The sequence below is a fragment of the Epinephelus fuscoguttatus genome, linkage group LG15 (assembly GCF_011397635.1).
Source record: "Epinephelus fuscoguttatus linkage group LG15, E.fuscoguttatus.final_Chr_v1".
Classification (NCBI taxonomy): domain Eukaryota; kingdom Metazoa; phylum Chordata; class Actinopteri; order Perciformes; family Serranidae; genus Epinephelus; species Epinephelus fuscoguttatus.
Genome location: NC_064766.1, coordinates 34,710,399 through 34,998,756, shown reverse-complemented (window position 1 = coordinate 34,998,756; position 288,358 = coordinate 34,710,399). Strand labels below are relative to the sequence as shown.

The 288,358-nt window shown below is 41.9% G+C and overlaps 7 protein-coding genes across 21 annotated transcripts in view; 4 read left to right on the top strand and 3 right to left on the bottom strand.

Annotated features, from left to right (window-relative positions):
- LOC125901890 (zinc finger protein 521-like) overlaps positions 1-79,676 on the top strand; it is a 98,180-nt gene extending 18,504 nt beyond the window's left edge. For 4 of the 5 annotated variants that reach the window (XM_049597889.1, XM_049597888.1, XM_049597886.1 and 1 more), the window contains exons 4-8: positions 24,186-27,697; positions 27,847-27,931; positions 59,401-59,532; positions 65,511-65,626; positions 78,154-79,676. In XM_049597889.1, coding sequence (XP_049453846.1) covers positions 24,542-27,697; positions 27,847-27,931; positions 59,401-59,532; positions 65,511-65,626; positions 78,154-78,183 — 3,519 coding nt within the window. In that variant the 5' untranslated portion in view covers positions 24,186-24,541 and the 3' untranslated portion in view covers positions 78,184-79,676. The remainder of the gene's footprint in view (positions 1-24,185; positions 27,698-27,846; positions 27,932-59,400; positions 59,533-65,510; positions 65,627-78,153) is intronic. The other variant, XM_049597887.1, reaches the window with a different exon arrangement.
- Positions 79,677-89,591: 9,915 nt separating this feature from the next.
- LOC125901898 (histamine H3 receptor-like) lies at positions 89,592-99,534 on the bottom strand. Its single transcript, XM_049597907.1, has 3 exons — positions 98,856-99,534; positions 98,155-98,321; positions 89,592-91,728 (listed from the first exon to the last, which is right to left on the bottom strand). The coding sequence occupies exons 1-3, from the start codon at positions 99,100-99,102 to the stop codon at positions 90,976-90,978; spliced, it is 1,167 nt and encodes a 388-aa protein (XP_049453864.1). The 5' UTR covers positions 99,103-99,534; the 3' UTR covers positions 89,592-90,975.
- Positions 99,535-118,904: 19,370 nt separating this feature from the next.
- On the top strand, positions 118,905-152,943 carry LOC125901893 (oxysterol-binding protein-related protein 1-like). Of its 6 annotated transcripts, none has more exons than XM_049597892.1 (28): positions 118,905-118,985; positions 119,247-119,414; positions 119,503-119,588; positions 121,822-121,896; positions 122,094-122,205; positions 122,327-122,412; positions 123,805-123,949; positions 124,132-124,199; positions 125,048-125,092; positions 125,377-125,450; positions 126,991-127,054; positions 127,209-127,310; positions 127,438-127,563; positions 127,655-127,733; positions 128,899-129,005; positions 136,705-136,873; positions 140,980-141,172; positions 143,529-143,604; positions 146,075-146,209; positions 146,471-146,568; positions 146,658-146,840; positions 146,924-147,031; positions 147,323-147,412; positions 150,623-150,737; positions 150,833-150,949; positions 151,099-151,222; positions 151,315-151,405; positions 151,777-152,943. In XM_049597892.1, the coding sequence occupies exons 2-28, from the start codon at positions 119,291-119,293 to the stop codon at positions 151,877-151,879; spliced, it is 2,895 nt and encodes a 964-aa protein (XP_049453849.1). In that variant the 5' UTR covers positions 118,905-118,985; positions 119,247-119,290; the 3' UTR covers positions 151,880-152,943. The 6 variants fall into 6 exon arrangements, with proteins under 6 accessions (XP_049453849.1, XP_049453850.1, XP_049453848.1 ...); XM_049597893.1 differs by having other exon boundaries at positions 118,909-118,985; positions 119,266-119,414; XM_049597891.1 differs by lacking the exon at positions 118,905-118,985 and having other exon boundaries at positions 118,996-119,414.
- Positions 152,944-154,365: 1,422 nt separating this feature from the next.
- LOC125902427 (tetratricopeptide repeat protein 39C-like) lies at positions 154,366-173,195 on the bottom strand. Of its 3 annotated transcripts, XM_049598751.1 has the most exons (14): positions 172,732-173,195; positions 165,869-165,917; positions 162,680-162,808; positions 162,422-162,536; positions 161,841-162,240; positions 159,023-159,191; positions 158,807-158,900; positions 158,618-158,725; positions 158,408-158,517; positions 158,198-158,321; positions 158,015-158,112; positions 157,738-157,842; positions 157,599-157,637; positions 154,366-155,090 (listed from the first exon to the last, which is right to left on the bottom strand). In XM_049598751.1, the coding sequence occupies exons 1-14, from the start codon at positions 172,875-172,877 to the stop codon at positions 154,998-155,000; spliced, it is 1,779 nt and encodes a 592-aa protein (XP_049454708.1). In that variant the 5' UTR covers positions 172,878-173,195; the 3' UTR covers positions 154,366-154,997. The 3 variants fall into 3 exon arrangements, with proteins under 3 accessions (XP_049454708.1, XP_049454711.1, XP_049454709.1); XM_049598754.1 differs by lacking the exons at positions 162,422-162,536; positions 162,680-162,808; positions 165,869-165,917; positions 172,732-173,195 and having other exon boundaries at positions 161,869-161,985; XM_049598752.1 differs by lacking the exons at positions 162,422-162,536; positions 162,680-162,808; positions 165,869-165,917; positions 172,732-173,195 and having other exon boundaries at positions 161,833-161,970.
- Positions 173,196-177,122: 3,927 nt separating this feature from the next.
- Positions 177,123-262,625, bottom strand: LOC125901613 (laminin subunit alpha-3-like). Of its 3 annotated transcripts, XM_049597345.1 has the most exons (77): positions 262,063-262,625; positions 260,183-260,335; positions 245,635-245,752; positions 241,287-241,405; positions 241,015-241,185; positions 237,653-237,753; positions 234,794-234,909; positions 233,988-234,106; positions 233,432-233,522; positions 228,571-228,702; positions 225,716-225,766; positions 225,534-225,581; positions 224,210-224,344; positions 222,170-222,304; positions 221,608-221,742; positions 220,112-220,164; positions 219,507-219,606; positions 218,571-218,623; positions 218,301-218,406; positions 216,388-216,487; positions 216,139-216,295; positions 215,398-215,536; positions 215,040-215,182; positions 213,495-213,598; positions 213,013-213,169; positions 211,915-212,078; positions 211,642-211,750; positions 211,461-211,558; positions 210,345-210,543; positions 210,066-210,192; positions 209,623-209,771; positions 209,024-209,139; positions 208,543-208,754; positions 208,260-208,464; positions 205,999-206,143; positions 205,748-205,888; positions 205,252-205,413; positions 203,933-204,034; positions 203,754-203,837; positions 203,188-203,418; positions 198,586-198,699; positions 197,821-197,939; positions 197,641-197,721; positions 196,844-196,944; positions 196,664-196,717; positions 196,413-196,564; positions 195,780-195,890; positions 195,556-195,667; positions 195,158-195,325; positions 194,033-194,229; positions 193,637-193,753; positions 193,170-193,324; positions 192,829-192,970; positions 191,941-192,040; positions 191,739-191,855; positions 191,468-191,638; positions 191,153-191,304; positions 190,850-191,041; positions 190,613-190,761; positions 190,312-190,474; positions 190,089-190,216; positions 188,574-188,718; positions 188,367-188,462; positions 188,039-188,196; positions 187,819-187,936; positions 187,559-187,699; positions 187,294-187,424; positions 186,957-187,091; positions 186,684-186,804; positions 183,746-183,879; positions 183,392-183,572; positions 183,106-183,264; positions 182,536-182,701; positions 181,055-181,188; positions 180,753-180,846; positions 180,530-180,649; positions 177,123-178,276 (listed from the first exon to the last, which is right to left on the bottom strand). In XM_049597345.1, exons 1-77 carry the CDS (start codon positions 262,333-262,335, stop codon positions 178,134-178,136), a joined length of 10,224 nt encoding a protein of 3,407 aa, XP_049453302.1. In that variant the 5' UTR covers positions 262,336-262,625; the 3' UTR covers positions 177,123-178,133. The 3 variants fall into 3 exon arrangements, with proteins under 3 accessions (XP_049453302.1, XP_049453303.1, XP_049453305.1); XM_049597346.1 differs by lacking the exon at positions 205,748-205,888; XM_049597348.1 differs by lacking the exons at positions 177,123-178,276; positions 180,530-180,649; positions 180,753-180,846; ... (3 more) ...; positions 183,392-183,572; positions 183,746-183,879 and adding an exon at positions 185,771-186,029.
- Positions 262,626-264,650: 2,025 nt separating this feature from the next.
- vps4b (vacuolar protein sorting 4 homolog B) lies at positions 264,651-279,766 on the top strand. 2 transcript variants are annotated; one of them, XM_049597349.1, is made up of 13 exons: positions 264,651-264,809; positions 269,923-270,034; positions 271,431-271,531; positions 274,567-274,678; positions 275,012-275,162; positions 275,317-275,375; positions 275,548-275,667; positions 275,823-275,979; positions 276,091-276,239; positions 277,496-277,577; positions 277,659-277,878; positions 277,984-278,124; positions 278,203-279,766. In XM_049597349.1, exons 1-13 carry the CDS (start codon positions 264,789-264,791, stop codon positions 278,302-278,304), a joined length of 1,527 nt encoding a protein of 508 aa, XP_049453306.1. In that variant the 5' UTR covers positions 264,651-264,788; the 3' UTR covers positions 278,305-279,766. The 2 variants fall into 2 exon arrangements, with proteins under 2 accessions (XP_049453306.1, XP_049453307.1); XM_049597350.1 differs by lacking the exons at positions 264,651-264,809; positions 269,923-270,034; positions 271,431-271,531 and adding an exon at positions 271,950-272,204.
- Positions 279,767-280,416: 650 nt separating this feature from the next.
- kdsr (3-ketodihydrosphingosine reductase) lies at positions 280,417-287,455 on the top strand. The gene is made up of 10 exons (XM_049598343.1): positions 280,417-280,860; positions 282,321-282,410; positions 282,672-282,728; positions 282,865-282,930; positions 283,023-283,118; positions 283,706-283,897; positions 284,213-284,296; positions 284,378-284,461; positions 284,579-284,680; positions 284,782-287,455. Exons 1-10 carry the CDS (start codon positions 280,672-280,674, stop codon positions 284,899-284,901), a joined length of 1,080 nt encoding a protein of 359 aa, XP_049454300.1. The 5' UTR covers positions 280,417-280,671; the 3' UTR covers positions 284,902-287,455.
- The last annotated feature ends 903 nt before the right edge of the window (positions 287,456-288,358 follow it).

The window sequence follows — 288,358 nt, the reverse complement described above, 5'->3', positions numbered from 1 at the left end:
CTGCGGAGGAAGGCGAGAGTCTGAGAAAGGGAGCGAGGGAGAAGGAGGGAGATGGGGAGAGAGAAGGAGAGAGAGTGCTGCAGGAATGCGTCCCCAGGGAGCCCGTCTTGGGCTGGGGCAGGGCTTCAGGAATGCTCCCCAGGAGATCCCAGTGAAGGCTAGGGCAGGGCTGGAAGAATGCTCCTCTAGAGAGTTGAGAGTGGAGGCTGGCTGGGGCAGGGCTAGAGGAATGTTCCCCCAGAGCACCCCTTTAACTCTGGAGCAGAAGTGGAGGGGCTCCGCGGGGGGAGAGCGCTCCCCCGTCCCCCCTCCGGCTCCAGGATGGCTGCGGATCAGGTTTCCGTGTGGGGATCAGCATCCTGCCGACAGGGCTTTAGGCTGCCCTGGGGAGGAGACAGGAGGCTGGAGGCACTGCTATTCCATAGGCCTTTCCAAAAACACTTCACAAATGCTTTGTCTCACTGTCTCACTGTATTGTCTGTGCACCCTTGTATTGTTACCGATCCTTCACGGAGAAAGAGAAACAGCGTCTACAGTTTGACTTTTGTTCTCAGTTGGCACAAGACGTGTTCATCTGCTAGATATGAGATTGCACTGGTAGGCAAGGAAACATGCCCTCAGACCTACTCGCCAAAGAAATACCTTGCTCCTTAGCTCATTTCAACTTGTGTTTACTAGCTAGCCCACTCTGTAAATAAAAATAACACATCCAGCTCCGAGTTTAATTCAAAAGATTGCACTTTCACAAAGCCTTTCACTGTCAGTTCTCCGATTCCATGTCTCTGAAGGTATTTGAATAGCCCAGTGCACACATGGGCTGTCAGCCTGGTGGCCATTCTTTCATTACGGGTCCAGCTCCCTTGAGCAACACCTTTTCTTGTGTCCTTCACTAGAGGAGGGGCATGGCTGCTCCCCCCAGAGAGATCTGTGCCCTGCTATTTTAACCCTCTGTGAGATGACCTTTTTAATAAGTGTCTTTCTCTGTTTTCCTGCCGGCCACTGTGCGAGCAAACAGAGCATGTCTTCTGCTTCCCTCAGATAAAGGAATCAATCAGAGAGGGTGCAACAGAGAAAGAGAGAGAGGGAGAGATAACTGGGCCATATATGGATTTATATTATGTAGATTTCCCCTTTCTTCTTCCCTGTAGACATTGCAAAATGCACTCAGCTTCAATAAAATACATTTCAGATTTATGAGAAAAATACAAATGAAATATTAATACTGTGTGAAACACAATAAGATCCCCCCACAATGAAGAGGATGGCAATATGATAGTTTAGACAAATTTCTAATATGAGGTCTCTGTTTGCGACGGGGAGCCAGACAAATTTTTTAAACCCAATGATATATGTTTTCCTCTTCCCGTTCCCAACCTCAACATGTTTGTTTGAAGTGTTTGAATTCATTTACATCAAGTCGTTGGGTCAGCAGCATGGAAACATTCAGTAATACCCTCAACTATGAACAGGCTCCTGGCAGTCCACGTTTTATACTAACTGTTTCCAACAGGCTCCTATTGGTTGCGCTGTGTTTTTTTTTTTTTTTTTTCTCAACTAACTTTGTGTATTGATCCAACAGCTGCTTTGTGGCTGCCAAGAAGAATGTGCCAAACTGCAAAGACTTTATTTGCTTCAAAAGGGCTCACATAAGAGAAAAGGGACATGAGCAAGACCTGATTAGCCGAACTCTGAGCCGCTGCCGTTCATCAGAAATTCTGCTGTGTTTTTGCCGGGGCGTCTTGCGACATCCTGGTACAAAGAGCAGCACACTGATTACAAGGCTTTGAAAGGAGGAGAGGCGGTCAGGGGAGAATAGCTACTTCTGGCACAACGCAGCCACTGAAAAGAGACCTCATGCTAGAGTGAGCTCTCAGAATTGGGCTTGAGTCTTTCCTGTGTGTTTGTGTGGGGGGCATTTTCTATGTGAGTGTCTATGGGAGGAAGAGAAATAGGTAAGGAGAGAAAGAGAGGCTGAGAAAGAAAGGGAGTATTAAAGTAGATGTTTGACTCCACGGCGTAGCATCCCTGTGCGTTTCCTCTCTGTGCGACAGTGCCAGTAACGTTAACAGGAGTGTCATTAGGAATTCAAAGCATATGCCCTCGTGAGGACGCCCTCTTTCTCTCTCCCCAGTGCTTCACACCGCACACATTATGCACTGTATAAAGTATTTATTGGTCTTTGTCAGATGAGGACTGCATTTTCTGCAGAAAAACAATCAAAATAAGAAGAGAGGAGCCTGCATTTTATGCCTGTGTTTGTGTGTTCATGGCAGAGATGACGATGGCCAGCACTGAAACTCCTTGCCTCCCTCATATTCACATCCCCCTCTATCCAAAACACACCGTCTCTCATGTACTTGCTTGTTCAATCAGTCATCCACTCAGGCATGCAAACGCACACGAGTATTATCGCGCACACGCTCACACACACGCTCCCTCACAGCACCTGCGTGCTTGCACTTTGCATTTTAGACGACACATAATTCATCGCCCAAGAGGGTAAACACATGCTGTAACTTCATCCAGTTGACCTCTTTCTTAAGTAGGTAGCCACAATAGCAGGGGTGACATGTGGACATAACAGAGATAATCTCATGTACTCACCTAGAAGTACACGCACTGAGTGAAAACACTATATCAACGACAGTGTTGTTATTTCCCCCTCCACTATGTAGCATCCCTTTGAAACTACTGACTTCAGTCGTGTGACAAAGACCTGGCCATGGAGCGGTTGTCTCGGTTTCTCTTGCTCTCTTCATCTCTCCCTGGCCCTGGCTCTGCCTGCTCTTTGTTCACTCTCTTCCTCAGCCTGCAAGTCTTTTTCAGCGGCACAAGCAGAAGAATGGCACATTAAATCTTAATAGGACTGCGTCTGGCCGTGTTGAATTGCAGAGCGTGTTAAGCCGGCGCTTTCCTCCCCCTTGGCACACGCTCGTGGAAGTGGAAAACAATTGAATAAAAGAAACCGCTCCCTCCCTCTGTAACACAAGTGACTTCGGCTGCCCTGCTGAAGCTATGAGACTGAACTGACTCCGGCTCACAAATGGCGTAAGCCCATACTGAGAAACTGTAACATAAATGGCATTAGTCCTTTTGAAAATGCAAAGACATAGACTGGAAGGTAGACACAGGATTTACCTGACCACCCACAATGTAGCTGTTGCATATTCCGTTCTCAGTGACAGTTGGAAAATACTGCCAAAAGACTCTGCGCTTATACTCTAATAGTCTGTTGGCTGAGACAAATACATAAGAGTAGAAGAGGACAAAACTAGCCAGGAGAGACAAGTGAAATTTATTGAGACATGGGAAGGACAGAGATGGAAAGGGGGATGGGTAAAAGACAAAGAAGTGGAGAGAGACACAGTCAAGGTAGGAGAGAGCCAATCTTAGCAGCAGCAGCGATGTGAGTCCAGGCCTGCTTTGTAAGGCAGTCAGAGGTGGTAATTAGCCAGTGATGAGTTGACTGGTTGTGTGTCCAGTGCACGGCACTGCTGGGTGGGGCTGTGGGAGGTAGATAAGGCCAGCAGTGGGCTTATCTCTGAGAAGGACAGGCACCAGGCCTGCCAGGCAAATCCACCCACAGACCAGCCGCATTTTATTAACAACATCATTAATGCCAGACAGGTTATGTGCGGTGGCTCGGAAGAGAGACAGGAAAAAGTAAAAAACAAATAAAGTCTCAATTCCTGCTTGGCCGGCCAGTCTAAAGTACATAGGCACCGGTTGACGTGTTTTGAAAGCAAGGAGCTTGTGGAGATGTTTACCAGGTAGGCAGCCAACGGAAGGGCACGGAGAGCGAGCTTGGATCTTACCTCTGGGTTTTGCTCACTCTCCTCTGGGTCCCCAGAATTCAAATGATTTTCTTTTTTCTCTTTCAAACGTGGGACTGCTCACCAGAATAATGATGAAGCAGATACAGAGAAACATAACTAGGCACAAAGAAAAGGCAAAAATGTATTTTAAAAACTTTGTGGACATTCTGGGCTCGGGTTTCTAACAAATGCTTAGTGAAATGTTGATTTTTTTTTTTTTTCTTTCTGTCTTTTCTCTGAATCTGCAAGGTACAATCTGGTGTGCAAGGTTTGGTTTATTTGTACCTTTTAAGTAGTAAAATACACTGTTATGCTGAGTTTTTTTTACACTTTAGTTTGTAGTAATCCAATATCCTTTGATCAAATGGCAGCATAACAGGTGTCTGGTGTGTTATGTGGCAAATGAGTGTTACCTTGCTCTAGTTTGACTTTATAAACAATCGTGTGAAGTGTCTAACGTGAACAAACGGGAGTGTTTGTAATTAACACTCAGTATTAGCATATGAAATGCCAAAGAGGTTTTCAGTGGCATGTTTCCCTGCGATAATTTACACCAGGAGTTGACAGGATGTAACATGGCTCAGAGACAAAGAAAAGTTCACCAACCAAAACGTACCTCGTTCTCAGACGCATTAAAGAAACATCCATGGGCTTTTTGAATCATGTCAATACTCCCTAATGAAAAGGTCATAGGATTTAGCTTATGTCTGCGTGGAAATGTTCTGCACATTGATCCCCAAAGGGCTTTTTCCTTAGATGGCTTTTGCCAAACTCGCCAGTAATGGGAGGAGAGGAAGGAGGGAGATGGAGGGCGGTGGAAAGAGTGACCAGTCCGACAGGTTTATGTCTCCCAGCAGGCTGAGCTCCATGGAGCAGGCCCACAGGAAGGAGCGGAGCCAGCTGTGACGGCATCCTGCTAGCCACTGCGGTTTAGGAACTTTGGGGCTACACTATCACCGACTCAACATTTCCCCCCTCTTCTCTACCCCTCCCAGGGGTTGTTTTTGTTGGCCAGGGGGTAGTGTTTGGGTGGGGGCTGCTATAGGGCTCCGTGGAACAGCCACTCCTATATTTCAGGATATGGGGAGTTCAGCCACCCACAAGGACAGGGATTCTCAAATATCATGTGAAGTAACACATTTGTTCCTTAGTGCTAATTGCCATTTTCGGACTGGAAGGTGGGTTCATAAATTTAGTTTTATGGGCAGGATGGGTGTCGTTTAAGGTCTCCAAGGCCACCAGCTGGACTATGCTTTGGCAGAGGGAACATTGTGTGTCGGTACAGAATGTAATGGTTTGACAGTAAAGCCATGCTGTCAGGTAACACAGAGATGTCCTCTTAATGTTAAGAGCAGTGGACAGTGGGGGGTCCCATCACCGCTGAGAATGTAAAGGTCATCTAATCTATTCCACCTCCAACCTGCCTGGCTGATCGATCATCCTGGAGGAGTCAATCGATTTGATCAGAGAGCCTCTCCTAAGAGATGGCCTCCCAACGAGTGGCTGGGATTCTGCGCAAGGCTGCAGAGTGTGCCAGCTTGGTACATGTCTCTGCGATAAACCGAGACATTAAAATCCCTGATTGAATAGTAACTCGCCACCTGTGGTAGCCATTCTCTAAGTAAGCTACTGATTTAAGACGGCAAAGAACATGCAACTGTTACTATCACTTCATCATGTTATCAAGCTCATTCTATATGCAACGCATGCACACACAAATCAGATCAACAGAATCCTCCAGGACTGACTGACAGCCAAGAGAGATTGGGCCGTAGTAAACAGAGTGGTAATCTGTATATTAGGACATTATGTGCCCCCAGTCAAAGCATGATGCATCTTTCTCATCATGAACTTGGTTTGTAGAACATACCCCACAAACAAAGTCAACAGACAAAACCATCGTGTGATTGGATTTTAATCCAATTGCATTATTATTCAGGCCTCCCATTGGCCATTCATTACTCTCACATGGAGCCTGTGTGGGTTGTTATCACCCAATCAGGCTCAAGACTGTATTCTGGAGAGCATGCTTTCGTTTGCATCCTTTAAACCCTGTGAGCCTTCCCTCTCTCCGGGCCCGCCAACGGAATACCTAATTCCAAAGTAAACTGATTGCTCTCTCCAACAAGATTACGCTGTGATGATGTTAGCCAAATGAGACTGCTATTCGGATGCAACCAGGGCAGGCAAGGATGCTTACTGCAAGATGACTGATCAGCATGTTAAGAGAAACGAGGTTGGGAAAGGGGAAAAAAAAACGAGGCGAAAACGAGGGATTGAAATCGAAAGAGTGTGAGAGAGTTGTGAGCGTGGGGGTAAGCAGAAATGTAATTTGCTTCTCACCTCAGGCGACTGGGCTCTGAGGCCAGTAAATATGCAAACAAGCTGAGCCTGGCCATCAATATGAAGACCCTAGATGATTACTAATCTCCACCACAGAAGTAGATTGAGGTCTGTTGAGCAGCGCCATGCAACATGAGGGGGAAAAAAAGAGGGAGGTTAGAGTCCAAACTACATCTCCATATTGGCTCCAGACATTATGCTCAGAGTTATGGGTATATTTGACCTTCAGTTTGAGATGTCATACACTATTTATGATGCATACAAATCAGCAATATTACACCATTAAAAATATAGTTGTCGTAAACCTAAAGGCCCAGACACACCAAACCAACATCAAAGAACTAGTGGCAATGAAGGCCGACTGTTACGTCGCCTTACATCGCATGTGTCTTGGACATAAAGTTGCAGTTGAACACACTGTGAAGACTACAACCAGTGGCCAACTAGCATATTTCTGTGCCTATTTGAGAGGAAATAACTCTCTATGCTAGGTGTCTGTAGTCTGTATTCGTCATTAAAGAAGAGAAACTGGAAGAACAACACAACCCAATTTTGAAAGAACAAAGAATTGTTACCGTGTGTTTTATATAGAATTATGAACGATTTGAAACTTTTGCTAGGAAGGCGCTCAAAGGCTAAAAAAAAATTAATCTTACCTTATTTAACAAGTTTATTTCGATCTCACGCCCTCTTGACTGCAGCCGTTTGTTTGCATTCCTCAATTCCGTTTCTGTCTTTGTGCACTGAGCTGAACTTCCAATCGAAGGGATTTCTCTCACCATTTGGGTCTGTTGGCTCTGACACTGATTCAACATGCTGAATCGGCCAAAAAACAGCAGTCAAAGGCCAACTAGTGCCAACGGTGCAGGACACACTGCGAAAATTATGGTGATGGACTCTCACCGACGGCCAACCGACAGCTTGGTGTATCATCAGGAGACATTAATCTTACATTATATTGTAAACAGAATTCAGAAACTAATGCCATAACTTCTCGGTAACTTTGAACCTTGCTCTCAGCTCACCCCGGTCTTTTCATCATGGAGAACTCCTTGTCTGATATGAGCTCCTAGACGTGAGGCACAGTAGTTTACCAGCCCATTGTCATTCCCCATCCGTAATCCGGGATAAAAAAACCTATGGGACATGGACCAGGCTGGAGTCATTAGGTGTGTGCGTGGCTTACCCAGACAGCTAGATAAACCAGATGCCTCGGGATGGCCAGGGGTCATCTCTCTGTGAGAACAAGTTGTTGACGTCCTTGTTTCTCTCTACCTCTTCTCCGCCCGCACTCCTCTCTCTCGCCGACTCTTCATCATGCCTTCTCTGGCTTTCTTTTCTCTCTGTCTCTCCCTTGATTGTTCTGCACAGTCATCTCAAACACAGAGGTCCGTGTTGGAGCTTAGCAGTCAGAAGAACCTGTCAGCTAAAGGAAAGGAGGAAAGACAGACAGGGGAGCTGTCTGTGGCCCTAGGTTGAATGCCTGAGGGTGTACTACGTGTGGAGGATAGTTAGTGCAGTAGGACGCACCGCAGTCTGCAGGTGAATCCTCTCATTTTTGGAGACTTAATGCATTTGAATCATCACCTCTAGGGGGGAGTGTTATGACTTTCTGTTACAGAAGGAACCTTGATATAAAATGCAGCAAAAGTTGTGTCTTTTTTTAATATATATATTTTTTTTTTATTTCTAAATACAGCAGGAGGGCCATGTAAGAGGAATATATATTCTAAGAATGTCTTCCCAGTCCTAAACATAATTGACTATTCCTCGTATTTTAGAGTGTGTTTCCAGCATTGAGCTTTACCCTCTGCAGTGAGTGCACAAGGCTTGAGGATGTTTACCTGGCATGGTGCCTGTTGTAGCTGCCCTCCTGTTGAGGAAAAGCAGGTCAGGCTATAGCTTTGTGTTTGTTTGTTTGTTTGTTTGTTTGTGCGCGTGAGCTTTTTTGTGGGTGTGTGTGAGCTTGGGAACACGTATGCGTTTGTGCGTGTATGTGTGTGTGTGTGTGTGTGTGTGTGAGGAGAAGGGGGAGATCGTTAGGGTGGAGAGGGTCAGAGAGCACATTACATTCAGCCTGGAAAAAAACAGCAAGATGAATCTCCAATGTAAGCATTTATTTTTTCAGGAGCAGATAGGATGGGTGATCATGGGGGGTGGTGGGGATCTGGACTCTCAATCCAACTGAACCATCCATCTGCTCAGCCATCAATCTTCCCCCCTCTCTATCGCTCTGTTCATTTACTCATCCAGCCATTTATCCATCCTTGCCCGTGGCCAAAGGGCCATGTCTCTTCGTGGCCCTGATAATCTGGACCAATTTCCCCTGCAATTTATTTCCCAGCCAACCACCCACCTGGTCAAGCAGCATCAGGCTTCTCAAGGTAGAGCCACTCATCCCAGCAAGCCCCTTTCCACCAACCACATCCTGTTTTTTTCCTCCTCGAGCCTCAGATCTTTTGTGTTTTGAAGTTTCTGTTCAGTCCTGGAGTAATACAACCTTTCCTCCTTCCTTTACTGTAAACTCAGAGGCCGTTGTTTACCTCTAACGTCCTAACCCCTCTGTCTTTGTTTTCTATTATCATCTTCCATTTCTATCCATAGCTCCCTCTCTCTGCTGCCTCCCCTCTTTCTCTTTCTCCCTCCCTCCCTCCCTCCATCCTGTCATGGCTCCTCAGTATTCTGCTGCTGTCTTGTGTGGAGTGATTTTGCCCAGACACGTCTGGCTCTGGGTAAAGTGCGGTCCCCAGAGAGCGCGCTCCGCAGCCCCCAGGTCGCCGGCACCATGAATACATTATGATCCCCATTTCCATCCTGTTGCCACGGCAGCACTTTTGGAGCCGCAGGGCGATTAAGACGTGTGCTGTCGATACCCTGATAGGAGCAAAAGTTGGATCTGGAAGCTGGCCTTTGATCAGATTCCATCCTCCCGCCTGCTATTGGTGGCTTCAGCACAGGAAGACAAAGAGGGGGTCTTTTTGGCTCCTTATTGATTTGACAGGCTCACCTGCTGCACATAAGCATACCATGCATCCTCAAGCGCCTTTTCCCACCTCTCTGCTTTATCTCCTTTCCTGCCTGAAACCATTTCCCTCCCTTATTCTCACTTCCGTCGCTCCTCCCCATCGCCGCAGTTCAGCTAAGGCAGCATTATACGCAGTCTCTCTCTGCTCTCTGATATTCTGCTTTCCTCACAAAGGAAGCAACTCCCTTACCTTTTATTGTTTCCTTTTTTTCTTTGGGGGATGATGTATAAAACATGGTGCCTCAGGTAGAGGATGTTGGGTAGGAAGCCATGTCCCCCTAAATGGCCAGCCGTGTGCATGCGCCTAACACTTCACTGAGCAATCTGTCAACATGTCAGCAACACATGTTTTGTAAAAAGCCTCTGGTGGGAGCCAGGGGAAAAAAGGCACTCCTGCCAGACCAGAGAGGAAATGCTTTTTTCTCCTCTATGCAGTGGATTTTCTATTGCTGGTGCTCAGTCCCACGGGCCCCCCACCACCACCCTCCCCTCCCCCATACATACACCCGTTGTCTGCACTTCAGAAATTTGAACTGGGGACCCTCGAGGGGGTTTACTGGGAGGGTGGGGGTGGGCTGGGAGGGAGGGGCTCCCTCTTTTTCAGAGCGTATGAAATTGTGAAGGTATATTGTGGCAGGTCCCCAAGCGGTCTTTTCTAATACCTGAGTTTCTGGCGAAGCTGGAAATTACCAGCGGCTCCCCCGAGGGACGGCTTTATCCACACCAGGAAGGGGAGCAGAACTCAGTGGGGAGGTTACTTAATGCATGGCTGAAATAAAAGAATTTCTGAGACAGAGGCTGAAAAGCAAGCTTTTTTCTTTTTCAACCCCCCCTCGCTCCCGTTCCCTCTCCCTCTCTCTTTTCCTCCCCAGTAGTATAGTTTACTACTCTCTGCCTTCTCTTGAAGGGTTCTAGTTTAATAAACTTTCAGAGGATCCTGCTGGTGCAGACAGCTAGACAAATACCCTTGTGTGTTCTCTTTTGTCGGAGATACAGCTTTTTGTTATGTTCTTGCAAATTTGATTTCTCCCTCTGTCTTTCGTTTTCTCTGCCGCCCTCTGTCTCTCTCCCTTTTTGCATTTGTCTTCATCTCCCTCGTCCTCTCCACTCCCTTTCTGTCTCCCTCCTCGATACACACACGCACACACACATACACACAAAGTCAAACTCTGTCTCTTGTGGTTGAGTTTATTGTTTGGTCTGTCTCTTCGTTCTCCCCCTCTGTGCTCCCTTTTGTTTTCTGTATGTTTTGTTGTATTGTGCGGAGAGGCTGAGATGCAGATAGAATGCAGACAGTTTGCCCTGGGTGAAGAGTGCGCACAGGCACCCTTGGTATCTATTTAACAAAACACATTCATCTATTTACACATGACCAAATATATAAAACAACCTGCTTTTTAAGCACGAGCTGTGAGGTGTTTTTAATCAAAGAGATTTGATGCCTAATGTTTTGGGGGTAATTACCCATCCCTGTATGGCTGTATCTTCTACTTACTGTATGCGAGGTTGCCCTTATTCCTTAGTAATCAGCACCTGTATCTAATGTCCATGGATCATTAATCTCACCTTGTTCATAACCTCAAAAAAAAAAAAAATAGACAACATAAAAATCTCACCCCATGTATGAAATGCTTCTCTCTCTGCTTCTTTCTCCCTCTCTTCCTCCCCGTCTACTGTTGGTAAATAATTCAACCTTTTCCCTGTAACAAGTGCTGGCCTTAATAGGGAGCAGTACCTGTAGTTGGGATAAACAAGGCAGCCGGCCTCACCAGTGAAACAGAGGGATTTGAGCTTCATGAGGGCAGAGGAATAAGTCGTTTCCTTCTGAAAGGCAGAGTAGACTGGCTGACATTAATTAAACCCTATAGGATAAAGGTTATCTGAGGCCTAGCAAAGCAGAGACCGTGCATGCGGGATGTTATGTCTGCCGAATCCTAATCAAGACTTCTTATTAAAGCGACATGTGTGGGCTCAGGCATGTATAATATGTGCTGTGTGCTTGTGCTATTATGTTCCCTAAATCTGAGTGTCTCAGGGATCTATTGATGTAACACTTTTGGTTGCAGATGTGAGCTGATCACGCGGCTAAGTAGCTCTAGAAAACAAAAATATGAAAAACAATCTTGCTACCACCTCTGCTACATTCTCAGTGTTCTGTACACTCCTAAAAATAAAGACCGAGGCAACTTCCTAGAGAGTTCCATGTTTAGAAAACATTGTGTTGCCCACCATGCTCTGTTGTGGGAGGTGTGCCTCCTCACAAGAGATCCTCCCATGGTGCACCTGTGACTGAGTCACCTGACCCTAGCATCAGCATGGCGCTCGGGTGCCATGGCTCATGTTTTACAAATTACCCAGGGGGTCGTGCGCCACCTCTGTGCCCATATTTCCTCCCTGCTGTATGCATAGTGCGTGGGATTATATTCCCCAACTCCAACTCCTCCCTCAGACAATGAACCGCCACGGAAGATGACAGTCACCTCACTAACCCAAAGAACGCTAAGGAAAATACAAATTAAGCAAGGGAGAAAGCACTGCTCTGACCTATCGGCTTCCTCTGTTTGTGCTGGATATATGCTGGTTATAGAAAAAAAAAAAAGCTGCATGGATCCTGTTACCAGGCGAGTAGGGCTCTATGTGTTATGTGTGTGTCATCAGTCCTCCAATGGTAATCTTAGAACATGTATTTCTCACACTCTCTCCCTGACTCGTCAACTTATTTGCATGCCAAATGTAATTAAAGGTCACCTTATTGGTTATATTCTCTTGATATTTAAAGTAGCCATGTTAGATAGCCACAGAAGGAGTGACACAGGTTTTTATTACAACCTCATTGTATGCCGTTTCTGTATTAGTGGTACGGTAACACCAGCTCTTTCATCGTAATAGCATAATAGTAATGTCTTCTCCTTTCATATACAGATAAAGGCTGATGTCCTCTCGTCTACAAGCCCAATGAAAAGTAATTAGCTGATATGGATGTTGCTGTCAGTGATAACTGATATTGGGGGACTATTACATTCACTCTCTGGAATGATGATCCTTGAAATGGGTTCATCACAGTGAGCTGCATATTCAGATAGACGTGAGATTACCGCATATAAGAGGGAAAACTCCTTGTTACTGCGGGAGAGTTGCATGTAAGAAAAAGTCATCCACAAAAAACCCCTAAAAGATTTAACATACTGCAGTCTTTTTATTATCACTTCTAATATTTGATTTATTCACTTAATATTGTATAAGCAGATTCCAAAGTCATAATGAGCATCTGACGTTTTTCTTCAAGTTTACTTGTGTTGAATGGATGATAATTCATATGGGGGTGTTGGTTGGCAGTCAGACCAAGTTCCTCTCCAGAGAGAGACATAAATAGCCTCCCAGGTGGTGGTGTGTAACTAAGTAAATGGTTACTAAGCCAAGGAGTGCTGGGCCGGGTGTAAATAGGGAGAGGAGAAGTATCCATTGAGGTGTTAGAGTGAGAGGAGGGTATTCAAGGGTAAGATGAACCTCAGTAATCTCTTTTAGGGATTTTTCTACAGTGACCCTGAAAGTTTTCCACTAAGTACCTCAGCATGCAAACTTTAAGCAAAACAATCCAGGGGAAAAGTTTTTTTTTCAGCTGATAAATAGATAAACAGGAATAAATCAATGTGAAGTGATGAATGAATAAGTAAAATGCCCTGTAGTCATTTGTCTGGTTGTATTCAGGCCTCATATTCCAGCCCTGTTCTGCAAATGAAGATGAGGGCGAGGGCAGCGGAGGAACTGCCTCATTCAGTGAGGGGTGTGCATGTTTGTGTGCGCGTGCTTTCATAATGCTTAGTAGTATTAAGATATGATGATGAGCTGCCTGGATACCGGCAGAAAACAATAGAAGGGGAAACAAAGCAAACCCCTAAATCTGTCTGCCATTTGCGCTCACATACTGTACACACATGTCATGAGTATTCTGGCACAGTAACTGGGCCAGGGAAGTGCTGGTCTGGGGCCTGGCCCATTCTCCAGAGACAACCCCCCCCACCCGCCTCCTCCCTCTCCGCCCCCTTCCCCCTTCCTGTGCAAGTCTGTGGACACAGTCTGAGGCGACAAGGTTGCACAACAGCTCGCAAAAACCTCCACTTTACAAACATGATCATAAAAAACACAGCCTGACATTAGAAATCTGTTAAAAGAGGGGAAAAAATAATTAGGAGGACTGTGATAATTGTGTCAAGGGGGAAATAGATCAGACGAATTATGGGAAGAACCAGAAAATCTTGCCGTGGCTTTGTTACTTTGCTGTTGGTTCATTTCGACATTGATCCACCCTTCCATCTGTCATCCTTTTCCTGTGCTCCTTCTTCAACTCTCCATTTCTTTCTCTCTTTCTTTCTGCCTTTCTTGGATTCGAGAGTGGAGGAGCCTTCTGGCTTTAACGGAGAGGGGATGAAGATGTTTATTCATCTGGAGGGTATTAGAGCCATGATTAAGGAGAGGAGGGAGTAGCGAGGCTGATGCGACGTCTGCATCGCTCGTTCATGGGCCGCCTGCGGGATTCTGGCCAACACACCAGGAAAACAAGAAATGAAGAAGAATGAGGAAAAAAAACTTGTAGTGAAATTTGAGTCTCTCGGGAAAGGACAAGAAGTTTAAATTTTAGCCGTCTTGCTTGCTCTTTTCATTCTCGGTCTCACTCCCTGTTCTCGCAGCTGAGCTAATTATTAATGAATGCGGTTTCTGTTGAACCTTGGAGAGGTGTCAGCGCTGCAGTCACTGAGGGTTAAGAAATCTTGACATTTAAGACAGGGATGCATGAAAATACATCGTCTTGCTTGAGTTGATGCTTGTTTTTTTTTTTTCTTCCCCCTCCCGCTCTCCTCTCCAAGATGCATGTTTTCTTCTCCCTCCTGGGCTGTCTCCAGTTGTTTTACCACTGACAAGCTGGGATGGCGTTGAGGAGATATCAAATAGAGCCACAGTGTATTAAACAGGGGAACCAAAGGTCATGGGTCAGGAGGCAGGGTTAGGCTTTTCTGATAAATGCTAATGCTAAGCTAACACATGCATCTGGGGTTGTTTGTCCATATGCATTCCGTTCTCCTCGTCCTCTGTCGAAATAAAAAAGAGGTGTTGATATAAGACTTTTTTATGGACATTTGGCAGAATAACTGCCCCCTTTTAAAAAATATTCCAAGTGCACTGAAACATAGATCCAAGTGTCTGAAGTTATCCTTAAGAAGTGAAATAATTGTTAGTTGAAGTCCAGCCCAAGTTTTATGGGTCACAACGAGGTGTTTGATTAAAAAGAATTAGACCCTATTTTCCGAATTCAGTGTGTGCTGTGCGTGGTTTTAAGTAATGGATAGCGCCTCTTGAAACTTGCAGAGCAAACCCTATTTTAATGAAGCAACCATACAGTAACTCAGCATATTTCTGTGCGCACAACAATTTTTTTCTTCTCCAAGCTGATCACATAAATCAAATTTCTGTGAGTAACTAAGAGCGGAGGCAAATAAAAGAGCATCCAAGTAAACTCTTGCGCAGTGAGGAAATATTAATAGAGTTGTAGCACAGTACAGCACAGTGCTGCAGCATCTCTCACAGTGGCTGACTGACTGACTGGCTAGCTGACTGTCCGCTGGGTCCTGCGCCTGGTCTGCCGCAGTGTTGAGGGAGCAGCACACATACACACACACACACACACACACACACACACACACACACACACACACAGAGGCTCCCCTGCCGATTGAAGCCCAGCCCAGCCCAGTCCCGCCTGGCCCAGCACTCCCTTAGAGCCAGTGCAGTGAGGCAGGCGGTGAAGGGGCATGCTGGGGGACAGATTGTCATCCTCCTTTCTCCCCCTGGGAGGCTCACTGTGGCTGCAGGTCCAGCCAAGACCTGGGGAACAGTCTCCTTCCTGTTTGTGCTCTAGCCCTACCTGAAGTGGTCAACTGTCCTTCCTCTCCACACCACCTGCAGCTCGCTTCTACAGGAGATGACACCATAACCACCACCGCTCTCCCACACACAAACTGCTCCACCTACATCCTAAACACATCCTCTCACCATCTTGCATTGCAGCGCCTTTAGGTCTTACTGCTCATCGCCAATTTATCTGCCTGTTTTAAACTTATGAATAAATACTGTAAAACATACTGACCATTTAAATTACTCTGCTTGTTTGAATTGTAGTTTTGCTGCAGTGATAGTCAGAATCCAATTAACATACATTTATTTGTAATGTAAAAACACTATATCCAGCATCACAGAGGTAATGAAATGCACGCTGTGAAGTGTATTTTGGTTCCAGTATGATTCACTTTTAATATTTCAAACACTTCAAATCAAGTCAAATTCAACCGAAACAATAAGATTTCAACATTAGCCCAGGAGCCCACCCACTGCACTCTGAGTAGTAACCTATTATGAACCCCAAAGTCACCTTTCTTGAATAATGGTGTAATTAAATGTCTCCCTTCTCTTGTCTTGCTTTTTTTTCCTCTTTTGAGGAAAAAAGATTTAATTTTAAAAGCAGCAAAATGAAACACTCTTGACAGTTTAATTTCTTGTTAACCCTGCCTCGGTGACTTTGCCCGGCCCTGACTTAACACTTGTTTCTCCTACAAGAGAAATACACAACAAAACAGCAACAGGGGTGAAAAGGTGATAAAGAATAATGTGGTTTTTGCTCTTTGCAGCTGTTGGAACTGCTGTTTGTCCAATTAAATGATGCTTGTGTGATGTCTATAAATTGATTTTACAACCACTACAACTAAAAGAAAAGAGTAATTTCAGTTCAGCCTTTGTTGTTTTAACTGAGCTTGGCATTCCCCCCTTTCAATAAGGCTACTGTGACAAGCTTTCCGTTAAGCTTCATCATAAGTAACGTAGGTCTAGTTTAGCTAAATGAATACACTGTTGTCTGAAGAATTAGTCTCATGTTCCAAAACAAATCCATAAGCAAATTGTTTAATCACACTGTGGTTATGACAGTATTAGCTTTGCTTTTATTACTTTAGCATACAGACACTGAAACCAACAGGGGCTAACATGACATTATGTTAGCTGGCACTTTGGATGAGAAGCTCAACTTTTGTTATCGTCGGACAAATGCTAGCATTAGTCACGTTAATCAAATAGTCCCAGAGTGCTAACATCAGTAATGTTATACAAGAGGAATTTGAAATAACAGGTACGCTAGCGAACATCAGACGCCATGGAAAGAATGTTAACAAAACCTGGTCTCACTCCCAACACGTCAAATACTGATACAGGCGCACTGAGGTACCATTTAGCGGTGGTATGAGATAAACCAGGTGGCGGCATATTTTGACCCCCTGAGCAACTAGCATAGAATAGACAGCGAGAAAGTCCACACATGTGGAGGATGGGTCTGGACTTTCACCTCTAAAACTGCTGGTTGTTTTCTGATTGAAACCAAGAGTCAATCGAGTTATTCAATATGTGCTACGCTAGTGAGGTACTTCACCAGACATAATAAGACGTATGTCACATATGCAACAAAAATACTTATTTTAAGGCAAACCATGACGTCTTTTCTTAACCTAACCCCATGCATTTGTTGCTCATAGGTAAATGACTTACGTTAATTTTATTTCGAATAGGGACTGTATGTATTATCAAGCAGAAACTGTACATTCCCTGTGAAAATGGAAGTTTATTTTAAAAAGACACAATGCACGTTACAACTGTAAATCAACACCCCATCCCTGAGCATCCAAAACTGACGCAGGAGGGGTAGCTCGAACGTCATAGTTTGACATGTAGGGTCACTGATCAAGTATCAGTATCAGTATTTGACGAGTTGGGAGTGAGATTGTCTTGTTAACACCAAACGTTACCTCCAAATAGTGATGACTAGCAGTCGCTAAATCAAAACAACTCAACCTTATCAGGCTAATTAACAGTCCAAAGCTTGACTTATCATTATATAAGCCAATTATGGTTATCATTACGCTACTGTAAGAGATTCTTACCTTAAGGCATGCAGGCAGTAAAAACTGACCACTGCCAAACATAATGACACAAGACAACCTCCATACAAGTTGTACAATCCACCATTTTTGATGCCTTTGTTCAAATGAAATGTTGATATTTCTAAAACAGTCAAATATTTGATTAACAGCATCGTTAAAGGTCTGGTCATCCACTGTGTGGCATTCATATGTTGTAATGGTATGCAGTTGTTATGGAGGATAAGAAATCTGTTAATCGGCAGTAAGTCATGCTCAAAGTTCAAACACTGCGGTTATGGATTGTTACATGATGCAGATTTTCACAGGAGGAAAAAAAGAGGCAGACCCTGCCCAAAGCACAAACATCCTCTGTCATTTTAGAGGCACGGCATTATCTCAAGAAACATTATTATTGATTGTCATCATTAGTATTGATTTCAGTTTGTCCGTGTTGGTGGAAAGACATCAGTGTAGCAGGGACACATCTCTGCGATAAGTAATGGAATTCCACTTTTCATTGTGTCTCACTATCATGGAAAGAAAAAGCCTAGTAAAGGATGACTGGCCGCCCTACTTTTCCTCCTCTGGCCTCCCATTTGTCTAACTTTCCTGGGACGCCACTGGGGCACTGTGATTTCTGGGACAGTGACCAAGTGCTCCTGTCTGAGCTGGGGGACGTGGGTAATGTGGACAAAGTAGTTGACAGTTTGCCGCTTCCCCATGGTTGAGAGACAGAGCCATGAGGGCCAGAATAATGGACACCCAGACCACAGAGTCAGGACAGCGCTTGATGTTCCAGCTCTTTGTGTCAGGCCCTGTGTGAAAAAAATCCCCATTGACTGCAGTTTTGGGGGTGTGTGCATTTCTCCTTCAAGAGAATGTGTGTGGAAATGCGTTGTGTACATGATGTTAGGCCAGAGTAACTCGATGCTATGGCACTGATGAAACCCCGGGAAGTGAATCCTTATTTCATCTACTGTTTTGCTACCTTGTTCGGTAAAAGATAGCATCCTTGTTCGTTGCTCCTCACAGTCACAACCCCTCCTTCTCATCCTGTAGCATAGTGGATTTGATTGATCTGTAGCAAGGGGGGGTGGGGGGACCTGACATTTCTCAGTGATGTGTAAAAAATATATTGTGTTTGCTAAGGAAAAAAAGAGGAAAAGAGGGAGACAGGCTTAGTATACACACAACACACCCACACACGCACAGACAACACTATGTCTGAGGTTGAGCAGCAAATAGCTGCTCCTTTAAATACCTCTACTTGTGCGTATTTGTGTGTGTTAATCAGCTGCACGGTGCAAAAAGCCACGTCTAGCCACCTGGCACTTTTGTTGACAGCTACTGGGAATTATCAGTGTTTCATTTTGACTGGATTTGATGTCTTAAAACAGGGATGTAGCAGGACTACTGTGAGTAAAGCCCAGCCCTGGGCCTCTTCCAACAGCTCTGCGTCCTCTGAGCTCTCGGTCCTGAATCAACTGAGTGATTCGTTCATCTGACTGGAATTAGTCCCAAAAAATCGACCACCCCTCTCTCTCTCTTTCTCTCCCCCTCTCTCTCTCTCAGTCAGAGAGATTGGAGGCTTAGCTAATGTAAAAAATTCTCTCACCACCTCCTCTATTAGATCTTAAGTGGTTGTGTCACAAACAGGGCCGTACATGATAGTGTGTTGTTCAGACACACATTGCTATTTGGGCATCAGAACAGGAAAAGCGTTGAGATGACACATGCATTGTCTCATGGGAGAGGCTCACTACTTTTCCCAGTAACTGTAAAAAGATCCCCTCTCTGAATATGAAGTGGGGTCACGGTGTTACATCAGACAAGTTGTCAGCTTTTTGTTTATTCATTGAATCCCCAATCCCCAATGTGCCACAAATACACTCACACAAACACATCTCTTATGACAACCACTACGTACAGATCTCTGGTACAACACACTGGAAGATAAGGTTTGGCGGCTGAAAGCATGGCCATGCTTTGCTTCACTAGAATGGCTTTTGAACAAAGTCTAGCTCTGCTATAGAAGTGGCAGATGAGTGATAGCAAAAACACTTTTCTGATAAGATAAGGTCCTGGACCTGGATAAGAGTTTGGCTTCCTAAATAGAAGAGGTGTACTCTGTTGCTGTCAGGCAGTGATAAGCCATCTTGAACTGCTTCCAGGACCTCAGACACGAAAGGTCTGGGCACCAGCAGTGAGTAATTCCCAAACCATGGTCCCTGAAAGGTTTCAGGAGGGTGTATTACTAAATAAAAAACAATAGAATAACAAATGTCTGTTTAAGAGGCTCTGTGTGTGTTTGAGTGAGCTCAGGGCAAAACCTGCTAACAAATGTCAAAATATCTGATAAGAAATAAAGTAACTAAGTAAATAATGATGAAAATAAAACTTTATTTATTTATGTAAGTGTTTCCTTACAATTAAAAAAAAAATAAAAAGCCAAGGCAGTCCAGCTGAAATAAAAACTTCACAGAACATCTTAAGAATCTAAAATTTATACTGCAATGGAAATTCTTTTATTTTGGTTTGAGGATATCAGTGTGTAGAGCTGGTGGTTGTAAAGACATTTTACAACATTTTAAAATGGCAAGATAGAGCTGTGTCTGAGTTAGAAATTCACAAAATACCCCTGCTAAGCACTGAACACACCGGAGTAGATTTTGTCAACCTCAAATTTAGAACCTGTGCATTTGTCCCCCCTAGTAAAACTTTTATTTTGACAGAATTAAAGGCATTTACATCATAAACTGATGCAGAAAAGGTCCAAATTGGTGCATAGAAATTCACCTGAATGCAGGAAATTAAGTGTTTGATGCTCAAAATATTCTGGTGGTCAACCCTGAAACAAAACTTACGTCCTTCACTGTGCAAATATGGTATTTTGGCAAAAGACCATTTCTGTTTTAAGCTTTGTATTTCCTCCACCACATCCCCATTACATTCAAGAGGAGAATTAATTCCACCTCTTTTGTCTGTCTTTTTCATTTGTGGCACGAAATCAGAGAAAAGTAGGTATTAAGGTTTTCTCTAATTCCATTACTAAAGAAATTGCTCCACAAACCAAACTCTCAGATGCATTTGTGTTGCACACATTTGCAACAAGTGTGAAGAATTAGCACTAAAATCATATTCCCTCTAATCTTGCACACGGCTCACACTATGACAGAGTGTTATCTGTCCGCCACGAATAAAATTACACTAATTCTTTTCAAATTATGCATATTATTTAGCATTTAAAATTTGGAGACAATATTTTCCACCATATGTATTGTAGTCCAAAGGGAAACAATGTCATCAGGAAAATTAATGACTTACTCTCTTAGAAATACATTCATATATCTTGCTAATTCTCAAATACATTAATTGCATAAATCAAAACATTCTTCGGGGGTTTTGAAGGCTGCTGCCGCTGTGTGCAGAAACGGCAAACCTACCTGTTCCCAACATTAAGGATTTTATTTGAACAGGAGTATTTACTCTGGGAAAGGGTGCTATAAATGAACATAGAGGAAGTGGTGCACAAAGAGCAGTTCAGACTGGCTTAGAGGAAACTGAGACTTGCGTGTGAAGGGGGATTTTTAGAGGTTGCTTTTGCAGTAAAAGAAAGAAAAGAAACACTAATTTGTATAAAAGTGTTAAAAATGTCTTTATTAACCAAAAGGATTCCTTGAGCTTAACAGGCTACACTTTTTTTTCCTCTTTAAATTCCCAAAAAAGTTTTCATGTGCTGCAGCCCGAGGCAGATTTTATATGTTAGTAGTAAATATGGCTATGGCACATTTTATGCCATCCCCTATAGGAGCTCTCCAAATGAGGTTGTTTTGTTCCATATAGGAGACATTTAAAAGAGAAAGAGGGAGGAGGGGGGGTAGGGACAGAACTCCCAGAGAGGGACAGGCCTTAAGATGGAGGTCTTCCTCCCAGGACGTGACAGGCTGTTGGCTGGAGGATGCTCAGGAAGGCCTTGGCAGACCAACAAAGACAGCCCTTCAGCTGCAGGGTGTAGTTTTTCAGGCCCCAGCATCCCCTTTGGCAGCAGCACAGAGAGTGCTGGCGTGCACAGGCCCCCGGCCCGAGAGACAGGGAAGTAAGGCCCGCTCTTTTATTTACTCAGGCTGCTGCTGAGGCCTGGGCATTTCTTGTCTGGGTGAAGAAGGAAAAAAACAAGTCTCTCTCTCTGTTTCCTCTTGAGGTCTCCTGAGGAAGATTGCTCTTTCATCTACAGTTGTTCACACACTTGTTTCGGCCATTGCGCTTGTATTTGTGTCTTCTATGTGTACATGTATGTCTGCACATCTATATGTTTGTTACTGCCAGTGTGTGTGCAGTGTGTGCACTGGTGCTCTCTTGTGTATATATTACTGAGTGTGTGTGTGAGAAAGTAAAACTATAGTAAGTCTCGCTACGGAGGACAGTTGTGCCCGAAATGGACAGTTTCAGCTCTGAATGTCTTCGAAACAGATGCAGTCTTCTTCTTTTTAATCAGGCATTTTGATGGTCAACATAGTGAGACAAAGGACTGTTGAAAGCATTGATAGGTTTCATTTTAATGTTGGGGTGACACATGAAATGAGAGGATGGGGGTCGCCTGCAAGGAAATTCCTAGCATCAACTAGTTGATTTCCTATGCTCTGGTGAATTTCATGCACCAATTTGTGGCTTTGCTGCATCAATTTATGGTGTAAATGTCTTTAATTTTGTCAAAATCAAACTCATCTGCTACTTTCATGCTTTTACCAAAGCAGTATTGATGGGGACATGTCCACTGCGTCTCTACCTAAAATCTACACCTACGGCTGAATTCAGAAACTCTGACACACATGCAGCATATTAAAATGACACCAGTATAATAATCATTTTAGTAGTAGCAAATTAATAATAGTTTAATAATAATTTAGTGTACAGCAGCTTCTGTAAGATTCCCCAGACCTAATATTAACATAGCAATTTGCCCATCTAAACATGTTAGCTGCTAGTAGGACTAAAGCAATGTTTGCGTCTCCCACGTGTCCCCACAGATATGGCTTCATGTATGTGTGTTATTGGAGCTAAGGTACTAAATAAATAATATACATTAAGTAAACAAACCAAAAAGAAAAAAATGGTATGAGGTTGTCCTGACAGCATCCTAATGTCTCAAGGCAAACACATGCTCATTTAAGACAGTAGAATTTAATTTAGCCTTGTATACAGGCCCATTTATTTGTTTGTTTTATACTATTGTCTCCAAGCCAATATGTTTGACTGTAAGGCATTGGCTGGGGTCATTCTTCTTGCACTGTCTTCTTCTCCTATACCCTGGGAGGCAGTATGAGTGAGGGCAGATCCGCCCCCTCTGTGGAGGAGGGCATAGCACTGAGTCACCCATCCTCCCTCAAACCAGAGAGAGAGAGAGAGAGAGAGAGAAAACATTGAGACGTGTATGAGAGATAAAGCAAGTAAATCAGGCAAGGTTTGCTCCTTGAGTGAGATGTGTGTGCAGAGTGGGCGCCTTGCCAGGGGTGGGAGGTTTCCGGGAGGGCCACGGTGTGGAGGTGGGCTCTCAATGTGCCGCTTTCAGCAGTTTGGAGGGGCAAGGGAATGGCCTCCGACCCCATCTGTTTCCTGAAGATAGGCCCTGATGGGGGTAAGTGCTCAGAGAGGGCATGATATCCTGACAAAGGGCAGATCTCCCAGCAAAAACAACAGAAAGGGGGAGAGGGAGAGGGAGAGAGAGAGAGAGAGAGACTTAGATTTGTCAGCTGAAGGAGAGTACAGAGGTTGGATCCTGGAAAGAGCTTGTGCTTTTCCTTCGTCCCTCTCATAAATCTTTGCAGTTTCCTCTTGTTTTTCCCATTCCAAGTTTTGGCCTTTTGACACAGTTTTTTTTTCTGAAGGGGTTGGGATTACGTTGTTTTATTTAGGTAAGGAAGTTCACAGCACTTAGAATTCGGCAGCGGGAAGAAGTGGTCTGTAACCTTTTGAACTTGTGGAAAGTGGTGCTATGTGTTTTCCATTCATATCACTGTACAGTGAACCAGGGGAATGGAATGTCGGCAAAGAAGCGATCTGAAAAGGGACACATTAAAGTAATTGCAAAACAAATGGGGGCTGCATTGTCAGTTGACTGGTGTTCCCTGGTCACTCTCTGCACCTGCTTGTCCTTGAGTGAAAGAGTTAGCCATTCGGTTGTCTTCCCCTATCCGTTTCCCAGTCCCCTCCTTACCCCCCCTCTGCATCAGCACATGATACATTCATCCATCCTGTATCAGTTGCCTCACGGCTAAGCGCAGATCAAGCAGACGAATATGATAATAATGCATATTCTATAATCTGATATCTATTGACTGATGTTCTGAAAGGCCTATGTTTCATGAAAATCATCAGTTTTGCAGTGGCTTCCTAAAGGCTATGCATAGCTGCGGTCTAAATTGCACATTTAATCTTCTCTTTCACTCTTGAGAACTGCTTTTCCCTGTTTTTTTTCTCCTCTCTCTTGTCTTAAGGTCATTTCAAGGGCTCTTGTTTTTCAAAAATATTCTAGTAATTGTTCAGGAATAATAGAAATGTTCTAATTTACCTCATGCCGGGCTTACATCCTAAAGTACACCCATTGTCTTGTGTTGGCTTTAAATGTCAGAGAGATTGTGTTTTGAGTCACAGTGGGCTAAGCCATTACATGGCCACATACAAGGTTAATTGTGGTAAAAGTATTTCCACTTATTCTCTTCTCTAATTATACTTTAAATTGCATATTTAAGTGTAACTTTTTAGATAACACCTAAGGAGAGGTATTGTTTCCTGTGAAAGAAAAAAAAAATGGCCTAAGTTGCAAAGAATTCTAAATTCATACACCACAACCTTATAATTACTATGACAAATAACACCACGGTGGCCCACCTTTTGTATTCAAAAGAGTGAGACGAATGAGTTGCTAATACAGTCTTACAAAACACCTCCCTGACTCACACTCTCCTCCTCTCTCCATCTTTTTTCCTCTGACTTACCCCACATACCCTCTTTTCTCTTTTTCCTTCTCTCTGTCTTCTTCTCCAGACGGTGCTGATCTTGAGGATGACCCATCATGTTCTTGGCCGGCATCATCTCCCTCCAGTAAGGATCAGACCTCTCCAGGACACTGCGAGGACTATGATTTTGGGGAGGATGAAGGGGGCCCCGGCCTGCCGTACCCATGCCAGTTCTGTGACAAGTCCTTCAGCCGCTTAAGCTTCCTCAAGCGCCACGAACAGAGCCACGGCGATAAACTCCCTTTCAGCTGCACCTTCTGCAGCCGCTTGTTTAAGCACAAGCGCAGTCGAGATCGACACGTGAAGCTACACACCGGTGACAAGAAGTACCACTGTGGAGAGTGTGACTCTGCCTTTTCCCGCAGCGATCACCTCAAAATCCACATGAAAACTCACGCCTCTAACAAACCCCACAAGTGCCCTGTGTGCCGTCGAGGCTTCCTTTCTTCCAGCTCTCTCCACGGCCACATGCAAGTACACGAAAGGGGCAAAGATGGCAGCAGCTCAAGCCTTTCTCGAGCTGATGAGTGGAAACTGAAAGAAACTCGCAAGTGCAGCCGTTGTGAGGAGGGCTTTGATGTCCCAGAGGAGCTTCAGAGGCATATCGCCGAGTGCCACCCTGAGTGCTCTCCTTCAGAGGATGGAGGCCTGGGTGCTACCCTGCAGTGCATTTACTGCCATGAGCCCTTCAGTGATGAGGGCACCCTGCTGACCCACATTGACCAGGCCCACAGCCGAGACAGGAAGGGCCACACCTGTGCTATCTGCTCCGAGCACTTTCTGTCTGTCGAGGACCTCTATGCTCACATGGACATCCACCAGCTCCCCGAATCTAGTAACCATAGCAACAGCCCTTCTTTGCTAACTGTGGGTTACACCTCTGTCTCCAGCACCACTCCTGACTCAAACCTCTCTGTCGACAGCTCCACAATGGTGGAGACAGCACCGCCTGTGCCCAAGACGAGGGGGCGGAGAAAGAGGGCTGCTCAGAACACATCAGACATCGGAGGACGTTCCTCCAAACAGCCTAAAGTCTCCTACAGTTGCATCTACTGCAACAAGCAAGTATTCTCCAGTTTGGCTGTGCTTCAGATCCACCTGCGAACAATGCATCTGGATAAACCAGAGCAGGCTCACACATGCCAATTTTGTTTGGAGGTTCTGCCCTCTTTACTAAATCTCAATGAACATCTTAAGCAGGTCCACAATGCAGAAGACCATGCTGCCCTGTTAGCCAGCTTGCCTGATGCCCTCCTTCAGTGTAACTTCTGCCCTGAGGTATTGAGTGACCTCAACGCCCTCCAGGAACACATTCGCTGCTCCCACGGCTTTCCCAGCCCTGTGGCAAAGGAGAGCAATGCCTTCTTCTGCCCCCAGTGCTTCATGGGGTTCCTGACAGAGGCGACCCTGGAGGAGCATGTTCGTCAGACTCACTGTGATGGGGGAAGCCTGCGCTTTGACTCCCCCTTGGCTGTAACCCCCAAGGAGTCTATAGTAGAGGTGTACTCCTGCTCGTACTGCACCAATTCCCCCATATTCAACAGTGTTCTGAAGCTCAACAAGCACATCAAGGAGAATCACAAGAACATTCCACTGGCACTGAACTACATCAACAATGGAAAGAAATCCCTGCGCACTCTCAGCCCCTCGTCTCCAATTTCTGTGGAACAGACCATGTTGAAACAAGGCAGCTCAGCCTCACGCACTACCAGTGAGTTCATATGTAACCAGTGTGGAGCCAAGTATACAAGTCTAGACCTTTTCCAGACTCACCTAAAAACTCATCTGGATGGCCTGCAGCCTCAACTCACCTGCCCGCAGTGTAACAAAGAGTTCCCCAACCAGGAGTCCCTGTTGAAGCACGTGACAATTCACTTTACGATTACCTCCACTTATTACATCTGTGAGAGCTGTGACAAGCAGTTCACTTCGGTGGATGACCTGCAGAAGCACCTTCTCGACATGCATACCTTTGTATTCTTTCGCTGCACTCTGTGTCAGGAGGTGTTTGACTCAAAGGTGTCTACCCAGCTCCACCTGGCTGTCAAGCACAGCAATGAGAAAAAGGTGTATCGCTGCACCTCCTGCAACTGGGACTTCAGGCATGAGACTGACCTACAGCTACATGTCAAACACAGCCACCTGGAAAACCAGGGCCGTGCCCACCGCTGCATTTTTTGTGGGGAGTCCTTCGGCACGGAGGTGGAGCTGCAGTGCCACATCACTACCCACAGCAAGAAGTATAACTGTCGCTTCTGCAGTAAGGCCTTTCATGCTATTGTCCTTCTGGAGAAGCATTTGAGGGAGAAACACTGTGTGTTTGAGGGAAAGGCACAGAACTGTGGTGCTAATGGCTCTACTGTAGGTGGCGGGGATGGCCAGCCTAAAGAAGATGCCGAGCTACATGGTCTCCTGACTAACAGCCATGGTCCAGGGACAGCAGTAGGATCTGTGGTGGAGTCCCAGAATAGCCATGATGGAAGTGAGGAGGAGGTGGACACTGCAGAGCCCATGTATGGGTGTGACATCTGTGGAGCATCCTACACCATGGAGTCACTCCTCACTAACCATCAGCTGAGGGACCACAATATACGCCCAGGTGAGAGTGCCATGATGAAAAGGAAAGCTGAGATGATCAAGGGCAACCACAAGTGCAATGTCTGCTCTCGCACCTTCTTCTCTGAGGCTGGGCTGAGGGAACATATGCAGACCCACCTTGGGCCTGTCAAACACTATATGTGCCCTATCTGTGGGGAGCGCTTCCCTTCCTTGCTCACCCTGACTGAGCACAAGGTCACCCATAGCAAGAGTCTGGACACAGGCAGCTGCCGCATTTGTAAGATGCCACTGCAAAGTGAGGAGGACTTCCTGGAACATTGCCAGATGCACCCTGACCTGAGGAACTCCCTGACAGGTTTCCGCTGTGTGGTGTGCATGCAGACAGTCACCTCCACATTGGAGCTCAAGATCCATGGTACCTTCCACATGCAAAAGACAGGCACGATGTCTGGCAACCACCAACCCACTGGCCGCAGCAATATCATCTCTCACAACCAGCAGCAACACCACACCCAAAAACCTTTTAAGTGCGCCTCTTGCCTAAAAGATTTCCGGTCCAAACAAGATCTGGTGAAGCTGGACATCAACGGGCTGCCTTACGGACTCTGTGCATCCTGCGTGACAGCAGCTGGCTCCAAGAGCTCCAGTCCAACGGTGAACGGAGGAAGGCAACAGCAGCAGCACGGTGGAGCCACCACTCCAGCAACAACTACAGCCACGTGGATCCAAGGGGAGAGTCTCAGCCCTGGAGACGGGAAAGGCAAAGCCGTCTCTTCATCATCTTCATCCTCTTCCACATCCTCATCATCCGCTGCCAAGACACGATGCTCCAGCTGTAATGTGAAGTTTGAGTCTGAAGCAGAACTGCAAAACCACATCCAGACAGTGCACCGGGAGCAGGCTGGGGACAGCAACGGCGGGCAGCTCAAGACTCCACAGGTGTCCCCCATGCCCAGAGCCAGTCCCTCACAAACTGAAGAGGTATTGTCACACACCAATGAGCTTGAATAATTCACATTGTTCGGTGTTGGTATGTTAAAGTGTTAAAACCAAAGTGATTTCTAGTATTCAGGATCATTTTTAATTTAAGTTGATCAGAATAATTCTTAATCTCTTTGTCTAATTTTCAGAAGAAGACATACCAGTGCATCAAATGTCAGATGGTGTTCTACAGCGAATGGGACATTCAAGTCCATGTGGCCAACCACATGCTGGGTAGGAGATAACTCTTTTTATTTCATTCATTATGGTCTCTGTTGCACTCCTGGAACAAAGTCATAAAAACAGTGCTTGTGTAATATCTATGTAAATATGTTTTCTACGATGTAGCATAAATTTAATCAATGTGGCTTTAAGGTGGGCGATTTAAATGTTAGAGGGAATGATTTTGTGTGACCGCCATCGATGCAATATACAAATCGTTTAGAAAAATTCACCAAATTTCACAAGTATTTGATCTTTTTAAATAGATTTCAGACAGTCTTTTCATAGTTTTTTAAAAGGTGAATCACATACTCAGGACTGATGTGATATATGTAATAAAATATTTGACCCTGTCTCATTCAGGCTCACAAGTATCTGGATCACATCACCAAATAGGTGGAATTATTTTAATATTTTGACCATCCCCAACTGCATCCCCAGTGTTGTGCATTTATAAACCCATCATCCTCATTCCCCCATGCATGTGAATGGTATAATATAGTACGTGTGCATGCCTGTGGAGCAGAATCTCTCCACTTCAAACCACTCTGTACTTTATGGAGGTCGTTTGAAGTAGTGGAAATATATAGATGATTGAAATATTAAATACCAAAACAGATTTTATTCAAACTCTTAAAAAAATTCCAAATATTATTCCACAGTAAAATCTCCACATTGCTGCTGTACATTAATTTGTTTGTTTGTTTATTGTGCCTCCTCACTTAAGTAGTCTGTTCAGATGACTGAGATCTGAATACAACATTTGGTAAAATACTGTCATGCTCTCTGCATTTAATGACGTCAAATCAACTGAAAAAATGGATATTTGATTTTATTACATTGTGCATCACAAAATTATTCCAAATTTCTCCTTTGCTCTTCACAAGATTCCTAAACAAAGAGTGCTGGTGTAAGACTAACCCTCCACATTTTCAAAATGTCTTTACTTTTGGTAGTCATTTGTATGCAGGCAGAATAATTTGTAGAGAACAGACAATTGGAAAACAGGTTTTCTTGCCTGCAGTAAGTAGGCGTCTGAATTCCGGTCTCACGTTCCTTTATTCATTCATTTATTCAGCTCGTTTGGCGGCTCTTTCATTACACTGCATTATCTGTTGTCTTCAGTGGGAGAGAGACTCATTGATCTGGAACCAAACCGCCTCTCTGTTTGGGACACGCTTCTAGGCGCAGGTGAATTTAAACACGGTGGGCAATTCTATCAGGACCGGTAGGCAATTCTATCAGGGACCCACTGTTTGTGCATAAACAATCAGAAGCATGTGATTTGTGATTTTGATGCTTCGGTGTATTTGCAAAGGAGAGAGACGAGCTGAGAGTGTGTAGGTGTGTATTTTGTATTCATCTTTGCGATCTGCTCACCCACTATTCTACTGGGGGTGCCTAATACAGTACCATGCCAGCATTAGTCCTTTCTCTCGCAAAGGCAGGCACGGAGCACACTGGGAGGGTAGAAAACAAACCCCCCTACTGGTTATTTTATGTCTGTCAGCCGCACAAGCACACAGTTCCCCCATAATAGTGGAATTCAGACAGCTTAAGATAACAGGAGGATAGGTGATTGGGTTATTGTCTGATGTCTTACTTCTCTGATATGCCGTTGCTTTGTATTCAACATGATCACGGGTTTCATCAGACTCCTCAAAAGGGTTTCTGTTAGATGTATTTGCTTTGTGATCTCTAAAATATGGAGAAAACAAAACTCATTGTAATGAAAATTGGTAGAAAGATGAAGTCGTCGTGAAGGGACTGCATTTTTGTAAAACAAACAAACAAAAAGGAATCAAATAAAGGAAAATATATTTGACCAAAGAGGTATACAGAGAAACTTATGCATCAGGTTAGTTGTGTAACAACATAATGTTGATCTCTTGGTTTTATATATCATCTACCTTTTAATGTAGAATGGGGTTAAATTCAAACCAGGCTGTAATCACTGCAAAGCCAATTTGGGCCAAAAACACAGGAAAAAAAATACTCATTTGGAAAAGCTCTAAATACCTTCTCTACTGAAAAGGGGACACTTTCTCCTTTTAATGGCCATCTGCACAGGAGAGGGGAAACAGGGGGCTGGGGTCATCTCCGCTCAGCTGTCAGCGTTATTAGCGTAGGTAATGGAGCAGACGCTGGATTCATAGGGGTGTTGTTTTCATCCATGCCCCGCTCCATGGTGTCAGTTCACACTGATAACTCTATATATAGTGATGTGCCGTGACATAACCATAGTGCTAAGTGTATGGAACAACAAAACCTGAGCCTGTCTCACCCAGACAAGTCCATATTAGCTGCCTTTGTAATACAATCGTCTCCCCGAACCACTCAGCCTCCACCCTCACCTCCTCCCATCGGTCCAAAGTGCTCGTGGCTGCCTCTTCTGTACGCCTGCCAGCACATTTTGATGCATGGATATTACACTCAGACGATGACGGTCCTGCTTCAGACATAAAGCGCAGCTCTGGTGCCCAGCTACTCAACATTTACTATGATAATAGAGGTAAATGAAAGGGAAGGAGGTGGCCATGGGTGCAGAGGGGTGTGTTGCAGACCAGCCCCAGCCAAGCCTGTGAACGGCCCCACGTGTTTTAAGATGGAGGCCGCAGCCTGCTAGGGCCCAGATGGATCAGTACACATTTGCTGTACAGCTGGTCGCTCTGTTTGGGGACCTGGTGTGATACTCCTATGGAGAAAAAAATGATATCGCCACCATCCAAGGAGCAATTTAATAGCAGGCCAGAAGACAGCTGGCCACTCTTTAGTTTAGAGTTTTTTTGGCATGGCTCACTTACAGAATTGAGGGTGTCCGATTTTTCTCTAGAGACACACAGATTTATACAGCTTTCAGCTGCTGCAGTCACTATCAAACCTTTTATTTCTATTTTTCTTTGAGATTAGAAAACAAATCTGTCGTGCATTTTAATTTGCCATCTTGATCTGAAGTAATTGCAATGTAAAAAAAATATTTAACATCACAGTGCTCTCACAAAGTCGTTTGCTTTTTTTTTAAGAGGACCTTTGAAGGTCTTTCATTGACACAAAAGCCTGTTTGGTTTTATCAGCATGCCATCATGCCACCCCATTGCTTCACTTTGACCCCACTGTAAACTATGACATTTGGAGCCTCATGGGGGGCACGTTTGGCCCATTTATCGCACTGTTTCAAATGTCCCTGTGTGGATTTTCAGAGCCCTGACATGTTTTGAAGCACGGGCTCTGTCTTAAAGGGTTTTAAAGGTGAAAAGGGTTTTTGCTTTCCTGTTATATCTGCTCTCAATCCAATTCTCATCTCACTCCTGTCCATTCCAAGCAGCTACTGCCAAGGTGGCAGCGCTCAGAAGGACAATTGTAAACAAACAAACCAAACCACATCCCAGAAAAGTGTTTTTTGGGGTCACCTCTACGGATTTTTTGGGTCGGTGACAGCACTGAGCTCGAAGCCAAGTCAGGGAGGAGCCTTCTCTCACAGAGAGGAGCCGGTGGCCTGGTCGGCCCAGGCAGAGGGGGGCACTGGAGGGGTGGAAAGGTTCGGGGGCGGAGAGGGAAAGGCACATTTGCTGTACAGCTGGCCGCTCTGTGTGAAGCAGGCACTGTGGGCCGTTACAGAGCTGGAGAGGAGAGCGAGTGAGAGGCCTTTAGCTCTCCTCTAGCTTTTCCTCCTCCTCTCTGTTCTCTCTTTCTCCTTTCCCCCCTCTCTCAGTCCACTATCTCTCCATTTTCCTCTGTCTCACTATCTAGCACTCACATTTTCATATAAACCATGCTCCAACCTGGCAAAACATACTGCGTTGGCTGTCAGTGGGGGAACAGACAGGAGGCACACTGTAACAGTATTTGAAGCTGGAAGGCTTGTTTTGTTTCTTGCTAAGGGCCGCAAATTATCCTTGACACATATCCTCTTGTCTTGAGCCCCTGGAGCAACTTGGCCAGTGTATGTTGATTACATGGTCTCCATCACTGTCTCTGCCCTGGTGGCAACACATTTACTACTCCATTAAGTGCTTCTTTTTCCTCCCGGTGCATAAACAGAATTTAGTATTTCCATTCTTTGTTTCTTTTCCTATAATCCTCTTTGATTAGGCATGTCTGTTGGTGTTCCCTCAGTTTCTGGGACTCATTCATAGAGCACACACACATGTAATCTGCTAACAAACATGGCCAAACACTCCTCATTTGACTCCTAGGGGGCTGGATCAGAGTCAGAACTCAATAGACAACACGGCACAGGAACAGGATCAATCTTATGAAATAAATAAGAGAACAGGCTTGGACCAGCCAGTGGGAACAAAGGAAACCATGCGTGCCATATACTGAGTGTGATATCTGCCTGCTTTTATTAATTGGTGATTAATAACGCCTCTCTGTTCGTTAGCGCAGTCACCTCCCGTGCAGCCAAGTGTGTTGCTGCTAATATGCAATTATGCGCACCTTACTGCTCGTTACATTATACCTCTCCCTGACTAATGTGGCGTCCATGAGGAGAATAGAAAACAGAGTGAGCTGCAAGAAAAAAAGCTATCAATAAGATTCTCACATTCGCCGTGTTACCTACCTGTCTGGATGGAAAACAAAAAAAAAAAAAAAAGAAGTTTCTTACAAATTCCTCAATGTAACCAGGAGACTGCATTAAAAGTTTTACAGCATTGCAGAGACTGTTTTGCTCTTCCTGGTGTTTTTGTTGTAAAGCAGAGGTAATTGACATCACCATGGGGATGCTCTGTTGCTAGGCCAGACAAGCTCAGGCTGATGTGGTCCTTATCTATTGATTTTCCTGACATTTCCCCACACTTCACAGACTAGGCCAACATGTGAGAAAATATCTGATGCTCTCAGTTCATACAGCCTGTTTGTACAAACTCCGAGCGAACACTTGCTGCCCCTTACTGCATTGCAATTGGTAAGTTGATGTCACCATGGTGATTTGGGGGCAAATTCACAGCAGTGATTGGCCGAACTGTGCTCATTTTTTGAGCTAATCACTCTAAAGCGCAAATAGATACAGTCGTGCAGATTTGTATGAATCCTACATTTTTTTCTGTGAATTTAAAGACATCGACTAATGAAGGAATCACTGGTGTGCTTTTAGAAACCGCCTATGCAAGTCTAGTCAGGGACTGAATAAAGGTAGGCTCTTCCTGTGCTTCTGGCTATGTTTTATTGATATACAGGAGGGATGTCTCCTTTAGAGTGTTAATGCCAACCCTTGTTCTGAAGTGAAGCCCATAAATACTGGATGATCAGAATTAACCTCTGCATTACTCCACCTCCCCATGGTCTCTGAGATGTCACCAAGGCCGTAGGTGCATGCGCACCCCTGGTCTGATGGGGTTGCTTAGCAGTCTGACTGGAGGGGGGCTTATGGGAGAAGTGCAAACAGACAGTCCTGCCTTAGTAAAGGTCAGAGCTGCAACCTACACCTCTCAAATCCCAGCCTGGCCCTGATGGGACCGGGGTTCCAAGCGTGCCTAGAGATGCTTGTGGTAAGGGAGAATGGCAGTGAGAGTGAAGTGGTGCGCTACTGCTGAACTGCATTGCTTTTAGCGGTTGTCAGCACCAATAGGAGTGTGACAGATTTGATCTAACTTTGTGTAGTGGCTCTTACTTGGTGTGTTTTTGGAATGACATGCACGCTGGGACGCCAGTAGCTATCATATGCTACTGAATAGGACAGAGCCTCAATGTTGTTCTCCAAATTGTTGTTAAGTATGCTTCATAGGTGGAGAGAGGTTTGTTTTAGAATACAAACAGACTCCAAAAGAGTACCCCAAAAAAGTTTTAGCTCTCTTTATGACGCACAATGGTGGTTTTACAAAGTACCATGTAACGAATTACTATCCTCATCGAACTTTGGCTGTGTGAATGGCAGACAGGGGAGGAGAGGGGAGGGGGATAGGGTTCTGAAAGGCCCCCCAGCGTCAAAGCCTTAATAATCATGTGAGCAGCGCTGGACTTCATTACCCTCCTGTTCGACAGGCCGAGTGCCAGCCTGGATTGCTGGCTGGCTGTGGCAAGGTCAACGGCGGAGGAAAAACCAGTTACTGTGTTACTCTGGAGCGGAATGGAGAGGGGCGGCCATCTGTCAGCTCAGGCCTGCCATACCCGCAGAGCAAATGGACACGGGCGGCCAGAGGAGAGGCCACAGACACCCATAGAGCTAAACCCAGTGAGCATAACACTGAGGCATGGACACAGATCCAGCCAAAGAGATGGGCCTTGGTACCACTAAAACACATATATACACACACACACACACTCACACACATAGCGGAGAAGATAAGGCTATCTCCAAGAAATTTGGCAGCAGGTTGTGTGTGTTTATGCATGTTTGTTTTTAGTGTCAGCGCACTATTGGGCCCCTACTGTTTTAAGTCCAGATGGCAAACCATTTGATAAAAAGTTGATAAAAGTTTTGCTTGGCTTGCCAACGGTAAATGTTTTAATCATAGTGCTCCTTTATGAAGACAAACTCCTTATGAATCTAAGTGCAGGAAATGTTATCATTGACTTTAGAGCACATTTTTCATTTCAGCAGGGACGACAGGCAAGTTACGGACCTGGTGGAAGCAACGTTTTCTCCCTAACAACAATAGAACACCTCTGTTACAGATACCAAGGGTGAGGGTTTTGTTTCCACATTAGCGGGGGCACATAAAATGGGGGGTTTGGGGGTCCTCCGCCAAAAAATCTGCGCAGCAAACACCTAATATCCTGCATTCTAGTGATTTTTAAGCAAACATCTCTAATTTTGTCAAGTATCATGTATTTATCGTGGACAGATGCACATGTTCTAAGTATTGAGGGAAATGTGTCCCCTGCATTCCCCCCGAAATCTACATCCACGATATGTACTGTCTCTCTTTATATTCAGATGTCACACTCTTCCATATCAGACTCTAGTTTTAGTGTTTCACCTTGCTGGCTGTTTGTCGGTGTCTGAGTCGCAGCGACCCTCTCTGTGAGGACCTTTACGATGCCCTCTGGCCAAAGTGGAAGAACCCTGTGGAATGTTCCAAAGCTCTCTAATAGGTTTCAGGTGCTGCGGGCCACCGGCCAGCCCCCCGCCATCACCCCACTCTGTGTGTCTTGTGTGATAGGACTCCCTGCTCAACAGTCAAAGCACCGCCATTTCTCCTCTAAGAGAGAGAGAGAGGGCAGAGTTACGAAATGGATACCCATCGTTGTTTACTGTGAAGTCTTTGCTCATCTCTATGAGTTGTTGTAGTAGTCCTCTTTTCTTTACTTCGAGCCTTGTACATCTCCTCCAAATTTCTCTTACACATATGGTTGAAGTTCGGGCAGAAATGCAATTTGCATCTCTTCCATCCCACAACTCAGCACAGCTTAAAGTTCCTCCTTGTTTTCCCTCCTGCACCGAGAATACCGGCCCACCTCCCCCCCAGCTCAAGCGTCAACATGCTCCGGAAAACAGGGAGATGGTCCTGGGCGATTCCCCCCACATTAATGGAAATCACACAGGAACTCCCTGGATGAAAGCTTTATTAGTTATTAAGGTTTAATGTTGATATCAGTGCTTATATGTTTACTGGAGTGCACGGTGCTGCTGATGTGGAATTGTCAGAGAGGTGCAGATTTAGTAAGGAATTAGTGTACACCCAGGATTTAATTAAGGGGATCTATTTCCATCTTGTTAGAAAGAGATAATGTGAGTACTGCATGCATCATAGGTTACCATATTAAATGCTGCTTCCTGTAACAGCATTATATCCACTACAGTAGTGCTTGTAGATTATAGAAAGGAAACAATTTATATTTGGCTGAAAGACTTTCATCTCAAAGAAGAGGACATTTTTAAAATTGAAGTAATATTTTTATGTGTGTCTTTTCACAGTGCAAAAACACACATTCATCAGAGGTAAAATGGTCACACTTTCACCCTTCTGTGTGTCTCGTTCCATTTCCAGCATGACGCTGGAGTGTGAACACTGAAGCGACATGGCCTCTTTGTCTCTCCATTTGTCCCACCGCCGCCTAGAGACGCAAACCTTAAGCCACTCACTCTCTGATTAATCTTTAACATTTATAATTACTAATTAAGTTAGTAAGAGACTTTTAATGTAGTCCTCCTTCAATGGGGAGCAGAGAGGACAACAGATCATTAGCTTCAATAATGAACGCGGATGAGACAGATAATGGCCTATGATAGGTGAATACTGACAGTTATATTAAATGAGGCGAGTATATGGGAAATGCTGTAGCACTTCATGGATTCAAAGGCACGGGGACACAAGGTGGTGAAGTACTCCAGTAACTCCAGACTTTCAGCTTGAGGAAACCTTAGCGACACTAATTAAAACATATATCTATAATACAGTTTATATTAAGATGCATTATATATCATATAAGGTGTATCTGCAGTGGTGATTGTATCAACCCCAGTTTCAAGTACAGATTTTATTTATTCATTCACGGGTTTCATTGAGTTTTTGGTCTCCCTAATGTCTTCGGTGTATCTCATTATCACATTATTACATTAGCGTCTGCATTATACTGGTGGCTGTAAGTTGCTGCCCATTAAAAGAGTCATTTCATCTCCGTTTTTTTGTACCTTAACGACGATGCTACTCTGGCACATTCTGCGAGCCTTCCCACTTTGGGGGAAGGTGCTTATGCCATAATGATTATTATCATTAAGAAGATATTAATGTGCTTAGTGTTTGCGACCCAGCTGCTCATCATGGCCTGAGCTCCCTGCCGGGGAGTGGAAGAGAGCTGCTGCCAAAACGGACAGTGCACGTAGGCCACCGCCCACCTGTCCAGAGGTTTCAGGGTCAGTGGAGGTCACACCCACCTACCTCCCTGCCCTCTGCTGAACTGGAGGAGGGATGGCTCGGAAACATAAAATTGGAGGAGATGAATTGTGTCGTGTGGGTTGAAGTTAAAAAGCGTCACTGAGTGAATTGGAGTGATATTTTAAACCCCAGATCGTACGCGCCGTCCTCATATACAGTATCACCATACATATTAATTATAGTTATGTTACTCTGCTGTGAGGGGAAATGTGTGTTGTCCCTGCAGAGATTCGTGCCACATAATTATTCAGTGAATTTCAATCTTGCTATTATTTCAGGCAGCAGAACACTAATACCAGAGTTTTTTGGCATTATATCAGATTTTTGTAAATAAGTTGTTTAGTTTTCGTAATTGATTTCATCAAAACGACTTCACCGTCTTGTATTCTAAAAGAGGTACAGTGGCAGGATGTTGTGTGATGACTCCTGTTTCGAAGCCTCATATATACACACACACAGATAGACGGCGTGGGGCTGAAGGCAACCTGGCTCAGCCTCCTCCAGTCTCTCAGTTTCAAATTGCTGCTTCATTAGGGCTTGGAAAAGAAACCCATGGTTACATTTAATCAAACGAATCGGTATGGCAGACCCACATAATCAATCACAATCCTTATCCAATATGCTACATTCTGTAACTACCAAGCTGGCTTGGAGAAAAGTCAATTATGGCCCCTCTCTCTGCTCCTCTGCCGGGGTTGCTGTGATATTATACTGTTTCTGCAGTTGTTTTCATTATGCAAACATGGTGTATCTCACACGTACAGCCCTCTCCTATTCATACAGTCATTTCCTTTTTATACTGCTCGTTCTTGTATGATACACAGACTGGGGGTTTGTTGGGGAGTATGATGTGCCATATCTGGAATAATCAAATTAAGTATTAATGATTTTTGCTCTCAAACCAACACTTGTGTTACACAGTGGGCTGCAGTCAGTGATGTTGTTCATATTTCATATGTTTCATGTCCATATGGATCTGTTCTCACTGTCTCTCCCTGTACCAAATCGTTTACAGCTCTACTTTCTCACCCCGTATCCCTGAGTACATTCATATGAATGCAAACACTGCGCACTGAGGCACACGCACACCCACACACAAACACCGTCAACACACTGTACACACACTCATCACTCAATCCATCAATCCGTTTTTTTTCTCTCTTTTCTCTTTTCGCTCGTCTTGTGTGTTCTCTCTCCCTACCTTTTCACTCCAACGCTCAGCCTCGCGCACAATCAACGTGCTCCACGTAATGCGCACAAGCAAGTAAAACACACACAGGCACGCACACACAAGGTAGCTAGGTTGGTGGGGGCCATGGCTGCAGCTCTTCTGCGCAGTCCCAGAGTGGCTCCCGGGGCTCGGCTGCCAGTTGTTTGCCAGAGTCTCCGGGTGGAATTCATTCAAATTAAAGCGGTGGAATGAGGCCCGAGTCCCAGAATGCCTCGTCCCTCTCCTTCATCAGCATTCCGCCGATGAGAGTAATTAAAGCAGAAATTAATTCTGCTGTAAGCAGAGGAGCCACAGAATAACTGATATTAGAGGCTGGATGATGAATGCTTGGCATCAAGGGAGGTCTCAGGGGAGGAAGGGGAAATTCACAGATCTCTTTTTCTTTCTTTCTTTTTCTTTTTCTATCGTTCCACTTTGCCTCTCTTTTGCTCTCTTTGCCCACCCCTTTTTTTTATTTCTTTCGTTTATGTTGTCTACAATTCTCCCGTCTACACGTCCCCCTCTATGTGTCTGCTTACTATTTTGCCCCTTCTCATCTTTACATTTCTTTCATCCTCTATAGTAGCATTTGTCCTTCCGTGCCGCCTAAAGATTGCCACAGAGAGCCAAAGCCATTGGTTTTAAGCTTGACTGAAGACATCGCCACTAAGCCTCCTCTGCTCAGTAACAGTATTTCACATTCTGTCAGCACTGGTGCTCTCATTTTCAGTCAACAGGCATATTAGAGTGTACTGATGCTGCAAATGCAAGTGCTTTGTTGTTCGTCAACAGAAGCCAAAATGGAGAGTGCTTCCAGGTGAATTCTGTAATACCAGGGGCATACTACAAGGGTGTCACAGAAAAAAAAAATTAATCAATGCAGTTGTTAATCAGAATGTGAGCAACCATAGAAATGCATATTTATTGAATCAGACTACGTATATATAGTGACTTGGAGCTAAACATGGCATATTATTTCCAAGATATTTCAGTCTTTTTTTTTCCCAGGCACAGTTTGAGATTGAACCTTGAAGCTCTCCAGATGATGTGATATTCTACCCAGGATGATTCAATGATCCCCCATGTCCCCTGACGCTTTATTTTTGGAATAGCACATCTTTAGCAAGAGCAGTCACAAGACTGAAAGACAAACAAGTGAACTCATGAAACACGGAGGGTGGATGAGGCTGTCAGTGAGACTGTTTTCCTCTCTTAGAATCAAATGGAATTGAACAAAGGTTAGCTCTTTGGGGCTTTATGGTAATGTGATATACGATGCTGCCATGGAATTTGCCAATGCATGTCTTAGCACTGTCTGACTCCAAGGAGGGAGTGAATGGTAATTACGCTGACCTCTGCCCCTCCCTCTCTTATTCTGCCCTCTGGGTAAAAAGCCTGAGGAGGTAATAAACAATAGATAGATTTGTCTTGTTTGTATTGCAGCTGCCGCACTCTTAATGACACATGAGATTGGTCTCTATTTTGAAAATAATACATGCCAAGATCTGCAGGTAGTTGTATTGCATTTTTAATTGGTTTGTGCAAGAATATCTCAATCAGATGTAAATGAATGGAAGCTCAACCTGAGAGTTACTGACTGTTATTAAGAATTTAGCAGGCTGGCGTTGGCGAGTTGAAACACAGAATGAATGATTAGAAACCATAAAGGGGCCCAAATACAGAGGAGATGCAAACTGGAGACAGGGGCGAAACCCACCGCAGACCTGTTGATGAGGCAGGTAGGGAGGCTGGAAAGCTGAGCAAAGGCTTGACTGGCACTGCCCAATAATGCGAAGTCTTACAGGGCAGACGGTCTGTGTTCTCCCTGCTGTTTTCAGCTGGAGTGTTTACTGTTGACACACTGTACATACAGAATGACTCACCATACTGCCCATGCAGATTATTTAGATCATATTATACATTATAAATATATCATCAGTGTGGGGACGGTTACTTTTAAAATGTAATGGGTTACTGATTGCTAGTTATCTTGTTAATCATCTAATAAGTAATGTTTAATAAAATCAACAAAGAAATGTGATATATTACATTTAATTGCTTTTTGATTACTTTTCTAATAAACGTTTGAAACTGGGCAATAGCTGAAGGTTTTGCAATGAGCATTTTCACCGCTGGTAAGCAAGCTTAAAACCATACAGTAATCTCAGAGGCCTTTTCTGATTCCAGAAGGAAAACACTGTTGAATTTTTAGCACTGTTTTGGTCTGACAACGCAGTCACCCACCTTGATGTGGTTGTCTGATTGCAAGCATGGACAGACACAAAATGCTTAGACAAGAGGAGGTGCAAAGTCAAACGAGAGAATCAGTCCAAAACGCTCAAAATTTTAGCACCTACTGTCAAATGAATGGACCCTGTCTGGACGTAGAGACAGCTCCTTGTAAGTCATTACAGCCTTAGTGGTGATGCACTCAAATTTGTCCCAGCCTTGCTGACCCACCTTGTCCAGAAATACGCCGAAAGAAGGCGGTCCTGCATGGTGAAAAGATGCAGAACAACTGAATGTGGTATGAAGCATGTAACATGTAATTATGTTTTACAGTAATTGTAATCAGTTACAGTTATTGAGAAAAAATGTCATTAAATTACAGTTATTAAAAATGTTGATGCTAACATCTGAATATATTTTTTTGTGTAAATACTTTGTATGTAGAAAATACCATTCACTTTCCTTTGCATCTTTTGGCTGTGTGGGAATACCTTCTTTTGGCACCGCCAAGTTTAAAACGTTTCTTGGAAAAGTAATCCAACATAATCAGTTACATTAGCTTGATGAAGTAATTATAATAGTTACTTTACTGATTTCATTTTCAACAGAGTAAGTAGTTATCTGTAACTTATTACATTTCACAAGTAACCCTCCCAACGCTTTGTACATATAAGCTCTTTACTGGGAAGAATATACCGTAAAAGTTCAATTAATAACCCGGGCTATTGTTTGCTTAAATCACTGGAATCAACAGGCCTATATTTGGGACAGGCCTTTAATTCTTTTCACACAAAAGTGTTGCTCAGCAAAGATGGGAAATATAATCAAATTGTTTATTTAAACCAGTATGAATATTACTTATTTAAACATTAGGCTTCAGATAATAAATTAATTATGAATCATTCATTTGATGTAGCTCCGACAGACAGACACAACACCACTTAATCCTGTTAAAACAATACGCACAACTTGAAATAATTTTGATTCTTTTGATCTGAGGACTCTTACAGACTAAAGGAATATGAATAACTTACAGGGTAATTGGGGAATGGACACATAATTTGAGGTAGCCAACAACTGGCTTTTATACATCCGAAGAGATGCTTGGCAACCAGACCAGGCCTCTGATTGAGACAGGCCTTTATTTGTCAAAATGTGTAGCTACACCGGGCTAGTAATAGGGACTAGGTGTTTAATTGGGACTAGGCTTTTAATTGAAGTTGCACGGTATTCAGATGTAACCCGTTTGTGAGTTTTGACTGGCAGCTGTAATTTGATATATTGATATATGCATATTCTTCTAAGTAATTGTAATGGATTACAATTTGTTTTGTAATTTAATTGCATATCACTGTTACATGTAACAAGTTACAGCATTTCCAAACACTGTTTATAGTATGTTATACATATATATATTGTATAATATCATAACATGGTAAATAAATTATACATATACCTGCTTAAAGGTTTCATTTTTTTAAAAAAAAGCTATACGCACTTCATTAGGAAAAACATACACTTGTTCCTTAGAAAATAAGTGATTTTATAAGCAGCCATGTTACAGTAATACAAACACGTTCAGTAGTAATGTATGATGTGCTGGACCTTAATGTTAGTATTCAATATGGGAGAAAAATAGGTGAAATTCATTTCAAATGGTCGATGTCTATTATTGCAGTGAAACTCAAAGCACAATATTATTCCACCCTCAATCTTCCATGTCATTTGGCTTTTTCTCTTTCCACCCTCCTCTCTTTTTCTTCACTCCTTCTTTTGGAGAGATGTTGTGAAGCATGAAGCAGAAATAGTAATCATACAGTAAAGGCATTTCCTTTAAATTATTTAGTAATGGTGTCTTTTTATAGACACATGGTTTACCTATGGACCTTACTAAAAGCTTGGTACACAGCAGCAGTTTTCCGAGTGTATCCCTGCAGTGGATCATATTGCTGTAGTGCATGATATCTCTCTCTATCATTCAGAATGGCGATGCCGTCGTTATGAAAAGGGAGGGCATATCTTGATGTCTGCCATCCTGGAAATGGCAGCAGCATTGTTTGTTTGTCTACTTTGTTCCGCACACCAATAAAAATGCACTCAAAATGAAACCTTGGTGTAACGATGACCTTAAACGCAATGACACTCTTTCCCATAACATTGTCCTGTCCAATAGTCCAGAACTCCCCAAGAGGCCTTACAGCAAGTCTAGGAGGAACCAAATGAGAGAGAAATCGATTACTTTCCTCTCTCCACTGTCTCTGCCCTGGCTGAATTACTGAAACAAGATGCTGCACTTAGAGGAGTCTTTGGAGAGGCAGAGGGAGAGAGAAAGAGATGTGGGGGAGAGAGAAACACTTTTAGGGACATGGGTGCCATTTAGACTAGGACCATCTTCTCACAGAAAGCCACTAAAAGCAGTGAATGATCCTCTTCCTGTCCCTGGCTGGGAGGCGGTTAGCCTCCTGTGGTTAAGTGAATACAGAACATACACTCAGGTTTGAGGTCAAAGCAAGATCATTAAAAGGAATATTAATTTCTGACGCCCAAGTATGACAGTCGTACGTATGACTGTATCAATCCATCCTCAAGGAAGCATTTCACTGCTGGAAAGATGGTCTGTACATAAAACTATGCTGTCTATGCAGCAGGAAGATGCAAATACTTATGAAATTGGTGCTACATGATGAGAGAGAACAGAGGAAAAGGGGTGTGGCATTTGCTTTGCTCAAGAGGTAGAAAACCTACATCACAACCTAGGCCAATAAATGTTCTTGCTGGTGGCTGATCTAATGTGGCAAGGCTCTGTACTGGGCTCTCTGTCCTTTCTTCTGGCCAGAGCAGGGAGCTTCTCTAGCGGGAAAATACTGTGTGGAGAGACGGTGATCCACCAAGCTAGTCCATTTCCTGCGAGAGACGCACAGCAGAAGCCGACCAGTGCTTTTTGGTGGGTTCGGGTGCGGTCAGGCTCGGGCTCAGTATTTTATGTGATGATGTCTGACAGACTAGGTTTGGGCTTCAACTCACACAGTTTGCTTTGGTTTGGGTTGTAATTTTTTTGGCCCATTAAGAACTGCGAAGCATTGTGGGATTTTATTGCGTGAAGGCTACAGTAGAGGCCGAGTACTAGCATTTAATGTGGTTATGTTTTTATCTTATCCAGCTTGAAAACACATTGGAATGGTCAATATTTGCTGCATTATCAACCGCCATCATGGTTCTCATGACCAGGTTCATTAAGACATTGATAGTTCAAAACCTAAGACATAAATAATATTGACATAACTATAAAATGATTGTTAAAAATAGCAAACAATTAAAATAGCCTCGACGTTTACAGCTAACATTAATCATCGTGACAGAAACTAGTCCAAAACAGTGTAGAAAGAACAGTAGCAATGGCAGCAGCAACAACACCACCACAAACACCACTTTGGCTAGAAAGTACGCATAGTAACGAACTTAACGGTAACCAAAATGTGACCTAAGTGAAGGACGAACTCTAACGACCAGATGTGATGCCGTGTTGGCCTTGGAAAAAGATGTTGTTTTCTTTATTTTAAAGTGGCAACACAGCGAGATGTGTGTAGTGAGTCGTGATTAGGTTACCTACTTTCATACAAATCTAAAAATCTGCAGGCCCACTAATGTGTAAGCAATCACACCACAAATGGCGTAGGAAAACACGTCCAGAAACGATACATTTGGTAGCATGTTTAGCTTCTCTCCGTAGGGAACATTGACTGGTTTATTCTTGTTTTTTGCCTCTGTTGAAGAAGCGTGTCCTAAAGTATGGCTGCTATCACTCAGAATGCAATGTGCCATGGCGTCGTTGCCTATTCTCTATCATCTTTGTGTCGGTGGTGGCAGGCATACAATGATACGTAGTACAATCTGTAGCTAGAACCCTAGAGCCAGCGTTTTGAGTGATTAAATCTGAGCTGACACATGAGCAGGGAGATCTGGCCGTGAGTAAGATAGAGGGGAGTTTACCATAGGTCGTTTACACGTACTACCCACCTTATCATGATACAAAGCTGGTTGAAAATTGGCAATGCATCCCTTCAACTTGAGCTAAGCATATTGCAGTTATGGTGTGTCCAAAAGCACGAGACCAGGCCACATGGACCCAATCTGATGTTGTTTTTCAGACTTCCTAATGTCAAATGGGTGTTGTTTAACATCCACACCAGGTTTTATTGTCTGAACTATGAAGATGAAAATGAATCCCGCTCGTTTGGTAGACAGAACGTGGTGCTTAAGGGACCCAATCCCTGTAAGTGCCATTAAGTGGAAATTGCCGTTCACATATTCCAGTGGTTTGATTAATTACACTCTCTCATGTGCTTTCATAAAGGCCCAATGAAATATGGGGAGCAAATTGCATTGTGTTCCTGTATCCTGTTATGTAAAAGCAGTTTAATTATTGACACATGTTTTGCCACCTGGCAGGGGAAAGGATGGTTGGACATGAATAGAAATCATACAATAGATGTTACGGACGGGTAGAGCTAGCACTTGAGATGCCATGTGTTTCCATATCCGTGACTCATTTCATGTCCCCATCTTCACCTCGCCTCAGGTTCTCCTGCTGAATCAGAGCAGAGAGCAGACGTGATCAGCTGGATATGTCACTGTTGTGAGGGAAGCATTTTGTGAAAGTGACTGCTCTTTAAAATCCTGTTTAACTTTGTGCGGCAGGACTGCTTTTTGAAAGGTCTCTTCTAATAAATATGTAGTTAAGGAGATATTTTGTGAAGGCTACGCAGTCTCTCTGGGGGATTAAAAGATCACTGCTGGCTTTGTGTGATATCTTAAGATAGCTCTTTTTGATCAGAGTACAGGCTTAGACACTGCTTAGTTACTGACACACTTTGAACTCAAGGAAGCAGTGTAGGAAGACAACAATCAAATTTTAACATAAATGTCTTTATTCCCTTTTCTCTCCCTTTTGTCTTTGTTCCTAGGCAGTGTGTTTTTTTCTAAGAGCAGTGCCCTCTACTGCCACGGAGACTCAATAACATCATAGTGTCAGGGCAGTGCTTCCCTTCTGTTGTAGCCAGTAGTACTTACGCTCCACTCTATTCTGTATTCTACAGTGTATGTGGAGGTATTAGCTCATAAAACCCTCCTACTGTCATATGAACCCACTGCCGTCCCTGAGCTCTATATGAACAGCAGGGCTCTGATACTTAGTCCCAAGCTGTTCCTGTTTGCCCAAAACGATCAGGCCTGGCCTCGTGCTCTCTACCTGATCTAGTTGACTGGGCTGTGTAAGTTAGGTAGGCAGTCCCTGTCTCCATCCCCCTCCTCCCTCCCAATATGCACTTGGACCCGGGCTCAGGCTGCACCTTTTGTGTTCCACAGGGATAGGGGGGCCAGATGGAGGAATTTGATTAACCAGCAGTGGAGGACCAAATGTTCAATTGGATACAGAACCAGTTGGAAGGCGGGAGGGAGCGAGGGATGAGGCAGGGTAGAGGGAGAAATCTAAAATGGCTGGTCATGTGCGCCGGCCAACACTTTCCAAAGGGGAGCCCAAACAGACACTGAGGTGTAGTAATGCAGAAGCCCTTTTCCAAGTACCAGCTGGGCCTTTTAGGAGCCTCTATCCCCACAGCAGACACTCGGCAGCCTCCGAGCAGCTTGACTTTACCATATGTGGAACTTTTTTATGCTCCACCTGGTTTCCCCAGGGGACCTGTGCCGCTGGGACGCCGGAGGCAGGTGAATTGCTCTTAATGCAAGGCACTGAATCACTGGGCCAACAACATGAGGGAAGTGCCTAGGGAGAGGAAATGGATCTGCAGAAAGGCTGGCGCGGACTGGCGCGACCTTGGAGCTAGTGCCCGCTGCGGAGCAGAAAAAGGAGGCCGCGTGACGTGTCACCGTGCCTCCACTCATCACGCACCTCAAATTTGATAATATTCACACTTTTATTTCTTACGTAACATTGAGTATCATTTTACAAAGTGCTTTTCTAAAATGGAAGTGAATCCATTTGAAAACCTTCCTCAGCTTCCATTTAGAGCCAGTACCTGAGTCTCTGCCTGTCTCTTCCATTTCCCTTTTAGCTGTTTCATATATTAATCTATTGATATAGATTTTGCTGCACTGGTTTAGTAAATGCAGTGTGATTGTTTTCTGCTAAACAGCATTTTTGTTACAATCTAGTATGTGCATGCTTCCCATGCAAATGCTGGTTTACTCAGCAACATCAGCTGTTGGTCCGCTGGTCGGTGATAGATTTTTTTTCCTGACATAGTTTGAGAGTCCAGACCATCAGGACAGGTAGGTCAGATGAGGGAGATTTTTGCCTGGACAGTGGGGGTGTGGTCACTCTCCTGCCTGCACCTGTCTCACCGAGTCTGTGGCACAAAGCCAGAGGTCAGGGGTCACCACAGGGGGCTGTCAAGGTCAAAGGTTTATCACTCTCCGAGGGGTCCTGGAGCCATCACTCAGACCCAACCGTACACACGATCTGCCCAGTTGAGTTTTTTTCTTCCCCCACTTTTTCTAATCCTTCCAAATGGCTCGGGCAAAACTCCTGACAGCAGCAAGAGAAACAAACTGTGGGGTGTGGAGCTCTAAGCCATCAGCTGGAGATTTCACTTTGAAAAGATTCCCTTTTACTCACTGCCCTTTCCACCAATCAGAGAGCCCGCCAGAGTCCAGGCACCCAGAGCAGCTGCCCTCTGACCCTGCCAGCAGTTGTTGGTTTATTTTGTTTGGGCATTTTAGAGAGGATGGGGCTGCTTTTGACAGGTCAGGCAGCAGGACTTGGATGAGGTCTTTAGCAAAGACAGCCAGAGAGGGAGAATTTCACAGCTCGAGAAAAGACTCAAGCTACCCCTAGCCGGAGTTGCAGTTCCAGTATTACGCTCATATTGCTGGAGCTGTTGTCATATTCATTGAGACATGTGGAAAATGGCCCATTTTGGGGGGAAAAGAGGGGCCATTCATGCAAAGTCAATTCCATCAAGCAGACAGAAATTCCTCGATACCCCTGTTTATGCAGCTGTGCCCTCTGATCAAATTACACCAACCCTTTTGCAACACCCACGCCTCCTTCTGCCCCCCCCCAACCTCCTCTGAATGTGCCAGGAGCCTCAGATGGGTCTCCCATTCACCGGGGAGAATGGGAAAGGTGAAGAGACATGAGGGGGCACGTAACCCAGAGTTACACCTACCTGCAGTAGTAATTGGGGCAAAGCCACGGTGCTTCCATGGGTCAGAGCAGGGGCCTGTCATGCGAGGGGCACGTAGGGGCAAGCAAAGGAGGCACATCCCCGGAGAAGTACTAACCGTCATGCTGTAGCACCAACTCTGACAGACCGCAGGGAATGGACCCGCCGCATCGAGCCTGTCAGCTGTTCCAGCAGCGCAGAGCGATCGTGGAGCCCTCCGCTGGGACTGTATTACTGAAGGCTTTTCTTCTCTGCCTCTGTTTTATTTTTTGGGTGGGGAGGGCAGGTTTGCGAGTCTGTGTGCGAGAGGGGGGTGTTGAGGGGTATAATTGAGAGCACAGAGGGAGCTTCGTCTCTCCATCTTATGATTTGGAGGTGAAGACAAGCGCCCTCGGGGGCCCCCTGTCAGAGCTTTTGGGCGCGCTCAGTGCAGACTTCAATAAAAACACACAAAAAGAATTCCCCCACAAGGGCGCCTGGCTGAATTGCTGACGCCAATGTAAAAGATTCCGTTTTCTGTGAATCATTTAGTACGCGACCCTGAGCTCTCTACACAACGTGACAATAACAGGAAACCCCCCTCTGTCCTCCCTATCTTTGAAAAATGAAAATTGCAACAAACCCAAAGAATGCCGAATTATTTTTTTTCACACGTACAATTTCACACATCGATCACCCCTCTGCCACTCCTCCATTTTTCCTCTTCCCCTCCCACCTCTCGCTCCTCTTTTCTTTTTTCCCTCTCACTGTATTCCTGTCATGACAAATGTCAAACACAGTCCGTTAGGAGAGTGTTTTTTCTTTTTGGTAACCAAGAGCTTGCCAAGTCGAATGTGCGCTGGGACAAGACTGCTGCGGAAGCATCACATTGGAGCATCAGCATCAGATATTTCTGTGAAAGTAACAGAAATGTTTGAAGGTGTTGTCACAAGCTCACAGGTTCCTGCTGTTTGTGTGCACCTGAGGGAAATGGCGCCTTCTCACCCCTTTTGTCTCCACCCTCCCCATTGTTGTTTTTAAACTTATTTCTCTGTTTAGTTGTTATCACTTTTATTGTGGTTAAGAATCTCAGCATGGCTGTTTTTTTTCGTGGGTTTTGACAGAGGGGGTCGGTGTTGTAGTCAGAGTTAAAATTAGAGGAGTTGCTTTTCTGTGTGACTTGGAGACATGTCATCTTCTAGAAGCGGTGGGGAGTCTGTCAGTCACAGCCATGGTGTGTTTTAATCATCTCTGTCCCACTTGGAGGAGCGCTGACGGTTAGAGTGAGGGTTCCCTCCCCTGGACAATACCAGTATGCTAGAATCTCATACACTCTGATGTCAGACGTAGCAACCAGTTAAGAAATATGAGACGTTTCTTCCTCAAGTTAATCCTACAAATTCAATGGGGGAATCAAGCGATGTCTGGTGAATTTGAAGACATATCACAAGTGTGTTTGAAGGTTTTTGTTGATCTTTCAAAGGATATGACAGCTGGAAGGAGATTGGCAACAAAATAGCAGGAGTTTGTCACTATAATAAGAGAATGAAGCTGATAGAATAATCAAAACCCACGACATCTTAGAAGCTTAATGAGCGAGGGCTCCCCCCAAGCGAGCAATAATAATAGCGTTTTGTAATTCTATAGCCCTTTTGATAATACTCCAAGGAATTTTAAATAGACGTTTCTTTGTAAAGCAAAGTAGGTTAGACTGCAAATTATGTTTTCCATAATGTAGCAATGATGATGGGAAGTGTTACAGTACGACACTGAGAGAGAATGTACACCACAGCGAGGAGAGTGAAGAAACTTTGCGCAGATTCCCCTCACCCTGTGCAGAATTGCCCGCTGCGCTACGCCCATCCAGCTCACTCTTCCTTAACCCCAGCCCCCGTCTGGGCATGCTCCCTGCAGACCTCTCCAGAGATACGGCCTCTCATTTCTGAGAGCATCCTCTGACAGTCTTAATGGACAAGTAGTCTCTCTACAAGGCCAGGAGAGCTCTCGCTGAAAAGACCACTCTGGGCATGTCTGGGATAAGTACTGTTTTCTTCACTCTCGTCTAAGGCCCATCTACGGTTGTGTTTATGGGTAGAAATTAAACACAGGCGGCAGCGAACACAGAGGAGCGGAGATTCCTCTGATGCTTACCTTAAGATGAATAACAGGAGCGGGAGAATTTATAAAATTGGCAAAGCAATGTGTTACAGTAGCTGTAATTAGAGCAAAACATATTTAGTTATTAAAAGATAAATTACAAATATATGTAAACGCTGTGAAACATAACTCTTAATCATAATATCCTTTCTAATTGCAGCTGGAGTGAAGAGATTTACATTTAATGTTCACCAGAGTGACGCACGCCACTAAATTGAGCTTTAAACAGAAGTACTTAGAAAAATATTCCTACAAGCCCCCAAGCAATTAGTCCAGCTGCCTGCCTTTGTCCACCTACCCATTGTGTTCTTTGTGAAAACCATTCTCTTATACCTCCACTTACTCCATCCTTTGAGACGCCATTGGAAATCCAGGGCTCTAAGTTGAACCCACAGTTGGTTTAAGTGTAATGAAATGTGTGTCATGTCTCTGGCTCTCTCCCTCTGGCTCCCCCTCACCCCTGGCCCCCTGAAAGCACTGCCTTTGACAGGAAGGCCTCTGTGGCTTCTTCTGCAGTGATCTTTAGCCCCTTCAGGTCCCATTGACTATTTCAGGACGTCCCTGCGATTTGAGGGTGGACTCAACCGTTCACGCATGCTTCAGAGCATCGACTGAGGAGGAAAAATAGACAGATAGATGGAGTGGAAGCCTCAGACAGCTAAACCAGCCCTCTGGGAAATCCTACCCTGATGCCTGGCCACATTTAAAAAAAAAAAACAAAAAAAAAACAGATAGCCTCTGCACTGATTGTATTTATTAGTTTTACAGTATTGAAAAACACCAAGTTGGCCGTGCTTATTATACACGCTGTGGACCTAGCTGCTTTTTTTACTCTGCGGTTTGCACAGTTTTTCTGTTATGTGTGTTTAGTCTTATATTGTAAACATAATAGAAACTATGGCAACAGACGTCAGGTGCAGTTTCTGCACAAGGACCCAAGCTGAGCCTTTCCAGATGATGCACATTTAAATTTGAACATATATTGACTCAGCTCCTAGTATCTGTTTATTTATCATATATTCAATCTTTATGCAGATGAGGGCGAACAGATCATGCATGGAACACTTATCTTGCATCTGTGTGTGTTTACGAGGCTGCGGTTTACCTGAAGCTTATTGTGAACGTGTGACTGCGTGTGTTTGTTCTCGTGTGTACATCCGTGCGTGGACGTGTGTCTGTGCATGGATATTGCAGCCTTGAGAGAGTGTGCATGTCCACTATATTAGACAGAGCGTGCGAGGGGTGCCTCAGCATGTGCGTACTGCTGTCTGTTCAGAGCTCTCGGCACCAGCAGGGTGCGCCATTCCAATTTACCCATCAGCCATGGAGGTAGGGGGTAAAAGCGCGGGGCATCGCTGTCGGAGATTTCACATTCGAGGGACGAGATTACCAGTCAGGGGACCCCTGTGTGGAGGTGATGAGGGAGGGAGACTGCAGGGGCACAGTGTGGGGTAGTTGGGACTGTTGGGGGACAGGGGAGCAGTGGGAGAGGGGGAGGGCAGCACGACTCAACACCACCCTGGAATCCGTAGGCTCTCTGTTTTCTGGGGAGCGTAGCTGCCAAGCTGCACATCTGTTTGACACCAGGCGCTGTGGTATGGCAGTCAGGGGCTGTCTGTCCTGATTCACATCTCTTCGCTCTCTAGTTTGTTCTAAGGATCTGGACAACTGCTGAAGCTCCGTCTCTTTGGAGATCCTTGCACAACTGTGTGTTGTGTTGTAGAGAAAGAAAACTAACAAAGAAAAAGATGCAAGACTTTAACTTTCAGAACTGCAAATTACCTGATGCCTGTTTTTTAGTTCTATCTTCATGCAGGAATGATTTGTGTATCCTGAAACACTTGAACACAATCATGGCATTGTAAAATCATCTTGAATAGTTACCTCTGCTGTCAGCCATGCTCACTCAGCCTGTGTTTGAGTGCCGGCCAAGTCAGCCATGGCTGCTCCAGAGGCCCTGAAGCCTGTTGGGGAGACGGGACATTCCAAACAGCATAACTCATTCTTTACACCCTCTCTGCTGCCATTAGTTAATTATATGCAGGTGTTTTCCTTTCTCAGGTTTTTTTTGCTGTAGATCTAATAAAAATGTAACCATAAGTACATAAAGCCAGATAGACGGAGAAAAGGAAGGGGGAAACAGTGTGGAGGAAGTGGCTGAATGTGCTGTGTGAAGCAAATTATTGCCCCCATGTAGATTCATCAGTTCTCCCTGCTGGATTAAGGAAGGGCCTTTCTAATGAAGTTCGCCCCGTCAAAATGAAGGGACTAATTCTGATTTAGCTGAGGTAATGAACTTCCCCTCTCCTAGTGAGAGCAGCACCATGGGGCGAGGAGAGAGGGGTGGTTGTGTAGAAAGAGGGGGGGGGGGGGGGGGCAAAGGAGAGTGAGAGAGAGAGGGAGCGAGGCAAGACGAAGACGAGACAGGAGAGAGACATGGAGCGAGGACAGAAAGATAGAAGGGAGAGAGGAAGCTAGGTGGAGAATGAGAAAAAAAATTATGCAAAACGCCTGTCTCGTATTTGCTGAGATGTATTAAATTTCCAGCGCGGGTGCCTGTGTTATATAAAATTATGCTAATGTGTCGTGGCCCGCTGCGAATGGCGGCTTGCTGGTCCTGAGCATGCGTGGCTGGCCGCTACACGGAGCGCACTCAGTGGGACTCAGCTTTTCTATTAAGGAAAACCTCTAGACACCTGATGATGAATTCTCTCTCACCAAATGTTCCCCCTTTTTTGTGTCGAAAATATGAGCGCTTTTCTAAATGACTTTGGAGAGCCCGGCGTGGCACTCGGCGGCCTGCGTCGAGCAGGGGGGAAGGGGGTATAGGGGGGGGGGGGTCCCTCTGCAGCAGGCTAAGGGAGTCAATTAAGGCAAGCACTGATAATTATAAGCCGGCAGAACGCAGGGGCTGGCTAATTGTACAGTGTTCCATGCCGTGAGCCCAGCCAAGGGGCCTCTCCGCAACGCTCTCTTTCCCTGCTCCTTTGTGTGGACCACAGACCCCATAGAGCCACATACCTCAGCCTGACAATGCCACAGTGAGGCTTGCGAAAAAAGCCGGGCATGTGCCCGTAATTAACTTTTTACATTCAGGCCACTCACTCTTTTGAGACCTGAAAGAGATTCTGGTTAGATTCACACTTCATTTCTTCTCTACTCTCTGCTTGCCAGAAAGTTTTTCTTTGCCTAATTTACTTTTTTCTTTGCTTGTTTGTTAATTTTTTTTTCTCACTTTGCACAGCAACTTCCATTGAACACAAGACTCTTGGAAAGTCAGGGCGTAGTCACTTGACCTTTATTTCCTTCTAACAAGAAAAAAGCCCAGCAGTTTAGAATAGGCATGTATAGAGTAAATTAGAGCATTTCAGTGCAGAATGGTGTTTGTGTGGCTGCAGGGGGTCCGGCGCTCCCATGCAATCCATCTCAGCAGCCTGCACTGTTTGTCCCCAACGGACCTCCATACCTGCCTGCAGCTGCAGCGCCTACACATCATTCGTTAACAAGTATTCGGCTCTCGCCTTTGTTGTTGTGGATTTCTCCCTTCTCTTTTTTTGCTTTTTCTTCTGCCTCTGTGACCTACACACTGTTCATTTGACCGAGTTTTAGCCATTGTGGGTTTCAGCAGTAAGAATAGCTGGTAATGTGGTCCAGGCGAAATACAAAATGGCAGAGTATCCTTCAAAGCAGCGCCAAGTCCTGCTGAAACACCAGCCTCATCTGGTTTTACCAGCTCGTTTCCCTTTACCGAGCTCCAGGGTGATATTTTACATTCAGTGCAGTTTCAAGTCTAAAAATACATATATGCACCAAATCTGAGGTGATAATAAATAAAATCCTTTGGCCAAGGCTCTCTAAAATTTCAGACAGCTCATATCTTGACATCTTGTGCAGGACTGACTCGTGTGTTTTTCTGACTCCTTTACGACAGGATTTGAGTGACACTGTGCACGCTTACTTACAATAAAAAAAAATGCACTTGCAGAATGAAAAATGTCAACATATAATCTCTCTATAATCTAATGAAATGTGACTGATGTGAAAGATAAAAATGTATTTCCTCTGTGATATTCTGCCACTGTTTGCCACGCCGCCATAGCTGAGTCATAAAAGCTTATAAACGCTTAATGTAAGCCGTGCATAGAGAAACACAAGGCACAGCATGTTCTTTATAAATACCTCCGTGTACAAAGTGGCACATGGATTTATTTTGTCATTTGTACATCCGGCCTCAGGTTTGGCATAAAATTATTTAACATGTAATAATAATAATGCATTTTAAAGCTGTGCCCTTTTTGTCTCATGTCTCTGATATTGATGCTTCAAAAATGACTTTTGGCTTCAGTTTCTTTATTTGCTGCGACGGAGTAAAAAATCTCAGTAAGCTAAACACACGCACAGGGGCTCTTGGCAAATAACTCGAGTGGAAATGTCTGCTCAGTGCGTTTATGTTAGGGAGAAAAAGGAGCGTCCTTATGTTTTTGTCCCCCATGTTTTGTGAACTCCAAAAGGTGTTCTAGTCTGCTAAACCTTTTGTAACATCCATTCAAGCGTTACGCATGTTTATCTCGACACAAAAACCTGTCAGTTTGGTGTTTTCTACCTCTGGCTCAGTAGCCAGGGGAGCTGTGAGGCGGTTAATGTAGGCGCAGAGTGGCTGATCCTAGCAGGAGCCTAGCCCTGCTCTGATTAGCACCTCCAACGAGCTGCCATGCATCAGAGCTGACATTCTCCCAGAGACGTGTTCCCCCAGAATCCTTTGCTCTCGCTGTGCGAGGGCGTCACCACCACTGACATGTCACAGCCAACACCTCACCCCTCCTTCTCTCGCTGGAGGTTGGAAAACAGCATTAGGCACGCACCGAACTTTGGACCCTGACATGAGGGCTTTGGTACCTTGCTTAGCTCTATCTTTCACTTTGCACTTTTCTCTTTGCAGACACAGACTGTGTCTTTTACATGCCCACTTCCCCACAGGCAAACTGGAGTGAAGCTTCCCCTTTCATGCTGCGGTAGTTTTCCAATCTCTTTGATTTTATTAGCTAGCACTCGACCACATTTCCATCACTGTTCGTGTAATACATTAACTCTTTGATAGAATGGGGTGAATTTTCAAGGTGCCATGATTAAATCTTGTACTTTAATTTTGACATTTTGCACTTGATTCGCTCTGTCCTTCTCAAACTGTGGAGGCAGGAAATAGATATTAGTAATGTTCCCCCCAGGCGCCAGTTCTCCAATCAGCTTTGGTCCAGGGGGAGTCCATCCCTTTGCGCTCCCACCTACCACCTTCCTACCCCCATCTGCAGCATTCTCCAGGCCTTAATGGGCCTTGTAGTACTTCTGAAATGAGTTTGTTCCTTATGAGCAGTGCTTCCACCTCAAGAGAGCACACCACACGGAGGTGGAGTCAATTTGTATTCACCCATAATTCCCTGGGCCTTAATCACTCTGATTTTCCCCCCATTATCTGTTAATGGATAGTTCCCGCGGAGAGAAGAGAGAAGTAAACCCACCTACTGTTTACAGGCCTGAAGCTGTCTACTCTGCTACCATCCACAATCCCGCAGTGGGTTGTATATACAGCAGTGAGTCCACTGAAAACCAAATCTTCTTGGTTTATTAACATACAACTCCAACATCAGGCTGAATATTGCGAAACAGATGGTAGAACGGAAAGCAAACTCTTGCTAAAGGTGAAATTCCTCATAAACAAGATTGCTCCGAGCAGGTTATTTCTGCTTTAATGGCAGGGTTTAGCAGTTTGGAGATTTGGAAGTGCATTGACCTATCAGTCTGACTCACCCAACTTTGCTCACTATGGTAGCTCCATCTCCGGCCTTTCCACAACAGCCCATTCCTGCCTACTAAATATTCTCAATTTGTTCTCCCACTTGTTTACTCATTACTTTCAGCAAAGAAGTGCCTTGATTGATGTCCTTAATATCATTTGTTAGAGTGTGCTGCTTTGGCGACACAAGCAGCATGGGTCCCTCTAAGAGTGAGCTTCAGAGAACTGTTCACTATGCCCCAGAGAGGAGTGTAAATCTAAGTATCAGATTTTTCTTTTCCAAAGCCAAACGCTAAAAGTGATCCTGAATTCCCCTCCAATTCAAACTGCTCCTCAGCAGAATTGTTTAAATAGAGGAAGGGGCAGTAGTGGTGGTGGTGGGGAAGTGGTGGTGCTGGAACGGAATAAGCTGAGGGAGAGTTTTTAATTAAGCAATGCCCTGCGTTATACTTAACTACACACTATTATCAGAAAGTTAGACTGTCTTTAGTTACTTTAGTTTCCCTCTTTTACTCACTGTCAGCTGATGGCTGTGCATGACATACGCTCAGACCAAGATGTCTCAATCAAATCCACACACACCTCTTTACGCTGCCTTAAACGTACAGAATTCAATATGCTGCAGCTGTGTGGTTGTTACATAAAGAGTTCACTAAACTATGCGAGCCAGACCTGCAAGCCCCAGTGTCCCAAACAACCTTCAACAGCACATGAACTTCAGCCCGGATAAAAAAGTAAACAGCGCGGCGAAATAAAGACCATTCTTTTTGAGAGTAGTTTTTCCTCTCTCCCTCTCCCTCTCCTGTCCTCCACATGGGAGAGATATTAGGCGTTTGTGTTTTAAGGAGCTGTGAAATACATAAACCATGAGCCACAGGAACGCGAGGCCCTGTGGATATGCAGATGGGCTTACTTTGCTGGTGTCAGGGATGCTTAGAGGGAGCAGGCACAGGAGCAGTTCTCATCTAAAGGATTTTCTTAGGAGTGCAGAGGGACAGGGTGGTGGCAGTGGAGAACACTCGGGAGACTCGGAAACAGAGAGTCGGAGGAGGGAGAGAGACAGAGATGAGGATAGAGGGAGAGGGCTGACAGTCCCCTGTGGCCCTGTAACTATATCCAGAGTCTGCTCAGTGCATAGCGAGGGGTGGGGGCCCACGCAGGGCCATGCTGATTGGGCAGCCCTGGAGAAGGGCTGAGGGAGCGACAGGAAGTGACCTCAGCCCAATGAGGCAGCTATAGGGGCGATCGAGCTGACTTCCTCCCTTGGCTCTCACTAAGAAACAGGCTGCCAGCTTGATTCAACCCCTGTAACACTGCTGAATACAAACCCAGCCCTACACAGGCTGCATTACAGGGGCTAACAGAGCACTGTGTACTCATAACAGACTCCGTCACACATCTATTGCTCTCTCAACCTCTTGTCTCTTTCCATCTGTCTGTATCTAGCTATACAGGGTATTACATAGCATCTTTCCAGCTTATTATTGTATATAAACATGGAGAATGGAGCTGAAACACATATATACAGCTCTCTTTAATTCTCAACAAAATCCCATTAAAACACCAGACCCAACAGTGAATTAATCCTTCTAATAAGTACTGTGTGTGCAGCCAAATACATACTGTACTGCTCGCTGCTCTGTGCCGTAGACCTCTATTATTGTCCAGAAACTATTAGAACACATCAATGAGCCACACCTGTGTTCCTACATTACGACTGAACATGGGCACTGTAGTTTATTTTGAGTCGATCCCAAATACACTATCCTGCCTGCGCACCATATGTGTATTAATCCATGAAAAATGGTTCCCAGCAAAAGCACGATTTAAAAGCTACAATGCCCAGTTGTTTTAGGGAATTACTGAGCCTCTTTTAAAAATGAAATTATATATTTGTGACTTGTTTTTAAAGGTGTACTTCTTCACTGGGAACGAGCAGGCTTGGGCCCAAGAGCCACAGACAGAGCAGAGACGGACTAACACACTGTTGGTTTTAATCCGTTAATGGTATTTGTTGGCAATAAGAAAAATATAGAATAACACCAGGGCCTTATTCTTCGAATTTTGAAGCACACTGTGTAAATATCTCTCTGCCATTTTCCCTTGATGCACCTGCTCACAGACATAAACACACACATGCACGCACACAAGGTCAGTCAGGCAGGTGCAGAGTTATCTGCATAATGAAGCAGGCCAGGTCTCCAAAGGGACAGCGTTGTGCACCAGGGTCAAATGAGGGCTGCGCATATGGCAGGAGAACAGATCTATGAACCCTGCAGCAAGCTTGACCTTAGTGTACACCCTCACACAGACAAGCAAACTGAATGGTGATCAAAGAGGGCAGTGATCCTCTTGCACGGCTGTATGGATGCACTCGTGCCACCCTCCCCCTCTTTTGCTGATGCCTGCTGCTACACTCAGACGCATATGTAGGCTACAGAATATCTCATCTGTCAAATGCATGATTGCAGAACACATCATCAACTCGTCCCTTTTAAAGCACCGTGAGCTGCTTTGATCGGCTTCTACCTTTTGCTGAGGGAACACAGTCTGTCAGCTTGTGCTGATGCACAGTTTACTGTATGGTTTGTTTTTTTCTGCTGCGGACACCACCGCCTTATGCAATATGCAATGCCATATGTTTATGTTATTGAGAAAAGTTGTAAAAGGACATGTGGAAATATGTTACAGTAAAAATTTCAATATGTATACTCTGTTTCTTTTGGCACTGCAGGAGATGTTTCCATTCCCCTGTGTGCCTGGAAATAGGGTTGCAGTTGTCACTGCTGGTCAGAATCAATCGGTGCAGACACTGAGATTATTTTTTTATATATATATATACATATATATATATATATATATATTTCCACATATCAGGTGAGCTTTAAGTTAAAATAAAACAGGAGAATATGAAGGTGATGGTGAACAAAGAAAAGATATACAAACCTTCCCCTAAACAGATTTGCTGGTGAACACATTTTGAAATGCAGGCTACTATTTTATTGTACAGCACTGTGTTTCAGCAGGCATGTTTTGCCAGATTTGCCTAAAGCACCTTCGATTAACCCTCTACTTGGATCCTCCAGGGCTCGAGCTGGGCACAGCTGGTTAGGTGGATTGTGTATTCATGCTTCTGGTACCCAGGGCCCATGCGGTGGGCACTGGGCTGTAGAGACCTGGGGATAAACCCTAGATGAGTCCCCGGTGTATCCACCCCACCCCCTCTTGCAGTAGCTGGCCTAATGTCAGGGTTGGCAGGAGTTTGATAGAGCACTAGTCCGGCCCCATGGCAGAGTGTATGGGCCTTTTATTGACGCACTGGAGATGGGCAGTTCTCTGGAAGCCTGAGTCAGCACATCGTGGTGCTGCAAATGAGTGTTCAGGTTCACAGTCTGAACGACATTTATTTAAGCTATCAGTGGCCTTGGCTGAGGTGGCGTAATGTTTAGATAGACGTGGAGGGATTTCTAATGCCAAGCAGATAAACTGGGAATCTGTCGTGCTCTTGAAATAACTGTCGTATCACTGTATTAAAAATGTTGACATGTCAGTATGTTGTAAAGGAGAGTTGTTTTGGCAGCCCTGACAGTCAGTGTATGTACACTGTAGACGTGACGAGATTATTTGGTGACATAAAAAAAAAAAAAATTTGCAGTGAAAGTATTGACACTCTGCACATCTGAAATGAGACTATTTAACTGTTCTTTCTTCTGTTATTTATTTTTGATTCACCTTCCAGAGCACAAATGACTGTGAACGGCACTCTTTTAAAATCTGTTTTAATTTGCTAAAAATAAATGATTTTGCATGCAAGTTAATCAAAAAGACGACGCTCGCCATGTTCAAAGTGCAAGGCCTCGTCTGGGCGATTAGAAACCCGGCTGGTCACCTAATTTATGCCTGATGGGAGCAGATCACACTTTATATTATTTCCCGTCTCATGAAAATCACAGGCAGGGGTCTTTGCCGCAAATTTGTTAAATTTAAATTTCATGTGAAAGAAGAAAAGAAAGAATAAAACAAAGCAGAGTGAGACCTCTGCCATTCATGCTCTGCTTATTTTGCGTCTTATGATTTCCTATGTTTTTGTTGTTGTTTCTTCTCTGCAGAGGAAGGATTGAACCATGAATGCAAGCTCTGTAGTCAGTCATTCGACTCACCGGCGAAGCTTCAATGCCACCTGATTGAGCACAGCTTTGAGGGCATGGGAGGAACCTTCAAGTGTCCGGTCTGCTTTACAGGTACGCATTATTGTGAGCGCATTTGTGTGCATGAGTGTGTGTATCGTGGATTTTCAACCCAGCGGACTGAAAGAGAGATTAGACAGGTAGATTTGATTTTAGAGACATTTACATTCCTTATATGCAAAGATTTGCATTTTTGTGTCTCTTTTTTTTTTTAGGCTGAAAAGGCAAATAGGTTCTAAATGAGTTGGGAAAGGTCAAGCAAGCAGGCTGGCTAAAGCTGAGAACAGTTTGCTGCATGTGGCTTTTTATTTAGTCAAATTGCCTCCAAATCAAGGCCAAAGAAGTGTCACGAGGTGAGAGGGGGGGGGGGAGAAAGAGAGCAGGGGGGAAGACTGTGTGAGCTGAGGGGAGATGGGGGATGGAGGAGTGGGGAAAGAAAAGGAGATGTGCTAATTGTGGATGGCAGTGGTGCTGATAGCTGTAATGATCTCATCTGTCTCTGTGCGTGGAGGTGGAAGGACCGGACTCCTCCTGAGAGGATAGCGCCCTCCTTCAGTGTCAACAGGGTTAACTATCTCTATAATGAAATCTGCAAAGTCGTTAACTTCAGCTCTTCACTCTTTCTCCCTTCTCAGCTCTTTACTCTTCCTCACACTTTTTGGGTCCTCAGCTCATTTCCCTCTTTTGCGCTTCCTGCACCCCAGCCCCACCACCCCCCTCCTCCTTATCCACTCGTCTCCCTAAAAAACTCATTTGTCTCTCCTCCACTTGTTACACCAATTAACATCATTAGCTCACATTTTGCTCAAATATCTTTTTCTCACATTTCTTACCTCTTCATCCACCTTGCTACTCAGCTCCTTATTCATTTTCCACATCTCTCTTTCCCTCCTCCTCCCCTCCCTCTCCTCCACTCCACTTCACTCATTGCTGTTTTGGCCTTATCTCTCTTTTAGCAGAAGCCTATTGATATATCCCCACCCCGAACCCCCCTCCACCACTCACAGGGGTCTGGGCATTTAATATACAGAGCATGCCTCCTTCATCTGAGCCTTCATTTTCCACCGCCGGCTTTGACAGACAGGTCCCCCCTCTCCCTCCGCGTCCATATCGATCACGGTGCATGAGAGAGAGGGATGCTGGGAGGGAGCAGGGAGGAGGGGGAGACAGAGTAGACCCTCAGGACAGTGGTCGCAGAGCAGACAGACAGATGGGCGAAGGCCTATGGTGGTGGGGAAGGCAGGCTGAGGAGAGTATGTATGGACTGAAAGGCCTCCCTCTGTTGGGGATGCAGGGGACAGGCACAGTGAAGTCAGAGCACTCGGAGGAAAAGGAGGAACTGAGAGTTTGGCTGACAGCTGTCCTTGAATATATTTCTTCAAGTTGAGGCTGGCATAAAGTCGAGAAAAGAGACTACTTTTGCACCCTAACATAAACTATACTTAGAGGATCTTGTTAGATAAATTTATATAGAGTTAGCAGGCTTATTCTAAGTATGTTTCTGACTTTATTGTTGGTTTTCAGACATAAACAGTTGTGGACGATGTACTGAGAGCTTTAATTAAGTGAATCTAGCACCTTTATTCACAATTTTACACCTACCTGTCTTAAAAATTTACATTTTTTTACTACTATTTTAAAAGCAAACCTGTTTTGAAGGAAATGTCAACATAAATAATACTGAGCGCTTCAGAAAAATCTTCACTGACACAGTATTTAATTTGTTCTCCAACCACATCAGCGATTAAAGCATGATTACCCTCTTACGGTTATGTTTAGGCACTCACAGCACTTAGTTAAGGTAAGGGAATGATTATGGCCTCGGATAACTGTTGTTAAAGTCAACAGTGACTTGGAGCAAACTGTGTTTAACTTAGTCGCATTTATCCAAAACCACGATCTTTAATTAACCCTAAACTAAGTGGTTTTGTTGTGTAAACCAAACCACACATGGTGAAACAGATTAGTAGCATATAAACATAATTTTTTAGAAGACAGGGTTGAAGAAAACATGTAAATACTGAGTATTGTGAGTATAAAATTACACAAATAAAACAACTCATTACGCAGCATTACTCACCACGTAGTGATATTTTGTAGTGGAGTGTAAGTGTTATGAAAAAAGTACAATATTTCTCTTTGAATTCTAGATAGAAAGTAATGTAAAGTGCAGGTACTACTGTAATAGTTCCTTTTCGTCCCTGGACACAAAGCAGCCCACTTTGAGGATCAGAATTCACATTTTGTTTAGTCAGTGTGAACGAGAAGCTGTCGATGAGTCACTATTCCAAAAAGTTTATTCACAGCTCACAAAGGATCACTACTACAAACATAACGAGTCTGAACATAAAAGCAAAACTTTGATCAAACTAGGTGGTGCTAGTAATAGTGCCTGGGTCACTGAGCTCATTCGATTTACAAGGTTACTCTTTGTTCAAAAGATCATCCCCACTCGATGCCCATGTTTTAGTTTGATCCACCCCCTCGCGACCCAAAAACTCAGTGGGAGGCAGGGAGCGATTGTCATTCTTTGACACACCTGATTATCCTCAACCCGCACCGAAGGGAACGCAGAGAGAGGACAAACCATACCACAAAACCGACCGGAGGAAAGAATGGGGAAAAGTAAGTCGTATAGACGGCAGATGAGGGGAGACAAAATAGAGGAGAAAAGGAGACAAAACTTGGAGGAAGCTGAGAAGGTTGCAACTGGCAAGTTTGGATGTGAGATGAAAGGGGGGAAGAGAAGGAGGAAAAGAGAACTGTGTAGGGGAGGGAGGGTAAATGGAGAGAGGTCCATAAGCCCCTGGATGATGAGAGAGAGGCTGACTCTCCCAGGACAGATTTGACAGGTTTCAGAAGTGGGGGAGCCTGCAGCTAGAAGTGTCTGCCTGCACCCTTAGGAGCAGTAGTGAGGGCTGGTGTGGAAATTGTGATTGGGAATATGTGCTTAAGACAAACAAAACAGAAGAAAGTGTGCCTGATGAAAGTCGTACGTGTGTGTATGCGTGCGCGTGTGTGTGCGCTTTTCTTTTTACTTATGTCACAGCGTGAAGTACAAACTTGAAAAACTACAGGATGCAAATCCGCAAGAGTCTGACAAATACAGTAGTTTAATTGGCTTTTTGTTTAGTTGCTGCCCACGTTCTGCTGGTGCGTGATGTGAGAATTATGACATCTTACATCCTGAAAAACAACGACATGGGCTTAGCTTCAACTCAAAAATTAGTAGTTATCAGCTTATAGCGCCAAATCAACTTACACAGCCGACTTGTTTGTGTTGCCTCAGAACACTTGGATCAGCCTCTGCATTGTGAACTCTTGGATTAAGCAGAAACGAACACATGTAGGCTAGACGAATAAATAAATGAAAAGGAGAAAGGGGGAAAAAAGGATAAACTTTTTTTCCCTCCCTGCACAAACAGCTTAGTATTGGTGCAGTGCAGCCTGCAGAGAGCACCACCCTGCCAAAATAAAGATGAGCTGGGGCCTGTAGTAAAGGAGACGTCTGCCATGGGCGGCCCCTGAGATCTAATCAGAGGGCTTAATATCCCCCACAGCGAGGAGACCTTGGCCCCTCAGCCCCCTCAGCCCTGACACCCCTGACGCCCAACCCGGCTCAGCGCTCTGTTCGGCTCCGCTCTGCTCTGGCTCCACGGCCAACAAACTCCACAAAGTTCTCTCTCTCTTTCCCTCCCTCTCCCTCCCTTATTCTCTCTCAGTCTCAGCAGGGAGAGACACAATGGCCAGCCACTGATCCTGTTTGGATGTGGTTTTGGATTATTTCTTTCCCGTTTCTCTATGTCCTCATTTTAACCCTCTAGGAAGACATGCCTCTGTTCCTCCTCTGTTCCTCCTCTAAATGGGCATTGCAGTGGCATATTTCATATTTGCCAAATACCAATACAATGTCCCCTCATTTCAGCTTATCCCTTTATTACATGTTCCATGCTAATTTGATAATGAACACAAAGAAAGAGTCTTCATTTCAACTCTTACCACTAATTAAATGGCTACCACAGTTTATACAGGCAAACTCTGTGTTTCCCAATCATCTTTAGCCATCGTAAATACAACCCAGGGCTGTAAACATGTCAAAACAGAAGTATATGAATTAGCTAAAAAGTTGTTGAGCTTCCATTTACATCTTTGCCCTAAACGTCCTAAGTCCATTTAGTATTTATTGTTCTTGCAGGAGACTTGTAAGTGCCATTAGTGCATTTTAGGCTCTGGCACTTTAAATCAGCTGTCATTATCCACTTGCATATGAATGAATGCAGAGCTATAAACTGATAAATGCATAGCTGATTAAATGTGTCTCTTACTGGAACCGGACCAGATATGCATGTAAACAGCGAGCATCAGCTAACTTGACATCTCAGTTGTGTTTGGCCCTATTGTACAGTATTTGAAGGCCCCCCAAGTCTCGAATCCATTTTTATTTTTGCTGTATTGACTTTTTCCTCCGCTAGCCAAAGACATAATGAAGGCTTCCTGCAGCTGCTGTGACCTGCTTCTGTACAGTATATGCAGACAAAACACAGCTAAAGAAAAAGGCTATTGTTTATCAGCGCATGTCTTTCAGAGCATGTATTCCCCACAAAGAAAATTGTCATCGTTTTTGGAGCATAGCAGAGGCACAGAACGTGCGCGATAGCCGAGGCCTTAACCTTGAGCGGCAGTGTTTTGTAACCGACTGTAAAACCAGCCATCTATCTGCAATTATGTTTGTCTTCATATTGTTGTGGTCATTAGTTTCAGAAATGGACCATGGAGTTGTTGTTTGTTCATTAGCGGAGGTTTGTTCATTTCTGGTTAACATGCTGCCATGTTCCACAGACAGCTGTCACCCAGGCATTAGCAGTCTGAAAGCATCGCCACAGTGTGTCTGCTTTGAATCTAAACTTTTATTTCCCAGGTCAGGAGTGTGACATTCAATGAAGCCGAGTGCGTCTCAAGTGTACGCAGCTCAATAATTAATAACCGCTCTCCCAGGTGAGCTCAAATTGGGACACGTTAATGTTGCAGAGCCCCGCCACGGGGCTGCAGCGACCCCAAAGCCATCTCCGACAGACACCTCACCTTTTGTGGCTGTGTGTGTGTTTTTTTTTTCTTCCCTCCCTCTCCTTGTGGCCCCACGGTGCATGCATTAGAAGAAAAGTTATTTTGAGCTGTAAGAAATTCAAATGAAGCCCCCACATGCTAACTTTTCCAGAGCATCCAGACCTTTGAGATTAGACAGCCATCCTTAAAGCACAAGGGTCTGGGATAACAAACGGCATGTTTGAAGTGCTCCTTGGAGAATGCAAAGACACACACACACACACACACACATGCAAGACACATTCACTCAAGACACACAATTGCCTCCCCCTTAGCTTTCCGACGTGGACTATGGCTTAATTAAAGCACAAATGTATGGTATATGTTTTAAGTGCCAGCGAGTTGTGTGTTTATATGATGGCGAATGTAGTCTGAGTCTGCATGAATAAGTAGTGCAACCCCATGAATATTTATATTGTCAATATAATTAGCGATGTAGACTAATGGAGGCCATGTTTTGCACTTGAAGCCATGCCAATTTTTTGTGGTTGTTTATTTTCTGGCTTGTTGTCCCCACAGTAGTGCTAAATAAAGAGCATCATTATTCCCAAAACATTATGCATTCACTAGTGCCATGAATATGACCACTCTAGCTTCACTGTTAACATCTAAATTGTTCATTGTTTTTTTTTTTTTCAATTATATAGCCCATAACAATGTGGTTTTTTTACTGTTGTTGATAGTGCATTCATTTGTTTGTAATTAAGTAATTTTCCTTGCCATTTGACATAGCCTGTCTTCAATTTTTATTCAGGCAGATGCAATTTGGATGTTGCCTTTGTTCCCTTAATGCAGGCAACCAGGCTCTACTCTAATTTACAAAGAGTAGGAGCATCTTGCAGCGATGATTTGTATGTGCAACACTTGGAGAGTCTTTAAAATGTGCACTTTCTTCTCTTCTCTCCTCTCCTCTTCCTACGTGTGAGCAGTGTTTGTCCAGGCCAATAAGCTCCAGCAGCACATCTTCTCTGCACACGGCCAGGAGGATAAGATCTACGACTGCTCGCAGTGCCCGCAGAAGTTCTTCTTCCAGACAGAGTTACAGGTGAGCCTCAGGCCGGCGCAGCAAAAAAAAAAAAAGGGCCACCAGCCGAAGCTGCGACCGCTAATCATACATGACAGCTTAACAAACACTAAACACCGCTCACCACACTCCGGCTATCCCCTCCATCCCGGCTGGGATGAGAGACTCAGAAGGAATTATTTCAGTCCGTTTCCAAAACTCATTTGTGATGTGCAGATATGATTTGATTTGCTTATTAGACCAGCAGAGCACTAAAATATCTGGAATTAGAGGATTAGTGGAATGTTCGTTTTTGAAGAGGTAATTACATACAGTGCAGAGGCAAAAACACAGTTGAGTCAATATGCCTGCATCTCCCCTCCTAATCACAGAGGAGGCCTCATGGCTAAATATGAGCTTTGTCCTCTGGGAGACTCGTATCTGCCCTTCAACAAAGTTAGTAGTTGGACTTATGAACTCGCAACGTTAGAGAGATAATCCATTTTCTAGCAATCTTTTTCTCTGGTCCTTGGAGAACCTGAAAAAATGAAACAGACCTTATTATATTATTTCACTGTGGTGGTGTTTTCAAGCAGCTCTGTTTTGTTTGGGGGATTCTCCACCATACACATGGCACACTTCTCATATCCAGATCCTTTTCTATTACCTTTTGAAACTGAATCATTAAAATATGAGTAGTCTATAACCGCGTTCAGTCCAATCACTGAAATTATTCCTAATTCGCCTTAAAGCACAGATAGAAACCAAAAGCTCCTGACCACGTCTATCTGAAACTTGGATTAGCTGCACCATGTATTAGCGGGTAGCCAGAGGAAGTATCCAGGGCTTGGCTGCCCATTGATCGGCAACGATTTTCATATTGAGATTCAGGTTGTAAACACAGAGGCGTGTGTCTGCCAGGAGGAAGGTGAATGTGATCATTATCTGCTGGTCATTTGAGCACCGCAACCATGAATAAAACAAGTCCTGATCCACCTACACGCAACTCCACCACAGAGAAGGTTATTTAACAAGCCTTGTGCTCCACCAAACTGCCAACGTGGAGTCTTTTCATTCATGCCAAGGCCTCCTGTTTATCACATTTTCATCTCTCATTGGTACGAGTGTTCTCTATATAGCAAAGGTTGTTGCAGGTACCTGTAAACAATCTCAAATAACCTGGGGATGTTTTCTTACTTTTTTTTGTTTGACATTTTTTGGAATGAAGTGATCTCCCCCTCCCGGAGGTGTTGTTTCATGCATGATTATATTGTTTTACACTGTGTGTGAAAAGACAAGAGCAGAACATGAAAGACCTATGGCACTTTGTTGTGAAACAGGGGGTTATGAAAGGAAAGCAGCAATGAGCTTGGGGGATAAGACGATCATTACGCTCAACCTGTGCCATGCTCTAAAGGCAGTCCCTTGTGAGTGCATGCTCGCACTCTCTCAAACACATATGTAGCTCTTATAGATGTGAGCATGCGTGCTATTTCTTATCACCTTCATACATAAAAATACACAGTGTCAGAGTTTATTTATACTGTGACCAAAGCTTTCTTAAAGACCCAGTGAAATGAAAAATACATTTCCCAGTTTTAATCCCATGTCCCTGTGTTAATTGCTCACTTATCTCTTGTTACTTTTGAGAAATATTTATCAAAAAAGAAAACAGCATCTGAGTATTTCAACAACAAATATGTCTTTGCTCTTTCTGTAAAACCAGGTGAAATGGTTTCAAATGTTTGATGACTCATCCTGCATTGAGGGGCACTTACAGAAGTTGATCTAATCAAATGAGACTTTGGGCGACTAGCGAGCCACACCGGTCATATAAAACCCCACCTCACCATTTGTGGGTTGTAGTAGCTAACAGACCAGTATGGAGAGATATAAAAAGAGATGTGTGTGTGTGTAGATTTCAATGGGCAAAACCTTTGTTTTTATTTCCAAAACTGTGCAGTGGAGGTCTTATTCATTCACCTCTCCCTTGTCCTCCTGATTTAACGGTGAAGGAGGTGTGTGTGGGGTCAACAGTCCACTTCATTGTAGCTCCATATCACCCGAAACTTTAAGACCACACACAAGGATTTGATTTAAATCCCTCTTGTAACTGTACACCGCTTAAATATTCCGTATCCCTGGGAATTTTGTAACAGTACCAACATATCCTCATACAATAGTTTGTATGATATCTAACGAATTAGCGCTCCACAAATTACATTATGTACGTAACATACAGTTATCATAAGTTAGGCTTAGGCAAGTAAAATTAGTCTGGTTAGGGTAAGGAACAGACACATTGTTGGGCATCTTCGTGAAGATATGAAGGTTAGGTTTCGACAAGAAAAATGACTTTGGTTTATTAGGTTTAGGTAACTAAAGTTACGAAGGTTAGGTGTAGGAAAAGAAACATGACTGGGTGTCTGTAGATTTAGGATTCAACAAGAAAAGTTACTTTGATTAGGTTCAGACAAGTTAAGTTACAGGTTAGGTTCACAAAAAGAAACATGGTTGGGTGTCTTTAGATTTGGGCAAGTTAAGTTACGAGGGTTAAGTTTAGGCAACTAAAGCTACTCAGGTTAGGTTAAGGAAAGTAAAAGTTACAAAAGTTAGGTTTAGGAAAATAAACATGGTTGTGCATCTTTAGGTTTAGGCAAGTAAAGTTACTGTGGTTAGGTTTAGGATTAGAAACATTGTTGGGTGTCTTCGTAAAGTTACGAAGGTTAGGATTCAGCAAGAAAAGATACTTTAATTAGGTTCGGACAAGTAAAGTTACAGGTTAGGTTTACAAAAAGAGACATGGTTGGGCGTCTTTAGGTCTTTCCAAGTGAAGTTATGAAGGGTAGTTTTAGGAAAAGAAACATGGTTGGGTGCCTTTAGCTTAAGAAAAGCAAAGTTACTTTGGTTATATTTAGGCAAGTTAAGTTATTTTGGCTGGCTGTAGGAAAAGAAACATGATGACAACATAGCTTAAAATAACTCATAACTCAACACCAGTCTCCTGGGGAAAGTCCTGTGTTTTGTGACCCATCCACCACCCCAGCCTGCCTCCTTACTGGGACTAATTCCTTTCTTTACTCCTATCAGTGCAATGGTCACATACACACAGCCCTTCCAATGTGGGGTATACACAAATTAGTGGGTCATGATTAGGAGGGTTATATATGATTTGTGGTACATTACTATTTGTAGATATTCGTACGAACAGTGCATTAGGACGGCCTGACAGTGACAAAGCTAAAGAAGCAGTAAGTTACATTTCACTGAGACTTTAAGTGTTTTTTCTTCATCTTTAAATGCAACTCCTTAGTAATGGTGGATGTTAGATTTGCCTTTCGACTGTCTATACTTACAGTAAAGCCTCCAACAAACAGTGCAGATTGGAGTCTTGTCTTTAGTTGTTGTTTGTTTGCAGTTGCCATTTCCCATGCATCACACTTCAAAATGTCTCACTGACATGGGGCAGTCGTTTGTCAGTCTGTCTGAAGTGGAGCTGTCTTCCAGCAGCGAGAGAAGTGGAAGCTCTCTCTCTTTGCCGGGTCTAGAGTTTGGAGTTTCTCCCTATTTCTCCCTGACACTCTGGCCCACTCACAGGCTGCCTGGGCTCCTCATCTCTCGCAGTAGTCGGAGGGGTCAAAGGGCCAGTGCAAGCTGGGAGAAGGAACGGCGAGAGGGAGAGCTGCCACGGCAGGTAAAGGGAAGCAGGAACGATATTTTATTAATTTGCTGCTGAGATCCTGAAACAGACCAAAGGCTGTGACAGGTATCCAGTGCACCGCTCCACATCCTCCCCCACCGCCTCCCCCCGTGAACTCTACCCTGCGAGGGGCTAGCCAATTTTCGCCAGCCTGTCGAGATGGATGATGGGAGAGCATCCGTCTAATCAGCCCTCCTAGGACCCCCCGCCCGGCCGCCCCCCTCAGACTGGCCAGATTGACTGACTCCTGGGCCTGTGTGCCCCAGAATCCAGATTCCAAAGGAGAATAATCTCTCTTGCTCTCCCTCTCTCTCCCTCTTTCCTCTTTCTTTCACAGACAAAAAAATAAGCACTGAGATGCACAGACCACCATTCCCCTCGAAACTCTCCAGAGGACTCCCCTCCACCATCACACACGCTCACACAGCCTCCACCCTGCGCATCCCTCTCCCTCACCCCATTAAAATATGGAGCAAAGTCTAGATATTTCATGAGGTGCTTATGGGGAGGGCAAGCGGGCTGGCTGTGCAGTGCTCTCACTGACCCTCAACTACTGCCCACCCCTCGAGCAACTAGCAGACATGGCTTCGCTGCATCCTCTCTTCCAAATAAGACTCACTGTCCTGTCATTTTAAAAGCAGCAGCTCCCTTATGAGGGGAAAAAAATGTCCCTGGGTTCTAGCAAAGGCCACATTGCAATGTGAAACTTGATAATAAACTTCCTTCTCCCTTCGCGTTGGCTTCAGATACAGTAGTGCGAACAGAACTGAGCCACTGACAATGCTGCTAGGCTGGATTAATTAGCCAGATTCATTAACTGATGGATGCGCAGTATTAGCCACAGCTTAAATCTGACATTTCTCTGAGTGCAGTTCATTTGTGAAGAAACACACAAGTTCAGTTCCTCCAGCGATGCGGCGTACTGGAGGGCTGCAATCAGAGGCTCCTCTCCCAATGATCCCAATTCCTCCAAAGACGAGACAATGAGATTGAAGTTACACAACAGTGAAGATGACATTTTCTGCGCGAGATTCCCTCGGTCCTTTTAAGCTGGGCTGTCTTTCTATTTTTTTTTGTGTCCCCTCCATCCTCCAATTTCATTATCATTCCTTGGAAGTGACACGAGATTGTAAGTCGTGTGTTAAGTCGTGCCGCGATCGACGGAGGAGTGGAAGGACTGGGTTACTGTATGACTTCTCCCTCTCCTCAGACGCCCGCAGGACACGTACCTTAATTGGAGTGTCTTTTAAAAGGATTCCTTCAAAGACAATCCAAAGCTCCCTGGCCTTAATGAGTGCTGAAAGTGACAAGAGCACATCTGCATCATGTTCTACTTCCCCACACAAATGAGATTCTCCTCTCCCTGTGTGATAGCCATTATTGCCAAGCTGTGACCAATTCCACTGTTTTAATTAAGCATATTTATAGGCTTCACGGTCACCAGGTGTAAACAGCTATGCATGTCATAACGTCCGTCTAAGAGAAAATAGGGAGAAAAAATGAGAGATGGACAACTGGAGACAGAGGAGGGAGTAGGGAGGAGAGCAGAGGAAACAAGTGCATGAAAAGGGTTAAATGTAAAAGTGTTTATCCAGTGAGCTGCATGTTTATGATATTATAACGCATGAAATACCTAAAGTTGATTCTATGAATGATGGCTCTTCAAAACAACATTTTAGGCCTTTCTTTCCCCCCTCTTTCTTGGCACTCTTCAGCGTGAAGCACAGAGACTTAATTCCCCAGAAGTTTTATATTTTCTCTTTTTTTTATGAATTTTAAAATATGCCCCCAAAAACGCCCCAACTGCCCTGCGTCCCAAAAGTGTCGCACAAAAGCAAAGCTTCATGTGTTTGTCCCCAAGCGGCTCTCAAACACCCCATTTTCCTTGAATATCTTGATCTGCCAAGTATGACAGCTCTTCACGCTTTTGAAAGTTGTATATATATTTTTTTCCTTTTATATGACAACTTGTTTTCTTCTTCATCACCCCAGGTGCTCAGAATTCTGTCACCATTTCAAAAAAGTTGCACTACAAAATAAAAGAACAATGAATTAGAAAGGAGTAGGGAAAAAAACAGCTGCTTGTGAGGCGCCATCATTAATATTTAAGCTTATTTATAATTATGTACAACACTGTACACACACTGTAAACGGGGACATAAACACCCTTAGATGACGAGTGATGTATCACAATAGTGGTGTTCTAGTTTTGTAGGTGGATCAGAATTAGACAGCATGACAGACCTAATGATCCTAGGAGGATATTCTCTTTCTCAGTGCGTGTGTGTGTGTGTGTATACATCTGTGTGCGTGCTGTATGTATTTGTCTTTGAGTCTGTCTCTCCCAGGGTCTGATATGTGCATGCAAACACATTGTCTGGAGGGAGACATGACAAAAACTCCCAGAAGCCTTTGAGCTGTTTTTTTTTTTCTTTTTCCTGTGTTGCACCACTGGGGAAAGTTAAATCCAAACAAAGAGGAGACGCTTGGTGTACTGTGCTAGAATCCATCACCGGATCTCTCTCTCAAACATGTCTCCTTTACTTTTCTTAGTTGACTTTTTCAACAACTTTGATAAATGCCATTTTAAGCGCTTCTCAGGAAAATTCACTACAGGCTTAATTTACTGCCTGTAGTGATTTGATGTTTCGAGTGTCTATTACGCTGTTGATGTTAACAAAATGCAGCAGAGGCCAAAATAAACAGCATTAGAACAATTATTCCCTCTCGAATTTCATATTCACACGCCGCAACACCAAAGTAATTTAACTCTTCAGTTTTCGAAAAGGATGTTGAACGACACTGGTCAATTAAAAGCTAATTTTCTGATTCGCGCCTCCATTTCGGTGGGAAAACATGAGAGTGCACATCGACACTCGCCTTCCCACAGAAGCGTGGAAATGCAGGAGAAAATTTAGTCCTCAAAAATCTCCGCATTTGTGAAGTGGCATATCTAGCAGCACAGGAGAGGGAGGGAAAGGGGGGGCTAGACGCTGTGTAGCATCCCTAGTCAAAGTCTGTCCCTGACTGAAGTGGTTAAATGTGAGAGTAATTGTGTTTTGTTTCTGGGACTGACATGTGGAACCCCATGGACCCCATCTCCCTCCCAGTGACAGGCAGAGATCCTCCCCCCTCGCTCTGTCTAATTAGAGGATGTAGCCCAGGGCTCATGTCCCAGGAAGACCCATCCCCCTCCCAAGATGGCTCCCCTAAGAAAGCCCTTAATTGGGTTCTTTAGTCATAGTCTTCATTTTGGCTGGAAAGGCATCTGTGTGTTGCTATCACCTCAGAATACAGTTTGTATCGCTCTCTTGTGTTTCTTTTTTCTACCTCTCTCTTTTTTTCTCTCTCTCCCTCTCGCCGGCCCTCTCTCTATTGCTTTCCCTCTCTCCCTCTCCCCGTCTCCCACTCTCTCCTCACTTAATGAGGCCCCATAATAACACAGCAGTTGTGCAGTTGTTTTGCTACCTCAGTCAAACAGCGGGATCACTGCATAGTGTGTTTCTAGTACCATTCACTTGTCTACTTAGACAGGGTAATGAGTATCATTTGGAGCTACAAAGCACCAGCCCACAAAAAGGGTGGTCCGTCATCTCCGGTTACACCTCAGAAGCATTTGGTCGGGGTAGTTAGACATCTAATCAAAGAAACATTATGGATTTATTATATATTTTTACAAGCATTCAGTGTGAATATCACTGGATGCAAAATGACACACATGGAAGACATTGAAATCCATCGCCGTTGTCAACTCCACCCAGGCTTGGTGCTGTTACTGTATGACCACGACTCCCCGGGCACCTCACTTCAAACAAGACAGTCTGTTACCAAGGAGACCAGGCCGGTTGTGGCACAACAGTGTTTGGGGTCAACCCTCCCTACGGCCTGATAAGTGATGACTGTGGAGAATGCCAACTGCTGTATTATTTATTTATTTGATTGTGTTCTTCATTGGCTAAACTAGCCAGCAGTAAGCCTGGCCTGAGGTCAGAGCGGGAAAGGATTACTCCCTCAGTGGACTGGTCAACAGTAGGGAATGCACAAAGGGAGGACTGAGTCAATACTGGACCGAGTTCAACACACCATTAAAGATCAAGGCAGAATGCAGCACTCCGGTCTTTCTCCACAGCAGTTTTGAGCGATAAGAAAACACTTCACACAGTGGCACAACTTTTACACAACGGGGTCATAACTGTCCGTCTTTCAGTCATTACACAAACATGAACGAGCTTAAATACCCGCGTCGTTGCTTAAAGTCGCCCCGCAGTTTGAAAGAAAAGACCACAGGTTCTTTGTTTTAGTATCATTTGATGACGTTCTCTTATGCGTTAATTAAATTCCTGAGTGATGACTACGGGTATGCACAGGTCTCAGTGGTTTTGTGCACACTCCCCGTGCTCCAGATGCAGCTATGCAGGCTTGCCGTATGTCAGCCATGCAGGGTGAGAGAGAAACTCAGCACAGACTGATAAGACTTTTAATCAGAGCTTAGAGGGGGATGTTTACAGTTTTGACTGTTCCTTCAAATTTTTTGATTATAGATAAACTGAATAAGACACTTTAGCTGCAGGGGTTAAAATGAAGGTGCTTAACTCTTCTAATTAAATAGTTTCTTTAATGAGTCGTTTTTACTGTAACTAAGACTTACTAGCAAAGCTATACTTTACTGTTTGACATTTGAGTATATTTCAGGGAGGACGCAGGGGATACATATCCCTCAATGTTTAGAACATGTTCATTTGTTACCCCCCTATAAAGTCATAAAAGTAGCAGAGGACTTTTATTTGAAAAAAATGAAAGATATTTACACCTTAAATTGATGCAGAAAAGGCACAATTTGGTGCATAGAAATTCAGCAGAGTGCAGAAAATTAAGTGTTTGATGCTCAGCATTTTCTGTCCCCCCCATACATCCTTGGTTCAACTAGCATGTCAACAGACACAAAGAAATGACTTAAATAAACATTTACTAATGCAAAATGTGAATTATTTTTTACACTTTGTATCATGTTTTCTTTTGTCAGAAATTTGCAGTTATAATATTCTCAGAAAATATTAACAAGCTGGCGTGTAGTTGCAGTTTTTTTTATGTCTCACTGTTGGCTTTTTGTGCCTCTTATTCCCTGTATGCATCAAGAAAATTGATTATAGATCAGTGACATATTGTTTTTCTGTTTGTTTTTGCATTACATGACATTGACAGACTGTAAAATGTTGTAATTGCAGTATTTTCAGCTGTGCTAATTAACAGCTTTGTCAACATTAACGCATTTATTTATGCTTTTATTACCATAAGTGTTAGTTTGTGCACTAATTTTAATTGTTGTAACATTTCTACGCAACATGTAAGATATATAATTGTCAAGAAATTGTGAGAATTTAAAGGTACAGCACCCAGAATTTGAGGGCAACATAATGCGGCAGATTCTGTTCTTTTCAAGTTTCAAGTTGCACACTTCTTTGTTTGTTAGAGAAGCCTTGAAAAGGCCATGGCTTAAAAAGTCATTACTGCTCACTCAGCTCTCCAACCACTCGATAAAGAATGGGTTTAATGGTACACGCCGCACAACGCCAGGTACAAGAGCAGACACAATGTGCTTAACGTGTGCTCTGCAGGTATTAACATTATGCTAATCAAACATTGTTAGCGTTGCGATTAAGCTTTACATCTTCTCTCTGTGATGTTGGACAATGTGAAGATTGTCTTTAATGCAGCGGGATCAGATGAAAGAGAGAAAGTGTCTGCTGGTCTGCTGGACTTCCTTGCAGAGCTGATGTAAGAGATGCACCTCTGTTGCCTCACTGGAGACCGGGTGCTATCGATGGAGACCAGAGCAATGGGGAACGACATAAAGAATGATTAGTTAATAAATCAACTCCCCAGCCTACTTGCTCTTTCTCGCTCTCTGCTCTTCCCCAATCGTTCCCCTTTTTTTTCTCACCCTCTCCCTCCTCTGCAGCAGTGTTAAATTCCTAAGACATGTTGCACCTGTTTGCATGGGTACACAAGACCCCCGCCGGATGTTCCCCCCTCCTCTTCTTCTACCCCTGAGGGCGTTGCAGCAGGGTGATGTAATCAGATGAAAGTGGTGGTTTTAACGGTGGCACAGAGCCGGTGAGAGAACAGAAGAGGAGGAAGAGGCTCGCTCCGAGCCAATGCAGCCAGTCTTCATAAGGGAGAAGCGGGTGCGCATTATTGATCAGAGCAAAATTTAATTTAGTGGAGAATTGACTGCTATGGTTTACCTGAACACTGCTGGTAGCTGGGCCCTGCAGCAGGCCTGTGTGGCCAGCAGGTGGTTGAAAGGATCGAGGAGGAGATTAAGGGTTGGATAGAAGGGAAGGAAATGGATGATAAGAGGAATGGCAGAGTTTCAGGGGGAATAGGATGGCATTGAAGGAGGGAGTTAGGATGAGAGCTAAAAGGCTTAATGGAGGGCATCTAATCCTAAATTGCAGTGATTCTGGTGTGACACCATTAGTGACATCCTCCTTGCCAGGGCAGTGGACATTTTGGTCATTTTCCTGCACAAGATGTGAATTATGAGTTTCACATCTAATTTGACATTTGTGGTTTGGTTCTGTAAGTATTTAACTTACACAGCGCTGGTGCAGAGGTACTTGAAGAACTTGACAAGGATGAAGATTGGAAAGTGAATTTCACCCCCTCCCTCTTCCCTCCCTTCCACCTTCCATACTCATACACAGAACAGTTTATAGCTACTCTGCGGAGTTCAGTATCCACAGAGATAAAGGTATCAGTTTCATTTTCTTTTAACGTTTTTTTTCCCCCTCTTTTCCTCTATTTCCCTTTAGTCTGCATGGCTGCCACAGCCACTGAAGTCGTTTAACACCGTCCTTGAGAAAGCCCTCAGTGAGAAAACTCCTGGCATGTTTAAGGAAAAGGTAGAATGCAGTGTGTGTCAGACAGAGCTGGGACATGCAGAGGGGGGAGCCATTCCCCAGAGGGGTTATTTTCCCCTCTAATAGCTGTTACGAGCCCTACATTATATCCAAGGAGCTACGTTCCTTTGGGGTCCACACACACACACACACACACATACACACACACACACACACACACACCTAGACGCACTGGCACACTCACACAAAGGCATGCACACTCAGTTGAGCACAATTTTTCTCTCTCTGTTTCTCTCTCTTCCACACACACACACGCACACACACAAATGGGCACACACACTCAGTCCTAGCCGCTTTGCTCTCCTCGTGTCAATATCCTGCCATTTGAAGTCACGTACTGCAGGGGCTTCTGGGAGTCGCCGAGGAGCCAGGCTGACGGGTAATGGGCCGCATTCATTAATAAGGTTGCCGTGCTCCTGTCCCTCCTCAGCAACGCCAAGGATGTCTTCACCGGGGGGTAGGGGGTTGGTGGAGTGTGAGGAGGGGGAGGAGGTGAGGTGGGGCGGGAGTGAGAGAGAAAGAGGGAGAGCGTCCCGTGGGGAGTCTCCTCCCAGACTCACTTAAAGGAGCTTTATTTCAGCAAGAGAGGAGAGAGGGAAGCAGAGGAGCTGTCCGGGGCCGCCTCTTTAAAAAAGGGAGAGCAGGGCCCAGGCGAGCCACGCTAACCCTTACAGGGGTCACACTCCTGCTCCCCGTCAAACAGCTTATTACCCCACCTGTCGGGAAGTAATCGCCCTAGCTGAAAGGAAAGCTGTCGAGGTGTTTAAATGCTTTATATGGAGGCAGCTGAAAGGGTAAAGAGGGAAGGAATGAATGCAAGGGGGGCTAATAGTCATCTGCCAGCGCTGCCCAAGGGACTCTGCACCAACAGGACTGAAGGTGACTGCTTTGGTAAACCTCCTCACTGAGGTTACAGTAATCATGTTAGATCTCCTCCTCACTGTTTCACTTTAACACTAGTTAGGCGGTAAAAATGTCATTTCACCTACACTTATTCCTGTGCCTATGTGCAGAACAAAATGTATGTGTGCACTGAGGTGTGAGTGTATTTGTGTATGCATGCATGCGTGCTGACGACTCTGTGACAGGTGTGTCTAGTCCATGCCAGTTTCAAGAGTCCAAGGCCGTGTTTTAAACAGAGCGCAGCAAGTGGGGCATGTAGTTTGCATTAAAGGGATTAGCAGTCACTTCAAAAGATGACCTGGATTCAGCCCACCAGGGACACCAGTTACACACCCCCTGGTCCACACTCCCTTTAAAGAACCTGGCACAGCTGCCCCACTACAACCACTCTCAACGATCTGTGTGTGTGCCTGCATAAATTTGGGAGACACGGCAAAACAGCGCGATATTGTCAGCTCGTTATCCTGTCATAGTGAATTGTGCACCGTTACATATTTACAGCAGCATGGAGGATCAAATTGTCTGCGGCCTCACCTGCACATTAAGCATTTCTCTACTTCCTTTTTTTTCCTGCGCTATACGTTTGCAGCACATTCAATACATGTATGCGCTGGATAAACAAGACCCCAAGGATGATATTCCATCAGGTGTGTCAGTGCCTTGTTATGGATTTGTTTCCATGGACACAGGCTTTGATCGGGAGGCAGGATTTCTGAGGAATGGGATGTTATCTGTCAGTGGTCTTGCGCCTTTGTGTTAGACCACGACTTAACTATGCTTAATCTCAAAGCCAACGACCATTGATCCACACACAGATTTGACTCCTGTGCAAGCTAATTGGATCAGGATAATGAAATGTCAAGATAATCAAAAGTCAGTGTGTGTCAATCATAACATTTAAAGCACATTTCAGCGTGTAGTGTCCTTAGTATGGGAGATGAAACATGTTCCCGATGTCCTTCGAATGAAAGCGTAGGAAATGAAAGGTCCATTTGTTGTATGTGATCATAATGCTTCCTCTGTTTATTTTTGTGTCCTTGCAGAACCACGCGTTGACTCAGCACAGCAGCTAACATGGCAAAGATCAGCGCCGCGGCCGAGAACAAGGATCACATGACGCAGAGAATAATGTGCTGACCGCCAATTACCGCCAGTGCAGTTTCCCACCGACTGTCTCGCAGTGAACTTTCGATTCAGTTTCACCGCAAGGAACCATGCCACAGCCAGAAAAAAGAAAAGCAAAGCAAAGAAAATAAAAGAAAGAGGGGGAAAGAACATAAAAGAAAACCCTCTCCGTTCTTTACTAACCATTATTTCAAAAATAAAGAAAAAGCCAACTTGTTTGTACATAGAATTCTTCATGTGTTGCTTAACTACAGCTATATTGCAATCTTATACAGTATTTGCCAATGTACAGTTCAAAATGTTTGTCCAAAAAAAGAGAAGGGGGGTTAAAAAAAAAAAATATCAATGACATTGTCAATCAGACCAGATGGGACTCAACCAGTTGTGTAAAGGAGAAACAGGGTGCCACTGAGGGCGTAGGAAGCTGTAGGAACCAGAGAGTGTTGTCAGGAGGACTCTTTTCATCAGCACCACTCCTACTGCGCAGTATGTCACTCTGTATCCTAACATGGTCAATCATTACGGGGTAGAAAAGCTTGATTCACCAGCATAGGCTGAGATCTTGTCTGTGTGTCCGTTGTAACATGGCTGCCAGAGGACCAGCTGAGAACGGCGGTGCGACTAATCTGCACTGCCTGCGCTGGAGTTCAGACGAGAGGCAAAATTTAAAAAAAAAAAAAAAAAAAAGAAAGAAAGAAAAAACAACACAGAACAGAAAAACAGGACAGGATGCTGATATATGCAAACGCAGTGACACAGATTTGGAAAAGGCTAGTTCCTCTGGTTGGCTCGTGAACAGAGGCGTGAAGCTCCCATGTGGCTCTCAGAGCATGGGGAAATCTCCAGCCCACTGACTCAACCTGTACATTTCTGTTGTCAATGTTTACTGCTCGTTGAAGCCTGGAGATTACTGGAATTTTTTTTTTCTCTTCATGTTTTGTTATCTATACCTATTTTTCCGCAGCGGGGGAGTAAATCCATTTGTATTTGGGGTCATGAAGGCTGAACATAATTTCAGTCTGTTTTTGGGGATGTACCGTAGTTCCAAAACTCCGTCCCTGGCTCTCCTGGAGAGTGCCCGAGTACTCCCTCTTGTTTCTTTGCAGTGTCCCGTTGCTCTCTGCTCAAGCTGGAAGCCACTGTGGCATCATACAAAACTTTACAACCATCATGTTATGTAAATGTTTTGCATTCATTGAACCTGAGATGCACTTTTGTATAAAACTTTAATGTTTTGACATTTTGATTGAGAATTGTTCGTACACAGTTTACAGGAAATCACCATCTCCTGCAGCAAAAGGACAGTTATCTCCAATGTTATTAAAATGTATTGTACAAATATGGAGTTCTGTATTTGGCAGAGCTCGTTTTTTTGTGTTGCACATGTGATGGAAATATTAAAAACTGTATGAGGAAATGGCTTCATTGCCCCTTCATTATAAAATACTCGCGTAGCCGTGTGTTGGTGAGCACAATTAACCCATCAGACAAGACCTATGACAGCATAAACACGATCATCATCAAAAGCTTACACTGCTTTTTCTCATTGTATCAAATTGCATCCTATTTTTCCCCACTCCCTCGTGGCGCTCGCTAACAAACATCTGAGCATCTTAAGGGAGGTCTGTGTTATTAATGACTCCATTACCCATCACCCTGTGCGGTCTCATTCTACACACCCTTGCGCTAGGTCTATTTAGGGAGCCTCCAGCGCTCCGGGAGACCGAGGAAAAGATTCTTCTGCCTTTGCCGGATGGGACAAAACCCATGCTACAACATCTGTCTGTCCCGGCGAATGATTCATCAACGGTGACACGCGAGCAGCATAACATTTGTTGAAGCTTTCAGTTTTGTTTTGAAAAGGCTCAGTGCTGCAGCTCATTGTAACTAGGTTATACTGTGAGAACAAATGACTGTGAACTCTAGCTGTAAACACACAGCAGATACTGTATTTTATTATATACTGTATATATAAAATACGGCGTAACATCATATATGGCATGCATATCAAACATAAATAAGAGAAGCACAGTAATTTCTTATATATACAGTTGTGATCTATTATGTGCAGTATATAAAAAAAGAAATGTGACCCCTCTGGGTGATAATATTAAAGCCCATTTGTCACAGAAAATGATCACACGGTATTTTACAATACATATGTGTAACCGGGGTTTCTGAAGCTTGTCTTGTTCAATTTTCTTATTCAAAGCATAACATCAAATGCGCATGTTGTCTGTCATCTGTTAGCTTTTATTAAATTACTATAATGAGGATCAGATGAGGAATGGACAGGACCTCTTGCAGTGACAGGCTTCCACAATGGCGGCGCAACCCCTCGTCCAAGGCAGAGATGGTACGGCCCAACATTAACTGTCATACTGAATGCAAGCTGGGCATCCATTAAACAACTTTGCTAGCATCTCCCCGTGCCAGGCACTTTTAATAAGCTTCAAGGGCATTTGAACGGGTCCAGAACTTTGCTTTGCCAGAGATGGACTGGCCCACATCATCCATTACATTAAATTGGGTGGCGGCCTCCAGCTCATATTTATGATTTAATTAAATTCACTTGTGAGGCGTATCAGAACCACTGCGGCCTCCCTTTTTAACGCCAGCCTAAGCAGCAAAACACACACACACGCAGCTACACACATGAGTGCATACACAAGCGATGTGTTTCTGACACTCGCCCAAGTGTGAGACTTTGTGGGCGCTTTGGCAGGGGCGTTCTCAGGGGTTCATTTAAAGCAATATAATTACACAGCCCCCAAGTATTCTTCCATCAGAAAGCAGCAGAATGGATGGCTTGTTCAGAGATAACTTAGCCTGGCTGATCCTCTGCGGTGTCGTCGCCTGAACATAACCTCAATGCATGTGGCACTCAATGCTGCTAAGAGCCTGGCCAGTCCTTGGTGAAACCGGGCAGTCGGGCCAGATGTTTGGGAGTAGCTGAAATGCCATTGTTCTTGTCCAGGATGTGTATGAAATGGCATTTTGTTATTTTTTTCTTTTCATTTGACAGCCTAATACCCATAGTCCCCTAGAGGAAAAGTGGCAGCCTGTGTTAAGACTTTATTAAAGAATTATGCGATCCTACTGAACCTGTGCAGTAGCTGTGTTGCTATCCACAAGGCTGAAAATGTGCCACTTTATCCGGTATGAACAACCTGCACAAATGTAGGTATGCATTCAGTGTTTGTCCCTTGTGTCCCCGTGTCCTTGCTATCACTCTTCTTTGGTGCAAAATTTAGTTTGGTGAAAACTCCACATTGTTAGGCTGCGCATTCCTCCCACTGAAGGAGACCTCAGAGACCTCTTATGGCATTCAATATGTGCGCCCAAGCGTGAGATCCAGATCCATTTGGCCGAGAGATCCGCTGGGAGTGTCTGGGGTAACCCAATCTCTCACACCGGCACTCCACATCCAGAGAGCCATCTTTTCACTTCAGAACTGTGTCAGCAAAATGGACGCCTCAACCTCAGTATGTAGCCCTGCCACAGTGTTTATGGATCAAGCACTAAAGGGCCTTTGCTATTGTCTTTTGTTTATATCCTGTGTAGCTTTGTAAATGCTGTGTCTGTGTCTTTCAGGGTCCAGTGTGTAGGATTTCGGGGGGTACATTGGCATAAATGGAATATAAGAAATACGTTGGGTTTTTTTAGTGTATAATCACTTGAAAATAAGAATCACTGTGTTTTTGTTACCTTAGAATGAGCTGTTTATATCACATCAATCAATCATATATTTGTCACTTGTCAATTATACAAGGTACAGCTCCTTTAACTTGCCCACTGTACATATCTTACATTGTTGGCCGCTGCTTTATAATTGTCCATGTTTCTGAATGGTTTGGGTTTCTGGATGTGGAATAATTAAACTGTCCACACATCCGGACCCCAACAAGACGGCCACATGGTCCCTTCTCCCAAACACGGGCAGGGCCGCACTACAGCCACCTCTAAATGCAGTCTAGCCCTATTCCACAGCAGGAACAGGACAGCACCTCACATTCCCACTGTCATACCAGTCCTTATTCGCCATAAAGCACTCAGCTCCTCTTCTTCTCTCGCCAGTCCTCTGCTCAGATCAGCATTAAGGTAGCGAGCCTCCTGGTTTAATGTGGTGCCCAGGATTTAGCCACATCCGGTGAAACAAAGGATATTACAGTTCCTGACATCCCGTTGGAAACTGATGCGGTACAGAGGTCACCCAGTTTATTTTCGAACACCTGCACAATGGCTAGCAGGATGCTAGTTCAGCTGGTGCTCATTTGTTCTCCATCTTTTTCTTGATGTTTACTGATGTTCACATTTGAAAACCTCAACCTGGGTAGCTAACCGAAATAGCAGAGGAGAGTTTACAAACTGGTGAGTTCACTTCCTCATCCCTTTTTGAAGAGCCAAACAGCATAGGAGATATGCTGATTTGTAGGGTGAAACTGCTTTATTCAGTGTTTTTTACAGGTTCAAATTACCAGGTCCATTTGAGGTGGAAAGGAGACCTCTGCGGATAATTGGCTCCTGGTAAAAACCTCCTGAACAAAATAGTGAAGGAATTCTAAGTGGGGAAAGTTTCAGGTGGTTGCAATCTCCAATCCTTACTGCTAGATGCCACTAAATCTCCCTAAATCTTACACACTGGACCTTTATAATGAGAATAACCGTAAAAAAAAAAAAAAAAAACTGTTGTGAAAGCCACTTTATGTCTCAAAAAGTCCTCTTCAGAGTAGACTTACTTTACAGTCTGTTCTTCTGCAAATGCATGGATGGCAAAGACAGTTTTCAGGTGATAATTATAAAAAGCGCCTGGAGCTGTGAATATCACCTTCAGAGATATCCACCTTTATCCCACACTTCAAGCTAACAAACTATAAAATGTGAATAAATGTATTTTAAAATGAAGCTTTTATTCAGGGTTGATTTCAGTCGGGAAGATGCATCTTTCATCCCTCCATACATTTTCTAAACCGCTTATCCTGCTCAGGGTCACAGGGGACTCGGCCTATCCCAGGGCACACTTGGGCAGGAAGCAGGGCGCACCCTGGACCAGTCGTCAGTCTATCGCCAAGCTAACACACATATAGACAAACAAACACATTCTTCTCTCCTCTGTAGCCCCTCGTAATGATCCCCCCTGTCTCCTGAACTGGGAGAGCTGAAGGTGAGTATTCCCCTCCAGTCATCTCCCTTTGCCTCACCGAGACAAACACTTGAAATAGACAAGGCACTAGATTCTTTTTTTTTTTTTTCGTGGATAGGACGGGGGGGAGGAGGATTTTCAAAAATGTATTAAACACCAAGCAATAAAATATAGACCAGGTGGGGTCAAATTCACTGCAACTCTCCAGGCTCCACAGCCAATGTGGCCGGTGTGATGATATGAGGACAAGGTAGGAGTCTAACAAGAGGAGAGGAAAGGGAAAGAAAGTATCAATAATGCAGCAAACACCGTATACAGCTGACAGTAAAAATGGAAAACACACTGCCTGAGAGAGGAGGAGGGCACGCTCAATTCTGGTCTGAGTCGCGTGTTGTATCTGTGTGGCAGAACCTAAAATTTATTGGTTAAATCAGGTCTCTTAAATGTTTTTCAAGCCAAGGACCCCTTGGCTCAAAGACAGACAGAGCACGTTCAGCCTTCTACATATTGTACAAAATTATATTGTATAAGAATAAGTTGCATTTCAGATAATTCTCTCAATATTTTCAGGTCTATTATCGTTTGCGCAAGAGCTGCTAAGGCAGTAGCAGTAGCATGCTGGGTGTGTTAGCTGGCCGCTAGCTGCTAAGTCAGCAGCAGTCAGTGGTAGCATGCTAGGTGTGTTAGCTTCACCCTCTGCACCTTCACTCGTGGTATCTGAGGTGGACGGTGTGTCAGAGCCTCTTGCTTGAAAAGTTACAAGAGCTCACATGAATACACTTTTAATAATAATAGAGCTAAGTGGCTAATATTTTACAATAGCACGCAACTGTTAGCTAACTAGTTCACCACGCTGTTCCGGATAGGTGCCGCACAGTAGTCCAGCATTAGCTAGCTAACACGATTGCTAGCTAACAAACAGTTAGCCTACCATTAGAATGCACAGAAGTTAACATCCCCCTGGTGCCCTTGTCAGAAAGCCACTGGTATTTTTCCATTAAATTTTGGATAACTGCAATAACACAAGCTCTGTAGCAAAAAAAAAAATATGATACATGTTTTGTTCAGCAAGATAATCCTCACAAATGAACACAAGTGTGTGAATTTTGAAGCTAATATGGAATCGCCAGCAGTAAAAAGCTAACGTTAGGCTATAAACAAACCATACTATCGTTAGATGACTTAAGTTAACATCTTAACCACAATGAGGCAAAATCGTGTTCAGCATGACGATGTTCTGTAATCTCATTTACTGTAGCTACTTGTTAGCAACCATCTTTTCTAAAGACACGTTTTTTATGTCAAAGAACAAAACATGAAAAACATGTCCTTTAAGCTTGTATTAACCACAGACATATTTCAGGCATCTAACCAAAAACCCATTGACTTTGAGACGGGGGAACCAGGAGTGCTAAAATAATAACTTATTTCCGGGTTTTCAGACTTTTGTTTGTTTTTTATAAATACCGTAAAACTTCAGTTAAAAGCCTGGACGCAATTAAACGCCCAGTCTCTTTTACTAGCCGGATGTAGCTACACATTTTGACAAATAAAGGCCTGTCTCAATTAGACGCCTGGTCTGGTTGCCAAGCAGATCATTTTTATAGAAGTTCTTTGGATGTATATAAAACCAGATTATTGACTACACAATCCAGCTCACATATTGGTTAGCTGCTTAGATACAAATACACATGCAAATGTTTTAACTTTTGTCATTAGCCATGTTTCCATCAGCCTGTTTAGATGTGCATCTAGAAATATCGCATCGGAAAATTATGATGGAAATGCCAAAATTCGATCCCCTGATTCGCACAAACTAAAATATGCTCGCTTTAGCCGGGTTTAGGTTGATTCGAAAAAATGTTGATTCGCAAAACGGCGGATGGAAACAGTTATGTTCGAATTAAGTCTGACGGAGCGCACCTCTCTCCATGGTGATATCCACACTCCGGGTTGGGAAAGCGGTAATGCATTTACAAGCTGGTTGCCGGAAAACTCGCAGAACTACATTTAATGGAAACACACAGGATTTGTATTTCTTTTAATGCGCATTTCTCAATGATTCGCATCACTTTTGGTGGAAACATAGCTGTTGTTACCTCTGTCCAGAGAAGACTCTGATTCATTTAGATTTACTGGCATGACAAAAAAGTGGTGACTCCCTGCCTGATGTTATTCATAGCATAATCTTTATACAAATAACAGTCATACTGGCTAAAATAAACAATGTGATTGAATTTCCCGTCTTGTGTAAAAGGAATTAAAGGCCTGTCCCAAATACAAGCCTGTTGAGTTTGGTGATTTAAGCAAATAATAGCCCGGGCTGCTAATTGAAATTTTATAGTCGACCATTTTGTCTTTGCTTAAAAGAAATTCATGTTAATGTATAACATCAGACAAATTCTAATTATTGGGGGAAAAAAACTTTAAAGAAAACTTATAAAACAATAATTTAAGTAAAATTAAATCTGCAGTAACTTTGAGCTCCCAGAGGTTAAATGATATGAGTTTGTCATAAAACCAGTTCAAATGTTTCAGCACAATTAGTGCGAGTGACCACATGCACAACACAGATTTTTCTGCGATTCAGTGCATTCAGTGTCTGTAGTCGTGTTTTGTAATGAGCAGAAATCTCTGTAAATGTACACATTAACACTGATGTGAAATAATCTTTGCTTGCTGACATCTGCCATGTGTTTACTTAATGAACACGTGGCAGATAAACACTGGTATGTGTTGGAGAAAGTGTGGAGAAGGATGCCAAAGTAGAGTACATGCAGGGCTTTGTTTTTGATTTTGTTAATGTTTATTCCATTTATTTTTGGTGAGTCTGTAAAGTCGGTTAAACACACACTGTCAGTTTCACAATTATTTCCTTTTTATTGGTGATGAACTAAAAAATGCTCCATAATGGAGCCCCTTGGGAGATCCTTCCTCGCTCTCTGTCTCATCTCTTCTCCTTTTTCTTAATTCTATCCCTCTCTTTTTTAAAAAAAAATGAATTCAGGCATCCCGTTCTTGTCCTGTCGTCCTCATCCTTCACGACCATCCTCTCTTGCCCATGTCAGTCTTCCTCTCCCTCGCTCTTCCACCATCCCTCCTCCTCCCTTTGCATCTCTTGTATTGTAAACAGCTCACAAAAGCATGACAAGGTCTCTGCTCATGTTCCCCCTGCCTCCCTCTCTGTTCTCCCAGCTATTTGTTATTGTCTCCTCGCTATCGTGTGTGTTTGTCTCTATCACGCGTTCTTTATTCTGTTTTTCCTCTGCGTCAGAAAAGCAAAAGTTAATTAAATATGGAACGAGATGGAGCAGCATCTCTTTAAACCATCATGTCATTAAAATGGCATCCCTGGGAGATCAGCTTAAAAGGAGTCGGAGAACAATGTCTTCTCCGTCAGATATTTATGGGCCTGGTTATGTAAACATGCTCCCTTTATTCTCTATGTATATTTCATGTAATTATCACTTTTTGTAGCGCTTCCCCCGTGAGATTCGTAGAGGCAAGAAGTTACTAGGGGAATGTCATTAGAAGAGACTATTGTTACAGTGCTGCTATGATACTGCACCAGGAAAAGGCTGCATTCCAGTCCTGGTGAAACCTTTTATCTATATTTGACTTCATCATATGAAAATCATCAATGTCTTGGTACAGTGTATGTGCAGACTAAAACTCTCGGCCCATTCTCTGCAGTTGCCCATCTTTATTTAAACGAAGAAACACACACTGACTGAAGCATTCAACAGCATTTTCTTCCATCCATCCATGCGTCTGATGTAGATACCAGGAAATTCACAGATGATTTACAGGTTTTGCAAAAACCTTGATGCCTCTCACTCAGCCCGCCCATGTATCCATCTGTTAGAGGAGCTGAAGATCTGGAGTGAACTGGATTCCTTCAACAGCAGAGGCCAGTGACTGGTGCTTGAAGGCCTGGGTGCCAGCTGACGGAAGCCGCTAATTAAGAGGGCTGGGGAGCCAGTGGGGTGCCTTATGAAACAGGGGCACCTGGGTTTCACAAGAGGGGGCCGGGTATCCATCACAACTCATCTGTATTGCACGGGGAAGACTATAGTCCGCTCCAGTGCTGCGCCACGTAGCACTCTTTCACTCGAGCATAATGTCAAATATGGCTTGCACAAAAGCCGTCCTCCCCCTGTGCCCGCTCTCAGCTTGTTTGCCATCACAGAGGGAGATGTTATTGCATGGCATGATGAAATTGTATATGTCAAGGTGCATTTCATTCACTGCAGATGCACCTAAATGTAGATGCAGGAACAGAACAGCTGTGTGAGGACACAGTCAAATGCACATATGTAATGTGAAAAAAAAACACACACACACACACACACGCTCACACATCTGGACTCCCACATGCATAACTTAATGTCCCTCTCCTTTCTTTTGTTCGCTGAGTCTTCTTTGCTGTAGGGTCAAAATGTCTCCAAGTAATCTAACTAGCTCTGACTTAAGGGACAATATAAGGTCCGCCATGAGTTCTATCATTACTGTTTTACCCACCACAGGCAGACATCGCTCTCGACCACCACTGAACCTGCCATATTGCTATCCAACCTGACCCCACAGATGCAGTAAACCTAAGTGAACCACAGTTTCGAAAGTCGACAGCAATAACCACTGCAGAATTGCTTTTAATCAACGTCTGAAATGAGGGTGACTTGAAGCGTCGCCCCATGCTGATTAAATGTAATTGTTTAATTGCCAAGTGCTGGGAACCCATCCTAAGAGGATTCCAATGGAATTATTTAATCTCTAGTCAGGAAGTACACTGCAGGAAAAAGCAGAGGGAAAAACGGAAGAACGGAAAAGGCAAAAATGAAGCAGAAAATAGTCTGTTTTTTCTTTTTGAGTATGTCCCTCATGAAATATTAAACTGCGGTTTACATTTAGTTAGCTGAGAAAGTGAACAGCCTACGCGGAGGGAAGATGTACACTAAGTGATGCTTCGACTTCAAAAGAGGTCACAGTTTTGACCTGTATCCGCAGACTAAAGTGGTTCGGTCTTGTCTGGCGGTTCACTTTTATATTCCAGCTCCACTTGAAAATACTAGTGAAGCGTATTGGTCATCAAAGAGTGTGTGAAATGTCTTATGTGTTTTATCCTTATGCCAGACATTACAGTGGCTTCATTCCACATCTGCCACCTTTTATTGTGCATTGTGTAGGCCAGAGGTGTTAGCCAGTTTGAAAACAAGAGAATTCAGCATTAAGTCATCCTAACAAAGTGCTAAAGTGGAAGCTCTAAGAGTTTAACTATTCAGAGACTCTCATGGGGAAGTTATATAGGCCCTCTCCCCCTCTGATCGCTGACTGAGTCTCTGCTAATGGGACTCTATAAACTTAAGGGGCACAGGTGCGCTCCATTTGGGGTCACAGCTTTTAGATACATTGCTTGGGGTCACAGACATCCAAACCTCCCATAAACACATTCACACACTGAATAGGATTAAAAAGACACACACCTCTGCATGCACATAATTAAAATCTCTCATCTGTATTTTTCATGGCGCTACCCCTCCCAGACCATTTTAAGTTGGCATGATCTGCAACACAGCCTCAGTCAGTCGGTTTGCCACACATGCCATGACATTTCAATCTATCAACAAAATCAATAGCAGTAGTCCTCCTAATATAACTGCACACAGCACGAGCGTTCCTCACAGCTCTCGCTGTCGCATTTAGATACACAGGGAGTAAACCCAGGCTCGCCATTCTGCTGATAAATGCAGTTCTGTCGTCCCGAGGGAAATGTGCCTGCATCCCTCTGGTCAGAAGTGTGCCTCTGTCCCCCCACCACGCCACAGGCGGAGAGGGAGCGAGGAGGGGGGGTTAGCAGAGGCCTGTTCCCCGCAGCTGTGCCCTTATTCCCAGCACCTGACCAGGGGCCCAGATGTGCACATGGGCAACAGCAACAATTTGAGCAATGTAAGTCCCCTGTGGGACCCAGGCACCTGCAAATGTAACCCCACTATCTAACATGATGGCGTAATTACAGGTCTAATAAGTCTACATCTGGAAAGAACTCATTTAATCTATCAAATCAAACGTAGCCAGACTGGGGAACAATACAAAAATGGTATTGCACTCTCAGCATTTCATCTGCACATCAAACAAAAGCCACTCTGCACTTGGCACTGACCCAATTAGCCATCAGGTAGACAGTAACTACATTTAAAATGCATCACAGGGCTTAATTCATTTATTTTATGTTGTGCATAAAGATCCTCAGCCAGTAACAGAGACGTGTTTACTTTGGAAAATTATAAATATAATTCACTTAAAATAAGCACAGTATACTGTAACTTTCCTCTGAGCCATGAGGACAACATTTAGGCCACCACTCTTAAATTTGAGTTACACAAACAAAAAAAATATAGAGCATAACAGCACTTATAAAGCACCATATCAAACATTTACTAAAGCATTGGACGTACTGTAACTGTTTAAGTATTGCAATTACAAGTGACAGTGAAAGGGCTCGCTGTGAATAAAAAGGGAGCACTGTGTAATTTCATATAGACCAATGATTATTAGGTTACATTCCTCGATTACAGTTTCAATCAGTCAGGGTCCTGGTGCAAAAATAAAGCATGTATTTAACCAACAATTCAAACACGAACAATAAAGTAAAACAGCTAATGGAAACTGTGAAGCTAGTCTCAGACACTGACTTCACTCTGTGATGAATTGTAGCTTGATGCTGGAGCACTGCACACACAGGAAGCTGTAAAGGCTAATGGTGACATCTAGTGGCACATAAGTAAACATGCATCTGTTGGTCACAGTAAGATGGTGTTTTGATTGTAAACAGATTGCTTCTCTCTTTCACATAAATGGATGTGTTCAAAATTACTAAAAATAAATATAAACGTTTAATCTGTTTCTCTAGTTTGTTACAGTACAGCAAAGAAGGTATTTATGTTTTAACATGGGGTGATGACTGTGCAGACAATGTGCTCGAGTGTGGAGAAATGTAATAATCTACTATATAATACCTATCTTACCACATTTCACATTACATACATTTATTCTTAATGGCACTTTTTCATCACTGTGCTTCTGTAATATGAATTATTAATAGCAGTAAAGTTTCTAACAGCAGGGGGTGATAGTGATCTGTTTTACTTCAGCTGGAGCAGGGATATCACAGTGAGAGCAACACTTACATATAATTCCTTAATATAATGTATATAAATTCAAGATTTCAGCTGCATAACTTAAAAAAATGGACAACATAACTGGTTAAATGATATCTAGCTTGTATGGCATTCAAGACTTGGTGTTACAGTGTGTGAAACCTGGTTGGGAGAAGTATTTCATTCCTATGATGGATGTTAATTCATTCTTTATATGTGAAGACAGTGAATTGTAAATAACATCATACCTTACAGTACCAACCTTATACATCCAAACACAGAAAAGCACAATTGAAAATTAGTTATGGTCTATATGACAAATTCTGGTGCACAGTTTAGTCTCATCTGCTGAAACTGTAATTTATGTGTTGAATTTTTAATATTTCCATCCATAGTTTTGGCACATTGTTCTCCCCCATCCTTCCATGGGTATCTGCTCGTCACTGGCCAGCACGAAGGACAGATGATGGGGGAGTAGTATGCCGCCTTGGGCAGAGAATCTTGCTGAAGGCCCTGCGGAAGCTACTGTGGCAAAGCGGGTACAGGAATGGGTTAATAGCCGAATTGAGCCACAGGAGCCAGAAGGTGACCTCGTACCAGTGATGCTGGATGCACCGCCCTCTGCAGGCAGCACGGATGATCATCAGTAGGGTGTACGGTGCCCAGCAGATGGCAAACACACACACTATGATGGCCAGGGACTTAGCAATTTTCTTATCCCTGGACAGACGGCTAGGCTGGGCAGCCCTGCTGGTTGAGGGATCTAGTTTACCCAAACTGGGAGAGGAGGTCTGGGAGTGGATAGAGCCTCTTACAGCCAGTTTCATCCCACACCCCCAGTTTTGGGACAGGGGGATGCCTTTCCCCTGGGCAGAGGCGGGCTCGCTCAGTTGAAGGTGGAGCTGGGCCTCCCTGCTGTGGAGCCTCCTCCTGCGTATGCTGAGGTAAATGCTGAGGTTGAAGAAAGCCACAGAGATGAAAGGAGAGAAGAACTCCAGCATGGAGGCACTCAGCAGGAAGTACCAAGAGTAATAGAACTCCGCAAAGCACTCATCCTTTGGCACGCTGCTTCTGCCCACCACCAGCTCCCAGAATATGATAGCTGGGCCGTACAGGACAAAGGCTAGCACCCAGACGGCAATCATCTTGATTATGGCTTGGTGAGTCATGCCCTGTCTGGCACGGTAACTTACCTGCAGTAAATATAAGCAGAAATCACAAAACATACTGAGTGATCGACCAGTGTGGGGTCACTCACGTTTATGCGCAATTGCTGCATCCTAACATTACTGTACATATAGGGCAAAATAGCAATTAATTCTCCTAAACGCTGTCTTTAGCCCTAAAAAGGTAGGCAATGTACATTCAACGGCAGTGGTGGAAGAGGTATTCAGATTGTTTGCTTAAGTGAAATATTAATTCAATGTTTTAAACATATGCAAAGTGTTGTCACACAGGCACCATTTGCTTTAAAACTGGATTGTTATTAGTGATGCATTATTGTGTGAGCAGCATTTTAATGTCACAGCTGGTCGGGATGGAGCTAAATTTAAATGTTTTACACACTTTTATGTGTTTAATCTCTAAACATGGATGATATTTCATGAGCTGATCACGTGTTGTGTGTGTAAAATAATTATCTGTAGAACAGTGGTTCTCAAACTTTTCTTGTGTCCTACACCTCAAAAGATTTTGGTTGTTAGATATGATTAAGATCAGGAACCAAATGCACAAAACACCTTTGGTTTCCTCCTTAAGTATGACACTTAAAGCTTAATTTCTCCTTAGCTGAGGGACTTAGACAGTTGAACAGAAGCCCTTCAAAGGTTTTCTTAGTTAAGAAAAAAGGTTAGAGATTGTTTGTTTGCTTGGACTCACACTTGTGATGCCTGTAATCATCTCACAAAGTTGCCTTATAGTTAGACAGTGAAAAAATTGGCAGAAGAAAACAAGACAAGAAAACCATATTGGTCAGAGGAGGTAAAGGTGATACTTCTGAAAGAATACAATCATAGTAAGCACAAACTACAAAGGGAATTTGATCCTCAAATACCAGAAAACAGAAAACGATCGTAGGAAGAAATTGCAACTAAAATGAATTTAGTCAAATTTATAGTGTAAAATCAGAAGCGTATCTACTAGGCTCACCTGGTCACAGAACACTCTTCTTGGGGTGTGTTAGTTTTTTCTTTTTTCATCATAAACTCAGTCATGTTGCAATTAAGATGGAGTAAAAGGTACCATGAGGTTTTTGTTGTTGTTGTTTTACCTAGCTTTGGTTGTTCAGATTTTGTGCAACAATCTAGGGATTCCTTAAGTATAAGACCAAGACAAGGAGAAAACCAAAGATACTTAAGTGAACATTTTACGGAAACCTTAAGGGGAAGACTTGTGCAACTGATTTTATTTTGAGGAAACCTTAAGGATATAAAGAAAATCTTAACTTGAGGTGTTTTGTGCAACCAGCCCCAGAATTCTGTAATTGTGAATTATAGCTGAGGAGATAACTGATCATAGGTGAAGCCTATGATCAGAATAAGCACTCCTATGACTCTTACATATATTGCCCTCACTTCTGTAACTACCATAAAACTTCAATTAATAGCCCGGGTTATTCTTTGCTCAAATCACTGAAATCAACGGGCCTATATTTGGGACAGGGCTTTAAGTCCTTTCACAAAACTATTGCTCAGCAAAGATTGGGAAATACAATCAAATTGATTATTTAAACCAGTATGAGTATTACTTGTATGAAAATTAGGCTTCAGATAACATATGAATTATGAATCATTTATTTGATCTAGCTCCGACAGACAGCACATCAGAGAAAATGTGACTCAAGGATTATGGCACCCATCCTGCAGACACAGCAACAACAATACTCACAACTTGGATTAATTTTTATGAAAAGCACCTTTGATTCTTTTCATCTGAGGACCCTTAGGGACTAAAGGAATATGAATAATTTACAGGGTAATGGTAGCCTGGAAATCCAGACCCAAATCTAGAAAGATTTAGAGTCTGGCTATGAGTAATGCAAATGGCCCAACTCGAGGGGCGACACCAAGCATGCATTTGAAAATATCACTGCACACAATTGGATAACACTACAACCAATCAGAACAATACACGGGGTGATGCATACGCTTAGCTACCAGCGGGGCTAACTGGTAGATTAGACTCTTGCTGTATCCGGTCGGCAAAACAGCAAAATCTTCTTGCAAAGGAAAGATTCGAGCACCGTCTTCTGTTCCTCTTTTAGAGAAAAAGCCAAGTCTAACTCGTTCATTGTAGCGGCCAAAGCCATTTCAAACAACTGGTGTTCATCCGTAGCCATCTTGTAATGTTTACTGACTGATTCCGGACTTCGTTGTCGCAGTGTTGTCGTCATCTGTTTAGCTCGCCTCTGGCCCGCCTATATCAGATACACCAATGTGATTGGTGCAGCTCAGCTCCAGCGGCATGGGTAATGAGCGTCATTACTGATTGCCAGAGTGACTCGCTGAGCAAATTCAAATTGTGCTCTCGCGAGAATTTCCAGGGTAGGGTAATGGAGGAGTGGACATATAATTTGAGGTAGCCAACAACCCGGTTGTATATATCAAAATAACTTCTGTCAAAAAAATGAGCTGCTTGGCAACCAGACCAGGCCTCTAACTGAGACAGGCATTTATTTGTCAAAATGTGTAGCCATATCAGGCTAGTTAAAGGGACTGGGTGTTTAATTGGGACTAGGCTTTTAATTGAAGTTTTACAGTAATTAAATAGTGAAAATAAACTATTCCCCATTCTTCTGGGGACCCCTGGAACTCCCTGAAGCACCCTTAGATGAGAACCACTGCTGTAAAGTAACTAGTGATGTACCAATAGCTGTCAAATGGGGTAAGTAGAGTTGAGAGCACAACATTTGGGAAAGTAGCATGAAGTGAAAGTATTGTATAGCGTCTGAGTTAATTTCTCCTTGAACTAATCACAGCACAGTGGTACAATGAATACAGAGGCTACACATCAACCAGAAGTCATAGCTTTAAACCACCATGTCTACAAAAAACATTCAGTGGATCCTTTAAAACCTGGAGACACTGTTGAGCCCACAACTGTGAGTTTTACATAATAACACTTTCAACAGATACATAGTGTTATCGGCTCACCCTTTTTCTCCTTTAAAGGTGGTGGCCTTGTGGGTAGCCTGTGAGGGTGTGACGTGTGCTTCATGGGGTATAAGGAGGGAAGCAGTTCTCTCGGGGTGTCATGGCGAAGACACATGCAGCAGTGATGATAGCAGTAGAAATAAATGTCTAGATAATAAACATGAGAGGGCCATGTTTATTGTTTTGTGGTGAAGACTGCAATATAGCCATTGTTGTGACCGGCAGGCGAACATCTCGCCGTCCTTCCCTCTGCAGAGTGGTCAGGACTGCTAGAAGCTAGTTATCAGCAAATAATGAGCCGAGCTAAAATTAACGTTAATGAGCCAGCGTGTTGCCAACTACGGCTCGGACCTGGTAAGCTGTCACTGAGAAAGGTAACAATAATAATCATGTTTGTGAAATCACAGAACGTTTTGGAGGAGAAACACAACATAAACTTTCCAACATCATGCACTGCAGAAAAGTGTGTGATCGAGTGTTAAGTCAACGGAGCACCTCTCACGACCACTTGTCTCAATTAGTGTCAAATCCTGTGTGCCTGTCCATATTCTTGTTCAGCAGGCAGTGTACTTTACACCCTCTCCAGCTGCTCTGAATATATGCCCCTGTTCTGAAAGACAAAAAATAAACTGCAGCTCTTCTTCAAAGTAGGTGGAAAATGGTTCCACTTAGGTTTGTATAAATTCATTGGCATACAGTAATTCTTGCCCCTGCTTCATGTGGTGAAGCATCTCTACAGGTTGAGTGCAACACGTAGAGATGTTGCACTCAACAGAGAGGAATCAGGAGTGCTGATAAATCCAATCTGATATGTTGCATATCTTTTGATATTGTTAGAGTCCCTCTGGGATTAATATTAGCTCACTCTTATAATGTTGTTAATGTGCTGACATTTCATCTAACTGCCAAACATATGCATCTAATCTGACTCCATGTTTTCTTTCAGAAGACAAACTTTGTCCTGTGGCTGGTGACGATCCTTTGTCTTTCAATGTTCAGAGAGAAAGCTTTTAGGAAAATGCTGCTTGGCAGCCGGTGGCCTGTTTCTGCTGTGATTGATCTCTCCAGGTTGGAAGGACCATGGCACGGAGGAGGATCTCTATGATCAAAGCTGGCTAATTAAAGAAGAGGCTCTCTTTCTCTCTGGTGTTATTTGTATTCATTGCTCTGATGTTAAGTGTTTGCTTGTGAAAGGGAAGAGAACACTCCCTTTGTCTACTATGCCAAGCCTCGTCCCACCTTTGAGTTAACACACGTGTATAAGGTACAGTCAGTGGGCTAATGCACAGACAAGCCTGACGAGAGGTTCAATGGGCCTAAAAGCTGCAGAGGTTTGGAAATGTATGCTAACCTGCCAAGACAGGCAGAAAATAGAAAATGGACATTACCGATGCTGTACAACTGTGTCTCAGAAAAACAAAGCAGTGGAACACAGTTGCATCAGCACAGAATAAATTACTCAAATCTGCTGATGTGGAAATATATTTAAGTTTAGACATCAGATGTTAAATTATTCACATCCTGCGTATTTTCTGAAGCTCAGTTTGTCCCAAAGTCGAAATGTGACTTTTTTTTATCTTCGTCATGGGAAGGGGCTATAATTAGGGGTGGCACTGGGCCTGAATGGGTCAGGAATGATTAACCTCTGCAGATGGGCACATTTGGGAGAATGAGGTGGCACTGCCCCTACCAATGACCTGGGAGACTCACCAGTCAGAAATTAAGCCACAGACCACAAGCAGTGAACATTTGTATGACTACAAAGGAAAAAAGGGCGCTTCAGCTTTTAACATTATAGACCAGCGATACAGAAATTGCTTCGCCTGAGGGCCGCTTTTGCAAAATAATAAGAGGCCAGCTAATAAACAGACATTAATAATAGTCATCTGTATATGAAATAAATTGTGTTTTCAACCTTTTGACATTTGCTGTCCTCACTGATCTTTGCCAAGAGGCAAATCCAGTCAAAGCAGTGCAGTGCAGGTCAGGCGCTGTCCAGTCACTTGAATTTTTATTTGATAAACAAGCTGTATGAGTCATTTTTGTTTGTGTTAACAGGTAGCAGCATGGCTATATCCTGTGTCCTCATAAGGCCATCACATTTTGGGTTTACTTGACCTTTTACTTCATTCTGCTTAACTTCAACCTGTTGTCCTCGTTTGTGGACACTTGTTTGTGCCATTTAGTTGTAGTAAGGGCACAATGCACTGAGCCATGCAAGAGCAAGATGGCGGCCATCTCTGCTAAGTCAGTCTGCAGCCGATCCTGATACAAAAGTGGACAAAACCCGATCACATTTTATAGTTGAGACTTGTTTATGTATGATTAATGATGTTTTTAGTTTAATATGGCAACAAATTTGACCAATTTTAGAAACAGTAACAAGCTAAGACACTGTTAATTAGGAAGTTCTCGTTTAAAGACTTTGGACTTTATTGTTGTCTCATTTGTGGACACTGACTTAATTATCGTTGACAATGTTTAGTGTTTTTATACTTTATCAGGTCCTGCTGATCCCAAATAGCTAGGAGAAATTAAAAATGCAAACCAAACAAAAGTTCAGGTCGTAGGATTTTTGTAAGTGCTCTTATTTTGAAGCCTTGACTCACCTACTGAATGTTGATAATTAGGATGGTGTTGCAGGTGTGTCACATCAGTTAGTGAGCTCAGGAAGATGCCAGCAAACAGTTTTTTAACCATTTTGTTTGTCTCAGGTTTCTTTTGTTACCTGTAATTATTATTGGACTATCCTCACTGGTATCGCCATACTGGACCATGGAAATCAACCTGCTACAATTGACATTTTAAACACGGTAAAAAACGCAACTCATCACTTGTATCTGATTGCTGTTTGGTGTGGAGAGTGTGTTGGAATCTCTGCTGGGCGTCTATGTGTGGAAAATCTCAGCAATTAGAAGCCAGTGCACAAGCTTTGATGCCTTATTTACATTCACAGTACAAAGAAAATCCCATTGTGAACCCGTTTGTTCTCATTGTAAGTAAGAAAATGGTCAGCATCCTATGGAGAGCCAGATTTGGCCCACATGCTGTAAATTGAGCGTCACTGTTAAAAACCTTTGCTAACTTAACAACATAAACATTTTAAATTGGCCCCTTTGTGCTTCCTGTTGCAGTGTTTGTTAATGCAGTAGCTGATGGGAAATCAACAGGGGCCAAAGCTGTTCCCGTAGCAACAGAAAAGCAAAAATGGCTATACTTTTAAAGGTTTTACTCAAATTTATAGAAATAAAAAAAGTTGTTTTCTGTCTGCGTTGACACTGAGAGCAGCAAATGATCCCGAGCAAGTTTAGAGTGAACTCCAAACATCCCACACACACTGCTTTACCTTCATTTGACCATGACATTCAACTGAGATTCTGAGGCTAATGTGCTCCCTATATGAGTCACAATCCTTAATTCATTTTGATAATGGCTGGGTGCATTTGAGGCACAGGATGTTCCACTCACTGCTCTGGTGACCGACAGGAAACGGTCGTAGCTGATGAGGACAATGTTGAAGACAGACGCGGAGCAGAGCAGGTAGTCCATGACCAGCCACAGCTTGCACAGCCCTCGGCCCAGCGTCCACCTGCCTGTGAGGATGTAAGGCATGTAGACAGGGATGCAGAATGCACCTGCAGAAACAGTAATTGGAAAGGGGGTCAGAAACCAAAGCATACACATTTGACATACAATTCCAGTGATGCAAATTCACAAATGATAAAAAAAAAAAGGGGGGCTGGTTTAAGTATATCACATAAAATCTATTTTTATCTTGCTGTACTTTAAAAGAGGAAGGACGTTGGCAAATAGTGATAAGCGGGTGTGACAGAGGAGATCATAGAGAGATTGCACATGTACAAGAACTTAGCAGTGATCTTGCCAAATAAGGAAAATGCACTCTAAATATATATTGGTGGTCCAATTCATTGAACTAGTTTGCAGCTGCTTAATTTATGAATGTAACTACTCTACTTAACAGCACACATCTAGAGTGCAGAGAGACTGACAGTCATAAACTGGAGCATCAAAGATATTTTAAGGATATCATCAGTCATATATCAGCATGGATGCATACATCATTGCACGTTATAGCACACAGAAATTAGCCTTATCTGTAACTTATATTTGCTATTCCAGGTTCCTTTAAAAAGACAAGTTGGACTTACCTACAAGAAAATCTGATATTGCCAAATTCAGGAAGTAGTAATTACACTGTCTCCTCAAACTCTTGTCCACTTTAAAGGCCAAAATGACCAGTGCGTTACCCAAAACTATCACAACGACCAAAGTCACCATCATCCCCATCAAAATGACAAACATGGGTCCCGAAAACACGAAGCTGCTCTGGACTCGAGTTGAGCTGTTCTCAAAATAGTAGCGGCTGGAGTTGGAGTCAGTTTGTTCCACCGACATGGTCCCGATGTGATGCTGAACGATGTTAAATCCTCAACAGACCAGCGTTGGAAATAAAAAGCCAGCAACAGGTGCCAGGCGGATGGACACTGCATCCAACAGCCCCATGTATGTATGCTCTGAAAAGCGTCGCTTTCCTGCTGAGCACAGTGTCCAAGAAAATCCACGAGAGAGCGCACGACCACCTTCACAAAACGCAGCCTGGACACTCGGTGAATCACGCATTGGTCAGTTTGAGTTAAGGTGAAGCTTTGCTGTGGTGAAATTACTTCTGCAAGCAATTATTGCCATCCCACGTTGTGTTAGGAGCCAGATTATGATTTTAAAACATTCCCACAATCCGCGTTGTCGATATAACGAAGTGGAAACACCATGAAGTTTGGTTCTCTTTACTAGTGCGTAATTAAAGAGTTTGTGACTATGTCTGAGGAAACATATGATGCTACTCCAGCCACATGGTGCACTTTGCTCAATGGAGATAACTTCCCAAACTAAGATTGGCACTTTGGAATATTTTGGCGGACGTCATTGAGTCCATTTCTATTCTATTCTTTTATTTATGCATTTTTTTTTTTAAGATATTCGTGCCGTGAATCAGCAGAGACTATTTTCCCTGCTGAAATCCATCCCCTCATATTTGATTCACAGGCACACAGCCCCTCAGGAGCGCACACAATTGAATGGGCTGGCTTGCGCACACCACCACAAAAACAGCCTCCCAATTTTGGCTGTTGCCTCAAATTCACGTGTGTGCAGGCGATATGACACAAGACATGAATATGAACAAGGTGTGCGGAAAGCATGGCACAATCAAACAGTGATGACCACTGCACAGCACAGGGTATTAGGAGCATTGCCTTCCAGCTACAATCAACTGATGAAACTACCAGAAACGCAGATCACTCTGTGTGTTTTATTTTGGCTTATTGGAATATCTGTGCAAGGGCATGTGTTTCTTTTCAGCATCGAGGTGGACTAATGTGAAACGCGGGACATCAAACACATAATTTTCTTTTCTGCTTCTTTCATGTTGTGGGTGACAAATGCATGTCCTAAATATTAAAGAGAACGCGTGACCCTACACCTATGTGTCTGTGCATCCTCCATTTTCTTTGCAAACTGGTGACGGCTTTTCTTTCATCAACGCTGACACTTTGGACGTTGAAGGTTTTATGATTTATATATTGAGTTATGTGGAGTTTTCCCCCCAAAACAAACCTCACATTTTCTGCTTTTTCTCCAACCCTGCCACCAGCCAGTACCTTTAATCTGACTGACATGAAAAGCTATGCAAGCCAGCAACAGCATGATAAACCAAACAGGAGTGAGTGGGAGGCACATGTACCAGAGGTCTCTTTCTGAAGCTCTCATCCCCACACCTTGTGAGATAAACAGTTTTTGTGCATATAAACTGAATTCTATTTCTATTGTTTTACCAGCCACAATAAAATATTTAGTATCATGGCACCTAACAGTCCAGTATGTAAGGATTTGTATATTCCATGTCCCTGTTTAGATACTTGTGGATGTATAACCTCCCAGTGGCGCACAGTGGAAGAAGCTGAAGGCCTTATTTGCATTCTGATACTATCCTGTCAATCCCCCAGCTGTGGTCCAAGAGAGATGAGAAACACTACAGAACAGTAGAAGTGACTGAAGGAGCCCAGCTTGAATTACTGTTATATTCTCACAAATGGAACCACCACCATCTCTCAGAGTTAGTCACGTCACAGATGCCACAGCAGTGCAGGTAAAGGCGCACGACGAGCGTAGGAGTTTCAGTGCAGCTCCATTCAGACTCCTTAGCTGTGCCAGCTCACAATAAGCTCAATTAAAGTAAAAGCTCAGCTCTTTAGAGATTTGACCATAACTGCTTTTGTGGATTCTCTTCATCAGGTGACTGGCAGTCTGCATTGACAGTTTTGACAAAAGAGAAATGATTGGGAGCTTCATCGTGTGAGAGACGTGTTATAATGAACAGTGCAGGAATTTGTAGTTGTGATTCATACCTCATGATGGCTGATTGAAAAGCAGCATACAGAAAATGCGTGTTTCTTTTATTCTCAGAGGCAAACATCCGAATATTTCCACATTTAGTAATGGAGGCTGGGGACTGATGTTCTGTTTTAAAGGAACAGCATGTAAGATTTAGGGGGATTTAGTGACATCTAGTGGTGAGAATTGCAGATTGCAACCAACTAACGCCACTCCCAGTTAGATTTTCATCAGTGTTCACTGTTCAGGAGGTTGTTATTGGGAGCCAAATTATCTGTAGAGGTCTCTTCCACTCCTAAACAAATGGACCACGTGATTAAAATTGTTTAAAACACTTAGTAAAGCAGTTTTACTTTACAAATCAGTGTTTCTTCTTCATAGCAGATGCGTGCTTTTCAGACATTCAGTGTTTTCCGACACTCTCGTCACAGGAGGTAACAGGGGCCAGTGCAACTTGACAATCTCTGTGGACAAGGACACACCCCCTATGTAGATACAAAGCTCATTCTATCATAACAAAAACACAGTAACTTTTATTTTCAGGTGATTATACACTAAAGAAAACCTTATCATATTCCATTTCAGCCAATATAGATCCTCTACATCCTACACAGTGAACATTTAAGTATTGTATATGAGCAAAGTGTATACACAGTGCATTTCTCTCCCACTACTGGAAAAAGATGACCCACAAATGGCTTCATATTTGAATGGTCTCAAACCCTGTTGAATTGTAACTGCTTGTATCTGTAAATTTCACCAAGGCCAAACTGTAAATTCACTATTCAGGCCACGCCTGGCCATCTATAAAAAGGCTAGCGGTAGTGAAACACCCATTAGTGACGAATGTCATTCAAAATGTTATTCAGGAATGCAACAAAGGCACAGAGACGTCATGGAAACTGGCGCTGTGCCGTCATGGAAACTAATGCACATACAGATTTACACCAGTGCTGTATTATTGTTGTGCTGCAGAGTCATTAATTCCGCTCTTATTTTTTATTTGCTTCTATCAGATTGGAAATAATCTGTTCCCAGTAATAAATGTCATAATATAAAGATCATACAGGAGTCTCAGCCTAACATTATTATCAGATCATTACTCCAAATGTGCCCATGGTGCTCTTAAATGGAGAAGCTACATATTAGGAACAGCATCTCCAGAGCCAAGGTGTATTAATTTTAATATAATAATTCTTTGCATGTGTAAAATATGTTAAACTGCTGCGAACACATTGAACAGAATGCAAGGAAAGTGTGTCAGGGAAGCAATGAATGGGGCAGGTGCATTGCCGCTGGATTTGGAAATACAAGTGCGGCGACTCATCTGAAAATGGAGGGCACTCAGAAACAAAGCAGTGCCACAGAGGGTACACAGAGGCTCTAGTGTCACTGATTATACTGTGCCCTGCTGTGGCTCTCCATTACTCCAGTACTCAAGTGTTTGTGTTTGGATGCTGGGCTGGAGTGCTGATGCTATCACACTGTAACGGTGTGCCTATTCACAGTAATCACAGCTTAAATTAAACGTTAAAGTACACAGTGCACATCCCGATTCTCTCTTTAAACCGCAGTGGAGGCTTTATAGGAGTCCACCTAAAGCTGTATTCATCATTCATAGCAGAGTATATTGGAGCTTAAACATCAATGGTTGACATATTAACCTTTCAGTGATATACTATTGATTAGGTTTTGAGGTTTAGAAATAGATTTACCTGACAATACGAAAACTAGCCACAGGACTGCAAACACACAGTCCTGACATATGAATAAAACTGTCAAGAATAAAAACACAAAAACTAGTAGCCTTTTACAATTTTGGTTCTTGTCAGAGAAAGAGGGTAAAATGACAGATCTTCAAGTCAGGCGTGACAAGTTAAATACATACAAAACAAGAAAATAAACCTACAAAAAAGGCTTAAAGGGGAACAATGCTCACTTCAAAATTCATACATGTCATTCCTGTGGTCTATGACAGTCCAAAAGTGTTAGCAAACATGGACAACTCTCTTCCAAATCTAAAAACTGGAGTGCTAAAACTCAAATCTGTGACCAAGTATGAAGTCTGGAACTGCTCCATATGAATTGGGAAAGATGTTATAGATAATGAATTTTATTGAGGTGCCTTCCAAAGCACTTCTGACACCTTACAAGACAAAGTTAAAAACTAGCATTACTGCCCCACGGTTGTACACCTCTGGTCAACCAGTCAAGTTTCTCTCACAGTTTATATCCATGTCTGTAAAAACATGGATGCCTGACACACATCCTCCCTCCGGCAGCACAGAAGATCGATACAATCACCACAGTTTCAAGGTGGACACCCAAGATTAGTGTCATCAATTCAGTATCTGACCAACTGTCTCCCTTCTGTTCCTGAGATAAGACGTTGAGTAATGGCGAGAAAAGTGTCTCCTGCAGAACATTATGATGTCACAGTGAAGCTGACCTTTGATCTTTTTGACATTAAATGCCATCACCTAATCATTTTATCCTGTTGGACATATCTGTGAAGTTTTGTCATAATTAGCATAAGAATTATTGAGTTATAGCTGAAAACATGTTTTATGAGGTAACAGTGACCTTGACCTTTGACAATCAAATTCTAATCAGTTTATTCTTCCGTCCAAGTGGACGTTTGTGTCGAATTCGAAGACATTTCTTCATGGTGTTCCTGAGATACCGTGTTCACGAGAATGAGATGGATGCAAGGTCACACTGAGACACACAAGGTCAGAGTGACCTTGATTTTTAACCTATGACCACCAAAATCTAATCAGTTCATCAAGTCTAAGTAAACTTTTGTTCCAAATTTTGAGAAATTCCATCAAGGTGTTTTTGAGATATCGTATCCATGAGAACAGACAAGACACAGTGACCTTAACCTTTGACCTATGACCACCAAAATCTAATCAGTTCATCATGTCTAAGTAAATGTTTGTGCCAAATTTTGGGAAATTCCATGAAGGTGTTCTTGAGATATCGTCTCCATGAGAACAGACACAACACAGTGACTTTAACCTTTGACCTATGACCACCAAATTCTAATCACTTCATCCTTGACTCAAAGTGGATATTTATATTCTTTAGATGTTGCATTTCTGAGAATGAGATGGATGCAAGATCACAGTGACCTTGACCTATGACCTATGACCTATGATCACCAAACATTAGTCAGTTCATTAATGAGTCCAAGTGGGCATTCTTGAGATACCGTGTTCACAAGAATGGCACTGACAAATGGACGGAAGGATGTACGGGACGGACAGATGGACAGCCTCCTCCAGCCATGGCTATTGCCGTTGTGGAGGTATAAAAAACAAGGAGCCATGTATCCAGACATCATAAAATCAAGCAAAGCAGTAATGTAGCCTACAAAAGTCAATAAATAAGATAACAAATCCAGATCATGAAGTCATCATCAGCGTAAAACCCAATGTGTGGGTCACCTATAGAGTCAAGATCAGATAAATGACACCAAGAACACCCAGGAGAATAATCTGAACATAGACAAAATCACAGTGTTTGTTAACAATAATTTCAGGGTAGAAAACTACTGCGTCATGTACATAAAATAAAAAACAGCACTAAACAAATGCTGCTTCATGACTTTAGTTGTTCTTTTATCTCAGACATGTGTTAGGATGTTACATACCTTGACATGTTTCGGTGGAAACTTCCGCCTTCCTTAGAAGTGTCACTTGGTGGTGGTTGTGACGCGTCTTTATCAGCTGATATTAGGGAGTCCTGTCAAAACTGACAGGACGGTCATGCCACCTGCTGTCCGTTTGCCGCCTCTCCAGGACGCTGCTCCAGGTGTGGGAGAGCATGTATGCCCCCTCGTCCCTGTTCATCGTCCCTTGGCCCCGCTTCCTTATTTCAATAGCCTTCCTGATCCAGCGCCGGTATTTGATGTCGTCGGTGAGTATGACTCTGGCCTTGTCCCAGTCCATAAGATGGTTTTCTCTTTTGCAGTGATCTGTTATGGCTGATTTGTGGGTTTCTTGTTGTGCCTTTTCTTTTATTGATCTTGTTTGTCTTATTTTTTTAGTTTAGTTTCCGCCAAAACATGTCAAGGTATGTAACATCCTAACACATGTCTGAGATAAAAGAACAACTAAAGTCATTATCAGAAACTAAAGACATAATGAACACCATTGAACTAAATGCTGCTTCAGCTGGTTAGTTTTTAGCCACCTTAAAAAAAATCACTTCAAGTGTATATTTAGGTTATTTTCACTGCTTTACCTTGCCATCAGGCAACGATTTCTGACCGGGAACTGAAGCCCTTACCTGAAAGCCACCAGACTCCATTAACAAAGACAGTAATTGTACTTCACAGAACACCTGAGCTGCCTCCATCAGTCAATGTGTATGGGAAGGGAATGAAAACAGCCAGTGGGTCCACAAATTAGTCTCCCATTCATTGTCTTTGGCAGTGGTTCTCAAATGGTGCGCCGCGATGCAGGTGTGTGTGGGATTTTGTGATAACTACATATTATTATTGCAATATTCAACGGGGCCATTATTCAAAAAGTTATGAATGAATTTTGAATTGACTGTATCAGTCACCATTCACGTGCAGGCATTATAAGTGTGTGACACAACACGTTACACGTTATAACTTTACATTATTTCCCATTTAAATGGATGTGTTATTGGTGTTTTGGTGTCATTTTAAAAAGTTTAAAATGAATTCTTGAATGATTTTGTTAAATGTTTCATGAGTAATGGTTGTCAATTGTCATTTGATATTAGTAAATAAAAACAAACATTTATGTCGTGATAAGAGTGATAACACACCTTACAGAGACTATTGTGCTCAGATATAAACACAGGTGTGCCTTGAGATTTGGTGTGCTTTGGGCACAACAAGGTTGAAAACCACTGGTCTATGGAGCAGCTCCAGACTTTCTATTTGATGACATCACAAGTTTGAGAGTTAATGTCTGGTTTCTGGCTTTTAGAGAGAGTAGCTCTTGTTCATAAATATTGATTGAACTTGATGAACTTTCCTATAGGCAATAGAAATTACATATTGGAATTCATCTGAGTGGTTGTTATCCTTTAAGATTGATCGGTTATTAACCAATGCATGCTTATGGCGATCTCTCTTAAAACTGAAATGGTTGACCAAATAAGTGTATATCAATTTTAAAGTTACAAAGTGCCTCACAGGATACATATGGAAAAATAAGAAACATAAATATGCAGCTATAAGCTAAAGGATATATAAATACAGAGGACTGAAGTAAATTACAGCTCCTGCAGGGAAGGCAAGTCGATAGAGATTTTAAGAACGTTTCTTGAAGCAGTTTATGGACTCTGCTGACAGACGGAGGGAGTGTTTCAGAGGGATGGGGTCCTTAAAGTAGCCAGGAATTGCAGTCTTCACAATTTTCAGAGTGAGAGCTAACTTGGCTGATGGCTGAAGGGAAAACAAGATACAGAAAATGTGCAAAAAACAACCTTTAGCAATGACAGTGGGCAGGTTAGGGTTTACAGCTTTGATCCACTGACTGTATATTTGCTTAACTAGCTTCCTGTACTTGATTTGAATAATTTTGTCTTTCGCTGTAAGATGTGTGAGTGACGGCTGCCCTTTAAATTTGAATTTTGATCATTCTGCTTTTGGTATTCAGGCCACCAAGCCTCCATCAGGAAGAGGAGCGGTGCACTTATGATGTGAGAGGAACACTAACATTTTAAAAGCATACTCAAACTATTGAACTGGCAGGGCTGCATCAATACGCTGCGCATGGGCTAATTGCCATTTGAACATAACAGAAACATCCCCTGGTAGTCTCTGTCTCCACATCACATCAGAGCTGTCACAGTTTACATAATAAATGCTAATCATTAATGAGAGAGCTGAACTCATAGTTGGACGGCTTCACAGCCTCACAGTCTGTTTGGCAGAGATGCTTGCGAGATGAAGGGTGCTGGCATTTACCTTATGCTCCAGATCCACAGAAGCTCATTGAAATGCTGGGGGTGTGCCTCATCGTGACAGTATTTTGACTTGTTAAATTTTTCATTTCATTTTCAAAAGCTCCAAGCTGGGTAATCCGTGCGTTGCTGTACCCGACCCTCATTTCAGAATTTTGAGCTTTAGTCGGCTGTCATTGTAAACATCACCGTGCAGTAATCATTAATGTTGGAATTATGTAAGTATAAATAGAAAACTTAGGTATTAACTAGAATGCACCATGTTCAGGCAAAGAGCTGTGTGTTAAGCTGTGTGTATAATGAAAATGTAAAAATGAGGGCAATGTGGTTGTGAAGGGACAGAATGGCAAATAGAATATAGATTTTATATCTCTTCTGCTCTCACCATGATGCATGAAGCACTGGTTGTTTTACTGTTGGCATGATTTACTGCTTCCACCTGCTTTTGAATACATTTAAGTCATTGTGATGTAAAAGTTAAAAAAAAAATGCATCAAGATTGCCTGAAAATGAGGTTGTTTATTTCAATTTCCTCACTAAAGGTGAACAGACAAATAACTTGAGGTAATCTATCCCAAAGCATTGTTACATTTATCCTGCAGTAATAAAGCAATTATTTTTAGAATAATGTTCCTCATGAATATAAATGCTTTAGTATCCTAACATCGATCAGTGTGATTGACAGTACCCCTGTGAGAATAATGGCTAAACCTGATGATCCGCTGGGGTTCATTCAAAGAGAAGACAATGCACTGGAGAGCTTTTTAGAGAAACAATGCATGTGTCTGGTGATGAGTTAGTGTAAGTTACTTTTTAAAGCATTGTTAACTTTAATTTTCATATAAGAAGCTATAAGATATTAAAGAGAACAGATAGGATAACTATATCATTTATATCCTAGAACTCAGAAGTGCAAATTACAGTGCCATACAGTAGATCTTAAAGGGTGTTAGGGTTGGGTAGTAATCATAATTATATAATCAGATTTCAAAAAAATAAATTACTCTAATTAGCACAGATTGCATTTGAAAGATTTTTTTGATTGTCATCATGCTCACTTACATGTGCCCAAACCTCATGGGTTTAGACGACACCATTACAATGACATTGCAGTAACAATCCAATCAAAAGTACATGTTATCCAACTACTCAGTCCAGAAACAGGATACTCTGCCTTCCATCCCAGGCCTGGCAAAGAAATTCACCCACGAAAAAGGGTTTCCCTTCTGAAACAAAACTCAAATTTTTCATGATCATCCAGCCAAAATAAATCAACATAGATAAAGGTCATCTTACCGAGAAGTACGTGATTTTTTATATGTCTATGTTTGTGAGCTGAAACCATTTCCCTCAGTGGAAACAAAGCTTTTATTTACTTTAATTTCACAGATTAGAAACAATAAATTTTGAAGTCAATAAAGCCTCCACAGCATATAGCAATACACAATAGCATTTTAAGTCTTGCATGCGATTTATCCTGGCTTCATATGAGCAGAGGAAATCTGAGCTAATATATACAATGTAAAATGCCATAGGCTTGTGCTAATAATGTTAGCTTGTTGTATTTGTTTGGAAAGCGTGTTTAATATAAGACAGTTGTTTTGTGAACCTTGTGAGTTGTAATGGAGCTGAAACTTGTACCATTACCTTTGTTAAATGCTCCTGTTGTCCCTGGCTTCGTATGAGTAGAGGAAATCTCTGCTTGTCGCTAGGCTAATTTATTCAATGTAAAATGCCATAGGCTTGTGCTAATAACGTTAGCATGTTGTATTTGATTGGAAAACGTGTTAAGTATAAGACAGTTGTTTGGTCAGTGAACCATGTGAGTTGTAATGGAGCCAAATTATGTGCCGTTACCTTTGTTAAATGTTACTGTTGTCCCTGGTTTTATATGGGAAGAGGAAAAGATCGCTAAGGCTAATTTTTTACAATGTAAAATGCCATAGGCTTGTGCTAATAACGTTAGCATGTTATATTTGTTTGGAAAACATGTCCAGATAAATGTTTGTCTGTGAATACTGCGAGTTACAGTGAAGCTGATTTGTGTACTTGTGTTTGAAATTGTTGCTATTCAGCCAGGTGCAGAGTGACACAGACACACCACTGCTCAAGTATAAATGCTCACAACGTCTTAGGTGACATGCGTAGGCTACGGCATAGAGCTGACGCACAAGTACAAATCTCGCTTAACGTTACTGAGGGCAACTGTGCACAAAGGGATCTTTGTCTTTTGTTTAGATTATATTTCCACACTGTAGCTATACTTTATGAGACAATGAGTTCATAGTTTTGGTTTGTGCCATATGTCAACAGACCGAAGCACCTCACTCCTGGTCTCCTGAATACCACAAAGTAAACTGTTGTGAAAAATAAATGACAAGTTGTCCAAATGAAATAATGATTTCAACTTGTTAGCCTGGGGATGACAGTGGGAGGTGTCCCAATTAAAAATATTTTTAGTGAGTCTTTGATCCTCTCAAGTCTACTCCAAAGCCAAAATGCATTTGACATTTACGCCTGATGTTTGGAGGTCCAGATCTCAAATCTCCACTAATGACCAAAACTGAAGTAAATTTATGGACACCCAGGAAAGATTGAATCGCTCTATAATGCATTGTGTTACAACTTATATGTTCTTGCACCCCAAACACCAGAATATATTATATGTATATAATCAGACACAGGACACACACATGGATGACAGAGTTGTGTATAAGAATGAAATCCTAGATTGGTACATTGTTTAACTTTGCTCAGTACAGATCCAAACGCTCTACCTGCTGACTGAGCTAAAGAAAGAATGTGTAATTGCATAGTTCCATTAATAAGGATTACTTAATCACATATTTGATTACATCTTTAAAATAGCCCATGGCAATCTGAAAATTATTAAACTGTTTTTCATGATCACCAATGATTTATTTAAGGTCCAGTGTGCAGGATTTCGGGGCATCTATTGACAGATATGGTATGATATTCATGACTTTGGTTTCATTAGTGTGTAATTGCCTGAAAATAATGATTGGGATTTCATTACATTAGAATGAGACGTTTATTTCGACATAAATAGCGGGCCCTCCTTCATGGAGTCCGCCACGTTGTTATACGGGGGCGGCAGTAGCTCAGTCCATAGGGATTGTCTTGGGAACTGGAGGGTTGAAGGTTCAAATCCCGTTGTGAACCAAGTATGGAGCATGGAGTGGTGGCTGGAGAGGTGTCAGCTCGCCTTCTGGGCACCGCGGAGGTGGCCCTGGGCAAGGCACTGACTGCCACCTGCTCGGAGCACCCATCCAAGGCAGCCCGCTTACTCTGGCGTCTCTCCGTTTCATATATGTATAGGTCCTGTTTGTGCATGTGTGTGTATTTCGGGCTTGTGCGTATATGACAACAGAGTGAGTATATCTTCTTCTACAACAGCTCAGTATGGACAATTCAAAGTTCTTAGTTCTGCAACCTTGCCGCTAGATGCCACTAAATTCTGCACACTAACTGATGAAAAGTGTGTCTGCCTTATGGGCTTTTTTTTTAAGATAAGTGCTCCACTTTGTGGTGGGCCAGGTGGGAGAAAAAAAAATGGTGTTGCGTAAAGATGAAGGTTCAAGTGCCCCTCTTGTGTTACAGGAGCAAAGTCCTTCATGTGGTCTATGATTAAAAAAACAGCTGCAGCAAAAAGTTACACACAAAAGAAACATCTTCACACATGTTATGGAATAAACGCAGTGGGTACACCTGTGGTTTGTGCCAGCAATGTCTCTGTAAGGGTAATTTGATTTGAGCAACTCTAAATGCTGAATATGCAAATTGGTTTGTGTCTGCATAGAAAATGTTTTGGGATGTGGATTTGTGGAATTCAAATTTGTGTGACTGAATCTATTGTTTTAGTATAAGGCAGTGTTGTAGTCAGTGTGAAGATCATTTGTTGAAGGTCTCTGTTTCATTTGGACTCTTTTGTTTTTGTCTTATGTCAGTTCAGAGTTGAATAAAGATGATTAAGCTGATTTTAGCTTCTTGGTGTTTGTTTGTACTTGTTTGCACATAGAAAACAAAGAAAACAAAATTCATCTCTGCAATGCCTTTTGATTATTTTATCAAGACATTTATTACACTTACATATCTACTGTCTATATAGCAATAAAAGAGGAGAATGAATGCAAATCTTCCTTTTTTTGTGGGTATTTGCAAGGAAATGTGGATCTCTGAGCAACATGAGGAGTGCCTTTGCTTTGTGTGTTCCACATTTAAAGTCTTGGTCATGACTTGAGGTCTCATTTATAAAACAGCATGTGGGATCCATACTAAAACTGTACGTATGAACAAAAAAACTAAAATGGCTTCCACCTCACAATCTGCGTCGCCAATTTCCCGTCTCCGAAATGTCCGTAAGCATGGGTCAAAGTTTCTCCTATCAAGTCTGTTTTAATAGACCACAACTTTTGCATTTTGAAGTGGTGCACACCTCTTCCAAATGAGACTCTTGACCTTGATTGAGGGGGTTTTGACTATAACTCTGTTATAAGGTGCAATATTTTCAATGCCTCATTTTGAAAGTCATCCACAAAGAACTTTTTAAGCCACTGTATGGTTCTTTAGAGGTTCTAGTTCCTCCCTCAGTAAACTGAACAAAACTCAACTGAAGGACTGGTAGAGAGCATTTTAAGCCTCTGTATGGTTCTTTAGAGATTCTCTATTGCTTCTTCAATTTAGTTTAGTTTAATTTACCTACCACTTGGTAAAGAATAAAAGCACCAGATTAAAATTGCCTACATTCCTTTCCTTTCCAGAGGAAAACACATTAAAGCAGCAGCTCTCGACCTTTTCGCCCCATTGTGCACTGAAATATCACAGGTTTAAAGAGCTAATGTATTGTGTTTCTTTTTTCAGGATTCTGATTTTTTTAAGCCAAAAATTTCATAATAAATGATTAATAATCATTCATATTTGAAGCACAATTGTCATTTAGAAGCACATTGACTCATCCATGGTATTATCTGGCATTATTCATGCCCCAGTTAGAGTGAGCTTTTAATAGTGTGTTTCGCACCATAGGTAAGCACGCCGCATGTTGGACTCAAGGAGAAAGAAGGACTATTGATCTGTGGTTATTAGTCGAAACATTCACTGAGCTCATGCTGTACAACGCGAAGTATAGTAGAATCAAAAGTAATTTATTGGTGGCTATTATCTTCAAAATAGGTTTTAAAGCTCCACTATCCACTAAAGAAAAAAAAGCATAATGTGTCAAAAGACCAACTTATCAAACCTGATTCTTTTGAAGCCAATCACTTTAGTAAGCAGTCAAATAAACCTCTCCTATTCAGACAGCTCTATGTGAAGGGAATACATGCTGAACTTCTCTCCCCTACCTTTCCCTCGCTCGCTGTCTCTCTCCCTGCCTGTCCCTAAAATGTCCCTGCTGGGGATTCTATCTCCTGGTTCCTTTTGAAGCAGTGGCCTCTCTTTGCCTCCATTATCTTGTAATTTGTGAGGGATTACGCTCTGGAGCACACACAGTCCACCCCGTTGCTTAAGAACTGTGACAGCTTACAATAATTGCCATGCTAATTAGCAAGAACTAGCCCAGTGCGCTTCTTTCCCTCACCAGACCTGATTTGATGAATATGCTTTGATTAACGTCTGCAGCAGTATTTCCATAACTTCCTAACCCTTATGCTTAAATATATAATAATAAGGACTGACTAACATCAATAAAATGTGGAGGCTATTGTTTGTTAAGAGCAGAGAGTGAGTGTGCATTCAGTCCAGGCACTGAGAAGGTTTTATATAGGTGTTGAACCAGTGTAGGGTGCTGTAATTGCAATGAGATCAATACAAACATCCCTGGAGTGTGAAGGGAATTACAGTATGATCAGCTCGAACATAATGACTAGAAAGGGCCACCTTTAACCCGTGATGCATTTCTCCAGTGATGGAAGCGGTTTATCCTTTCTATCAACAGCGTTAGAGCTGTACAGTGTGTGGAGCGTGGCACTAATTAGAACCAACGACCAGATATGTGCACTTACAATTAAAAGGAAGCTGTGCCATGGCTTTTTCTTGCCTCAGCTGGTGCAGTCCACATGACCTTGTCTGTGTAAACAGGTGAGAGAGCTAAGATTGAGCACATTTTCTCTCAAATAGTCTGCAACATCATTTTGGCTCAGCGGTCATAGTATTATAAAAAGATAGAGCCGCTTAGATCGTACAAGGCCAAACATTGCTGTTTTTGTAAATAATGCACTTTGCAAAACCGTCTATGTTTTTATTATTGAATGTGGGCTCTGGCTCACAAAATTGTGAAAACACCATTCGAATAAGGACTTGAGCATTGACAAACTAAATCATATTTGCAAGCATATATTTGCTGCAATGTTAGGTTGCATGATGAATGATGACAAACCACTACACAGAAAACATTTATCTGGCAGATCTCATTTGCTTTTCCTCTTTGTCAGATGAGTTTGTCTTTGTTTGGCATAATCGTCGTGATTTCCTTGACTTCTTACTCTTAATTTCCTGTGTGTTCTGCTGGATGCATCTGCAATTTCGGCACCGCTGAGTTGGCCTCTTTGGAGCTCTGTTGGTTGCCGCTTTGTAGAGTCATATAACATAGGGCCAATTTTCAGGCTTCGTTTACAGCTGACAAATGCTGCTTTCACTATCCAACCCTTACCTCTGTGGCATTGTTTGTGCATGTTCCAGCAGAGGGCCCCGAAGAGCACACAGAGCTGGGCAGCCTAAAGGGGGATTTATGCTTCTCCGCTGAATTAACCCTGTACCTACAGTGTACGCTCTGCATCGACGTAGAGCCTGTACCCTACACCATAGCCTGACGTGCACCTCCCCAGAAATGTAACTGCATGTCACAGCAACGCAGATCTCCTGTCTGTTTTTGTAAGCTGAAACCATTTCCCTCAGTGGAAACGAAGCTTTTATTTACTTTAATTTCACAGATAAGAAACAATAAATTGTGAAGACAATAAAGCCTCCACAGAAATAGCATTTTAAGTCTTGTGTGTGATTTATCCTGGCTTCATATGAGCAGAGGAAATCTCTGCTCATTGCTGCGCTAATTTATACAATGTAAAATGCCATAGGCTTGTGCTAATAATGTTAGCATGTTATAAAAAAAAATAAATAAATAATTTGTTTGGAAAACGTGTTTAGTATAAGACAGTTGTTTTGTCGGTGAACCTTGTGAGTTGTAATGGAGCCGGAACTTGTAAATTACCTTTGTTAAATGTTGCTGTTGTCCCTGGCTCCCAATTTATACAGTGTAAAATGCCATAGGTTTGTGCTAAAAACATTAGCATGTTGTTCGTGTGCTTGTTTTTGAAATTGTCGCTATAAAGCCATGTTTAAAGTGTGTTTTAGGTGTGTTTTGAATCGACAAAACTTTACAGCACTACTAGTATTTTGGAGGTGTAACTGCAGAGTGACACACACACACACCCCGCTGCGCAAGTATAAGCGTAGGCTCTGCATACAGCTGATGGACAAGTGTAAATCCCGCTTAGCACTCACTACACAAGATTCGTAGGGCTCTGTAATTACGCAAGGGTTTTCCTATTTTTTTGGGTTTGCCATGTGAAGTTGTAACATGTTATTATGAGGGGGGCCCCAAACCAAATCCTACTCAGGACCCTCAAAAGTCTAGAGCCAACCCTGCATATGATTTAGTTGCTTCAGCATTTAGCTCCTACCCCACTGGGTGTTTATCTTGTTTTGTTTATCCCTTGCAGCTCCACTGTGTATTAGCCTAGCCTCTAATTTAGCTTCCTAGTCAACAACACAGTCCCTCAATAAGACACCTCTCTTCTCACAGGTGACGAGGCAACTCATCCTTGAAGTCCTCTCTGACAAATACCGTGCCTTCATTACAGCTGACTTCCCATCATCTTCTCCACCAGCTCTGCACTTACCTCAGGGGACCTTGTTGCTTGAGGTAAGCAGGGTGTTCAAAGCCACACACTCAGAATTGACCTTCAATTTAAAAAAAAAAAAGACTGCTGCTGCTGTTTAGAGTAGTACTGCCCAAAATGTCTGGGATGAATGACCTTTAAAACACAAGTAAGATGCAATTAAGGGTAGGGGGTTACAATTTGACTGAGATGTGCAGATCTACGTGTGGTTTTGGCCCAGACATTGTTCCTGTCTCTCTGACAGAAGCTTTGGAAATAAACACAGCTGTAACCTGTGCAGGCGTCAGCTGCTGCAGCAAATACTTCCATCTAGTGTACAAAATAAGAACTGGTCATGAGCAAAGTCAAGACCAACAAAACTCATAGGAGCCACCATGTGGAAACAGTGTGTGCTATTGTGCTGTGACACAAGAGAGGATTTTAGAATTGGAATAATATTTTCAAAGGATAGGAGGGACATGTAGTTTATATGGTTAGGATACAGAAACATTCTCACCAGCGTGGCCTAAATGTTGGCATCTGGAAACCATAGTGACATTGCTAGAGTTAATCCACAGTAGTACAGTTTGGACATTTTACCATCCCTACACTCAGGGGCCGATTATCAGACAATGGGCCCCTTGGCACAGATATGTAAAAGGCCCCCCACATCTCCTGCATAGGAGCAAGACACACACTCACTGTATAGCTGTTTAGCCTCTTTTTTTGTTGCTGTTTTGCATCTCTTTGTAGTCGTAATGTATGTTCTTGTGGTTTTGTGTCTCTTTATATTAGTTTTGTGTCTCTTTGAGGTAACTCAGAGTCTTCTTTTGCTCGCTTTGTTTCTTTATGTGGTTGTTTCGCCCCTTCTTGTAGTTATTTTGTGTCTCTCTGTGGTCATTTTGAATCTCCTTCTGGTAAGTATGTGTTAATTTGAGGTTAATGTGCCAGACCACAGAGAAAGTGGAGGCATACAAATATCTTGGCACCACAACTGACCACAAGTGCACTTTCAAACCAGTGAAAACATTCCCTCCAAATGTTGGCAACACCTCTTCTCTCTGTGGAAACTCTGTAATCTCCAGGTCCACCAATCAGTCTTACAGGTGCTTCACTGAATCCACCATCACCTTCTGTAACAGCCTGGTTTGGTGCTTTGTGCAACATCCACCTCAGTCCTCTCAACAAAAATCATTGGAATAAGCAGCAAACTCATTGGACAGGACCAAGAATCAGTGAGCACGGTTACATGCGCACAATAATCAGATGACTGTGAATAATCAGGTAATGGTAATAATCCGATTTGACGCGTTTACGTGCACTTCAATAATCTGATAATCAGATCACCTGGTTTACATGATTCAGTCCTTCAGTTGGATTTCTCCTCAAGTACATGACATAAAACTCAAACTTCTTGTTACAGTAGGTACTCATATCCTTGAAAAACCTCGAAAAGTATGCAAGTCATATATTTGCAAAATAAAGCAATCATCATGCTGACAGCTTATATTCTTACAGTACTGTTTGTTTTTATCATTAACAAATACATGTGAGAGCATTCTAATGTGTAGTTTATCAATGTGGAGCCAATTTTACATACTTTGAGTAGATACAGAGTAAAAGTACTGCAAAGTGCAATATACAAGTGTATTGTATATAAACTTGTCACACAAAGTGCATAACATATAAGGAAGATAAAATAAAAGTGACAATTTAAACACTGAGAATATAAAAATATATTATTTTATGTAAAATCTTTATCTGAAAGGAAACAAAAGCTGTCAGATTAACGTAGTGGAGTAGAAAGTACAATATTTCCCTCTAAAATGTAGTGGAGTGGGAGTATAAAATAGCAAAACCCGAAAGAAACCAGATTAAAGGGTATACATGCACCGAATAATCTGACTATTGGGGAAAAAGCTAGGTGTGTTTATCTGATTTCTCATAATCAGATAATGGCTTTTATCTGATAAAGCCTATCGGATTATGTTGTTTACATGTAAACACGCTCATTGAGTCGCGTCTACTACACAACCAGTTACTTGACCTCGCGGCAGATACACTTCCACTCATGACCAAGTGGGCCATGTCAAGCTTTACTTGTATCAGACTCATTAATACTTGAGCTAGCTTGACCCAGATTTATCACATATTTATGCACATTTTTACGAAGTTTTAGAGCAGCCATCTTGAACTATTTTCAACTGCACTCTGATCTGTATGTTGTCAAATTATGCTTGCCATTTGTCTGGTTATGTGTTGTGTATGCACCAACATTTCTGATTGATTTAGTAGGCCTTCTGTATGGCACAAGCAACACAAGCAGTCAAATTATTTAACAGGATGAGCCACAGTTTAACTCACTGGGGAAACCAGTTTATTGGCAGTGAAAAAAAAGTCTGCTACAAACAGTTTGGGTAACATTAACCATTGTTAACTTGTAAAAGCAGTATGTGTTTCTGGTAATGTGATAAATGTGGGATTTAATTACAGCCTTAGTTGTTGGTGATGTTTTATTGTTTGTTTGCTTTTTTGGCATTTTGGGAGGATAGACAGGGGGTCTAGGGAAACAAAGTGCAACAAAGCCCCTGCTGGGATCAAACTAGGGATGCTGCATTGACATGATAGGCTGTGCATCTGCATTCAGGTGGTTTCAGAATAATTGGAAAAATTAGTTCCTCACAGGGAAATTTTGCTTAAATGTCCCCGAAAGTTGGAACAAATACTCAGAAAGTTGGCCAAAATGTTTATACACGAGTACTGAGTTGACATCATGTATGCCGAAACATGACAGACGAATGTTAACAATGGGTTGATGGTAATAAACATTTTAATTAATTCAACTGTTGCATATAAATGTTTTGCTCACATGTAATTTAGGTTGTAGAAAAGTTTTTTACTATCATTACCTAATGCGTGTTTTTTAATCTGATGGATGGATTTTTTAGGTAAAGATTAAACAACAAAGTTATGATGGGTTAAAGTGTGATTTGCCCCACTGACCCCCAAAGTCTGGCTTCTTTTATGCTGTCACTGTCACCATGACTTTTCCTTTCTTATAGTTTCCTTGGTTTTAGGACTCAATCCTGGGGCACTCTATAATGTTGCTGTGTAACATCCAGACTTAAATACTGCAACAGCATCCTCTACAGCACCACAAACACCGTCTGCAATAAACTTCAGTACGTACAGAACTCAGCTGCCCACCTTGGGGTGACAGGGCGTTTTCAGTCGTTATCCACCTCTCTCTGTGATGCCCCCTCATTGTCAGCATTCAAAATGGCCCCCAACACCCACCTCTTCAGACTTGCCACTCCATTTTTATTTCCCCAGTTGACTCTAATCAATTTTAGTGTTTTATTTTATTGTCTTCAATAAAGAATGTATTGTGTTTATTTATCTGACACTATATAAAGTCTTTGAGGACTTTGAAAAGTGCTATATGTGTGATGTATTATTATTATTATTGTAAACTCACTCGCTCTTGTGTATCACTCATACCTGTCCCCACAAAAAAGGGCAGGTAGGAACCAATAAGCTCATAACCAAAGGAACACAATGACTCCACTTAAACACTGCACAGGAAAATACAAATTAAATGATATACAAAATGCTATAAATGAAAATGAAATAATAATTTACCAGTGACTCAGTAATGCTGAATATATTACTAGGCTACTTAAATATAAATAATGTACCTATTAATAAATAACACAGTAACTTAAGTATGATGGTGTATCATTGGTGAGAACATATATTTTACAGCTTGTATTATTTGTCTGTTGTTGTGTATATTATTTGTTTGTTGTTTGAGCAGGGGTTGGAGGGGCACAGGGCTATTTCTGGGGTGGACAAGGCCCTTAGCTGTGTCCCTGAACGCACCCCCAGTCTGGCTGCCTGGTCACGTGATGGCTGCCAACAGCTGTCAGCTGATTGACATGATCAAATTTCGGCTGTGAAATGTTGTGTACCTTCACTCTGCCTGTGAAGCAACTACAGTCTGCGAAAGTTGGGTGAATTAAGACTTGAAAAGCTTCGCCTGTAAGTCTGAAGTTGTTATCTAATTGTAGCTAACCTTAGCTAACATGCTAAGTTAATTAGTTAGCTGGTTGGTGTCCAGGTGAAGTCGTGCCAAATGCTTTGGGAATGTGCACTGTTGGTTTTAAAGTAGGTTTCCCTTCACTCTCAAGCTAGAAGACAGACAAAAGGCCAGCTAAGTTAAATAAACAAGCTAAACATGAAGTTAAATTTGTTCCTAAAGATTTAAGCTAACTCCTCATCCGTCCACAATATCTTGGACAGAGATTTACTTTTATTGCAGGGAAGTCAAAGGAAGTCAGGTGCAAATGGAGGCAGACACACCTGAGGAGAAGCTTCTCCTCTATGCCAGAGAGGGCAGTTGTACTAATATTCAAAGGCTCCTCCAGTCAAGACTCGACCACAGCAGCTCTCTGAACATCAACTGCAGGTGTAAGTGAAGAGAAGACGCCATTATCTGCCTGTCAGCATGACTTCAGGTGTGTTAGGAAAGTGCTCATGTCCCTCTCTGTGACTGTAGCCAGGTCTAAAGCCAGCTCAGGATGGACACCCCTCCACCTGGCCTGTTACTTTGGACACAGGGATGCAGTGGAGGAGTTACTCAAGGTGAGAGATGTTTGTATTACTATGTATAGCTTTAATGTACATATTGCTGCTCTAGTTAGGAAGCTTAAAGTGCAGATTGTCTTGTTTTACTTTCAGTGCAAAGAAATAAAGATTGATTACAGTGACATGTTTGGTGTTTCCCAAAGTCAAGGATCCTTCCTTGGTAGGATGAGTCCTCCCAAGAAAGGAACCTACACAGGCACGGCAAGAGTCCATCCTAGTGAACGCACATTGGAACAGGCTGAGTGCCCCCAGGTGTGCGTCACAAACCCTCAGTGGACTGAGGGGGCTGCAGGGTGCTGTGATCATTTTTGCACTCTCTAATGTTGTACAATTTGAACACATGTAAGCACTGTTTTCAGATTCATGTGACTTTAAGGGGGAATGTATTTCTGGATTAGACTTATAAAATTCTATGTAGGCTAAATGAAAGTTTTGTGGCATTAATATCACTCCTGTAAATGATTAATTTAAAAACTTATGTTTTATCTTAATCACGTTATATAAAAAAATCTCATTATGTGGCAGTGGACGCATTGGAAAGTGTAAATTATGAGGTTTCTGTCAATATTTTTTTCATGCTTGTATGATAAAAATTTGTGGAGATATTAATCCAAATAAATAACATATGTTTTTAAATCCTGCTGAGCTCCTCCGGCGCTGGTTTCATTGAAGAGGCCCCGCCCTCACTCGTGTACAACTCGTGTACTGTGCAAAGCATTGTGGAGATTTTATACACACGGAGGATCCACACATGCATCTTTCAAATTTCTCTGAAAGAAGGACTTAGTCCTTTTGTGAAACTCGGAAAGATCCTTGACATTGGAACAGTCCTTTGGCGGGTCGATGATGTAGCGTCCTTCAGACTCAGCTGTTTGAGGACTTTGAGTACTTGAGGACTTGACTTTGAGAAGCACCTCCTGTCCTCGGTAGAATTTAAAGGACATCCTCTTTAGAACATCCTTAATATTCAGCCATTTAAGGATCCTTATTTGTCTTTGAGAAGCACCCACTGTATATGCATGCAGCCTCCTCCATTTTACGTAGCTTTGATTCAGTATACCAGGCATCTCTACGTTTTAGTACAAATGCAAAGTCATTTACTCATCACTACATTCTTTATGATTTGGTGGGTTGGGCGTCACTGACCACTCGCAGACAGCAGCACTGGTATATTTTTATCTTTTTTTTTGTGATCAAATTTTTATTTAGTTTCTTTGCAAAATTTTAATTATTAATCAAATATACAAAGCTGCATCTCATCCATGTGTGTCCATATAAATTTTGCAGTTGTTGAAACTCCAGAAAGAAAACTGACCTATTATCTAACCCTTCCCTCCCCTCCCCACCCTGGCTGGCTTAGATGACCTGTGATGGAACAAGAGAAGGAATGAATAGATAAATACACATGCAGCAATAAGATGAGGGAAAAAAACACAAGTTAGATCAATACGTATATGCACATACGACCACATTGAGCATAGTGAACAACAGATACAGACTGGTATATTTTTATCTGTAAAGCAGTATTAGGCAAACTTCTGGCCTACCTCTGTCTTTTTTTCCCCAACATTCAAGATCATAATATCTGTATCTCTCTATCATCACTAAAAGCTTTTATGCTGCTCGGATGTTCTGGAGACACTTCATAACTTGTGCATTCAACATACAGCAGATGAGTAAATTAAAAGAAAGAAATCAGCATTTTAATAAATGTTTTTTGATCAGGGAAAAGGATTAAGAAGTCGAGGCAACCCGTCCTCTTCATGTAAATGTTTTCCTGTGTCTGCACCCCTCTGAGTGTCAGCTCGAGTAGTTACCAGCTACACTCTTATGTGGTAGATTAACAATGAACCCTGGGTTGTAACAGATCTGGGGAAAACGCATTCTCCTACTGCGCACCTTGGACATGGAACAGTCTTTAAAGTTAGATGCACTTACATCCATTGATGAATTTAAGGACATCATAAATGTGAATGAATGTGGTGACAGAGACATGTCCTTGTTTTTCTTGAGAGGCCACTGTGTTTGAATAGTTGTTTTTTGTATTATATGTTGTGTTTGTTGCATTTTAAATGTGTTTCGATTGGCTGCTACCTCGGCCAGGTCCCTCTTGTAAAAGAGATTTACAATCTCAATGGGACTTCCTGGTTACATAAATGATAAATAAATGATATTATGTCCAGCACATATTTGCAGCCAGTGACAGCCACTTACTGTAACATGTTTGCAGGCAGGTGCTGATGCAAATCTGCAGAATAACATGGGCGATACACCGCTACACAAAGCAGCCTATACTGGAAGAAAGGTAAAAGACCAAACAGAATTCCTGCCTGCCCATTAACTATAGCGCGAGGTGCGTTCTGTGTTGTAACTTAAGATAAACCCCTTTGTCCTCCACACTAATGTCAGCTGAAGTCTGCCAGATATTTTCCATTTTCCCATTGACGCTTTTAAGTGTTGGCAAATGATGGTCAGATTTTAATCTTGTCTTTGCTTATTAAGGAGATAGTTCTGTTGCTGCTGCGGTATGATGCCTGTTCCAGCATAATCAATGGAACAGCCCAAATCCCTAAAGATGTCACAGAGGATGATGAAATCATTACGATGCTGGAAGGTATGAAATGATGGGAGTTTTTTTTTCCTTTGTCTCTTTCTTTCTTTTTTAAAATCGCTGATGGCTTCTCATTACTGCAGATCAGACGCCCTTGTTCTCAAATAGTGTTTGATTTGTGCAGCTGCAGAGAGAAGAGAGACGAGGCGGCAGGAGGAGAAGCTTCTAGAGGCAGCCAGAGAGGGGGACATCTCCACTCTGTCTAAACTGGTTAGCATCTGACCTTTTCTAAGAATTTTGCAGAATATATTACACTTTGACAGCATCTTTCTTTATTTAAAGAAGTATTTCACTGCTGGAAGGATGGTCTTCTCACAAAACTGGGCTGTCAATGCAGCAGAGAGATGCAAATACTTCTGAAATTGGTGCTACATGACCCAAGAAATCAGAGGGAAGGGGCTGTGGTATTCGCTTTTGCTACTACGACAATGCACTGCGCCTTACTGGCCCAATAAACACTTGACGTAAAGCAAGCGTGGCCGTTTTGACTCTGGAAACAATATGGTATCATATCAGCACTGCTTAGTTTTGCAGTTTGATCTCCGTTTCTTCAGTCTTCTACAATACAGGAAATGGAATTGCACCCACTTCTTGTTCACAATTTCTCGTATTACAGCTAAACAGTCCACTAAAATATGTTTCTGAGGTCATTTTCGGTGAGAAATAGGCAACGCAGCTTGGTTCATATTTGATCAGAACTGCTTATTTTAAAGTTTGAGCTCAGTTTTTTCAGTCTTCTAGAAGACAGGAAATGGAATTGCACCCACTTCTTGTTCACAATTTCTCGTATTACAGCTAAACAGTGCACTAAAATATGTTTCTGAGGACATTTTAGGCATGAAATGGGCAATAAGATAACAGAATATTAGCTTATATTTGATCAGCTTTGCTTTGCTTTACAGACCAATCTTGTGTGTAAGTTTGGTCTGAGTTTGAGAGAGAGAGGGACGTCTTTCTCTCTTATCTGCTTCTATACTTTTTGTGTCCATGGTGTCTAGCATAACATAAATGCAGAAATGCAATTTGCAGCTCGAGCAACAGCCCCAGTTTCATCTGGCAGATTGGAGCAGAGAAATCTTGGCACTAACAAGATGGAAGAAAAGTTTACCGCAGTTCATTTACACATACTGTCCACATTGCTATGATACAGAGCTCATTGAAAATTTTAAGAATATTTCACACAATGAGTCTGTCACATCTTATGCTGCCTCTGGAATTGGTAAAATGCACAAACTATGGGATTACATTTACATTTGTCCAGATTCTAGTTTCAAACGTCCAATTTGAGAAGTGTCTGATATCTCTGTCTAGACAGGAAGCAACAATTCTGATTCATAGACAGCCACAGACAACATAATATGTGCCAATTTCCCTAACAACCTGCGCTGTTTTAGAAAACCAAAGCAGATTTACCAGGGAACCGAGTCAAAGTTAAAATGTCCTATTTTTCCTGTGTGTTATGATACTGGCTAAAGGTGGAAACTTAAGATATTTAGATATAGATGAGCTCCTGTTGCCATTAGATGTGTAAAATGGCTAAATGCCAGGGTCTTTTGCTTTGTTAAGTTGTTTTCAGTTGTCTAACGGTTTTCTTTCCTTCAGCTCAGTAGAAAAGAGGTGCCAGATATTCACTGCAGGGACTCTGTGGGGAATACACCCTTACACTGTGCGGCCTACAGGGGGCAGAAGCAGTGCATTATAAAGCTGCTCAAGTCTGGAGCCAACCCCAGTGCTAAAAACAACAACGGTATATCACTGAGCTTTGAACATCACATCTTATCATTCTCACTAATGTATTATTAGCACAGTAACATTTACAATGAGAGTCACAATTTGTGAATACACATTTTTGTAAATACTAGAGTATGTTCTGCTAGTTTTGTTTCTGGGTATTACATGATGTTTATTGTATGGCTGATTGTGTTGCAGACCAGACAGCGTTAGACCTGGTCCGCAGCGATGAGCTGAGACTGATTCTAGCTGCATATCAAGACAAGGTACAGTAAGTGCAGAGAAGTAGTTTTCAATCACTCCTTTAATAATAAAAGGCAGGCACTGGCACATGAATTAAGGTACCGTTGCACATTTTCCATCTCTTTGTATGTGATGCAAAAAATGAGTGCATGTGCTATGTGTCAGTCTCATTCATTCAGTTTATGTCCAACTTGAGCCAATAACTCTACACCACATTGCTATTAAATTCAGTATTTGAGTTATGGTCCGCAAAGGATGATTCCTAATTATTACGGTGATCCTCTGGCCTCTTTGCTATCACCACCACTGGGCGAGAATCTTGCCAAGAAAAAATCTAATGAGCACATTTTAGTGAAGTTTACCAAGTTTATTCATGTTCCCTGGAAGATTAAACTTTCTCATTTTCGGCTCTCTGTGAGCCAATAACTCATTTTTTGTACCTAACATTAATAATTGGTGTGTCTAGCGCCTTAATTACAGACTGGATGCTTGCACCTCGGAAAAAGTGCTACCCTGCACCTGGCCAAAATGTGGCTGCGCACAACTATCTTTTTGCATTTTCTTTTCACACATCTCTATATAAGGTCTGGTGACTGTGTAGAAAAAACCTTGCAAGTCAGCAGTCCTTGCTCTTGCTTGGATGTCTGATAAGCCTGGCACAGCTTCAGCGCAGAGCATTGCATAGTCACGGTGGAAGTAAAAAAGACGAGGCTATTAAGTAAATTAAAAGATATATTATTAACCTCTGAAACTTTTACTGTAATACAAGAAAAACCGAGTTGAGTGTTTCTGGTCTCACCAAAAACTCAACGCTGTCAGTCAGGCTCCATCTGTACACAGGTCTGAGAGTTGTTATGTTTTTCTCACAAAGGATGTGAACAGTGGGGTGCAGAAGATTGAAGGCCCTCTTTGGAAGGTACCCAGATGCTGAAGTGTAACCTTTTCTACTCTTGATGTCAGGCTGTTTTTTTGTTGAGACATGCTTGATAGTATAGACTTCACTTTTGTCCTGTAACTCCACACAATATAGTCATTATAATATACAAAAAAATTCAGCTTACAGTGTTGTCTGTGAATTCATTAGTTTATTTTTAATATCATAAAAAACATTAGTAATAGATTTAAATAAAAAATTAACACTCTACATATGATACATTTATATGATTTTAAATTTTTGTTGACTTCATGTGTCTTTAACAGAGTTCACGCTTTCTTGGATGGCGATCCCACTGGGTGGTTATTGAGGATGGGACTCTCTCCTGGTACCCCAGACAGTGAGATAACTTTTTATGTATGCAGTTTTCTTAAGCTGAAAATTATACTATGTACATGTATAGAATATCGTATTGTCTGTACGTATGCAGTGTAAAAAAGCCACATTTAAAAGGGAACACCTCCTAAATTAAGAATTGCAATATATCATTTCCACGGCCTTGGAAATTTCTATCAATATTTGTGAACATGAGCTACTCTGTCTCAAAACCAGATAAGTCTCAAACTTGTGATGTCATCTAGTATAGTCTAGAGCTACTCTATAGACAATGAATGTGAGCCTGATTTCATGGACCTTCAGAATGTTTGCTGTCTTTTTTATACCCAAAAAAGCTTTATTTTATTGTAGTGTACTCAGTCCTGAAATAGAAAATGTACCCATACCCTAGAACATTCCCCTGGGTGCTCTCAGTGTCAGCTATCGCATCTTTCACTATCAACTGTCTATGGTGCAGTTTCAGACTTTATACTTGAAGACATCATAAATATGAGTTTAAGCACTCACACTGGATTTGAAAGAGAGTTGTTCATGTTTATAATTGAACTTTAATGGAATACATCACCCACCAAATGACTGTTTGTATATCAGATACTCACTGCATGTTACCTTGAATTCGTGAAGAAAACTTTGCTTTTCTCACACGCTTTTGTTGTAAATGGAGAATCCATAAAAGGTGAACATTCTTTATGCAGTCAGGGTCCTCATTTAACAACAGCAAAACTATATCAAAACATTTGTTTGCAAACTTTCACACAACCTGTAGAGTATGATCCAAGTCTCATTTATCCAGTCGTAGGCTCAGTACTTAACAAAACACATGCATTTTTGGTGAAACGTTATGATATAAAACATTCTTTCATTTTCTATAACGGTTTATCCTGTTAGGGGTCGCGGGTTTGCTGGAGCCTATCCCAGCTGACACTGGCTGACAGGTGAGGTACACCCTGGACAAGTTGCCAGACTGTTGCAGGGCTGACACATAGAGACAGATTTACATTCCCATTCACACCTACAGGCAATTTGGAGTCACCAATCAACCTGCATGTCTTTGGACAGAGGGAGGAAGCTGGAGTACCTCGAGAAAACCCACACTGACATGCAAACTCAGCACTGAAGGCACCACTGTGCTGCCCTGATTTAATGCACTTCTCACAGTCTCACAAAGAGAGGAGAAGCACACCTGCGTATGTGTGCGCATTTGAACTAGAGCTCAACTGCACCTGTGTGCCCAGGTGTGCTCAGGAAGTGCTATGCATATGTGGCAGTGTTTTATACTGTAACTTCTTACCAGTAATTCACGTGTGGGAAGTACTGAGCACGCAACTGGATAAACGACAGTTGAATTACACTGCCCGGGTTGTGTAAGGGTTTGTTAACAGATGTGTTGACATAGTTTTGCTGTTACTAAATGAGGACCCTGCTTACTTAGATTTAAGAAGAATGTCCACCTTTTTTGATTCTCCGTTGACTGTGGACGCATGTCAGAAAACCAAAGTTCTCAAAATGCCTTTGTCTTATCTCTAATCTGTTTATGTTTCTAGGTCTGATGCGCAGGCTGGTGTCAGAAAACAGGGCTGTAAGTCTCTGACACAAGCCTACTGCATGGTAGGTGGCTGAGGTTAGAGGCTCGTAAATTACTGTCCAAGGATGCTCAGTGCTTAGAAGTTTCAGTTGTGATTACCTTGTACCTATGACATGGCCATGTTTGACATCTAGTGCAGCATGCATGACTGTAAGTAATTTCATTTTGTCATTCTAGGTCAAACCGTGGGATCATTGCTTCTTCATGCTCAGGTGCTTTGATGACACTGTTCATAATTTTAAGGTCCCCTCAAAGACAGATTCAGTGGCAACAAGAAAAGTGAGATGAGATTCACCTTATATGCTGTTGCTGTCCCCCCCACCCCCTCCCCGAACAAGCTGATTGTCTTAAATATATCTGCGAGGGTGGACAACATTGTAAATGTTTCTGGTATTTGTTTATTTAGAGATGGTTGGATGCTTTTGAGGCACATGCATCCTATAGTACTCGACACTGCACCCAAGAAGAGATTATCAACGATGCAGGTGGTGAAGGTGATGAAGCAGTGAGGAATCTGTCACAAGCACTTCAGGTAAGATTAAATTCAGACCTTTTTTAGAAAGGTATAGTGCTGTTTAGGGAGGAGGATTCCAATGTATTTCTCTTGTCCTGTGCTCTTGTAGGCAGCCAGCGCTTCCCAGCAGAAGCTGGAGAGTGAAGTGTCAATATTTCTATCGATGGTGAAGAATGAGGAGAACTGTGGTAAGGGTCCTGGAATTGGTCACGTATTGATGTGGTTAATCCAATGCCCATTTCTTTTAACCTTTTACACTAGTGATTAAAAAATCAGCACTGGTATATTCATTAATTGTAAATATGTTGTTTAGCCAATGGGCAGAAAATTAATTGCAAAGTATAAAGATAAACCTCATCCTAAACCTGTGGTACTCGACTTGGGGGTCGGGATCCCTCCAGTGGTTGCACAATAACTCTTATGGGTTGATTGGAAATGGATTTTTCTGACATCACTAATATTGAGAGGTCACATGTAGGCATTGTTTGGACATTAATAGCCTATTTACATGTGGTATTAGCATGTGTCCTGGGTGATTTAATCACAAGTGGATAGTGCTAAATACAAGTTGTGAGCTCAACACTTTAACGACCTGCTGAGGTGGTCTGGGACGCATTTGACCACGTGTCTTTTGTCGTGTAAATACCAGTGCATCTTGATGCATCCCCGACAAGGACCACATCATTAGCACAAGGACATAGTGGTTATTTCTGTGACAACGCACCAATGCTCTATAACTTGCCCCTTTTATGACATGCTGGATGAAGCGTTGCGTGACCACCTGTCGTTTTGCCCCATGGAAAGAGTCATTTTTAACTGCTGATGGCGTTATCACCAGCTGTGCAGACACAACTGTTAACGAGCGTGCTAGTGAGGACATAATAACTGCATGGAGCCCTTTGTCCTCCTGGAGTGAGTGATGTAAGCAGAAGTGAAATCTGAGCAGTGGTCAGCTGGAGAGGCATGATGGACACAGGTGTGTGCGGCGATGTGTCTCAGTTCTCCATTTGTGTTCAGATCACCAAAACACATGTTAATATCAGGTGTAAACAGGCTCATAATGGACATCAGTGGCCTAACCCCTAACTCTGTAATTGTTCATTTAGCTCGGAAAAGTTGCGTAATTTTTGTTTTGTCAAATGTGAGAATTTTCGGTTTCCTTCTGTACTTCAGTGTGCAAATTTCTGGGATGTGGATTGTTGATCAGACAAAACCTTGCTATGAGTTCTTGTACACTTACTTACTGAATCATAAAAATAGCCATCAGATTAATCAATATTAAAAAAAAACTGGTGGTTGAAGCCCAATTTGTACATGTGCACTGAAAATATGATTTCTGTATTTTTGTAAAAGCGTTGGCTGCCCCTCTCTTACTGAAAGCTAAAGAGACCAGTGAGCTCTCCGTTGAAACCTGCGCTGCTCTCCAACTGTGCCTCGAACTGCTGTCAAAACAGGAGGAGGTAGGGAAACATCTTCATCATCTTAATCGAGCCTGTGTCAGCATGTACACTAATAAACACCACACAGTACAGTCGCTATATTATCCACCGTGATGCCAGTCTTCACACGTACTTTAATGCAGCTGAACTATAATAACTTTGCAAAGGTTTTTCTAATAATTACTATATTATTGTAATGTTTATGAATGTGAAAGTGTTGTGATGTTTTTGTTTTGGAATCTAGTTTTCTTTTTAGACTAGCATCTGTATGAATCTTCATCTCGTTGTTTCCCATACTCTCCCCCACGTGCTGGGCTCCTATTGGCTGAATAAGTTATATTGAATGATTACAAAATCCTCAAGTCCCTCCCCTTTACGTTAGCTCCCTCATACCAATCGGGTTTGAAGTTCGTGTGTGTCCCTGTCCACCTGTCCCAGTGGCTGTGCCGTGCCCTTGGGGGTGGGGGAGCAGTAGAACAGTGTGGTAATCACTGGCACGTCTGTAGGAAGGACACAGGCAAGATCCGCTTTTATGCTTAGGTCTGCATTCAGCGCGCAGATCAGTGTAGACACACACTGACACACAGACACCCTTAGACTTGGATCCACACACTCCCGCTCTAGGGAGAGGCTGTGCATTGAGCGAGGGAACTGAAGCGCGTGCATATTCAGAGGCTCAGCTGGAAATGCATGCATTCACCCTCGCACAGTGAAAACACACGCTCGCAGGCACACTTCCACATGCCAGAGCATCCGAGCACAGGAGAAAGAGGAGACAGTGACGGCACGCTCATCCACTATCTGCACAGGTACAAACCAAACACTTCTTGTATCATCTCGCATCTCAGTATTTTTTTATTGCCGGCTATACGGCCGGCTGTGTTTGCAGTGGGCTGGTCCCTGATGACTAACTGTATCGTAAAGTGTTTGAAGTTTGGCATAGATTGGATTCAGTCTGATGTTTTAGAGTGTTATTTGTTTGATGGTTGGTCTGAAGTGTCGGCACAGTGGAAAGCTATTCATTAATATGCTGAAGTCATTCTTATGGATTTAATCATCTTGATTCAGAGTGTGAAATTGAGCATGTTTGACATGGCACTGAGCCTTTCACTGCTCATTACATCTTTTTACTGACATCATCTCGTACTGTAATGAATTCTGTCAAAGTAAAAGCATGAAGAGGGGTAGATTAAATTACACTGAGTACTTATTATTTAAGTTACTCTTTTAATATAGACATTAACCATTTAAAAGCAGCTGTGCTTTTGTGTTTCGCTGTGATGTAGCACCTGAATTAAGAGCTGAGGGATCATAAATTAGTCTTACCTTTTTTTCCTCCCTTGTTATCAATTAATGTGAAATTGGCACTCTGTCAAAATGTAAAACCATTGTCAAAGCAGGAACTGAGATTATAATTATATGGAGATTACTCACTCCTGTGTCTCCATGTGTGTGGTTTTGTATAATAAGGTGAAACTAGCTGATTTCATTCCCCATCAGATACAGTAAGATGCTTAAGATGCTGCTTTGGAAGTCAGCTGGATATAAAACTGCACAACAATGCCCAAATGCAGCATGTTTACACAATGATGTGTGCATTTCCATCTTCATATCAATTGGCAACAGCTGCCGTCCTGTCACAAGGAATAACCTGGCGCTGTTATCACAGGGAGGCTAAGAACATTTTATGCAGCCTCATCACCCAGGAAGCATTGCAAGTGTCACAACAATGGACACTAAATTAATTTCTGACAAGCAGATAATAAAATAAGAAGGAAATGCCTTAACAAGCATGTCACATCCACTGGTCTCATGCTAAGCTGGTTCTACTACATGCTCCTAACTGGATTATATTTTCTACACTGCTGAGATTGGCTGTATTAGGCAGTATTAACTCTAATCCCACATTCCCATTGTCTTGCCACAGATGCCTCTGTCGCTGCCAGTTACACATTCGTTGTTTACAGTGCATCACACACAGCTGTCATGTGCTGTGTCGTCGTGCTTTGATGTCAGGGCAGATGTGAAATGGAGAAGCATGATTTATAGCAATTGCAGCGTTACCCTTCAGCGGAGTAAATGTGGTCTGACCCATTTCAGCAGCAGCTGCAGAAATAAACTATGCCAGTGAATGTCACATTTACACAGTACATGCAGGGCAGAGTTTAACTGGTCGGGGACGACACGGCATTTAAAGTGGCAAGATTTGTGCTGCTAACTCTCAGACACCTGACACAGATTTATAAGCCCGACCTTTCTTGGTGTTTCTCAGGCGGCAGACTTCCACACCTGTCAAGAAAACAAATGGAGGCTTACAGCGTGAAACCACTTAGTGGTGACACGCAGATAAGCGTGTCTGTCAGTTTGGATTGCTCTGAAGGCAGGAGAGTGGCAGCAAAGCTTCCTTTTTTCTCTGTAGTCATAACTTTTTGTCTACAGTTTGAAAGAAAGCAGATTGTCCTTCAAACCCTCGGGGATTGGAGAGAGCACAGAGAACCGTTTGACTTTTCTTCAACCATTGCCACATGGGTAACTGACCCACTGACTCTCACCCAGGAGAAACTAACGTTGGTGTCGGTCCCTGCGCTGACTTCTCTTTCTGGTCATACGAGATCTGAATAGAGGGTGAAGTGTATATTCAGTCTTATCTTATCTAGAGGGGTACCTGGAAGTATTTATGTGTAATTGCTCACATGTCATACTCAAATAAAATCATTTTTCCGTTGCTTAGCTCCCAGCCATCATGTAGTCACGTGCAGTAAGATATACAAATACAGTTAGTTACAGTTATTGCATAGTACAGTACTGTATGGAGCTATAATGAATGTGCCCCTGAGATTTGCCTCCCCCTCAGCAGAGAAAGCAAATTTCAGAACAAAGTAAAAGCTCTACCCTTTGGGGTGTTGGCCAAGGAGAAGCTTCCCTCCCAGGCTCCAGCAACAGCTACTGCACACAGCCTCAGCAGGGCTTAAAATAGCGCTGTTTGTGCTCAGGCGAGAGGATGCTGTGAGAGTGAAAGAGCTGGCTGGGATAGTTACACAACAAAGTGTATCGTTCCTGGATGGGCTCTCAAGCCAAGTGCCTGGGACAGGTAATAACAGGCTCCTAAAGAGCGAGCTCTTTTACTTTAGACCGCACATTTAAAAAGAGGCTTGAATTAATCAGGGCCTCTCAATGACGTCCTTTTTGGCACACATTTGATATTTGAAATGGGTCCTATTATCCAGTGTCACGGTGTGTTTTTTGCTGTTGCTGATAGGAAGCGTATTCATTTTGGCAAAACGGTAGATCTGCAAAAACATTGTACAACAGCAGGATAATGCTGCATTTCAATAGATTAGTGGTTCTCTTAGCCAGTTAATATCCTCGAAATGGGCTCCTGTATTTGTGTGGAAGGACAGATATTAAAGTTGGAGGGAAAACCATAGAGATCTCTGAGTTTTTTAAATAAGAATTGAACATCACTGATTTACAACAATACTATACACTGGAAACTACTAGTGATCACGGTTACAGTGATCAGCTGCTTCTATGGTTAAAAAGCTTGGGACAGAGTCATTCCTTTACAAGTGCTGCTTAGAGAATTTGCTTATAGTAAGTAGTCTGTTTGCAGTGTTCATTTTGGGTATTTTCATACCTGACAAAATATGGAAAATAAATTTAAAACTATGGTAATTCTGATTTTTTTTTTAAACTTTACTCCCATGATATTTGCCTCACGGTAACCGGTGTACTTCCAGCTGGCTACCTGAGGCTGGTGCTGAGTAGGGCTGCAACTACCGATTATTTTAATTGTCGATTATTTCTTCGATTAGTCGACTAATCATTTTATCGAAAAATGTGTTAAAATGTTGAAAAATTTCTGACTGTCTCTCCCAAACCCCAAAATGATGTCATCTAATGTCTCGTTTCATACTCATGAGAGTGTGTAAAGCTGCCAATATTTGAACGTAAGAAGCTGCAGTAAGAGTATTTTGGGGGACTTTTATAGTATGTTTCTTTGAAAAAAGACTCAAACCAATTAGTCGACTACTAAAATAGTCACCGATTATTTTAATAGTCGATTAGTCATTGATTAGGCGACTAATCGTGTGCTAAGTGCACATGGAGAATGTTCTCAGTGAGAAACATAGTCTCGTTAAAACTTATGGAAAAACTGCCAAAAACGAGCCAATGAGATGCCACAGTGGAACTTGGTGTTCTTCAGGTTTAACTTGTGTAAACATGCAGATACTGTGTTCCACATGAGCGGCCATGGCATGCAGCCATCTTGCTAAGGTCAAGATATGGAAACAAACTGGGCGACGCATACCCCCAGTGACGTGAGCGATGGTGTTAATAAGAGTCTAGAGCACATTTCAGGATGTCACAGATAACATCAATGAATTCACAGAGTCTGTGGTGGAGTTATGTGTAAAACAAACAAAGAAACTGTGCCCAAAACTACAGTGAAAGCATTTCACAGCAGAAACCATGGATTACCAGAACCATCTGGAAACATGGACGACTATAAAGCAGCAGCCTACAATTTAACAGGAGGCAAAAAGGGCCAAATTGCAATGCACAAGCTGAAGGAGCTGACAGGATTGTATTTCACTGGAGTTGATTAATTGACACTCAAATGAAGAACAGTCATGGCTATAGCCAAATCACAATTTGAACTACAGTAAACAGTAATATTTTATATACATTACTGTACTATGTATAATTGTGTATTTCAATTATACATAGTACAGTCATTTAAAAAAGAGCTGAATACTGTGTTTTTAAACAGTCAGTAAAATTTATTAAATAGTGAAGCTGTTTGTTTCATTACCATGGTAATATGCGTGAGAAAAAAAGTCCCCTTATAAAGATCAATCTGACCGAGATAGACGTAATGACTGTCAGTGGTTTCCACGGTTTCCATACAGAACATGTCGGGGCTGAACATACAGCACAGTAAGTGCGATGACACATTGAGAGTGAAGGTGTTAGTTTGTCTTTGACTGTGGGTGCCAGGCAGCTGTTGAACTTTGTGTGAAAGAAGCTGCTTCTTAGCGTCTGTCACAGTCAAGTCCAGGTGTATCTTCAAGCACACATGGATACAGGTCTATATAAAGTGCACGTGGATAACTTCAGTGTGATTGTGGGTATTTGGTTACATTGTTTTTTGTTGTATTGGTGTAAATGTGATGATCTGTAGTATAGCAAGGTCATGAATGCTTCAGTTCTGATAAACTTAATGTAGCGTGAAATGTTCCCACCAGAGGTGTTTTATCGCTCTCTGTTGCAGAGGTAGGATCTGCATTTCATTGCACATGAGTCAGTTTTATCGAGTCAAAGTCTTGGGCACAAGAGAAATGAGGTTTACATTATGTATTTCGGTAATGTTTTTACATAATAAACCCATAGCTGGTATTAGGGTGCTCCAATCGATTATGCGTGGATTGGAATGGATCAATATTTATTACCAAAGGCCGTATCAGCAGCCTTGAAGTTTGCTGATCAGAACAAAAACAATCAGCAAAGTGGTGAATGTGTCACTCAGGGCTCTCACTGCCTCATTCATCACGTGTGGCTGGTCTCCACCACACACGAGTCGGAAGCAGTTTATGTTCCTGGAGTAATGTTGGAGCTGCTGACAGTAACTCAGGGTCATTATCTACATACTTTGTATTCATACACTCACCACCACTTTATTAGGTACACCTGTTCAACTGCTTATTAAGGCAAATGGCTAATCAGCCAATCATGTGGCGGCAACTCAATGCATTTAGGCATGTAGACATGGTCAAGACGACCTGCTGAAGTTTAAACTGAGCATCAGAATGAGGAAGAAAGGTGATTTAAGTGACTTTGAATGTGGCATGGTTGTTGATGCCAGAGGTCAGGAGAATGGTCAGACTGGTTCAAGGCAACAGTAACTCAAATAACCACTGGTTCCAACCAAGGTCTGCAGAAGACCATCTCTGAACCAACAACACCTTGTCCAACCTTGAAGCAGATGGGCTACAGCAGCAGAAGACCACACCAGGTGCCACTCCTGTCAGCTAACAACAGGAAACTGAGGCTACAGTTCACACAGGCTCACCAAAACTGGACAATAGAAGATTGGAAAAACGTTGCCTGGTCTGATGAGTCTGGATTTCTGCTGCCACATTCAGATGGTAGGGTCAGAATTTGGTGTCATGGATCCATCCTGCCTTGTATCAACAGTTCAGGCTGCTGCTGGTGGTGGTGTAATGGTGTGGGGGAGATTTTCTTAGTACCAACTGAGCATGGTTTAAACACCACAGCCTACCTGAGTATTGTTGCTGAGCGTGTCCATCCCTTTATGACCACAGTGTACCCATCTGCTGATGGCTACTTCCAGCAGGATAACGCACCATGTCACAAAGCTCAGATCATCTCAAACTGGTTTCTTGAACATGACAATGAGTTCACTGTACTCCAATGGCCTCCACAGTCACCAGATCTCAGTCCAATAGAGCACCTTTGGGATGTGGTGGAACGGGAGACTCATCATGGATGTGCAGCCGACAGATCTGCAGCAATTGTGTGATGTCATCATGTCAATATGGACCAAAATCTCTGAGGAATGTTTCCAGCACCTTGTTGAATCTATGACACAAAGAATTAAAGGAGTTCTGAAGGAAGGGTGTACCTAATAAAGTGGCCAGGAGTGTTTATACATGTTGTGTTTTTAAGAAGTCATGTCAAAATGAGAACTAGACACAGACATGTGTTTCACATCAGTGAAATTGTGTTTTTGACCTTGTTGATCACACAAAATCTCCATGGCGATCACTAAAACATTGTCCCCATGATGGTTATAGCCACACATCTAAAAGGGAAGTTGATGGGTCACAGATACACATGCACAATTTATAACCAACCTTGAGCACATCAGCAGATGCGTTGACAGGTGTTTCTTTGTGCATGGCTGTGCACACAGCTGATAACACTTCAGGCAGTATCAGAGATGAGGATGAACTTTTCTTCTTCAGTAGAAGACGATGGTCCTGCTTTGCAGTCTCAGATTTACAGTGTGATTTACAAGCTCCTGTTTCTCTCGGCTGCCTTCCTCAAGGTGACTCTGGAAGGGTTTTTAACAGGGGAGGCTATGCTCCATTTTTATGAGCAGCATTATTTTCCTCAGTGCACTTTGTTTGCTTTGTGATAGTGAATGATTTTTCTTGTCCGCTTATAATTTCTGAAAATGCATTAAATTCATAAAAGTTATATGATAGTTTTCATTTTTTAAGAAAGATGGCCATTATCTTATTCCACGTTATTTTTGTTAGCATCTGTGGATTTTTGTGAAGTTGCCTGTCTTCTTTTTGGTCAGTAAATGACGCACAAAGACAGCGTTAGACAATAGGAAACACTGATCTGGTCTGTTCCACAGTGGCCTGGCTCAGGTTGCCCTGTAGAGACACTCAATCCTGGGCTACAGAGCTGTCAAAGACTGGGGTGTTTGGTTCCGACTGGAGGAAACCAGATATGTGGGCAGGGTTAGAACAATGACCTGCCATCAGAACCACAAAGACACACACACTGTGGCAGCTGCAGAAGCAGATCAATACCTTCGTATCAGTCAAACCATCAGTAAATCTCAAATTTGCCAGATTTTCCATTCTGTCTGTACATTGGATCAAAGTACATGAGCATATTCTTTTATTTACTTTACTTTGTCTCGAGTGTGTGTTTTATTTCTGTGGTGGTCCTGTGTTTGCAGGTGTGGAGCCTGAAGTTAGAGCAGGAGGTGGAGAAGAACAAAGCTCTGACAGAGGCTCTGCAGACATTGGCAACTGAACACCACGACCTCAAGCAGTCCCTGTGTAAGATTAGGAGGTCGTCTACCCTCAGTACCCTCACTGGAGACGACTTCTATGATGCTTTGTCAGGTCAGCAGCCTCAAGGGGGACAGTTAGTGAAGTAATCAAGAAGTTAAAATCCTACAGCGGTTACAGCAGATCAGTGAACTACACATTGTTCCTCATAACGTGTCGTGGCTAGGTCATCAATTAGATGAATTTAATCTCAAGCATCATCTGAAGCCTTTTCTTCCTACTTTTACTGATGTTGCACTTAAAGTAATATTGAGTTTAAAGGTAACTTTGATATTTTTCAACCTGGATCCTATTTTACCATGTTTTTGTGCCTAAGTGACTAATGGGAACAAGACTTTTCAAAATTGATCTAGTATTGAGATGGGATGGGAGATTGGGATTTTGTTTACTTTAAATGAAGTATGTTTTACACTGGTAAAATGGAGTCCGGTGGGTTTGGTGATGGTGGTTTCTTGGCTGTTTCTGGTTAAACAAAAAAGGATCTAAGGGTACTTTCAGACCTAGAGTTGTCTCCTTTGGTCTGAATCAGGGAATAATTTTGTTGCATAATTATCTAGAGTTGGTTCGTGTTCTCACGGCAGCATTTATGGACCAGATCAAATGCCTTCTGCGAGAAAGCTGCTCTTGATTGGTCAGAATTTCCATGTGGGAAAAATCCAGGAAGTAAACAAAATGTTGAAGAGGAGTACACTTGCAAGATAAATGTGACACTTTCTAATGTCACAATGGAGGGACAACTACGCAGGTTGATTTTAGCGCTGCTCATCGTGGACTATATTGCTGTCATTGTTCATTTTAGTCAAACCATACAGTTTGAAAACGAGGCGCGGCTCCAACTAGAAAACAATGTTTTGATGCATTGGATGTGCTGAATGTGCATATTAAGGCAGTACAGGAGGAGGTGCACATTAATAATCCTCCAGGACTGTAACATGCTCATGTTTAACCCAAACAATGTGTCATGTGACTGCAGTTGGTTCAGATCGAGGTGGGAACACGTTCGAACTGCACCAGTTTGTTTACAGCCAGACCAAGACCACCTCTTCAAGATGGTCTTGGTTCAGTTGTTTTGGTGCACATCTGAGGGCAATTGCTGTGTTCACACGTGCCCAAATGAACTGCACTTAGGGGGCAAACGAACTTGAGTTTAATTGAACTGAACTGAACCAAACCCTTACTTTTTGACAAAAAAAAAATCTATCTCTGTAGGGCCCTTTCCATAATGCTGTCAGCAGAGGTGGACAGAGTACACAACTTCACTACTTGAGTAAAAGTACAGATACTTCTTGTAAAATATTACTCCAATGCAAGTAAAAGTAGCTTAGTCAAAATATTATTTAAGTAAAAGTACTAAAGTATTTGCTTAAAAAATGACTTAAGTAAAAGTAGCCTACTTAAAAAAAATCTCAGGAAATACAGGAAAGGAAAGCAGCTTTATTGTCATTCTGACGCGATTCTGCTACAGAAATGTTTATGGCTCAAAAATAAACAAATAAAGGCAAGAAGCCTCAGAGCACAAACTCAGCTGCATTCATCATCAAATGAAATTGCTTCATATTGCCAAGAAAACAAATTTCACTCCCCAACTGTGTTTTTCTCACAAAAACCAAAATTTCCTTTTCTTGTAGTTACATTTGAACACATCATGAAGTATACGCTGCAAAAACTCAAAATCTTACCAAGAATATTTGTCTAATTTCTAGTCAAAATGTCTCATTTCTAGTCAAAACAAATCTCACTACACTTAAAATAAGACACATCACCTAAAAAGTAACTTGTTTTTAGACAATTTTCATATTGTTTCAAGCAAATTTTATAAGTAGAAGAATCTGCCAGTGGAGCAAGATTTTTTTTTTTGCTTGTAATAACAAAAAAAAAGCCTGAACTGATACGAATCATTCTTCGTATCGAAAACCTCGAACATGGGCTTGAGATACGGCCACGGATGCTCGGGGCCGGGGACAGTTTCTCCGTCGGTTTCTTCCTCCATTGCTGCGGAAGCCATCGACACCGCTATCGCATGATGTGGATGTGAACCGCCAAAGTTAAGTTTCATTTTAAGCATGACGTAGTACAGGTACAGCAATACGGCTAAGACAAACCATTCACAAATCAGCAGAAACAGTTTATTTTCTTTGGTATCAGAATTTAGCAAAAAAAAAAAGAAAGAAAGAAAGGAAGGAAAATTCATCAGGTGACATAAGGGCAAAAGTAGCGAGTAACGAGAGCATCAAATGTAGTGGAGTAAAAAGTACAATATTTGTCCTTCAAATGTAGTGGAGTAAAAGTAAAAATATCCCCCAAAAGTAATACTCAAGTAAAGTACAGATACTCAAAAATGTACTTAAGTACAGTACTCAAGTAAATTTACTTTACTGTCCACCACTGGCTGTCAGACACTTAGAATAATAATCTGAGCCTGTCAGTGGCAAAAACAAGCACTTACAGTGGATGTAAACTGACGATGTACAATTGCCCATTAATGTTACACTGCAGTCTGTTTTGCCTCGACCAGCTGCAGTGCTCTCACAACCATTTTCAAAAATTGTTGTCTCCATTAGTCTCTTAGACACAAAAACGTGGGAAAACAGGGTCCAGGTTGAAAAACATCGGTTAGCTTTTAAATGGATTGTTCATTGAGCTGTATGCTGAGTTTCTTAAATGTATCGTAGAGTTTTTGCCCTCTGGTAGCACTATGGAGCATTGCTTCTAGCTTTGTTTGCATCGTCCATATGCACGAGTATACCGGCAAAGCTTTACACATTCCCGCTGTTGGTTTCACACTATTATGACAACACTCGATAGTTTGGCAGTAAAGTGCAAAGAAGCGGGGCAGGAAAAAGGAAGTACAAGCTTGCAAACATGGATGTAAACAACACACAGTGTTAAACATTAAAACATCGTCGTTCCAAATGGTGTATGAGGAAGGCATTTAACAAGTTCGCGGGCCTCAGGGATAAACAATGTATCTCCAGCAACAATGAATGTAAACATAACTTTGATTGTTTGCAAGAAAGCCCTACAGGGCGACTTCAGAACAATTGTAACCTTTATTAACTTATTTGTGTCGGAACAAACGCCTCCAGCACTGCATGTTATCCTGATATGTAACTGCTTCACAGTTTCCAGTTCTCACTTCAGTGATAGAATAATTAGCATGGTTAAAAAATACAGCTTTACTCTGTGTGTGTTTGTGTGTGAGCGGGTGTGTGTGTATACATGGTGACACTCCTTTGGCTCTCTGTCTGTCTCTGAGATTGCGCAGACAGTGCTGCCAATGTCTTCTTGTCTTATACTGAAGGGTAATGGGATAGTGATCAGCCTGATGTTGTTACTGCTTCAAGTACAATTGATCAGTAGTTGAACTAAATTATTTGACAGTGTTCACTGCTCTGTACGTTGATAACATACAGGCATCCATCAGCAACATGTCTGTGGTTAATTGAGTCGTACAAAGTTTGCTTCTCTGTGTAGCCAAAAGCTTCACTATTGTGATTTACACAAGACTTCCTTCTACAACATGTTTGCGCACTATGGGCCAATCTGTCTCAGGAATCACTGCATAATTCATAGATAGCCCTGAGTTATCTACCAGCTAGAGACACTCTGCCCGCAGACTCTAAACTGTGCTCCACATATACATGAGACTTTTAACATGCCGAGGTGAGAGTGTAAAACCCAATCACGTGTTTTTGTTTGTGCAGAAGATGTTTATGAAGCCATGTTGTATCTGCTGCCGCCGTGAAAACTCTACATGTGATGCATTTTTCAGGATGCAAGTGAAAGCGAGCTTTAGTGACTCGCATATAGCTAGTGCCATACTGTACACACACTATTCTCCAATCCTGTTGTGAACAGTATGTGACAGTACTTGTATGGTCACTGACAGGGGAGGAGTAGCATCCAGTGAGCACAGAGCAAACATTGTTAGAGGAAATGAAGCCTCTGTGTGGCCTCTCAGTGGAACACAATCCTCAGGTGGGGTTTGGCAGGCAGCAGGGAGGGGGAAGTGGGAGAGGAACTCGAGCACGAGTGCTTATTTGCGGACAGTGCGCTCTTCAGGCTGCAGCGTTCTGAGCCTGGCCACTCGAACCCGTATGTGCATGCGTGTGCGAGCGTTTGGCATGACCTGGCATCTGCCCCCTCTCATCATCCCACAGAGTCGGAGTCGGAGCTCTCGGTGAGCGGCTTCCTGTCCGTGGCCAGTCACTCCTGTGAAGAGGACGAGGGGAGAGACACCCCCCTTCTCAGCAGCCTCCGCCATCCCAGTGCACTCAGGGGGCCTGCCGGAATGTCAGGGGAAGGTAACCATGGCAACCAACCCGCCCAGCACAATGGAGTCAAGAAGCACAGGTGGGACATGCTCCAGTTATGATGTCATGCTTGTTTACTGGCTTAAACGATGTAAAAGGGACGAGTGGAAATGTAATGTCAGCTACACTGAGTGCTCGTCAGACAACCTATTCACTGTTTATCATGTGCACGGATACATTTATGATAATTATCACAGCTGGTTGCAGAATTCAGTAGTATTTAGCTTTACATTGCTGAGCAACTAAAATAGATATCAGTGTTGGTGCCTGATGACAGTTTACAGACCTCAATCAGCAAGAGGATAGGCCAGTGAAGGCAGCATTGGTGTAATCGGATACCACCTTTCCACTCCGGTTTGTATCTGTAGTCAGGTGTTTTTTGTTTGAGCACCCAATCCATAGAGAATAGCCTGTTTTGTTTTCCCTGAAAGATCCAAGTCTCCAAGCGAATAATCAACGTAGCACTCTGTGTTTGTGAGGGATTTTTTTTTATTATTATTATTATTATTGTGAAGACTTGAAAATCTCTTTAATTTCCGTGGATGCCGATTCTGGCTCGGCTTCTCTTCCTTAATCCAACAAGTGATCCATGAATAATTCAGCATGTGCTGGCTCAAAGTATGAGTTGGAGGAAAGGGGACTGGCTGACTGGCTAGCTCTGTGTGCATATGTGTAGGCTCGTGTGCGTGCGTGTGTGTGTGTGTGTGTGTGTGTGTGTGTGTGTGTGTGTGTGTGGTGCATTAAAGATTTATGAGGTGTCTGTTTATTTGGAATTACTCCTGTCATTCAAAGATACGTCTGTCCGTGGTTGCCTGTAGATGAGCCTCAGTCTAGTTGTTTAACATTCCTCTGACTCTACATTTCTGTAACTGCTCCATACCATGAAGTCTCTGGTGTGTTGGCTGCAAGAACAACATGCTTAAAGGTATCGATTTAGCTTGTGTTTCAGTATCATTTCTGAACAGTGCAGTTTGTATTTTGGAAAAAAGTGTTTGAAATGAGGATTTCTTTCCATATTTTAAGCTAAATGGATGAACTTTGTCGTTAAAATTGGAGCATTTCTTCTAAAGTGTGACTTTTGTGCCCAACAACTACAAGTCCCATGAATCTTCAGACATTCACAGTAGTATAACAGATACAAATAAAATATTAGAACAGCTAGAACAGTCTGGTAAGTCCAGAAAATGACATAACTTTAAAGTAGCCTTTAAAACCAGGGAAACAACGCATACGATATCTAAAATCTAAGATGATATCTAGTCTCATATCACGATATCAATATAACATTTATATATTGCCTGTTATCACGTTTCAGTCCAGTGAAAGACATCCTTTGTGTGAAAATTAATTTTGGGGCTGAGCCTGATGGAGCACAAACTAGGCCAGAAATGTAGTGTGCCATGCATCACTACGCTGCTCATCCTACAGATGGAGCAAACCCCCCCCCCCCCCCCCCCCTCGCCTCCTACCTCTCTGTTTATTTAGCTGAAGTAATGGCTTTTATTTGTGTAGTTGCTTCAGCACTCAATTTTAAACAAGGACACCATCTGCCTTCTGCCGGCATACCTGTCACAGTCCACACTGCTGCTGTTGGCGAGGCTGGAAGGTGAAGTTGGCCTCAAAACACACCAGATTTAGCAGCAAAGGTTAAAAGTTAAAGTCCAGTCAAAATTCAGTGAAGTTGAGTTGTACATCCATTCATTGGTATTGCATGAGGCCTGACCAGACAAGCTGAAAGCTCATTAGCTTACAGGTGTCAGATGACTTTGTTTCCAAATGGTGGTTCAAGCTATGTTGTCTGTTCCGCAGCTTTTAAATGGTACAAGCTCTCAGCAAGCAGTAGGCAACATAAAGGTTTTAATGTGTGGTTTTCCTGTACTTGTAGGTGAAGCTGGGCAATATATCAGTATTATATCAGTATTGTGATATGAGACTAGATATTGTCTTAGAGTTTGGATGGTTGCATTACAAGATAGTGATGCAAGTTTCAGAATTATTTGCCTTAATCCACCTAGTCAAATTATTTATCAAACATCTAATTGTTTAAATATCTTGTAAAAGCACCAGTAGTCAGTCCCACAGTGTCATTGCAATATCAATTTTGAGATATTTGGTCACACATATTGTCCAGCTTTACTTGTAGGTATTAGGTTTGTGCTCAGTGCCATATTACAGCTGTAAATCATTTTGAGTGTTTACGAGAGCAGGTGTCATGCCCTCAGGCATCAGTGTTTGCCTGCTGTACATTGAAAACCAGACACAAAATAAACAATCGAGTGATTTCCCATTGATGAAGTTTAAAATATATTATATTTACATGTAGTTTGATGTCATTGCACTAATATAAATTCTCCTCACTGACTGTGTTTCTCTCTCTCTATACTGCTGCCCCACAGAACATCTTTACCGGCTCCCATGTTCTCCAGGAATGATGTCAGCATCTGGAGTATCCTGAAAAAATGCATTGGCATGGTGAGAACAGACTATTCTCCTCACACGCATCCTTTTAGTGTGCTTCGATTTACTGTTTGGAGAAGCTAAATGCTGACTTGAGTTATCGTTTTGAAGCATTCCTGCTGAATAAAGACCAAAAGTTAGGTAATTGGGATGAATTAGTTTTTGTACTTCCTCCTTAACTCGTGGCTTGAGGAATATAGTCATTAGTATCAGTGTCTTTGAGTCCTGAGGGATCTCAGTCCTCACTCAGCCCTGTGTGGATTTAATTACATTTAATAATGTCTATTAATGTTTTATTCCCCAATTAAATTTGGCTAATGATTCATGCATACGCACTTGAGCGGGCAGAAAGATATACAGTCACACGTGGGGTATCCATAAGGTGCATTGAAGAGTGAAGTCATGTGGTTGTTCAATTATGTTAATTATCTTAATGTCTTTTCTCCACCTCATCTATTTTTTTTAATTGTAAACCACAGCATTATGTTTGTGTGCATGTCAGGCCAAATATTGTTGCAGATTAAACAGATGAATGTTAGAATAGACAGAATGGAGTCAGTGTGCAACACCACCAAAACATTGAATCCATATCTCAAACACCCAAGTAAAACATTAATTTGTAAATTATGATATTATTCTATTTAAAGATGACAAAAATTGAGAGAAAGATATTTTTTTCTTTACCATGTCTTGTACTGATCATCACCTATGCGCTAGTTTCTGGACCAACAATGACAATGGTATTTTAGTTTTTTCATTTTATTTCCTGAAACAATGAAAGATGTTAATGTCTCATCCTGCACTCGGGGACGAATAATATTTTTGTGTCCAACTAAAACGCTTTCTGGAATTGTTACATCACTCCCCCGTGACTATAAATTCTGCCAGTAACTGTTCGGCGCACAGGACCTACAAACTAGCTCGCAGTCGAGTTGGTCATCATTTTGGTTGTGCAAACTCTCGGAGTTACCACTGATAACGGCATCTCAACCTGTAGTGGTGGGACGGTGGCGTCACAGAAGTGTATGTACCACCCTCTCTCAAGGCCCCCCTAGGTTGCCCTGATGAGTGTGAGTGAACTGCCATTCACGTTGTTAGCTGGAAGAGGCCTCTCTCCAGTCCCCCATCCCTCAGCCCCAGGTCCCCAGGAAAGCAGATGAGCCGTGTAGCCAATTTTTGCCAGAGGCCACTTGCGGTATTTCAGCAGAAAAAAAATCCCCTGTGGCCAAAAAGCATTTTCTCCATAGGCCACCTTTATAAAACAGACTTCTCTAAAACTCAACAGGACACCTCGAACTGCAAACAAGGTTGATTATGTTTTTTTTCCTATTATGAATTTTTGATCCATGGAGATTTTATATTTATAAAACTTTCCTGACCCCAAGAAAAGAAAAATCTGTGATGTCATCATAGTGTAACGTCTATGAGCTGAGCAGGAACTCAGGGGTGGGGCCAGCAGCAGACACATCACTGTGCATATTCAGTTGGCCACATACCGTGGAATTAAACCGGGAACCTAAACACTTTTTTTGGCAAATGCAGCAGTTGAGCAACTACATCAGAATGCAAAGGCGCCATCTTGGCATGTGGTATCTAGGTATTATTTTAAACAGTGTTGGGAAGGTTACTGATGAAATGTAACATGTTAAAGATTACAAGTTACCCTGTTAAAAATGTAGTAAGTAATGTAATACTCTCCATATAGACGAATATAGACAAATGTTACCCACTGTAATCACCAACATTTTGATGTGTAATTGTTATGTAATCACATACTTTTTTCTCAGAAACTGTAACTGATTACAATTACATTTATTTCATATTTTAACTACTGTAAATAGTTACACTCAACACTGATTTTAGCTCTTTCGGTTGCCTGAGTGCCTAATTTCTTTTTCCTAGGATGGCAAAGGCATTACCTGCCCTACTCTTCCTCTGACTGGCTAGTACTCGTTGCCTTCGTTGGTTAGGGTGGTTAGGGTTAGGCATAGGAAGTTGGATTGGTTAGTGTAAAAATATCAGGGTAAGCCAGTCAGAGGCAGCGAAAGGCAGAAAAAAATTGCGTCCTGGTTGGTGTGCACTAGCCCCCATTAGCATTGTTAGCTCTGTCAGCACTGTAATCATGTTTGCACTGTTCGCGCAGCTGGCATTTGCTGTCGCCATTCTGGCTTAGACACCTCTGTTTGCATGTGACATCAGATTGGCCTCAATATTACCGTCAGCCACTGAGACAGGTCCCTCCATCACTTCCTGTCTTTACAGAAAACACACAGTACTCTGCTCGCCGTTTCATGGGAACTTTAACTGTATAGAAACGTGTCATTGATTTATTACCACATATGTGTGCTTTACAAAGATGAGATGTAGCTCTGTTGAGTTGTGTTAGATTTTAGAGCTGTACCTAATGAGTAGAGATACACACAATCCATCCCCCAGTAGTTTGTGTCCTCACAGTTTCTTGTATCTTCTCCAACATCTCTTTCAGGAGCTGTCAAAGATTGCCATGCCTGTGATATTTAATGAGCCTCTGAGTTTTCTCCAGCGGTTAACGGAATACATGGAGCACACCTACCTCATCCAGCAGGCCAATGCTACAACAGACTCTGTCGAGAGGATGAAGGTAACACAATGCCCAAGTTTACTTTCTTAAAAAAAGACACAAAGCTAAATCTAATGGTGATATCTCATTTGTTTGATCTCATGTCAGGTTACATTATTTATTTGCGTCGAATCAAATACTACGGTAGAGTTCCTTCATAGTCTTCCATAAAATTATACACCACTGTCTTTTTGAATAAAACAGCAGCTATTTTAGGACTCTATCATTATCAAATATTGAAAAAGTTCCTGTACTTGGTTATAATGAGTCGATGCTCTGTAGTGTGTTGCAGCATTTGCTGTGTCAGCTGTAGCATCACAGTGGGAGAGGACTGGGAAACCCTTCAACCCACTACTGGGGGAGACCTATGAGCTCATCAGGTAAAACAGCGGACTCATCAGCACCTTAAATGCACAAATGTTTCACGAGCAAACCTGTACACAAAACATGTTGTTCTTTTCTCCATCAGAGAAGATTTGGGCTTTAAGTGGCTGTCGGAGCAAGTAAGCCATCACCCTCCAGTCAGTGCCTTTCACGCTGAGGGCCTCAATGAGGATTTTGTCTTCCATGGCTCCATCTACCCCAAACTCAAGTTTTGGGGAAAGAGCATAGAAGCTGAGCCCAAGGGAGTCATCACACTGGAGCTGCCCAAGTGAGTGCACAGTCCCACTGCTTTGCAAGTCTGATTTGGTTCCCTTTGAGGAAGTGTCATCTTCTGCTTCTCTGCCTTTGCAGATATAATGAAGCCTACACCTGGACAAACCCCACCTGTTGTGTCCACAACATCATTGTCGGCCAGCTGTGGATTGAGCAGTACGGCAGCGTGGAAGTGATCAATCATAAGTAAGAGAAATCCACTTCTCTTTGTGCTGGTCTGTGTGTCTGTTTGTCTGCGAGTGCATTCTCACCCACTTCATTTGCATGCACAGAGACTCGAGTGCATGAATATCTTTTTTTCAGCGCTCTGCAGTGGGGTGTTGATCTACTTTGAGATTCAGCTTATTGATCATGGGAGCAGAACTGGGACAGTTGCCATTAGAATAGAAGAGCTGGATAATTAATGTTTGAAAGCCTCAGCTCGCAGAAGCAGAACAGTGAAAGAGAATCAGTAAAGAGTCTGTCATTCTGTGGCAGGACCGGGGAGAGATGCAGCATGATGTTCAAGCCCTGTGGCCTCTTTGGAAAAGAGCTCCATAAAGTGGAGGGATACATCCTTGATAAAAGGTATCTTCTTCATTTAATTACCAATGATTTCATTACTTGTCTCATGTTTAAAGTGGCAATACACAAAAGGTTCTTGCTTTAACTTATCATGAAGAACTAAGTATTTATTGCACATGTAATGGCTGTGGAGCCAAATCTAGCCCACAGTAGGGTGCCATGTGGCCCTCTGACCATCGTCTAATTCACAATGAAATTGAAATTAATTCACACTGGGATTTTGTTTGTACTTTGAATGTAAATAAGGTGCTAGAGTGCATAAAAAGGCATCAAAAAATAGCTTGTTTACCAGAATAAAAGTGCCAGGAGGAGGATCTACGTACACCCAGAGGTCCAGGCAAATTATTTATATATTATTTATTAATGCTAGCTTATTAAGTGGCCCTTGGCCAGAGTTGGGTACTTTGATTACTTTTTGCAGTAATGAGTAACCTAACACGGTAGTTTGCTGTTTGAGTAATCAGATACTTAAGTACATTTTCAAACAAGACATCAGTTACTTCCGTTACTTGGTCCTTCAGCACCGAAACACCAACGGCTGTCGTTTGGTTCTAATAACGGAGATAACGTTAAACCTATCAGTCTGAAAGAAGCCACGGAGCTTGTGGCTCGCTACGTGGTCGGAGAAATGCTGCCGTTGTCTACGGTGGAGTCTAAATAGGTGGAGTAGGACTCACTGACAGACATATTTCAGACTCAGGACTTGCATTATGCCTGGTACACGCTACACGCTGGTACTCACCAATTATCCCCGGTAGTCTTTCACGGCGTGTGTGATGTCATCGGGTTATTCTTGTCCTATTTTTATTATTTCACTATTATTTGAGTCACTGCCAGAACTGTGTGTGTTCATGTGCCAGCCGACATGTTGTTGTAGTCACCTAAAAGCGTCAGCAGATGGCAGGAGCTACATTTGAAGCGCCACACGTAAACTGTCAAGTTACTGTTTCAAATGTTACTGACAAATGTTTCAGAATAAAAGCCCATGTAGAAAATGGAGGGATTCTCTCAGCCGAGGTTATAAGGGGCTTTTAATTTGAAACAAGTGTTGAGTTTGAAATGACGGTGCGATATGTTAACTTTATAAAGACAATAGGGCTGCCACGATTAGTCGACTAATCGATGACTAATCAACTATTAAAATAATCGGTGACTATTTTAGTAGTCGACTAATCGGTTTGAGTCATTTTTCATAGAAAAGTACTATAAAAGTACCCCAAAATACTCTTACTGCAGCTTCTTACGTTCAGATTTTGGCAGCTTTACACACTCCCATGACAGTGAACTAAAACCCTTTGATGTGAGTACGAATTAGAGGATTAGATTAGATTAGATGATGTAATTTTGGGGGTTGGGCGGGACAGACTGACATTTTTCAACATTTTAACACATTTTTGATAAAATGATTAGTCGACTAATCGAAGAAATAATCGACAGATTAGTTGACAATGAAAATAATCATTAGTGGCAGCCCTAAAAGACAACGGAGTGGATAAAAAGTAAATATATAAACACACAGAGAGATTAATAAATAACGGACTGTCTATAATGTAGTCTGTTTCACATGAAGCTGGGAGCCTCTGCAGTTGTGGTGAGTAAAAGCCCCGCCGCTATTTGTTAATGTTATTACTTTATGTCTGACCATGAGGATGTACCATTGTTTGCTAGCTTGATGCTAATGACAGTAACGTTAACTCAGCGGGTTGACAAAGTGCCTCTGCTGTTTCACACCATCATTTCCCCCTTTTACTCTGTGTGGTAACATCCCTAGAGGAAATATTAAAAACGCCGGGGTGTTGTTGTCATACAGTTGTCTACGGCAGCAGATCGTTGTGTGTTTCTACTGGTCAAAGTGACGGCTGTGATGGGAGAACTGGATCTCAGTGAAGGACAAGTGGTCCATAACTTTAATTTTGGAGACAAAAAAATGTAGGCTTAGCGCCCTGTGGTCCATTGCCCAGTAGGAAATGTAGAATACTCAAAAGTACTTTAAAAGTGCTTGAGTTACTTTTCTCAGGGAGTAATGTTGGAAGTTCTTTTAAAGTAATCGAGTTACTTTACTCAGGGAGTAATGCAGTAAAGTAACTGGTTACTTTTTTAAAAAGTAATGCAGTAACATACTTTGATTACTTTTAAAGTAACCCTTACCCAACACTGCCCTTTGCCTCCTGGCATTTTGCAAAAATGGCTCCTTGGCAATGCAAGGTGTGTATCCCTGCTGTAGAGTAATGATCAACATTTAGATCGGTTCCCTTTAAGCCTTGTTTTCACTACGCAACTCTGTCTGTCACTGCATACGATCTCGCGGGAAAATGAAAGTGTGATTTACAGCGCAAAGGAAGTGCGTCAACCAATGTGCTACCAAAAACAGGAAGAGCATAGTGCATTTGTTTTCCCTCTGCCCTCATCCCCAGTTGCCAAAGACTATCAGTGTAAGTTCTTTGCAGTTACTATCCCCAGTAGCAGAAATGGTGGACAGACAAACAACCAGAGTGCTGTTTATCCTGTGTTGTTGGTGTTTGCTAGGCTCTGAGGAAAACATAAAGTGATCCATTTGTCTTTGCAACAGCAGCTCCAACAATAATACAACTTGGAAATGCTTTTTTTAAAAAAAAAAAAAAAGCTAAAATATTAACAATAAAAAAAGTACATCTAGAGGAGGTGGAAAAGTTAATGTATCAATAAAAGGTTAATGCGACTGAGTGTAATGGAAACAGATTCAGCAAATAAATGGTGTCATATAGTCTTTGCATAGACCACTGCAGGCTCTCTCTGTCTGTGAATGTCTTTTAATGCGCTCATGCACACAGCGCTGTTACATCTCTTCCAACAGTGCATAGCTGTGACAATCACTGTTCACAACTCTGTTTCCATTGTTCAGTGTGCTCTCCATTATTATATAACATTGTTTTCCTTCGTTTGAGATTTGACTCAATTACGTCATGTCATTGTACCCTCTTCTGCAGTGGCACCTGACCTGACCTGAGAATTTGCGCCGTCTACTGTCTCAATATTCGCAGAACAGCAGTGGATGGAGAACTTGCATTTTCTTTCGCTGATTTTCTTAAAATTCTGCTAAAATTTGAGCCACATTTGGACCGAAACCCGACATATTTTACTCATCAGTATTGTCAGAACAGTACCACTCAGTCATGATGTATCAAATATCTAAATCTTAAATCTAAAGATTCACATTTGTTCCTCCGTTTGCAGCAAAAAGAAGCTCTGTGCAATATATGGCAAATGGACTGAATGCCTGTACACAGTCGACCCTGCTGCCTTTGACGCCCACAAAAAGACCGACAGGAAGAATTCAGAGGAAAAGAAGGTTAATAGGTGTTACATTATTGCTTTCAAAGTCATCTGTGGTCGGCCTCCATTCGGTTCAAGTTAAACTTAACGTGTGTGTATCTGTGGCTGCAGAACAGTGTGGATGAGGAGCCAGAGGAGATGCCTCCACCTGATGCTGAGACGGTCCAGGTCATCCCCGGCAGTGAGCTCATCTGGAAGATAACGCCGCGACCAGATAACTCAGCCAAGGTAGGAAAAGACAGGCGGGGTGGAAGGAGAACAAGTTGTAAACTTTGGTTGACAAGGCACAGTAGCTTAAAATGAGGTGTTGCGTTACTGCTCTGCTTCTTGCCCTCTGTGACTGATGACATTTGTGGTAATTTAATTCTCTCTCTCAGTTCTATGCATTCTCCACATTCGCCATGCACCTAAATGAGCTAGAGAAGAGCATGGAGGGAGTTATACCCCCCACAGACTGTCGCCTCAGACCTGACATCCGCGCCATGGAGAATGGAGATATAGGTACAGTGTATGACCTGGATTTGAGTCCCTGTTACACCACCTTTACACCATCTGTTGTGGTACTTAGATTTTTATATCCGCATCTTTAATAGATTTGGCAAGTGCAGAGAAGAAGAGACTTGAAGAAAAACAGAGGACGGCACGGAAAAATCGCAGCAAAGCAAGCGATGAATGGAAAACAAGGTTAGTCACCGTGTACTATGATGTAATGTCTTTGCTCCATTGCTAATTCATTGTGGTAATCGCCTCCCTGTTGTCTTGTGTCATCAACTATGCTGCCTGCTTTATTATAATTGAGAAGGAATGCTGCACTTGGCCCAAGGTTTGGTTCAGCGCTTTGCTTACTTGCTGTTGTGTGCTTTGGTGTGAAGTGCTGCACTACACCGCCCTCCTCAGGACAAAATGCACAACTACAACAAACTATTTAGTTTGAGCAAGAAAAACTAGTCACATGAATATTATATACTTTTAAATGTGTGTTGATTGTTGTCTGTGATTCTTTAATATCTCTGTACTCGTATTAAACAGCTCTTTCTATTGTTAAAACTCTGCAGGTGGTTTCAGCAAGGACCCAACCCTCACAACAAAGCTCAGGACTGGCTTTACTTGAAAGGCTACTGGGACAGGAACTACACTCACCTGCCTGACATCTACTAATAAGTAGACACACACACACACGTAACAAACACATGGATATCTACTTTCACCACCTTTGGACTTTATCTGCTGTACTGGGGTGTTTTGCAAGGGCTCCCTAACACATGCAACAGTGTCATGGAGTCGGTACACAGCAGCAGGTAGGGTTGAGAACACGCTTAAAAAAAAAAAAAAAAAGTCTTAAATCAGTCAAACCCAGAGGCATATATATTCTTAATAGATGTGTGTGAACAATGAAGCACAAACTCTCTTTTGCTTATTTATTGTGGTTTTTGACCACTTAAGTATGGTATAGGCATGTCTTGGATAAACTAGAATGTATTTTAGAAATATTTATATATATATATAGGAGTGTTTAAACAGAAACAGTGGTTTTGTTGTTGGTAGTTCGTCCATAATTCTCCTTCAGTGCAGAGAAACACTAGGCTACACCACTACAAAAACAGTGTGTGATGCATCCTGAGCATGTGTTACATGTTTATTTAGCTCTGAAACTGACTCTACCTGAACATGCATACTATAATGCAGTGCAGTATTTGATTATATTATGCTAGTTTGCAGATTCTGCTTCAATCGACTGTAAATCTGTCTGGCTGTTTCTCTGCACAAGTAAAATGTCACTCAAGAACTGTGGCCAGCACCACAATAAAACTTTTAAATAATATTAAAACATCATTAAGCCCTAAACTATGTACTGTATAGATGCGTATACAAACTAACAGCATTGCACATAAGTCTACCTGACTCTGTGGACACAGTAGCACTTTTTTCTAACTGTACTGAAACAGGGACTCTGGCTCTGCACTTCTAGATTTGTGTGTGTAAAAAGTCTTGCCATAGTTGAGTCTGATTATATATTCCTGATCTATTTGAAATACAACTATTATACAGTTATTGCATGTGCATCACTATAACTATGCAAGCCTTACCTTCACAATCAAGCACTGAATACTCCTTTAATGTTGCAGATAGCTGCTATAGGGTTTAATTTTTCTGTTATCACTCGTTTGGGTATCAAAACGGAATTTCTATTGTTGCTAAATAAAAGCTTAATGTTGATTGAACTTTGTTGGTTTTGTTTTAAGAAAACACGTTTACACAAGGTGGGTGTCTGCCTGATTAAAGGGATAGTGCACCCAAAAATGAAAATTCAGCCATTATCTACTCACCCATATGCTGAGGGAGACTCAGGTGAAGTTTTAGAGTCCTCACATAATGGCTGAATTTTCATTTTTGGGTGCACTATCCCTTTAAGGTGTTACAAGACAAGTGGCATTAGAAATGCTGCCTGGTCTACCCTGGGCCATGACCTACTTATCACGCCCTGAGCGACAGATCATAAAATTTGTCTTGGCCTTTCATATTTTGGTGATTTTCCAACAAATTACGCAGACTTCTATTTCAGAATTCATCCATGGATCCCTGCGGATCAGGAAAATCCAGGTCCTGGCAGTAATTAGACGTGCTCAAGACTTGTTTCTTTCGTGTCTTCATTGTGAGAGGTGTTTCTAATATTTTGTCCATCTAATTTCTATAATTATGGGTAGACTTACTACTTCCCACAGATATTCCCTGCTGATCGTAAGAGTAACTACTGTGTTTGTTTTTTAGGCAGTGGTTCCCAACTGGTGGGTGGTGGCCCAAAAGTGCATTGTGGGCAAGTCTGTAAAAAAAAAAAAAACCCCACACTTTATTAAGTACAGTAAATTTCCAGCACGTTTTTTATTAAGAAATGAGTGAACAACTAACCGACAGCTACTTGACAGAGATAGCAAACTAGCTCAACGATATGGCCAAATGCAAGTATGACGCTGAGTGTATTTAAGTGTGGGACCTGGACCCCGTGCCTGGACCAGTTGGGAACCACTGTTTTAAGAGACAGTTCACCCCTAAGTCAAAAACATATTTCCTCTTACCTTTAGTGCGATTTATCAGTCTAGATTGTTTTGGTGTGAGATGCAGTGTTGGAGATATCAGCTGTAGAGATGTCCGCCTTCTCTCAAATATAATGGGACTGGATGTCACACTCTTGTGGTGCTCAAAGTGTCAAAACTCAACAGCAATGTCTCTCTTCAGAAGGCACTCAGAAGTTTCTCACAGTTGGGGGCTGTAGTTTGGTAGAAAGAAAGTTCCTACATGAAACTGCTCACAAAAAGGTCTGTGGATTATCTTGAGTAACCCAGTCACAATTTCTGGAAAGAGACTTTGCTGTTGAGGTTTTGTTTTTTTTTTTTGGGCACTTGGAGCACCACAAGCTGAGTGCCATTTAGTTCCATTGTATTGGAGGCCGACATCTCTACAGCCAATATCTCCAACACTCAGCAACTCAAAAAAAACAAAAAAAAAAACAATCTAGAGTGATAACATAGATAAGAGAAAAAATATGTACTTTTGTTTTGTGAACTTTTCCTTTACACTGTTGGAATGACTAAGAGGGTTAGCATTAGCATTTGTTAGCTGTAATAAGATCATTCGCAGTACGTGCATACAGTGCCCATTTTATTATCTTAAAACAAACAATATAAATGAGAACCAGTTTACAGCCAAGAGCAGCGCTGTGTATCTAGGGCCACTCAACATGATGTTGGCACATCTATTAAAACCTGTGTGCAAGACATATTTACACAGATAAAAACAAGTCTGCTTAAAAAAGGGGGCTGCACTAAAAAACAATCACTGTTTGGTACTCATGCCTATGGATTAGCAAAGCCTTTACAACCAACACTGAGATGGCTGAGTCGTTAATTTTAACTGCTTTGTCAGTTAATAGTTTATGTGCCATAACTTGACCTGACTCAGAGGAAAAACTCTCTGTTGAAGTGATTTCATTAACCCTTTTCAAAATTAATGTATAGATTTGACTAGAATCTAGTTTTGAGATTAGCCATGTAAACAATAAAAACCTGATTAGTTAATTTATTGTAAAATACATTAACATAAAATACCTTCTGTAACTATTCTCCCTTAAAACAGCTGCTGTTTATTGCACACATTTTAAAATGATGCACTGGCTCAGAATATGAAAATAAATTAAAACAATCTAACAGTGATGACTTGAATGGTTTTGTGGCTTTTTAAAAAGACATTTCTTCCAGTTCTTTGAGGTGCAGATGAAATGTCAAGGATGTGCTGCAGCAGCTCTCATAGAGGCCAGAGCTGAATGAATGCGAACATGGAGCCTGTTCTCAAAGTCATAGCCGGCGTAGTCCTCCTGCACAGTCCGTGAAAAACACACAACAGTGAATCAAATAAAAATGATATTTTGTCCGTGCTCTGCCCTCTAACAGTCTCTCCAGCCAGCACACTCAGACTGATCAATGCACTCGCTGCCCAATCATGTGGCAGCATGCCCATTAAAGAAGCAGGGAGCCCACTGCTCGGCTCCTCCTGAGCTCCTGTCAGATAGCGCTGCATCTGCTCAGGCATGCAGAGTCGGCTGTTACAGCAACAGCAGAGAGAGTGAAATCAGTGCTCTGTCAATGTCAGCTGCCCGTCCACTAACAAAGTCAATGCTGTTGCATCAAAAATCCACACAATTCAGGTGGGTGAGGCTGCACCCAGCGCCCCACAGACAATGCAGATACTATTTACTGTGCTGATATTCTGGGTGCAGGCCACTCTCAGCTCAGTGTGAGTGGGATGTGGCCTAATTCACTGTGTCATGACTTCATGCTGAAGTCAGACAATGCAAATACACCTTAGCTAAACCAACAGGGCAGTATGAGGTCTGCCTCTCCCTGAAGGCGCAGAACATTTCAGGTGCCCTCCACATGGGCCAGCGGAAGTCCAATTACCTGGCAGCTGCACGCAGACATAGTGACAGAACCTGGCATAGCTTCAGCCAGACACTCATTGTTTCCGAGGAGAATGAGTATCACCTGTGCTCGTCCCTACAAATGAACATCACCTGGCTTGTCCCCTCGTTACAGCTGTAGTTACTTTTACTGATACTGATTTTAAAATCTGATTCCTCTACCGACTATTGCCTTGTAGCACTTCTAATGGCCTTACCGCATGTGATCAAAACAACCAATCAAACTGAGGACTCAAACGCAGCTGTCACTCATGTCAATCACTGCTTGTAAACTGCAGTCAAACTGTCAAAGTCAGCAGCTCTGATCAAATATCAATAAAGATTCTCTTACTGAAATGGACATTTCTCACCTGAAATGTTCTCAGAAACATATTTTAGTTCACTGTTTAACTGTAAAATGAGAAACTTGGTCCAGCCACTGGGCAATGCTCAGTACTTTGGTCAACTTTTTCCAACATGGCGGCCAGGTTGCAAACTTTTTTCATTTGACAGCTAAACACACACTAAAATATGGGAAGAAATGGAGTGGAGCAGGACAAATGCATTTGGGTTAGGTTAAAAATTCAAAAAACACAACTACTTACATTAAAACACCGACCAGTTTCAACCCTAAAGTCTTCATCAGGGTGCAAAAGGGTGGACAAGAGTCGAGTGAAACATTTATAAGCTTGGTAGGGGGTGTCACCCAATCCTGATTAATAAGTGAATGCAGGCAGGTGACTGCTATGGGTTACAATGGAGAGGCCATTTTGAAGATGACATCACATAAAAAAAAAAAAAAAGTAAGCAAAGAGAATGCAATCCTTAAATTTAGTTGTATCCGTGCAGAAACACATAAGAGAAAAATAAAAATAAAATCAAGTCTGTATGTTTACAAGACACACTCAACACAAAAAATGTTTATAAAAATATTTGAGGCTACAGAAATCTGATTCTTTTCTGATCAGCACTGCCGAGTGTGGCTGCAGTCTGGAGCCATGATCGACACTAATGACAGCTGTGTTAGAGACTCCTCGTCTCTGATTGGTTGTTTTGCTGCGCCATAATAGATTTTAGCGAATGCCATTAGAAGCAGTCGGAAAAGGAGAAGAGGCATGATTTTTTACAGACTGTCTCATGTCCTTCTTTCAGAATATAGTGACAGTTTCAGCAAAGCTATTTTTATAAACGTTACCAACTTTAAGGTAGACATGTTAACGCTCTCGGGTCTGCTGAACACTAGGGATTTTCCCCAACAATTAATTTCTGTGACATTTAAACTGTTAAGTTCATACTTGGACTAGTCAACTAGTCTAAATGCAAGATAACACTGATAAAATTGAGCACAATTTACTCTACTACTTGTATATATAAATACTGCGTGTAAGAGCCACTTAAAAATGTTTACCACATTTTAACACAACACACATTTTGGGGGGGTGATGGAAATGCATAAAATAAGAATTTTAATAATAACTTCAGCCAGCTGGTGAGAGTTTAACTGAGTAGTCAAGTAATGGCGCACATCTCTAATGAACACATCCTTCTGCTATTTTTCCAGCCGATATGTCACCATCAGCCCCCTGTAACTACAGTTCAGTGTCCTGCCGCAACCCACTGTACTTAGCTGACTGACTTTAAGGGGAGCCAAGCATTGGGCTTGCAACACCTTTGTTGGATAGGCTATCACCTGATCAAGTAGTGAGTGTATTGATCCGTCAGAGTGTGCACATCCTAAAAAGTTAACACAACTTTGATCAAAAACTGACTGAGGGTGGAAACAAGACCAATAATGAAGCCTGCTACAGGAGACCGAGTCATAAAACTTGCTACCAACAAATTAAAGCTTATGAACAATCAATAAGCAAATGAGAAGCAATACAAATTTTTAGGAAGCATAAAGTAGAAAAAGGAAACTTCCTGTACCTTAGCCTGAAGCATCAGCATTCTGCCCTTCCCTGCAGACTGGAAAAAAATACAATGAAATATTTAGTCTGTGACTTTTCCGCCATTCTCAAAACAGGGAAACAGTCTCTCTTTGTGTCACACACACTCATAAACTTACCTCTGGGGCGTTAAGCAGCACACAGCCCAGCTCATAGCAGGAGTAGGGCTGCACGTAAGAGTTGCTCAGACGACCGACCTCATCCCTCGCAGCCAGATGGAAATACTGAAAAACATCAGATATGACGCACTTGATCAGTTATAGATATTATCACTACAGTGCTGACTGTTGCGTGATGAGAACAGTGTTTACAACAATCCTACAGCTACAGCTGATGAGTGATTCATATCTCCACACCTTATACAATGACTGTATTATTAATGTGACACAAGAGTACCTGGATGGCATCTTTGGTATTATGAAGACATCTGTTAATGGCACCGAGAAGCAGGTTTTTCAGGCCTGCACATGAGGCATCGTCAATCCCCTGCAGGACTACAACGACAAGAACACAAGTCAGCTACGCCCAATGACGACAACAGCAAACACAAACTAGTTCAAACAGTCTATAGTCCAGTACCTTGTGTCATCGTCTGCAGCTTGGCGGTGGAGCAGTTGGGCAGAGCTTTCCAGAGGTAAAGAATCTCAATCACAGACAGGATGCAGAGTTCTCTGGACAGGCTGGTGGTCCTTAGCTTCTCCGCCTGATAACATGAGCACATTCATTATTATTGTCACTGTATTTTGCTCCAAACATTCCCAACAGAAAACCAGCTGGATGCACACTCACCCTCTTCATGGAGAACAACTCGATCTGATTATTTTTGCGTTTGAAAAGCCTTTCAACATCCTTAAAAACCCTGACAGCTCCCTCCAGATCACCTGTGGCTCCTTGGCACACTGCACAACATGTAAAAATATAATATGGATTAGGAGCTGATAAAAAAAAAAACCTCACGAAAAATGCCCTTGAAGCCTTATTCGTTTGTAGTGTTACCACCTCCAGTTAAATAGGCGTAGTAGCACTGGGACCAGCGAGACTCTGTCTTCAGTCGCTCAAAGGCCCTGTAGGCTTCGCTGTAGTTCAGTTCGATCATGCTGCACCAACCTAAAATGTTCAACAGTCAGAAATTATGATGCAGACTAGCGCTGAGCAAGGTGGTTTGAAAACTGAGAGGGAAAATAGTACCTATTTCATATAAACACACGTGCTGAATCTCCCTCTGGTCAGAGGCCAGATCTAAGGCATCACGGAAGGACGTCAAGGCATTACTGATCTGGCACTAGAAAGGGGAACTTTGTGGTGTGAGTTACAGGCTGAGACAATACTGAGCTTTCCCAACCGAGGCTGGAGAACAGGCCACAGAGCAGCAGATAATAAGGTTTATGCTTAACGCGTATTTACCTCGAGGCGTTGGACTCTGCCTTTGAAAAACATGAAGAGGGAGGAGTTGGGATAGATGGCCTCCCTTTGTTGTAGGATGGACTTGGCTTCCATCAGGCCTGCCTGTGTGTCTGTGCCGTCCAGAGCAAAGAAGGGCTGCACTACTGTGTGGTACCACAGGAGGGCCAGGCTGTGAGGGGAGCACACAGACTGTAATGAGTCAGAGAGTAAAGATGACACCATCTGGTATGAAATTAAAACAATTTGTAGTGATTTTTATTTAGCTGCTTGATGAAGTGAGATTAACCACGTTTAACAAATGCTGATTAAACATGCTGAACAGCAGCTTTAACATTTTAGACAAATATTAATCAACATTTAGATAACTCGGTAGACAAAGCTAAATTATCACTAATCATTTTAAAACAGGGTTAAGTACAGACATGGGGCTTCATTCACTATTATCTTCTCAAGTATTTTCTCACATTTGTTGTTGAGAAAGGTCCAAAGAAAAGTCTAGGTGAGATTCTTGACGTGTTCTTAAACTGCACCTGTGTTCTTTTAGAGTGTTTTCACATGTGGTCCTTTTCAGCCCTCTAAATGGACGTTGTATTTAGCCTTATCGATCACATGCTATTGCACTGGGACACTTGAAAAATCAAAGGAAAACACGTTGGCCTGTAAAGCTTGCAAATACGCAGGATGAGGAGTAGTTTGGTCCACAGAAGACACTGCATGTCTCCATATGTGGAATGTAGAATAAATCAAATGGCAACAGTCTACAGCACAGAAACACTAAGGTTTTCCTCCATTTTAGGTTCATCTGAAAGCAAGAGGCTTCATAACTGCACTGCAGTGCCACATCAAAGTAAAAACAAAACTATGTCAATATATATTATATATATAGGCTGCATGTAGCTTTTCTAAAAGTTTATTGTTGTGTGATTTATTTATTTTTTGGTCTCTCTCTGTCCCTCCCTCTCTTTATGTATCACTTTGCCATATGGATGACTAATATTTTTATGTTGCTCTTCCTGAGGTTTCCACCATTTTTTCCCCCATTAAATGTTTTTTGGGGAGTTTTTCCTTATCCGCTGTGAGGGTCCTAAGGACAGAGGGTTGTCGTGTGCTGTAGAGCTCTGTGAGGCAAATTGTGATTTGTGATATTGGGCTTTATTAATACGACTGAACTGAAGTGAAACTATATACGCCTGCAAAACCCCATTAAAGGGCATGAGACTGCAGGGCCGTGTGCACACACAGAAATTAAAGAAGAGGAGGACCAATAAGAAGAAAAAGAAAAGTTTAGCACTGGACTAAAAACATGGGAAAAAAATTCAATAGTTCTGCAGGGAGTGAACACCAAACGTATGTCATATTTAGTTACACAATGAGTAGATAAGAAAATCCGTGGGATACTAAAAATAGACGCTAATCAACCACCCGAACCCGATCCGTCCCGCAGACGCCAACTTTATGCACTTTAATAGCACAACTGTCAGGACTGAGGACAGACACAAGCAACACGGAGCTCTCCAAGGTGTGTGTGTTTGAGGGACACAGAGAGAGATGGAGAGAAGGTGGAGTATTTCACATGATGTTTCTGACAGTTTAATTAATAACTCAGAACGCTGCTTTGTCACGTTTTGTCCCGGCCGCATGAACCACCTGTGTAGCTTCTACAATGATCAATCACTAATTTTAAGCCAAAATGCTTTTTGTAAAATAATCAAAATTACTACTTAAAATATTTGAAATTATTAAAATATTATTGTAATTTAAATCCTACATTATATACTACGGTTGAATTGAGGAAAACACAATAACCAATTAAAGCTGAAAGCTGAAAGCAGCGATGATCGGGCCCTCGCACCTCTGCACAACTCGGGGGTCCTGGCAGGACGCCAGCTGACACGGCTATTCTTTTCTGTGAAAGTCGGACGCCACACGCTGGCGTGAGATGGTGTTCTCTACATTGAGCGTGGGCACTGGAAGGATCTAACAAACATCAGTAACACTCTTTTTGTTCCTCCTACATTCAGCATTGTCTCTTACTGTTATATGAATAGGGTGACAGTTATTTAATTTGAAAACATACTGGGAGTGTAGATAAATTACTGATGGCAAACATTGTAGTATGAGCACAGTGATGTCTAAATAAAATCAATGTATTTTAATGAAACTTGTCATTTACACCCCTCGAAATTTTGCGTATGTCTACAAATGCTAAGCTAAATATCATTTTTGTCACCAATGCTGCATTTATTTTATGATGAACTTTTGTTTTTCTTTCAACCTCAGCACAAAATTGTAAGTAAGCGTGCTCTTGAGCGTGCTTACAGTAGATCATGCAATTATCTAAGACCAAATCCAGAATAAGAAACATCGGTGCACGTCAGAATTTTTGTGGAAGCTGCGGGTGGGTTTTAGGAAAAGAAAAATCTCAATGGCTGGTGAATGAGGGCCATAACTGCCTGCATATTCTAGGAATAAAACAGAGTTTAAAATGATTCATTATTTAAGCATGATGGGACAACTTTTGCTGCAGGGCCTGCCATCAGTCTGTTATTAAAGCTGTTCACAGGAAGGTTTTTATGTTATGCATTTCATTGATTCTGTTTTTATTATATATTTGGTCCATGCAGTAAATTAAATTATTGCTATGATTCACTGTAGCCACCAACACAAGACAGTAATTCATCTCAGGAGATGACATTTCTTTTCTTTCCTTCACAAATGATGCCTCCATTACTTCATCGTATTGTTTCCAACTGAATGAGCTAGATCATGTTTCAGTATCGGCCAGAGTACAGACACACATACTCACTCACATACTCACGTAGCTAAGGGGGCCTTCATGTCCTTACTTTCACTGGCGTACGTGAGCGCTGACAGGCCCTGAAGCCGGTCGCCAGGGAAGCCCAGCAGGTTGACGATCTTCAGGAGGTGCGGCGGCACCATGGAGATGCAGAGGTGGAAGAGGCCGTAACCGAAGCTGACCGAACCTTTTAGTCGATCCAGCACCTCGGGGTTGATGCCGTCTAGTCTCAGGGATGGACTCGGCCCGGGCGAAGAGGAGCGGCTGTGCTCGGACTTGTCAGAGGACAGAGACGGAGGCGGCAGTGCTTGCTGTTCGGAGGCTCGTCTTCTGCTGCCCTCCTGCAGGTGTGTGATGTCGCTGTAGCATTTGTTGTACATCTTCCAGGCTTTGCGGAGGATCCAGCCTCCTTTGATGTACGCTGTTAGGAGATTAAAGTGGAGGTCAGTGAATCATGCTATCCTCTGCACTGGACTACTGGTATTTAAAAAAAACAAAACAAATATGCATCTGTTAATATTAAAACTAAATATTCAGAACTGCTACGATCTGTATTTTCATCCCACATCAATAAATGTGCAGGCTACTAAAGGTTCTCTTACACGACAGCTCTTGTTTGATGAAAGACAGCACTGCAAGGTAAACCTGGCAGTCTGCGATGATGATCTGCCTCTGGAGTCGGTCCACTGCGGCCACCCCCGACCTCTGGGAGTCCATCTGCCCACACAAACACCTCACACATAAACTCATGTGACATGCAAGCTAACAAACAGCAAACATAAAATGCTCCTTTTCAGACTAATTACATTTGTTCTATACATATCACAAACATTCAATTAAATGTTGCAGAGGTTACTCACACTCCTCTTGATCTTGTTTTTAATGGTCTCAATGACTCCAGTGTTTTCACTCTCACACAGTCTCTCTGTAGCTTTGAGGTCCTCAAAGGCCATCTGCATTTTCTCCTCCTCAAATGTCATCATGGCATTCTGAAAGAGCGGTAGAAAGACAAATAACCATGTTACGTACTAAATGAAAGCTGGTGAGCCACAGCTCTTAAAAGTAAGGCAACATGTCTAATCCTGGATTGAACCCTGGAGTCCAGAAAGCAGGGAAACAAAACCAAACTGTAATCTTCTTAGTTTTCAGATTTCATACGAACAAACTTAAGCAGTCAGGAGTCCTGTATTTCTCTTCCATATACACTCACTGGCCACTTTATTAGGTACACCTTGCTAGTGCCAGGGTGGACCCCTTTTGCCTTCAGAACTGACTTAATTCTTTGTGGCACAGATTCAACAAGGTGTTGGAAACATTCCTCAGAGATTTTGGTCCATATTGACATGATGACATCACACAGTCGCTGCAGATTTGTCAGCTGCACATCCATGATGAGAATCTCCCGTTCCACCACATCCCAAAGGTGCTCTATTGGACTGAGATCTGGTGACTGTGGAGGCCATTGGAGTACAGTGAACTCATTGTCATGTTCAAGAAACCAGTTTGAGATGATTTGAGCTTTGTGACATGGTGCGTTATCCTGCTGGAAGTAGCCATCAGAAGATGAGTACACTGTGGTGCATGCCCAAATGCACTGAGTTGCTGCCACAGGATTGGCTGATTAGCTATTTGAGTTAACATGCAGTTGAACAAGTGTACCTAATAAAAGTGGCTGGTGAGTGTCTTTAAGATCAGTTTATCAAAACCCTCTGAAGACAACATGAAGCCACGTGCACACACCCAGGAACACTTCAGCTTGGCCTCCTCCTGCTCACACATCAGACAGGAGATTATAACTCTAATCTTTCAAACACACTGCAGTGCAAATGCTGTTGTTTAATAATTATTACCAAACTATGCGACCATGTACGGCGTGAGATGCCTTAGAATTATTGCAATCATAGCTCATCTGTCTTTGAGTGCAGATTTGTGGTGACGTGTGTTCATGTCGTGACGCTCTGAACCAGCCCGACACTTCCTGAAGTAAAGCTTTTGGTTTGCAGAACTTATCACTTATCATGTTTAGCGGTGACGCAGCTGTTTCAAAGCTATGAGACCAGTAATGTGACAGGCTGAGGGTTTTTAATAATCATAACAAACACTGGTCGAGGCTATATTCACCTTCACCAGCCCTGTGCATGTTGTGCTGCTGCAGGAAGTGAACATGGAGACTCAGTATTTCTCAGGAGAACGCAAAGGTTTTGCAAGGGAACACAAAAATGTTTATCTTTTGTTCACCCATCTATTTTTTTCTCCCCAGTGTCTCCTTAGAGGCTCCGTACTTTATTAGGTGGCTGTAATTATTCTGGTGGCACACTCCAGGCTTATTTTATGTATCAGTTATTACTCTTCTCTCTTTGCATGTGCTGAGGTCTGAGGTATGTGGTGACCTTGGCTAACTCAAACAAGTTATGTAGTCTTGCAATGTGTTTTGCAAATTGCACTATACAAATAAATGAAGAAGAAAATGATAAACAATCACAAAACAATCCCTTGTGTGTCAGTCATTCTTCAATGCTTCATTTGCCCCTAAGGAGACGATTAAACATCTCACTCTAAAACTGAAGGTACCAGCAAGTAACTGAAGTTAATTAAGGTTTGTTAAATGACTGCTATATATCACCATCAACAGTGTAGAGTATGGCACATGGTCACATCAACTGGCACCACATTTAAGTCAAGAGACGACAGGTAAGTGAGTAAACGCTGTTTTGTCAATTCTTGTTTCTAGGGTTAACAACACAGGGTCAACTGTTTCAACTGTTATTTTATTTTTAACTTGCACCATAATCCCTAAACATGCTTTAAAGGGATAGTTTTGAAGTGGGGTTGTATAAGGTACTTATCCTAAGTCAGTATATAACCTACAGTAGATAGCCTTTCGAGTGTCCCCAGTTTGTAGAAGCAGGCTAAAGTCTTAGACGAAAGCTAAACAATGCCCTGCTGTGGAGGGGGCAGCAACAAAACCTATTTCAGCCACCTAAAAAAATCAATATCAGTTTAAGTGTACACTATACTGGGGCGTCGGTGGCTTAGTGGTAGAGCAGGCGCCCCATGTACAAGGCTGTTGCCGCAGCGGCCCGGGTTCAACTCCAGCCTGTGACCCTTCTCTCTCTCTCTCTCTCTCTCTCTCTCTCTCTCTCTCTCTCTCGTCAAATAAAGGCTAAAAATGCCCAAAAAACAAGCAAAAGTGTACACTATACTGAGAATATTTTCACTGCTTTACCTTCCCAACAGATAGCAATTTCCAGCGGGAAAATGGAGCTGTTATATCGTTCTCCTCAAAGCCAGACTCCATTGAGAAAAACAGTGATTTAGCATTGCTGAACACAGGAGCTGCTGGTCTCCTGCTGCCTCGATCAGTCAGTTTCTTTGTGTTATCCTGTGACTTTTGGCATTTAAAAGGGTTAGTTCGGATTCACCAAAGTCACACAAAAACACAAACACACTAACTAACTGAGGCAGAGGTAGACCAGCAGCTCCTGTGTTCACTGAGCCAAAATGACTGTTTTTGTAAATGGGGTCTGGTGGCTTTGATAGATGGCAAACTGAAGCCATTTACAGCCTCCTTGGCAAAAAGAAGATGTAATAAAGAACTCTCAATATAGGGTACAATTAAACTATTGTAGATTTTTTTCAGCTGGACTGTTCTGGTGGCTAAAATATGTTTTGCTGCGGCCCCCATCCACAGCAGGACATTACTTTGCTTTCGCAGACATCTGTAAGTACTGCACCGACTATGGATGAGTCCCCCATACAACTCCAAGTTGTCTATTTGGTAGGGTAAGAGCTGCATTACCATTTTCATGTTTTATGACATCTTCCTCTTGTTCCTATTGTGTTTGAAAAGGCATTACTTCAGTCAGTCACACTTCTGTTTTTGTGCCAGAAAAAATATGAAGTCTGGCTCTGAGCCCAGCAGCAACACAAGGGAGATTCCTTTAACCTCATTATGAAACTGAAGCGCTTTTTAACTGGAATTTACAGTCATTTTTGTGTCAGCATTTGGACCACAAAGTAAAACAGTACAGCGCTGCATCATAACTCACCAGAAAACTCACAAAACTGGCCCCGAAACTCATCAAAGGACTGTGGTTCCTGAAACAGAGGATAGAGAACAGACGCATGACTTGAAAGTGACTGACGTGTTTGAGCTGATAACAGATCTAGAGGCCGTAAGACGTCCATGGGTGGAGCGACAAAAATGTGTTGAGCCGGTTTCATGCATGAAGCACTAGATTGATTGACTGTGACAACAAGAACAAGTTGAGCCACAAGGTGACAGTCAGACAAGAGCAACTTGATTCAAAGGGGATGTGGTTATTTCAGATATCCGTCCATAGCGCTGGTGGTGATTTAAAGGGACAGTTCACCCCAAAATCAAAAGGGAATTTTTTTCCCTCTTAGCTGTGGCGCTATCCATCAGTCTAGACTGTTTTGGTGTGAGGTGCCAAGTATTGGAGATATCGGCCTTCTCTCAGATATAAAGGACTAGATGGCACTCGGCTTGTGGTGTTCAAAGCACCAAAAAATACATTTGAAAACTCAACAGCAATGTCTCTTTCCAGAAATCATGACCTAGATACTTGGGGTAATCCACACACCTTGTGAGCAGTTTCATGTAGGAACTAGAGTTGTACCGATACCGAAACCAGTATCAGAAATGCCTCTGATACTGCCTAAAATATCGGGTATCAGCGAGTACAGCCTATGACCAATCCGATACCACGTAATGTCATTACGCATACGCACGCTGCAGGCAAACGAAATGGAAACGGAGTTTTAAAAGCATTCTACTGTTGCCTTTAAAATGTCTTTTTCACCAAATTGTGTGGCTGCACTTTAACCTGTGTCTTGATCTGTGTCAACACTGGATAATAATAATTAAAAAAAAGTTTTATGGCATTCATTCTACTATTATTTATTTATTTCTTAATATTTTACATAGAGTTTTAGGAGTTAAGACATACAACAATTCACATCCCATCCTTTTTTATTTTATGTGCTGGTATCGGATCGGTACTCAGTATCGGCAGATACCAAAGGTTCAGGGATCGGAATCGGTATCGGGAAGGAAAAAGTGGTATCAGTACATCTCTAGTAGGAACCATTTCCTTTCAACTGAATCACCACTCAGAAGGAAGCATGCATCTACTCATGGACGAGAGGCCCACAGCGCGAGACGTAAACGGTAATGGCGTCCTCCTAGGCTGAGCTGTAACTCAGCGGCGCTAGGTGAGCTAGCAATAGGTGCACACTTCCTTCTGCGTAGTGATTGGTGGGTGTAGTTTGTTGGAAAGAAAATAGTTCCTACATGAAACTGCTCACAACAAGGTCTGTGGATTATCTCGAGTAATCAGGTCATGATTTCTGAAAAGACACACTACTGTTAAGTTTAAAATTTATTTTCTATAGGGCTGCCCCCTGAAAGTCGGAGATTCGAATCATCAGTCAGAGACCCCTCAGTCGACAGAGATTGCTTCAATTCAAGTAGTCTTTTTTTTTCAGTGTGCTGTGAAGGTTACTTCTGGGGATGTTAATGTCCCCCGCCTTTGCTGCGGAGTTAGCATTCTTGACTTTCACGCCACTCTTTGGTGCAGGGCACTGCCGACAAGCAGGCAGCAGCACAGAGAAAGAGAGGGTTTGCATTGTAAGGCTCTAAGACAACTTTATCATCTCTAATCTGTTTGGAGGTGGTGAATTTAGAGCTCACAGACACTTTATATGTTACAGTCTCTGGCTTTTGTTTGATATCTAGTGTCAGCAAAAAAAAATGCTGTAGCACATCTCCGACCGGTCGTTAGCAGCTTGTTTAAACAGCCAAATCTGATTAGACTGACATAATTCTGAGTCTGGTACAGCCCTAATTTTTAGGCGCTTTGAGCACCACAACCCGAGAGTCATCTAGTTCCATTATATCCAAGAGAAGGCAGACATCTCTACAGCTGATATCTCCAACACTCTGCAACTCACACCAAAACAATCTAGAATGATAAACAGCACTGCAGGTAAGAGGAAAAATATGTATATATTTGATTTGGAGGTGATCTGTCTCTCTCTATACAGCATCACTGAACCCATAATGCAACACACACCGCCCTAACAGAGCCATGGAGGAACTGGTTAATACAGTCACAAGTTGGTTTTATGTTGCTGTGTTATGCATCTTTCACTTCTCTCAATCTTTTCTGCTGATGCAATCCAAACAGGATGACACCTAGTGTTTAATGCAATTAGTGGAAGAGGTGACATTTAAGATTTCACCAGGGGTCAGGACACATAGGGTTTGCCCTGCTGTGGCATCAGCATGCAAGTTGAAAGCGAACCTTTCCTAGAGATAATCAGCCCTTAGAAACTACACAGCATGAATGAATGTATATAAATCCTGTGACCAGGAAAGGTACTTCCCAACCAGAGGTTCCCAACCTTTTTAGCTTGTGAGCCTTAAACCAAACCAGTGTATTTTTTTTAACGGGTATCCAAAAGATTAAAAAATTATACAGTTATTCACACAAAAAAGGGAAAAATTAAGAGTTACATGTGGAAAAATATTATTTATCTTAACACAAATGTTTATTCCATCTTTCCTGTGTTGTAAAGTGTCTTGTAAACCCTCAGGATGACCTCACAGGACTGGAACCAGTGGGTTAGAGCATTGGTTCCCAACCTAGGGGTCCTGACTCTGATTTGGGGTCATAAAAACTGTACAAGGTGGTCACAAGACCTTCTTGATTTTAAGGGGTGCAAGAAAACTTTATATACAGTAGGCCTCAGCATTTAATTAATTTCTGTAAAGACAACTAAATTAACTTGTTATTCTAAAGTTCAGATTATTATTCAAGATATAAACCTTTAAAACAGGATAAGGGCTTTAACACATGCTATATTCACAGAGCCTTCACTCTCTGTTAAACAGCCTCGTCCTGCACTAGAAAAATACGTGGGTAAAACAAACTGCCAAGCATCAGGAGTCTGTTGGTGAAGATTCTCAGTCATCCAGGTCATGGTGATCTTAAGTGCTGTATCGCAGGCAACTGGACATTTCAACTCTCATCCAAGAGGCTTCTTCAGTTTAGTTGAACTAAAAAAAACCCTTGAGGACTTAACTGAGGGGTCTCCAACAGATGATTTGAGTCTCCGACTTTCAGGAGAAAGCCCCACAAAATATGCATTACTCGACCAACTGAATCACTTCACAGAAAGAAGTGTGCATCTACTGCAATCACCTCCTTCTGCAGGGAGATTCCATTGAAAGAAAATAGTTCCTCTATGAAACTGCTCACAACAAGGTCTGTGGATTATCTTAAGTAACCGGGTCATGATTTCTGGAAAGAGACACTGCTGTTGAGCTTTTCCAAGTGCATTTTTGGTGCTTCTTGAGTTGAACTGAAGAAGCCTCTTGGATGAGAGGTGAAACGTCTTCAAGAAACTCAAGTGAGTCCAGTTGCCTATGATATAGCACTTATGAACAGCATCAGGGAGAAAATAAAACACTGAATTTGTCAAAAGGAAGCCTATTTAGTATGTACAATTGTTAAAAAACACAATAAAGACAGAGAACTAGTAAAAAAAATCCTAAATCTATCAGGAAAACTTGTAATAATCTGCTTAAAATCCATCCAAATCTCTCAAACTTCCTGACAGTGTGCTCTAGCTGAGGGCACTTTCCCTTTATTCCACCTGGCAGGGGATCTGTGACGCCCTATCCACAATCCTTGAGTCACTTTCCCAATGGATTCAGAAGTATGCCTTTTGGGCAACCTCTTTAATTCCAATATCAGACATAGCCATTCCACTCAGCTTACAGAAATCCTGTTGGCCAAAAAAAGTATTGCAACAAGGTGGAAGTCAGATCTCCCATGACCTGTTGGATTGTGACTCTCAAAAGTGACCAGCTGCATACCTCTAGAGAAAATAACTCACTCAGTAAAGAATAAGATGCACTCTTTCTATAAAATATGGCAACCTTTAATTCATTATATGGAAGTGTAACTCTGAGTCTGGAAGCTACAGTCACTGTATTTGGCTTTGTGTGAAGCTACAAAGCTATTGGACTCTATGTGCCTCCTACTATGACTGCAGGATGGTCATATTACAAATATCAAACACAAGAGACATTTCAATCTTTTGACTTTTGCTGCCAGGAAGAATATTCTTCTCCTCTAGACCAAGGACGCTGCTCTGACAACAAAAGCCGTGCCACACTCTTATAATGCAGTGTGTTCCCAGTGAATATATCTCTTGTATGCTTCACTTCTCAGAGACCTTTCATACAGTTTGAGACCCTTACTTAAAGTACATTGGACCATCGCTGTCATGTTCTATTTTATGGGGGGTTCCTAAATCGGCTTAGCCAGTCTCTCTCTACACTTCCTGTAAATTAGCCCTCTCGCAACCTTGTTATTTGTCTATATGGCCCAATTGCTAGTCTGTTTGTTGCTGCCTTTATAAGGTTGTAGGAGGTGATGACTGCTCCCTAATTTTCTTATTTTCAACTACTCCTTCTATTCTCCATCTTATGTCCGAGCTGTTCTGTTCTGTGTCTTATGTAAAAAAAAAAAAAATTGCAATATATACAGTACAGGCCAAAAGTTTGGACACACCTTCTCATTCAATGCGTTTTCTTTATTTTCATGACTATTTACATTGGAGATTCTCACTGAAGGCATCAAAACTATGAATGAACACATGTGGAGTTATGTACTTAACAAAAAAAGGTGAAATAACTGAAAACATGTTTTATATTCTAGTTTCTTCAAAATAGCCACCCTTTGCTCTGATTACTGCTTTGCACACTCTTGGCATTCTCTCCATGAGCTTCAAGAGGTAGTCACCTGAAATGGTTTCCACTTCACAGGTGTGCCTTATCAGGGTTAATTAGTGGAATTTCTTGCTTTATCAATGGGGTTGGGACCATCAGTTGTGTTGTGCAGAAGTCAGGTTAATACACAGCTGACAGCCCTATTGGACAACTGTTAAAATTCATATTATGGCAAGAACCAATCAGCTAACTAAAGAAAAACGAGTGGCCATCATTACTTTAAGAAATGAAGGTCAGTCAGTCCGGAAAATTGCAAAAACTTTAAATGTGTCCCCAAGTGGAGTCGCAAAAACCATCAAGCACTACAACGAAACTGGCACACATGAGGACCGACCCAGGAAAGGAAGACCAAGAGTCACCTCTGCTTCTGAGGATAAGTTCATCCGAGTCACCAGCCTCAGAAATCGCAAGTTAACAGCAGCTCAGATCAGAGACCAGATGAATGCCACACAGAGTTCTAGCAGCAGACCCATCTCTAGAACAACTGTTAAGAGGAGACTGCGCGAATCAGGCCTTCATGGTCAAATAGCTGCTAGGAAACCACTGCTAAGGAGAGGCAACAAGCAGAAGAGATTTGTTTGGGCCAAGAAACACAAGGAATGGACATTAGACCAGTGGAAATCTGTGCTTTGGTCTGATGAGTCCAAATTTGAGATCTTTGGTTCCAACCGCCGTGTCTTTGTGAGACGCAGAAAAGGTGAACGGATGGATTCCACATGCCTGGTTCCCACTGTGAAGCATGGAGGAGGAGGTGTGATGGTGTGGGGGTGTTTTGCTGGTGACACTGTTGGGGATTTATTGAAAACTGAAGGCACACTGAACCAGCATGGCTACCACAGCATCCTGCAGCGACATGCCATCCCATCCGGTTTGCGTTTAGTTGGACGGTCATTTATTTTTCAACAGGACAATGACCCCAAACACACCTCCAGGCTGTGTAAGGGCTATTTGACCAAGAAGGAGAGTGATGGAGTGCTGCGGCAGATGACCTGGCCTCCACAGTCACCGGACCTGAACCCAATCAAGATGGTTTGGGGTGAGCTGGACCGCAGAGTGAAGGCAAAGGGGCCAACAAGTGCTAAACACCTCTGGGAACTCCTTCAAGACTGTTGGAAAACCATTTCAGGTGACTACCTCTTGAAGCTCATGGAGAGAATGCCAAGAGTGTGCAAAGCAGTAATCAGAGCAAAGGGTGGCTATTTTGAAGAAACTAGAATATAAAACATGTTTTCAGTTATTTCACCTTTTTTTGTTAAGTACATAACTCCACATGTGTTCATTCATAGTTTTGATGCCTTCAGTGAGAATCTACAATGTAAATAGTCATGAAAATAAAGAAAACGCATTGAATGAGAAGGTGTGTCCAAACTTTTGGCCTGTACTGTATGTCATTTAGGGGTTGTCAGATAACTCCGTGTTAGAACAGGGGTCCCTTAAAAAAAAAAAAGGGATGCACTGGCTTAGATGACCAGTCTTTACATTTAAATACTAAATTACTTGGTAAAAACAAGCCTGCACAGGTGCAACTGTCCAACTACTAACAAACTACCTGGGCCAGGATGAGAAATTCACCACAAACCTGTTTAAAGAAACTAAAAGACAGTTACTTGCACAACAGGAATAAGAACCTGTTGTTTCTTCTTTGACAACATTTGTGTATTTACACTGTCTGATGGTCACAACACTTACAGTAACACCAGCCTGTCGCCTCACAATAAGAGAATTATTATTATTATTATAATATTTAAGTGTTGAGGCTGTTTGAGCATCACAAGTTACACTGTGGGTGTGGATATTTGCCCTGGGTATTTACACAACACTCATCCTGCTTGTGACCTGATCATATGGCAGTACAGTAGACAAGTGTGACAAGGATGTTGGGTTATGTTTTGCAAGCTGAGCAAAGACAGAGACAGAGCTGAAATTAATTAACATGTCTCGTGCTGGTTGACCACAGTAGTTTGGACACAATGGCTACTTTGCAACATTCACTGACCCCCTGTAGAGAGTAGTTAATCACAGAGATGTTCAGCAGGACGTTAAAACAGACAGAAATATTGTTTAATATGTGAGACATGGACTCTCACAGACCTGTACAATCTGAAGAGCTCGTCGCTCTCCTTGAATCCATTGTTGAGGAGCATATTGATCCCCTTCAGCGCCAGCTCTGCGTCGTTGATAGTCTCTGTCTTCTCATCCTCCACGCTCCTCGGGGCTGGTTCCGTCGGGTCCGCCATTGAGACACCCGATACCGGAGGTGAGGAGCTGAACGCGGCCGCGGAGGAGGAGATGGAGGGAGGGGAGGTGCGGCGGTTTGTCTCAGTAGTTTACTTCCAGGCAGAGTAGCTAGTCTCAGCCGGTGGCGCAGTTTGGAGCAAACGCAGTCATGTTCGAGACTAATGAGCGGACAGGTTCAGGTAACTAACCGCTGACTACATGCGTGTGTGTGTGTGTGTCAGAGTGTGTGTGTGTGTGCGCCGTTCAGCCAGCGGTTGTGTAGCTGTTCCGTATTCTGCCGCCGCCTGACCGGTGGCTCGTGTGTTCCTGTGCAGACAGGAAATGTGCTGCGTTTGGGTGCTGTCGGAATTATTAGCCTTAAGAGCAAACACTTAAATTGAACATTTGGATAACATAAAAAAAGCATAAACATCTCGTAGAGGATGTACAAATACAGAGCAAAAATAAAAGTCAACCTCTACGAAGGTGAGGCAAATTAAATAAAGAAAATAGACTAGAATTATATATAATTAGATAAGAATAATAAAACAAATACGTTAATGAATTAAAATAATAGGCATACAAAATTTGACCAACTGGAGCAAAACATCAAGATCCAAAACAAGGACCACAATTAAAAAAAAAAAAAAGTGAATTTTCAATCAGACACCAAACGAAGCAATAATCACTAAGATAGGGCTTTTAGAAAAAAACCCAAAACAAAACAAAACAAAAAACATGTTTGGGGTTGGGTATTTATCAGAGGAGGGTATGGGTGCAGATCCCGGGGGGATGGGGGGGACATGTCCCCCCCCCAATTCTGAAAAACACAAATTGTCCCCCCCATTTCTAAATAGCTTAAATGATTGAAATTGAACAAATGTATACAGTAGTCCTATATACTGGGAGAAAGGGAAGATGATGAGGAGAAATGGGAATCCATGAGAGGCGAGAGATGAGAACGTGAGTGGACATAACATGCCTGAGACCCTGAAACCAGAAGTAGCATTAACTAACAGCGAAGCAGTGAAAAGCAGGGTGATGGCTGGTTCCATGTACTACTGGCTGTTTAAGAGAAATAAACAGTAAAGGTGAGCATATGATTCTCTTTGTAGTGCTTTTTGAATGACTTGGTGATGGTGATGAGCCTCTATGAAATCGTGAAATATGCTGGCAATCTCAAGCGCTCTGTGGGCATGATTTGCACGCGTGCAATTAAAAAAAAATCACAACTGATTGTGTCCCCCCCAAACTTCATCAGATCTGCACCCTTGGAGGAGGGTATGGCTGGGGTGTCATTTCATTTTTTACTATATATTTTTCCTTGACCCTCCCTGAGCGACTGGCGGAAAATGCACGACCCTCCCTCCATTGACAATAAATTAGTTAGTCTAGCAGGAGAAATAGCTAATGGACCCTAATGGCGTCTAGTCAAAATATTTCTTGTTGCCAAGGTCAACTCATTTGGCAGCCATCTTGAATTGATGTCCACACTAATTCAAAAAATGTTTTCACAACTCCTGAACCAGACAACAGACAAATTAACCCACTTGTTCATATAATTTGGACACCAGGAATCAAATGGAAAGGTTGTCGACATGCTACAGCCACTCTTTATGGTAAAGCAAAAAACAGGCAAATGACACATTTTAGGCTCATAACAATATAACTTATGCTATTTTGTCTCACCTTTGTTTTCTGCAATAGCCAAGCCACTTTATTACTTTACGTCAGTCTCAAGTTACTCCATATAATGTTCATTTGGCAGCCATCTTGAATTGATGTTCACGCGGAAGCCGTCAAGCTTCCCAGACAACAGTTTATCTGCTCACCTGTGGAGTACATCTGCAGCCGGCATTATCTGGAGTACCTTGAGACTGATGTAAAATAATAAAGTAGCTACATCTGGCTATCACAGGAAACTAAGGTGAAAACTAAGCTTTGTTGTTTTTTACCAATAAAGAGTGGTTGTAGCATGTTGATGATCTTTCCATTTGATCCCTGGTGTCTAAATTATATGAATAAGTGGGATCATTTGTCTTTGTCTGTTGTCTGGTTCAGGAGTCGTGAAAACAGTTTTTGGCAATTAGTGTGGACATCAATTCAAGATGGCCGCCAAATGAACCCCGTGGGCCATGAGTTGACCTTAGCAACAAGAAATATTCTTAACTAGACATCATTAGGGTCCTGAAAACAGCTTACAAATATTTCTGTGTGGGTGCATGTGAAGTCATTTCTCCTTCTGATGTTTTAAAGTTAAAAGTCAAAAGTTGAAGACGAACTCCTGGAGTTGAAAAAAAGCCTCGTTTTTTGTTTTTTGTTTTTTGTTTTTTTTTTTTACTGTTGTCGTGCTTGCTGGTTAGTTAGTGCAAACACTTTTACAGTGAGACATAGAATAAAGTGATTTTGATGAAAAATCACTATTTTAATTTATTTTAATTTCATTTCTTTTATTTTTATTTATTTATTTATTTATTTATTTATTTATTTATTTTGAAAGAGTTGTACATGATGTGTCCAAAGACTGTTGGAAAGTTGAAAATCCAAGGATAATTTCTGTTTCTACAGTTTCTGGCTGAGATCAATGGTGTCATTTTGGCAATAAAATCTGCAGTAAAATACATAGGCTTCATTTGTCATCCATACTGTACTATTCCTAATAAGGGACTGTCCATTACTTAAGAGAGGAGAGGGGGTGATGCAAAATGGCTGTTGCAAGAGGCTCTTCAAATATTGTTTTTAAGCACCAGGAGGGAGTTACGTTTGGTTTAAGAGAGGGACATTCAATCTTAAATTGCTATATTTTGTATGCAATTTAAAAACCTTCAGAACCCCAAAACTCACAAGTGGATTTGAAAAGCACGTTTTCTTTAAAAATCACCAAAATCACACTGTTTGTCAACCTTAAACTGTTAAATACGGTTATTTATAGAGGAAGGAGGGTCATGCATTTCCCCTCGTCACTCAGAGAGGCTCAAGGACAAATATTCGTACAATAATATAATTCTGAAATAGGCAATTCTGCATCATGAGTAGTTTTACTTTTGGTATTATAAGTAGGTTTTGAAAAGGAAAAAACTACATGCATGACTTTTACTTGTAACAGAATATTTCTAAATTACAGTACTGCGACATTTACTTCAGTAAAAGATGTGAGTACTTCTTCCTCCTCTGTATGTGACAAAGCTGTACGAAAACATTTGCTCTGGCACATAGCTAAAATACCTCTGGTCACAGAAGCTGGTGAGTCACATCATTTGGTGCAGCACCTGTTTGCACGACTCTGCAGCTTTTACTCGTGACTTCACAAAGGCCCTGAAGGCAGCATCAGAGTGGGCGTGGTGGTTTGTGATTGAGATGCAGCCAAAGATGTAAAGAGCAGGTCTGAGAGGCAGCTGTGGTCCAGGATGTCTCTCCCTGTCAGAGCTGCTGGTGTAATATTAGAAATACTGATGTGAGGAATCCACATGGAATAAGTTAAAGAAAAAAAAGGTCAAATATATTTTTTGTAAATTAAATGATATCATGATGATGGTGTAAATACTGTGTCAAAGCCTTCTCCACACAAGAGAATAATTCCTGTGGAGAAATGCTAAATTCCTTTGTATTCTTCTTCTTCTTCTTCTCATTATTATTATTATTACTATTATTGGCCTTTTATAACCCCTACTGTTTTTAAGCAAAATATACCCTAAAACTTCAATTAAATGCCCAGTCCTGTATAGGCCTGTCCCAAATATAGACTTGTTGATTTGAGTGATTTCAGCAAATAATACCGCGGGCTAGTCACTAAAGTTTTACGGTCATCAAATTTTAAAGATAGCACCCTTTAAAAATGAGTACAGTCATCTTGCAGGATGTATGTGTTTCCTCAGGTCGTTGAAATCCTCATATTCCCAGAAACAATACCGAGGGTGTGACTCCAGTGTCCTTATAACAACTGCCCTGCTCTTAGTCAAATTATAGGAACATTATTATTCTCGGAGGACCTTAAAGGATGTGTTAACAAAGAGGAAAAACCTGCTCGGAGGTGTAATTACTGAACACCGCCTTATCTCAGTTCAAGCTGAACCACTCCCAAAATGTAGGCACATGGAGATAAATCAACATTATGTACTGTATTCCAACACATGAGACCAAATTATATTTATCTGATCGTACAATTACAAGTATCCACATGTTGCTGAGTATGATTCAATATTAATCCCGCTTGTCTGAAAAAAAAAGATGCATGTTTTAGTACATATAACTGAGTCAAGACCTCATTATGGCACTGAGGAGTATTTATAAACAACATTAATTACAAAATGGCTTACAAATCAGTGGTCACAAGACAGGAATGCATGTACAAACCATCATGTCCAATCATCATGCATATTGTTTCTCATATCACATTATGTACAAAGCAGGTAAGTAAACATTTGCAGGGGAGTTTTAAACACATCAGATACATGTTGTTTTTTGTTATATCACTTTATAATATGGGCTACATGGTCCCAAACATGACTTGTGAGACTTATTAGAAGCTAACTGCGCCTCGATGATCCACAAACTTCAGTTCATGCTGTTTTCTTGTGTGACAGCCACACAGAAAGCCCTCATGCATGAAAAAAGGAATGCAAAATGGAAAATGAATTCAGAGCAACAGTAATACAGTGTAGGAACAAAATGATTTCATGGCCTGTGTGAAGACTCAGTGTCTATTAAGCCATGCTGGCATGTGGATATGAATATAAAACAGCGAGGCAGCCCCTGAAATGTCACTAAACTGAGCACCGTGGGTGTAAACGTAATTATTCTGGTATAAACTTTCCAACAAACAAACAAAAAAATAAAGATCATCATAAAAGCACCATCACAAAAGGCATCATTTGTTTTCGTAAAGTGCTGGGATGCTCCTACTGCAGCCCGACTGATCACAAGCATATTCAGTAGCATTTGATTGTCGACAGAAAATAAATGGAGCGACACGTCAGACTGTAAAACAACTGTTAGAGCATGTGAGCTGGTATGCACGATTTTATCACATAATAAATACAGAAATGTTTAACCAAGCAGCAAATATTATGAACCTGTAAGCTGCTGTTCATATCTCTATTTTACACACAGACCTTCCCACACACACACACTCACACACACTCGCTCACACTGAAACACACTCCTCATGATATATACATTTTTACACACTAACACATTCTCTGTCTTGGCAACAGATTGCACATGGGTGGCAGCGGACGTGGTCCCAAGGTTTGTTTCATGATGACGCAGTGAGACGTTCAGCCTGGACACTCTTTGACGTTGACCGGACCGAATGCACCGGACAGCCTTTCCAAAGAGACAGGGTCGCTGTTGATCCTCATGTCCTGGATGCATCCCACAAAGGACGATGTGACAGGGAACGTCTGATGCCTCAACATCTCTGCAGGAGGAAGGCAGATGTGGTGAACATGAGATGTGTGTGGAAGAAGTTAAAGGGACAGTTCAGAGTGGACACCGTAGAGATGTTTGACTTCTCTTCGGTATGATGGAACTAGAAGGCACTCAGCTTGTGATGCTCAAAGCGCAAAAGTAATACATTAGATCAACTCCTCAGCAATGTCTCTTTCCAAAAATCAGGAACCAGTTACGCAAGATAATCCTCAGACCTTGTTGTGAGCACTTTCATGTCGCAACTATTTTGTTTCCAGCGAACTACACCCACCAACCGTATCGACACGCAGAAGCAAGCATGCATCTACTACTAGCTCACCTAGCATCACTGAGCTAGCTAATGTTAGACCCTTTTCCCATTGTCACTCTTGGCCACGTCGAGTAAAGCCATGTGTTTCCGTTGTCACGCCAGAGATGGACCTTCCCCTAAAAGCCAGGCCTCCCGCCCTATAGCGGTGACGCCTCACCAACCGCAGCCAACCCTTGACGACCCCCCTTCTACCCCTCAAACAAGTGTCTGTTGCATGACTCCACTCTCCTCTGTCTGCAGGAGACCAGAGAGAAAGGTGTTTTTAAAAGTCGCTGTGTTCAGCTTTCAGTACTTTTGCAGCTTCTGACTGAATCTCTGGTTTGGAGTTCAGTTTTTCTCCTGTTTTTACTTTAGATATCTGATTTATTTTACTGTCTCATGTTCACTATCCACCATGTAAGAAGTTGTGTGAAGTTGCTGCTCAAAAACGCAACATTTCCTTATTTTGCTGCTTCACAATAAAAGCTTATACATGACAAAATAATGTGGCTCTTTGAGAGGAATCTATAGGATATTAAATGCAGCTTCTCTCCAAGAAAGGCAAGTCTAACAATACGGCAGGAAGGAAGAGTCACAGTGAGATGTTGATGAAGAGCTGCAGACAGCAGGCTCTTACTGCACCTCTGCAAACAGCTCACCTCCAACAAGTAAACTTTTTTTCCTGCCCTGCTGTGGAAAAACACATGCAGCAAAAATAACAGCTAAATGTCATCACTCAAGACAAGCCATCATCAGTTTAAGGCCATGTTTACACGAAAACAATCCACTGAAAACAGAATCGTTTCTCAGATGACAACGTTTTGATAACAATCGCTGTGCACACTGATCCACAAAAATGACCAAAAACACTGTAGTATACATGCCAGGCCAGTAGTTGGCGGTGTGACTTTGCAATGAAACAACACGCGCCTGGACACATACCCTGCCTTCTACAGAGCGGCGATGTTTAAACAAAAAAAATGGCAACTGCACGAACCTTTGTCTGGACGGTCGACGAGGTGGAGCTGCTACACTAAATCTACACTTTGATGGGGAAGCATTGATAAACTCAATAGAATGAGCAGCACAAGCAGAGTTCGGGAGTACGCCATTGTTGTTGTGATGGTCGACTTTCTCGCGCATGCCTAGTGACTGGAAGCGTAATGTGCAAGTGGGAAAAGTCTCCATTTTCAGAGGAACTGCATATTGCAAGTTTACGTGACAACAGAGACGGTGCTGTTTCCAAAAAATTGCACTCTGGAACCCGTTTTCAAAATGATCGGCCAAAACGCAACTAAAGTTTACCGTTTTCAGTTGAAACCGTTGTGGTATAAACGGGACCAAAGACACACCTTCAAGAAGGTAGCCCTGTTGTAATGGAAATATAAATCCCTGCTGTGCTAGGCTGACGGCCCATAGCAAGCCAAGCCAAGCCAAGCCAGCCCATGACTATCGAAAAGGGGCATTAGCTCACTCAGCCATGTGAAAGAGGACTCCATAATGTTTACATCTCGTGCTGTCACAAGCATGAGCCTCTCATCTGTGAGTAGATGCACGCCTCCTTCTGCACAGTGATACGGTTGGTGGGTGTAGTTCAGTAGACAGAAAAATAGTTCCTACATGAAACTGCTCACAACAAGGTCTGTGGATTATCTTGAGTAACCAGGTCATGATTTATGGAAAGAGACGCTGCTGTTGAATTTTCAAATGTATGTTTTGGCACTTTGAGCACCACAAGCGGAGTGCCATCTAGTTCCATTACATTTGAGAGGAGCCAGACATCTCTGCAGTTGATATTTTCAACACTCAGCAACTCACACAAAACAATTTAGACTGATAAACAGCACTACAGGTGGGTGGAAAAATATGTGTTTTTGATTTTGGGATGAATTGTTCCATTAACTAAAATGACACTAAGTATATTAGCTCTCAGATTAACAGGTTAATACTCACCAGGAATGCCGCCCACATACAAGGAGTTTTTGGTCAAAGTTGTGGTGGAAGATGGTGGTCCAATCTTGTAATTGTCCACTGTGTCCACGTGCAGCTGCACAACATTTTTCCTCTTGATCACTAGAAGACACAAGGACAGTGTTAATGCAGAACACAATTTATAGCAGAGTCCAAATAGGTTCTAAAAGCAGTTTTAATTTGTCTTTCATGAAGTGAAATGTACCTGAAATTTTATGAAACATCCCATCACATAAAGAAGCTTTTGGCTTCACCGACACCATGAATTTTCCTTTGCCATTGTCGGCTTGTGCCACTACCTGGAGATGAAAGCAAAGAAAGTGCTTTTAATCACATGTACAGGAAACACACTTTAGGTTGATACAATTTTCAGCCTAGGCTTAAAGGTAGGATCTGTTCTGTGATGTTTAAGCATGCAAAACATGACACACAATCGAGACTCAGTTCAACTTGGGTTAGGAGCCATGTAAAAGCAGCTGATGCAGCATCATCACAGTCCAGCCTCACCTCTCCTCTGAGCATGTAGACAGTGAGATACTGGTTCCTGCTGGAATCACCGACATGTAGCAGGAGTCCGTTCAGACTCCGCGGACGAATATTAAACAGCAGTTCAAAGCTGGAGCCCACGACAAAGGAGTCATCTGAAACACAGAAACCAGATATCATCACGCCTGTCAACACTGACATTATTATAGACATCATAATTTACACTCTAAGTATTAAAATAATGAGGACACAGCTGTGAAATGAGCATATCATGGAGACTCTTACGGGTCTCGTGGTTTCTTTGAAGTAACTGACATGTAACTAATTTCCTGAGAAGTGTGTTAGAAAGGACTATCTAATTTGGATCTAATTATAGAGAACAGGGAGACGGGGTTCTTTAATTAATCAATTCCAGTTAATATCTAGTGTGTGACGTGGAGAGTGTTTCACTCAGTGCACAGCAGGTAAGTGAAACATGATGAAATATGAAATATTTCTTTATTTTTTCTTGTATATAACTAGCACACAGGAAAAGTAACAAATAAATACAGTTAATATTCGAAAAATACATTACTTGGACTCTGGAAGGAAATTTCTGCCTATATAACCCCCCCTTTTTATGTAACTCTATTTTTTGGGGTATTTTATCCACATTCAGTTAAATAAATATCAGAATCCGAATCAGAAATACTTAATTGATCCTCGAAGGGGCACTTTGATTTGTTACAGTCGCTCCGATATAAAGAATAGGGAATTATACGAAGTAAGAATAAGAGTATGAAATAGAAGTACGTCAGCATAAAGCAATAAAATAAAATTAAATAAAACAAAATTAAATAAAAAAAAAGAAAGAAAAAAAGTAAATCAAAAATAAAAATAAAAACATTATACCAGTACTTAAGATATTAAAAATGTCAAAAATAAAATATATATTGTCAATGTGCTGAAGCTGTAAGTGTGAAAATTAACTACAATATATACATCAATAGAATAAAACAAGAATAAAATAAGAGTAAACACATGACATATGTACAGTTATGTACATGATACAGTCATATAATGAGAAAAAAGTGCACAGCTGAATAATTGCACAGTCTATCTAATACATTAGTATTAGATATAATTATCAGATATAAAGACACAGTCCTGGTCAGGATATTAACTAGGAAGTTTAAGATTAAGAATCCACTAGACCTGTAAAATAATATAGCTTTCCATATTTTTGTATAATCTGTGGACTATTTCTGTGAGAAATTCAGATTTTTACTCAAATAATAATCAATAACCCTTAAAAAGATCACTTACATCCCTCTTCTCTTTTCTTTAGGAAAAACAAAATAAGGGAAACCAAACTTATGTCCAATGACACTGGCACTTTTGGAAATGTCTTTATTTATTAGCGTTTTGTGTCACTGACTTGTTCAGAAGTCTGATAGAGTTCATTATTGTGCTAGAAATACATCTGCAGTGTTATATGATTGTTATCAGAGGTGTGTACTCACTGATCATGACATGTGCTCCATTCCCTGAGAAATAGGCCCCTCTCTGTGTCTGTCCCTCGAAGCAGGGGCCAGCACCGTGGTTTGAGGTTGGATTTAACATCGGTGCTCCGTTCATTTTAAAATTGCGGATACAGCCGGAGATGCTCTGCTTTGGAAGGGCCTTCAACTGAAAGTATATATTTAAAAAAAAAATGAATAAAGAAGAAACAGTGTGTATCGGTGGTTCCCAACTGCTGGCTCGTGCTCCAAAAGTGGGTCGCGGGTCCATTCTAAATGGACCGCAAGTGACTCACAAACAAACTTTATTCTTAAGTATAAAGAATTTCTGGCACAGAGTTTTTATTGTGATGAGCTGCAGAGTGAGTGTATAATGGACAGATTCTTAACAGAGACAGCAAACTAGCTTGATGATATGGCCAAACACAAGTATGGCGCTGGATTTATTGAACTGTGTGGCCCTTGAGCTAATGACTAAAGAGAAATCTGGACCAGTTGGGGACCACTGGTATATATAACAGCATATAATGACATTTGTGAATGAATTGTGTCAGTGTGTGGGGTTTCTTTTACCTTCAGCTCTTTGTGAAGGGACTCTGGGGTGCTGCCCAGGTACACAGGTGACACAAACTGCTGCATGGACGTCAACTCGGCATTTGTCAGCTGACCATCCTGGGCTCTGATCCCATCCACAACCAATCGAAATTTCTTCCTCTCCAAACTGAATATGACCTGCAGGATTCACCACACACGTACAGACTGATAAAGCTTTGCTCTGTAATGTGGATTAAGTGATGTTTGAAATTGTACGTAAGTTTGGATACATCTTGAAGTATAGGTATGATATGAGTCCACTGACCGTGTGCCACTTCCCATCATTGTACTTCTCCCTGTTGAAGATCTCCTTCTGTTTGCCTACAGACAGTCTGATCCTGCCTTTGGATATGTACAAGGCGAGATGAGAGCGCCCTCCTCTGGTAGCAGCAAAGAACAGCAGGCCCTCAGGAGCTCGAGTCCTCACATCCAGAGAAAAGTGAGGCCTGGGGAGGGTGAAGAAAGAACAGTCTTCAGTGTTTGTGTGTGTTGGCTCTGACAGAACTGCAGCAACTGTTCTCAAGCACGCTTCTCATTTGGAAAACCTCCACTGAACATTTCATGTGTGTGCTTGCATGAGTTGTGAAATGGCAGTCCAGCGGGGTACGACGGGACTCACCTGGGCTGCAGGACCTGTAGGGGAAGGCTGTAGGTGAGGCTGCTGACAGGGCCGCCCATGCGATAGGCATTTTGAACCAGGGTGGGTAATGCACACGCTGATGGACTCTCGTTTATGGGCTGCATCACAACATCCTGAAAACAGCACAAGCATAAAGACAAGACACTCAGCACAGGTGACAAAGTTGGCCCTCACATCACGGTTTCCTCACTCATCTCCAAAGCGGCTCCAATCTGTCGATAAATAAAGATGGCAATGTATAGTGGTGAGAATGAGAATAATCCTAGTTTACATCCAAAATGTCTTTATATTCTCTTTTTAGTTTTACCCACAGATGAGATCATTCAGGACATGATGTACGCTGAATAAATAAATGTAGGATTTCATTATTTTCATTGCTGATTCATCTGCAAATTATTCTGTAATCGTTTGGTCAATAAAATGTCAGAAAACAATCATCCAACAGTCTAAAACCCAAACACATACAGTTCACTATCACAGACGACTAAAGAAAGCAGCAAACATTTTCAATTGTGAAACTAGAATTAGTGATTTTTTGGCATTATTTGCTTTAAAACAATTATCAGAATTGTTGCAGGCACATTTTCAGTTGATTTGCTGCTCAGTTGATCCACAAACACCATCATGCAGTGTAGAAAAACAGTAGATGTCTTCCAAAGATGTCACCAATTTCCTAAATAGCAAACTATAATCTGGTAGTTATGATTGAATCACTCATGAAATTAGTATGTAATCATTAGTATCTTGTAATTAAAACTACAAAATCACACATTGAATGTTTTATTTTGGTTACATGGAGGGTTTTACTGTAACACTGAGTTTCTTGAAGCAGCACAACCTCCGGCAAACTTCCTGTTCCGTCAGAGAGGTGTTTGGTTTCAACATTTTGTTCTTGTTCGGGAATGTAGTTGCTCCGATATATGATTTTAGTGATTTCAGATTGTCATACACTCAAAGATAAATACTTCAAATGGAGTTGTAGTGTTTCTAAACTTTAAACACACTCAAAGACTTTTTCTAAATGGCTCATGTGGTCCTGATATTATAGAAAACACCAATAAAGGACAGGGAACCAAGAAAAGGTGTCATGTGTGATATGATATGCACAGTCTCATCTGTGTTTTGTCTTTCTGTGACTCCTCTGGTTATATTTCTTTCTTCAAGTCTAGACTGTAGCATCAAATGATTATTGCACTTGTGTGAACTCATGCAGCAGCTGAGAATTCATTATTCAGGCAATCTGCTGTGGGTCAGGGGTTGTCGGAGATTGTGGTGGTGATACGTCCCGCGTTAATCACATGCTCCGAATCAAATGCACAGAGCTTAGTAAATTATGACGGGCATGCGAGATCCACAGTGATGTGCAGAGATGATGTAACCATGCTTTGATAATGTGTCTGAACACGGTAAGCTCTGCTAGGCCCTCACATATTTCACTGCTTATCTGTGGAATACCGACAGTTCATTGCAGGAAATGCTGCCAGAAACGTCCCGCTGGCTATATTATTTATTCTAATGCACAGCAGTGTTTCTCAGCCTTAATGCTGAGAGCCCAGTCAGAGTTGTTAGAGATGGAAGACTGATAAATTTAGATGTGGTTGTTAAGTCAAGACAAGTTTATTAATGTAACAAAATCTCACAGGGCTTCAGTGGCCCACAACAGCAAGGGTTTCCATTTAATATGCATTTTAATTTAAAATAATTTAACAGGTTTAAAATGTTTAATTTGTGTCCACCTGTGTCCTTAAAAGTAGAATATAAAAATATTCACATGAAGTCTGTTGAGTAAAACAGGGGTCAGAGAATGAGAAACTCAAATGCAGACCTTGTTGTGTTGGATATTAGCTGTAATGATTAGTAATTTTATTTGATAATGAAATTACAGTTTATATCATTTCATAATCAGGCATGAGTGTCTGACAACAGTGAGTTAGAGTGCACGTGCTTGTGAATGACTGTTAGTGGTTCATTAATGTTACATGAAAGAAAGAAAAGAGACATGAGGTGATTTCAAGCTTGTTATTCACAAGTTTTTGTTTGTAATTAATGTTTTTTTAAATAGAACAGACAGTGATACAATACATGTAGTAATTCTTGTGATTATTGTAAATGTTCATGCAACTTTTTTTTTATTTAAGTACACTGCAGATGAATAAGATTGTGCACAAGCAACAGAACATTGTGGTGCAAGGTGCCAGTTTTTCATGTCAATATTAGATTCTTGTCAGCATCGGCAGGTCATAGGGCTCCTCCTTCTTCATCTCTGGAAACAAGGCAGCAGAATATCATGTAAGCAATGTCAACATGAGACAAGCAATGTGCGATTATCAATTCGCCCTCAACAATAATATCATGCAGTGGTTTCACTCTGCAAATGTGTGAGAGTTACAAAAGGTAAAGATACAAATAGGTATGACTTACTGCTAGTGAATGGAAACAACCATCAAGTCACCATGCTCTTAATGAACATGCTAGTTTTGACAGTTATACCTTTAAATAAGATGGATCGCTCTAGTTGTTAAACAATAATGTCACTTAGTTGATTTGCTTTGAAAAGAAGTTTTAATTATTTCAATCAAATGTCAGTGGAGGCTCCTGAGCGGCAAGTGAGAAAAGCATTTTCTGGTGATCCATGTTCTTAGTCTAAATAGTTTTCTCTTTAGTGTTTATGACTTAAGAACAAGTGAAGGTTTTGCCGGGATAATCTTTGTCCGTTACTTAATTTTTTTTCATCTATGAAACAAGTGGTGAGAAAGGGTATCGAGGCAGACTCTTTTTTGCACCTGTTCTAAAGTCATGAACACAGGAGAGAAAGCAATTTAGATCAGACTTACAACATGCATTTTTTTCTCACTTGCCACTCAGGGCTTCAGGTATTTTTGTCAGTTGTTTACAATCACAACAAACAAACCCTCACCTTCTTAGAGGCGCGGTCAAGCATCAGTTGAGGAAGACTGTCAGCAGTACACACATCCAGCAAGACATCTCCAGAAGCCTTAAACTTGCTAAGGTCCTCGGCCTTGTATAAGTGGGATGGCCTGCAAACAGAACAGATGACAGATACACTATAAACACCCCACATCAAAGTGTCTAGACATTCAATGTGTAACCTCAATAATAAAAGCTGTGCATGAATCTGGAGGTATTTCTAAATGATGCAGCCATGCAACGCAAAGGGAGGAAATATTACCGTCTTGTGTAGATGTTGGAAACGCAGCCTTTGAACGTGTCCTTTCCAAGGACTGTGGAGCCACCTGTGTTAGGTATGGAAGCAGTGCCACTCTGCTCCTGACCGCTGACTTCATCATCAATGAGCAGCTCAGTCCTGTTTGGAAAATCATCATTAACTGCTACGTAACAGGTGTCACTGTCTGTGTTAATTTCTTAGCCCACATATCTGCTTGTAAAATTAAAATCACACAAAACCACAGACTACTGTATATAGTTGTTAAAACAATATTAAATCTGTATGGATGTCAACATTATTCATTGTATGTCTTAATGTAAGATCATTGTCTCCTTCATACCTTCCACTTTTTCTAATTGCAGTCAAATAATGCCACTGGCCATCGTTATATTTCTTGTTTGACTTCCAGAGTTTGTTGTTGAAACTGAGAATCACATGGCCATTTTCCAACGCAAGATTAATCCCATTAGCCTGGAAAACATTAAAAATTAGATGGTCTTAAAATCAAATCAAGTTCTACCTGTTGTCTCACACAAAACTCATCTCATCTCAATCTCAAAGTCACAATTAAAATATCACATTTCAAAATAAATGTCAGGACTGACCTGATCTTTGTTTTGCAGAATGAGACCCTGATTCTCTGTGCTCTTGAATCCGAGGGACACAGTAACGTCATTGGCCAGACTAAAGTCTGAAAGGTCAGCTGACAGAGAGCTCGCCAGGCTGAACTCTGCTTTACGGGAAACCTAGACAAGTACATGGACACGATGCATTAGTTAATTACTTGACACATAAGCCTTTGTGTGATTTGGGAAGTGATATACATGTTGGTAACTGGTTTGGGGAGTAGAGGATAACTTCCTACCAAGGAGTCCTTGGGACAACCTTTGCTGATGCCCACTTGCTCGTCAACAGGTTGAAAGTTCGACCTCAGCTTCAGGTTCCTCAAGCATCCTCTGTATGGCTGTATGGTGATGTTATGTCTGTGAAAGGGAACAGAAAATCAAGTTATTTTCAGTAAAGGGGGAAAACGTTGACCACCTAACTCACAACACAAAATAAGAGGAAAACTGGTAACCACGTACCTTTCCCTCAAGTCTTGTGGGGCACCACCAACGTAGAATTCTTTTATTTTGCTGTTGTCAAATGCGACTTGGGCTTGGACTCTCTCTACATTGCCAGACTGGATTTTAATTTCTCCTTTATTTGTACTAATGATGCGGAATTCTGTCCAGTCCTGTGTCTGAAGAAAGGTTAGAGAAGCAAGGTGTGGTTGAATGAATGATTCTTAATTTACAAATGTTATCTCGTTGAGTAACATCAATTTAAAAGGAGGAGCACACCAGTGTTTTTTGATTGAATTGTCAGGGAAGAACCTGACTGCAGAAAACAAAACCAAGAAAAGCTTCTTACCGGGAATGATTTCTGTTTCGCTTTAACTGGTGCTGGCAGCAAATTACTACGTATGACAAAGAAGCCCTTCTCCATCTCCAAGGTAAAGTAATTGTCCTGTGTTGCAGGAGAAATAGAATAATCAAATTCTTGCAAATAGAACATATAATTCGAACAAAACTTCATCAAAACAAGATTTATTAAGTTACCATGTGAACAACAATTTACCTCACTTCCTACGTATAAGAGCAGACCGTTTTCTGAATGAGTGAGGAGATTCATACTGATGACGAGGAAGGCATTGGGTCTGTCTATGTTCACTTTTCCATAACCAGTGCCTTCATAGTAGTCAGAATCCTCTGGCGGTACATATCTGGATAGAGGGGAGAAAAGGTCAGAGAATTATATTTTAAAAATCCAATCCTGAAAAGATTGTCTTAAAAGAAAACTTCATCCACAAAATAACCATTTGTATATAAATTAGTCAAGCCGGTTTTAATCACCTGATCCATTTGTTTTTGACCTGTTTTTGACACCTGCCCTGTTTGGTTCGGTTCAATTGAGCTCAAGTTTGTTTGTCCCCTAAGTGCAGTTCGTTCAAAACAAGAGAGTTTGTTTGTCACCAGACCAAGAGCTACATGTCCTGGAGGATTATTAATGTGCACCTCCTCCTGTACTGCCTTAATATGCACATTCAGCACATCCAATGCATCAAAACATTGTTTTCTAGTTGGAGCCGCGCCTCGTTTTCAAACTGTATGGTTTGACTAAAATGAACAATGACAGCAATATAGTCCACGATGAGCAGCGCTAAAATCAACCTGCGTAGTTGTCCCTCCATTGTGACATTAGAAAGTGTCACATTTAGTGTGTAACATTTTACTTCCTGGATTTTTCCCACATGGAAATTCTGACCAATCAAGAGCAGCTTTCTCGCACAAGGCATTTTATCTGGTCCGCTTGTAAATGCTGCCGCGAGAACACGAACCAACTCTAGGCAAGTGAACTTTAAGTCTGAAAGCACCCTAAGAAACCTCTGTGGATAATTCGGCTCCTGGAAAAAAAAACCCTCCTAAACAATGAACACTGAAGGAATCCGAACTGGGAGAAGTTTCAGCTGGTTGCTATCTGCAATCCTCACCGCTAGATGCCACTAAATCTTGCTAAAACTTACACACTGTTCCTTTAAATAGTAAGGTTTTAATGAAAATGCATGTGTTTGGAACATACTGAGCATACGCTTGGATAATACTGCAGGAGTTGTGTGAGACTTTTGATATAGTTTGGCTGTTGTTAAACAAGACAATGTTTTCCTCATGAATTCAAGGTAACACTGCATGACTTACTGATTTAAAAATAGTAGTAGGAGAAGTATTCCTTTAAGTTAGAGAACGATAACCTCCGCTCATCTGTCACTCCAACAATCTTTAAAGAAATTTTGCTTATCAAACTCATGCACTCAGGATCACAGTGGGGATGGAGCCAACTAAAGCATCCACTGGGCTAATACGCTGACAAACACTGAGTAAAAGGCTATAACCAACCTGACCTACATGTCTATTTGAGGAAACAGACCACTACACGAAATCCACAAAAACAAAAAACAGGTAGAGCATATGAGCACCTCATAGAAAGGGCTAATGCAAAGACATTGCATGGCAGCTTGCTGCAGGCCGCATTTACTTGCTTGGTGTGTTTTTGGTGTATAAAATACTACACAACACTAATTATACCAGGACCCACCTCTTGCATGCAGTCTCCAAATTGATCCCCACTGCCTTTTCGAAATTGTAGAGACTGACGACTTTGTCGTTAAAAGAGGAGAACTCAATGCAGCCCTTGTACTTGGGGAAGTTGAGAGGAGGTGGCGGCTGAGGAGAAGCAAAACAGAGATTTCTTAACACATGCTTGTCAAAAATAAAAAAGAAATGAACAGTATTGCTGGTTTTATGTCTTTGCTGCTTACAGTGAAGTCATCAGGGTAGCCTCCAACATAGAAAACAACATCACTGGGACTGATGTCCAGGAGGTTCTTGTTCGCATTGCCTTGGGCACTGGCCTTGTATTGCTGACCAGGGGTGGTTGAGGTGACATCTTTGGTGAGGGTCATAACTGCATCTTGGTAAATCCTAAAACCACAACACATTTACAACATTCACAAATATCCTTGGTCTTTTTCACTTTAAGTCACAGAGGATAAGAGCGTGCACTTCACCATAAAACACTGAAAACAGGTGAATTACAACAGAATTATGTTGTCAGTTTACCTGTGTAGGTCCACTCTATCAAACTTGGCCGGCTCAGACCCAGACATGGTGATGGGACCCGTTTTCATCTCATTCTGGACTCCGTTGAGCTTGTACACACCGTAAAGCACGCCGTCCCTCAGAAACATACCGATGTAATTCTTTGAAGGCTATAAGACGCAGTTTGTTAGTGCCCAGTGTCAAATCTCAAACTTAATCTTTATGTTAAACTATGGATATGGATTTGGAGTCACTTACATCTCTATTGCCAAGGTACAAGACAAACATGTTTCCTTCGCCTGCTGCCTGTCTGCGTCTGCGTCCATCACCCCTGCCAGGAGGTCTCTGCAGCTTCAGAGACAGAGACGTGTAGGCCTTCAGATCATCCAGATTCTTTGGCGTACGCATTTCCACGTGGCCTTCACCTGTGAACTTCATCGGGATCACAATCTGGAAAAGAGACATGAAAAAAGGGAAATTAGATCTATGGAGGCAAAATAGGGGACTGTTTGCTTTGACTTTGTGCTTGGTTATGGATGCTTTTACAGAGTGGGACCTCACCCTGTTAGCTGCGTCCCGGGCTTGTTCAATGAGGTCTTTGATCTTCTTAATATTCTCAGATATGTTGCTAATGGGTGTGAACTGGGAGGTCAGATTCTCCACCTCTGAGATCTTATCATTCAGAGATGGGATGGTATTCAGCAGGTCCTTCACTGTTAGTAGAAGATGAGAGAGGGACAACAAATTGTAAAAATGCAGGATCTATACTTCGAATCCAAAAGATTCATAATGGATAAAGTGGTTATTCCGTACCTTACAGTACACAAAAAGAACAACGTGTCTAATGTGTCTAAAGACATCATTTAGAATTCTCACCTGACTTGTCCACATCATCCAATACGTTGCCCAGGTTGGGGTCTACGGGACTGACATTGATCTTTTTCATTTCATCTTTGATGGCGTTCAGTTTGTCCATAGTATTGCTGACTGTGTCATTGGCTGCAGCTGCCTTATTCTTGGCTTCATTAATCATATTAGCGATGTCATCTGATGTGAAGAAATGAGTGGTTAGGGAAAGTGAAAAATAAATTTGGACACAATCAGTTAAATACTCATGCTGATGCTATAACGCCTTGACTTGTTTTACCTCGATTGATGCCATTTAACTGGTTCTGTGTATCAAGCAGGTCTTTTTGAAGAGCTTTCTTTTTCTGGTCAGCATCTTGTAGGCGCTTCTTCACGTCAGCAATGTCATTTTTAGTACCTATTTAAAAAAAAAAAAAAAGCAGAATTTGTGACTGAGCTTTCGGTTCTTTTAAAAACAATAATTTCATAGTAGGGCTGAATACCTTGAAGGTCTGCTTTTGCATCATTTGCATTCTTCAGCTGGTCGTCACTATCCCTTAATAGCTCTCTTGCTCTCTCTGTGAGCTTCTGGTTATTCACGTTCTAATAGTGGAAAGAAAAAAACAAGCATATTTGTTAAAGTGAAAAATGTTATTAAATATATCTGATACTTTATGCATTTTGTATCAATCCAGGAACTGTGTACAATTACTTGTTTAAAGGTCCAGTTTGTAGGATTTAGGGGAATTTACTGGCAGTAATGGAATGTCAGTATGTTTTCTTTAGTGTATGATCACCTGAATCATTGTGTTTTTGATACCTAAGAATGAGCTGATAGGGTCCTCGTCCGCCACTATGTTTCTACAATAGCCCGGAGCGGACAAACCAAACACTGACTCTAGATAGGGCCGTTCATGTTTCTGCATAAGGCTTCCGTAGTTCGCTGTGACGACAGCATTGCAAAACCCTGTTTTTTAGCATGGAACTTCTTCATTCAGAGTTTTTACCAGTTTAAATCACAGGGTCTGTTTGTTTTGGAGAGGAAGAGACCTCTGTGGATAATTTGTCTCCTGATAAAAACCTCCTGAACATCTGGAGGCTATCGGAGAAAAGCGATGAGCGCGCATTAGCAGGTGCTAGGCTAGCGGCCCGTCTGCAATGAGGAGAAACACTGATTTGTAATGTGAAACTGCTTTATCCAAATCATCGCGCCCGTTTGTTTTGGAGAGGACCTCTACAGATAATTTGGCTCCTGAACAATGAACATTAAAGGAATCCAAACCAGGCGTTCATACTTGGCACACTAGAGAAGTTTCAGCTGGTTGCAATCTGTAATCCTCACCGCTACATGCCACTAAATCCTACACACAGGTATCACATCTATGGCTTACATTCAAGGCTTTGTCGGCAGCATCTCTGGCCTCATTGGCAGCAGCCTCGGCAGCATTTATTGCATCTGTGATGTTCTTGTAGGCGTCAATAGCGTCTTTGGCGTTACGCACCTCAGGACGTCCACTTGCTTCCTTCACAGTACTGTCATACAGGATAACAAGTGAAAAACAATAAACAAGAAACATGGAGAACGGATGCAAATGACATCCATCTCGAAAAACTAAGCAGACTACTGTATGCTTGAATAGCACTGAGGAGATCTTCCATAGTATAAACAACAGACAGTGGTTTGCTACTCAGGTTATAATGTGTGTCTTCATTGTGTGCACAAAATACTTACTTTTCAAGATCCTTTGCCAGCTTGTCGAGGGTTTTAGCATGATCTTCTGCAGATCTCACAAGGTCCTCCTTGGCTGCAGCCTTGGCAATCTCATTCACCTTCTTGATCAAGTCAGTCTTGGCACCATCCATCTGTGCTGCCAGCTGTTCATATTCCTACAGATGAGCAAGACAGGTGAATGGGTGCAGGTTATTCATAACAGCAGGAAATACCATTTGGCTTGCCTCAGAGCACAGCGAGCAAAAGCACTGATCATTATCTGAGTGGACTGCATGTTGGGACCTGGCAGGTCGCTCGTGTGAATCAGAGATGGGACTTTTTATTATAACATACTGTAGCTACAGCGTGTCAAATATGTTTAGGCTCATGCCAAGAAGCAACAGAATACAAGATATCTGAGTGCATGATTCTGAGTACAGAGAATATTTCGGAAAAGGGACATGCAGGCTACAGTTTGCCAAACGTACCATTTTGCTGTCAGATAGCTTTTTCACCATGTCCTCTGTTTTCTGCAGCTCTTGTTCCGCCATGTCCATTTGGTCCGTAACAGTCTCCTTCTCCTTTTTTAAGTCTTTGATACGTTTCTGTAGGGAGCACATGAGTCAATTAAGAGTACAACTGAGGAGTTAACATAAATAACATTAATAACCTGCAGGACATTCTACTAACACGTTTCCTATAATCTTAATGTTTAACTGCACTTTTATGTTATAAGCCACTAAACAGTCCCCAGACATCATTGGTCATCAACCAATTCACACTCCTACATATGGCCCCATTACAATTTCTTTCCTCACTAACCATTAACCAACACACCCACACTTTTGTCTTGACTGATTAACTACTCGATTATGACTTATTACCTGCAGATCTCCCATTGCCTGAGCATTAAGCCCGTTCTGGGCGTTGGCTTTTTTCACCAAGTCCACTGCCTCCTTCAGGGCCTTGTCCAGATCCTTCAGCTTTGCCTCGTAACCCTTCAGAAGGCCCCGAAGCTTCTCTGCTGCTTTCTCGTTCTGCTCAGTCTGCTTACTCACATTGGTCTTGATGTAGTCCAGCACTGGAAAATAAAATAGAATATGTTGATGGACATCTTACTGACCAGTCTGCAGTGGTGTTTAAATTTTCCAACAACCACATCAGTGCTTTGATATGAAATTCTGAAGGAGGATTAAAGGAATTTATTTAGGCCTAGTCCACAACATACTGGTATTTTTTCAAACAAAGCTTTTTCTATGTGTTTCAGCCTTTAACTGCATTTTAGGTCTGACATTTTGTAAAGCTCCTTCCAGGGTGAAGATTGTCAGAAACTCTGTTTTCACTTTTGACATGTAGACAGGGAAAACTCAATTTTTGGCCTAAAATGTCAGATTGTGAGGCGTCATAAATAAGGCGACATTTTGTGTAATGGTGGACATGGCCGAAATCGCGCTGGTTCTAACCGTGCTAACAGGACTTTTTACATGTTTACACATAAATGTACAGTTACTCTTCAACTACTTTGAGAAACAGAGCCATCAGAAAGTCACATACGATTCCCCTCTTCCTATGACAGTGCTCCGCCTACTGAGCCTTTTGGCAGCTGCAGACCAGATCTTAATGTGCATGTGTTGTACTACAAGGACATGACGTCATATGACGCTGTGACGTCTCCTCTTTTTAACCTCCTTGGATGCGTCCTTGCAGCCAGGCAGCCCCTCGATAATAGCTGTTTGTCAGGCTTCTGCCTGGCCAACATCATCATTCTTTTTCTCTGCGTGGCTTTAAGGTCAGGATTTTATCACCACCTGCTGGTTTGGCATGCTCTTGACGTCGCTTCATGTATGTTTTTGTGTTTGTATTTATACAGCGATTGTTTTAAAATTTTAAAATGTGGATGAGATTTTTTTTTTAAACACAGAAGGAAAAATCCCATGTTCAAAAATACTTATATACTTGTGAATACGATCTGAAGTTTCTACTGACTATGTATAGACTAAGTATCATACGTTTTTTGGCCTCATCTCTTTCTTTCTCAGCAGCTGTCTTCTGAGGGGTGAAGTTCCTATCCTGCATCTCCTTCACCATGCGCTTAGCATCCTCTAGCATGCTCGCCAGGTTTTCATTTGGCACCGTCTCACCACTGGCACCTGCATCCTTCAGTTGGTCCAGCAGAGCTGCAAACGCACAAACAACACACTCAGTCAAGCAAATATTTGGGATATTTGACAAGCAATGCCATTGAAATGTAATAAAGACTATTAAACTGCCTGTGAAGACAAACTATATATACTGATGAACCAAGTATAAATGCAGAAACACAAGAGAGTAAGACGTGAAAAGAGAGTCGAAAACAAGAAATGAAGACACTAATAAAGTACAGACAGAATTTTGCTGCTCCCTTTACCTTGGATTTTTTTGAGCATGTTTTCAATCTCTGAGTCCAGAACTTCAGCCCTCTTGTGGGTTTTCCCAACTTCCATCACTGCCTTCTCAGCATCAGAAGCCCTCTCATCTGCCTAAATAAAAAAATATATACTGAAAATGCACACTCATACACATTTTTTTTTATACATTATGCTGATATTTTTTTATAAAATGTTACAGTAAGCCTTGTCTCCATCGCTCTACCTTGTCTTTGAGAGCCTGGATGTCATCTGAGAGATTGTCCATGTCGTCATCCAGCTGGTTGACTCTGGACTTTTGGGTGTTGACGGCAGAGCTGAATTTGTTGACAAGAATCTGCAGAAAGCACAGCAGCAGAAACGTAAATGTAGCTGCATAAAAGAAACTTCAAACGCTGCAGGTGGTGTGCTGCAGCCTGAGGCTGATACAGGCTGTTTTAGAACTGTGCTGTGCTTATTCACTTGTGTCTCGTGAATGCACAAAGGATGCGCACTCAAATGAAGTGGACGTAACAATGAGATTATGAGGGAATGAGGAATGACAAGGCGGCAAGACAAGCACTGGCATCCAGTGGTGTGGTCTCTAACTCGTGTTGACACACAGGCTGTGGGACAAAATTCACTGAGATTGCTTATCAGCAGGAATCTCGAATGTTTGTACAAGCACACCCATCCTGTGCCACACGGTTTGTGTGTGTGTGAGTGTGTATTTGTGTGTATGTGTTTGTAAGAAATGGACATGTGCAAAGTGCAAAAACAAACAAAGGATCTCATTGTGCTTGTAACCGTGCAGTTGGCACTAGGGTGTGGCATGATCTGTGACTGTTTTAAATGTCTTTAACTGCTCTTCTGAAGTTACCTTGGTGTCAGCCACGGCCTTCTCCAGCTTCTTCAGCCTGTCCTGAGAGGAGGCACTGGCAGTAGCGTTGTCCAGTTGAGTCTTGATCCTTCCCAGCTCGTCATCCAGCTTCTCAAGATCATTTAGTAAAGTCTGGGCACAATTATCACAGTCTGGAATACAAATGAAGATCGGATTAAAAAGGGATCATACTCAATTCATTGTAAACTGCATGGCACAGCATCCAACCTCAGTTCCTCTTGTTAATTTACCTTGGCAGTGCTCATCTGTGTTTGTGTCTCCCGGCTCAAGGGTGTTCTTGCAAACTGGAGAAACACAAGAAAATGTTTGATGATGTATAGGTATAGCAGTGTGACTGAATTGAACTACGATGTAGCATAATTAAATAGTGGATTAATGCATTGTTTCATAATGGGAGTCCACAATCTGACCTCCAGTCTTGGGGTCACAGTTGTTGCTATTGCCGTTGCATTTACAGGGCCGACAACTTCCTCCTGGCGTCAGTGGATCGCCATAGTAACCAGGAGCACATCTATGGAAAAGAGAAACAAGTGATGAAGAAATAAGTAAATCTAAATTATTCTAAAACACCCAGTATCTGCACAGGAATATGACATCATTGCATGGCATGTTTGGGCCCTGATAGAGCAAGCTGCCGGTCAGCTGTTGGTCAGTATCGGGCAGTTGGTGAGCATTTGTCACCCTAGTGCTTCCTGCACTGTTGGCACTAGTCAGCTAGTCACTTGTTGGCTTTTTTTCAGCAAATTCAGCATGTTGAATTAGAGACAGAGACAGTGCAGTCTATCGCTGAATGAAATCACACTGACTGGCAGGTCAGCTCCGTGCACGAGAAGAGAAACACAAGTAAGGAAAGCAAACGACTAAAATCAAGAGGGTGTGAGATCAAAATAAACTTGTTACATGAAGTAAGATTATTTTCTAGCAGTTGAGCTCTTTAGCAGAGGCAGTTCATAATTGGATGTGTTATTGTCATCCTCTGTTCTTTCAGCATTGGCTTGTGTTGTTAATGTGCTAACTGGTTAACTTGCTTTCCTAAATTTGTCCTGTCGGTCTTTCAGTTTCCCTTTTTTAATAATCAATACGGACTACCGCCGCCTGTTAGTATGGAGAGTTATTTCCTCTCACACAGGTGGACAAAGTGCATGCTAATTGGCCATTGTCTCTGGGCCTTTAAACTGCCCATATATCTGCCATTACAGCCACTCACCTCTCACACTTGTCTCCAGTGTAGCCTGTTCTGCATACACACTTGATGTCTCCAAAGAACTCCTTGCAACCGATTGCAAAACTGCAGATTGACAGAGAGATTGTGATTTAGTTCTTGAAACACACATTTCCATTTAGTTACTGTACAACTGTTTGGAGGTGTTTTGTTTTTATTACCCACCTGTTTCCAGCAAAGCTGAATGGGCACGGGCAAACTCTGCATGTTCTCTGAGCTGCGTTCCCATAGTAACCTTCTTTGCAGCGTTCACATCGGTCCCCTGCTGTGTTGTACTTGCAGTTCTGAAAATGACAAAATGTATTTAATAAACCACTTGCAACCTAAATGAGAAGCATTAAGGGTGTCAAGAAGCAAGATTATAGATGGACAGTATATAAGAAACAAAATCTAAGTGCTGTGTGTGCCCTGCAGCTCGCATTTTACACACAGACATCGGGTGTTTTATTACACTGACGCAGGAATGCAAATGTCTAGGGGCAAAGAAAAAACACATTTCCAATCAATGAGTGTAGAGTGTGTTTGACACATGGTGTGTGTTCAGCTGCTTGTGTCCATTTGGCTTTGAGCTGCTAGGGTGTGGATCCATGTCTGCATTGCAAAAACAGGCCCGGTCTTGAGTGTCTTACATAACAGTAACACAACAGAGTCGACTGAGATTTGGAAATGCGTAAAGGCTCATCTTCCCATCAGAGAGAATAATGAACACGATAACCCGATGTCTGGAAATCAGGAAGCCCTATCAAACAGTGTTTCTGATGTGGCCCACAGATGTACCCTGAAGGCTCGAGGTCTAGACTCTGACTAAACTGTGGCTCACACTGGAGTCAGCTGGGGTGAGGTAATCGCCCTTGGTTTTAAGGTATGTGTGGGCGTCTATGGTATACCTGAAGTCACTAATAAGGGATGAGGGTTGAGTGCGTTTCTTACCAGGCATCTCCCTGTTTTGTCCTCACACTCATCAGCCAGACCGTTACAGTCACAGGGCACACAGCGGCCCAGGAAGGGTCCACTGTCATCTCTGTAGAAACCAGGGGCACATTTCTGGAAAAAAAAACACACACACACAAGTAAAGACATGATCACCAAACCTGAAGTTACCTCTTATTTACAAATACATACAACTACTCATATACCAAAGTGCGTCATTGGATCAATAATGATACTATGGGCAGACAATATATTTGTGGATAAAATCTGGAATATCATAATAGAGTATATTTTTGTGGAAGTGTTTTGTTGTTGTTGTTGTTGTTGTTTAACAGATTTTTTAAAGATTAAATAACCAGCCAGAAGTGTCTGTTTTTGGCTAATCCAGTGAATTAAATACGGAACAATCAGTCATTTATCAAACTGATGTCAAAATCCCAAATTCAACACTCGTAAATAAATAAAATAAGATAAAATAAAATAAAATAAAAAATTAAATTAAATAAAAGAACAGAAAAGAAAAAAAGAAAGCATTCCGTTTCCTGATTTGTGTCATAGTTTGTAACTATAATTATTTACAGTATATGTACGTATACACATTTTTATCTTCTTTGGTTATATACTGTCATATTGCACAACCTTGAATGATACACAAAATGTTATTACTGCTGTTCAGTAGAGAGACTAAACATATAAACTGTGGAACCAGCCTCTGTTTTATTTGGCCTAAAACTACGAGTATTAAAAATGACTCTCCGAGACGACAGCTGTCTTTGATCTATCATGAGGTTTGAGAATTTGCAAAGCACACAGCAATAAACTTGACCTAAGGTTAAGTGTCATTAACAGTTAACGCTGAGGAACCAAAGCATGAACTTTGCTTTCAATGATAACAGTCTTCAAGTCACCAACAACCCACACCTGAGACGCTGAGCAGTGCAAAACAATATCCCTCCAACAAGAAGACGCATCACGTCTTCACAGATTTTTACCTGAATCTGAGAACTGGCAGCACTGTCATTAACAGCAGGAGGGCGAGTTGCCTGTCCTCTGCCAAACAGCCAGGGCACGCGGATCCACCTGATAGCCTGATCATTCAGTGATGGATACTCTATCTTCTGTGTTCCCTGGTCATTAAGTTGCGGGTAGTGTATCCTCTGAGACAATCTGTCATGATGCCTGGTGTGGCGGGTTCGCTCCCCTCTCTCTCGGGGTCTGTGGCCAGCGCAGCAAAGACCAATCAAAGCCCAACATAGCAGGATCTGGAGCAAAAGTCCTGTACGCCGTCGTCTATCCATACACGTAATTGACATTCCGAACGTTTAGTCTGTGTGAAATAATGCTCCACTCTCCCCTGCCTCAGCCTCTTAAACACACACGCACACGTACATGAAGAGGACACGCCCCATCTCCTACCTGAGTCAGTCTTGGAGATCAGCATGAGTGTATGCAGGCGCACAAGCACACACATGCAAGTACTCTCCCTCTCTTTTCTCTCCCTCTTTCCCTCACTCACACACACACACACACACACACACACACACACACAGAACATAGCTTAGACATATTCAGACAGGGTGTACACGCGAGCATGCACACACAGGAAATCCACTTTTAGCATTTCTGAATAGAAAAAAGGAAAATGACAATATTATAAATGCTGTTGTGTTTACTTACAGCCATAAGGGTGTGGCGATAAAGCCACGGCATGAAAAAGCAAGCAAAACATATTCTGTAAAATTCTGTGTGTATGTGTGTGTTTTTTGTGTTTGTGTGGTTCATATCAGTGTTTGTGCAAGCATATGTGACTGAGAGGAAAGTCAGACGTCTTCAGACAACACAGACAACAAACTCACACCTGAATCACGCTCCTCAAACACACAACAGACACAACTAGGTGTGCCGGGTGTACTCACAGACACACGCACAAACCATGGGCGCACTCAGGCGAATGCAATCAGGTTTATGAGTAACAATGTGTTGCCAACTGCCACACCCCGTGTGTCAAGCGCGCCGTCTTGTCATACTACCTCAGGGCACATATAATCACCTTCCTTTAAACACTCCCGATCAGACGATTGCTCACATACACACAGGAAGGTAACCACATCTATGGCAACAGCACTCCAACAAACACAGGAAATTTATATTCTTTCTATCCACTAATAAACGCTCTCTGTTACCTAAAACAACTCCCTTTTAATTAGTGGTTGTTTTATTCTCATTTTTAATTGGCCTCTGTGGGTAAAACTTCTGCAATCATGTATATACAAATCAGATTTGAGAAGCACAAACACACTCAGTCATCAACACCATTCCCAGGATAAAAGGAATTCAAGTAAAGCCTTTTCCTAAGCAACGACATCACGGTTGTTTGCACTACGTTACTGTGAGCTGTAACCATGCCAGTGATTATAGCAGTATAATCACTAATATAACGTCTGCGTGATTGTGCATCGTATCCCAGCCCTGAGGCTACGAAGTTCGGCTGCGAAGCTCCCTGGATGGTATTTTCCAGTACATTCCATCCAAAGCTCCCCTGCTGATGAATTTTTCCTCTAGAAAAAGGGTGTGGTACTTCGCTCAGGCGTGTCAGGACACCCTTAAAGTATGAGGAGGAGGTCCAGTTCCTCAAAGATGACAAGATGCCATATCAATCAACACCTTGCCCCACCCTGCTTGTTTTTTCCACTGTTTCTCAGACCTTATGAAATGATCCGAATCCCCCCACCCTGTCTTTAATTTTCAAGTTCATCTAAACACCTATGTAGATCTCAGGTATAGTAAAGACTGGAAGTTTTTGTTCAGTATGGAGGAGTCAATAAGGCTGAATTCACTCCAAGTAGACCCAAGACAGGATGTAACATGCTAAGCTTCAGACAATGCTACACTTGTTTGTTGTTTTTAAGGAGACATATTATTATTTTCCTCATTTTCTGTCATGTATATAATATTACAATGTCAGGTGTTCATACTGAATGTGGCCAACGTTTCAAATAATGAGGTACACATATGTAAAAGTAATCCCTGTTTCCAAATACCTCAGGCTTCACACCATTCTGAATACTCTGTCTCCAACAGTTTTTATGACTTTCAAGACAAGTTGACATCAGCTCGTGAAGACTTTCTTTATGTGGTCATCTACTCCAGGCACACTACTGCAAGTGTTTACATTATGTAGCCTATACTGCTACATGTAGCTACATGCTAACATCAGGGAAACATTTATGTGCCCTTCTATGGACATGCCATCAATCCGCTCTGTATGTAATGTCTTTTTCTTATAAACCCACAAACCATCAACCTGCCAGGGACTGCAGATGAAAATTAGGCTAAATTATGGCTAAATCAGGCACATTTACGTGACTTAAGTGAACATATTAATTATTGTACACTGTCCCTTTTTAAATAAAATAAACATAAAACATGTAATTTTGGTTGCGGATGTTGCTAATATCATCCTGATTCCAGATCATATTATTGTCGGAACATGTGTGTTTGTGAAGATTTTGGTTTAAAGGATTTTATTTGTGTCTTTTTAACAGTAGAAAGTGCAGCTATAAGCCCTTACAATCATTCCCTGGCTGCACGTACACTGCTACATGTAGCTACAAGCTAACGTAATTTCTACCCAATTTTGGAACATTACTCTCCAGTTGTGAAGATTTTGATTAAGAAGCTTTAACTGGTGATTTTTCTTGGCATAAAGTGTCGCTATACTCCATTACAGTCATTCCCTAGCTGCAAAGTACACTGCTACATGTAGCTACAAGCTAACATCAGGAAAATATGTAATCTTAGTTGCCTTTGTTAATAATTTTTAGCTAGTTTCGTATCATATTCCTGCTGGAACATGTCTGGTTGTGAAGATTTTGTTTTAAAGGATTTTATTGGTGAGTTTTCACATTAGAAAGTGCAGCTATACACCCTTAAAATCATTCCCTGACTGCAAGTACACTGCTACTTGTAGCTACATGCTAACGTAATTTCTACCCAATTTCGGAACATATTACTCTCCAGTTGTGAAGATTCTGACTAAGAAGCTTTAAACTGGTGATTTTTCTTGGCATAAAGTGTCGCTACACTCCATTACAGTCATTCCCTAGCTGCAAAGTACACTGCTACATGTAGCTACAAGCTAACTTCAGGAAAACATGTAAACTTAGTTGCCTTTATTAATACTTTTTAGCCAGTTTCGTATCATATTCCTGCTGGAACATGTCTGGTTGTGAAGATTTTGGTTTAGAAAGTTTTTGGGTGGTTTTCACAGTAGAAAGTGACACTATACTCTGTTACAGTCATTTCCGCTAGTGCAGAGACCCAAGTGCAGAAGACCTGGAAATGCTGACCAATCAGAGCAGACTGGGCTTTTTCAAGAGGGAAGCTTAAAGAGACAGGCACTGAATGTAGCGTTTCAGACAGAGGGTGTTCAGGTGTTCCAGCACAGACAGGTATGAACCTGACAATGAGCATAATATAGGTCCCCTTTAAATAATCATAAAATCTCATAACGCTTATCTACACACTTATACACCTTTTTATTCAGGGAAAATAAAGTCAAAGCAGTACTGAGGAATATTTAACAGCCTTTGAGCTCCTCACCTCACAGGAGTCTCCGGTGTACTCAGGGGGGCAGGAACAGTCTTCCACTGTGTTTCCAGGACCACCGGTCCCCATGTCAGTTGTCCCCTCCAGGCCCACCTCTCCTAAGCTGAGACGCTGAGTCTGAGTAAAGTACAAGGCTCGGATCCTCAGGCCAACCAGACCAGCAAGGACCATCATCAGTTCCTCTCTGGAGACAGGCCTGTTGGTGATAGCGTGGCGAAAGTTTCCCTGCAGACAACATATCAGTCATTTAAGATGAGAAATCTGAAGAGGGCTGGGGGCGCTATGTTCAAAAATCATATTTCATTAGACGTCATATAAAATATCTCTGACCTTATCTCTGGCATCATTATCGGGATAAAAGGGCTCTTTTACACTCCCCAGAAGGTGACAACTTTACATTCTAGACATTCACGCTTATGCTTATCGGTTTGAATGACCTCAAGTCTCAAAGAATACAAAAATCGTCAGTGTGTTGTTCATCTCCTTCCATGAGGTTGATTCCAAGTCGCAGCCTAGTGGTGCTTTAGATTGTCAAACAGAGGAACTGGCTTGCACTTTACCTCCAAGAGTTGGACTCTGCCCTGATACAGCTTGTCTGGAAGTGGTACTTGTGGAGCCATGTGGACCAGGGTCATATTATGACCCTAGGGGGAAATAACAAGATGGATGAATGAAATGTGTATCTGCCACTGATAAAAATGAGAGGTCTTTGACTGAAGAAAGTAGAAGCACTACATACAGTCAGCACAACATCAGGTCTTCTCTCCATGAGTGTCATCCCCTCACTGGGAATCCCAAAGGATTTGGACTGGTAGGTGAGGAAACCACCATATGATGAAACCTAAAAGAAAGGAGAGAAAAATAAAAACAAATAGCCATCAGCTTATTTGAAAGGAGTGCAGAAACCACTGGTATACTGAAATGTATTAAAGGATGCTGGGACTGTTTTCACAACTAGGAAGTAACAGCTGAGACCATCATTTCTAGTAGTTACTTTATCTTTATTAATCTAATTACTAAGATTTTATGGGCATTGTAGCCTTTCTGAAACAGACTCAATAAAAGCAAAATACTTAAGAAGATGAGGACAATAAAAAAAAACTGATAAACTTAATTATCTGAGTTCAGTTAAAACACAACTGAAAGGTCTGATAGGAGGGTAATCAGAAAGGTAAAGAGACAGTTCAGCCCAAAATCTAAAACACATATGTTCATCAGTTTGGTGTGAGCTGCAGATTAGAGATGTCTGCCTTCTCTTAAACATGATGGATCTTCATGTCACTCTGCTTCATGTGCTTAAAGTGCCAAAGATACATTTGAAAAACTCAACAGCAATGTCTCTTTCTAAAAAACATGACCTGGTTACTCAAGATAATCCACAGACCTTGGTGTGAGCAGCTTCATGTAGGAACTATTTTCTTGCTACCAAACTGCACCCACCAAAGGAAATGTGCATCTACTCATGGACAAGAGAGTTGTGCTCATGACAGTGAACTCTGCTGAGCTGTAATGTCAGCTAGCTTAGCATGGTAATATGTTGGTGGGTGTAGCTCACTAGAAAGAAAGTAGTTCCTACATCAAATTGCTTGCAGGGTCTGTGTACTATCTTGAATAACCAGGTCATGATTTCTGTAAAGAGACATTCCTGTTGGGTTTTTAAATGTACTTTTAGGTGCTGTGATCACCACAAGCTGAGAGCCATCTAGTTCCAATATATTCGAGTAAAGGCAGACATCTCTACAGCAAAATGTGTTTTTGACTGGGGTGGTAAGTGAAGTCATGAGTCATTTATATAACTTGTTTGAAATAGAAACACAACTAGATTGCATATGTTAGTGAGTGCAAGGGGGAACAAGGACACGGCTATGAAAATATGAATATAAGACCCAACAAACACAGAAGTTTCTTGTAATATCACCTTTTATTTGGCTTGATTTTGTAATAAAATAACTATGAAGCTATTAATCAGGACACACTGCATCTGTTTCACACCCAATTATTAGTAAACATTTATTGACAATCTTATTGCCAGCATGTTGTCTCCGTTTATCAACTCACCCTGTCTCCCAGGTAGGCCGATGGTGCCACCCAGTGTAGAGTTTGAATTGTGGGAGGAAGCTCCTGGATGTCTGCCACCACTGTGTTACTGGCTGTGTTCAGCACAGAGGTAACCTCCTCCTGGTCAGGGCTTTCCAAACGCCAGACCCGCATCTCAACAAACTAATAATAGGGAGTATGTGGGGGTTAAAGTGAAAAATCCACCCTGATTCTGAAATGTATTCACATTTCACAAGTGATAACCAACTCCACGGGGTTGTACTTAACCATGCATATAAGCAAGAGATGAATGTGAATCACATTATGTACCCAAATTCCAATGAAATCACCACCATGCAACTGCAGATCATTCTCCTGAGCACCTGTACAGCATGTGCAGCTTTCATTAAACAAATTACATTGTTCACCAAAGAGCTGCTATCAGCCAGAAAGCTCTGCAGGCATAAAATTTCCAAAGGCATTCATAGACATGCAGGGGCACGAAAAGCAAACACACCTTCCCCCTGCGCTTGCTGGAGCTCTGACACCGGTCAGTTGCTCCGAAGCAGAAGCAGCTGGTACAGCCGCGAGGATTCAAGGGGTCAAAATAGAAGGAACCTTCCCGACAGGTATCGCACTTGATGCCAGCAACATTTCTCTACAAACACGGCGGCAATAATAGAGAGAAAGTCAGAGCAAGAAAAGACATGTACACCAAAATGAGCCAGAGGGAGGGAATAAATCAGCATTCTGATGAAATGAACTCACCTTGCAGAGACACCTTCCAGTTTCTGGGTGGCAGATGTCGGGTGTGACGCCACCTTTCTTACAGTTACAAGGTAAACACTGAGGGAAGCCATAATACCCTGCGGCACAGCGATCACACTGCCGGCCTCCAATCCTTGGCTTGCAGCTACATAAAAATACACAAGGACATTGTCTTAACATTCAAAACAATCATATGAGGTTTATATATTTATAAAGTCAGATATTAACAGATTTTTGTGAAGAGGAAAATACATGTAATCAGATTTTATGCATTGTACAGTATGTGGCTTTATGCCGCCATGCGTTTATGCATTCCATTGTTTCCTTATTAACGGATTAACCAAGCTGCTTTTGAGACTTAATACATATGTGATAGAAAAGACGACTGACATGACCGGACCATGAACTAAACCCCTCATTAATCACTTCAAGAATTTTGGTGTCATGTTTTACTTTCACTGTTCGAGGCTGCAGGTCTCACATTCCAACTTCCTCATCATTCAAAAATAAGTGCATGAAAGAGAGAATGTATTGGCAGCATGGGACTGTCATTATTTGTGCAGCTGACAACTCATTTTACACAGAATTTATTACCTACCTGAAAACTATGAAATGTCACAAAATCACCTCACTTGTGTTTTCTTGGCACACACAATATGGACCTTTGGTCAAACTGTCTTTGATCGCAGCAAGGAAGTGCATTACAGTCCACTGGAAATCTGATCACCCTGCTTCAGTTTTACATTGGTTAAATGAAATGTCAAGCTACATCCCACAGATTAAATCTATATTTTTTTAAATACGGCAACCACATATATATTTATGGCAAGAGGGGCAGCTCCAGGGACTACTGGGTGATTATAATGTGCTTGTTGTCTGTTGCCCACTAATCGGGGGATCGGCAGTTCGATCCCCGGCTCCTCCAGTCGGCATGTCAAAGTATCCTTGGGCAAGACACTGAACCCCAAATTGCTCCAGATGGCTGTTCCATCAGTGTGTGAGAGCGTGTTAATGGTTACAGAGTAGCAGGTGGCACCTTGTATGGTTGCCTCAGCCACCAGTGTGTGAATGTGACATGTGGTGTTACAGCACTTTGAGTGGTCTAAGACTAGAAAGTGCAGTCCATTTCACCATTTGCCACATATGGCAATTGGCTTTCCAATGCAAACTGTTTTGTGGTATGGCACAACTTCCCCACTATCAAAATGTCAACTTTTTGAAACCCATTTTTGTGTTCATTTTGTTTTCTTCCCCTTTTAAGATTTTACATTTTATTTCATTTCATTTTATTGATTTATTTATATTTTTGAACATGGCTGTGTCATGGGGTGGGCAGAGAAAGCTAAAAATTGTGTAATAAACTTTCATCTAAATATTTTTTTTTTAAACTCAATAAAAACAAAAAAATAAGGTGCCAACTCAACTGTGTGGTAGACTTCAGCAAATCTATGGCTGAAATCAAATAAACACAAATAGCAAACAGAAATATTGCAATTCTATGATTTCAGTTTCATAGAGATTAGGATTTAATACCCACATTATTATTTATTTTTTTATTTTATTCTATTTTTTTAAGTATTTGCTCTTACGAAATGTGGAGAAAAAAAATTGTACAGGCCGGTCTTTTCATCCTTTTTGTCATTTTAAATTAAGATTTTTTTTTTTTTTAAATAATACTCTCATCTAATTTGAATCTTATGCTTTAAGTGAGTTTTTGTTTTTGTGTCAAGAACTTTTTTGCTTTCAGTCACATAAAATTTCTGTAACATGGCAACACGTTTTTTCCATCCTTTATTGTTAGTTTAATACACAGGAAACAGAAAAAAAAACATACGGTACAGAGCACTGTTTAATTTACTTATCTCACTAATAAACCTCAACCTCCAATTTTATGTGTGTAGACCTTGTAGTCCGTCTGGGCCATAAATTGATATTATATCAATATTGTGACATGAGACTACATGTTGTTTTAGATTTTGGATATTGTAATATTGAAAGTGTTTCCTTTCCCTGGTTTTAAAGGCTGCATTACAGTAAATTAATGTAATTTACTGAACTCACCAGACTGCTCTAGCTGTTCTATTATCTGCCTTTACCCACTTGGTCAATTACATCCACATTACTGGTGAGTATTAAACAAAAATCGTGTGTAAATATTTTGTAAAAGCACCAATAGTGAATACTGATCTTGTATTTGGTGAAAAATATTGTGATATTTGATGTTTATTCCATATTGCCGTAGGTTTTAGATTTTCACTTACTTGCACTGTCCGGTGACGCGGTCACAGTCAGGCCCTGCGTTGGCTTTGATGCCATTAGGAGAGCAGTCACAGCCCTCGCAGCCCAGTAACGGGTGATAGCTGAAAGTCTGATTCTGACACACATCGCAGGCTGGTTTGACTGTCTGAGGCGGGCAGATACAGCTTCCTGTCACCTCGTCACACAGTCGACGGCCACACTCACACGCTGCAGAAGAGAGAGGGGGGATTTTAGAGATTAAAGAGTGGGAAACTGTCACATTCAGTGAAGTAACCATTCACTCACGTCTGCAGTAGGGGAAGCCGTAATATCCCGTGGCACACTTTGTGCACTGTCGACCGATGACATGCTGCCTGCAGGGACACTGTCCTCCAACTGGATCACAGGTGTTCCCTGTGGAGCCGGACTTGTCACAGTCACAAGGCAGAGCTCCGTTATTATACGCTGCTACAAGAGAGCGGGCAGAGTCTCTGCAGAACTGGGGAGAATTTCTCGGGCTGAGGAGACAGAAAAATAAAAGGAGTTCTTTCAAATACAGATGTGGTTTTGTACTCCATCATCACAGCTAGAGGGCACTGTTTCCAAAAACTTCCACTGTGTTTATTGTTTTAAAACTGCTGCAAGGGGGAGTTAAGGGAACATTACAGTAGGAAAATCAAACAAGGCATCAGTATTTCACAGATTACAAGATAAAAGAGCTTATAACAAAATTATTAAACAGCTGATCTTTAAAACACCATTTCAAATGGATTTGGTGGATACTTACTCAATGTAGAAACTCTCTCCTCTACACTGCTGTATGAAATCTGTAGATTTATCCTGCGGCTTTTCTTTCAGGAGATCTGGAGTGTAGCTGCTATCAGGAACCAACATGATATAATCCTACACAAAAGACACAAAGCGTAACAACTGATTAAAACACACAATCTCACCAGAAACTTTCAGTTTGTTTTGTTTTGTGCTTAAATCATATTTATCAGTATGACGCAGAGACTGATAAACAGATAAACTGAGGATTTTAAGTGTTTTATCCACATTTTTCTGCTTGATTTTATCTGAAGAAGAGAAAGTAAATGTAAAGGAACAACAGGAAAGCAAAGCCCGACCTGCCCCCGTGCTACTGAGGTTGGAGGCTTAGCTTTTAGAAAGCTGTGTGGGGCTGCCAGGTAGAATACAGTCCCTTCATTGTTGTTGTTGGGGATATGGCATAACACTAAGGAAAGAGGACCTCAGCTTGCCAACCTCTCCAGTACAAAACACACACTAAATGAACACAGAAGTGTCTTAATATTTTTTCCCATATTTCTACCACTTTCATTTTGTTGGTTAAACATCATTTGGACAGAGTTTGACTTGAGCACCGACCAGAATAAGTGTCTTCTTAGGTGGCACGATCACAGAGATGGTGGGCGGCTGCCAAGTATTCTCCTCAAAGTCAAGGGCGATGCGCCCATCAGCGATCACAACCCCCCTGCAGCCTGAGACCGCAGGGCAGTAGGATGCATTTACTGAACCTGTAAGAAAAGAGCAGAGTTAAAGTTGAGTAGACAAAGAGGGAGAGACTTTTGCATGCTGCATAATAATCCGTCCCTCCACTAAAGCCATATAGGGAAGTGTGTCCAAGGCCTTTGATCATCTTGTCATGAGCCCAGGGACTTAATCTGCTCTTAAGGAGGAATCACCCCCTCACTGAGAGGGCTCACTGCCCGAGTAACCGCACTTATATGTGCTTCAGTGGAAGCTGATAAACGCTATAATTCTATTTTATTTCACAGGAGTCAGCCTACCGCTCCCTCCTACACACTTACCCTTCCACTCACGCCCTGCATCCACTCGGACCTCTACAGGGAAGGAAGTATGTTCAGGCTGGTGATAATGGACCACAACCACATATGTGCCTGGGAGGGGCACCTTCGGAGTGAAAGTGATCTCCGTCTGGAGAAATAAAAAATAAAAGGAGGAAGCTTAAGTGTTTAAAAGTTGTGCTGGAATTGAAAATGATTGTCAGGGCAGCAGTTGCTCGATGAATGTCTCCCAGCAGCAGGGGGAAGTCTAGCAAAGCTCAGATTATTCAACAAAGTTTTTACCTGAGGGTATTTAAGCAGAACCCCATCACTCTGAGGTTCACGGATAGGGAACACGCCGGTCTGTCGCCTCCGTCTCCAATCCTCGTTCTCCTCTCGCTGGGGAGAGACAGCCGGTGCTGCAGCGAGCTGTCCATCACGGGCAGCATACAAAATCCAGGCTGAGGTTGGCTTGTCGAATTGCCTCGGAACGCAGTGTCGACTAGAAAAGTAAACAGCAACAAGATGCTGTTACTTAAAGCCTGTTGAGGGTGTTTGCCAAATGCTATTGTAGCAGAACAATGTGACTTAGGAGAGGCGTCAGGGGATAGTCAGAGGTTACGACTAATAAAACAACACGAATCTCCAATAATCCTTTTTTAAATCTTGAAATCCTCTAGTTATCACACTGTCTCATCAATGTGTATTAATTCTGACATCACACACTATATATATACACTTCTAAGGAAAGCCTTTGTTTTGCAGGATAACACTTTGCCCTCAGGTTGTACGCCCTCCTTCCTGATTCTACCTCCCCATTTCATGCCAATGCTTTGTCAGACTTACTTCAAATTATCCCTGCATTTCCCTCTTGGTCAAATGTGTGCTTTTCTTTCCAGATTTAGAAACTAAACCGGTACACAATCATGTGAAAAAGTCCTGTTAAAACTGTTTCCTACACTTAAGAAGATCTTTAACCTTCTGTAAAAATGAAGGCTCTCTTAAATCAATTCCATCTCTTTTTTTGTCATATTTTCCCTTTTGTGGAGGCATTTTTTACACTGCTCAGAAGTGAATTACAGTAAAGGACAGGACTGCACACTGAAAGCTGTAAACACATGCTTAACTGTAACATCTAACCTGGTCTTTAGGTTCAGGGTGAGAGTAAATTTAGTGTGTCAGAGTGAGAAAGAAGGAGTTTGACCCTAAGTTCATCCTCAGGTATATTATCTTACACAGCTGGAGGGACGCCTGTAATCGCACCTGGAAAACAGGTGTGTGTCTCCGCACAAACAAACAACAAGACAAGACAAGTGACAAGTCTCATATTATCATCTCCTAAATTGCAGCTTACATTTACAGGCCTGCATGATTAATGCTATTAAAAGCATGCGATTGAGTTTATTCAAGGTGACTTACGTGTCCTCAGTGAAGCGGCCATGAGTGGAGACACACAGCACCTTTGGTTCTACATAGTCAATGGAGAACTCTTCTGCAGGAACTGCATACACTTTATACTAGAGACAGAAACAAGTGTATTTTAAATTGCACATCTAGATATTGAGCTGTTATGAAAGTTTTGTGGAGACATTTCTCTCACCAGCAGGAATGATGTTGTGGAAGTTTGCAGAAGAATCTCCGTCTTGTGATCTAGCTGCAAAAATGTCACCTGGTTGCTGCTGTCAACGGCCACACTCCGGCACAAAAAGCTGCAGGGGTTGAAGACACAAAACAGCTGAAAAACACACGTGTTCTCCAGCTTTCCAGCTCCAGAACATTACTGTTGTTACAGATTATAAAGACATAAATCAACAAAACACTAATATAAGAAGTGTTTGGACAGCTGAAGTAAGAGATACAAATACAGACTCACCTGTAGGCACAACTGTAAATGTTGGCCCTGGCTGGAATCTCAAAATCTGTTTGGCCACTGATGAGTATGTTGACATTCTGGACAGCGTCCACCTCGCTGGCGTACTCCAGGATGAGGGCGTACGGGCCGGGACGGGGCACACGGAGACTGAGTTGGAGCTGCGACTACAGGACACAGATCATACAGTCATTTTATGTTAATGAACTCCAATAAAAAGAAAAACAAACTAAGGGAGGTTAATAAGCAATAAGTGAAAAATGATTAAAGCATGACCAACTACTTACTAGCCAACTGGGCAGAAGTTCCACAGTCTCAATGCCAAAAACCCAATCATCTGTTTTTTATTCTGGACTCTGAAACAGCTGATAAGAACCTCTGGAATGACCTCAGTCTTTTTTATAGCTTTGTGCTCAACCTATTCATGCTTCAAAGGTGATCCCTACAATAATAAAAACAAACTCTCTGTGTGTTCCAATATCCAAACTACCATACTATTTAGGATGCCAGAAAAAGATTTAGTATGGCCCAATACATAGTATGTCATATCTAATATGCCAACCAGGATGGTTGGTATTCAGTCACATTTTGCAGCAATTCTGCACAGCGGAAGATTCGTCACATCGACTGAGTGCCAGACAGATGACAGCTCGACAGCTCTTTGACAGCTGTCAGAGTCCACAATGATGGATGACGGAGCATTCAAGTAACTGATGACCAGTCGAATAGTATTAACAGGAATATGAATAGTTAAAGTGAAAAAAAAATAATCATAAAGATCACCAACGACAAGGAATGCAGATGTAATTTTACTGTTGTAAATATATTGTGTTAGAATCTACTATGTATGCAGTTATTGCAAAGTAACAACAGCTGAGCTCTGTAGATTGACCTCTGTCTCTGGCTAGCTCGGTAAATGTTTTATATCCAAGGTAATGGATATATATTGTGGGTCAGGGTGCAATGTTATGAGGAAGTAGCATGCCCATATTGTGTGGATACTGCATGTGACAGCATGTAGTTTGTACGGGCAGGTGCTGTGAAGAAAAAGTGAAAGGAAAAAGCAATTTGGAATTCAGCTTCTGTATCTATGCCTTCTACCTGTCTGCCATTGAGAGCAGCCATCTCAGGGTGATCTGGGGTGGGACGATGCACACGAGCCTGCCTCCTCTTGCGCCCCTTGCGGCTGGAGAGCACTCCTTGTGAGCCCAGAGCAGAGCTGAAGCCGTCCATGGCCACATGCTTGTACAGCAAACAGCTGGGAAAGAGACACACAGAAGAGTAAGAGTCAGCAAAAATGATGAGAGATAATTACAAGTTCATCCTGACTTCTCTTCTTACCCGTTGGCACAAAACAACCAATCTGTATATTATGATTCATTTCAGCTATAAAAAAACACCTGCACCCTTTACACATACTTATCATGACAGACTTCTTTCCAGTAAACTGGAACCAGGAACTGTATACGGTATAAAGCAAGGATGGATGGCTATGAAAACAAACCACCTATTTCATGCATAAGTGGTGAATATGAAATAATGATAGACCTTGAATATACTGAGGAGAAATGTTAAAGATTTACTTTGTATCCCTGTGTGCAGTGGGTAAGTATGTGCAGGGCTCTGTGATCTTCTCCTGCAGCAGAGGTGCCTCGTAGTAATCCTGCGGCAGCAGCACTAAATAGTCCTGAGAAGTAAAAGTGACAATATGAACTTAGTATTCAGTCTTTTGCTATTCTTCTCTTATAGAGAGGCAAAGTCCCTCCTCTTCCATTTGACATGGGACCTTATTTCATGAAAAATATGCATGGTAGTTAATGGCTTGGGACAAATGATTGCTTAAACCAGTTTGAATCATGCCAGGAATAACACATATTATGTTTGTCAGTTTAAAAGATAATTTTGAAAGACACGACAATTGCAGTTTGATGTGAATCTGTGTAAGACTGAAAACACAGAATTAGCAAAACTACACAAGTCGTGTAACTCATGTCATAACTTTCTTTCTCACCAAAGAAACCCAAATATTCTCACGCAAGCAACAGGTCTTGCTCGTTGTTTTTCTTCCTGGCTGATAAGTAGCTGGATAAAACGCATCAGAAAAGATAAAGTCACATTTGTGGAGTGTGAAGCCAATTTTCCTAGTGGCCAAACGTGGAATTACAACTTCTGGGTCGGTTACGTGATGTCATTGGACCCTTTTCCATAGATTTACATTGTGAAGGTGACATCTGTTAATCAGCGAATTCTTTTTTTTTTTTTTTTTAGTGTTACAAACCCCACAAAATAACTTGTTTTACCATCAGGATTTGATCCATTTGTTTGGATAACATTTGGGAAGTCTAGAGGAGGTGCACGATTAAGTCATTTTATCCCTATTCAAGTAAGCAGAGCGCTTAATGGAAGTAGACGGTCTGGCTGGCGGAGTCTCTTGTGCAGTTGCTCCATGGGCCCAATGACAAACTTTAAATCTGTTCTCCTCTCTGCTCATGTCAGCTGTCATTTCAGGCGGAATTGTCGCACCCTCCTCCAACCCATTTGCCTCCAGTCACCTTATCCAGAGCCCAGGACGAGCTCATCAAAAGCCCATTCCTCTTCACATCCAGACCCTCAGCTCCCTCTTCATTTCAGGAATCCCTAATCTACTACTCCCTCACCACCCTCCAGGAATAGATGACATCACGATGGGGTCTAATCGCCAAAGACTTGTTACATTTCTCAGATAATTGTGCACATATAAATAAATATCATTTTCTCTCAGAACGAGTCTCTCCTGACTGAACTGATGTTGGTGATGTTTATCATGCAAGACAAGAGTAGTCACACAAACCTAAATGGTTTTATAACAAACCTATGGCAAACTGCACATTTTTTTTGACTCACAAAATTATCTTTTAAATTGACAAACATCATTTGTGTAACTTATGGCAAAATTCAAGCAGGATCAAAAAATTATTTGCCTCTCGCCGTTGACTATCGTTCACCAGAAGGGGAGGGACTTTGCCTTTCTATGAACAAATGAACAGAGGAATAAACACAGTACAACATTACACAGTAAGACTTCAATTCTTGTTCTTTTCACATCTTACAAGACAATTCCTACAATTTTGTCTTCAGTACAAACTTACCAGCAGAACCCCTTCTGCCTTTATGTGAATGATCCATTTCCCAGGGGCCAGCGCAAAGGGCTCAGCGAAGCCCTCTCCCGGGACAGTGAGAAAGGATGGGGAGGGACTCCTGGGGAATACTACTTCCTTACTCTGATCTGACCCTGAAGAGCAGCAGGAAGAAAGGTCTGTAATCTTACACACTCACAGCTGGAGGGTGGGACATCATCAGCATGGGACACATCACGCCCCAGCTTACATAAACACATGGCAAAAGGACATCAGTTATTTATTGTATTTCTTCAACAATGGGTTAGACTTGATGATATGAAATGTACATGAAATGTCAGAGCTGATACAATGGAAGAGGCAGCCTCACCTGCAGTGCCTCTGTTATTGGTAGCCTTGATGCTACCGGTCACACTGGTGCTGCTCGGGTTAGTGAACCGCAGAACCACACGGAATAAGTGCTGCTTCTCATCTTTTGGGTCAACATGCACTGTTACTCTGACTTCACTCTGCGGGGGCGAGAGTGACACATGGCTGACTGCAATGGCACAGGTTTGAGTAGACGATGACGATATAATGTTACCGGAAAGGTTAAAAAATCATGAGAACTTAAGCAAACAGAGCGGGTTAATCAACAGACAGCAAGCGAGGCAGAGGGATGAAGATACAGCCAAAGGAAGGCAGGCCCTTCACTTACAGTCACAGCAAGACTGAGAGCCAGCTTCGTCCACCACCAAGATCCTCGCTCTCACTCGTGCTCTCCCCTTTCTTTTAGGGGTGGAGTAGCGCATTACAATATGGAAAGGGCCAGGAAAGCCAAGTGTAAGTGTAAGGATCACCTCCGGCTGAAGAGAGATAGTGTTAGTTCTAAGAGAGCTGGTGTCCACAGTCCCACATCACCCCTGATATCATAGAAGGTTGTGTGCTTTAAGCAGGAATATCAGAGCAGAGGTGAAAGCAAAACAATCATGGTGGCATCAGAATAGACTGAAAAAGGAAGCTAATACCTTATTGAAGTAGCAGATAGTCCCCAAAATAGACTGGCCATAGTGCAATTTATTAGAATAACCACATCAAATATATCAAGGTACTGATGTGAGTTTGTACTAACCTGTGCAGGAGACATTACAGCATAACCTCTCCAGCTAAAATCTGGGAACTCTTGGGGGTCATAACCAAAGCGCACTGGTCTGGCATTCAGCGTGGTGCCATCCTCAACCTCAAACTTCAGTTGGTGGAGGGTGGGGAAATAGTGGTTTGGTGCAGGCCTAACAAGGTGCACAAAAAGTCTAATTTAATTTATTTGCAAAAGTGAAAATATGTCATGCTAAATGTGACATTCAAGAAAACCACATCTTACTCTGTGCATTCACGGCCAACTACATTCTTCCGACACCAACACTGTCCCGACATCTCATCGCACGCCATGCCAATGGCACCACCTACATCACACTGACAACCTGCCAGGGAGAGTAAAAGTCAGTATTTTTTATTAAAGAGTAACTTCACTGCTGGAAAGATGGTCTTTTAATAAAACTGGGCGATCTATGCAGCAGAAGAAAGATGTAAGTACTTTTGAAAGTGGTGCCACATGACGAGAGAAAACAGAGAAAAAGGGCTGTGGCATTTGCTTTTTTTTTCGAGAGGAAGAAAACCTACAACTACCAGAATGCACTGTGCTGCATCAGGCAAATAAACTCTCCTGCTGGTGAGTGACGTAATTTGAGCTCGGCTGTTTTGACACAGGAAACAATATGGCGGTCGGTCTCTTACAAGCAATTTTGAATTACAGTTAAATAGTGCACTAAAGTATGTTTCTGAAAACATTTGAGGCAAGAAATAGGCAACGGAGTAACAGGCATACGAAAATGTACAATCTGTAGTTCATGCAACAGCCCTTTATGACCAGACTGAAAAGCCATATTTCCCTGCTCTTACTGTCTTGCCTATACACGTGTATGTGCAAATAAATATATTAAACTATTGATCCTGAGTAACATCAACTGAACAATATGAAAACAGATTTTGCCCAACACTTAAGGCTAACCTAAAGTCTTGTATTTGCTGACCTCCAGTGGTTCAACCTCTCATCTTGTTGCAAAGATAAAGTGTGCTCAGGGTGTGGTCAGTACTGTATGGTGACATCACTGTTGATTGTGGTTACAGATGCAATACACTTCAAACTTTGAACCAAAGAGAGCAGCAATCAGCAATGCAATCTTTGTTTATGTCGTTTTCTTTTTTATGTGCCATTTTTGGCTTCTGACCTCTCCTGCACAGTGTTTACACATTTTAAACAGACAGTAAGTATTTAAAATGTGTAAACACTGTGCAGGTGAGGCCAGAAAAATGGCTTATGAAGATTCCTCCACTATTACATAGCAATAGTGACACATAAAAAAAGAAAAATATATAATCAACGATAGCATAATTGATCAAAGTTTCAAGACTAGCAGTATTACAAATTACAAGAAATGTGCAAATTACAAAAAAAAAATGTTTTGTGTGAATCAATGAAGTGTTAAGAGTCTTTGTAAATTAGAGTCCCATTCAGATGTTTTTGATTTAAAAATAATGTCGATGTTTATTGTAGTGATGGAAGTAGGTTGTTCCAAAGAGATGGTCCTCTGTATGTCAATGAATATTAATTAAAGGAAGTCAGACAATACGGACAGTTATGAGGTGATTCATAAAAGAATCTGTACACCTGATCTAAAATATTTAAACATGAAAAAAAATCTATTTAATACAATATCTCCTCTATTCAAACAATGGCTCTTTTTTTAAACTCCCGTGTGCAACAACATCACAGCATCATATCAGTTTGACATTATTATCTTATCCTTGATATCACAATCAAATTATATCCACGACATTAACTCTTCTCATGGAGTGCAGAGCAAAGTTTTGGTGAGCAGGAATATGTAGAACGGAGATGCAGGATGTCCATGGAAAAGAGACAGCAAACTGTTTGTAATTAAAGATTTAAATTTCACTCAACACTCGTTCTGATTAACGGGCTTCAGCAGGCGGACACAATGCTCCAGCAGTAACATTTCTGAATGCACAGCAGGGTGCAGATAGAAGATTAGCCTATTTTCATTCAGTCTTAACTCTAATAGCAAGTTAGTTAAAGTCGCCTTAATACTGGTGTAGGAAAAACCAATTGTCAATATACGATCAGATCGCTACTCGACATAGTCAGCAGCACATATAGTATAAAGTATGTGAGTGAAAGAGGTGTTTAAAGTTTGGCAAAGAAGGGTGTCTTACCTTGACAGCCAAAATACTTCTTTTTCTGCAGCAGGTAGTATCCGTCCTTACAGGTTTCACACGCAAGTCCGCATGCAAAAGGCTTACAGTGACACTGTCCGTTTTTCTAAACAAACAGATCATCAGGAGAATATAAGACAAACAGATTAAATGATACGACATAATGGCTGAGCCTTTTAGTCAAAGCTTTGTAAGATAAAGGTCTCATCTGAATCACGATTTGATTAATAGATGTGTATCAGTCACAGCAGGTAATATTGAAATACTCACCTGTTCACACTCTCCAACACCACTCAAGGTCCCTTTCAAATCACACTGACACTCTGGTATGAGACACACACGGAGAGGGGAGAGGTTATGACAGTATAAAAGGGGGGATCTACAGTGAATAGACTCTGATTACAGGATTTTGTCACTTTCATGGGTGAAAACACAACGACACAAAACCCCATAATCTTCAGAGATCTGCACATCAAAGGCCCAGAGGAACTTTACTGCCACCGCTCACTTTCAACACAGTGGAAAAAGCTTCCCCTTAATGTCCGGCTGCAGTCAACCAGAGGCATTCTTAGGATATTAAAAGCTCTTTTTTTCCCCTCATCTTGTGTCTTCAGGCTATGCGGTAGTGACAACATTCTTGTTCTGTAACATTAGACAGGTATCTGGACAAAGCCCGAAGCTGTTCCCTCATCGGCTGGATAATGGCAGCCCAGCCTATTATTCCCAAAATTACGTTTTTTTCAGAGGATTAGGACAGAGTTATTTTGTGGGGGTGGAGAAGTCCAGAGTTTCTGATGTGCCACTGGGTACTCATTACTGCAGAGTCACAGCATGAAATCTCGCAGGTTCACTTGCTCGCGCCGCGTTCAAAGCGGTTAACAGGAATTTGCCTGTGTGAGTTATTCCTCAGCTCCCCTCTGAGGGACAGGAAGGCAGATCCAGCCTTGTTGACAGGGGTGTGTTGACATATCCTCTGGGTAAGAAGGGCCAAGACCCATATCAGTGCCTTGTCAGATTGCTACTGGTGATTTAATACAGTGGGGGAAAATGGGGTCAGTGATCAGAACTAATACTCCTGGAGAGAAAATAAATGAGACAGGGGCACCTTTGACTGATAGGAGGTCAACTAAATATTTTTTAATTGTACCTTTTACAAAATTAAGTCAATGATAGTTTTTCGTTCTCTTCAGATTTCTGGTCACTCACCTATACAGCCACGAGGGTTGTCCATAGCCAGACTCCAGTAGAGAGGTTTACACCTGTCACACAGGGTTCCCTCCACGTTTGCTCGGCAGCGACAGGAGCCCTGAAACAACAGATAAGGAATCTATGGATTGTTGAGACTGGTAGCTACTGTTGAAAGTCCACTTATATTTGTTTAGATTATAATTGATTGAAATCAGCCGCGAGCGCCTGCGTATTGTGCTGCAGTGCCAGTTTTCTGAATGACTGGAAATTTGCAGTTTTTCCTTCTTTCAAACACAGGCGCTGTTCCAAAATAGGGGGGAAATGACCTTCCAGAAACTCGTTATTGTTTTTCTTCCTCTTCAAAACGGAAGGAAGTCTCTTTTCCTTTATTTTAATTGCATTTACATTTCAGGGAAAAACACTTCCTTTTGAAATCTGCTGGAAGAACTTTTAAGCAGCAGCGGCACAGCTGTGTTATCAGTTATGCAACTTTGAGGTAATGTAAATCCACACCCCAGTGCTGGATTTAAACTGTAACCACTTCTGTTATCAAGGGTAATAAAACCATGATCAAGGCTGGGCTTTGGTAGATAGAAAATTAAAATGTATTGAGAGTGGCATACCGTTTGAGGATCGGCGACCTCGGTTCCTACGGGGTTACACACACTGATCGGGGCTGGAAGCACAAAGTAAAGTGTATATTTAGTGTCTGCTGTGGAATATAAACATATTAAACAAATGATATCCCTAAGTTATATGACACTGCTGAACCCTACCCCCCCAAATGACCATTTGTATTTCAATTAATTGCCCTGTGTTACACTGAATTTGTGCAGAAAACATTTTTCTCATATGCCTCTGATGAACAGAATCCAAAAACAGGGAAAAATCTTGATAAATTGAAATCATAGGGTAGAGGTCGGCAGATTCATTAGTTTGGCCGATTGAAGACTTTATATAAACTATCCTTAATGGCGGAACAAGGCTCCGATAGTGGCCGATAGCTGTAACGTCCATTTGTCACGTGAGTACGGCCGTGGGGATTTGCACGGAGTACCTCACATGCAAATACAAGGTGTTGTGTGCTTTAGATCATTTGTATGATTTAAATGAAAGTCAACTAATGAAGGACAGCTTTACTTTTTTAATAGGGACATAATAAGGTTGCTGGTTATAGAACAGCGTTACGTGCTTTCTGTGTTTTACTAGCTAGCGTGGTCAGTATAATTTAGCTAGAATTAAGTAGCAAGCCTTGCAATAGCAATGTGTGTGAAATTAATTTCTGATAATCTAATCGATGATTAACTAATGATTACTTCGAGACTGGGAGGGGCCTGCACTCAGTGCGCTCCAGCGATGAATGCACAACAAACTTTCAACCTAATTTTTCACTGTATATCAGATATAACTTTCTCAGAAAGCAATTAACTTGACATTTTTCTGGTGATACAGAATGTGGCTTTGTCCCGGGGAACAGCTGATTTTACCACAAGCTTTAGTGGCATTCAGGGGCTGGTGTTACCGGCCAATTAATCAGCTATCAGCTTTTCCTCCTCCAAACTATCGTTATCATATCAGCCATTAAAATCCCACTATCGGTCAATATCTATCATAGGGGGCTGCGTATACCACAGCAAAACTACACTGACAAAAACAGGTATTTTACCTTTGCTGAACGCAGAAGCTGCTGGTCTACCCCTGCCTCGATCAGTTAGTTTGTTTGTGTTACTGTGTGACTTTTGTGTTTGAAGGGGTCAGTTCAAATTCACAAAGTCACACAATAACACAAAGAAACTAATAGATTGAGGCAGCAGTAGACCAGCAACTCCCGTGTTCAGTGAGGTAAAATTACTGTTTTTGTCAATGGAGTCTGGCTTTGAAGAGAGGATAGTTAAATTCATAAAGAATTTTCTCCATTTCTGGATTCTTCATTCACCAGAGACGTGCAAAAACAACAATTTTTCCTTCATGAATTCAACATTACACAGGGAGAATAACTGATAAACACATGCTCATCTGGTGTGTGAAGTATTCCTTTAAATACCACTGGTCTAACTGCTGCTCCTGCTCAGTCCCAAAATAACTTCATTTTGAGTATGATGGCTCCTGATGTGTTTACCTGAGCACTGGGGGAACCTGAGTCCAGAGGCACAGCGGTCACACTGTTGGCCCACCACCCCTGGGAGACACAGGCACTGACCCGAAAGTGTGTTGCATATGCTGCCATATGAGCCGTCCGGTGAACACTGGCAGGCTGTGGACAGGAAACAAGCTGATGTAAGCCATGAGTGATATCAGCGTAAGAGTTAGGTGAGGTATCAAGAGGGTTTTTTTTTTTTCCAGAATCTGATTTCCTTCAGTGATTCCCAGTTGTCTATTCTTGGGAATATAATTCCCTGGAAGGAAGACGTTTATATATATATTTCTCATGCTCTAGCTCTGTGTGAAATGCTGTGTCACGAATAACACATTCATAAAAAATGCGGAAGACAGGGCTGGCTTTTACAGGATGCTGTGGGAGAATGAGCATGTTTGCTCCACAGAGTCATGAGAAGAGGCCACAGTAAGCCCAGTGAAACCAGCAGCAACATTTTTTCCACCAGCGCTCACGTCCCATGCACCCAATTGGTTTATCTATTGTAGTTACGCTTGGTGGACATGGAGGGATCAAAGCCACTCACCAGCACAGTCTGGGTATCCATAGTAGCCTGGTGCACATTCGTCACACTCTTGCCCTGCATAGTTGGGAAAGCAAATGCACTGGCCAGTTGGACTGCACACACTGTCAGCCACACCAGCCCCATCACAGACACAAGCTGGAGGAAGAGAAAGAGGGTCGTCAGCTGCTGCTTTTGCACAGTTACACACTCATTATTCCTCATTAGAATCAAAATTCATTGTATCTGTAACATAAGATGATGATAAGATAAAATAGATTCTGTTGGTCTGGGCTTCTCAGGGAGGTCATTTTGGAGTCTGGAGGTTCAAGTGGCAGAAGTCAAGGTCGTCAAATCAAGTTTTTAATCTTGTTAACATGTAAATGTGTTGTTTTTTTGTATGTTAGAAGACATATCATAAACGAAATAAGCAGTCAACGCCATTGCCTTGGATCTGCAGTTTACCAATGATCTTCTCAAAAACAAAGATCGAGGCTTTGGTAGTTTGTTACATCACAAACCTAAAGAACCAATCCCATAAAGCTACAGTGACACAAGCGTTGTCAAAGGAGAAGACTTTTTTTTGCAAGCTAAGTTTCACTTTTACTTTTACTGTCTAGCACTCAGCCCTACGGTTCATAACAGGTGATTCTTACTGAAGGTTGGCTGGTCACATCTAGCTGTGAGGCAGGAGCAGCATTGGTATTTGTTCATTTATAAAACTTTGATATAGATGCTGACCTCAGATAATCTTGGTATTTGCTCACATAACAGGTTGTTGTTTCACATTCCCTTAATCAGAACTGAACTAGGCAGAATGTCTTTCTCTTAAAGTGCACCTTACACATAGAATAATCTGCACAGACCTGGCACTTGGCACACCTTAGCAAGTTTATCACCCTGTATTTCTACTTTTACCTGTCATTCATTGCTATTGCTGTTTTGTATGATTTCATTTGTGTTTTAATTGATATGCCTGATGGTTCTTTGTTTGCTTATTGATTGTTTTTTATGTCTTTGCTCGTACTCAGCATCACTGAAAATGAAGGTCTCCCTCCATTGATTTCTGGAGTCTTATACAAAGGTTTGAATGAATGAATTTGTCAGAGCTGGCGATCATGAACAAGGTTTATCTAAGATTAGCAACACATTATAAGCTGTTTGATAACAGTCGTGTTTACAAGCAGAGGTTTGTGAATGGATGAGCAAAGTTTAAGGTGAGCAGGTTCACCTGAACTGCATGTGACGCTTGAGAAGTGGGGCCAGTAGCGGATCCTGATATGGACCTGATGGGCGTTTGCCCAGGGCGGCACTTGGTCACGACGTGTGGGGGGGCGGCAGGAGCGGCAAGTGCTGGAATTTGTAATTTACGTGACAACGCCTAAACGCAAAACGCTCCAGTTGACCGTGTGTTCAGTGCTGTGCTGCACTGCTGTGTGAGCTGCGTGTTACGCACTGTCACAACGTCAGGTAACAAACTGTGTCAGACTCGGGTCATTTTCGGCCATAGGAGGGTGTCGCCCAGGGCGCCATTTAGGCTAGAACCGCCACTGGGTGGGGCCAACTTACATATCTATAATTGTGTGCATACTAAATTAGGCAAAGGTTAAGAGTTACATCTAAGCCTTTTTAAGGGATAATAAAAAAATGCGAAGACATTACTTCTACACTACATTAGTTTTAAGGGGTTTAATAAATTCTCAGAGAGGAGCTTTAAGTTTAGACTTTAAAATGGTCAAAACCAAAGCCCTGCTCGAAGTTTACTTGCTTCAGAAACTAGTGCAATCAGCATTCATGAAGACAAAGGGACACTTTTGCGTAACAATAAAGCAAAAGATTGCTGGACAAAATGCCAACTTCGTAGCACACCAACCCTCACTGTGACACTGTCTGCAATAAGTTCCTTTTACAACATGCTGTCGTTGTTTTCATCTACATTATAGCATGTTGCGGCCTCTCTTTCAAAATAAAGGTCACATTTCATAATCATTCAAACAAGTTACACTGATGATGTTGTGTCTTTATGGGGTGTAAATACTCATTGGCATGGTGATGCTTTCTCACCCTCGCAGTTTGGGAAGGAGTGGTATCCAGGTCGACAGCGGTCACATCCCGCCCCCTCCACACCCTGACGACACAGGCAGCGGCCGAAAGCGTCGCACACCCCATATGCTGTCCCTCTGTAGTCGCATCTGCACGCTGTGCACAAACACATTGGACATGTATATTTCAACAATAAACGTAATCAAATTAAATCCAAACTAAAAGAAATTCAAATTAGTAACCCTGCTGAACCCTGGAGTCTGCTTATTAATGAGCCTGAGCTCTTTCTTCGGTCCCGCTGAATAACAGGGAACAACAAACACTTCCTCTAGTGGCACTGTTCTTATATTGTGGCACACAGTGGTACAGCTACACTGGTGCCTACATCTTGCCAAGTCTCCCCTGGTATTGGTATGTGAATAGACTTGGCAATATGACAGGATGGCAAACAGAAAGACTGCCACAGTTTGGGTTTTTTTTTTTTGTCCCTAAGCAGCTCCAAAACATTAAAATCAGCTTTTCGAAGGCTGCTGAATAAATTCCTTTTCAGTCAGCTCACAGGATAAAAGACACGTTATTCAAACAAGTTAAGGGAAAGTTATTGTTTACCTTCATTCTCTGACAAATGATAAGACAGGGCTAAAGGTCTTTGTTCAAATAGAAATGCCATATTACTAATAATGGGCTTCCCAGCTAAGAGAAAACCAGAAAGGGCAGTTTGGAGCATCACTAATAATAGACTGGTTAGTTCTCACTGAATTGTCCCAACTGACTACTGCAGTCTGGAGAGGACAGAGACCACTTGAGCTTAAATCCCTACTGACGGACATAATTGTTTACGACCATCGCAGGATTTTGCTCAACAATTGTACGCGATCTGCTGTCACTGAGCAGCAGATTTACTCTTCCTGATGATATATTGTTTAAGTATTTCCCCATTAAATCCAACCATAACATACAGCTAATTCTGTTTTCATAAGGCCTACAAACATGATCTCATGTTAGTCAAACATGTATACATTATGCCTTTTCTTGACCGACCCCTGCCACAAGTTCATCACATTTAACTCTGCAGAAAACCAAGTCAGACTCAGTGGTGCCTTACATGGTCCTCTAAAGCCCTTTTTAACAACCTGGACTGACTGTGAGTAAATGTGACTCAGGTGACAAAAATGTCAAGGACTGCGCTGTAAAAAAGCTCTTTAAGAGGATACAGTTTCAGCTGTTTTGTTTTTCTTTAGATACAGTTGATGCAAATGAGAAGAAGCAATAAAAGCAGTTAACATAACACAGCCTTGTAAACACCTCCATAGCAGCACAACATATCGGGTGTAATCACACTCACGCTGACAGCTGGGTGAGCCGAAATAACCCGGAGGGCAGGCAGTGGGCCCTATATGGAGAGGAAGAAAAAAGAATGGAGAAAAAAAGAAGAGGATCAACAGTAATAGCATTTTTAAATGCTTGTTTAAAAACATCTGTCAAGCTAAATTGTGGTACAAGACGTTGCTTGTTTTTTGAACTTACCAACAATAGGTCCTGCAGGGGATTTGGTGGTCGGCTCGTATACGGGATATCCTGATTGCAAAGGAAAAGCAACGCAATTAAGACCTCCACTGATGGGAAACTGTGATCACGTAAAACCTCAAGTGTCAGCTTTATTTATCGCAGTGGGAGGTTGCTTTTGATGTAAGATTTGAAAAATTACATCAAACTCATAAACAACAAACCGCTATGCAGTTTGAGGCATACATTATTAAAGGTGGTGTGACTGTGGGAATCTGAGGTGCTGTCCTGTTCCTGCTCACACTGTGCCACAAGGGGAATAAACACTCTGAATCACTGATACACGACGTTCAGAGAAGTCCAGAGCAGAGTCACTTCCCGTGTTTGGGAGGAGCGACCATGCAGTCATCTCGAGGTCGAGATATGTGAACAAACCTTGATGATGTCATCGATGGGGGTGTGCCATATCATATCATTCGCGATTATACCGCTATAATTTTGTAGCATCATAATATGAAAAATTCATATCGTAATGCTCACAATATTTTGACTTGATGACACACTGACGTCATACTGTTACCACGGCAACAACAAGCATGGCTGACAATAAAATTATTTCAGACTCTGTGATGGTTCTAAAAACAGCAGCAGCCTCAGTAGTGTGGAATAAACTGTGGCGTCCTGAATGTTTTATGAACAGCCCCGGACTCTTTTAGCGAGTTACCGTTCAGCGGCTCCTCTGGCAGCAGCACAGCGTCTCTCCCTCTCCTCTCTTGCCGTGTGCACATGATTCAGTGTCATCAAGTGATTTTGTCATGCATCTTTATTATGTATTATGATAGTTGTGGTATCATAACAGCCTGTCACAGGTTACAGCGTGATGATTCGAGGAGAAATGGCAGAGCATAAAGGTCCAGGTGGAAAAATACAACATCATTTGGGATTTTGCTAAAAGAAGGAAATGACCTGTTGATTTATATAAATAGATCCCAGGGGACATTTTTTGTATTTAGCTGTTTAAATGTGTAATTTGTGGTAGATTTTATTTTGTTGAACTTTTAATATTGTATACAGAATATGAATCTCACTTTGAGTTACTGTTGTTGTTCACAAACTAAAGAAATGAGATAATTTTTCTTTAGTTTTTACTGAATATTTGAAGGCAAACTGTAAAACTATATCACTAATTCTGTTGCAAGTCTATTTTCTGAAATTAATAATTTATTTTTTACTAATTTGTCATATCGTCAAGAATATCGTTATCGCAAAAATACCCTGAAATATCGTGATACTTTTTAGGGCCATATCGCCCACCCCCTGTCATCAATGAATTCACTGAGTCGCAGCTTAAAATGTAAGAGGACACAAAAAAGGACTGAATTACAGTGCACAAGTTAAAGGGAGCTGATGGCATCACATTTCACTGGAGTTGTACCTTGTACATGTGACAAATAAATAATTGTTTGATTGATTGTATTTTGAAATAAGTAAGTCATTATTTTGAGATACAGAGTAATTATTTTTATGTTCAATTCATGTGATAAATAAATGATTAATTGAAAAGTTGACACTTTGGGAAATATGCTCATTGACTTTCTTGGTTGATTCAGTAAATTTGAACAGAGCCAGACAAGCTGTTTAGCTGTGTCCAGTCTTCACGCTAAGCTAACTGCTACACATCTAGCATTAACATACAGACAGAACAGCAATATCAATCCTCTCATCTCACTTTTGGCAAGAGAGCAAATAAGGGTATTTCCCAAAATGTCAGACTATCCCTTTAACACTGTGACCCCTATGAATCACAGCCTTCTGCCAGCAATAAACTGAATCAACTTTGATCTACTGTATCACAAACAGAAATCGTAAAAATCTTACAGTGACACAAGACAGCAGAGAAGAGTCTCTTGAAACCCAGACAGCCTCTTAAATACTGTGTCCGCATGTTTAGACTAGTTTGTCAGTGCAAACAGCCCGGAGATGAGAGACCCAGGTTTAATAATAACTTCAAGTAATAAATCTATCTTTCACTCATAAAATGCAAGTCTGAATTTAGCAATCTGCAATTAATTTAAAGTTATATGACATAAGAAACAATCCGCCAGCGGGACAGATTAGATTTATTGCTTTTTCTTCTATTATTACTGTAAAAACTTTAAGAATGATATCACTGATTCATCAAAGAGGTTTACAATGATGCCTCTATGACTCATTTTATGGACTAGTTAAAATAGATTAAGTTAAAGTTTAAAACATAAATGCCCCATCAGACAAAAAACAAGTGACTGTCAGAACACTGAATCCGAACACTGCAGCAACTTCAACCAGATAGGCTACCTTAAAGGATTTATGACAGTCAAAGACTGGAAGAAAAAATAAAAAAAACAACAACTCCAAAACATGAAAGACTGGTTGGCTTATCTCCATGCCCTGGCAGACTCCTGAGTCTGTAGCCAGATCAGAATGAGATACGAGGGAATTCCTCCTTTGTGTGTCTAATATTTGAGTTTATTTGTTTGGATGGAGGTTTGGCATGTGTCAGTCCTGTAGCATGTGCATACATCCTCCTGTGTGCAGCCCTGCAGCATTAAAGGCATATTTCTTTGAGCATATAATAACAAGTCCAAAATAGTTGCATTTTTCTCCTCGGGGCGAAAACTGACAGACTGTAACACACAAGGCTAAAAAAGGGTGAACATGAAACTGATCCCAAACATCAAAGAGTGGGTTCAGTTTCACATGATACTGTATACTGTGACACACTGAGCTCCCAAACACAGACACATCATTTAATCAAATGATAATGTTTTCTCTGTTATGCATGATTCTGAGGGAGAATTGGGTATCTAGGATTTGATAAGGGAAAAAAAACTTACGAATGCACTGAGGGTAATAATAGTATCCGTCAGCACAGCGGTCGCAGTTTTCTCCAGCAAATTGTGGCTTGCAGATACATCTTCCAGACCCCATCTCACAGCCGGCTGTCGTCCTTTCATCACACCTGCAGGCTGGTGGGGTCACATGTTTGTTTTAAATTAACATTTGCAGACAAATATGTACACATGCCAACAGATGCATCGATGTAGACCAGAGTTGGGGAGTGAGAGAATACAAGTAACAGTGTTAGGGTTATAAGTAAATGTATTGTGTTAAAGTTATAGCTCAAAATAACAATATTCTGAATACAGTAACTTTTTTAAAAAAAATAGACAACTTAATGACGGATTACTTTATGTGTTTTGATTTGTTTGCTCTGTTGGGTCACGGTCTGAAAGAGGGTAGCCGGCCCATTCTGAGTGGACTGCCAGTGACTACAAGTGAAAACAGACTTTATTTTTAAGTACAGTGAATTTCTGGCACAGAGCTTTTATTTTGAAGTGCCGTTTCCTGCTGTAGAGTGAGTGACTAACCCACAGCTACTTGACAGACAGCAAAATAGCTGTCTGTGTGACTGTGTGGACGTTGAACTAATGACTAAGGAGAAATCTGGACCCCGTGGCCGGACCAGTTGGGAACCACTGCTCTAAAATTCATATGAGGCACACATTTCTCATAAACAGATTTTTTTTAAAAAATTGCAACAATGCGTGCATGTGCAGTGCACCTACCACATGGCAATGGCAGAGGCGATGCACATCAGTGACACTGTCAGGAATGTGTCTTTGGCGTGGAAATTTAGAACAGACAAATGTGCTCAGCAAGAGGATTTTGAAGTATTCAAAAAGTAATCCCAAGTATTTTGGGTAAATGGAATATGTTAAAAATCACATTTTAGGTCATGTATTCAATAATCTGTAGTGGATTACGGTTTAAAGGGATAGATCAGATCTTCTGAAGTGAGGTTGTATGAGGGACTTATCCATGTTCATTCTTTTGCAGACAGTGGATGGTGGTCAGCTCGCCCCCAGACTGGAGAAGCAGGCAGGAGTACCGACATAACATGGGTGGGGCAGCAGCAAAACGTATTTTAGCCACCTCCAAAAAGTACCACATAAAAAACTGTAAGTGTTTGTCATATTTAGAATGTTCTCAAAATGTTACCTCGCCATCAGAGAACCCTTTCCAACAGGGACGCCATTAACAGTTTCAGTTCCTCGTCTTTGCTCTCTTCAAAGCAGCCAGACTCCATTCACAAAAACAGTAATTTTAGCTCGCTGAACACAGGTTAATAACTGCCTCAATCAGTTTTTGTGCTATTGTGTGACTTTGGTAAATCCCAACTAACCCCTTTAAAAGCCAAAGTCATTTGATAGCACAAACAAACCAACTGACAGAAGCAGAGGCAGACCAGCAGCTCTTGTGTTCAGCAGCGTTAAAATTCTGTTTCTCTCAATGGTGTCTGGCTTTGAGGAGATCAATATAATGGCTTTGGTACTCTGTTGGAAATGACTGTGTGATATGGAAGTGATAAAAATATTCTAAATATAGCAGTCATTTTTACTGATATTGATATTTTATTGAGGGACTTTTTTAGGTGGCTAAAATACATCTTGCTGCTGACCCCTGTTTAAAGCAGTGTATTGTTTAGCTCCTGTACTGGTACTCCTGCTTAGCTGTCCAAACTGGGAACATGCCATCTACTGTATGTCATACCCTGACTATGGATAAGAATCTCATACAACCCCACTTCAAATGATCCCAACTATCCCTTTAAAAGCAACACTAATGCAGACTAACATGGATATCCACACACATAAAGACAGCAGAGGATTGTTGGTTGTAAGGCAGAAAGAAATTCACCACATATGAGTCAAATATCAGAAACAAGCACAGGAAGCTTTCAACCATCCATCATCTCAAAATGAGAGATCTCAGGGGCAGATAATGATTACTGAACATTTACTGACTCTGCTTTTTGCCAAAACCAACACCTTCCTCTGCTAAACAGACCTAAACGAGTTTGTGGATTTTATGATTTACTTTTCAAAGCGCTCAGGGCAACCGGTTTAATTCCACTGCCCTCTAATGTCCAAACACAACTGGCAGCTATTTATATGGCGAGGAACAGCCACGGACCATTAAAGTAATGTAAACAAGAGCGGAGCTCAGTATAGCAATAAGTGGTGCCATTTGTGTCTGTCTCAAACAAGACGCTGATGCCTCTCTTTGAATAGAAGACTGTTTTGACTTCACTTGTTTGTCATATAAACTGCAGGTCAAATGCCTACATGGCGAGACACTATTTAGTTCTAAAACCCATCTAGTGCTGTGTCCTGGACATCTGACAGATGGCAAAGTTCAACCCTCACAAATAACATTTTCTCTCTTTTTTTTAATTGCATTAAAGTAGTGGCAGAAACTGATTTGAAATGGTATCTGAATTGGCATTTCCACTCTCATTTATTTAATATAATTCCTATTTCCATATGTCTAGAAATACAAAATGAAAACAGATTGCAGCACTCGCACAAACAACGACCATTTCAATCCATGCAGAGCAAATAAACAAGCAGCAACAACTATTTAGGAAGTGTCCAATTATTAGTGTCCAAAAAGTGAAAGTTCGCCACAGCTTACATGGACATCCAATCAGTGTTGATAGTAAATGTAGTCGATCTAAGCAATAAATTCCTCAGTGTGTTCAATATTGACCAAGAAAGCTGAGTTTTTCTGTGCCTACATGTACCAGGATGCATTGTGCACAAGCTTCTGACGCCTATAACTATTATTTAATTGGCCAAATCTTAGGGCTCTAGCGCAGGGTGGCGAACCCCGCACAGAGCTAGTTTCGAGCAACGCAACCCGAGGCACGCTCAGTTTGGTAGTTTGGCAGACCGAGGTGCGCTGAGATGGGTGTGGCGGCGCAGCAGGGGGAGGTGTCGACAGATCCAGCTTGGCACAGTGACAGTTTCGTGCCAAAAGGCTTCGCCGAAGGTGCGCTAAAAGCTCACCAGCTGAAACCAGGTCTACTGTCAGCGCAGGGGGAGCGCAGCCAGTGTAAGCCGAAGTTTGGCTGACCGGCGGACAGTGCGCACGCGTCACCAAAACCTCACAGGCAAGTTTCCAGAATATCAGGCACATTAACAATGCAATAAATACCCAAAAAACCACTATTCAATGCAACTATCTGCAATCAGCACATAAATGTATGTCTATATCGACTGTCCCATCACATCTGATGTCAGATCAAAGGGGATTGGCACCATTTGGCATGTTTGGCACGCGTAATGGAAACCCAACCTGATTTGATTAACACAGCTGCTCACAGCCAACCACAAACAGCCACAGCATCAGATAGGGAGTATATATTCAGCATCTGTCATCTTAGAAAAGTCAAAAGAAAAGAAACAGAGTGAGACTGCGAGAGAGAAAGAGAGAGCGCGCTCGCACGAGAGAAACGCAACATTGATTTACAATTGTGGTGACTTCCTCCCAGGCTACCTTTGCATCATCAGCCCGTGGAGGTCTGCTCGCAGTTCCGTATATTCGGACACTGCGAGCTCCCGGACCAAAACATCAGTTTCCTCCTGGGAGAAGTTTGGCCGTCTGACGCCGCTGCTCTCTTCTGCCATGGCGAATTGAGTAAACTCTCATCACGCCTTCACGCGGCGCATTTAAGGGCGAGAAGAGGGGCTCATTTGATTGGTGTGATGTGTGTAAAACCCACTCCACGCCTTCTCTCCTCCCTCTTTCCGACTTGCGCAGGTAGGAGGGACAGAGGCGGGAAAGAAGAGTAGCTGCGCCAGCGCGCACGGTGTGCCAAACTTGCAAAATCCGCCTGGCCACACCCAGTTGGCGAAGCGCAGGTGCGCTGCGCCTCCGCCTCGCCCGGTCTGCGAAACTAGAGCCCATAATGTAGCTGATTATGAGTTTCAACCATACTCCTGCAGGGAAAAAATAAAAACATGGAGGCTCCATAGCCTGAGCCAGCGTGCATCTAGACAGCAAAACTTTTTTTTTCACATTTTCCACAGCAGCACTTGTTCTGTTTTTTACCTTTCACAATAAAAGCCCAACTTAAATTAATCAGAGCACTTTGCCAAGATGCAGCTAAATGAAATAGCTTACAATAGCATTAGATGACAAAAATACTCGCTCAGTGGTCATCTGCCCTCTCGGCCCTGCTGGTCTTGGTTATTTTCGTGTTTATCTGTGGGATCCTTAAAAAGGTCACCAGCGCATCTCTGTCTTAGTGAGGAGTAACACTTTGCATAGTAGTGCGCAGATGAGCTCTTTCGGGGCTCTTCTGACATCAGTGACAGCGTCCAACTAAAACTGGCCATGCTGAAATTCATCGCAGCGGAATAATTCAGTTTCTGTTGGTATCGGAGGGCGCTCTGTGTAACGACACCACCAGTTGGTGTTTGCTCTCCACAGCTCAGGTTCTGGAGGGTCCCCACCAGCCGTATCCTCTTGCAGGGCTTCAGCTCAAATAAATACTGCTGCATATCCGAATCAGTCAAAACACTATAAAATGTATCCTGATCTATAACATCCTTTGCACTCACATTTTAGGATGTCATTTTCACGGTTAGCTTCTATAGTTTGCAATACAAACTGTAATACAGCCTGTAGTTCTACCTTGCCTCCAACTACGTCACTGTCATGGCAAATGCCCTGGATGGATGCAGGAAGAACAGATTTTGCAGCTACAAACTCAGCCTTCTCAGTCAACAAGCCACGCACTCAAGAATTTATTGCTTCAATCAACTACATTTCCCATCAACACTGATTGGACATAAAAGGTGGTCAGTCTCCCCTTTAAATCAAGGGGACAAACACAGAAACGCAACTCACGTATGCATCCAGAAGGGGACTCCGGAGGTACTCCATAAGGTCTGTAGAAACCTTCAAGGCATTGCTCACAGTTCACTCCATCAGTGTTGTGCTAAAGAAGAACAAACAAATAATGTGTGAGCTATAAGTCCTACCTGATTGATCAGGGAGAACAGAATGATAAACACAAGAGTCCTCTTTGCTCTGTGAAGTGGAATTTCTCATTTCAAATGCACACTGACACATTTGCTGAGACACAATGGTTTCATACACTCTCTGCTTCTATTTTCCAGAGGCATATCATATAAATAACACTTGATATAACTTTATTTTGATAAAACATGATGACACAGATTTCCTGGAGAGCTAACAGCAAAGTGTGTAAATGGAAAAAGCTTGTTGCGGCCTCACAGACCCGTTTGCACAGGTTGCAGAGTAAGTGGTGCGGTATCAAATGCTCCACGGAGGACACAGACAACATGGAATTCTTCCTCATTTTTTTGATACCCTCTTTCTCCCCTACAACCACACACATGTACACACAGGAATCAGTTTAGACTTGACATGCATTTCATACCTGGCAGTTGATGCACACTCCTCCTCCGTCGTACCTGCCGAAGGTGTCTAAACTTGCTCTCCTCTTTTCCACCTCTGGGTCATAATAACAGTCGAAGGCATGGGAGAAACACTGGCAGCCTGAGGAGGAAACCCCCAAGACACACACAGAATTATTCTATATGCCTCAGCAAATTACCCCAGACTCCCCTGTCTGTATTTAAGAACCTTAAGCCACTCATTCTCCAAAAAGGAGTTTTAAGTCTGGTTGTTAAGTATGAGGAGAAACTATAAAATTCAAGTTAAAAAAGAAAGCACATCCTCTTCCTGTATGGGTCTCATTAATGTTTATGAATGGTTAGGGTGCATTTCTACCACATGGGTGCAGTAATTAGAGTGTTCTTCATCTTTCTCTCTCATTTGTGGCTGCTTCAAGGTCATTTTTCACGACGGGGAAATTTGTCAACAGTCCAAAGCAATTAGATTCCAGCTGACACAGGCTCTCAGATAAGCTAGCATGGGGGACTAGGTGGGGGGCCTGGCTAGCCGGCTGACTAGCTAGCTAGGATGACAAACAGCAGTTATCCTGGAGCTAGTCGTGCACTGTGCTGTTCATCATACATACCGTATGAGGAATGTCCTCTCAACTCCTCACTGAGGCTCTCTACAATACCATAACAGGGCATTCACAACAAGGTTTAAATAACAGAGGCAAGGGGACACTTCAGGCCTCTCTGGGGGTCGTAATTCAAGAAGTCAGCAGCGTGGGGAGTAGCAGAGTGTGGTTTTGTTTCCACAATGAATGAACCATTGTACATGTACACTTACGTTGACACTCGTTGGGGCTGTCAACAGTTGCGGCACGCCATGGCTTCTGGTTGAAGCCTGGGCAGCAGCGGTCACATGACTCACCGCAGGTGTTGTGTTGGCACTCACACTGGCGTCTGCAAACAGGAGATGAGACACCTGGATTTAGTGATGATCAGATTTTTATTTGCAGCACCCCCCCTCCCCAGTGCTTTCTCTAAACATTCATTAAGTAAAGGACAGAACAAGCTGTAAACACAGGCATATTATTACCTTATTAAGTTGTCATGTATCAGCAAACAGCTGCCTATTTATACAAACAACATGTTTCAGACAACCTCTTGAGTCCATCATTCACTCTAATTTTAGCTGTTTCCGTCTCCACCAACTTCTGAAGGATGTATCTGGTTTTCAAGCTGCTAGCTGGCTAGTGCTAATCTGTCTATTATTTGGTGCTGAGCAATGAGCTGAAAACAGTGGGACAGAACCAAAATAGTATTACCGCGTTCAGGGATGGGCAGTGTTTCTATTACTTGTATTTAAAATATGTATTTCAATTACATGTGAGTATTTTGTAATTTGTATTTGAGGCTGATAAAAGCAAATGTAATTTGTAACAAAATACTTTTGAGTGGAGTAATTTTGTATTTAAAATACTCAAAATATTTTCTCTACGAATCAAAAAACAAAAATAATAGGCTACACATTCTTATAATATTGGATGTAACAATATTTTTTACTTATGTGTTTTTTTTTAAACTTGGGCCATTCAATGTGCCCTTCAATGACCTAGTGGTCTGTTTAACTGGACTGTGCATAACATAGGAAATTGTATGTTGTTGTGGTTGATGCTTGGGATGAGTATGCTACAAATTAATTGCCTCATGTGGGATCAATAAAGTTGTCTGAATCTAAATCTGAATCAATGAATAATATTTCAGGGTAGCCTACACCAAATTGTGAGAAAACAAGTGCAAATTTGCAATAGCTGTGACCAAATATGCTACTATCACGCCATTAATGGATGAATCATGGTTGTTCTTTCTGGCATAGTTACTTGTGGTCTTAAATTGCAGCACGTAAATTTTGAGCATTTTTGGTCAAGGACTTTTTGAGATATTCACGAAAAGCTTTGTCAACCACCCGACCAACTGACCGACCAACCGACCGACCAACTGACCAACAGAGTTACCTGTAGAGCTGCGGGTCACTGCTAAAAAGAAAAAGAAAAAAAGGATTTTCTGTATTTGAAAATACAAAATACATGTATTTTATTTTGATACATTTTCTGGCACCAGTATTTTGTATTTTATTTTGATACATTTATTTGAGGGGTATTTTGTATTTTGTATCAAAATACATTTTTATGTGTTTTTGCCCATCTCTGACCACACTGTGGTTGTATCTTGCAAATCAGTCAAGTTGCAGTTTACATCCATGTCTGTCCAGATTCATATGTAATCATGACAGTTGACCATGCTTTAAATATGAATGATGCTGGAAAGAAGCTACTTATTTGAAAACATGGATGCATCATGAACATCTACAAGCCGGCAGCACAGAAGATTTCTACCATAGATGGACACTCAGGATTAGTCTGCTAACCCTGACCAAACATCTCCCCTTCTGTTCCTGAAATATGGCTTTGAATAATGGCCAGAAAAGTGTTTTTGCAGAACATCATGATGTGACATTGAAAAATGATCTTTGTCTCTTTGTTTTTTTGCCTTTAATGACAGGACAGTTTGGGGCGTCAAGGAAGGGAGAGAAGGGGGATGACATGCAGCTTTGCAGCAGGGGGTCCTGGGTTGGAACCAAGCCTTGCAGCCGCTGCTGTAAGGCAACTGCCTTTGTATGTGGGACCCGCTCTACCCACTGAGCAACTGGGTGCCCCAGACCTTTGACCTTTCGAGATATCTGTGTGAAATTTTGTCATAATTAGAGTATGAATTCTCGAGTTATGGCAAAAAAGATGTTTGCATTGCTGAATCTCGTGTTCACATGAAAAGGACCCATTTGAGGTCACGTTGACCTTTGACCACCAACATCTAATCAGTTCATATCTTGAGTCCAGGTGGATGTTTGTCCCAAATTTGAAGACATTACCTCAAGGCGTTCCTGAGATATCACATTCACGAGAATAGAACAGACAGATGCCTGGGGGCCGTACAACCAAAACAATGGATTGAAAGACACTAAAATGCTTCATAGAGCCGAGGGTAACTGCAGAATCAGGTGATAACACTCCCCTTTCACTATGTTAACTATGTATATTAGTCATTGTTCATACAAGAATATTGAAAGGAGCAGCTTTAAACCAACGGGAACCAAACAATGAAACACAATGAAGCATGACTGAATGCTTTGTTGCCCTGTTGTTTAGATGTTCAGGGTACAGAAGGCAACTGTGGCTCAAAGCAGACCTTTATCACACATCTTGATTTTTAACCAACTATTTGTAACATCACATCGAGTAAACAGAGTAAGTACAATGATCTGTTGCTCTTTACAATTGTGATGTCAATTCACAAACATATGAGGTCATTTCCCCTACTGAGAAACAATTCACTATCTTTAAAATCACCAGATTTGGCTGCATCTCTGTGGTTTTGCCTCTGTGTGTTCAGCATTAAGTCATCTCAGGTTATACACAGGAGCCCATTGTACAAAAAAAACCTACTCCACTCTGTTAATGAATAAACAAATGAAATGGATTTACAGGTTGAAGTTATACTTTAAAGGTAACTTTGGAAATGCTCACAAGAAACCAGGTCAGGTTATAATTAATGAGTGATGAAAAATGCTTCAACCAGAGCTTTCCACACAGAAGTACTGGGTCAACTATTTAAAGCATTGCTTGAGATGAAGGGCATTACCAACCTGCTTGGGTTGTCCTGGTTAGGCCCCCCACCACACGCCTGTGCATGCCCATGACAAACGCAGCGTCCACCAATGCTGATGTCTTTGATACTATAATAATACTGTCAAAAAAAGGGAAAGTGTTATTAACTGATTCATTTCAGTAATAGCAGTGTTATCTGCAACATCAGCCACACCAAAACAAATGTCTGGCTTTGCTTGGCAGCAGACGTGAAGTGATCATGCTGAGTTGTACAAACTTAGACCATGAGCTAAGCTTACTTTTATGGGGTGAATCAGTGCATTATAAAAAAAAATAAAAGACAAGAATCAACAGCTGACATCACAGATTTATTCTCAGCATGTCAAATAAAGCAGAACTAATTTGTTCTGCTTTATCATAACTCAAACACATAACAAGAAACTAAGGTTTTAGCCTCATTACTCTGACGCAGCACACTGTGGAAATCTGACATGATCTTGTTCTAAAAAATCTAGGAAACCAGTAAGTAGGTAAGAAGGTAAGTAAATGTACCTATTAGTCTCAAGTTATTGTAACTTAATATCTAATTGTTAAGTTTATCTACAGTTAAACTGTATTTACTTATTTTTGTAAAGTTTGTCTGGTGAAATTAATTTGTTCTTTCTAAGTGTTAGCAAGTTCAGTAAACCTAGTCTGACTTAACTTGACCATGACAAAGAAGATTTTGCATGTGCTGGAGTTAGGATATCTCAAGTTCTGTTATGTTAACATGTTTAAGAATATAAAAATGTGACCAACTAGTTTGCCACTAGTAGAATACAGATGTATGTTAACACCTACAGTGTTGTTTTATTTATTACATATTCAGTGGTTGTTTGGTGTGGGTTGAGGTGCTATATAGTACCGCTATCACACAGAGAACTTTTTGAGCCCCTTTAAGGTTCTTTAGGGATTTTCTACTGGTTCTATCACCAGTAAACTAAACTAAACTAAGCTGAAGAGCCAGTCGTACTTTAGAGGTTCTCCACTGGTTTTTAAGTTTAGTTTAAATTAACTAAATTAAGTTAAGTTATGATTAGGTTAGATTTGTTTAGTTAGTTTAGTTTGCTTTCAATTCAGTTTAATTTAGTTTAGTTTAGTTTAGCTTAACTTAGTTTAGTTCAGTTAAGTAGTAGTTTGGCTTAGTTTAGCTTAGCTAATTTTAATTTAGTTTAGCTTAGTTTCACTGAGCATAGCTTAGCTTAGCTTAGTTTAGTTTAGCTTAACTTAGTTTAGTTCAGTTAAGTGTAGTTTGGCTTAGTTTAGCTTAGCTAAGTTTATTTTAGTTTAGCTTAGTTTCACTGAGCATAGCTTAGCTTAGTTTAGTTTAGCTTAGCTAATTTTAGTTTAGTTTAGCTTAGTTTCACCGAGCATGGCTTAGCTAATGGTGCGTTCCAGGCAACCCGTAACTCATGTTTTCACAACCTGTAACCCGTGAAAGTGCACTGGAACGGCAGTCAAACCCGTAACTTCCCACCCGTGAACTCGTACCAGATCGATGTACTCCCACTTACGCTTTCTGACGTCACACAGCCCTCTAAACCAATTACCTTACTCCTCTAAATAACAGTGGCAGCCCTATGGATGCGGTGTTGATGCAGGTGATGCATGGTGAGAAATAGACATAAAATAACCCTAATGTTAACGCATTATTGGCAGCCGCTCTAACAGCTGGTTTCCAGTGCAAGAATAATCAATACAAAATACGTTTCCAAACACACAGATAACGTAAAATAAAAAGTATAATAGCATCTGTGACCGCTGTTTTCCTCCTCCGTTTCGCTCAAATGAGCAAGGAGCAGGCACCTTTGGCGATAGAAATATTGGAGAAGCACAACATACGGTTCGCCATGTTAAACGTTAAACAGGAAGTAACTGGCAGTTTGCCGTAACTTTCCTGGAACGCTACAAAGTCATAACTCATGACTTGAAGTCGTGACTTACGAGTTCAAAAGCCTACCTGGAATGCACCATTAGTTTAGCTTAGTTTCACTGAGCATAGCTTAGCTTAGCTTAGTTTAGCTTAGTTTAGTTTAGTTTAGCTTGGCTTAGTTTATCTTAGCTAATTTTAGTTTAGTTTAGCTTAGTTTCACTGAGCATAGCTTAGCTTAGTTTAGCTTAGTTTAGCTTAGTTTAGCTTAGTTTAGCTTGGCTTAATTTATCTTAGTTTAGTTTAGTTTCATTTAGTTTAGCTTGGCTTAGTTTCACTTAGCATAGCTTAGTTGAGTTTAGTTTAGCTTGGCTTAGTTTAGCTTATTTTGGCTTAGCTTAGCTTAGCTTAGTTTAGTTTAGCTTGGTTTAATAATGAAAGAGTAGGATAAAATTGTTTACAAACCTCCCTGCCCATTTCCAGAGGACAACAAATTAAAGCAGTGGCTCTCAACCTTTTTTCCCCATGTGCACGGAAATATTCCACATTTAAAGGGTCCTGTAGTGTGTGTGGCATCTTTAAAATATGGGTGTCATATAGCACCAAAACAGGTTCCCCTATGTTTACACGCCAAAGAACTATGGTGCTGTAAAGCACCTTTGTTTAGAGTGTGTATAATATGTATATGGAAGTTGGCTGAAGCACGACTAAAAATTGGTATTTTTGATAAAGCTGTGTCATGGAGCACCTGTTGAAATCCTGAGTGACATCTGAGATTTTGTCTTTATATTTCCAGATTTATTTCAAATAATTTCATAAGTCATAAAAGTATATTTGTTGTGACTTTACAATTCATTTGTTTCAACAAACAGTGGCCTTGTTGTTATATGAAAAATAATCCTGCCAATTTATCATCCTTTATTGTGTTTACTTTATTTATCTTGAGCAATCAGTTTCCTAAATTCTACTGAGTAAACACAACTGTTTGGTTAAGTCAAAGTAACTTTGTTTGATTACGTTGCTAACAGAGAGAACAAGTTAATTTCATTTTGTAACAACTTCACAAAATCATGTAAATACAGCTACATTTTAAGTAAATATAACTTGAGATTAATATTTATATTACTTATTAGACAATCGGTTTCCTAGATTTTTTAGATAGTGAGATCAAGTTGTCAGATTTTACAGTGTGTGTTCTCCTGCTGTCGGGAGAGTTGCCATATTATGCACCTGCAGTCTGGTGGAGCTGTCCGAGCCAGTCTCGCTGTCTTTACCAAAGGAATTACCATGATGACTGGACAGAAAGATCTGGCATGAGTCCCTGACAAGGATGAATGTGTGAACAGGAGGGAGCAGGTCGGTGTGTTTGTGTCAGCAAAAAGGAAGCTGGAGAGTAGGTGGTGCAAAGTTGTAAATGTGGCTTTCCCAAATGGGAAACTTGAGTCTGCCAGCACAACACCTTTGTGTGAGATTGTACAGTATGTGCCTCACCCTGCGTGTGACGGTGGGATCCCTCTGGGCCTTGGAAATCAGGTGGCCCAGCAGGGTGCTGGTGCGGAGGAAGCGAAGGCGGATGTTGGTGGCCTTTGTGAAGTCTCGTAGCACTGGCGAGTAGGTGAAGTTTCTGGACCCCGGCCGACCGTTAACCAGAGACACCACAATCTGGACAACACAAATGTATTTATTTCACAAGATTGTTTCGATAGGTCATAAAACGCTGCAGTTTTGATTTCATTTTCCAACAACTTGATATGATATTTTACCTCTCCATTCTCCAAAGGGACGATTTTTGAGTAGTCTGTGGTGCAGAGCTGGTCATCATCATGTAATATACGAGCATTGGGCTGCTTTCCGAACTTTTCAATACACTCACGCTTTGAATCTGCAAAAATTAAAAATAAAATTAAGAAATCCTTTTAATCTCTCAATCCATATTCCATTCATTTTTCATGTCAATCTAAAGAAAGTAATATTATCACATGTATAACTTCTGGAAACCTCCTCTATCACTAGTTAATATGACACACCAGTGTGTTCAGGTACCTAAAGCTCTGACATCTGATATTTAGGGGCCATCTCCTAAAAAACCTTGTATTTAAAAATCATGTTGCTGACTACAGTTGGATCAGTTTCCAGTTTCACCAGTCCAGTCAGGTGTTCGAGCTTAAACTGGTTGATTTTATGCAAACTGGCTGAACCAACATTTGTCACTAAGACAGACTCTAGCAAATCAGAAGGTAGCCTACATCAGCAACCTGCGCTGACATCATGGTGCTAAATCCAACTTGAATTGCATTACAGATAAGCAACATGTCAGCGTGACAAAGTTCAGCAGATGTGGGAGGGGTAAGAGTGGGCAAGAGGTTTTTGTTTACTAGAAAGTTCATGTGTTTTTTTGGATGATAAAAGGAGGCATGGCAGAGTCTGAAGAAAACTAAAACTGCATAAATAGGGTTACAGTTTGGGTTCGAAGCCGCCGAAAGAGGTGTCCTAACTGGCTGCTGCGCTGTTTTAAGCTGCTCTGTTGTATTTATTCCTGTTGCTCACTTTAAAGGCGCCACAGTGGATGAGGAATGGGTGATTCATTGAGTTTGAATGAGGAATTATCTTTACGATGTCTCCTTAAGTGACTTTTAAAATTTTAAATTTAGTGGCAGTGGGCCGGAGGGTGACTGCCACGGAGCTGAACGTTTATGGTGGAGTAAATGACCATCACTAACAACAACCTACTTGCTGTTGGCTATACTGTTTGTCATTTCAAGTAAATATCACAATATAAAAGTGTTTTCTGTAAAATAATGTTACAAATGTAAGAAAATAGCAAGTCTGATCTCAAGCGCACAGCTGATATTTACGTGCTTTGTTTACATGGCATACCAGAAATGCATATTTAACAGATTCAGTGTGGACAGAGAGCTCCGATGTTATGGAGACACAGCGTCATCATGTTCCACGCGGGAGCAGCTGCTAAGTCAAGTGCGACACTTAGTGGTAAAATCTGGTATACCGGTCTAGTGTTTGGCTGAATATTAAACCGGTTTGAAAATATATACATTGGCCACTGGACTAACCCTATTGTTGACCACTCAAAGCCAGAAGGCTAGTAGCAACTGTTATGTTGAGTGAATTCACCTTGATTTTTAAATACGAGAAAAAGTAAGATAAGTAAAGTGGAATCTGTATTTGTGGAAAAAGTAAACAAAGGCTCCAAACACATTAAAGCTCAGTGAATAAATCATTTGATTTAATTAGTTGTTTCAGAAGTTGAGTCTGTGCATGAACATGGACTTGGATCAAAGTGGCAAGGAGAAACTCAGACACTGTAAATCTGATGAGTCACAGCTGTGTGTTCCTGGCAATCTGTGTGCACAGGTGCCTCCCAGATATAAGACAACATAACTCAGATATGCCAGCTCAGTAAATTAAGAGGATGTATTCAGGTATGAAGTTTAGGTTACCTGGAAATAGTACGACATCAAAGGCCTAGTAATTAAGTTTGAAACATACTGCGTGCCATCACTTGCCACTTTCTAAACAAAATCTGCCCCCAGAGCATAAAAGTTTAAAGCCTGACATTTATCCTGGAATTCATTTAAAGTTATAATGTTGTGTTGTTAGTTTTGATTTCCTCTTCTTCTCCATGTACCGTAAACACACGCACTTCCAGTCTTAAATTTTTAAGCAGGCTGATCAGTGAGCCGGGATTAAATGTGTGCTAGTAAACAAATTTTAATCCGTCTTCACAATGGGTCTTTCTCAGAGCAGACATTTTGACTTGTCATGGCAGGAAAGACACCTGTGTAATTAATAACGATAATAATAAGAGCTGTATTCCATTCAGCAGTGCCAGTTCCGGAGCTCTGGTACTCCACATGATGGATCTTTGGCATGGCTTAGTGAGCCCATTGTTGGCTACACCTGTGCATGTCCTTATATAGAGTCAAAATGTCTGCCACGAAACAGGACTATTTTCAACCAAAATCTGCTAATTATCATATAACAATTGTTTATTACAAAGACAATAATCCTTCGTGTCTTTTTTTGTGATTCTGATAGGATTTTGTTGATGGGTGGTTGCTGCTGTTGTCTTTTTGCATGGCACATTTTAGAATCACTTTCCAATCTCCTTCTATTTATTTCAACACACCATTGTTGCATCTGAAGAGAAAACATGCTGCCAGGTGCAACAGACAAAAAAATGTAAAAGCTTTTGGGATGAAATCAAAACTGTGTTGTTTAGTCAGCAAAGAACAGCAGACATTACGTATTTGAAGTGCCCCTTCTGGCACATTTTAATGTACGCAAAAATAAGATAAATATTTTTGTTTAAGATAGTTTTCCCACATCAAAAGCAAAACAAAACAACTCTGAAAAGGGACTTTAAGCTGATCCACTCAGTCTCCCTCCATGAGAAATTCCAGATCTGGCCTTGCGCCTTGCCCCCCACCACTGCTCGCAAGTTTTGCTTTGGCCTTTTTGCTTTCCCCAGCACTGGCACAGTGCTAAATCAAAGTGTGGACGTTGCTCTGGTTATGGGAGACTAGCTCTAGGTTGACCAGTGAACGAGTAGTGTGCATCAAGATGGCATCAACATTAGCGTTAGCATCAGACTGATTCAGCCATATGTGTATGTGTGTGTGTGTAGGGTGCTTTCAGACCTAGAGTTGTCTTTCTTTGGTCTGAATCAGGGACAGATTTTGTGACAAAGTTGTATAATTGCCTAGAGTTGGTTTGTGTTCTCACGGCATGATTTATAAGAGGACCAGATCAAATGCCTTGTGTGAGAAAGCTGCTCTTGATTGGTCAGAATTTCCATGTGGGAAAAATCCAGGAAGTAAACAAAACGTTGAAGAAGAGTACACTTGCAAGATAAATGTGACACTTTCTAATGTCACAATGGAGGGACAACTACGCAGGCTGATTTTAGCGCTGCTCATCGTGGACTATATTGCTGTCATTGTTCATTTTAGTCAAACCATACAGTTTGAAAACAAGGCGCGGCTCCAACTAGAAAACAATGTTTTGATGCATTGGATGTGCTGAATGTGCATATTAAGGCAGTACAGGAGGAGGTGCACATTAATAATCCTCCAGGACTGTAACATGCTCATGTTTAACCCAAACAATGTGTCATGTGACTGCAGTTGGTTCACATCCAGGTCGGAACACCTTCTCACCACAAACGAACCGCACCAGAGTTCGTTTGTAAGCGGACAAGACCACCTCTTCAAGAAGGTCTCAGTCCAGTTGTTTTGGTGCACACCTGAGTGCGACTGCTGTGTTCACACCTGCCCAAATGAACCGCACTTAGGGGGCAAATGAACTTGAGTTCAATTGAACTGAACCAAACAGGGCAGGTGTGAAAGCACCCTTAGATAGGGAGTGTGTTGTGCTTCAAAATCAGTGACAAGTAGACATATCAGAATGGCAAGTGTAGTTAGCATCTTTTCTTTATATTTTTTGTTAGCTTGTTAACCTTTGACCAGCAGTGGCTGACACAATGTTAGTAGTTGCAAAACATTTTACAGTGTGTTTACATTGTCATATTGTTATTGTGTAATTATATACAAGAGGTTAAATCAGTGTTTGCAGAAAGATATAGTCTGTCTGGCTGAGATTTTTCTTTCAAATGTAATAATTCTGCTCTGCACTGGAGGTTTTAGGTTCCTTTGCTAGTATTTGTTCTCCTGTCAAATAGTGTTACATATTGGACAGCAATTGGCTTTCGTATTGGTGACGTAACTAATCTCAGATTTTAGAAGTGCACAGACATCGCTCCTCTCAGAGAAATGTCACGACACCTCTCTAGTGACAAACTTTTGCACAGATACAGTCAGTATAGTCAAGGTCAGACATTTCAGGGAACATAAACAGAAAAAAACACATTTTTGAGTGCAGGAGAGCTTTAAAAAACACAAACATGCATTCCAGATTTAGTAGATTTACTCACAAATCATTGACAGTCAGGGGAACGGCAGGTTGTATGGAACATTAGCTTTGATTTTCAAGCCCACAAGTAATGAAGGATTGTGCAGGAAAGTGTTGTTTTATTTTTTTAAGAATACAATAAAAACTAAAACATTGCAGAAAGACAGTGACATGGAAACTTACGTGCAAAATACTGCCATGGGGTGAAGGTTCTCCCGTTGTCTACAGAGCGCTCCAGCACCCAGAGGTCAGGCCGAGGTGAGTTAGCAAACTTGATGAGGACGTACGCCACATGGAAGAGCTAGAAAACAAAACAGAAAGAGCAGGCTGAAAAAAGCACTCACTACTCTGAAGGGATTTTTCCATTATGTTGTACTTTCCTGTGCTCTACTTGCTCTATCAAGTCAGGCCTCAGTCTTGGCTCACAGCTCTGACAATACTCTTATTTCCTTTCTTTGAAAGCTGGGACACAACTTAAGCTTGGTTGTTGTATCTCTGCAAACAATTGCTACCAAACTAATGACTTAAATGAGTATTTAGCCACTGAATCAAGACCAAGGCCTCGTGCTCTGAGGTTTTATTCTGAATTCAGCACTGTCTATGTGGCCATACAGCAAAGTACAAACAGTCCACCAGCATTTGTCAGCATGGAGTCAATAAAAGTGGTGCAGGTGCAGCCACATTACTGAAAAGACATCAGCTAAGCCCACATGATCTACGTCTGTTCTCTGAACTCTCTATCTCCACCTCTCATCAGACTATACAGTCCATACAAGGGCAGAAAATGATGCCAATGATTGTTTCTGCCAACACTGAGCTTTCTGTCAGGCTCAGAGCAGCGCAGTATGTTTCCTTTGCAGTTCATCAACATCTGAATCAAGCCCTAAAAGCGGGTGACTTCAGCTTGATTGAACATTGTACAATGGAAAGGTAATTTGTGATAGTCAAAGCTCTCTTTGTTACGGTCTGGCACGGACTTGGCGTGGCTTGGAATTTAAACCCTGTGACACCAACCTGCATGTGACACGTGCAGTGTCAACAAAGAGCCTCACCTACACCTGACCACCACACCCGTCTTGTATCTATGAGGCTGAAACACAGTTCTTCTCGATGCAATTTCAGTGCTGGCACAGATCCTAAAGCAACATTTGACATGTTTCAAAAACAGGGTACTGTAGGCATATTTGCTAAACTTGTGGTACCTGCCCTCAGGATTGAATGATGAATGAAAACTGTGCCTAAAATACTGAGCGCTATTGAAATAAAAGGCATTTCTACAGACTGTCTTCTCTTTGAGGAGGATGAAGGCAGGCCCACACTCGTCTAGCATCCCTCAGTGCCTTGATGAAAACCCCAGCGGGTGTTTGAAACATTCAGGTTGCTGTCTCACCTTGCATGAGGCAGGGAGCTATGCTAGCACGAATATCAAAGCAAAGTAAGAGTCATGGACTGTGTCAAGAAGAATCCACAATTATCTTGATGGATTCCTCTCCCAACCCTGAAAAGTAATGGCCTGAAGTTCAAGTAGCTCTTAGGTTGATGGATTGTGAGAGAGTTGAGAGGTCAGCTAGGGAACTGTCTGGGCTTTTTCCCTGAAAAATGTCAACAACCCCTAATAACAAACAACACAATCATTAGGTTTTGACTGTCCTTTAATCACTGTTGTCATTGAGCAAAAATCTGCAAGTAAATAGAATAGCTTACAACGCCTCTTTCTGACCTCAGCTTTGAATGGGGTGTGTCCTGAAATTAATCAGAGAACATTTCCACCCACATCCAACAGGATGTGCAAAAAAGGGTTCGGGCACATGCAAACAAGACGTGGGCTGTCATCCGGCTAAAAACAGAAGCGAGGCTCCTCTAGAGGAGCTGCCTTCTATCAGTATGCTGGTTCTGCTGAGGACCAGGAGGAAGTGTAGTTCACACGGGCTGCCATGACGTCAAGGGAGGGCCAGGGAAAGGGAGGAAGGAGAGTGAAATGGGGGAGGGTAAAAAGGGTACGGGTGGCTAGAGACGTGCTGGCTGGCATGTGGACCCATCTCAGATTCCAAACATAGCGCCACATTCCCCTCCCTTCCTAATGCCCCCAAAGCAGAGCATGCCACTGCTTTCAGGAACCTGTCACACACGGCAATGCACAGCAGTGAAAATCTTCACCGCCAATTGTCATGGGTACAGATAAAGATGGGAACTACAAGAGATTCTCCTGTTTCCAAAGAAAAACAATACCTTTATCACACAAAAAAAATCAGCTGTGGTTCTGCTACAGCTAAAAAATGTGTATTCTCTGAGGGTTTTTGGGGTTGGCTAGGGGCACATTTACATTAGTCTGCATTTCATTCAACCAATATGTTTCAGCACATATTTTTTACCTTGTGGACTTATGAATAAAGCTGGGTATCATTAGAAATACAGGAACCCAGTGTTTCCCCCTGTAACTGTACTGTTTTTTTTGGGTTTTTTTTAAATAATGCCAATGATCCGTTTCAGTATTTACGCTGTATTAATTCTACTGTGAGCCATGAGCCATGAACAAGGTTTGTAATGACAGCAGGACAGTCAAGTTCCTGTTACCTAAACCGTTAAAGTCAGTCGAACAGGTGGCATGAAGGTAATGTTGTTGATAGGCTACATGTTACAAACAAGCTCGGAGGTGAACAACATGTTAATGTGCTGACAGATTTGGTGTTTTGTGTTTTAAACTGAGCCAGACCAGAGAATATTAGGTTAAAATAGATCTGTGATGCTGCTGTGCCCTCATTGTTCTCCGTGTTAATTAAGCTTAACTCCTGACATTTGCTCCTGGAGTTTTTCACCACTGTTTAAGAGGAAGGAAATAAGGTGAGTAAAACGCAAACCAGCTTTTAAATGTACGTATATACGAAGTGTTAGATTTGAGAGCAGAACTTGGTGTGGCAATAGGTGGCAGAGTGAGTGTTGAGTTGTGTAAGAACACCCTCTATCCCATCTGTCAGGCCAGAGCTGTCAAGCTTCTGGGAAACACAAGGTGCCAATATGATAACTTGTCAGACAACAGCATGTCCTGCCAACCTGCATACCTCATGAACATTTCAATTAGCCAGTACTAAAAACACACGTAAGTTCAGTATGGTCAAAAATAAGGGTTTCTTTATTGCTGGAAAAATTGAAGCCTTTAAAAAAAATGTTGAACTTAATTTCATTGGAAAATAACAAACCTTTACCTAATTCTCATCTAGCCCGATTGTTGTGATGCCATCCACTATGGTATCTCACACTGACTTGATGCCAGTAACCGAGCGCTGGTGAGAAGAATCCTCCGGAAGCAAACCCAGTGAGAAACAGACAGCGTGATCTTGGAAGACAGGGCCTGTCCTGGCACGGCTGTGCTTAATTTCAGGCCTGTCTCTCCAACTGTGTCCTGCCAGTCTAAACACACACTCTTGAAATATGTCCAGCACCTACGTATTGTTTGCAAGGAGCATGAAATATCGTGATGGCACGCTGAGCAGAACAGCGCAGGATTCCAGTGGCGTACTAAGACATGAAACAGATTGACAAGCTTGTGGCAAAAACACTTGGAATAACACTTGAGCAGAGCCATCCTCTGCCCCTCCCTGCATCTGCAGCCTCAGGCTTTAGAGCAGAGTGCCATGCCAGGAGGTTTAGCGGAGGAGGATGTGGGTGGGTGTCAGAAAGGTCAGGGGTTGAGCTGTGACAGGTATGGACTGTTTGACACCCACCCTCTCTGCCTCTTCACCCCATCTCACATTCCTGACCTTGACCCCTATAATAGTGTCACATACACAAGGTATAAAGTATCCAGACCTTCTCTAACCTTCTAATTAACACAACAGGGCAACACAGCCAACAACGTCCCTCAGGACCAAACACCATTTCAACAACAGCAAATTAACATTTCCCCTTTCTCAGTACACTTGTATACAACTTGTAAATGCATTTTGACAAAACACACAGTCACACTCCTAAATGTGTTGACCCCTGACATTTCATGCCCACTGGTGTTTGTGTGTGTGTTGTCATTTCTGGATTATCGAACCCCTGGCAGTTAATGCTTAGTTTGTGTGTGTGTGACAGCTTCAGGGTGATAAATGTGGACCCTTTCGTGTGAACTTCAGCTGCCTTGCTTCACTTCGTACATGCCTACACTTCACGTAATCGAGCTGTGGAGCTGCGTTTCATACTCACAGAAAAATCAAAGATCTTAAGAAAAAAAAAAGGCCTGATTGCGTGACCCTTTGCCAGTTGCTCCTGCTGCTGTGCCTGCCACGTGGATCTCTTCAATTATAATCTCTTTGTGTTAATCAAATGAGGTGTACTGTAAAATGGACTGGTTAGGAATTTCCCACAGCCTTCACAAGCAGGAACTGCAGTACCTACAGCAATTACTGTTTCTTTATTTCATATTTCATATATCTGATATTCTAATGTTACTGTGCCGCGGTAATAGAAGGTGCTGTATGCTACCATGTGAAGATGAGATGTGTGGACACAGAACATAACATCTAAACCTTATATCTGATCTCAGGATGGGACAGCAAGGTTCAACATTTTTTTGCCAAGTGGATCAGAAATCTACTTGCCCAAAGTCAGTTTTTACTAGCCCCTATACAAATTGTTTTCATGTTCTTCCCGTGTCAGCGTGGGGTACTCCGGGTTCCTCCCACAGTCCAAAGACATGCAGGTTAATTGGTGACTCTAAATTATCCGTAGGTGTGAATGTGAGTGTGAATGGTTGTCTGTCTCTATGTGTCAGCCCTGTGATAGTCTGGTGACCTGTCCAGGGTGTACCCTGCCTCTCACCCAATGTCAGCTAGGATAGGCTCCAGCACCCCCGCAACCCTCAAGAGGATAAGCGGTTAGAAAATGAATGGTTGGATGTTGTTATTTAATAACTTGCTGGAGCCTATCCTAGCTGACATTGGGTGAGAGGCAGGGTACACCCTGGACAGGTCACCAGACTATCACAGGGCTGACACATAGAGACAGACAACCATTCACACTCACAGACAATTTAGAGTCACCAATTAACCTATCCCCAGTCTACATGTCTTTGGGCTGTGGGGAGAGGCTGGGGTACCCGGAGAAAACCCACGCTGACACAGGGAGAACATGCAAACTCCACACAGAGGGGCTCCCACACCCGGGATCGAACCAGGAGCCCTCTTTTTGCCGTGCCGCCCTACTAAATAACAACAATTTAATTTTTATTTAATCTTTATTTTGCCCACATCCTCTGATGCCACCCAACCAAACTCCTGTTTCCAGAAAAATTAAAATGCTCACTTTCACTTCAGCTCATAAATGTCGTCTTTATCTCCTGCCATTTTCTTGTGAGCGCCTGATCGCTACTGCGCATTTGCAGCTCTCAACAGAGAGAAGAGGGAAGTGTGATGACTCACTTCTCAGCTACCTCCATCATCAGCTCCACACAAAATGATGGGTTTAATTCTCTTTTACTACTCGTGCAATCAGGCTTGCGACTTTCTGGATTCACTAGCCTGACGTGGAATTTTACTTGCCTCGTGCAATTGGGCATTTCTTATTGTTGCCCTGGACAGCATACAATGTTATTGCAGATCCGGATAAAAAACACTCACAGTAAGTTGATTGTGGTGACTTTCTATTATCAGGATAATCATAAATATAGTATTGAGCAGCACCCAAAGGGACTGTTGGACAACCAACAATAAAAGAGTCTGCAAAAACATGCTGCACACCACCAACCTCAAAAAACAAAAATATATTTATCAAGCATTGGCATATCATATTGAAAGATATGATGCGATGATGTTTTTACTGAAAAGGATGTTCACTAAAAAAGATGTGTGTCCTGTCTGTGATGCAATAAAACATGATGATGATGATGATGATGATGATGATTATCAGGATACCACTGTGAATCGCAATAATTTTGGCCAGAATAACGGTGACATGAAATTTTCATATCATGTAGTGCCTAATCTAATCTGATTTTATAGTTAACAGGCAGGAAATGGAAGATAGCAGTCTAACATCAAGGTGCAGTCAACAAGCAGATACTGGAATCCAAAATTTCAACTAAAGGGCACCGAAGAGCCAAGAGGATTAAATCTACAGTGAAATGACAGATAGAAGCCATCTGAGCAAACTCCTGAGAGTCCAATGTGAGATCAGAGGAATGCAATTCAAAAGAGAGGAGGCATCACCTTCTGTTGGAGTGGATCAGCCCTGCCAGACAGAGCATACTGCAGCCCAGTGGGGTGGAGCAGTTGGCCTCCAGTTTGTAACAATGCAATGTACAACTGTTTGTCTGTGTGCAACAGGTGGGCGGTGGAAGGGGAGAGGGGGAGTCTGGTGTATTTTTCTCTGTCTCCACGACAGAATTAGTTATATGGTGACAAGGAAAAGTTGGCCCATAGTCACTAGAGAATTGTCGGTGTAACAGAATTTCATAGAGGTAGGCCTACATGCAGGTTTCTACTTGTTAGCAATCCTTCACATTGTAAAAGCCTCCAAGGTGCAGCTGCTCAAGAACTGTCTGTTTGCTTTTCTGCGGTGAACACTACACGTTTGCCTGCTCATGAAATCTCATTACGAACCTTAAAAAGCTGTGCAGAGTTCAAACTGGGCCGTAACATAAAGGATTCAGCATGAGTGGGTTTACGTGCACAGTATTATTCTGAATATGACAATACTCTGAATTTGATACGGGTCATGTCAACAGCATATTATGTTTGGATACTCCGAATGAAGCATTTTCTGATTGAGAGATGTGGGATATGCTGGTATCATTTAGGTTTAAGGAGGATTCTTTGGACATGTATACAGCGTATTTGGGATATGCATCTTAGTTGGAGTGTTTACCGCAATTTGTGACACACAGCTTCTTGCCTGTTTAAGGTCAGCTCTGTGTGTTGTCATGGATGTGTTGTACACAAACCAACAGTTTGCGAGGCTCGGGTAGAAATGCATGCCTTAAACTAAAGCCCAAATTTCTGGTCAGAAGGACAAACAAACCTACTTTTAAAAATTATTTAAGACTGGGATATCAACATGTTTTTGATATGTGCAAATATTGTTATGCCGACCTTTTGAAGAAGGCAGTGTAAAGAATGAAAAAGAGAGGCTGTGTTTGACCAGTGGTGGTAAACTTTGAAAAAATCCTGGCACAGGTGACAGTCATTCTACTTTTCCACAATTTGTAGAAAAACTCCCACACACTGTTTAACTTGCAAAAATAAGGATTTTGATGCCACAAATGTCACAGCATTGAAACAAGTTGTGTTTTGCTCGTCCCTCTCCTACGCACCTGTATGGAAAGAGATGTGCAAGGTTTTCCTTTGCTCTCACTTTTCCATAATTTGACATGGTAAATGCTGCACGTGAACATGAATATAAGTGGAACATTCATTTTCATTAGCAATGACAATAACAGCTCTGTAGGAATATTGTCTTTTTTGGAATAAGGGCAAAAACCACAATATAGGAAAGTAAGAATTTTTGTATTTTCAAATTATTAGTTCAATTATTTGTTCTCATAACATTATTAATCTTTATTATAATTTTTTCAAGACCAAAAACTCTTTTTCAGTCAAAAACATTAAAATGTAAGCACAAAATATTTAGGATTCAAGATTGCAATGTATCAGAACAATGTATGTGATGATGAACTATTGCAACACTTCACTATCAAAGTGATGCCATGTTTCCATACAGCTCTTGCATATGGTTGTACTGCTATTCATGAAACAGCCGCATGAAATTGACCTAGGAAAACTCCTGCTCTCGAACACATCCCATTGCATCAATGCCTGCGTCAGTAAGCCTGTGACTGATTAGCATTTCCACGTACGGACTGATGACAAAGGCCTTGAAAAGGTTAAGAGATCCCACAGTAAACCCCGCAAGCTTTTCCCAAACAGGAGCTCCAGATTTAGGAGGACCTGCAGTCCAACTGTCACTTATGATGCACACGCCAAGTGAGACTGCGATACTGCTAACTAGCACGAGGTGGCTGTTAGCGGAGTAGTAAATAGCTGCTGGGTTGGCCTGGAGCCTCAGGCAGCCCGGCTAAAGACGGGTACTTACATCACCTCCGTCATCACTACAGCAATAGGGATGTGTCTGACAGTCAATCTTGTCTCTAGGGTCAGACGGAGCCAGCTGCACTGTATGAACAAATTTTTATTACTGAGCACACAACAAGACAAGATTTTCAGCAGCAATGCGATCCATTGTTTGTCTCAGATTTTTTTTCTGTTGCACATTCAAAAACATGACACCTCAATTATTACAGCCTCTACATATTTGTCAACCACCTGTTGCATGATTTGGAGGGATGCAGCGACACACAAGTGCACAGGGGATCACAAATGTATGCGAGTGTCATGGTCGTTTGTATGTCTACCATACTTCTAATGTTTTCAGTCTGAGACTTGTGTGTTTGTGTTTTCTGTTTAAGTACTTTCTCACCACCAAATTACACCACCTCTCCATTTCCATCCATTTATCGAGTGAAAAGAGAGGGCCAGGTCACTTTCAGAGAGGCTTAAAAAGAAGCAAACCTTTGTGAGAGTCTGAGAGCACAGAAAGGATGTCACACAATACCGCCTAGAAGGATTCTGACACAAAAGGGGGCGACGGCTGCAAATAAAACATTCAACTTCGGTGGGAGGTGGACCCCTGAGAGAGGGGATTAGGTTCCAGGGGAATGTCTCTAAAATTGAGTTCTTGGAAGTTTTGTCTCCTGACGGTGGAAGAACTGCGAGCAGCGGCAAAGCCATCACACTAACCTCAACCAGATCATGTCTTCTTGCACTTACTCACAACCCCAATAAACTGAAAAACATGTATATCTTATAGCAAATGATCTTTAAATCACAGATAAACGAGATACACTGCAATCATACTTTTAAAGCCACAGGAACAAAACACCAACACAATAAACACCTGTCACCCACAGAAATAATCCACAGCGACAACCATATAAAAATGCCAGTTAAGTCCCTCGAACATCAACTAATCAAAACTTCATTTAAGCCAATAAAGTCCGATGTTCATTCAGTGACTGACGCCGACAAATCAAAAGCAGCTCAGTCTCATCAGATGGGAGACAGACAGCAGTAAGCCCTGGTATGTTTGCCTCGCGTGGTCTACTCTGGGCTCACTCAGGCAGATAAGCACATGTGGTCAGGGCTCCTAAAATACATTCCCCAGAAAAAAGGAGTGACTGGCTGTCTGATATGTGGTGTAAATGTTTTGCAGAACAATGGCTTGCCTACTGTGCTCTGTAAATAGTTTAAGGGCAAAAGTTCCTGGAAGTGTAGCCGGTACTCTGGTGGGTATAGATGTGGAACACATTTATAATGGGATAGACAAAGAAATGTTTTACAGGTTCTTGATGTATGGCAAAACAAAATGGTAAAAAGATAAGCAGGGCCAAAGCTGTTTTTAGTGAAAATCAATGAAGATATGATCCATGCAACCACAAATGCACTCATTCTGGGACACTCTAGAAGTAAACAAGCACTTTAGCCCAAACACCATCTTTATCATACAGAAGCCACCTTAAGATGATTAAGGTCATTTTCTAACTCAAGGTAGGATTTGCCACAGGTCACGGGTCAAAAGCCAAGAAGTCACAAAAACAGGCAGCAGTTAACCTGCTGGCGTTGACCTGTCTGAGACACAGGGCTTATCCAGAGGAGACTTCTGAGCTGGAGGCGATTTAGGGGGTGATCATGTCACTCAAAGCACTCAACCTTTGGGCTGCCTGATGAAAGTCGCACCAAGATTTAAAGATAAGTCACCTGAATGAAAACAACACTAAAGACTCATTTATGCTCAATGTTAAATACGGATCTGGATACGGACGGAGCCTTCTGTCCGTGCTCCGCGTTCATTTCGTCCGTATTTCTGCACGTTTCCATGAAGCTTACGGATACAGGCCAAACAAAGCAGTACCACCGGGAACCGTGGGGGCAGTGTTGCTGTCACAACCTGATACGTAGCTCTAGTGAGACACGAAGAAGAAATAACAATTCAATTTCTCTCATCGGCAGTACTAGAGAAAAGAATTCTCCGTCCTCCAGTCACGATGTATTTAACGGCCTAACCGACCACGCTGCCTCTGTTTTTGTCTTTTATGCAAAAGGTACATTATCAATATCTCCTCCACAGTCGCCATGTTTGTTTTTTAGTTTGTTGTTGTCATAAACTTTTGACGTTGCCTCCTGGTGGATATATTGGTTAACATCCATGCCAACATAAAGGGCGCATGGGCAAGTATGTGGGCAGTGACGGTAACATCGTTTGAAACGGACGTATACATTTTCATACGTAAAGGGAGCATAAATGAGCCTGAAGAGTCCACACTCTGCTAGCGGCTCTGTGAGGCTGTACTTAAGCACAGCGGTTCTTTGAGGTAAAGGCTAACACAAGCAAACAAACGTGCTTACAATGGCAATGCAAACATGCTGGTGGGTAGCAGACACTCTGTTTACCATGTTTAATATCTTAGCTTAGCATGTAAGAATGCTAATATTTGCTAGCAGCACTGAACACAAAGTAATGGCTGACAGGATCATTAGTTAAATCATTAAACAAAGTACTGGACACATTTAACATTTGATTTGATGTAGGCGATAGATGAAAAGTCAGGGGGTCACCAGAGTCAATGCGATTCATTCTCTGGAAACATCAATGCCTGTGCCTATGTCACCATTCTACTAGTATTTCCTCTTTTAAAGTTATCTTTTCATGCATGTAAGGAAATCTATAATTCATGCAATCCATCTGACATTTGTTGAGATATTTCAGCCTGGATCAAAGCGGTGGATGAACTGGCACACCGACCTATTGAGATCACTTAGTCAGATTAGTCTAGCTCTAAACTTGGCATGCCTCTCTTCAAACAATCCTCTGTACAGCAAAAACGGAAACAGCTCTGTCAGAAAGGCCTCGCTCTTTGAACCTCAACATCTTAACATAAACATCATCTGTGCCGTTATCTAATACATCTACTGAGAGCTGTATAGATTACAGCAGACCAGCCACCTGTGCAGGTCTTAAAAGAAACCACAGATCCCATTCAGCTGGGTTTAGCCCACATAATTCATTGAAGACATCATTTATCCTGTGTATTTGAGAAAAGAATCTACTGTACAAAGCTATCAGAGCTTCACAGTCAAACAACTTGACAGCTCTAATGCATGAGGTAGCATTTGTGGGGTGTAGGGGAGCAAGGAAGCACTCTGAGAGGCAAATAAAATCCCTTTTTTAAACTCAGGAAGATGCCTGTGGAAAACCTTCCAAATCCAAATCACAACCTATTTCAGACATAAGCAACCTTCAACCTTCATCATTATTAAGTATTTCACTGCTGGAAAGATGGTCTTTTTATAAATCCGGGCTGTCTATGCATCAGAAAAAGGCAAACACTTTTGAAATTGGTGCTACATGACCAGACAAAACAGGAAAAGGGCTGTGGAATTTGCTTTTGCTCATGAGGGAGAAAACCTACAACTATCAGAATGCACTGCATTGCACCGGACCAATAAACGCTCCTGCTTGTCCGTTTTGACACAGGAAACATTATGACAGTCAGCTAGTAATAAACAATCTCCAATTACAGTTAAAGACTAAGCTAAAATATGTTTCTGAAAACATTTGAGGCAAGAAATGGGCAAAGCAGTAACAGAAACATAGTTCACATTCGATCAACACTGCTTACTTTTACAGTTTAATCCCAATTTTTTCAGCTTTCATTTTTACAATACAGGAAACAATATGGCAGCCATTTCCTGTTCACTAATTCTCATATTACAGCTAAACAGTGCACTAAAATATGTTTCTGACTTTACAGCCTGACAAAATATGCTTTAAGGTTGCAGTACCAGAATACAATGGGCATTAGGGCTGTCAAAATTGCTCAAAAATGACGTTTGAATATTCCTTCTAAAAATAACTCATAGGTTCGAACCATTCAAATTTTTTTTTCGCTTTATGTCCACAAGAGGGCAAACTAATACAAGAAAAAATACTTGTATATGTATTAATACAAGGAAACATAAACGTCTTTGAAAACACTTACATACCTACACATTAAAACACATAAAACAATTATCTATTACATTATGTTATAAATGACCACGGACCTCTCGCTCGCCCCCCCTCTCTGACCCAGGCCACACCGCCTGCGGAAGCGCTGCGAATAGCCTCGAAGTGCCGAGAACTGAAGCCAGTTTCCTGGCGCCGTGCAGCTCCGTGGCCGGCTGCAGCGATCATTTCGGCATCTGGTCTATTTTCTGTGTGAGCCACGAGCGAATGTGTCAAGCCGGGTGGCGGAGACAACAGCTGGGAGCAGAACTGCTTGTCGACCAGCGTGGAGCGTCTGATGTGAACGGAAGTGCTCCGGCTCGCGCAAGAATTTCGGTGCGCTGCGCTGCGCTGCGCAGCACTTCCGCGGGCGGTGTGGTTCCAGTGTGTTCAGTGCAGTGGCCCAGGCCAACACCCACTCGCAAAGAGAACAGCTGCGTTGGTGGGGTTTTTTTCTCCACAATCGAATATCAATTTTCACATTCGAAGGTCCATTTTTTTTTTCAAATTCGAATTTAAATTCGAATTTAGAATATTCGTTGACAGCCCTAATGGGCATGATGGGTCCTCATTTACCCACAGTTTTAGGTACTGGGGGGTTGGTAACACATCGTATATAGCCCCTACCAGGAATCTAACACGTAACACTCCATACTCCACAGGTCCCTCCAACTAAGCTTCCTCTTCTCTACACTTTCCCAATTCAACCACTGTCCCTGTTTAGCCTGGGCCACTACCTTTGCACCCCTTAATATCTCCTCCTGTCTACGTGTCTGTTCTACAACCAGCTTTCTTTTATCTTTGAGGCCTGCTTTATTCCATACCGGTTTGCCTGAGCCAAGCCCCAGGCCTCCCCAGCCAAACTGAACATTACCTACAATCTCTGCATGCCTAAGAGCTGCCTCTGCCTCCTGAACTGCCGATCTTGGGTTCCACTTCCTCCCCTTGGTTGGATTTGGAACCACACTCCTAACTACCACATCCTTACTCTCAGATAACAAGAGCTCTGTCCTGACCTTGGTACATTTAAATTCCTCTGTTAAACTACATACTGGCAGCTGAAGTATCCCTTTTCCATACAATGCAACACTACTTAGGGACCAAGGAGTCAAGTCTGTACACTTTATTTTGAAGTACAATAAATTTCTGCTCCCTGCTGTGGAGTGAGTGACTAACGGAGAGCTACTTGGAAGAGACAGCAAACTAGCTTGACAACATGGCCAAACGCAAGTATGACGTTGTACATATTAAACTGTGTGGACCTTGAACTAAAGATTACGGAGAAATCTGGACCCCATGGCTGGACCAGTTGGGAACCACTGCCCTAAGTGATACTATATTCATATTCTGCATGTCTCTCTCTCAATATAGGCTTTTTTCTCCATTTATAGAGGACTTCTTGAATGCTGAGTTTGCTGATTTGATACACCAGACATTGCAAAGCTGCCAACTGATAAAGTTCTCATTAGTAAATCACAAATCTGCCCCCCACGTGCAAGACTTTTTCTCACAGAGTCAGTTTTTCTGCTTCACAGAAGATTTGAGTGCTAAAACAACTGTGTGGCATGCAATGGTGGCAGGTGAGCAGTGTTTACAGTCCTGGCGATTGCATCAGATGCCATGAAAAGAAAAATGTGTGTGACAGGTGTGTGTGTGTGTGTGTGTGTTTGGGGTGGTGGTGTTGTAGTGAGGGAGGGCAGGGTGTTGTGCGCTTGGTAGTCACCATCAGAGATCTAGCCACGCTCTTTTTAGCACACTATAATACAATAATGCTACTTTCCCGGCTCCCAAATAAACTGAGCATTACCACGTATTAGAGGCAGACATCCCTACAAGCCCTGCATGTGTCCATCCTCTTGTAAGTGTGGACTATATTTAGCCGTATAGGATCTTTGCTCAGCTCAGTCGGCCTAAAATAGAGAGAGAAAAGCCAACACCCATTGTCTGACACAGTGCCCACTGGGAGCCAAAGATGCAACACGTGTGGCGAGGAGCTCTTTTGTTGCTCTCTTTTTTAAGTCTATTCCAGAATGGGTCAAAACCCTCCTTACATAAGAGATCCAGGCCTCCACCTGCACTCTTCGAATCTGATTTTACATCCTTCTGATCCCTAATCCAGAGAAAGAATTCCTCTCTTTCCTCACAGTGGATAATTGAGCGTGAGGTGCAATTTTACGGGCCGCGAGCCAAACTCCTGCCAGAGACACGGGTCATGATGGAGGCGTTTTCGTCGGCTAAGGGGGCGTGAATCTGATTCCTGGCAAGCATCCAACTACAGGACATTATTCACATGATCACTGCTGGTCGAGGTGATGCAGCTCAAAGTGAAAACATGATCATGTTTGGAATATTTGTGAATGAAACACCATGAGTCGAACAGCATTTCTTCCCAGCATATCCAAAGCAAATAAGCAGCAGCAAAACACAGCACTGAAGAAGAATATGGTGTGAAAAATATTGCCCTGCCACCTCCCACAAATGACATCTCACACAGCAGCAGAGCAGAAGCCAAGGCAGAAAACTTTCCCTCTTCTCCCTCTGTTAACACCCAGGTGCTATATTTTACCGTCACCACACAGCAATCATCTGTCACACTGCATGCAGCAGCAGGTAAACAGCTGTTCATAGCAGAGTTCAGGTATGATAATCTCACCTGCCCAAGGTCCAGGGTAACATCCACCTCGTTGTAGCCCAGTCCCCTGGAGAGAGGAGGGCTCTGCCACCACCGCTCTGTCCCGTCGATGGCGTTGGTCACCGGGTGGGCTTTGTTTGGGTCAATGGAGTTGCAGTAGTCACAAAACTGACCCTAAATGACAGAGTTGAATCCGAGTCATTGTTTTGCAAGTCACAAGTAAGTCTCAAGTCATTGCACTCAAGTCCTAAGTCATGACTGACAAGTCCCAAATCCTACACATTGTGTGTCGAGCCCTAAACAAGTCATAATGCCCTCCGTACCAAATGTAATGCCATTTTAACATCAGAATAATATATTAGATTTACAAAAATCCTGAATGTTTTATAAAAATTTGTACTTATGAGTTTACACAAGTTTGGGGAACTTATTGCGTCTCCGTTTATTATGTTTCACCTTCAACTTTTGAATACTGCAGTTCATTTTTTGTTGACCACCCTTAATTTTTGTACGCAAACAAACTTGTCTTTGGTATAATCTTTTTCAATTGGCACTCATTAACTTAACGTTAGCTCTTCATTCTGTTTTGCAACTTGATCAGAGGCTGTCAGACGGGCTCAAGCAAAGTGGGTCTGGGAAATTAAGTGCAGACTTTCTGGGAATCAACAGCATTAAAGTTAGTTGATTCAGGAAATGAAGAGAAATGACAGGACATGAACTGATTCATGGCACGCTTTTCAAATAACTTATTTTTCGATCTTTGGGCTTGGAGGAAAGTATCAAGTGTTTTTTTTAAGCCACAAGGCTTGAATCCAAGTAAAATCACAAGTCGTCGAGTTGCAAGTCTTTTTGATTTTGTCACGTTCAGTCTAAAATCATCATCATCATCTGGTCATCATCAATCATCTAACAAGTCCCAAATCCTATAATTTGAGTGTCGAGTCCTAAACAAGTCATAATGCGCTCTTCACCATATGTAGTGCCATTCTGACAACAGAGGAATAATACATAATATCATTTGTACCATTTTTTCCAATTGGCACTCAGTAACATAACTTAAGTTCTTCATGGTTCTCTCCTGCAACTTGATTGGATGCTGTCAGATTGGTTCAAAGTGGATCATCTGAGGACTTAAGTGTCGACATGTTGGGAATGAATAGTGTTAGTTAATTCAGGATATGAAGAGAAATTAATCAATTCATGGCACACTTTTTAAATAACATAATTCTTAATCTTTGTCCTTGGGGGGGAGGTTTTAAGTATTTTCAAATCAAAAGTCCAAATTAATTCAAATAGTAACTGATGTTAAAGTCCAAGCTGAGTTTCAAGTCTTTCCTATCTTGTCAAGTGGGGTGTAGAGTTATCAAATTTTTGACTTGAGTCGAGTCCAAGTCATGTGACTTCAGTCCGGATCACTGCCAAATGGTGTCAAAATATGAGTATTCAGAAACATGCCGAGAACCACATGCAGGTTTTACACTAGAGGCAGGCACTAGCAAATACCTGACCTAATGCAAAGACGAAAAATAGTGTAATAAACACAAACAAAAGATTTTGCACGTCCATGCCAAACTGCTGTTCTCACAGTAGTGTACAGTAGTGCCCTTCCCAAGAACTCCTAAGAGAGCAGGACCACTTTGGAAAGGGCATTTCCTCTTAGAAAAAACTCAACCGCAGTGGTGTAAAACTTTTTCTAGTAGCTGTACAACTGTGTCAAGGCAGAGCTGACATTTGTACGGGACCATATTCATAAAAACAGCTATATACTTTCTGTTAATAGTTATTTATTGAGTATAACTTACTGCTCACCATACGTATCCGGCTACTATATATCACTTCCTATCACAGCGCCTGCATATTGTTCTTTACCTTTTACGCACGAACCGAAATCTTTCTCCTACCTGTATATTTTGAGTAGGAAGTCCGGTGGTCGGTCCTCCAACAAGTTTACAATATAATTCATATCTCGGTGTCCCAGCTTCATCCTGGCCGCAGGTTGCTGTGGCAGAGATAGTAGCCCCTTCAGCGAGGTTGAAATACGGAGGACTCAAACTAAAACCTGTAAAGTCATTAAAAGTTCCTTGTCCATCTGCGTCCCTGAAAAGTGTTAATAAAAAAGTAAAAACTACAGCGAGGAGATGAGCTCCTCTCATCCCTCTCGCCATGTTCCACATTAGAGATCCCTGTAGATGCCGAGAGCAACCCGCAGCGTGCAGGTCTTGTCATCTATAGATCTCCATGAAATGCGCTCAAGGGGCTGCGCGGGTTACGCGCGAGGCTGTTTCGGTTGGACTACACGTCCGCTAATGTCAGCGGCAAATCTTTAAGTTGGTCTCCTACTGTTGAAGGTGTGCTCTCCTTCCGCCGCATGTCTCTGAACTAACAACGCCATGCTCTCCGTCCTCCTGACCGAACTGTGTGCCACACTAGAGCGATCAGGTGTCGGGCTGTCGATGGTCTGAGCTCCGTGTAATCCACTGTGAGGGGCCAAAGGTCTCCCATCACACTTCACACTGCGTTTCCCAGCAGCACCTCTGCTGACGCTTTTCTTTTAACATGAGAAATCTCTCTTTCATACAAGTTTAAAATAAATACACAGGTCTGTTTTACGCACATACTCATTAATTGTAGAAAACTATTTTTATATCCTGTCATTTCACAATCATCCTTCAAGAAATTGCTTTGATGATGTTGCTGCGTGTCATTAAAACAGACACTGCATTATTATAGTAACTCTGAGAAGTATTCTGCCATTAAGAAGGCAATTTTAACGGCTGTCACTTGTGCAAATACAAAAAAGGGGTTTTATTATGAAATTAAAATATCTAACCATATGAAAAATATTAAAGTTGGTTAAGCCAGCTTCTATATACATACTGTCTATAATGTCTAATCTATAATTTGTATTAATACATACAGTGCTGGAGAGTGAAGAACTAACTAGTACTAGTTAAACCACATTTGGCAGTAGCATGCTGGTATTCAACTACATTCATTCAAGGGGTTAAATTACTCTTTTGCCACTTTGTGCAGTGAACTACTGAAACTAAACATTTTCGGCCATAAAAGTAAAGGGATTACTTTTTATATTTATTTTACCAATGCTTCACCACTGTAGTTGAACTCCCTCTGACCACAGTTGGTCATTAATGTTGATCATTGCCATATATTTACACATGTTCAGAGAAGTTGTTGCATGCTATTTCAAGAGTTACCTGGCTAACTGAGTCATCCTGCTTGGTGCAACACCTCCACCTGGACTCTTTTCTGCAGAGCAGGTGTCTGACTGAGGGACATTGTATATAAAACCAAAGCTGACATTCCTGCACTTTCCTAAGAATAGTGGGATATTTGTTTATTTACTCAGCCTATTTATTGTTTGTGTGTCAGGTGTGAACAAAGGGGCAGCTTTTGCAATGCGATTGGGAATGTGACTCTCATATTTTGTTACATATACACTGTCAGTTTCATCTTCTTCTACTACTAAGTAGCTGAACTTTTGATGAGTAACTTTAGTTAACCAAAGTAGATTTCTCCCTAAGGTAGCTTTGCTGTAGTTCAACTTTTTCCATAGGGAAGTGACTGGCAGTTTGCAAAGCCATATGCTTTCAAAGTAGCTTCCCCAACACTGAATACATATCTTCTTTATATAATTTTACATTTTTAGTTTAGTTTAGTTTGATTATAAGGGGACAGTGTACAATGACATTAATCATGTACAAGGAATGAAAACGTGGTTGCACCAGATTTAGCTACACATAACAAGAAGACGCAATAAATAAGAATAAAATACAAGGTGCAATGCAGACTACAGTGAATCCATGTGCCTAACATAATAGAAGAAGTATGTACACACTGCACGATACAAAATACAATATGAAATGCACAATACTATAAAGTGACCAGGTTACCAGTGCAGGCACCTTACACAATAAAAACACTAAGTACACTCTGCACAGTAAGTTTTGATATTAAAGTATTACCTCTTACTGCAGGATCAGAGGAGCCCCAGACCTGTGAGGGACCCCATCAGTGGGTTTGCAGGCTTTTTATATCGTAGATGCCTCTAAAGTGAAGTTGGAGCGACCTCTGGTGGAGAAAACAGTCATCACAAGAGGGTCATTAGTGGGGTGGAGTTTAGTGTCGCGCACACGCACATGCACGCCACTGAAGTCTCCGGTTTTGTATGTCACTTGACAGAAGAGCTACTATATTGTGTTACAGCTAAAAGACTCTCCTCTGTTTGACTTAACGCATCTTGGTGTTTGTTAATTCTACTGTCCCTGAAGGAGTCACAGTGAAAAGTAATAATTTAGTAACTCTGACACAGATGCTTCTATTTAGGTCATTAATACAATGGCTCAGCAACTTGTATTGTCTTTGTAACTTGCACGACAACAATTAGGCACCGTGACTCACTGGCAGGAGGCTGTCCTCGTCCCAGCTGCATCGTTGCCATTCCTGTGACGGGGCAGGCTGTCTTTCCTTGAGCGCCTGTGTCACTGCCGAGGGAGTGATAAGCAAACAGGAACTTGTTGAGCTGTGACACACGGCTAGGTAAACGAAACAAGGCTGGCGGAGATCACGGCTTGAGTCTCTTGTGTTTTTCATTCTCACAGGACTCTGCATGGAGCCGACTAATCTACAGGTGAGATGAATAACTTTGTTTGACACCACAAGTTTCCTGTTTGTCGATGCAGTGGAGTGTGACAAGTGTATTCACTCAAATAGGAACAAGGACACCGTGTGTATTCCGCTGAGTGTAATCTGATGGGTTTCATTTTGACAAGTGCTGAGTTTGGATTCAGTCTTAAATACGTCAAAATGTGCTGAGTGTTTAATTGAAACAGCTTTTTAGTAAACTATAACAGAATAAGCAGTTATTAATTTGAATGCAGGACCTTTGTGTGTCAATATTTCTGCTCTGCAAGAGCTGACTGAACTCCATCATGGACCTAAAATAATGAATCACATCAGGTCCACAGATTCAGCAGCACTCTGTGAAATGATTCATTCACAGTTTATTAAATGTTTTAAGCAGGGAATGTGACTAATTATAAGATTACATCTGTGATCTGGATGGGCTGATGAATATCTGAGATGCAAAGACGCCCTTTTAAATAACTAATTTCCTCCTAGAGTTATGAGGCTCAGTCTGCTAACACAGATGCTAAGCATACAGTTTACTCTTGATTAATAAAATTATAAGTAAATAATAAATGCTTTGATACACAAATTTACCATATAACTCGGTTGTCAAACATATGGCTCGTGGACCAGAACCGGCCACCAAAGGGTTCAATCTGGCCCTCTGGATGACTTTGCACATTTAGTATTGCTGCGCCTGTGAAGGCTGAGAGGTGCCAGGTTTCAGGAGCAAGTTAAAAAGTGAGTAGCCTACTTCAAGTATGATGCTGCTTCAGAGGGGTTCCATCAAGCCTGGTCTCACTCTGTAGTCGTCGAAATTTGGCACTTGGGCAGTGACTTGCAGCATCAGAGACCAACGAAAAGCGTCCTTTAACATCAGCATGATACAAGGCTGGTTGCGGTTATACTTTAATGGTGCCTGGCGGTGCAGGGGGAAATGCAGTGTGACAAGGATGGAAAATTAAGGCAGCGAATGTCTGACAAGAACAGGTGGTGGATGGGTCCAACAAACACTGACTTACACCCGAGAGAGCGGTGTTCGCATCCAGTAACATTCTAAAGCCAAACCCTGTTCTTTTGTCCTAAACGTAACCACGTGCTTCTGTTGACCAAACCCAATCACGTGTGTTTGTCATTGAAGGAAAAAAAAACATCAATTCGCAATGTTGTACCAACGTAGTGCATTTATTTTGAAAGAGACAGTATGTAAACGTTAAATTTCCTGTGAAAACGGAAGTGTATTTTGAAAGAAGACAATGCATGTAACAGGCAGACGTTGACACGGTGTCTCAGAACGTCAACAACCGACACACCCAGGGTACCTATTGACCAAACGTCAATATGTGATGAGGTCGGAGTGAGAATGTGTTGTTCAGTTTCAACCAAAATACAGTTCTGCTCATATTTAAAGATATTGAACATTGTGCAACATATTGTCAATCAGCACCTTCAGAACAGTAAAAAATCTGTATCAGACGTTATCTTAAAACAATATTGGTGAAACCCTTTTGATAAGGCACCGCCAAACCCTTTGATTTGTGAATGGTTTGTAATGGATAGCTTCCACTTTAGTTTGGAAAAATGCACATGTAATGAGAGTGAGTAGTAGAGCGACTGAATGTGGAATAACTAAGGGTGTTTTCACATATAGTCCTTTTAAAACAAACTGAAGTCAGTCCTCTGAAAGCGCACCAAAAAGTGACCGACAGAAAAGGGACTCAGTTCTTTTTGTGTTCACACTATAGCCTATATATAATATATATTGAGTCTGAGTTCTCTTGAGTGATCACACGCTCTGAGTCTGTTTAGAGGGCTGAAAAGGACCAAGTGTGAAAACACCCAAAGACTTATTGTTAAAATTGCACATATTTTTCTTGTTTTGTAAATGGATGAACATATTCAAAATGTACTTGTACTTCATAATGCTTAAAATGTTGATGTGTTGTTATTTATAGATTAATATAAAGTGGTTTTACCGGTCAAGCCCACTGAGATCAGACTGAGTTGTATGTGGCCCATGAATGAGTTTGACACCCACAATATAACTGAATGGAGTTACACTGTAACTGTAAGACAGTCGAGATGTTTCAGTAGCAGTTTAGACACTAAAGCCATTTTGCTCACATCCCTTAAATGCTGTCTACCATTCAGCCCATAGATTTATAACTGGAGACAGCTATGGCACACATCACTGTTTGCTTTATCAAAAAGTGGGCTGGCCCTCTCTTTCTTTTGGAAGGGACCAGCATTTGTTTTTAATGTATTTAAGGGTGTTCTTCAAAAATTGCCCTCATATTTGTCATCACTTATTGGCTGGAGAGCTGCAACACATAACACACGTTCGCAAGACTGGTTAGTACTGCAGGTTCCTAGAACTAACACTGACTTGGGAAAGATTGCTTTTGGATTCTTTGCACCACATACCTGGAATGAATTGCAGTGTATTTGATACTTGATACTCTGGTTCCAATGGGTCAATTCAGAAATCTAGTCAAAAACCTGACTAATTTAATTGTTGCTGGTATTAACTTGTTTCAACTAATTCATGTTATATATGTGTATATGTATATATGACTTTATATGTGTATGTGTATGTGTGTGTGTGTATGTATGTACACACACACACACACACACACACACACACACACACATGTACTGTACATATATATATACATATATATATATACACAGTACAGGCCAAAAGTTTGGACACACCTTCTCATTCAATGCGTTTTCTTTATTTTCATGACTATTTACATTGTAGATTCTCACTGAAGGCATCAAAACTATGAATGAACACATGTGGAGTTATGTACTTAACAAAAAAGGTGAAATAACTGAAAACATGTTTTATATTCTAGTTTCTTCAAAATAGCCACCCTTTGCTCTGATTACTGCTTTGCACACTCTTGGCATTCTCTCCATGAGCTTCAAGAGGTAGTCACCTGAAATGGTTTCCACTTCACAGGTGTACCTTATCAGGGTTAATTAGTGGAATTTCTTGCTTTATCAATGGGGTTGGGACCATCAGTTGTGTTGTGCAGAAGTCAGGTTAATTCACAGCCGACAGCCCTATTGGACAACTGTTAAAATTCATATTATGGCAAGAACCAATCAGCTAACTAAAGAAAAACGAGTGGCCATCATTACTTTAAGAAATGAAGGTCAGTCAGTCCGGAAAATTGCAAAAACTTTAAATGTGTCCCCAAGTGGAGTCGCAAAAACCATCAAGCGCTACAACGAAACTGGCACACATGAGGACCGAGCCAGGAAAGGAAGACCAAGAGTCACCTCTGCTTCTGAGGATAAGTTCATCCGAGTCACCAGCCTCAGAAATCGCAAGTTAACAGCAGCTCAGATCAGAGACCAGATGAATGCCACACAGAGTTCTAGCAGCAGACCCATCTCTAGAACAACTGTTAAGAGGAGACTGCGCGAATCAGGCCTTCATGGTCAAATAGCTGCTAGGAAACCACTGCTAAGGAGAGGCAACAAGCAGAAGAGATTTGTTTGGGCCAAGAAACACAAGGAATGGACATTAGACCAGTGGAAATCTGTGCTTTGGTCTGATGAGTCCAAATTTGAGATCTTTGGTTCCAACCGCCGTGTCTTTGTGAGACGCAGAAAAGGTGAACGGATGGATTCCACATGCCTGGTTCCCACTGTGAAGCATGGAGGAGGAGGTGTGATGGTGTGGGGGTGTTTTGCTGGTGACACTGTTGGGGATTTATTCAAAATTGAAGGCACACTGAACCAGCATGGCTACCACAGCATCCTGCAGCGACATGCCATCCCATCTGGTTTGCGTTTAGTTGGACGATCATTTATTTTTCAACAGGACAATGACCCCAAACACACCTCCAGGCTGTGTAAGGGCTATTTGACCAAGAAGGAGAGTGATGGAGTGCTGCGGCAGATGACCTGGCCTCCACAGTCACCGGACCTGAACCCAATCGAGATGGTTTGGGGTGAGCTGGACCGCAGAGTGAAGGCAAAGGGGCCAACAAGTGCTAAACACCTCTGGGAACTCCTTCAAGACTGTTGGAAAACCATTTCAGGTGACTACCTCTTGAAGCTCATGGAGAGAATGCCAAGAGTGTGCAAAGCAGTAATCAGAGCAAAGGGTGGCTATTTTGAAGAAACTGGAATATAAAACATGTTTTCAGTTATTTCACCTTTTTTTGTTAAGTACATAACTCCACATGTGTTCATTCATAGTTTTGATGCCTTCAGTGAGAATCTACAATGTAAATAGTCATGAAAATAAAGAAAACGCATTGAATGAGAAGGTGTGTCCAAACTTTTGGCCTGTACTGTATATATATATATATATATGTATATATATATATATTATGCTACCGTGCACTTTTTAAATTGATTGTTTTATTTTATGTTGCTATTTATGTCAGGTCTCTCTTGAAAATGAGATCTCCATCTCAACAGGACTAACCTGATTAAATAAAGGTTTATATATATCAAAGATTACTTACTAGAACTGACTATACAGTTAATCACTTATTACATAACTGATTGACAGTTTATGAAAAAGTCAAATTCAAATCTTTGGGACAGACCTTTTTCACAGTAGACATTTTGTCAGGTGTAATCAATGCCACTACAGACAATTTCATTTAAGTTTGGTAAACAAGTTCCAGGGCCCTGGTTTTGTGGCATGACTTGCTGGTACACTTTATCATTATTGATGTTTTTAATTACACTTGAGCTTTTCCTGCAATGACACATGAAAACACCTGTCATGAACATGGTCTATTATTACATAATAAATGACTGGATTACAAAATGTGGAATTAAGTAATATTCTCTTGATCAACTACTCAGTCAGTCAATTTATTATTTCAGCACTAGCTCCAGAGCATTAAAGAAATCATTATGATTTGTTTATAATATGGCACTAACTGTCATTCATATAACAACAATAATGTACTATACTTATTTTGTTTTGGCTGAAAAAGATTTATGCAGCTTTTAAAACACTGAGATGAAGTGAATTCACTGACCTTTAGGTTCCGACCAATATAGACTCTGTCATGTTTTCAGTAGAAACATAAGACGTGACTGTATCTGACATCTTAATCAATTTCCTCCTCTTTCAGAAAGCTATCGCTGTGGCACAAAAGGCCTCGGAGGAAGACCAGGCTGGAAACTATGAGGAGGCCATCCGCTCCTACCAACATGCTGTCAAGTACTTTCTGCACATTTTAAAACGTGCGTGACTATGGCTGGAAACAGAGTGCATCTAATGTCACATAATGAAACCTATCAGGTCATTCTTACAGTTTGTGCAAGAGTGTGCATTACTGTCAATGCCTGATGACCAAGTAGTATCTACAAGTAAAATTACTCAACTATTAAAGGGATAGTGCACCCAAAAATTAAGAATTCAGCCATTATCTACTCACCCATATGCCGACAGAGGCTCAGGTGAAGTTTTAGTGTCCTCACATCTCTTGTGGAGATCGGCGGGGGGAGCGGCTAGCACACCTAATGGCTGACGGCGCCCCAGACTAATGTCCAAGAACACAAAACTGAAACCACAAAATATCTCCAACGTGTTCATCCATAGTGATCCAAGTGTCCTGAAGCCCCGACATAAAAAGTTGTTTCGAAAAACGTCATTTGAACTCTGTTTTTAGCCTCACTGTAGCCTGTAGCTCTGACTGCTTCTCTGTGCTCCGCACTCACATGTGTGCGCTCAGGGTGATTGGTGATGCACGGTCTCTGAAGAGCAGCAGTCTTGTCAGTACTGATGTCCAGATTCTCAAGTGCAGGCATCGCCAATTCCCAGTCTGAGCAGCAAAGACTTTCCTCATCCATTGGCATTGCTTTGCATTTGAAACAACTACACCACCAGGTTTCCAGTGCTCGACTCCGGTATTCTACAGCTGGCTGAGGCTCATGAGCTGCAGCGGCTGCTTCATCCAGGAGCCTGAGTTCAGTCCGTATACTCGGGCTCAAACAAATACGGCTCAACAAAGAAATGCTGTTCCTCCTCAATTTCAAAGTCTTCAGACATGTTGGGCTGTCCTTTGCTAAAAGACTGTAGTGCAAATTATCTTTTAGCTACTGTGGTTACTGTTGTCTCCCCCTGTGGCGCACATGTCACGTGATGTAAACACGGGTAAGCAAAGCTCATGCTTTCGTTGGTCTCGCGCAAGTGCACACACGTGAGCGCAGAGCACAGAGAAGCAGTCAGAGCTACAGGCTACAGTGAGGCTAAAAACAGAGTTCAAATGATGTTTTTTGAAACAACTTATGTTGGGGCTGCAGTATACTTGGATACCTATGGATGAGCACGTTGGAGATATTTTGTGGTTTCAATTTCGTGTTCTTGGACGTTAGTCTGGGGCGCCGTCAGCCATTAGGTGTGCTAGCCGCTCCCCCCGCCAATCTCCACAAGGGATGCGAGGACTCTAAAACTTCACCTGAGCCTCCGTCGGCATATGGGTGAGTAGATAATGGCTGAATTTTCATTTTTGGGTGCACTATCCCTTTAATGTTTTGTTGGTATGTGCTTATTTTGAGTTGTGCCATCCTTATGAGTTGGTACAAAAATGAATAACGTTACAGAATGGTATTAAATGAATGTTCTCCTTCCCATCAGGTGAACCTCAGGGTAAAGATGGCAACCAGAAGATCAGAGATAAATGTAAACAGTACCTGGACAGAGTGGAGGAACTACAGCAGTACCTAGACTATAAACAGGTTACTGCAGAAATCCAACACTTCATATTTGTTTTACAAATATGGGTGTTATTTTTTTCATGATGGTAAAATCAAAGCAGTGTCATAGGTTCACAACAGTGTGTATGTGGAGGGGACTTTTAAAACATTTATACTTAGTTTACGGCTGGGGATGATAGTTCATTCATTGTCAGGCAGTGTTTCCTTTTGATAAACCCATAGAGTGCACATACAGGTGGGGGTTATATGGGCTATGGGTTAACCACTAACCAAAGACACCACAGAACAAGCCACATGGCAGGCAGATAAGAAAAAGGTAAGGTTTATAGTTTTAAATCAGAGCTACAGTCTTTTTTATACTAAAATTGCGGTCATATGTAACATATATTCTGAATAATTCTAATAATAGCAATGTACTCTGAACTGTACAGAGGCTACGTCTTGACGTCATCACATTCCGTGCACGCGAGTATCGACTTTTCAATGCGGAAGTTCCCTCCTCGATCGGACTCCGGAGCGATCTAAGAAAGGAAAACAAGCTTCATAATAACCTCGATTGTCGATTTAACAGTCTACTTGTATGGTTAAATCCTGAAGCGGAGTGTTTAACAGTTGTTTGCCGACGGCGGTGTTACATTCGTTTCGATTATTGGAGCAGTGATCAGCCATTATGGCTACCAACAATAATTTACAGGTAAGTTGAGGACCAACCCAAAGCCTGGCTAAAACGCGTTAATAAGCTAAAAAAGTTGTTAAAATCTTGTAACAAACTGAAAAAGTATCGTAGTTGTTGACAACCGACACGTCTGACGTTGTTTAGTTGGGTGGTGTTCGGTATAAATGCTTCTAACTGTGTACAAAAGCGTAACGTTTGGAATATTAGCTGCTAATTAGCATGTTAGCTAACATGCATGAATACGGCTGTGAAAGCTAACTTGTGAACAACACAGACCTGTAAAGAAGAACATTACGGCCCATATGTGTTATAAAGACTGACGTTTCCTGCTTTTACAGTAAAGTTATAAGCAGTTGTTGTAAATGTCGTATCATGTTAGCGCGAGCGTGACAAATAAGACGCCTTGCTAATGGGATTAACGTTGCTAGCTAGGTAGCTAGCCGGTTGTCTTTAGCCTCTAAAATAGACATCAACTAAAAGTGGAAGTGGAAAACTATCAATGTTATATTCTGTACAGATTGTGTTACAAGTACAAAGTGTGCTACAGTTACGTATTACAGCTACGGTGACCAAAAGGAAGTGAAAGAAGTGCATTCAAATTTAGGTCCAGGCACTCCTACCTCGGTGTGTGTCATCACACAGGACAGGTGTTTGATTAAATCTGATCTTCACATACAGCTAGTAGATTATGGCAAGTATAAATAGAAAGGTTGCCTGTGTCTGACATATCCATACACGTTTTTCATTCTGTTTTGATTGGCTTATACACTACCGGTCAAAAGTTTTAGAACACCCCAATTTTTCCAGTTTTTATTGAAATTCAAGCCGTTCAAGTCCAATGAATAGCTTGAAATGGTACAAAGGTAAGTAGTGAACTGCTAGAGGTTAAAAAAAGGGTAAGGTTACCCAAAACTGAAATAATATACATTTCAGAATTATACAAAAAGGCCTTTTTCAGGGAACAAGAAATGGGTTAACAACTTAAAGCCGTTCTGCAGCAATGGAGGTTGATCAAGCCTTGAAAGTTGGTGCTACCAGTTCCTACAGGTGTTCCAACTTTTCTTGATTACTTACAACCCCCTCTGTCTGCATAAAAGCAGTGTTGGAACACACTGTGGTACCATTCCCCTCTGAGCATCATTTGAACAGTATTGTACTGCATAAAGTAGTGTATTAGCATAAAAATGGCAAGAAAAAGGCAATTAACAATGGAAGAGAGACTGACCATCATAACACTTAAAAATGTAGGGCTTTCCTACAGAGAAATTGCGAAGAAAGTCAAGGTGTCAGTGAGTACAGTTTCCTTCACCATCAAAAGGCACTCAGAAACTGGGAGAAACTCTGACAGGAAGAGGTCTGGCAGACCCAAAGCCACAACAGAATCAGAAGACAAGTTTCTGAGAGTCAACAGCTTGCGTGATAGGCGGCTCACAGGACAACAGCTTCAAGCACAGCTTAATAGTGGTCGTAGTAAGCAAGTCTCAGTTTCAACTGTGAAGAGAAGACTTCGAGTTGCAGCAAGAAAGCCATTGCTAAGACATCAGAATAAGAAGAAGAGGCTTGCCTGGGCCATGAAACACCACCAATGGACGTCGAGTAGGCGAAAGGATGGTTCCTCAGTGTGTGACATCAACTGTCAAACATGGAGGAGGAAGCGTGATGGTCTGGGGCTGTTTTTCTGGATCCAGGGTCGGTGACTTGTACAGAGTGAGAGGCACCCTGAACCAAAACGGCTACCATAGCATTCTGCAGCGCCATGCAGTACCCTCTGGTATGCGCCTAGTTGGTCAGGGGTTTCACCCTACAGCAAGATAATGACCCAAAACATACGTCCAAGCTATGCCAGAACTACCTCAGGAAAAAAGAACAAGATGGTAAGCTTGAAAACATGGAGTGGCCAGCACAGTCTCCAGACTTAAACCCCATCGAGCTGGTTTGGGATGAACTGGACAGAAGAGTGAAAGCAAAGCAACCTACAAGTGCCACACATTTATGGGAACTTCTGCAACAGAGTTGGGAAGAACTTTCTGCAGAATATTTGATTTCCATTGTAGAAAGAATGCCACAAGTGTGTTCAGCTGTTATATCTGCCAAAGGTGGCTACTTTGATGAGTCAAAAGTTTAGAATACATTTTGGTTTATAAAGTGATTCCATGATTCCTTTTTTGACCTCAATTGTTTATTTGTTCTATGCTTTCATTTCAGAGTACAATGAGACATTAAACTGCATAATTTTCAATAAAAAACTGGAAAAATTTGGGTGTTCTAAAACTTTTGACCGGTAGTGTATATGTGGCAATGCTTTTATTAATATCACACAGCTCTGTCTCTGTTTTTCATTACCTGCAACTGACATTGTTCTGTGTCTGTCTTATTTTAGAAAGCCATCGATCTTGCCAGCAAGGCGGCTCAGGAGGATAAAGCTCAGCAATACGAGGAGGCTCTGCATCTTTACCAGGCTGCTGTTCAGTACTTCCTCCATGTGGTGAAATGTAAGGCATAAAACAGCACATTGCCATCAAGTGTACAGCGTCCACAATCTGACACCTACAGCTGATTGCCTCAACAGAAATTACAGTCTGATGATACTCCTTTTTGACATGGTGTAAGAGTGGCCTGACATGTCTTAAAATGACATGAAAGCTATTCTGTACAGTGCCATAGCATTGGTGATAGCAAAAATAATGATAATAGTGTTTAATTATAGATGTGATTTTTTTGTTTTTAAAGCAGTCAGAGTGTACTAACACCGAAATGCTAAGATGAACAAATATTTAAGCCTGAAGTAATTTTTGTAAAACTTTTTTTGTTGTTTTTCCTGACAGATGAAGCCCAGGGTGAGAAAGCTAAACAGAGCATCAGGGCGAAATGTGCTGAATACCTGGACAGAGCAGAGAAGTTGAAGGAGTATCTAAAGAAGAAAGAGAAAGCTCCTCCCGCCAAGCCTGTCAAAGAGTCAGGGTCTGATGACAAAGGGTGCGTTTATGGGTGGGGCAGACGTGATGCCATTCAGACTTGGATGGAAAACCATTCAGTGTTTCTTTGATGTATATGAAGCTGTAATTCATTATTTTGTATTTGATATGTAGACAGAATTCTATTATTTATAATTATATGTTTGTGTTTCCAGGAATGAAAGCGATGAAGGTGATGATCCAGAGAAAAAGAAGTTCCAAAATCAACTCTCAGGTTTGTAATATTCCTTTTGAGGACTATTAGGCTTTCAGCAGGCTTTGTGTTTTTTTTTAATCTGAACTGAGTTGTCATAATTTGTTGATTTCTTGTTTGTTGTCACACACAGTCTGTCATAAATCACACATCAGTTAGACTCCTCAGTAATGTAATTTGTTATTTTTTCCAGGTGCAATTGTTATGGAGAAACCAAACATCAAATGGAGCGATGTCGCTGGTTTAGAGGGAGCCAAGGAGGCGCTGAAAGAAGCTGTTATTCTTCCAATCAAATTCCCCCACCTTTTCACAGGTGTGTATTTTAATGAGTATAAAGGCTATCTCATTACTTTGCTCTCAAAATATAGAAACAAACATCTTTGTTGCATGGACCTGTTGTGTCAGAGTGCAGGTGGTGGTTAATGTGACATGAATATGGAGTAAATTACCTTTTTGTTTGACTGACAGGAAAGAGAACTCCATGGAGAGGGATCTTGCTCTTTGGGCCTCCAGGTACAGGAAAGTCATATCTGGCTAAAGCTGTCGCCACAGAGGCAAACAACTCAACCTTCTTTTCCATCTCCTCGTCTGACCTTGTCTCCAAATGGCTGGGAGAGAGTGAAAAGTAAGTCACATTAACAGTAATCCACAAAAGCATGAGTTGATTATAAAAATACACTGCAGCCAGCAACATCTTGCCATTTTGTTTTTAAAAACCTTTACATTTGCTTCCCAGGTTGGTGAAGAATCTTTTTAGCCTCGCAAGGGAGCACAAGCCTTCGATCATCTTCATTGATGAGATCGACTCACTGTGCGGCTCGAGAAGTGAGAACGAAAGTGAGGCTGCTCGCCGTATAAAGACAGAGTTCCTGGTTCAGATGCAGGGTGAGTCTGATGAGCTAAAACAATTGTTTTGTAATTACTGAAATCAGCGATGAATGAAATTACATTGTTATTGTTAAAGAGTTTCCAAATGTAAGATTTAAGAGACTTTTTTTCAGTAGTGTTCTGTAGGATAAGTGAACAGCCTTTGGGATCTAAAATGGCAGTTTAAATAGAAAGTGGATGGTTACGCAATGAGTGAAGCAACCCTTTCTGTTTCTTTCTGCATCCTAGATTTGCACTGGAATCATTTTAGTGACACAACTTGGGAGAGACAAATGTATCACCATATAAACTTGAGCTGCGCACAGGAAAAAAAAATTAGCTACAGTGATTGGGTGACTGAAAAGTACTTTTGGGCAACCTTAAAAGACATGTATACTTGGCTCCCTCAATACATAATTCCACTGGCTGGCAAAACTATATGATTTGTCCCAGAAAAAGGAAGTAGACAGACTCTCACTCTCTCTTTACTTCTGCCGATTCACTTATTTCTAACTGAAACGTGAATAATTTAAATGATGAATGACCACTGAGTCACATGGGGCAGGAAATTGCTGCTGCCGTGCTCTGAACTGAGTCGAACTTTACAGCATGCTCATTCTGGTCACACCCCTAAAGAGATGTCAGAGTAGATGTGTTCTTTGACAGGTGAGTGGAAAACAACCTGCTGTGACATCACGGATTGAGTTGTGGCTGAAGTGCAACATGTTGTTGCTTTGAGAAGCTGTGCTCATAGATATCCATCCACAATTAGATTTATATTTTGTAAAATGGTAGAATAGTGAAAGTTGCTTATCTATAATCAATATTGACCTTTTTGTCAATTGTTATGTGCTTCATGTTTAGCAACTTTCAGAGGCTTACTTCTGTATTTGCATACTGTGTCAGCAATAACAGGAACATGTTGAACAACGGTAATAAGCTAACTAGACCTTGACACATTTCATCTCATGATCATCTTAGTGTGCAGACGACAGCCGAAACTACAGCCAAACTCATTACTTGGATTTATTTTTATGATTTTTGTAAATATGTAATTTACTTTGCATGATGTTTGTGGGGGTATTTTTTTTTTAATTCAGGAGAAGTGGCACGCCTTTGCAATAAAACGCTGGGAAACCACAAATGGTAGTGTTGCAATAATCTCATGGGCAGCTGCTCTTTAATATAACGTGGTCACAGATCTATGGAAAGCTGGAGGCTTCAATTATCTGAGTATTCAGGTGTGTACTTATCCTGACTTTTTTGTTATGTAGGTGTGGGTAACGACAATGAGGGAGTCCTTGTACTTGGGGCAACAAACATCCCATGGACCCTAGACTCAGCCATCAGGAGAAGGTAATTGTTATTACTTGGTGAAAGTGATAAGTAACCATGTCGTCATTACCTTTGCTGACTGCGCCAATACTCCTTTCTCAGATTTGAGAAGAGGATCTACATTCCGCTGCCTGAAGAGCACGCCCGCGCCTTCATGTTCAAGCTCCACCTGGGCTCGACACCCAACAGTCTCACTGAGAGTGACTTTGTCACTCTGGGCAAGAAGACGGATGGATACTCAGGAGCAGATATCAGCATCATTGTCAGAGACGCTCTAATGCAGCCTGTTCGAAAGGTCCAGTCAGCAACCCACTTCAAACGGGTGCGTCTTTTAAAACATCTGTCTCAGTTTTATGCTTCAGTGTAACATGTTGCAGTCGACTAATTGTCACTTTTGATTCTTTTCTTATATTGTAATTTAAATAAGGTACGAGGTCAATCACCAACTGACCCCAACACGATTGTAGATGACCTCTTGACTCCTTGCTCACCTGGCGACCCCAACGCAATTGAAATGACATGGATGGATGTCCCTGGGGAGAAGCTATTGGAACCTGTAGTCTGCATGGTAAGGGTATAAAATATTAGATGGTAATAAAATGCAGATTATAGGCCTTTCTTTAATGTTTGTTTTTCTTCTTTTCAGTCTGACATGATGAGGTCTCAGACCAGCACAAAGCCAACAGTCAATGAACAGGATCTGGAGAAACTGAAAAAATTCACAGAAGACTTTGGACAGGAAGGCTAGGTGGGATTATTGAGCCAAGCCAAACCAAAGCAAAGGAATTGTGATTGTCTCTCTGTACTGTCTTTGTCCCTTTCTCTCTCTCTGTCTCTCTCATCGTAACCATTCACCAGACTTTGTGGTTTTTACAAGTGGACAAAATTACTGCTCTATTTTGCCAATTTGATGACCACACAGAGGTGGGAGGATCTGGTCTTATTTGATTAACCACTGTCCAAAGAAGATTAAAGACCTCCCAACTGCAATTAACCTGACAAACGAGTTAATACAACATTGGGAATTAAAGGGTTGTTTGATTTATGCACTAAAGACTAATAGTATTGATGAGCAGAACCCCCACCAACTTAGGGAAGCTAATGGCAGACATACACAACAATTATTCCAAATAAGGCTTTTGAAATCAAGATAAATTATTTTAAATTGGGACTGGCGCTTGTGTCCTTATTTTCCAGTCAGAATGCATCTTGCAAAACTAATAAATAACCCTAATGTATTTTCAATTTTATATTAAGAAAAAACAAGCATTTTATAGTGTATAATGTACTTTGTGGAATGTACAAATCTTGGGCTGGGGGAATGAAGTGAAGACATGAGCGTATAGGATTTGTTGCGGTGAAATATGTCGTCTCATGGTGGTGGATGCTTAAGAGTTCTGAGACAGAGATACTCAGGATGAGAGTTGCATAAGACCCATGGAAACTTTTGATTGTTTATCCAGTTTCCTAACAAAGGACAGTTGTGTTTGTTTACTCATTTGTCATTGAAATTAAACACAGCTATAAGGGTGGATCACCAATGGTGCCAGACCAGCATTATTTTACCAATTTTCAAGGACTGAGTAGCTTTGAGTTGCTTTGTCACTCTGCTCATGGGTTTTTCACAATGTACTGTACATATTTTTTAATACTATCCACAGGCTTTGCTGGTTATCCTTAATATAAACTGAAAAAGAACATGCCTTATGTTAAGATAAAGTCACCTAATGAATTTTGATAAAACAAGACCGAGTTGAACACTGATGGCTCAGGTGGAGGAATCATCTTCTTGTATACCTAACAATATAGGAATGCATTCCCAAGCATGAACTATATGTAGCCATGAGGGGCAGTGTGTGCACCATGTGCCTTCTAGAAAAGCTGCAAGCTTCTTTTTTTATTGGTTTATTTCTAAATTGGTCATACTACTTATATATCCAGTGCTTTGTCACTACAACTAAGAAATGTATATTACTTTCACATGTCATGTAAGCTCTTGTATACAGTTGTGTTACTTTGCTCCTAAGGTGTGCAAACTATCTCTTTTGAGTTTTGTCGGGGAACATCTCTTTATTTTATTGTAAATGTCTATACATATAGCCAACTCTTGAGCCTTTTTCTTTGTAAAGAGGTCACCCATGCATAAGATTTTCTTTTTTTTTTTTTGTTTCCATAATGTAAATAAATAAAAGTTATAGCTACATCGAGAACAGCTGTTTACTTAGTTTTTTGTAACAAATTCCCTTCCTGTTTTTGATAAGGATTTACAATAGAGAGGTAGGTTCATTGATAAACATCAGTCAACATACCTTCTTTTCTGTAGGTCACACAGGAAGTTTGTTTTTATAGTGTTTTGGCTGAACATTGAGTCAAATGTTTAAACCTCTGTGCCAAAGAAGCATCAAAATAATATTGCCATATCACATTAATAACGCAGGAAATATTAAAATAATTCAAAATAAACTGCGTATGCATATAATGGCCAAATATAAACACATCCAACTGGTGCAAATGAACATCAAAGAAATACTACCAAACAGAACCTTTAAATTATACTTTTTTTGCCCACAGTTAATGTCAAAAACATTAAATATTTTTTGCCAGGTGCAGCTCTTACCTGGTCGAATACATTTTGGGTGAGTGTTTTTAACTCATTACTGAAAATTGTGAACATAGAGACATTAATCAACACACCTGATGGCTGGTTGGGTGGGTGCCTAACTGAAACGGATACGACGAATGAGGAAGCGGAGCACTGCATTGTGGGAGTTGTCGTTCATGCACACTTGAGCAGCGTTGGTATTACATAGAAGCTGTTGGCTTGAGAACTACAACTACCAAGCACGCCCATTAAGCGTCCGTTTACAGTGCACAGTTCGATTTGTTTTGGTTTATGCAGACTGCGCTTTGTCACGGGGAGCCAAGGTCCACCGCCGTACTTTAAGCTGGTCGTTACACATCTTTGACTGACTGCCAAACCACTGCAACTCCTCCTCCGATATCTGTGTATCGCCTCCCCCTTTCCGGGCCGCCGCTGCCTCGTAGCTCCTGTTATCGGATCCCAGAAGCTGGCCTGCTAGTTAGCAAACAAGCTAACGATTGCCAGATTTCACCCATGTCCTCTGAAGAAGCGTTCAGCTCATCGATCACAGATTGGTTTTTCATCAATTCCTGGTGGCTCCTCCTGCCATTCATCATGCTCCTTGTAGTGGCAGCCTTCATCGTTGCCTTCGTGCTACTGTTATACATGATATCGCCTCTTATCAGTCCCAAACCTCTGAAATTGAACGGGGCCCACGTCGTGGTAAGTGCATCGTAGTGCTAACTACTAGTTAGGCTGGTAACGGCAGCTAACGTCCAGTCATCTACGTTACTGTAACGTTAGCTTTACAGCTAGCTTTAGGGTTTAAGCTAGCTGACGTTACATCTTTAAACGTATGTTATGTATCGTTATGCCTGTTAACACCAAAATTACTGTTACTAGTCGTAACTTTCTGACTGAAAAATATTAAAATATAAACGCTAGTCAGCTGTCAGTTTTAAAAAAGACACGCCCACATGACGAGTGAATTAACAGTTAAGCTAACGTTAATAACTAATGCTAACGTCCGAACTTAAGCTAGCTACAACTTTTCAAAGGTTAACCCAGATAAAACATTTAATATTGATACTTCTAAAGCATTCGTTAACGGCAATAGTCTTTATCTTACCTTTTTAAAAGTTATAATGTTCAGTTTTGTTCAAACAGCTGTTGATAAGTTGTAATTTAACTTAAGTTATTGGTCAGATTCATGGTTATGTCATGGCGGGTTGACTTATTAAATAATAGAGACTCCTTGTGTACAGTTCAAACAGCAGCCTCACCATGTGTTTGATTCAACACCTGTCTGTAACAGTTGCAGCAAGAAGAGCATTACAACTGTCTGTTTGTTTTAGTTAAATGTACCTAATAAACTGACGAGAGAGTGTAGCTTGACTCGTGTTATTATGCAGGTTAGGTAACACCATGGTGGAGTTGACTTCCACATGTTTATTAGCTTTACTAAGATACATTCAGTGGTGGAGTAAGTATTCAGATTCTTTACTGAGGTAAAAGTGTTAATATAATGCTGTGATAATCCACTACAAGTGAAAGTCCTGCATTAAAAACCTTATTTGTGTTAAAGTATGTAAGTAAATAAGTAAGCAAATTGAACTTAACGTGATTTATGATAATATATAATGCTTTTGGATTATTATTACTGCTGCATAAATGTGTATGTTGCATTTTACTGCTGTAGATGTTTAAGGTTGTGCTAATTTTAACCACCTCATACACTGTTGGGTAGTTTAATCTACAGTAATATCTGTTCATGAGATCAGGAAAACTGCTCTTCAGCTTTCTGTCATGCGTTTTCTAGCTTGAGGGTTTTTAAATAGATAATTCAGTTTAAGGAGTAGGATGATTTTCTCAGCACACAAAAGAACTCCTTATCCTGATGTTTATCCAAAATTTTAAAAATCAACTAATCTGTAGATACATTATTTTTACTGAACAAGAAGGGGATGAAAAATTATAATCTGTAAAGTAATTAAAGCTGTTGGACAAATGTAAGTAAGTCAAGTAAAGTACAGTCGCCTCAGATTTGTACTTAAGTGCAGTACTTGAGTAATTGTACTTAGTTGCATTGCACTAAATTTCCAGCTTATCTGCATCCTCATTGCAGATCAGCCAACCCATACTTAACCTTTGATTCATGATCCACTTACCTTTTCAATTTTCAGGTGACGGGAGGCTCAAGTGGGATTGGAAAATGCATTGCAATCGAGTGCTACAGGCAAGGAGCATTCATCACGCTGGTGGCACGAGATGAGGTCAGCACAAAACCACATTCAACCAATCATTAATTTCTTTCCAGCCAGATCACAACCTGTTTGTTGTTATAGCCAACTCGTTTGATGTCAAACAAGTTGGAGAAATGTTCCAAAGGTTAATTTGTTCCACTACAGCTGAAGGATAGGCTTCTCATGCATGCTAAATTTACTTTATTTTGTGTTAAACAGATCACCTGCATGTGAGCATTCATGTTTTGTGATTCTTAAGTTTTTATATTAAATACGCACGTTTCCCCTCAGGCTAAATTGCTCCAAGCAAAGAAAGAGGTGGAGAAATTTGCCATCAATGACAAACAGGTAAGGGTGTTGCACTTGTTTCAATGAAAGGTGTAATTTTAGGATGTTGATATGACTATACGTGTTCATATAATGCACACCAGCTGATGCAATGTTGAATTACATTGAATAAGTTTAGTGCAATTTTCCCACTCAGGTGGTGCTCTGCATATCTGTGGATGTTTCCAGTGATTACAGCCAGGTGGAAAGTGTGATAAAACAGGTAATGGTAGCCTCTTAGCAGCAGTGGAACATCTCAGATTACTTTAATAATTCAGTGCTGAGGTACTGAATTAGCTTTTTCCTTTCATGCAGGCTCAAGAGAAGCTGGGGCCTGTTGATATGTTGGTGAACTGTGCAGGATCATCCATCTCTGGAAAGTTTGAGGATGTGGAAGTGGACCGTTTTAAAGTAGGTACCTAGGAGTGTAGCAAAGACACCACCATGGTCCTGTTTATTTCCAGAAGCCAGAAGCAACTCTTAACAGGACTAAGAACAGTTTTGATAAAAGTATGCACTGCTTATTTTTTACACCTGACTGACTAAAATGTGTCAGAATAATTTCATGATTTTAACAAGTTTAAATTCATAAAATTATGAATTCAAACTTGATATGAGAGATATGAGAGGATGGATAGTTTTATTTTATTGGTATAGATCAAATATTGCCTTGTAGCTGCCAGACCAATGGAATTTAATGACTTACTTTACATCTATTAAAGGTAAATATTGCACTCAGACCACAGAATAGATCTTTAGAAATGTGTTTTGTGCAATCAGCATTTCCTCAATAGGTAAATGTGAGGTTTGAGTGCTGTCTGACTGTGAAGGAGATTTTGTTATTGTCAAAAAAGATTAAGATGAGGTTAGTAGATAAGTGTATTAGAGACATTTTTTGACAGTATTCAGGTTGTTGAATCTGTAGCTACATTTATTCAGCGCCACACTGTCAACAACCTTGTTAAAAGATGTGTGAACTTTGACCTTGCTGCCAACAGAAACTAATGGAAGTGAACTACCTGGGCAGCGTTTACCCGACACGGGCCGTCATAACCACCATGAAGGAGCGAAGAATGGGCCGCATTATGTTTGTGTCCTCCCAAGCGGGCCAGATTGGCCTGTTTGGGTACACTGCCTACTCCCCGTCCAAGTTTGCCCTGCGTGGCTTAGCGGAGTCTCTGCAGATGGAGGTGAGTGCTTTGGACTCTTTTGCTTGAATAACCTTTTGCACAGATTTCCACCGTACGCCAAGCAAACACGCTGCATTTGCAAATCAGCTTCACGATTCATCTAGTTGAAATAATTTAGCTCATTATGCTTTTCCACTGCTTTGCTGCTGAGGGGTGAGCAGCAGCAAAGGGAGTTGCTGGTGTTAATGTTATAACAAGGATTCCAAATGTATCACAAGGGGGCATTTATAGTTCATTTCCTGTTTGTATAAAATGTTGATTGCTGCAAATGGTAGGATACAATGCTCAGTGAGTGGTGTTGTTCTTCCTCTCCAGATAAAGCCATACAACATCTATGTCACTGTGGCCTATCCCCCTGACACTGACACTCCAGGACTGGCTGAGGAAAACAAGACAAAGGTAAACACCTCTTTAACACAGTAAATAGTAACACGACTTAACAATACCCTCCCTTATTTATTTTGTTCTGTCCTCTCATAGCCTCTGGAGACTAAATTAATCTCTGAAACCTCTGGAGTTTGTCAGCCAGAGCAAGTGGCCAAGATCATTGTTCGGGATGCAGTGGTAAGAAATTCCCTTCGCTTGCCACTAAACCACCATGCTTCTTATTTAGTTTTAAACATTAAGTGGATGGATAATCTGTTGTTAATCAACCTGCCTGTTTTTCCTTTGCTCTCGTAGCAGGGGAACTTCAACAGCTCTGTGGGACCCGATGGTTACATGCTGTCAGCCCTCACCTGTGGAATGTCACCTGTTACCTCCATCACAGAAGGTCTTCAGCAGGTAAAGTGACATACATGATACCGTCACATCGGCAGAAGTAGTGCTGCTCCAGGCTGCTGTGCAAACTGTGCAATTCTAACCTCAGTTTATCTCGCACACAGATTGTTACCATGGGATTATTTCGGACCATCGCCCTCTTCTACCTGGGGAGTTTTGACAGTATTGTGCGCCGCTGCATGATTCAGAGGGAGCAATCAAAGGCAGCCGATAAGAGGGAGTAACAGCAGCCTTACCTTCTTCACAGCCCAATGCCCCCCCTCCTCCTCCTCCTCCTCTTCCTCACCCACACACCCCCATCCCATCCCCTCCTCCAGCTGTACAAGTGCACAACCATAGGTGGGAAAAAGGCCAAGCTTTGAGTGCGTTTCTGATATCAACAGATGGGATGAAAGGAAGCGGCAGATGTTTGCTCTTTGCTTGTCCAGTGGCGTAACTCCACCGTAGACTTCACTGTCAGTTTGATTTTTCTATCCTCTCTGAGCATTCCAGTGACTTTTCTTTAGTTTAATGTGTCCACCTGCTTCTTTTTGTGGGAGCAGCCTTACTTTAAAGGAACGAGGGCAGACTAAACATCCCACAGTAGGTAGGATTTATGAACCACTGACTAGTTATCAGGCCTCCTTGCCGTCGTCATTTGCACATGCTGTTTTTTGTTTTGTTTTTTTTTTTTTCTTTACACAGACGGGGAAAGCAACAGAGAGCTTGTCTGACTGGTTGTGCCAAATATGGCTTGATATTCCCTCCCACCAGGGGCTATAGTGAAAACCAGAATGGTAACTTTAAGCAGTCATTTTGTTTCATGCATCATAAAAGTCGGTCCACATGTAGGAATTTCACAGTTTTCACTAAGTGAGGCCCCTCGTCTCGACCTTTTCATACCACGAGTCTTTGCAGGCAAAGCACCTCCCTTTTTGACTGAATAACCTCTGTGTTTGTGACCCTCAGTGTTCTGTTTATGTTGTGGGATGTTGTGTTAATGTGCTCTGTGTGTGAACCAAGCCTTGATGTGAGAGAGGAGAATTCTTCAGTTATATTAGAGAGAGAGAGCGAGAGCATGTGTGATGTTGTTTTTTTAAATTTTACTAATGCAAAAACATAATTTCCAGAAAATAATAATATTCAGACATTTTAGACGCAGTGTTGGGGGGGGGGTGGGGGGGGTATTTTTGGGTGAATCGTGTGCATAGATGTGCGTGTGTGTGTTTTGTGTTTGCTGTGACTGAGCCAAACCCCTGGGGAGAGAAAAGCCATTAGATTTTATCGTCTCGGGAATAAACACACCAAATTATTTTCTCGGCATCCCATCTTATTTCTTGAGAAAGGAAAGCAGGTACTATGGGTTGAAGCCATGAAATCAAAAGATGGAGGAAAGGGGGAGAAAAAAAGACCAGCACAGGTAATTTCACTTCTCACCTGTGAATATGACCACGTTCAATACACTTTTTTTTTTTTTTCATTAAATGTGTGAAAGGAAGCGTATCGTTTATACATGCAGTTTTATGTTTCGGTGCACATATTCAGCCACCCCAGCCACTCGAGATCCAAGTGGGATCCATAATTTGTTGGGGCGGTGTAAGTCAGGGCAGGGCAAGACTTGCTGGTTCGAGTCATGTCCCTGTAGGTCTAGTGAGGGCGCTAGAGATTTGTTTTACATTAAGGCCAAAATAGTGGAGGGACCAGCATGGAAGTGTGATCCCCGTCCCTCTGATTTTGACCTCCTGTCACCCTGTCGTGCACAGTTGGGACTCTACAACCCCCAAAATGACAATATCGATTCCCTCCTTGAGAAACCTTGTATTTACCACGTTTTCCATATGTTTTGCATACAGAGGGAGGAAAAAGTACAGTGTCGACTCTTGCAAGTCTTCCTTCGGTCCATCACAAACGGGGAGAATGTACTTTAATACAAAGCATACAAATTAGAGCATATTATTTTTAAATACACCAATATTTGAATGCCAAAATGTGTTAAGACAATTTCTGTAGATGCAATGCATTTATTTGAGATTTATTTCGATGTTGCTGCTCTGTTGATCTTTAGAGGTAGTTTGTTACAGCTGTGGAGCAGTGTGTGGACCCATTCTAAGCCTTAAGACGTGACTACTGATGAAGCTAAAGCTATAAGAATGGACCTGTCCACAGAGCAATGGGGCTTAACCCACATGTGGTTTACCAGTTCATTTAATGCTTAATCTTTAATACTTTTCAATGTAAAGTTGCCAACTGTTTTTTGTGTATTTTGTCAATTTCCAGTCTTTGTACGACAAAAAGAAGCCTTACAGAAATCCAAGTTATGAAAGTGAGAATGGATGACTCATGTTTGATGATGTTCTCATTTGAAATTGGTTGAAGGCATACTGTCCTGCACTCAAGAGCTTTTCATAATTGTACATTTATTGCTTTCAGACGTTCTCTTTTACCTTGAGGTAGCAACACATAGTTGATAGAACATGTAGCCCATATAAAAGCAGTTTTCTTTTACCCTTGTAAGCTATGCAAATTAAGCCTATGCTTAGATTATGTTCCAAACATACAGTCAAGACTTAAATTCTGTAACGGCCACGCTAGTTTCCCCATATTTAACAGTGTCATCATCAGATACTTAACATGAGTTTTCAAGTATTGAACATGAAAGTCATAATGCACTCTGTGGTTTCATTCTCTTCTTGCTTTTTACTTTATTTTCTGCCAAAAAACTTAACACCTTCACCTTGTGTGCCATTGAAAGAAAATGTGAGAAGTGGAACGTTTCTTTGTCTTATTTTCTTACATGATAAACAAAATAAATACCTGTGAAGAAAAAACAAATCGAATCCCTCATCTTTATCGTACAGAGTTTCTGTGTTGGTGGATGTTTGCACAGGCGTAGAATTTGGGGGGGATGTTAGGGAAACGTCTCCCTTAATATTTCGAACATGTGCATTTGCGCCCCCTAGAAATGTGCTGCATCTTATTGTTAGTGATAATACGGGTATCATTTTTGGTTTGACTTTCAAATTGTTTAGAGTGATAGTGGCAGTTTATTGACATATTGTCAGAATGTGTCGTACAGCAACAAGCATGGCTAAAAGTGAAATTCTGCTGGCTCCATGGTTGATGAGATGAGCTCGAAAGAGGGGAGTCTGGGTGTCTGATGCTACATCCCTCAATGTTTTATGAACAGCTACGAACTTTTCAGACACTTGTAGCGTCTTGCTGCTTTGAGCAAACTCAGTCAGCAGCTCCTCTGGCAGCAGCAAAGCGTGTCGTCCTCTGCTCTCGCCAGAGAATGTTTACAGGAATTGGCGTTGCTATCCCAAGCCTGACACAATGTCAGGCTGGTGATGGAAAAACAAGTCAAATCTTTTTGGATTCTTCTAAAAGAGGAGGGATAAGAAGTTAGCCTATGTAGTAAGTTTTACATATTGTTTAAAGTCACCTGTTGATTTAATTTTTTATGTATAGATTCAATGGTATATTATTTTATTATATTTTTATTATTATTTTTTTGTATTTAGCAACTGTTTAGATGTATACTTTGTGGTTGACTTTATTGTGTTATATTTATATTTTATACAAAATCTAAACGTCACTCAGTTACTGTTTTTGCGAAATTAAAAATTTACAGATTATTTTTGTCCAGTTTTTACTGAATACATGAGGTTAAATGCTACATCGATGTTTACATAAAGCTATTAC

Bases quoted from the DNA above. Each gene is read 5' to 3' on its own strand.
- LOC125901613 (XM_049597345.1), bottom strand. From the start codon at position 262,335: ATGTGGAACATGGCGAGAGGGATGAGAGGAGCTCATCTCCTCGCTGTA. The intron at 203,838-203,932 runs GTATGTAGTGCT...ATTTCCCCCTAG, and splicing joins GACCTGATGTTGTGCTGACT to GGTCATAATATGACCCTGGT. The intron at 190,217-190,311 runs GTAAGCAGCAAA...GCTTCTCCTCAG, and splicing joins GCTACCCTGATGACTTCACT to CCGCCACCTCCTCTCAACTT.
- LOC125901898 (XM_049597907.1), bottom strand. From the start codon at position 99,102: ATGTCGGTGGAACAAACTGACTCCAACTCCAGCCGCTACTATTTTGAG. The intron at 98,322-98,855 runs GTAAGTCCAACT...CTGTTTCTGCAG, and splicing joins AATATCAGATTTTCTTGTAG to GTGCATTCTGCATCCCTGTC. The intron at 91,729-98,154 runs GTGAGTGGAACA...TATTTACTGCAG, and splicing joins TCCTGTCGGTCACCAGAGCA to GTAAGTTACCGTGCCAGACA.
- LOC125902427 (XM_049598751.1), bottom strand. From the start codon at position 172,877: ATGGCGGACCCGACGGAACCAGCCCCGAGGAGCGTGGAGGATGAGAAG. The intron at 162,809-165,868 runs GTGAGTTATGAT...CCGCTCTTTCAG, and splicing joins CCAGTTTTGTGAGTTTTCTG to AATGCCATGATGACATTTGA. The intron at 157,843-158,014 runs GTACTCTTGTGT...GATGTTTTTCAG, and splicing joins ATACCAAAGATGCCATCCAG to TATTTCCATCTGGCTGCGAG.
- vps4b (XM_049597349.1), top strand. From the start codon at position 264,789: ATGGAGCCGACTAATCTACAG. The intron at 276,240-277,495 runs GTGAGTCTGATG...TTTGTTATGTAG, and splicing joins GTTCCTGGTTCAGATGCAGG to GTGTGGGTAACGACAATGAG. The intron at 278,125-278,202 runs GTAAGGGTATAA...TCTTCTTTTCAG, and splicing joins TGGAACCTGTAGTCTGCATG to TCTGACATGATGAGGTCTCA.
- kdsr (XM_049598343.1), top strand. From the start codon at position 280,672: ATGTCCTCTGAAGAAGCGTTCAGCTCATCGATCACAGATTGGTTTTTC. The intron at 282,411-282,671 runs GTCAGCACAAAA...GTTTCCCCTCAG, and splicing joins CGCTGGTGGCACGAGATGAG to GCTAAATTGCTCCAAGCAAA. The intron at 283,119-283,705 runs GTAGGTACCTAG...TGCTGCCAACAG, and splicing joins TGGAAGTGGACCGTTTTAAA to AAACTAATGGAAGTGAACTA.
- LOC125901893 (XM_049597892.1), top strand. From the start codon at position 119,291: ATGGAGGCAGACACACCTGAGGAGAAGCTTCTCCTCTATGCCAGAGAG. The intron at 122,206-122,326 runs GTATGAAATGAT...TGATTTGTGCAG, and splicing joins AATCATTACGATGCTGGAAG to CTGCAGAGAGAAGAGAGACG. The intron at 123,950-124,131 runs GTATATCACTGA...ATTGTGTTGCAG, and splicing joins CAGTGCTAAAAACAACAACG to ACCAGACAGCGTTAGACCTG.